This window comes from Mastigoproctus giganteus, chromosome 5 (genome assembly GCF_048544385.1).
Source record: "Mastigoproctus giganteus isolate SK-2022 chromosome 5, ASM4854438v1, whole genome shotgun sequence".
Classification (NCBI taxonomy): Eukaryota; Metazoa; Arthropoda; class Arachnida; order Uropygi; family Thelyphonidae; genus Mastigoproctus; species Mastigoproctus giganteus.
The window spans coordinates 121,824,302-122,083,497 of record NC_143579.1 but is presented as its reverse complement, the minus strand read 5'-3'; the positions used below and the strand labels follow the sequence as shown (position 1 = coordinate 122,083,497).

Below are 259,196 nucleotides of genomic sequence, written 5' to 3'. Positions count from 1 at the left end.
CCGTCACCACCAAATACGGAGAATGCGGAAAGGTCAGGGAATGACCACCGCATATCCCGGAGCAATATGGCCTTAGTTGCTAATGCTCCTAAAAAAAAAAAAAAAAAAAAAATCAAATAAATATCCTACCTTGGTTGGGCCAACAACTTGCTCTCCACAGACCTTAAACAAAATCACACATTAGAAAGTAAATTTCATATTAACTAAATAGTGTTATGTCCTGAGTATAGTGTAACAATATTGTATAAGTATATATATATTTTTTTGTATTAACACAAATTTTAGTATGGTTGCACTGAATGTTCTCTATGCAGGACAATTGAAGCACTGGTATACTGATAGGATTGTTCATTGTTGGTCAGGAAAAAATACTGGAACTTCTTCGCAAAGAATTCTTTGGTCACATTTCCCTTATATCACCATTAACTCAACACAATAGTATTACATGCAACAAAAAAATCAAAGAATCAGTATCTATTCTTTTTAACATAATTAGTATAATATGACACTAGATATACTATTCATTATGACAGTTAACAACTGAGACAACACAAATATTCAATACATATGACATCCTTTTATAATGAATATATTTAAAAATATATCAAGCAAACAGCAAAAAAATTTTATCTAACATGTGAACAGTTCTCACTTATTTATTTACTCTCTTTTTTTAAAAGAAAACATAGTAAGCATTAAACACTAAATTACTATATAATAATATAAATTCTCAAATATAATTGCAAATTCTATATACTATTTGCAAAAAGGACAAAATTTAAAGAATACATTGAATAAATACGGCTGCAAGTTCCAACTTATAACTTGCAAAATTATAAGACTACAAATTGGACTGTAAAAATTTAGATAGTTACATTAACTGACCAATTGTATAGTTTAACAGTTCAGCATCTTTTGATGGTGCAACCATCATCTGTGGGGAATATCTCACTAACTCTCCAGACAGAGAGAGTTCTTGGCTTCACAAATCCTTAAAGTTTAAGGCCACTGAGTACACTTAATGGCTGTGAAGGCCATGTATGAGCATGAGAAAGACTAAATGTTCACTACAGTTCTGAATGGGAGAACTTTTTGCGTTCAGAAGAAAGTCATCCATCGTGCACATAAAGAAAAACCTCATACATTCCGAAAAATCTCCTTGAAGCAACTGAGCAAGAAGAGGGTAAAATGTTAAGTGGATCTCATTTACTCTTTCTGTTCAATCCATTCCACTGATAGGTTCACAACCTTTATTCATCTTTTCTCATTTTGTTTTGACTTGTAGGAGAGGGGCTGAGGTGTCATGCCCTTTACCCTTCATCTATACACTTGCCACTCACTTTTCTTGTACTTGTTCACTTTCCAAAACTGTCACCTCCTTATTTCCTTTCATTTCTTTTCAAAAAAATGGATTTTTCTCTTTATTTTCAAAACAGAAACATACAAGTCACTCATGACAGATAACAAGATTCCCACAGAAAAAGAATTGGAAAGCAATATCTAAACTTGAAAATGAGCTCTTATCTTCTCAATCAGTGCACTATTTTCATTATCAGCTGTTTGGATTATCAAAGGCAAGAGCAGAGGATTGATACTTCAACAGTTTGATTTCTGTTTCTTTTTTTTTTTGAAGTTGATATTGTCTAAATATGCATACCCTCCAAACTCTCTTTACATTAATACAATATCATTAACCTTTCTAACGTCATATGTGATAAAACTGCAATTAGTGGATATACTTCTTTTCAAAAAAATAATTATTTATGAAACTACAACTCTGATTTATATTGTTTCAAAACTTTAACTCAGGAAGAGGCTGAGTATTTTTTCAAAATGGTACAAGGAAAGATCCTCTTATCTTCATCTAGAATTACGGGTGTTACTATATCTTTAACTCTACTCTTCTCTTAGGAGGAACGACAAAACAAGCAGTGACTGGGCGGAACCAGCCGTCCTCAGGTCACTTATTTCATCCGATCTTCAAAAGAAAAAGCCTAAATATATATATAGACATATTTATATTTTTCAGAATCTTTTCTCTTGTAGTGAAATTTCAGTCATGCAATGAGAGAGAGAGAAAACAAAAGGAAACCAGGGGGTGCACCCAAAAGGCCCTAGTATCCACTGTAACCTTCCTCTCTACATTGGCCTATGATTGCAACATGTTTTGTGGGAAGAGGGTGATAATATAGGTTCCATAAGACAATATTTTCCTCAATGGTCAAATTGAATAAGATTTCTAGTACTTATCTTCTTTTACTTTTTTTTATTATTTAAACAACTCCTGAAAATAACTCTTGTTTTTATTTGAACTCCAGATTCTCCTTCCATGTTCCCTACCTGTATCCTTTAATCCTCTGTGCTCACTGCATCATCCATAACAAAACTGCTGATAAACACAATGTTAGCGTTTGATGAAAACTAACCTTTCTTTTCCCTTTGCAAGTAAAATTTCATGGGTCTGATACTCTAATTAATCAGAAGCTTCATTTAATGTATCTCTTAGCTTATAATCAAATCATCTTCAGCCGAATGCCATATTTGCCACAGGACACAATGCATCAATTTAGCATTTCCTCATACTGTTTTCTCTTCCTCAAAATTCCAACTTTACCATTTTTTACTTTTAATCTCTCCACGCATCTCTGATAAGACCTGCCAAATCAAGGCCTTTGTCATTATTGGGTGTATTTAACCTCGCGGTAAGTGGACCTCCCAACATCCACTGAATAGTCCTATCTAATCCACTGGGTTGATCAGCTTGATCTGCACTTCCATGTTCTTCTGTATTTTGATCTGAAGGTTCGTCTCTCTGCATCTCTGTTTCATGAGAGGAGCTTCCATGTTCTGTTCCTACTCTACTGTCAGAAGCTGATTCAGGAATTCTCACTTCATTTTGTGACGGTGGATTAAGGGTTACCACATATGGTGTGTGAGTTACAGGACTACGACTGCGCAAATTATAGTCATGTGTCTGTGCTGGCCTATGGGTATATTCAACTGACTCTTCAGACTGTCTAATCACTGACGGCCTATTTTGGTTCTCATTTGAAGATGTCGTCAAAGGTTCTGGAATAGGTGCAGTTCTATTTGGCTGAAGTCTCACAGGTCTGGGGTTCGTTGGAGGGATTAAATCACATTCTTCTATTATGGGGTCATCAAAGATCCGTGTTTCTTTTGGCACTGTCTCTGTACCAGATTGATCTTGTAGTTCACCATCTTCTGATTCTTCTGACTCTTCTACTCTAAGTTCAGGAAACACTTTTCTACTTACTACCTTTGTCAATCTATCAACATGTACAATCTGCTTATCCTTAGGCTTATTTATATTCTGTATTTCATAGTTGACCAATGAAGGTTGACTGATTACCCTGTAAGGTCCTGTACTCAAGCGAGCCAGTTTCTTCGTGGTACCGACTTTCACCTTAGGAGTGAAAAGGTAAACAAGACTTCCTACTCGAATATTCTTATCCACAGCCACTGCTGCTGTACGTTGTTCTTGCTTCTGCACTGCTTCTTCCAAATGTTCAGAAACAATTTCCTAAGCTCTACGGAGTCGTGCACACATTTCTTCTGAACAGTTCTCTAAAGATGCGTAAGTTTGCAGTATTTTTGCATGCCATAAGTCTGAAGGTAACACTAAATCTCTGCCATAGATTAAAAAGTTGGGTGTTTCTTGAGTAGAACTGTGAGTTTTTTAGCATTAGCATTAGTAGAGGCATATGATGCAAGAAAGTGAGCTTATTCAGCATCAGCCAAAAAAAAAAACAACCACTACTCCCATTTCACCCCTCAATTCGTTCGAAATACCTGTCCAGCTGAGCCTTAAATTTGTTTAGGCTATCAACTTCAACAACAAGCGATGGGAGTCTATTCCACAAACCAACTGCCCGCTGGCTAAAGGCAAATTTCCGCACATCTATCCGACATCCGTCCTTCCTCAATTTGAATTTATGCCCTCTCAGGTGATTATTCTGAGCAAGAGGAAGAATCCCATCGGCATTGAGCATGCTCAAGCCATTCAAAACCTTATACACCTCTATCAGATCACCTCGCCGATGCCTAGTCTCCAGGCTCTGTAATTTGCAAAATTTAAGCCTTTCTTCGTAAGAGCAACTCTTTGTTCCATTCACTAATCTTGTTGCCCTTCTCTGTACTCGTTACAGCAGCTCTACATCCTTCTTGAAATGAGGCCTCCAGACCTGTATACAGTACTCAAGGTGTGGCCTGACCAATGCCTTATACAAGGGAATAATCACATCCCTGTCCCTGCTAGAAAAATTCCTGTATATCATTGACAAGACACCATGAGCTACTCTTGCAGCTCTGCACTGCTCAGAGAATTCCATATCTGCCTGCACAATTACCCCCAGGCCCTTTTCATTCTCTACCACTGTCAGCGTAGTACCACAGAGTTGATACGTTGATCTGCGGTTACTGTTTCCCATATGTAGTACTTTACATTTGTCAATGTTAAACTTCATTTGCCACCTCTCAGCCCATCTGCTCAACCTTTCCAGATCCCGTTGCAGCAGCATAGTATCAGTAGTGTCCTTAACAACCCTGCCAACCTTGGTATCATCTGCAAACTTGGACATTAAGACTGATACACCATCATCAATATCATTTATAAATACAGAAAACAACAATGGACCCAACACTGAACCCTGAGGAACTCCACTAATAACATTAGTCCACGTTGAGCAGTGTCCATTGATTACCACTCTCTGTCTTCTGCCACTCAACCATCCCTTTATCCATAGCAGCAATTTGCCTCCAATGCCACACTTCTCCAATTGCAGCATGATATACAGCCACAGCCAATGGAACCATCTGATCCCAATCTGACTGGGTCTGATTTACGACATGCGATAAAATGTTCGCTAAAGTGCGATTTAAACGTTCCACTTTTGCATTGCACTGGGGGTGATACTTAGATGTATGATGTTTATGAATGTTCAACTTCTCACACACTTGTCGCAACAATGAGGACATGAAATTTGTACCTTGATCAGTGAGAATGTATTTAGGTATTCCATGTCTCGCAATCACATTGTTTATAAATGCTGCGGCTACTTCATCTGCCTTCTGAGTTTGGAGTGGAATTGCTTCAACATAACTAGTGAAATTATCCATTACTAACAATAGATATTTGTGTCCTCTCAAGGACATAGGAAGAGGTCCTAGGATATCTAGTGACACTTGCACCCAAGGTGAATTTTCACTGGGAACTCTCATCAGAGCTGCTTTAGCTTTAGGATTGTACCCTTTACGTTCCATACACGATGGACATGACTCAATATAGTTCTTAATATCGCTGTAGATCCCAATCCAGAAAAAATTCTTTTTTACCTTCTCTAATGTCTTCTGTAGAGACCAATGGCCTCCACTCAGAGCGTTGTCATGGCACGCTTTCAATACCTCTGTCTTCAAGCCTACAGGGACTACTAATTGTTTTGTTGGCTCTTCTCTTGTCGCTCCAGGGTCAGATAAAGTTTAGTGATATAGTATTCCCTCTTTCGATAAAAAAAGGAATCTGAGATTTTTGCTGATGCCTGGGGTATTCCTTCCAACTGTTCAATTAACTTTTGTAAAATTGGATCTTCTCTTTGCAGGGTTTTAATTAAATTTCTGGTTTGTTGCTGAGGCATCACCAGTGACTCCATGGTTAAATCTGCTGATATGGGAGCAACTAACTCAGTTATTTTAGGCTTCCTTGGCCTTTTCTTCTTTTCATCCTCCTCTAACACTGGCCTTGAAAGAAAGTCTGCGTTTGAATGTACTTTACCAGGACGGTACTGAATTTGGAAGTCGTATTCTTGTAAAAGCATGCTCCATCTCACTAAGCGGGGGGGGGGGAAGGATTCTTCAAATTGAGCAAATAACTCAAGGGTTGGTGATCTGTTATCAGGGTGAAATGATTGGACACTAAAAAAGGACTGAACTTTGTTACTGCAAAAACAATAGCCAACGCTTCTTTCTCCGTCATACTATAATTCAATTCTGACTTCTTTAATAGCTTAGAAGCATAGGCAACTGGCTGTCTTGAATCTTCATCCATCTGAAGCTCGAGACAGGCCCCTACGCAGTACGCCGAGGAATCAGCTGATAACAGAAATGGTTTTGTGAAGTCAGGAAAAACCAACAGAGGTTCAGTTGTCAAGGCAGTTTTCAGTTGATCGAAAGCTTGCTGCGTGGAACAGTCCCAAACAAAAGGTGTTTCTTTTTTTGTTAGCAAAGTAAGGGGTCTTGCTATCTCAGCAAAATTTGGAATGAATTTTCAGTAGAAACCTGCCATTCCAAGAAATGATCGGACTTGTTTTACGTTCCGCGGGGGGTGAGCGTCTCGAACGGCGACTAAGTTTTCGGGATTTGGACGAATGCCTTCGCTGCTCACCAGGTGGCCAAGGTAACAAATTTGTTGTTTACCAAATTCACACTTTTTAGGCTTCAATTTTAGGTCATAGTCTCTCAGACGTTGGAAAACTATCTGCAACTTGGCAATCTGTGAATCCCAATTCAATGAAGCTATGATTACGTCATCGAGGTAAGCGAATATCGATTGATTTACCAGGCCAGAAAGCACTAATGACATAGTTCTCATGAACGATGCGACCCCATTTCGAAGACCGAAAGGCATTCGTAAAAATTCAAATAAAGATTCACCAGTGGTGAAACGGTTTTGTGATGATTGGTGGGGTGCACTTCAATTTGGAAACCACTCTGCAAATCAAGTGAAGTGAAATAGCGTGCTTTCCCTAAAAGTTGAAGAATTTCATTCAAATCCAGGACAGGATATGCATCTGAAACCATTTTCGCATTCAATCTCCGAAAATCAATACAAAGCCTATATGATTGGTCCTGTTTGCGAACCAAAACAATTGGCGCTGAATATGGGGAGTTGCTGGATTGAATGATGTTTGCCTCCAAAAGTTCATTCACCTGCCTCCGAACTTCATTTTTCAACAAGAAAGGAACTCTATAAGCTGACTGCTTCACCGGTATATTGTCCGTCAGTTTAATTCTATGTTTAAATACCTTTGAATTTCCTAGCTGAGCTGGACACTTGGCAAAAACATCTCTATATTCATACAACAAGTCTGATAGTTTACGTTTCTGATCACCAGTCAAATGATCAAGATTAAAATCTTTTAAAGTCACTGGAGATGTCTTATTTTCTTCTACTTCCTTACCTGCAAAAGTAACTGGATTATTTTCAACCCTTTCCAAACTAGCAATTCCCATCCCCTTTGGAAGATATAAAGGCTCAGTTGACAAATTTGCCACCAGGACTGATACTAATCCATCGGACTGTACTTTGTCCACTGAACAACGGACAGCTAAGTCCTCACGACCTAGGTTATAATTAGGCTCTGTTAACACAAGTTGTTCTGTGGAAACAGCAAGCTGGTTACAATATGCTGTCACAACCCTTTCGGACGAACCTGGTAGCAGATGTTTACATGTGAGTTTAGCTACCACAGGTTTAGAACTCATAATTCGTTCCCTAACACCTACTTCTCTTAAACAAATATTCAATGGGATTGAGCAAACCATTTTTTACCTAAGTCAATTATGAATGAAAAACGTCTCAAAACATTCAATCCTAATATAATGTCATACTGTCCTGTGAAATTTCCATTAGCTACCAAAACATTATCTTGAAAACTTGCACTATCCAGCTTAATGTTTACTGTAATTTCAGTATGGATGGGTACTACATATCCTGAAACACCCATTACAGTCAAGTTTGGAGCTCTTGGATTTAGAGATTTATCATTTTTAATTTTATTAAATAGGTCTGTACTTATTAATGTTACGCTAGCGCCTGAATCTACCAAAAATTTAGCCTCAACATTTTGAACTGATCCCATGATCAACGGTAATTGAGAATCGTTATCTAAAATATAAACTCCATGTTGTGCATTTTTGTGGTTGGCATACGATTTAGCTCCTCTATAATAATTTTGACCTGGTAAAACAGTTCTATGATGCGGATAGTCCCTTCTATTTCCTTCAGACATCCGTTTATGTCAGAAATACCTATCTCTAACTTGTCTGTAACTTACATTATCTACCTGGTTAATTTGCCTACCAAAAATCACTTTAGGATGAGTTTGTACCTGATTAAACTTATTTCTAGGTATTTCTTTTGTTGCCCCTGTGTAAGAGTTCATATCTATCCTATTTCGATTATTATAATGCATTTTGTTTGCATTTCTAACCCCATTTCCATTAAAATTACCACTTGGTCTGTTAACATAAGGCGTCCGATATTTTGGTAACACAGTGTATTCGCACGCTCCGCGACTCGTGCATGGATGGTTAGGATAATTTGGCATCGGTCAGGAGCTGCCGTAGCGACCGCCAGGCACATAGCATCTTTCTCCCTGCTCTGCCTGGTACATAGGATTACTGTATACATGCTTCCTAGCATAGCAGGGAGCAAAACCGCGTCGGGCGAGTTCATTGCTACTGACGCCTGAGGGCATAGCGTCCCTTCGTTCGTCAGACTGTGAATACATAAAACTGGGCGCTCTGTAACTGTGGGGGGGGAAAGATGGGATAGTTGCCGCATCATGTTTTGGACATTGTTCCATTTCGTTAACTGGCGTTTGTAAATTATTACAGGTCGCGTTACTTACAGCTAATGCTTTAAGTGATTGTTTTAAGTCCAGTATTTCATCTTGTAAAGGTTTAATAAATTTTTCGAAATAATTTTCCTGCTGGCTACCGACTTCTTCACTATTAGATTGACATTAATTGGTATATGGCATTAATTGGTCTGTGTTTTGTTTCTGTAAGAAGTTCATTTGTCTCCTCGCGTTTCGATATAATAATTGCTTGATGGAAAGTGAGGGGGTTTTGTGACAAGACTATTCTTTTAATTTTATTTGAAACACCCCTAAGGAATTGGGCTAACATTGCTGATCTGAAATCGAATTTGCTTCAGGGGTTTCATTCTGTATCTTAAACGCCTTTCTTCCCAAGTTTTGAATTCGGGCTCCAAAGCTCACCAAATTTTCTGTAGGTTTTTGTACAGTATTAGCGAATTCACTTAAACAAGTGACTATGGGTTCCGTTTTTTTCAAAGTGAGCTAAGAAAGCATTTTTGAACACATTATAATTTTCTTCCTTACCCAATTCAGTGGATTGTGCTAGGAATTCCGCTGCCAAAGAACGAAATTTTGATCTTGAAATGGCTATCATTTCAGAATTTTGCCAAGCCGCTAATTTCCCTACGCTTTCTAAAGTTTCAAAAAAATATTGGACAGATGGGCCTTCATCTGTATCAAAAAAGGTAGGCACCAAACTTAGGTAACCTGCGATATTAGCCACATGCGGCCTGCCTGATTCGGGAGGGGGTTGTGTTTGTTGCGTATCAAACAATGCAGCAGAAAGGTCGGTTGAAGTTTGTGGGATTTGTTCTTCCATGTTGGATTTATAAGTGTCTAAGTTAAATTAGATGACTCTAATAATATTTGAGTAAAATTTGGGGTGGAAAGGTCCCTCCAAAACAGTGTACTTACCTTTACGTAGCTGAAACAGAACTAAACTGTTAGTACTGAGCAATGCTAAAACAAAATGAGTTTCTGACATACAGCAACTAGAGTTTTTTTTTTTGTAATTTATTATTATTATTTGTTTTGACAAATCAATTAACTACTCCTAAATGCTTCTAGTTGCTAAGTGTTACTATTATGTATGTACTTGAGGATTGTGTTATTTGTATTGCTGGAAAAGAAAACTAAAATTAATTAAATTGCCTCTAACCATTCTGTGTATACACACAAAATCACTAATGTTGGACGTTTTCCCTTTTCTTTCTATTACAACATTAACCCCTTTATTTTTGTCTTTTATTCATTGGTTTCTCTTGTTGTGCTTTGGTCTTCAGTTTACAGTAATCCTCATAACTCACAAGCTTTCATATAAAAAAACAGGTTTTCATCCCGCAAAAGCACATTTCATCCTGGTCACGATTACCAACAGTGTTCACAGGCTTACCCGTTATAGTGTGTTCGCCGGAGAACCTTTATCACCTAGCGACTAAGACAATCAACTATTACAATTACTCAACATTCAAGTGTATAAAATGGTTTCCGGACAAGCTCATCACTAACATTAGCATTCCAGGAGGCCTGGGCTTCAATCTGATCGACAAGCGATTTAGTTAGGACAAACTCTCTTATCCTGAAGATCTGCCCCTAGGCATTAAGGGCAAACTCGCGATATAGAGAGGTGCTGTGTTCTCCACTCTTTTCCCCACTTTTCCAGTTGGCGGGGATCTTCTAGAGTGGCTGCTTAACAATGGTTCTTTTACCAGTTTGCATGTAATTAGAAAGAATGGTCATGACATAAATATTAACAAACAAATAAGGTTTATTTAACATATATGTATACAAATGAGTACAATATAAGTAACTGGATTATTTTCAACCCTTTCCAAACTAGCAATTCCCATCCCCTTTGGAAGATATAAAGGCTCAGTTGACAAATTTGCCACCAGGACTGATACTAATCCATCGGACTGTACAATTATATACCAATTAATCTAACATAAGTTAGATTAATTGGTATATAATTGTTAGATAAACTAACTGGATACAAGCAGTATCTTGCTTAAGCAATATTATAATTTTGTAATGTTCTTCATGTGGCTTTTACATTAATTCTCTAGCAAGTACAAAATAATTTGTGTTTGTCATAACCTAACCTTGTTCAAATACTAGAACAGGGAATTATATTAACTTAATAGTGTAAGTAATATTTGACGATTAAATTAATAAGTTGCATTATCGATTAAACTGAGTTCTAAGAAAATAATACAATTGTCGAGGTATATTTATATATATATATATATATGTGAGGAAAGATGTCTTATAAATGCATTAAAACGTATGCAGATGGTAAGTGCGGCTTTGAGTAATTTAATACAGTTTGTTATTAAACAATAAGGGTTGACTTCCCCGAAAATATTCTGCACCGCCTCAGTGGGGGGGGGGGGAATCTCTAACAGACATCAATATCGTTCTTTTCTCATCTTTTCCCTAGTAATTATTAATTTACCTCTTCTTCACACAATGACAAAAATCAGCCAAAACTCTCACTGCTCTTTTCTTCCTGTCATATCTCGCACAAAGTTAACTGTGTGTGTCTCCCCCTATTTTTTCCCTTCTCAAGTATATATATATATATATATATACCTCCGCATCCCCTCAACTGACATTTTTCCTGACCTTTTACTGATCTCACGCGTCAACAATGTGGGGAAAAGCACTACACTTGTGACTGCCAACTCGTGGGATTTAACACCTATAAATGATATGTTATATTAATGTGTTTATAAAGTTCTGATTACTCAAGACGTGCTGTATCTTGTTCTCTAATTTCTACTCATATAACAATCTACTCCGATCTTTGGATCTTACGTGATCGACGCTCTTGTCCGCTCACAGGAGAACGGGTGACGTCACTGTGGTGTCCTATTACGGCGACTGCACCCCTGGGGTGATTGAAAACGAAAGTAAAAGTTTGTAAGCTCTGTCGAAATGACGCTATTTCTTTGTTGTACAGACCATGAAAAAAAATGTCAGGCACTATTAGGCCCAAAATACTTCTTGAAAGCAAGTAAAAGGGCTAAAAAAATAAAAATATTTGCCTTTTTACAGGTGTTTAGGATGTTGTTAACCGATTCATTCCAATTTTTCGTCATGCTTCCTTGGGGCATCCTGGTAGAGGGTGTCACCTCATCTCTGGGCAGTTTGTTCATTGTGATTTTATAGACTGTGCCCTAGGGGTCTGAATTTCCCACCGTGGAGACCAGGTGCTCACAGGATAGCTTTTTCCGCTGCCTGATCATTGCAGTGTAGGCATTTCTGGTTTCCCGGTATTGTTGCCTGAGGGTCTCCACCTTCGTGGGGGCAGGAACGCCTGGCTCTTTGAAATGCTCGTCTCTTTTGGTTGAGTCCTCTGCACAGGGCATTCAGTTCCCTAGACCACAGGGAATGGCCCCTAGTCGTGGGGTTTCCTCTTGATTGCCTGGTTTGCTGCATCTACAATTGCATTGGTGACTGCACGCTGGTGGAAGGCAGGGGTTTGGGTCTGGTAGTGCTCAGTCGACAGTCTCTGTATGTTTGTAATGATTGCTTTCTCAAACACATTCCACTCTGCCTTTTCCACAGCATATATCTGAAACTCATAGCTGGTAATGGGCTCTTGGTGTTTTGTTCTGTGCATGTTGAAAGTGATGGCACGGTGGTCGGATATGGTCCAACCCACCTGGACCTTCCAGTCCGTCATATAGCGGGCGAGAGATCTTGTTGATATGGTAACACCCAGAGTTGCCTCCCAGAGCATAGAGGCAAAAGTTGGAAGGTTGTTTGGACAGATTAGTATGACAATGCCACTGTTTGCCAAGAATTCCTCCATTTTCTGCCCGTTCCTGGATCCTCTGTGCTCTGGGGTGGCACTGTGCCAGAGGGGGGAGCGACAGTTTACATCAGCAGAAATTAGAATTCTGGAGCCTGGGGGCTCTGCCAGAACTTGATTCAGGTACTGTGTTGCCGGGAGAATGTCCTTGCCTGGTCAACAGTAGAGAGATATGACATAGAAATCTCCAAGGGCAGAGATGATGTGCGAAGGAGGCCCACGCTGAGCATAACTGCGAGATCTTTGTGACCGTTAGCTTCGGGTTCTTAACCAGAATGGCTGTCCAGGGTGTTTCGCCGTCCACCTGGACAGTTTTATAGGATGCCAGGTCTCTCTTCACTTCATTAGCTACTGCATAGGGTTCATGTACGAGTATGATATCGCAGTTTTCTTCGTGTGTCTTTTTTCGTATCTGGCCTGCCACAGCTTTGGCCCGCTGCACATTGATCTGTATGAACCTGATGCACTTGTGGTTATATTGTTTAGGCAGGGTCCCCACTTTCAATGCTCTGCTGGTGAGAATTGAAAATGGGGACTCTTGGCTTTAAGGTATACTGGGCATTCACTGTCACAAACGGAATGGGTGTTTGGGAGTTTCAGGCTTTTGCAGTTTGCCCACGTTGGTTCTTGTTCCTTGTTGGGGCAGTTTGCAAAGTTGTCTCTTCTCTGCACAATGGGTGCATGTCAAGATTTGAGCACACGTGTGAGTTGTGTGTCCGAAGCGACAACAGCGGAAGTACTTGGGTACTGCTACATGCTCTCTGTACCGGTGCGATCCCCAGTTTATGAATATTCTTGCCTGTCGTGTGAGAATCTTCCATGCGTCTGGAGTAAGCTCTACAACCCAGTTTATGGAGTTGCCATACCTGCTTCTTGTCTGATATTTAGTGATAATAACACTCGCCGGGTCTTGGTTAGTTACTTCCTTTGCATCTTTATATTTTATGGCAGATTGTGGCTGGACTAAGGTCTCCATAGCCATCTACGTCATAGACGGCTATGGAGGGTTCTTTCTTCCTGGGCGGTTCTGCCATGAGGCCAAGTGTTGGGATCTTAGTATGACGCAGGATAAGGTTGGCATCATGGCTGGATTCAGTTTCAATAATCACCCCAGTGGTGCGAGTTTTCCGTACCGATTTTATTTTGGCTGTCCTAAAGTCCTCGGTCAGGGAGTCCATCACTGTCATTTTTACTTCCTCGCTAGTGTGTGTCCGTCCAGAGTAGTGGGTTTAAGAACCACTATGTGAGGTTTGGGAAGTAGTGTCTTTCTTGCCTCTGGCTTTGTATTGTTTGTGGGTTTGGCAGTGTTTGTCCTCAGTGCTTCAACAAAAGTGGGAGCGCGCTGTGGCATTTTGTTTAGCCCACTTTCCAGATAGGCATCGAGCCTGGCCATTATTTTTTTCATTTTCCAGGTGGGTTTGGTCCAAAATTGTTTCCAGTTTAGTCCACAGGGAAACTATTTCGGCTCTTAATCCTGTGGTAACTCTGCTACTCTGCTTCTTGAATAGGTTTTTTCAAAGGCGGTTTGCAGGATCAATTTTTGTTGAGGGACAGTGCCCTCAGGCAGAGTTGGGTCTAATGGTGTTATCTTCTTGTTTCTCCTCCGAAGAATCCCATTGCAATGCGTGGGTCTCTTGTAATTCTCTCATGTCGGTTTATGAGTGGGTTTCCCGCTCCAACTTGAGAATAGTGGGTTTATATTTTTTTCTTATTGCAGGGGAAGCTCCCACGCGACGGTCCGCCAACCCTTAGTGATGCTCTATGACTGTAATGTCATCCTTGCTAGTTTCCTGCATCGTGGTTTGAGCTTTGTCAGTTATCCCCTGCATGTTGGGATAATTTCAGATAATCGAGGTAAGTTCGAATTTCCGAGACTGTGGGATGTTGGTACGATAGGGCTTTGTTAATGGTGTTGAAAGACACCCACTACAAGTTCGTAGCCCAATTTGGTGAATTTCTGTGCACTAAAGAAGATTTAGGCTGTTCCCCACAGTCATGTGGGGAGTGGAACAGCTATTCACAAAAATACCCCTAGAGGGCTATTCCATTTTCCATTTTCCATTTATTTACACACACAATTTTATGGACATTCTCAAGATATAAACAATTTATTTACAAGATTATATACAGTTTTATAAACATTATCATACACACACACACACATATATATATATATATATATATATATATATATATATATATATATATATATATATATATATATATATATATATATATCCATTGTATATAATGGTAATAAAGGTACTGTGTGTGTGTTCTTATATCAGGGTGTCTCCTAGGCCTTAGCCATTCTCCACCTTTGTACTCTGTTATGGTACAGAAACTCTGCATAATGGGCCTGAAAAGTGTCAGTGTATGTGTGCAATATTAATGTGTTGTTTTGTTTTTCAGGCTATTATGCCACCAGAGTGCAGCCATATGGGCAGCTGCTGCCTGGTGCCCATCCCTAGCACCGGGCCTGGATCAACAGTCTTCCTGTACCGGTGTTATTACCACCGAAAATGTTGCACCCACCAGAGGTGAGAAAATAACATTCCATTCTATTTTTTTCCATTTATTTACACACACAATTTTATATACATTCTCATGATATAAACAATTTATATACAACATTATATATAGTTTTATAGACATTATCATACATATATCCAGTATATATATATATATCCATTCTATATAATGGTAATCAAGGTATTGTGTGTTTGTTCTTATATTGGGGTGTCTCCTAGGCCTTAGCCCATCTCCACCTTTGTACTGTTATGGTGCAGAAACTCTGCATAATGGGCCTGAAAAGTGTCAGTGTATGTGTGCAATATTAATGTGTTGTTTTCTTTGTGCCACCAGGGTGCAGCCAACGTATGGGCAGCTGCTGCCTGGTGCCCATCCCTATCACCGGGCCTGAGTCAACAGTCCTCCTGTACCTGTGTTATTACCACCGAAAATCTCTCACCTGGCAGAGGAAGTGCAATAGAGGACCTTAGAGGACCAAAAAAAAATCAAATTACTATATTAGGGTTACCCGTAAATGATTACATTAACCCGTATTCGTGTCTGTAAATTGGGTGTGTTCTCTGGTCGATTTGCCTGTTTTGCTGGACGAAAAAACCCCAGTTTCTGAGGTAAAAAACCTTGCTATCTACACCTGAGACCAACTAACTCAGCCACTAAAGTTCCTCACGTCATCGACGGGATTCGAACCCGGGCCTCTTCCACCCGGTGTGGGGAGGACGGTGACGATACCACTGTGTTACCCACACAGACACCCTAGAGGACCATAGTGTGCATAGTGTTGGGGGAAAGGCGCCTCTAGTGGTTTCCCACATCTGCGCCATATATACTCTGTGGAGACAAACAGTATCACTGTGAAACCCAGAAAAATTTTTTGTGTTGTAAATGAAGTATTATGCTGGGTTCTGTTGGGTGTCCTGGCTTTTGCCCGCAGGGCCCCCTGATGGGACCCCACGTTGTCTTCACACACCACTAGGAGGTAGCCAGGCTGCCCATAATTCTCTGGCTAGTCTCCTCCAGGTTACCTGAGCTTCCTGGAAAGAGACCAAGTAAAAAAATATATATATATATAAAATAATAGGGTTCAGGGAGTACAGGTTGTACTGGAGAGGGTAAAGGAAAGGAGGTATAGACAGAGCGATGGAGGATGTAAGGGAAGGCATCCTCCACAGGTTGGGTGGGAATTCTCTTACCTAAGCGGAAGTAGAAGAAGAGGCCCCTCGAGAGGGTGGGAAGACAATCACGTATCAAGAGAGACCCGGATGAAACAATTCAAGCGACCTGAGTGTCAAGTCCAGTAGCTAGAAGTGGTCACAATCTAGGTGAAGATGTTCAGTATATGAGAAAAGGGTGTTGATCAATGTGCATCAGTTCCAGGATGTTGTACCAGTGATCTTCTTCTGGTGAAGAGATCATGGGCGAAGGCAGAGAAACCGTGGTACTGGTCTTCCTCATTGATCAGAAAATGTTCATTTCCTCGAGGCAAGGCATGTATTTTTGATATGAGCAACGTTCGCAGGTCCTCGTAGAGCGGGCAAACATACAATAGGTGATCCCAGTCTTCGTTTTCACCACAAAGACAGCGAGGGCCATCCACGATGTTCATAGAGGCAAGTTTGTGATTTGTGGATCCATGGCCTGTAATCAGGAAAGTGGTATATAACCTGGGCTGTACAATGTTGGAGCTTTAGGGTAGATCTGGGCTATTTCAGGTAAGAATTTTTTAGTGATGGAACCTTTGGGGATGGTATTCCATCTGTTTTGCCAGGCGTTAAGAAGGTAGACTGCAAGGCACTTTTTTTCTTCTTTGATGGTGTTTGCTGGGTTTGTAGTGAAATAGAATGGTGATAGGGAGTCCCTTTGCGAGCCGATAGTGCACGCCTTTGCGAATTATCTGCAGATCTAGAGGGAGAACTCCTCCCAAGACTTGAAGCGCTGGGTTGCTTACTGTGCAGCAGGCACGGGTGATAGGGAGAAGGATATTACGCTGGATGGAGGTGAGCTTCCTTTGGTTACGAACAATGAGTGCACGATGATACCAGACACCTGCACAGTAGGTTATAGTGGGAATAAGTATAGCTTTGTATAGCATATGCAGTTAGCAGCGATTTAGGCCCCACTCAGACCTGCTGATCCTCACTACCATTGCCGTGTAGTTCCTGACTTTGGGATGAAGGTAGTCTATATGCGGGTAAAACGTGAGCTTGGGGTCGAGAATTACCCCAAGGTACTTCAACTCAGTTGTCAGTTTGATAGTTCTACCAGCAATTTTAATCTGCGGTGGCCTGCTTATTTGAAGGGTTCCTCTGAGTAGAATTGAAGTAGTTTTCTCAGGGGATATATGGAGTTTATGGAGGCTGGCCCATTCTTGTAGCTTTGTAAGGTCTCCGTTGGCTGTTGTTTCCAGGGAAGCTCTGGAGTTTCCAGTGACTGTCAGTATCAAGTCGTCTGCGAAGGCTTGGGTGGAAACATCCCCCAGGTCTAGGTTCAGGAACTCGTCCATAACCACATTCCATAGGAAAGGACCAAGGACAGAGCCCTGGGGGCATCCTCTGTAGACATTTCTGGAGACTTGTCGATAGGCATTTCTGACTGTAACACTTCTGTTGTGAAGATAGTCCTGTATGCAGCTGTAAAGATTTGCTGGAATGCTAGCTTCTCTGAGTCTTCGTAGTATACTTGGCCAGCACAGCAAGTCAAAGGTCCCGGCGAAATCCACTGATATTACTAGAAAGTATTTGGTGGCTGAATTTTTGACTGAATCTGTGAGCTGTCGAAGAGCATCTTCTGCTGAATGGCCTGCCCGAAAACCGAACTGGTTTGGGGACTGGAGATTTCCATTTTTATAGTGTTTTTCCAATCTGAATAAGAGAAGACGTTCAAATATTTTGCTTAAAACGGGAAGGAGTGCTATGGGTCTGTATGACCTTGGCTGATCTGGTGGTTTACTTGGATTCTTCAAAATGAGGCGTAGATTCTTCTTAATTACTTCTGCTTCAATGAAGTCTAACCCTGGGCTTTTTTTGTTTTTTGTTTTGCCAATGGAAAGTTTTAATTCATTTAAGTTGAAAGGCTGTTCTATAGAAGTGGTTCTGTAGGATGCGTTTTCAGTACAGATTTCTTGTTGCTGGATGGATTGAGGATCTGTGTTTAGCGGGAACAGGGTGTCCATGATGTTGTTTACTGACTCTTCCCATGTGAGGGTTGTGGTGCCCTGCGGGGTGACTGTAGAGGAGATGACCTCACCCCTGGGGAGCTTGTTCGTAACAATGCGATACACAACTCCCCAGGGGGTGTTGTTTCCAGTCGTGGAGACCAGGTGCTCCCAAGACTGTTTCTTCTTGGCTCTAATTAAACTAGTGTAATCATTTCTTAGCCTACGATAGTTATTGCGTAGGGCATCAACTTCATGAGGGGGCCATGTACGGCGAGCACGTTGAAATGATTTCCGTGCTGTATGAACCTGATGGCGGAGATGATCCAGTTGGTTGCACCTCCATGGGACAGCACTCGGGAAAGGGTGTTTCTTCTGGATTGTTTTGTCACAGACATTGGTTATGATTGATGTTATTTTCCTCTGATGCTGGTTGTGGTTGAGGTTGGTGAGATTGGTGTTTGTTTCCAGGAATTTGAAGGGAAGCTTGGACCGTTAAATTAAAGAGGTTCCAGTCGGCTTTGTTAATTGCATAACGGATGATATTGTTTCTAGGCAGAGGTGCTGATTCTATTGTGTGTTGAAGGGTAAAAGTAATCACCCTATGGTCGGAAGTTGTCCAAGCCTCGCGGACTTTCCAGTCAGTGATCTTAGTGGCAATGGATCTTGTGGCTGCTGAGATGTCTATTGTGGACTCCCATAGGGTATTACTGAAGGTAGGCATGTAGTTAGGCTTGTTAAGGATTACAAGAGAGGATGTAGCGAGAACGTTCTCGAGTTGCCGGCCATTGTGATTGCCCGGGCGATCTTCCGAGTTGATGTGCCACATTGCAGGATGGCAATTAACGTCGGCACAGAGAATAATCTTCCCATCTGAGAGGAGGGCTTGGACTGCTTGCAGATACCTGATGGCAGGGGCTATATCTTCGCCTGGACGACAATACAATGAGATGATGTGGAACGATCCCATAGGTCCTATAAGCTGGGTGCACACCGCCCATGGGGTACAGAGGGTGTGGATTTTGGTGGCAGTTATGTGCGGGTTCCTAACAAGAACAACCGCCCATGGAGTGTGTTCTTCTGATTGTATAATTTTGTACGTAAGCGGATATCCCCTGACTTTTCTTGCATTTGTATAGGGCTCTTGGATGAACAGGACGGCTGTATTGTCTTCTTCAGCCTTTATTCTTATTTGGTCCACGACAGCACGCGCTCACTGAGCATTTAGCTGCATAAATTTCATGATGTTACAGTTATATGTCTTGTATGGGGCCATAGTTGATTCTTTGTTGTTGTGTGCTTCTTGCTTTCAGATAAACCTAAAAAATTTCAGAACCCTAGAGGACCAGAGCAACTTTCTCCTGCGGGTTTTCAGGGGTAATGAGCACGATGGTGAGATTTGTTTTTCCGTGGGAGCAGTAATTGTGGAGATCGCCTTCCATCATAGCATGTTTATGGAAGGGGGGGCCAAGTCATGTTCTCTTCGTTGTATCCACACGGTCTTTGTGAATTGTTGGAGCAGTCTTTGCCCAAAATTACACTGTTATGGATCACCTCCCCAGTCAAGATCTGGATCCAAGCGTGGCAGCCAGAAATAATTGGACACACTCTCTATTTCCCTGTTGTCAGTGGCATGGTGACCAGTACCGTCTGGCAAACAAAGGAAAGAGATAAAAATGCTTGTATTCAACTAATAAGCCCAGACAAACAGAAAAGTTTCTCACCTGGAGAATCCACTGGAATTTAAAAATTAATTGATGTACTTTTCCTGAAAGGAAACACATAGTGACGTGACATAGTGTTTTTTTTGACAGGCAGCACCGGTGCTTTCGCACAACTCCACATTTGATCTCTTGTGAAGTAAGACAGTACTGTCAAGGCCAGATAGCATATGTTAGTGTATGTTCATGTTTGCTTAGTGCGGGTTATGTTGTTCATCTGGTCGCTTAGCCTAGGGTCTGTGGAACACAACAGACCGCTAGTTACCGTCACTGGCACTGGGAGCCGGACCAGGTAAGTGGGAAGAGAACTCTGGCTGGCCGACCCTGGGGTTAGCCTGAGCTTCCCAGGGAGAGCCAAAAAAAATAATAAATAAATAAAATAAAAAATAAAAAATAAATAAAAATTTTGAAATATAAATAAATAAATAAAATAAAAAATAAAAATAAAATAATAAATTTTTTTTTGAAATAGGAGAAGGGGTGAGAGATTGAGGAGAAGAAAGAAGGTAAGCAGAAGAAAGAGGGCGAGGTAGGGTGGGCTCCCCCAAAGGGTGGGGGATTCCACCCTACCTCAGGAAGAAGAGAAAAGATTGTGAGGTCAAGTGACCCACAAAGTCAGGTTGCCTAATAGCTTGACCCTGCATTTGATAAGTCAAATGCCAGTCCCACTCCCAGAGGAGTATTTATGTGAGTTCCTACACAAGTAGGATAATTAGTATTGTCCTAAACCTCGAAGAGACGAAGTGCCAGCAAGTGACTGGGTCCCATACTGGGCAAGAGCCCAGTGTCAGCAATTTAATCTTCTTCAGCCAAGGGTGACTTGTAGGCAATGAGCAGTGTCCCACACTGGGTAGAGGACTTGGACAATCTTCTCTTAGAGGATGAGGAGGCACACGGATTCATGAAGCTCAAGGATTGCTTGGAGTTCTTGTGTCTATTATAGAAAAGTCCTTTTTTGGGTTGGTGGGTTTGTCAGGTAGCTTCCTTTGTGAATGTCGAGAGATTCCTGTTAGGTCAGGATAAAGATCAATATCCTGTTGGTGTTTTCTTTGATTCCATTCAGGATATGTTCTGCGAATTGAGTTTTGGGTTCATTATAAGATGGGAGTGCGCTGAACAGTTTGCTGTAGGTGAATTTGGCGCATTTCAAATACAGTCTGGGCAAAAGAAGTGAAGGCTTTGTAGTTGGTTTCGTCAATTACGTAGAGATGTTCCTCCCCACTGGGTATATTTCCAGTTCTGGTAATTAGGAGACTTCTGGGTAAATCATAAAGAGGGCAATTATACATGAGGTGAATCCAGTTTTCATTGTCACCGCATGTGCAGAGAGGAGAATCAATGAGACCCAGGGCATGCAGCTTGGTCCGAAACGATCCATAACCAATGAGGAAGAACGAGACGTGAAGGCCTGGCGAGTACCACGGAGGAGGTTTTGGTGCAGTTATCATAACTTGTGGTTGTTTCACCTTTGGCTGTTTGCTCCCAAGATCTTTGCCAATGCTGGAAAAGCTTAGAGTAAATCTGTTTCGTTACGTTTTTTGGATCATTAGCTAGATCGAGTTTTATATCCAGAATGGTGGTGGAAATTCCTCTCTTTATGCGGTATGCAAGGCCGCGACGAATAACTTCCAGGTCCAGAGGAATAGTAACTGCTAAGACCTGCAGGGCAGGATTACTGACTGTGCGGCAAGCTCTAGTCACGGTGAGTAGGATATTGCGTTGAATTGAATGTAGCTTTGCTTTATTACGTGCAATGATGGCACGAGGGAACCATATGGCTGCACCATAGCAGACAGCTGGTAAGAAGATGGTTTTGTAAAGTAGCATGAGAGTCCTCCTCTTCAAACCCCAGTCTGCTTTGCTAATTCTTACGATCATGGCAGTATAACGACGTATTTTGTTGGAGAGGTAATTAAGATGAGGTACACACTTAATCCACATGTTATTAACTAAAATGACGGAGCGATGAACAACGTGTACGACGTGGTTGGCAGCCATATTGGCGTAAGCATGCGCTGCATACAATCACAACGCTAACATATATAGGAATTAAAGGCTCACATAAATTCATTAAATCCAAACAGAATTTTACATAAAGTCATCTGGTGATCCAGTATCTTTAGTTCTTCAGGTTCAAATCTTTGGCACGGTAAATCCATGATTAATCTGTACTATAATCACTTTTAATCAGAGCACATAGAAACGTGACCGCACGGTCGAGGCATCAATGTGCTTAGAGCTGGCATAAACCAGTTGGTCGCGAAAAAACGTTTATGATTCTTGGCATACTACTTAGGTGGCTTTGGGCTAAACATCGCTACCCGCGACAGAAACCTTTTGGCAACTAGAGAAATAGATATCTTGAAGGCAGTGATCTTCGATATGCTCAGAGCTAGCATTAACTAGCTCTGAGCACATCCAAGATCATTACATTACATTATATGCACTTTAGCCTTACTAATTGAAGCGCATGTAATGTAAATATTACAGTACCAGTCTGTATTACTGAAGCGGTTGTATATTTCCATCAAGAGGCGAATCATAAACGTTTTTCTGCAACCATCTGTGCCGGTCAAGAATATTTTATTCGGTTCGCGATTGGGAGATAACAGACTCCAAATTACATGTATGAGTAGAATCTTTTTCTTGTCATTGGCCATTCTCATTAAGTTGCAGAAGTCCTCGTTAGTCATCAAGTTTTCGCTTTGCTTTGCAATTGCGCTGAGACGGTTGAGCGTGGCGAGCTTTAGATCTTCAGTCATCTCGCTGTTTGGATGATTGTAAAAGTTTCTTCTTCTAGCAGTCGAGTTACAAGGCCATGCAAGTCATTTCCGCATGCTTCGTCAGGGTCAAGGTCGTCGTTGTCTTGACACATCATCTTACATATTTCAATCGTTTGCGAATGTCGAAGTCTGATTCATACAATTTACGATCTAGTATGAGCTCTTCACTGTCGTCGTAGATCTTCATATATTTCATCTCTGACAGTATATCTGTTTCCTCATCGCAAAATGGAATGTGCAGCGTTACCATCTCGCGCTTGTACTCGTTGAGTTCCTGAGCCAAATCATAGTTTCGTTAGCGTATTATGCATGGATAGTGTCGTTTCTTGCAGATCTCGTAGCGCTGCATGCAAAAAAAGCATGACAAAGTATCATGATCCAACATGATAGTATGTTAGTAACAATAAAATACTTGTATTGTTGCAATCGTACTGTTCAACAAATGGCTACAGTCAAATGGGTAATTAGGCTATTGGCCTAATTAGGTAGAGTAAGCAGCGGCGTAAGCAAAAATTACATCGTTCATGATTTCGATTCTAGCCGTTCGAAATTTAGTAGGTGTCGTCAAAGGTGTTTACACATAAAACGTCTTTCATGCAATTTTTTTTTCTCATTAAGTCTACTACAAATATTCTGTATTTCCTGTACTCAATTTCTGATTGTCCTGCCGAATTTTACATTGCTCAATGTTTTCTTAAGATTCATCATCATCTGGGAACAAATGTTGTACCATTCTCTTAACTGTTGAGAAACAATCATAAGTCTCTGATCTCCACACCTTCACAGTGGATAACAGAGAATTACGTTTCATCTTATTCATAACTAATTTATAAAAAAGCCCCCAGAGGTTTGTTTCCTGTTTCAGAAACTAAATTTTGCCATTATTTTAATTTTGTCTTCAAAATGTGGATGGATTACATTGCAAGGTTCTCGGACACTGCGGCCTCGACGTATCCAGGCAATTTACCCATCAATAACAATTACTGATACGGTCACCACCGTTCACATCTCTAGGAAGTAGCTTATAACTGCTATAAATGTATTGCCGCCCACCGCAACCGCAGGCCCCGACCTTCTCTTGCAATTCATGATCCTCTTCAATTCAATTCATATTTCAATATCTCAGCACGTTTATCATCTATTTTCTACTCTCAGTTTTTAACCGTTTCTTAACAAAGCACTAATTTCTCCCTCTCTGGAAGAGATATGATGTGAGGCTGCATCCTAAATGCCAATCTGCATCCCTTCATTAAACAGTTCAGGCCAATCTCTGTCTCTTCCAGCCTCTTGAAACTCACGGAGAAGATATTGCTTTTAACCATCACTAATAACATCATAGCTCATAAACCCCCACAAACAAATTCACTATGCCATTTCTGGAAAATCCACAGTAACCAATATAACATCCATAACCAGCACCATTCTCAGAGCACTAGAAGCTAAAGCAAAGTTTGCCATCATGTACATCTACCTGGAAGCTGTCTTCGACTCAATTAACATTCCCTCACTTGTTAACCTCCTAGAAAATTACTTCCACATAAAAGGTGACCTGTTGTGGTTTATTACAACCCTACTTTCTCACAGAATCTTTCTTCTTACAGCGGATCAAGATATAATCTCAAGAAAGATCACTGCGGTTGTTCTCCAAGGGTGGAGTCCTCTCTGGAGAATTATTTACTGAAGTCATTATTCCATTTGTGCTACAGAGAGAAGACATAATCTGTGATGCTGATGACATTAAGCTACATACCCAGATTAGCCCCGGCGAACGTATCATGAAAAGATCAATCGAAAGTTGCACGACTTAGGACCTTATCTCCATCAATTTGGATTACCGATTAACCCTGCAAAATCAGCCTAAATTTTGGGGTATCCATACGTGGGCATCGGTGGAGGGCCCAAAAAATTGGAAGTGGAAGTATGCCGTTTGAGGATACACAAGTGTGGCAGGAGAAATCATCATAGAAGCAATTAAACTTCTCACAACTAGGAGATACTGCTCATCGTTTAGATGTTAGATGAGCTAATGACAGACGAAATATGTATTTAATGATTAGAAATTATCAGCAGTTACAGAAAACAATAGAACGTAAAATTCGACTTCTGACAGTAAAAAAATGTTGGTGTTTAGGGAAAATTTATTTTAAAATCTCAACCTTATACCATTTGGTGAAAGTAGTACCGTGTAGAGCTTAACAATCAAGACTTTTGACTTTGAGGTGGGAAGCATACTTTATGACGTCTCTCAGTTTTGTGTTCCACAGGGCTTTCTGTTATTGTGTGCTTGCTGAAAATCATTCACATGGTGATTAAGGCAATGAACTCTTACTATTATTCAACATTCAATGTGTACAATAAGGTTTCCGGGCAAGTTCAATCACCAATATTGATGTTCCAGAAAACGACTGTGTTTTATATGATCGACTAGTGGTTTATATAGGACAACAATCTCGTGTTCTCAATATCTATTCTGAGAAGTGGAGAATAGAGTCGTAACAGCAAAATCGGCGTTGTGTTTATTCACTCTGTAATCCTCCCAGAAGTTAAACCTCAGAGTGCCGCAGAATTATGGCTCTTTTACTATAACTTGTGCTGTGGATAACGTGTGGTAAGAGAATGGCTGAGGCAAGGATGATTAAACAAAACATGATTTATTAATTGTAGCATACAAATAGATATAAAAATCAAGTTATGGGGTCTTTCGAACAGTTAAATAAGAACTCTTTATCTTTTATCAATGGATAAACAATAGATTAATATGATAATGATATATATATATATATATATATATATATATATATAAATTTGTCTGCGTTCTTCATGTAACTTTTAGTTGGCACTGCTGCTAGTACTCTCTGGAGCCAACAGTCATCTCGCTGTCTGAATATCTGGGTACAAGTGTAAGGATGCCATATAGGTTTGACAATCACAACTGATAGTATTACATTTATACAAGTGGATCTTGTTAGCCTTAAACTCTAAGTTCTAAGTGTGATAAAATAGATGCTACTATAGTGTATATCTAGGAGGAGGAATGTTTGTCAAAGACTCTAGTAAACAAGGGGTTAGGTCTTAATATTTGGCAATTTCATTCCGCTGGCTATTGTATCGCGAACATAGGGTGAAACTTACCAGAACACTCCTTGGTACGTTCCGGGGGTTGGTGGTTCAGAGCAGGAATCAGTAGCATACGACTCACGAGACGTCTCTCTTCGTCAGGTAACCTCGAAAAAAAAGCTTCCTTAGCGTTCGTCTCTCTCTCTCTCTAGATTTTTCTCCTAGTTTTTCTTCTGTCCGTCTGTGTTCTCTCTCTGTCCGCGCTCTTTTTTCTTCCCCCCCTCTTTGTCTCCATCTGCATATATGTATCCCTTTTTGAGTTTCCAATCCTTCTATTGGTCGAAGGGCTAGTTTCGTTGGGAAAAGAAAATGCCAGGTACTGTTATCCCCGAGACCTGACACAGTAAAAATGGAATTTATGAGGAGTAAGAGAAACTTCAGAATCTGCATGGGGTGGCATTTCGAGACTGTCCAGCAGTAGTTACTAGGTCTAAAGTCTGTCCATTCCTACACAAGGAATTTCCAGACAACAATCACCCCTTAGTTATCAGGTTCAGATTTCACCCAAAAGTATGTTCCTTAATTGACATTACTCAGTTCTTTCTGAAAAAAAGTCATATACTTTCTCACCGTTTTATAAACACTACCTTCACGATGTTCGTCCGATCCGATCGAGTAACGATCTCTCGCTGTGAATCAGCCGGACTCATAAAGATGGCATAGTGTTTCAACTGCTATTTTCCCTAGCGCAGCGTCAACGAGCGTACGCTAAAAAAAAAAAAAAAAAAAAAAAGGAAACAGCCTTCTACACGAAGTGAATATCACCCTACAAGTTCAGTAGTGGCAAAAGTATAGGGCTGACTTGGTGAGGTGACAGCTCTCAAAGGCGAATAAAAAGTAAAAATGAAGACATTTTTACATTTGTTCGCTTGTTTTGTTTTTTAAAACTGTAATTTCGAATATTGCACACACACACCAGAAAACGTATTGTTTTCCCAATATAATTCGATTTAATTCTAAATGCTGAAAATCCGTGAATAAACCGTGAATCCAAAAAAGGAACGTGAACACACAACTGTGTAGAAAGTGAGAAGAAAAACCAAGGCATATGGAAAAGAAGCTATTAAATATCGTTACTCGCGCAGTGATTCTAGACCGATCGTTACTTGGAAATTAGGCAGTCATTCCACTAGGACCGTTACTTGTGACTCGCCCCTTTTCGTACAATTCTCAATGTAATTATTCGTTTAGCATCTAACGACAACCTATACTGAAGTTAATTGTCGTGTTTTTTAATACGCTCTCTTTTACCCTTAGATGAATTAGTTTTTTTTTTTTGTTTTTTTTTTATTATCAAAATGAATCGATATTTTTCAGTGAGTCGCTACTCTATAGTGATTCCAGCCCGATCGTTACTTGGAATTTATGCTGTGATTCCAGTCGGACTGTTACAGAGATGTTAGCGCACCCCACCCCACTCTCCAATACTACACAGTCCAAAGTTCAATCGAGCAATGACTCCCTTCATTTTTCCCAAGAAAAATTTAACTGTGTTTGCCGTTCATCATTTAGGACAGCTATTGTTGATTTAAATTACTTTAATTAATTAAAATAACTTTAATTAGCTGTTGATAAAACAACTTAATTTTATCTGTTGACTTAAAACTTATTCACTTTAATTGTTTTTTGTGAAAATTCTAAGTTTAATGTGTACGAACACAAAGTCAGATTTTTTTTCCTGAGAAAGCATTCAATATGCACCAATATACAGCGCTATATGGTTGCCATTCGTTATTTCGGGATAACTGCTGTTGATAAAATAGCTTTTATTAGCTGTTGATATGACAGCTTAATTTTGAACCGTTGCCTTAAAACTTAAATATGTACTTACATCTGGCGAGTATGGGCTTGGCACTCCCAAGGTCCTGAGCTATATCATTATTCTTCTCTTTCTTGGTGATTCCCTTCTACTTTTGACTCTCTCTTTCAGCGTAACTCAGGGTTTTTTTTTTTTTTTTTGGCTGGTGGAGCATAAACTTCAGGCTTCCTTGCACCATGTAGCTAATAATAATAATAACAATAATAATAATAATGCCCAAGTCGTATTTTTTTAAGCTTTCACGCTGTAACGATAGATGGCGGTACATGGGAGGGAATTAAATATAAACTTGAAATCAGAAGATTAATTATTCTACGAAAATAATTCTAAGTTACACATTTAATGCTACAAACATTGACCTTTTCAGTTCTTGGCTGAAATGTTCCAAATACACGTGTTTCGATAAACTCGAGTGAAATCGTATCACTACCTTGATACGATTGTTGCTGAAACTCGCACGGTAAAACTAGTAGAGCTGTGGCTTTACATCAGTTGGTTCAAACCTTAAATCCACAAATTAAATTGAATTTATATTTCAAAACGCTCACTAAACACGATAAGATTAATTAAAAATAAATGCAAAATTTTCCCTATAGTGTTTTTCAATGGAAATATATCAATTATATTGAGAAAGGACTACGAAATTACTTATTGCTCTCTACAGTCAACGTCATGATTAATCAGAAATCGTAAAGAGATTTGGTGTGTGTGTGTGTGTGTGTAAACTCTGGAACTGTGACGTCAACCGAGGAACGCTAAATTGACGCTTTGGTGGACAGATAATTATCCCGTATGCTGTGCTGAGTTTAACAGTGACAGACGTGCCTATTCCTGTTTTTGTAAGGGAATAAAATGAGCACCGTTCCGGTTTTGTGATTTTATTCAAGTTTTAGTCTTCATTTGTGCGCCTACAATCCAAAAATATCTACTGAAAATTCTAACGTTGGTAAAAAGAATTTAGTGTAATATCAAAGATTGGGAAGGCAATCAACCTTTGGAATTACACATTACGGTTTCGATCCTGTAGTAGTCCTGGAGAATACGAACGCATTCATACATCTTTCAGTATATATATTCATACGTCTTTCAGTATATACGTACGTCTTTCTTAGATAGTCTCCAGCCACTGCAATATGCAGATCTTAAGCCTCTCTTACCAAGAGAGGCTTAAGTTCTGCAAATTGCAGTAGCTGGAGACTAGGCACCTGCGCGGTGATCTGATTGAGGTGCATAAGGCCTTGAATGGGTTGGGCACGCTGAATTCTGATGAGATTCTTCCACTTGTTCAGATTACGAACCTAAGGGGGCATATATTCAAATTAAGTAAAGACAGATGTAGAATGCATGTGCGTAAATTTGCCTTTAGCCAGCGGGTGGTTAATTACTGGAACAAACTTCCATCTGTCGTTGTGGAAGTTGATAGATTAAATAAATTTAAGGAGGAACTGGACAAACATTTAGAGGAAATGGTTGTGTGAATTTTTTTTTTTTTTTTTTTTTTGGCTGATGCTGCTTAAGGTCAATCACTTGCTTTCTTGCATCACATGCCACTACTACTACTACTTTCCAAAACCCAGTGGCGTGAATTAAAATACAAAACTGAATGAGGTTCGAATTCTACTTCGAACTCGTGTTGTGGACAGTCTACAACTCGCCGAAGGTTTAGACGTTGAACCCTTGAAGGTTTAGAAGATTTAGCCCTTGATACGGAAAATTCATTCGCAACTCTAGCCTGGAACCATGGACGTGATAAGCTTAAACATACACATTTCAGAATTGGAACTTTTAGAGCTGAAAATTCCGTTTATGGATGATTTCTTTCAAATTTTGGAATCCGAAAAGGCAATATTCCGCTTGATGCTTGAAAGTATCACATGGAAATAGGACGATAAGTTCTGAAAGAACCATTTTATTTTCGAAGCGTTGACTTCCGCTTTTTCAGGGTGTACGAACGTTACTCACGTATAGTTATTCCTTACAGCGTCGTGGCCAACTTTTTAAAAAAGTGTAAGACGAGATGTGAAAACTCAGTGTTTAACTTTTTTGGGATTTTCCAAGCCGTTATTGCGATGGTTCCGGAATTGGACACCGCATATAATCTCAAGCTCAATCCATTTCCTTTCAAATAAGCGTAAAAAAACGACAAAACGTGTTTCTACTAGAAATGTGAATAGCTCTTTGTGACAATATGAATTTGCATTCTGTCGCTTGAACTTGAAAAGAGTTTGTGCGATTGTTGCGCTGCATGTAATCTCAGGCTAAATGCACATCCCTTGAAATAAGTTTAAAAGGACGAAATGTGTTTCTGCTTACTATGTGAGTAACTCATTGCAGCAATATGAACTTTTATTCTCTCAGCTGATATTGTAAATAGTTTGTATGTTTGTTGTTCCGCATATAATTTCAAGCTCATTCCACATCCTTTCAAATAAGTGTACAAGGACAAAAAAGTGTTTTCTAATTAACTATGTGAGTAATTCTTTGTGTTAATATGAAATTGCATTTCTGCTGCTCCCATGTAACTAGTTTCTGTGTTTGTTGTTAACAATGAATTATGCTTTTCTAAATTTTTTACAGTGTCTATGGTTCCTTATTTTTAAGGATAAGTACTGTTGATAAACGTGAAATTAACTATAGATTAACTTAAAATTAAATTCGAAAAATTCTTGTTTTAGGTAGTTTCATGTTCGTGATTAATTATAAACTTTTATATTCTAGTGCTAATCACAAAAACAAACTTAAACGCCGAAATTGAAATCTTACACGTTAAATTGTAAAAAAAAAAAAAAAATTCTTAAAAATGTAAAGTATTAGTATTAGTATTAGTAATGGCCGCGTGGTGCAAAAAAGTTTATGGCTTATGCTGCACCAGCCAAAAAAAAAAAAAAAAAAAAAAGAAACCGAATTAAAAAAACCGATAAAAAACAAACAAACTAATAATTAATAAGAGAAAAGGAAATTAACCCTATCATCCTATGCGTTTCCCTCACACGAAGGTACTGTACAGATGACCTTTAAATTTCCCCAAACTATCACCCTCTACCACCGATGTAGGCAACTAATTCCAGTAATTTATAACTCGCTGGCTGAACTAAAACTTCCTGCAGTCCAATCTAAACATTCCCCCCCCCCCCGTAACAGGAATTTATGTCCTCTAGTTCTAGCATCATTTATAATCTTGAAAATTAATCTTGAAAATTTCGTCCTCATTCATTTTACTGATGCCTCTCAGAGCATTAAACACCTCAATCAAATCTTCTCTAAAGTGTCTAGTTTCCGAACTCTGCAACCCACATATTTGAAGTCTTTCTTCATAAGGCGCTCTTTTGCCGATCTCACCAGGCGAGTTACCCATCTTTGCCCCCTTTTAAGCAGCTCGATGTCTTTCTTTAGGTGCAGTCTCCATACTTGAACACAGTATTCCAAGAGTGGTCAAACAAAAGCCTTATATAATGGGATTATCACGTCCCTATCTCTACTTGCAAAAGTTCGATAGATCACCATGGGCCTTCCTTGCAACCTGTTTACAATACTCAGAGAATATCATGTCTGACCGTATTGTAACACCCAAGTCCCTTTCCTCCAGTACTGGGTTTAGTTGAACTCTACCAAGTGAATAAGTTATTTTGGGATTACTGTTTCCCATGTGTAATACCTTACACTTTGTTTGGTTAAAGCATAGCTGCCATTTTTCTGACCATTCCTGAAATCTATCTAGGTCTCGCTGAGTTAGATCATTAACTCTGCGAGATCTAGATAGATTTCATTAACAGTGATCATTAACTACTCTACCAATTTTAACATCATCTGCAAATTTAGACATCACGCCTTCTATCCCTTCATCAATTTCGTTTATGAAAATTAAAAACAACAGCGGTCCTAATACTGATCCTTGGGGAACCCCACATCTTACGTCAACCCAATCTGAGGAATAGCCATTTATCACAACCTTCTGCCTCCTGGCCTGAAGCCATCCTGTTATCCATCTATGGATTTTCCCAGTGATTCCAACCTGTTCCAGCTTATAAAGCAACCGCTCATGTGGGACTGAGACAAAAGCTTTGCTGAAATCTAAATAAACAATGTCGAAATTATTCCCTAAATCCAGCACATGAGTGACCCTTTCAAAATAGCGAACCAGATTTGTTAAACATGATTTTCCCTTTACGAAACCATTCTGAGTATCCTTGAGAATTTCAATTCTATCCAAATGATCCTGAATTCCACCCTTGATCATTGCCTCCATGATTTTCCCTACCACTGAAGTCAGACTGACAGGTCGATAATTTCCCAATTCACTCTTAGAGCCACTCTTATGTATGAGAGATACATTGGCACTTTTACAATCAAAGGGAATCTCCCCAGAGTCTAGTGATGCTCGCATAATTAGCCTCAATTGTTCAATGCACTCACTTGCCGCCTCCCTTAAGATTATAGGGTATATTTCCATCAACTCCAGGAGCCTTACTGGCCTGTAGGCTCGAAACTTTTTTCATTAAATAATCTTGCGAAATTTCAATATCATTAATTACATATTTTTCAACTTCGCTCCCACAATTTCCCATTGCCACAATAAGTTTTTCATTTGTAAATATCGATGCAAAATAACTGTTGAGTTCATCTGCAACGACAGCTGGTATATTTAACACTCTCCCCTTTCCCTTACGTAAAGGTCCGATCTGGTTTGTCCTGCTCTTTTTGGCATTTATATATGTGAAGAATTCCTTATCCCCCCTCTTTGCTCTGTTTGCTAGTGATTTCTTATAAACTGCCTTTGCCTGTCGAACCTTTTCTGTAGCTGTATTACAGATCATCTTGTAGCTGTTATAGGCTTCAGTACTTTTTATTGCTCTGTAACCTTTCCATGCCACCTTTTTCTGCTGAAGTAATGTGGCAACTTCACTATTCATCCAACTTGGAACCCTCCTCGTGAGTATTTTTTTTAATGGTAAATACGCATTCAAGGCATCTGTGATTAATGTTTTAAAAGCATACCACAGTTCAATTGTATTCATTCTCTGCGCGATATCTACCCAGTTAATAGAGGCCATGTAGTACCTTAAGGCATCATAATTTCCTTTTCTGAAATTATAACCCATTCCTTTGCCTTTTATTGCTGCTACCTCTCTCATCATCATCCACCGTAGAACTCCGTGATCACTTCCTGCTACTGGTTCCTCTACTGTCAGCCCTGTTATGTCATCTGATTCATGGGTGATGATGAGGTCTAGGATATTCTTTTCCCTAGTACTTTCCCTGACATGTTGATACAAATAACAGTCGTCTAATTGATTAGAGTAAATGGGAAGGAAACTCGACATGGGAAACAAAATTTAGAAATCTTTTTAAATCGTAAGCTTTTTCCAATGTAAAGTAAAAACTTTACATTGGAAAAAGCGTTTGATAACTCTATTGTCAGGGAGACGGGGAATACATTATGCAAAAAGGATAAGTGGAAAAAGAATACATATGCAAAAAGGATAAGTGGAAAAAGAATACATATGCAAAAAGGATAAGTGGAAAAAGAATACATATGCAAAAAGGATAAGTGGAAAAAGAATACATATGCAAAAAGGATAAGTGGAACAGGACCAGGGTATGTCTTGGAAAAAAAATTGATGTGTTGTAGGGCAGAATCTTTTAAGGGCACAAAAAAGTGATATTGTTGTATATGTCGGCACTAATGAAATTAAGAGTAAGCGATCTGCAGATTTACTTAACAAGAGCAGGTCAATGCCAAAAAAAAAAGTCGCGAGTTACAGTTAAATTTGAAAGTGAGTGCAACTCTGACGAGACACCAAAGGAGTGAGTATATGATGTGATCCTTGTAAATCAATTCGACACTGGAGAGATTGAGCAAGACTCACGGAGTAGAATTTTTTTTACCGTGGTCTGTACTTGCCAACAAGAGAGAGACTGCATCTACAGGTATGGAATACACTTAAATATAAAGAGTGCAAGAATATTTTCTGATGTTATCGAGGGAATGTTAGGTGGGTCGGAAAACTGCTAGCTTAGAAAGGATTCACAGAATAAAAATTAACAGTAATCGCAGGTAGAGGTAAAAGTGATTCTTGCACTACTTCTGTTGTAATGTGCAGCAGCCTAGAGTGTAAGTTGCTCGGTATTTCAAGAGATGCTGGGAGCCATCATGGAAAAAAGAAAATACATCGGCCATGTTAGGGTAAATAAGAGTAAGAACAGGTGCATGTATACCAATGCTAGAAGTATTGTAAATAAATTTGATGAATTTCAAGTGCTGATCAAGGCATCAGAGATATGGTGTCACACAGATATAAGCAGCGCAGAATTGGAATTTGGAGAGTTGACATGGTTGGACAGTGAAATGTTGAGTCTGTTTCGTGTGACATAAACAGTGGGAGAGGGAAATGAGTGTAGGAGTGTTTTATAGACCTAATGACTCTGATGAAAACAATGAACAATTTGGCAGAGAAATAGGGTGAGCCAGGAAATCAGAATGTCTTAGCATTAGCATTACCATTAGCATTAGTAGAGGCATTTGATGCAAGAAAGCAAGCTTATGCAGCATCAGGCAAAAAAAAAAAAAAAAAAAAACCCACCTCCACTTCACCCCTCTGTTCGTTCAAAATACCTGTCCAGCTGAGCCTTAAACTTATTTAGGCTATCAACCTCCACCACAAGGGATGGAAGTCTGTTCCAACAACCAACCACCCGCTGGCTAAAGGCAAATTTCCGCACGTCTATCCTACATCTATCTTTCCTCAATTTGAATTTATGCCCTCTCAGGTGATTATTCTGAGCTAGAGGAAGAATCCCATCAGCATTGAGCATGCTCAAACCAATCAAGGCTTTATACACCTCTATCAGATCACCTCGCTGGTGCCTAGTCTCCAGACACTGTAATTTGCAAAACTTAACCCTTTCTTCGTAAGAGCACCCCTTTGTTCCATTCACTAATCTTGTTGCCCTTCTCTGTACTCGTTCCAGCAGCTCTACATCCTTCTTGAAATGAGGCCTCCAGACCTGTATACAGTACTCTAGGTGTGGCCTGACCATTGCTTTATACAAGGGAATAATCACCTCCTTATCCCTGCTGGAACAATTCCTGTATATCACTGACAATACTCCATGAGCTACTCTTGTAGCCCGTCTGCACTGCCCAGAGAACTTCATATCTGCCTGCACAACCACCCCCAAGTCCTTTCATTCTCTACCACTGTCAGTGTAGTATCACAGAGTTGATACGTTGCTCTGGGGTTGCTGTTTCCCATGTGTAGTACTTTACATTTGTCAATGTTAAACTTCATTTGCCACCTCTCAGCCCATCTGCTCAACCATTCCAGATCCTGTTGCAGCAGCATAGTGTCAGTAGTGTCCTTGAAAACCCTGCCAACCTTTGTATCGTCTGCAAACTTGGACATTAAGCATGATATACCATCATCAATATCATTTATAAATACAGAAAACAATAATGGACCCAACACTGAGCCCTGAGGGACTCCACTAATAACATTAGTCCACGATGAGCAGTGTCCATTGATTACCACTAGCTGTCTTCTCCCCCTCAACCACCCCTTTATCCATAGCAGCAATTTGCCTCCAATGTCACACTGCTCCAATTTGTGTAGCAGTCTTCCATGTGCAACAGTATCAAAAGCCTTTCTAAGATCCAAGTATAATATCAAAGCAATTCCCTGCATCCAGTTCTTTTGTGACTGCATCATAGTATCCAATCAAATTGGTCAGGCAAGACTTCCCCTTAACAAAACCATGCTGTGTCCGAGCTATAACTGAAGTCTTGTCTAAATGATCCTGCAGTGCTTCTTTAACCAGTGCCTCCATTAATTTTCCTGGAACAGAAGTTAAGCTCACAGGTCTATAATTACTTGTGTCAGCCTTTGATCCTCCTTTGTGAATTGGGGTCACATTTGCACATTTCCAGCCTATAGGGTACCTCACCTCAGTCCAAGGAAGCTCTCATAATTATGGCTAAGGGTTTGCTTACTTCCTTTGCTGCCTCCTTTAATATAACTGGATAGAACCCATCCAACCCGGGTGCCTTTCTTGTGTTTATCTTGAACAATTTCTCCTCCACTTTACTCCCAGTTATTTCAAGATTCTGTAGCTTACTGCTAGAGTTGAATACACCTCTGGCATTCCCCTCGCTGAATAACTCCTCATGTGTGAATGTCGATGCAAAATATTCATTTAGTTTGTTAGCTACCTGAGCAGGATCATCAACAGTTGACCCATCAATATGAAGTGGACCAATCTGATTCATCCCCTTCCTTCTAGAGTTTACATAAGTAAAGAACTCTTTGCTGTTTTTCTTTGCATCCCTTGCCAAGGATTTCTCGTAATCTGCCTTCGCCTGCCTAACCTCCTTTGTAACTTGGTTGCATATCAACTTGTATCTATCATAGGCTTCTGTGTCATGTGTTAATTTGTAAGTATCCCATGCATTTTTCTTCTCTGCCATATGCCTCATTAGTTTATCTGACATCCATTTTGGCCTAAACCTTGAACAATATTTCTTAGTTGGTATGTAAAGCCTAGTAGCTTCCAAGATAAGTTCTTTGAATGCTTCCCATTTTGAATTTGCTGTTGGTAACATCATCAGTTGATCCCACTGTATAGAATTTAAATACTGTCTCAGTCCATCATAGTCGCCTTTACGGAAGCAATAACCCTTCCTTTTACCCCTATTGGTAGTTACCTCTTTGAGTAAATCCCACTTCAGTACACTGTGATCACTGCCACCTAGTGGTTCATTTATCTGCAGATTCTTAATGCATGAAGAATCACTGCTGATAATCAAATCAAGAGTATTACTCCCTCTATTTGTCTCCCGAACATGCTGATGTAGAAAACAATCATCCAATAAATCCACAAAAGCCTTGCTAGTGTGTGAGTGACCAGCCCCCAAATTCCAGTCAATATCTGGGAAATTAAAATCTCCCATTATAAGACTCTCTGATTTACTGGCCCACTCTATTTCCCTGTACAGTTTCTTATTATACTCATCAGAGTCATTAGGCCTGTAGCACACTCCTACTCTCAATTTTGATCTCCCAATGCTTATGTCACACCAAACTGACTCAACACTGCACTGTCCAGCGATGTGAACTGGCTTCACTTCCTTGTATTTTGTTTCTTAACTAATAGCATAACCCCTCCTCCCTTCCTATCCTGTCTATCTTTTCTGTAGACGTTGTACTCCCCAAATTCCAGTTCTGCATTACTTATATCTGTGTGACACCACGTCTCTGATATCCCAACAATATCTGCCTTTGATGTTTTGAGCAATACCTCAAATTCATCAAATTTATTTACTAAACTCCTAGCATTGGTGTACACGTAAGTATACCTGCACCTGTTTCTATTCTTAGCTACCCTAACACAACCCATGTGTTTACTTGTACCGCAATGGCTCTCAGCAGTCTCTGAAATATCATGCATCTTGTTTTTCAGGCTTCTGCTCATTCTAATAGAAGCAGTGCAAGAATCACTTTCACCTCTGCCAGTGGCTACTGTCAATCTATTGGTCTTTGTCTCCCCCCAAGCTAGCAGTTTTCCGACCCACCTAACACTGCCTTGATAGCATCAGCAAATATTCTTGCACCCTTTCTATTTAAGTGTATCCCATCCCTGTAGAAGCAATCTCTCCTGTTAACAAGTACAGTCCAGGCTGAAAAAAATTCTACCCCTTGAGCCTTGCACAATCTTTCCAGGGCCGAATTGATGGACAAGGCTCTCATCATATACTCCCTCCTATCGTGTCTGGGCAGAATTGCAGACACTTTCAAATTCAACCCTAATTCTCGGCTTTTCTTCAACAGTGACCTGTACTTGTTAAGTAATTCTGCCGGTCTCCTGCTCTTAATATCATTAGTGCCAACGTGTACAACTATATCACCTTTTGTGCCCTTAAAAGATGATATTCGCTCTACGACGTCATTAACCTTTGCCTCTGGCAGACATACCCTGGTCCTGTTCCACCTATCCTTTTTACAAAGCATGGTCCCCGTTTCCCTGACAATAGAGTCACCAACAACTACTAGTTCCTTTGGGACCAGCGCATTCTGCCTTGGGGGTTGCCGCTGTGTTGCGCGATGACCAAGTGCAAGCTCTGGCATTGGTGTGGGCAGCTGAGAGCTTGATGGGCCCCTCACTTGTAATCCTTCGAGGGCATCCACCCTGTCCTTCAAGCTCTCATATAGGCCCACAAAAACGCTGACTTGTTGCCTGATATCGATACACTCCTTGCATCGCGCACACGCAAAGACATCCTCCATGGCAGTATCATGTTCCGTACCCGATTGCTCTGCAAACATCAAAGAAACAGTGCATTTTATAAGGCTGTGAGTCAGAGGACAACTGCCCCCCCCTCAGTTCTGCTCTGAGCCACAGCACTTCCATTAGCTTGAGCTTTTTGCTTTGCTGCTCTATTCTGAGTCATGATTCTATTAATTTATTAATTAATTATAAGTACGGTCTAGTACGGTATATAACTATCGTATCACAAAGGCGGGAACTTACGAACTTTATATCTACGGACTCTTAAGTATTAATTAACTTTCAAATCTCGCTGTCTCAATTCAGAATAAACTAACGATCCTTACTAGGTCTATAAGCTACTTACAGAAATAATTCGATGTAAAAAATATTCAATCAAGGGGCTAAATATGGCTAAAGAACTTCTCGTCTTGTAATGGGGAATTTCAACTTTCAAGATATTTACTGAAACTTGTACAAATTTGTATATTGGTCATTCGCATACTAGCAAGACTTTTGTGGGTTTATTGGAGGATTGTTTTCTTTAACAACATGTTCCAGGATCAACCAGAGGTGGTAGTACTCTTGATCAGATTATCAGCAGTGATTATTCACGCATTAAGAACAGGCAGATAAAGGAACTACTAGGTGACAGTGATCACAGTGTACTGATGTTGGTTTACTTAAAGATGTAACTACTATCAAGGGTAAACGGAACGATTTTTGGTTTCGAAAAGATGATTACAGTGGTCTCAGACAGTTCTAAAATTCTATACAGTGGAATCAACTGATGATGTCACCAACAGTGAATTCTAAATGGGAAGCCTTCAGGGACTTAATAATGGCGGCTACTAGCCTTTTCATACCAAATAAGAAATGAAATACTGTTCAAGGTTCAAGACTAAATGGATGTCAGATGAATTAATGAGGCTCGTGGCAGAGAACAAAAATGCATGGGATCCATGTAAATTATCAGGCGACACAGAAACATAGGGCAGATATTAGCTAGTCTGTAATCAAGCCACAAAGGAGGGCAGGCAGGCAGGCAAAGGCAGATTTCGAAAAATGTTTGGCAAAGCATGCAAAGAAAAACAGCAAAAAGTTCTTTAATTAAGTAAACTCTAGAAGGAAGGGGATGAATCAGATTTGTCCAATTATCATAGATGGTTCGACTGTTATTGTTCCTTCTCATGTAGCTGTTAAACCGAGGAGCATTTTCCATCTGCATTCACACATGAGGAGTTATTCAAGGAGGGGAATGGCATAAGTTTACCAAACTTTAACAGAGAGCTAAATAGTTTTGTAATAACTCTGCAAAGTGGAGTAGAAATTGTTGAAGTTAAATAAAGAAAATTTTGTTTAATTTCAACCAAGAAAATTTTGTTAAACTTCAACAAAAATCTATCCAGTTATACTCAAGGAGGCAGCGAGGGAAGTACAAAACCCATGGCCACAATTATGAGAGCATCTTTAGATTCAGGGGATGTCCCCATGGACGGAAAATGTGCAAATATATTCCCAATTCACAAAGGGGGTTGAACGAGTGACACAAATAATCATAAACCTGTTAATTTAACATCTGTTTCGGGGAAAATAATGGAGTCACTGGTTGAAGAGGTGATACAAGATCACATAGACAGGACTGCAGTAATCGTTCAGACTCAGCATGAGTTTGTTAAGGGGAAGTGTTGTCTAATCAATTTGTACTACGAGTCGTCACAAAGGAACTGGACGCAAAAAATAATTTTGATATCATATACTTGGATTTCAGGAAAACCTTTGTTACTGTTGCACATGGAAGACTGCTGTACAAATTGGAGCGGTATGGCATTAAGTGCAAGTTGCCGCAGTGGATAAACAGGTGGTAGAGTGAGAGACGGCAGAGAGTGGTAATAAATGGACACTGCTTTACATGGACTCATGTTATTATTGGCGTCTCCCATGGTTCGGTGCTGGACCCATGGTTGTTTTGTGTATTTATCAATGATATCGATGAAGGTATAGCAGGATTAATGCCCAAGTTTGCAGATGATACAAAGGTTGGCATGGTTGTTAGTGACACTAAAGGCAGTATCCTACTGCAAAAGTATCTAGAAAAGTTGGGCAGAAGGGTGCTGAAGTGGCAACTGAATTTTAACATTGAGAAATGCAAATTACTGCATACTGGTAGCAGTAATCTAAGAGAAACATACCAACTGTATGGTACTACACTCAGGGAGGTGGAGAATGAAAAGACCTGGGGGTAATTGATCAGTCAGATATGTAGTTCAATGAGCAGAGCAGACGTTCTGCCAGAGCAAGTTATGGAGTTTTATTAATGATATTTAGGAATTTTAGCTACAGAGACAAGGAGGTGATTATCCCTTTGTATTAGGCTATGATCAAGCCACACCTTGAGTACTGTATACTCGTCTGGAGGCCACATTTTAAGAAGGATATAGAGCTGTTAGAACGAGTACAGAGAATGGCAATAAGAAGGGCCATTAAATCCTAAATTTAATGGCCACAAACACAAGTCAGGTGATTTCAGCCAACTGAGGAACACTTTAATCGTTTTTGTGAAAAGTTTAATGCCTACAAACAAGATGGTGGAAGAGGGATCCTGGACAGAGTCCCTATCCATTGTTTGCTTGGCAGATAGGCAGCAGTGGCGGATTTACAGCAACCAAATCAACTTTCAATAACAAATCCCACAATTCACAGGATGAACCTAATTAAACATGGTCATTTTGTTTTTGACATCACAACTGCTACATTCAAATGCCACCTCTAACCAGAAACTATAGTGGGACTCGTCAGCCGCGAGGTCGCCATTATTCATTATATTCGTTATATGTGTACTTGTCGATGGTAGCACCCAGACTAACGTCCATTTCCACCAGTATATTCTGTGTTCAAGTATTCTACTAATGGGCCTGTAGTGTAAAGTGTGTGTAATATGTTATAAGAAAAAAAAAAAAAAAAGACAGGGCTCTCTGCCACCAGGGAGCAAGCACCACCTAAGTATCTCTTACCTGGTGCCTATCCCTACGCACGGGAAGCCCGGTCAAGGGCACAGACAGCACAGACAGTGAGTGCCCAAACAAAAACCCTGACCCAACCTGTGCAAACTGCAAGACTTTAAAGTTAGATAGCGCACATTCAATCAGAGATGGTCAATGTCCTACATACTTCAAAGCAAAGAGTTTATTCCAATCAAGACTCAACTATGGGAACACATCCTAAAAAATATAACATCACAGAGGTTAAATTCATGCAGATAAATGCACATAGAGCCAAGGCGGTTGGCGACCAAATCCGCAAGAAGGCGGAAGAAGAAAACATTGATGTAGTAATATTACAAGAACCATATGTACATATGAAGGCTGTCAGGGGCTATCCCATAACATACAAAGTAGTCCAAACGGGGGGGATGACACTCCATGAGCAGCGATTTTGGTAAGAAACCCAGATATAACGGTGACCAAAATCACTCAGCTATGTACATCTTGGGCCGCATGTGCCCAACTCACCACGGCCTTGGGCGCGTTTTATGTCATAGCCCTTTACTGCCGTCCGGGTGAGGATATCGACTTCGCAGTAAGGTACCTAAGTCTGGCTAGTGATATGCTCCCAAATGCAAAAATCATCGTGGGAGCAGACGTTAACTGGCGGTCGCCAATGTGGCACAGCCATACCCCAGATAGACAGGGTCCCAGAAACGGGACCAAGTTGGAAGAGTTCCTGGCAACCTCAACATTAACTGTACTAAACTTACCCAACAATCTGCCTACATTCTGCAACACATTATGGGAGGCCACTATAGACGTTACCATGGCAACTAGGAATGCTGCCAACAACATTTCCGAATGGACCGTCCGTGAGGCCTGGACAACGTCTGATCATCGTGCCATTACGTTCAGTCTAAACAAATCACTGGCCACAGTACCTGTGAACAGACAAACTGCCTATATATATGCCATAGCAAAGGCAGACTGGGAACTCTTCCAGACCACACTATGGAATAGCATACAACAACGACAGAGAGAACTCCAACGTATCGAGGACCAAAGAATCCTCCAAATTAAAACGACTGAAATCATAAAACAAGCCAGCGACACAGCCATCAGGAAGAAAAATCCAACACCAGGGAAAGTGCCCTGGCGGAATCAAAACCTCCAGCGACTCAGGAAAGAGGCACAGGAAAGAAGAAAGGCCTTCCAGCGAGCCAGGCTCTCCTGGCCGATGGCGAAAATTGAAACCCTACGACAGAGCTACAAAGAGGCGAGAAACGCCTATACAGCACAAATTAGAGAAAGCAAAAACCAATCCTGGGAGCGCCTGGTCTCCACCACTGGAAACAAGGACCCTTGGGGACTTGTATACAAGATCGTCACCAACAAACTTCCCAGAGGGGAAGTAGTTGAAGCCACTAAAACAACTGAAAGAAACTTGACTATCACTTGGGAACACACCATCAACAATATCCTTGACGCTGCCTTTCATCCAGAGATACAAACAATGACAACAGAACAGAGCCGAGTTTGCCAGGCCAACGAGACTCATCAAATGGCAACAAAAAAGCACCCTTTCACCATGGAAGAGATCAGCAATGCAGCAGACCTAATAAAGGGAAATAGATGCCCTGGACCGGACCTTCTGGAACCCGAAATTATCAAAAAAAAAAAAAAAACGGTAGAGTACGCTCCGAACTTACTACTAAACCTATATAACCTCTGTCTCAGAGAAGGTATCTTCCCGAATTCCTGGAAGATGGCAAACGTTAAACTCATCCTAAAGAATCCAACAAAGCCACCACACCTTCCGGACTCCTATCGGCCCATTGCACTTTTGACAGTTATCAGTAAGCTATTTGAACGATTACTTTACACACGGATCCAACATTACTATGATGAGGCAGGCCTGGCCTCAGCAAACCAATTCGGCTTCAGACAGGGAACCTCCGCTGTGGATGCCTTAACTCACCTCCTGACCAAGGTAAACAGATGTAATACAAAGTACTTCCTAGTGATAGCTGTGGACTTCGCTGGGGCGTTCGAGCGTCCTGGCGAGGTTGCGCGAAGCCAACATGCCGGAAAACCTCTATAACACAATCAAAAGTTACCTAAGCAACAGAACCATCAAAGTCACCGCCCCCTATGGCACACTCTCCAGGCATGTCCATCGGGGCTGCCCTCAAGGTTCGGTCCTTGGCCCACTACTGTGGAATATTGTCTTGGACACCTTTCTTAACATCGATCTCAATGAAGTATAATCTCAGGCATTTGCGGACGACCTCATTCTGACGATACAGGCAAACTCAAGAGCTGCGTTAGAGGTCCTCGCAAATCGGGCCCTGACCACTCACCAAGAATGGGCAAACCGAAATGAACTCAAAATATCCTCCACAAAAACAAAGTCCATCCTACTAAAGGGACGCCTTGATCTTAGGCAGCCTCCGCAAATAAAAATTGGGCAGGAAAAAATCAAATTCTCCAACCAACTGAAATACCTAGGCGTGATATTGGACCAAAAACTGTCATTTCAGGACCATCCGTGCCTTTCCGTAAAAAAATAAGACGCTACGCAGCCATGGTTGCCAGGGTCACGCGTAAAGAATGGGGCTTAAAAAAGCGAGTCCTCAAACTGTTCTACAAAACTATCTTCACTCCGATCGTCACCTACGCATCCGGTGCATGGTTTCAAAAAACTACAACAGCAGCAACAGACGTATCACGGACCAAATTCACAGATCCATCCTCCTACCCATCACTCGCGCTTGCCACACGGTGAGCACCCACGCCCTGCAAGTGCTCGCAGGCACTCTCCAGCTGGACATAGAAATCATACAACGCGGCCTTCTATACTACCTAGACAAAGGCACCCCACAGACTTTTCTGGGGTTCACTATTGACCTAACCAGCAACAGAAATGTGGAAAAGAAGAGGGTACAAACTCACCTGCAGCAGGCATGGCAGGAAAGGTGGAGCAACTCTCAAAAGGGAGAGATCACAAAGAAATTTCTACCCAATATTGAACAAAACTACCCAACCTCACCCAACTGGTTCTCCCCAGGTCTACAAGCAACGTACCTCTTAACTGGACACGGAGCTATTAATGCCAAACTGTCTCTACTTGGGATTCAGGTTGATCCAACTTGCACTTGCAGGGGGCTGGAGAGCTGGCAGCACCTAATGTATGACTGCAGGCTCTATGAAGACCTACGTGGTGTTTTAGTCACCAGAATCCACTACTTACCACAGGGACAAGAACATCACTTCCTAGACGTGTATACTACACATGTCTAGGAAGACATACACATGTCAAATGTATGACTGCAGGCTCTATGAAGACCTACGTGGTGTTTTAGTCACCAGAATCCACTACTTACCACAGGGACAAGAACATCACTTCCTAGACACAAAGGAGGAGTATCAAGCCTTCTCGGATTATGCACAGGCACTGTTCACGAGGAGGAGGACGAGGAGAAACCAAATGGCCGCAGCCCACAACCCACTACCATTATAACCAAAGAACGTCTGTTCTTCAGCTGACCGGGCTCCCTTGCCTGGTGCCTTTCCACCCCCTCCCCTGCGCCGGTGGTGGGACAGTTCCCCCAGCGCACCCTACTTTCTCCTGGTGAGGCATGGGCATGCCTCACTGACTTCTGGGGTTGCCTACTCTATCATCCCCATATTTCTGCCTTAACCCCCCCCCAGCCTTCAGTCTCCCACCCACTCTATCTTTATGCTAGCGAATGTCCCACACATAAAAACTTAATTATGTCAAAATTCCCGTTCGCCCATTCTGTCGGTCTTTATTATGCAAGCATTATCCGCCTCACCTAACGATCATCAAACCGACGATGATGGATATATGTCTCTGTCTGTACGTACGTGCATATAAAAGAGGGCGCGCGTTTTTTTTTTTAGGTCCTAGCCTCTGAAATCTCAGGAAATTAGGTGGCAGGACCTGCCAGAGTGAAACTAAAACTACTGGGTTCCTGGTCTGCGGAGGCGAAGGTGGGGCAACGTTGGGCCTCAGCAGGGGTCCAGCGGCTAAACGACCAGATGAACAATGGTACACGACATCACACAGATACAAAGCCCACACACTTTTAAAACTCTGGCATTTCCCAGTGAACTGGTACAGCCACAATGAAAGCAACACGGAGATGGGGGAAACCCCTGGTGCCGTCTGACACTAAATACACCTTACACCTAAGCAAACATGAACATACACTAACATATGCTATCTGGCCTTGACAGTACTGTCTTACTTCACAAGAGATTCAAATGCGGAGTTGTGCGAAAGCACCGTGCCGCCTGTCAAAAAACACTATGTCAGTGCTGTTTGCTCTAACACTCCCGCACCCACCGGAGGTAGTACAATACCGGTGGGTGCCAACGATCCCATTACCAGGCTGCCCATACCTGGAAGCCCCCCCCAAAAAAAACACCCCAAACTCATAAGATAAGTCAGTCCCACATCAGTTTTCTTTCTGATGACTGCAAACAAAAAAAAAACCAACTCAAACGAGTTTTAAATTGGAGAAATACAGAAATAAATAAATTAATTAAAAATAATAAATAAATAAAGAAAAAAATAAATTAATAAATTTAAAAAAATAAAAACACAACCTGCAAGAGTTTAAATCCTGCATCAGTTTTCTTTCTGATGCCTGCAAAAGCAATTGAAGAGGGAAAAAAAAAAAATCCTCCAGCAAAGTTGCATAATAAAAAAAAAAAGTGTACAAGTTTACTGTGAGGTCGCCAGCAAGCAAGCATGCCACCGTGGGTCCTTGGTAAAAACAAAATTAAAAAATAAATTATGAAAAATACTGCTTGCGACATCTGGTGAGAAAATAAAAAAACAATAAAAATGGAAATAAAAACGTGAGGCGATCTAGAGAGCAAAATAAAAAGAAACAATAAAAAAATAAAACAACAGCACCACCACCAACAGGATATGTCGCCAGAAAGCAAGCATGCCAACCTTGGATGAGACCACCTGAGGTAAAGACAAAATTGAAAAAAATTGTGAAAAATACAATTAATGAAATGGAAATAAAACCATGCGGCGCCATCTAGCGAGCAAAATAAAAATAAACAAAAAATTAAACGGGCACCACTTGGTAACAGATAAAAAATTTTGCCTGCGTCCACCATTACACTAGTTTTAAAACCTATCCCAATACTGTTATTGTAAATAATGTCGAAAGTATAATATCCTTATGAATACACTGTGCTGCCACTTTATTAGGTATACCCCTGCTATGTATACAAATGGTTTGCCCCACAAGTTGCCTGTCAGATGACCACAGTTATGGATATAAATGCAGCAGAACAACCTTTATAGTATCAGTTAAGAGTACAAACCATAGCAAGAATGGGGAAAAGGAGTGATCTAACGGGCTTCGAACGTGGCATGGTAGTAGGTGTAAGACGTGCTGGACAAAGCATCTGTGAAACGGCAGTTCTCCTGAACTTTTCAGCAACCACAGTTTCAAGGGTGTATTCAGAATGGTGCAACGAACAGAAAACATCCTCTCAATGGCACTCCTCTGGAAGAAAATCACTTGTTGCGAGAGGTCAGAGGAGGATGGCTTGAAGTGTGCAAGCAAACAGACAGGCCACAATGTCGCACATCATGTCAGAATACAACATTGGTGGACAGAACAAAATATCGCAACGGACCATTAGTCACGAAGGGGGTACAACAGCCGACGTCCACATCGTGTATCTTTGTTATCAATGAAGAACAAGAGAGCACACCTCCTGTAGGCACAGCAACACCAGCACTGGAGTATCGAGGATTGGAAAACAGTTGCTTGGTCTGACGAGTTGAAGTTCTTGGTGCATCATGTTGATGGAAGGCTTAGAATTTGGCGAAAACAACATGAATTCATGGACCCGTCATGTCTGACGGGTATTGTGCAAGGTGGTGGGGGCAGTGTTATGGTGTGGAGAATGTTTTCTTGGCACACGTTGGGTCCATTGATACCCATAGATTCACGTCTGAATATCACATTGTACCTAAACATCGTTGCTGACAAAGTGCATCTGTTCATGTTGACAGTTTATCCTCAGTCAGATGGTTACTTCCAGCAGGATAATGCGCCAGTGCACAAAGCCCGAATCACTATGGAACAGTTTCAGGAATATGACAATGACTTTTCTTTGCTGCAGTTGCCCACTCAGTCTGCGGATCTCAATCCTATTGAACATCTTTGAGATGAGCTGGAAAGGGCTGTTCGCTGCAGGCCTACACCTCCGTCGAATCTCAAGGAACTGCGTGACACACTCATGTCTGCATGGTACTCCATTCCTGCACAAAGTTTTCAGCAAATTTATTCAATCCATGCCTAGTCGAATTCAGGCTGTTTTAAAGGCTAAAGAGGCTCAACATGCTACTAAATAGGTGTACCTAATAAATTTGCGGCACAGTGTATATTGTAAATAGTTTCTGAAACTTGTTCTGTTGTTGGCTCTGGGGGCTTAACCCAGATCTTGATGTAGGTATCATTCCCCAAGCCTTTTGTCTACTGGCATTGCTGCTGTGACAGCTACCTTGTATATACCTTTTGTATACAATGAAGATTATATATATAATTATTGTACAGTATAAATATATATACTGTGTCTGTAAATTGCTTATGTTCTCCGGTCGATTTGCTTTCTTTGCTGGACGAAAAACCTTTTTGTTTATGCCTGAGACTGACTAACTCAGCCATAGAATGAAAAAAAGCCCCTAAAAGTTCCTCGCGTTGTCGACAGGATTCCAACCAAAGCCTTTTCCACCCAGTGTGGAAAGGACAGTGACGAAATCACTGTGCTAACCATGCAGACATGCAATTTACACACAGTATACACGGAGAAATATGGCCTTAATTGCTGACGCTTCTAAAAGCCTCAGGTTGTGAAATAGTTAACTGATGTGTAAGTTAGCATAAGTGCATCATTTCTACACTCAGCCAGCTACTAAGTAATCAGGAATTGGCATCATTAAGTAACCTGAGGCTCATAGCCTTAAAGTGCTTTATGATATTAATTACTTAGACAGCAGTAGGCATCTCTCATATTGTGGAGTTATACTTCGCAACTGTGTTGTCATCATTGCATCACCAGGGTACCTGCCCACCCACCGACGAGTAGCCAACAAGCTCCGATTGGTGTCACCTGGGTGGTGGTATCCACCGAGAATAAGTAACAGTATTCTTTTTCATTGGTGAAGCGTTACTTATTCAAGGTAGTGAAATATCAATGTAACTCGCTGTGAAGGTATTCACAATATGAGATGTACTTAATGATGCCAATTCCTGGTTGCTTAGTGGCTGGCTTCATGTAGAAATAATGCACTTGCACTAACTTACACGTCAGTCAACTGTATAATATTTATTATTCTCGTCCAGTATACTTTCTTCTTTTTCTTTCTTTCTTTCTTTTTTTTTTTTTTTTTTTTTTTTGTGTGTGTGTGTTTCTTTTCCCTTTCTGTGTCTTTTCACAAGCGACACCACTTTTTTACGTAATGGTACACGCGAAGCGTGCATGGACTGTTAGAAGGTAAAACTGCATTTAACCTACAAAGTAGTAAGATATGTTACTATTCTGTGATTTCACCTATGTGTTTTTTATTTTATTTTATTATAAGGATAAAAGAAATCAATCTCCAGATTTCTGTTTGTCCGATGTTAGTGCAATCTGGAATGACTGAACAAATATTTTTACAAAGCCCAATTATATATAAAACCTCTGTAAAATCCGCCCACTTATTACATGGAGTCCAGGTAGTTACATGTGGCAGACAATCGGCGCATTATGAGTATAATGCAAATGCATAACCCACCTAAAATTAGTTTAGAAAACGTGAGAAATAAATTTTTATGACAGATAAATCTTTTTTTAAAATCCTTTTTACTCTGCATATTTCATTCATTCTTTGGAAAAACGACAGATAGACGACAAAATTTCGAACTCTTCCCCTACCCACACTGACACAGTAGTAGCATATCTGTGCTATGGTCTAAGTTAAACGGCGTGGTGATTTTTCGATTGCGTTATCGTCTGTGGTTGCTAAGTAGATCAAAAATTTTTTGTCATGTCGGTTTTGCAGATATATATTTTGCTACGTTTTCTTAACTGATTTTTTTTTTTTTTTTTCTTCTTTATGATGTCTGCTTCATTTTGCGTTAGTAGAAACAGGATGGAAGAAAACTTTCGTTGTAATGGGTTTATTAGTAGGAACGCGGAAATTTGTGTTTTGTAATTCTGCATCGCATCATACCATTTTGAGTTGACATTTAACTTTTGATAAATGTGAGTAGTGAACATGTGATAAATTTTTAAGTTTAACCACACTTAAATGTTAGGAATTATACTGATATTTATTTCGAACAGTAGGAATGTAAATTAATATCTGAGGATTTTATTTACTTAGGTATTGAAATCATGTCTGATCACTATGAAGAAAGTGATGTTTTACCGAACCAAGTTACAGTGAGAATTGAGGACAATTCAGATAAGTAAGTGCGAAAACAAGGTATTTTTTTTTGTTTTCTGATAGTGAAGTGTATGAATTCAGGCAAATAGCATTGCCTTGTTTTCAGCCGTGTATAATGTTTACAACGGGCGTGCAACCTTTACTTGGGGGGGGGGTCAAAACATAAAATACTGGATATTATGCATTTCTTTTCAAAATAGAATTTAATTTTTGTTGGCAAATGTTTATATTTTTAGTTTACTTTTCGTGCTTAATAATTGTGTACTAAGAATCAACATAATTATTATAAGACAATGATATTTTGATTAATTATATTGGAAGCAGAAAGAAATAGGGTAAGACAAGGTGACACTGAAAGTGTAGAGTTAGGAAGAGGTGTGAGAGGGGGGGGGGGTGTCTGACCCCAACTTTATTTAATACAGATGTAGAAGAGAAGTATTTGATGAAGGAATTATGGATGATAGAGAATTGTATGATGTGACAATGGAAAGGGGAAGATTATTGAGAGTATTAGATTTGCAGATGATATAGCAATGATGATAGATTTTGAGAAAAAAATTTCAAAAATTGGTTAATGGGTTAAAAGAGAGTTGTGATAGGTTTGCATTGAGAATAAATATTGATAAGACAGAGGTTATGATAGTGAGAAGAGGAAGGCATGAGTTAAATATTAAAATAGGAGCAGAGGGAATAGAACAGGTGAGCGAGTATGATGAGTATTTGGGATGCCTAATGGGCAAGAAATGAAGAAAAGCAGAGAAATAAGAACAAGAATAGCAATGGGCAAGATGGTTTTGAGAAGCAAGGAAGAATGTTATATGGGAGATTAGGAATTGGTTTAAGGAAAAGATTGGTATGATGTCTAATATGAATTGTAATACTTTATGGAGCAGAGGCATGGATGTTGAGAACGGAAGATAATAGAAGATTGGGAAGTTTTGAGATCAAGGTGGCTAACTGTCCCGATATGGCTGGGATTGTCCTGATTTAGAACTTCAAGTCCTGCTTCCCGGTAATACGAGAGGAAAAAACTGTTAATTTATTGATTTTGCGTATTTTTAATTAATTCTTATTGGAATATAACGAATGTGTTAAAAATTAATTCTAATAAGAGTAAAATGAAAATTGAGAAATATTTTTTCTCTGTTGTTTTAAATTACATGTATAACATATTAATTTATCTGTGCCGTACATTATTTTAGTAATAATTCTCAAATGAATTTTCCTTTTTTTTGAATTGTTAAAGTGAAGTAATTTTGCAAATTAAATAAAAAAACTGTAATAATCATTTAAGATATCATAAAGAACAGTGAATAACCTCCTCTGATTTTGTTAAGATATGATTATTTTTTATAAAATTTTATACCTTTTTTGGTTTATAATTTAAAGTAAGTACTTTTGATTTCACTTTTATAATTTTTAAAAACATTTCAAAGTTCTAGCAATTTAGTTTTTTCGGATTACTATTTACTATTTTCTTATTTTTAGACAATATTGAATTCATATTATCTTTAAATTAATATGAAGAAGCTCCAAAAAAGAAAACAAAAAGAATGGTGAAGTTAATCAAGAATGGACAAAAATATATAGCTGGTTACGTGAAGGACGAGGTGAATATTCGGCAAAGTGCACAATTTGTAATAATATGATTTTCATTATTAGTCATGGTGGAGAAAATGATATTAAACAACATGTGATGACATCGGCTCAATCTTGAAAAATATCCAACTTCTTTTTGGCACCAAATAGTAGCTGAAACGATATTTCGCTACCATTCCTGTTTACATTCACAAAGCTATTGTTCAACAGGATGTTCTGGAACTTTATATAATGGAATGTTCTGAAACTCCAAGATTGCTAATCAATATAGCTGTGGAAAAACAAAAAGCAATGCAGTAGTGACTAGTGTTTTAGGCCCATTCTCAAGAAAAATTATTTAAAACGATTGGAAGGTGAAAAACCATTTTCTATAATGACTGATGCTTCAAATAAAGGCAATATTAAAACTTTTCCATTGATAATTAGATATTTTGATAAATTGCAAGGAGTTCAAACTTCACTTCTCAGCTTCTATTCTCTTGAAAGTGAAACATCTAAAGAGATAGCTAATTTGTTGATAATTAAAATTGAAGCATCTGGACTTTCATTAAAAAATTTTACATCTTTTTTGTGCAGATAATGTACCAGTAAATTTTGGCAAAAATCAAAGTGTTTTCACAGAATTACAAAAATCTAATGCTGATATTATACCAATAGGATGTACAAAGGGTACTAGGAAAGTTTTGCAATATGACGCAACAATGAATCACAGGAAGCTGCTTGTTGCTGCATGTTGAGACATGTTCATACATGCATAGTAGCCGCCGTGCCAAGTCGATGGGCTCAGTTATTCATTAGTAGTGAGAGTGTAAAGTGCTTGCGATGGCATCGTGGTCACGAAATGAGATAAGGACAGTTTTGCGGTATAATTTCGTGCGTGGTTTAACCATAGACCAGTGCTTAGAAGAAATGACTCTTGCACTAGATGATGATTGTCCACATCGTACAACGATATTCAGGTGGTATAGAGAATTCCAAAGGGGAAATTTCACTCTGGAGGATTCTGAGAGGCCGGGAAGGCCACGAACGTCAGTTACGGAGGAAAACGTTACTGCTGTGAGGAAAATGCTTGGCGAAAACAGGCGAGTGACCTACCAACAGATAGAGGATACTTTGGGCCTAAATGCACCAGCAATTTGTTCGATTCTGCAAGATCATTTGCACGTGAAGAAACTTTGTTCTCTCTGGGTGCCGCATCAACTGACTGAAGAGCAGATGACACGACGTGTGACTTGGTGCCGGGAGATGTTAAAAAAGTTTGATAAGGGACAATCTCGGTATGTGAACAACATCGTGACAGGTGACGAGACTTTGCTGTACTATTACGATCTGCCGACCAAGGCTCAAAACAAAGTTTGGGTCTTTGATGATGACGACACACCCGTAATTGTCAGAAAATCCCGATCTGTAAAGAAGAAAATGATAGCTGTATTTTTCAAATCGAGTGGAATTGTGGAACGTGTCGTTTTAGACATGCAGAAGACAGTCACAGCTAAGTGGTATACTGAACAATGCCTGCCTAAAGTCATTGGATCTATGAAGAACCTGCAGCCAAAGTCAAGAATGGACACCTGGTACCTCCATGACGATAATGCTCCAGCTCACCGCGCCAAAGCCTGCACCGAATATTTGACAACGACAGGACTGAAACTTCTCGAGCACCCTCCCTACAGTCCAGACCTTGCTCCCTGCGACTTTGCACTGTTCCCGCATGTGAAAATGAAGCTAAAAGGGAGGCGGTTTTCCAGTGATGAGGACCTTCTACGGGCTTGGGACAACGAGTGTGCTTTACTCCCTAGTGAAACTTGGCAGAACTGGTTTAAAGATTGGTTTCGGAGGATGGAGAGGTGTATTGAATGTAGAGGAAATTACTTTGAAAAAATTAAATAAACAAAGCTGTATTGCAAAACTTTCCTAGTACCCTTTGTAATGCTCATATTTTACACAACATAAAAAAAAAAGAAGCTGCTACTACCTTGAAAATAGATATTGAAACAGTTGTTATTAAAATTTATAATGAGTTTTCATCTTCTACAAAAAGAACCGCAGAATTAAGATCGTTTTTTTTTTGAATAAACCGAAACAGAGTGGATGAAACTCAGGTCATATACCAATTCGATGGATGTCATTTTTACCATCAGTTGAGAGATTGATTTCAAATTTTCTACCAGTAAAGTCATTTTATGAGTTAAGACGACTGTTCGTTTATTACAAAATTTTTTTGAAGATGACTTGGCTCTTGCATATCTTGGATTTATTTCGAATGTTGGAGCCATTTTTTCAAAAGGCATTGTTGAAATTACAAAACAAAGATGCAATGATCGTTGATGTTTATGATATAATTGAAAATTTAAGAACATTCTTAAAGGCAAGACAAAATGAAGAGTTTTAATTGGTACATTAGTTGAAAATGAATTAAGAAAATGTGATAATGATCAAGAAATTAAGTGATTCAAATTAGATGTTTCAAATTTTCATTAAAAAGCTATTACATATCTAGAAAAGTGGTTTGATTTTAATGACAATAAATTGAAAAACTACAACCACCAACATGTAATGCAATTCAAGAATTATAGAAATATTCAACATCAAAAATGTTAACTTAGATTTGTCTTTTGAAGAAATATTAAGTCTAAAGGCATTTTGTTCGTCACTGAGTAATGAGGAAAAGAAAATGTGTGTTGATAAAAAATGGGTGATTTTTCTCAAAATTTCTGGAGGCAAATAATTTTTCTCAAATTGTAAGCTCCATATTAAGCATTCCACACTCAAATATTTCATCAGAAAGAGTTTTAAGCTTAATGAAAACTGCTTGGCAGAAAGAGAGAAATGGTTTTTTATTAGAAAATTTAGAAGCTGAACTTATGGTGAAAAAAGAATTTAAAAACTTTTTAAAATCTTCAGAAGGAGAAGAAATTGTAAAAGTAGTCTTCCTCCCTATTTTTAAAATAACTGTTATAAATAATATTATAGTTTATATAGGACAAATACATATTAATAACAATCATATAACAAATAAATGGTATGATTGATAAAAAAAATGTATTTTAATTGTAATGTTATATTTTTCTTTTACTTTTTGAAGGAAAAAATGGTATACTACACATTTCGTTTCAAGTTGTCCTGCTTACTAATTTTCAAAATATGGCCACCCTGTTTGAGATGTGGGTATGGAGAAGGATGGAAAAGATAAGATGGGTTTAAGAAGTGAGAAATGAGAAGGTTTTGAAAATGGTGAGTGAAAACAAATGTTGGCAGAAGAGAGATTGGATGTGTTGTGAGGTGAGTGATGATGAAGGATGTGTTGGAGGAAAAAGTGAAGGGAAGAGGGCCAGGGGAGATGGAGGAAAGCTGTGATAGATGAATTGAGAGGGATGGTGGATATGGGGAGAAAAAGAGGAGTACTGAGGATAAAGAGTAGGGAGAAGTAGTTGTTGAGTGTATGCATGGACCTTAGCAGAAAACTGATAATGAAAACAGATAAAAGAAATTGGATTTTATTTAGAACAGATATTTTCAAAAGTCAATATAATCATACCATATTGAGTAAAGACATGTTTTATTTATGTCATTTTGTTGTACCCTAGTTTTAGGCTTGTGGGAAAATAATACTTAGAGCTGCTTACACAAACTGATCATTATAAATAAATGCAACTTGTAGGTTAGATGTGATTTGTGAACTCCATAAAACTTCGCCTTTTGAAGAAAGTGAATAAGAATGAAATATTTTCTGCCCTTATGATTGCATTTCACATGCTAAACATATTACTCATCTGCAAGAACAGTGACAGAACTGAAAAATCATTATGTTAATGAATTGAAAGATACTACACTATTATATGATATGGTAGTTTAAATAATTTATTATTGAAATAATACAATTTAAATGATTGAACCACCACAATGCCGAACACTTAAACAGTTTATGGTTATATTTTGGGAATTCAGTCGTTCCTGTCTTCAGGCCTATGGCCTACATATATCAGAGTTCCCAAAACATAGTCATAAATTGTTTAAGTATTTGGCATTGAGGTGGTTCAATCATTAAATTGTATCATTTCAATATTAAATTACTTAATCTACCATGTGATATAATAGTGTAGTATCTATCAATATATAAATACAATAATGAATGATTGTGTAGACCCCTCTCTTTCAAGTAATGAAAATTTTTTAATAGCTGTGTCACTATTCTTATAGGCCACATTTGCAATGCACCAATCTATAACAATGTCATTTTGGGAAAAAAAAGATAACTTTTTTCCAAAATGACATTATTTATCTAATTTTTGTTTTTTATTATTACTATTAGTAAATGATCCAAGAAAGCAAGCTTTAAACAACTAAAAAAAAACCCTTCCCATTTCACCTATCCATCCCCTCCAATTGTTATAATAAAGATATTTTTGAATTATATTGCTGTTCTTTCGGAGAAGTGATATACATGCAGTTAAATATAGCACACTATTTAACCTTGCTGTTCTCCTTTGATTTGCTATACACTTGTACTCCTTTGGGTCTAGTAGCCTGCTATATATCTGTAGAGAAGTTGGAAAAATAAACAGAAACAAAAGTGTTATATCTGATATATATATATATATATATATATATATATATATATCAGAAATCACAAAATAAGGGTAAATGATGTGGCATTTACACATACACACTAAAAAATAATATCATAAATACATACTTTTCAAAAAGAAAATGTGAAATTTTTAGTATTAGTAATGGCAAATAATGCAAGAAAGCAAGTGTATACAGCAACAGCCAGAAAAAAAAAATTCCCATTTCACTTACCTATCACCCACAACAGTTTGTTTAGTTCTTTCTTGAATTAATTCAAGCTATTCACTTCCACAACGTCAGTTGAAGTTTGTTCCAGCAATCAACCTTCCGTTGGCTAAAGGCAAAATTCCGCACATCTGTTCTGCAACCATCCCTCCTCAATTTGAATTTTTTCCCAGGGTCAGACTGAAGTTAGAGCCACTGAGAAATTAGAACTTTGTGGCCCCATATATACTTAAAACCAGTATAAAGTAGGTTTATATAGTTAAACAAATTAAATAGAACAGTTACTTGTATTTCCTTTATTATAACTCAAATTAACAAATACAATTGGTATAAAAGCAATAAAAAACAAATTCTAAGTGTATAAAAAAAATATTTCTTTTTTTTTATTAAATAAATCAGGTACAAAAACAAAATATGTAAAAACTTCTCTGATTAAACAGAATTATGGCATCAATGATTTTTTATATTCTGCACTTTGAGTGTCACAATTTTATTAAGCTCTATTGAATGTAGTACAGCTTGCTCTATATTCGTTATTATTAGAGCCTATAAATTTCTTTCATGCGTATAATGAAAGGCGTATAAATGTGATTTTATTATTTTTAATATTGAAAATACAGGTTCGCATACTACTTGTGTAGATGATAGTGACAATATATAATTGTATGCCATATATAAATTAAGAGTATGTGCAAATATGCATATTGTATCATCTAATAACATTAAATATGCAATGGATGCAATCTTTGCATGAATTATCCATTGGTGTTAAGACACAATTCAGTTTTTTTTATTTATAAATTTTGATAATTTTCACTAAAGTGAATCAGTTCATTCTGTAGTTCTATTTGTAGAAAAATAAGAGAAATTTACCTCAATATGATATGTAGGACATTTCCATATGATACTCTCCAGAAATTAGAACAAGTATAAAATTAGCCTAAACTGATTACAGTGATAAAATCAATTAAAAACAATTAAAAAAATTAAATTTTTTTTGCGTTAATTTTATATTCGTTCTGATTTTTGGAGAATGTCATATGGAAGTATTCTACATATCATATTGAGGTAAATTTCTCTTATTCTTCTTCAAATATTGAAATACAATGTAGAACGTATTGAGCATTGCAGCTCTATTTAATACTAATCAAATTCCGTAATTCTACAGTCAACATTAATATTATACGATATAGAAATGAATGCCTCGTTATTATCAGTGTTATTAATTCATTTATACTATGTAGATTTCTTGGATCAGGAAATAAAAATCCTCATAACTTTTTTTTTTTTTTTTTTCAAATCTTAACTCAATGTTTTATAAATTTTATATTATACATTTTATACAAAATGTTATTAGTATAAAAGGATTCACACTGATCCTTCTCAAAGTAGGTTGGAAAGTGAGTTTGTGGCTATTTCAGCAAGGCACCTTCCATATTGTAACACCTTTAATCCAGATAAGATTATTTATTTATTTATTTTTTTAACATGATATTCAGTTGAATCCTATGCTTTTCCAAAAGCATAGGATTGGTTGGAGGTAGGGAAGCTGGAAGAAAATTACAGGCACAGAAACCAGATGAAAGCAACAGAAATGAAGATTATCACTGTGAAAGTTGTTAAAGCCATAAAAGCCAAAGCTGTTTTAGTGACGTGGACTAGTTGAGGGTTGTTAAGCTAGAAGAAACTCATTTGGACAGAAACCACAGGAAAGGAAAGTTAATCAAGGTAGGTTCCTTTTTCTTTTATGGAGAACTCCGAAGCCTGCTCTATCCTAGGAACATAGATTTGTGAGCGTTAGGAAGTTATAAGAAATTTGATTGATACAGAAAAAAAAAAAGAAAGAAAAAAAGACAGGTTATCAGGCAATTCCCTTTGTTTTTTATTTCTTGTTTTGGCTGTTGCCCAGAGGGAAAAAAAAAAGAACGTGCATTAAAAAACAAAGGTGTATAGTATTCCATGAAAAATATAAAATATCCAGAATGGTATTGTTATCATTAAACTCACCATTTACGTCATGTTAAAAGTTTGTATTTTCTGTTTTGCTTTGCCATACACTGAATTCTCCCAATGAATTCACCGAATCATTGTACTCACCAAATTTTTGTAGCCACTAATTGTCTTTTACCAAATTGTTGCATAACAGAAAAATGTAATTCACCAAATCGTCGCATAACAGAAAAGTCATTCACCAAATCATCGCATAACAGAAAAAAGTCATTCACCAAATCGTCGCATAACAGAAAAAAGTCATTCACCAAATCGTCGCATAACAGAAAAAAGTCATTCACTAAATCGTCGCATAACAGAAAAAAGTTATTCGCTAAATCGTCGCGTAACAGAAAAATGTCATTCACCAAATTGTTACATATGTCGAACTGCCACGTACCGAATTGTTACATACAGAGAATTTTCACACACCGAATAGTCATACAATTGTCTTACAACAAATTTACGTGATCCCGAAGCAAATGTTTGATTAATTATCAATCGGATACTGCACTGCAGGCCTTTTTTACTGCCTGTCTGCACTGCTTGGAGAACTGTATCATAACTTAAATCCATTCTTCTGTTTTTAAATCAATCTTATTAGTTGTATAAATTATTTTGAGGTTGATCTTCTGCAAGTCCTTGTGTTTTTCTGCACTAAAAACATTGCTGCCACTGTTCTGACTATCCCTGAAGTCTATCTCTGCTATCCTGAGGAAGCTCTGCTTGACATTGATCATTAACTTCTACCAGTCTTGACATCATACCAAATACAGTCAGTCCTCTTATAGCATGATAGTTGTGTTTTAGAAACCCTCATGCAATGCAAAATTGTGCAATATAAATAACAGGCCCTATGGGATAAATAGGGTTAGGTGCCGACCACCCAAGATTGAACACATTTGTAACCAAAACATTACCAAACACAGTAAATAATCGTAATAAAATATTGCTAATGCTTTTGCTTCTATCGTAAGCAAACTTGTTCTTTGTTTGATTTTTTTATCCAAACAGATGACAGCGATTCCATCTCTTCCAATTCTTTGTGTCTTAATCTAATGTATTTTATTACACTTTGAGTTGTTCCTGCTATGAAAGTTGTTTTTATTTTCTCTGCATTCTTTCTAATTCTCAGTTTAGGTTAAATCCTAAATCCCTCTCAGTTAAATCCTCATTTAGGCTTTTAGCACATGCAATATCACATGGTCTTTCATTTCACTCAAAGTGTTTCACAATTTCATATTTTTTCTCTATCGACAGAGGCGGACTGGCCATAAGCCTTACTGTGGAAACCTCGGTGGGCCGGAGGCCAGAAGACGATGGAGGCCAGTGTGATTTTGGCCATAAACACTAGTATAAGGCCGCTACAAATTTTCCCGGGTAAGAATTTTTGACCCAGTCTGCCTCTGTCTATCGATATTGCTTTTTTTTCTCTCTCTGAATCTGTAGTGTCTTCACCAGAACGCTTCCTTTTCACACCTTTTAAGAATTTTACTAATTTTTAGGAAATAAAGCATAATTACAAAATGAGGAGACACGCTTGATACACATAAACAAAGCTGCACAAGTGTAGCGGAAAGGTTAGGGAATGACCACCGCATATTCCCGGAGCAATATGGCCTTAGTTGCTAATGCTCCTAAAAACCAAACAACAAACAAACAAACAAACAAACAAACAAACAAGTGTAGCAACTGAATAAACAACACCATAAAGGCAGAGGCACACTATTAATACCTCACTAACTCACATTTTACTAAAGCACATTTCTGGGGGTTACTACCATAAAACAATAAAAACAATTTCCAGTTGCTTTCCTGCTAGTGGAATCTGTTATAAACTGTTAGTAAACTTGATCTAATTGCATTTGCGATAATACCGATAGCTGAAATTGTGTGGGGTTTTTACGTTATTATGGGTGAGGGCTGATGACCCTCCTATGTGCGAGTCTTGCGACACCATTTTATCAATAAAGCATATTTTAATAGATTGCGTTAATTTTACCGATATTCGCAATATATATTTTACCGCTTTTACTCATCCGACTGAGCCTTATACACTCAGTCAGATTTTATCAGACAACGACCACGTGTCAGCAGTTTTTAAGTTTTTACAAGCTATTAATATATACACACATATATAAATTGGATCATTTATTTTTAAACTTATACTGCTTTTACACATTGATATATATATACAAATAATTTGACGAGGTAACCTTTTTAAAGGTTACCAGAATTCATTTTTAGTGTTATTTTAATCGTTTCCTGGCGCAGTATAGCCTTAGTTGTTTTTGCGCCAATAAACACCAAATCAAATCAAAATCAAATTACGTTATTATGGTGAAATGTGTTTCCTCTTCGCTGATATAAAAAACAAATACATTTTCAGAATTTTCTCTTCAGTTGGGGTGATTCCGTGTTCGACTGCCATTTCTTGTAAACACAAAGGCGAATTGTGCATAAGCGAATTTGGTTCGTGTTATACACGATATCGTTCCCCTATTTATAAATCGTGTATGATCGAATTTGTGTAGTGTAAACACGTGTTTTATTCTTTTTTAATGTCATTTTTAAGAAAATCAGAAACATTGTGGCCCCAGTATTGGTCTTTGGAGAATCCCAATTCTTATACCTAACTTGAAGAGTAACATTAATTACTCTTCAAGGTTTGAAAATGGCAGAAGGTTATCAAATTGTAGCAGGATACTTAATGATTTTGTAATAACTGAGAGCAAAGTGGAGGAGAAATTATTGAAGTTAAACATAAGAAAGTCAGCTGGGGTGGATGGGATCTATCCAGTTATATTAAAGGAGACGGCAAAGCAACAAAACAAATCCTTAGCCATAATTATGAGAGCATCATTGGACTCAGGGGAGGTTCCCACGGACTGGAGATGTGCAAATGTATCTCCAATTCACAAAGGGGGATCGAAGGGTGACACGAGTAATTACAGACCAGTTAGTTTAACTTCTGTTCCGGGTAAAATAATGGAGTCACTGGTTAAAGATGCATTGCAGGATCATCTAGACAAGACTGCAGCAATAATTCAGACACAGCATGGGTTTGTTAAGGGAAAGTCTTGTCTGACAAATTTGATAGGATATTATGATGTGGTTACAAAGGAACTGGATGCAAAAAATAATTTTGATATCATATATTTGGATTTCAGGAAAGCTTTTGACACTGTTGCGCATGGAAGACTTGTACAAATTGGAGCAGAATGGTATTAAGGGTAAGTTGCTACAATGGATAAAAGGATGGTTAAGTGGGAGAAGACAGAGGGTGGTAATCAATGGGTGCTGCTCTTCGTGGACTAATGTTATTAGTGGAGTCCCACAGGGTTGGTGTTGGGTCCACTGTTGTTTTGTATATTTATCAATGATATTGATGAAGGTATATCAGGTTTAATGTCGAAGTTTGCAGATGATACAAAGGTTGGCAGGGTTGTTAATGACAGTAATGGCAGTGTGCTACTGCAACAGGATCTAGATAATTTGGGCAGATGGGCTAAGAAGTGGCAACTGAAGTTTAACCTTGACAAATGCAAAGTACTGCGTATGGGTAGAAGTAACCCCAGAGAAACGTACCAACTCTGTGGTACTACACTTAAGGTGGTAGCAAATGAGAAAGACCTGTTAGTAATTGTGCACTCAGATATGAAGTTTTCTAAGCAATGCAGACAGGCTGCCAGGGCAGGTCATGGGGTTTTGTCAATGATATATAGGAATTTTGCTAGCAGGAAAAAGTAGGTGATTGTCCCTCTGTATAAGGCAATGGTGAGGCCACGCCTTGAGTACTGCGTACAGGTCTGGAGGCCTCATTTTAGGAAGGATGTAGATTTACTTGAGCGTGTACAGAGAAGGGCAACAAGATTGGTGAGGGGAATGAAGGGATCCTCTTACCAAGAGAGGCTTAAGTTCTGCAAATTGCAGTGGCTGGAGACTAGGCACCTGCGCGGTGATCTGATTGAGGTGTATAATGCCTTGAATGGGTTGAGCACTCTGAATTCTGATGGGATCCTTCCACGTGTTCAGATTATGAGCCTAAGGGGGCATAAATTCAAATTAGGAAAGGACAGATGTAGAATAGATGTGCAGAAATTTGCCTTTAGCGAGCGGGTGGTTAATTGCTGGAACAAACTTCCATCTGTGGTTGTGGAAGTTGATAGGTTGAATAAATTTAAGGAGGAACTGGACAGGCATTTGGAGGGAATGGTGTGATTTTTTTTTTTTTTTTTTTTTTTTGGCTGATGCTGCATAAGCTCATACACTTGTTTTCTTGCATCACATGCCACTACTACTGGTACTATACAGTCTTCTGCCTCTTGCCCTGCAGCCATTCTCTGATCCATCTAAGGATTTTCCTTGTGATTCCAATATGTCCCTTATGCAGTAACCTCTCATGTAGGACTGAGTCAACTGCTTTGCTGAAATACAAGTAAACAATGTCAGATTTATTTACTATATCCTGCTCTCGAGTGACTCTGTCAAAATAGTTAGCCAGGTTAATTAAACATGATTTTCTCTTTACAAAACCATGCTCTGTTTTGTTTAAATTCCATTTCTATCTAAACAATCCTTATTGCACTTTTGATCATTGCTTCCATTTTTTTTCCCTTACCACTGAAGTCAGGTTGACCAGTTGGTAGTTATCTGCTTCATTCTTAGAACCACCTTTATATTTTGGTGATACATTGGCACTTCTCCAATCCAAGGAATTTCTCCGAGTCCAGTGCTGTGATTTCCATATAACTGCATTACTATGAAGATGATCCTGCAATGCTTCTTTAACCACCAACTCTATTATTTTAGCTTCTTCACTTTGTGAATATGAGAGACGTTTGCACATCTCCAATCTGTAAGCGACCTCACCTGAATCCAAGGATGCTGTCATAATTATGACTAAAGTTTGCTTACATCTTTTTGCCACTGCTTTTAATTGGATTAGCATTAGTAGAGGCATATGATGCAAGAAAGCAAGCTTTATGCAGCATCAGCCAAAAAAAAAAAAAAAAAACAAACAAAAAAAACCCTCCCATTTCACCCATCCATTCGTTCCAAATGCCTGTCCACCTCAGCCTTAAGTTTAGTTAGGCTATCAACTTCCACGACAAAAGATGCAAGTCTGTTCCACCAATCAACCACCTGCTAGCTAAAGGCAAATTTACGCACATCCATTTTACAACTGTCTTTCCTCAATTTGAATCTATGCCCCCCTCAGGTTCTTAATCTGAGCAAAAGGAAGAATTTATCAGCATTCAGCTTGCTCAACCCATTCAAGGTCTTATACACCTCAATCAGATCACCTCGCAAGTGCCTACTCACTCTCCAGGCAGCAAGAGCACCGCTTTGTTCCCCTTACCAATCTTGTTGCCCTTCTTTGTACTCGTTCTAGCAACTCTACATCCTTCCTAAAATGAGGCCTCCACACTTGTACGCAGTACTCTAGGTGTGGCCTGACCATTTCCTTCTACAACAGGATAAACACCTCCCTGTCCCTGCTAGCAAAATTCCTCTATATCATTGACAAGACTCCATGACCTGCCCTGGCAGCCCATCTGCACTGCTCAGCAAACTTCATATATGACTGCACAATTACCCCCAGGTCTTTTTCACTTTCCACTTCCCTGAGTGTAGTAATACCCAGTTGGTACTACACTCAGGGAAGTTTGTTTCTCTTGGGTTATTGCTACCCATATGCAGTACTTTGCATTTGTCAACGTATGTGAATGTAATTATTGCTACCCATATGCAGTACTTTGCATTTGTCAATGTATGTGAATGTAATTATTGCTACCCACATGCAGTACTTTGCATTTGTCAATGGGCTGAGAAGTGTCAACTTCAGTTGCCACTTCTCAGCCCATTTGCCCAACTTGTCTAGATCCAGTTGGAGTAGCATACTGTCTTTACTGTCGTTAACAACCCTGCCAACCTTTGTATCATCTGCAAACTGGACATTAATCTTGATATACCTTCATCAATATCATTTATGAATACAGAAAACAATGGGCCTAACACCAAACCTTGGTGAACTCCACTAATAACATTTGTCCATGAAGAGCAATGTCCATTGATTACCATTATCTGTCGTCTCCCAATCAACCATCCCTTTATCCATTGTAGCAACTCACGCTTAATGCCATCCCTTTATCCATTGTAGCAACTTACGCTTAATGCCATATCTCTCCAATTTGTACAGCAATCTTCCATGTGCAACAGTATCAAAAGCTTTCCTGAAATCCAAGTATATGATATCAAAATTATTTTTGACATTCAGTTCCTTCGTAACCACATCATAGTATCCAATCAAATTGGTGAGACAAGACCTCCTGTTAACAAGCCCATGTCTTAACTATTACTGCAGTCGTAACTAATTATTACTAGTAGTCTTAACTATTACTGCAGTCTTCTCTAGATGATCCTGCAGTGCTTCTTTAACCAGTGACTCCATTATTTTCCCCGGAACACAAGTTAAACTAATAGGTCTATAGTTACTTGTGTCACCTTTTGAACCCCATTTGTGAATTGGTGATACATTTGCACACTTCCAGTCCAAGGAAGCTCTCATAATTATGGCTAAGGGTTTGCTTACTTCCTTTGTTGCCTCCTTTAATATAACTGGATAGATCCGGTCCACACCAGGTGCCTTTCTTATGTTTAACTTCAACAATTTCTCCTCCACTTTGCTCTCAGTTATTACAAAATCACTTAGCTCTCTGTTAGAGTTTGATAAACTTCTGGCATTCCCCTCATTGGATAACTCCTCATGTGAATGTAGATGCAAAATACTTATTCAGTTTATTAGCTACCTGAGCATGATCATCAATAGTCAAACCATCTATATTAAGTGGTCCAATCTGATTCATCCCTTTCCTTTTAGAGTTTACATAAGTAAAGAACTCTTTGTTGCTGTTTTTCTTTGCATCCTTTGCCAGAGATTTCTCGTAATCTGCCTTCGCCTGACTAACCTCCTTTTTGACTTGATTACAGACAAGCTTATATCTGCCATAGGATTCTGTGTCACCTGATAATTTATGTGCATCCCATGCATTTTTCTTCTCTGCCAAAAGCCTCATTAATTCATCTGACATTCATTTAGGCCTGAACCTTGAACAGTATTTCTTAGTTGGAATGAAAAGCTTATTAGCCTCCAAGGTTTAGTCCCTGAATGATTACCATTTAGAATTCAATGTTGGTAACATCATCAATCGATCCCACTGTGCCGAATTTAAAAACTGTCTGAGACCCCTGTAGTCACCTAAGCAAAAGCCTTTCCCTTTAGCCTTGATGGTAGTTACATCTTTAAGTAATTCCCATATCAGTACATTGTGATCACTGTCACCCAGTGGTTCCTTTATCTGCAAATTCTTAATGCAAGAATTATCTTAATGGACAGATTCTATCTACCTTAGGTGCCTTATTTACTTTTAGTTTCAACAGTTTCTCTTCCACTTTTTTACTTATCACTAATATAACTTTTTGTACACTTTCAGTATTCCCATGCATGAAAACTTCTCTTGTGAATATATTTATTCAGTGTGTTTAGGAATCTGAATAGGATCATCAATAGTTCTGCCATTCCAGTGGACCAGTGTGGTTCATCCCTTTCCTTCTGGCATTAACATAAAAAAAAAAAATTTTTTTGTACTTTTCTTTATAGCCAAGGAGTCTCATAATTTCCCTTAGCTTGCCTAATCACCTCCACTTGTAACTTGATTGCAGGATAGTTTGTGCTTACTGTAAGTTTATAGTGGCCTTGATAATTTATAGTAGTACTAGTAGTAGTAGTGGCATGTGATGCGATAAAGCAAGCATCAGCCAAAAAAAATCACACCATTCCCTCCAAATGCCTGTCCAGTTCCTCCTTAAATTTATTTAACCTATCAATTTCCACAACGACAGATGAAGTTTGTTCCAGCAATTAACCACCCGCTGGCTAAAGGCAAATTTCCACACACATCTACATCTGTCTTTTTTTAATTTGAATTTATGCCTCCTTGGGTTTGTAATTTGAACAAGTGAAAGGATCCCATCAGAATTCAGCGTGCTCAACCCATTCAAGGCCTTATACACCTCAATCAGATCACAGTGCAGGTGCCTAGTCTCCAGCCACTGCAATTTGCAGAACTTAAGCCTCTCTTGGTAAGAGGATCCCTTCATTCCCCTCACCAATCTTGGTGCCCTTCTCACACGCTCAAGCAAATCTACATCCTTCCTAAAATGAGGCCTCCAGACCTGTACACAGTACTCAAGGCGTGGCCTGACCATTGCCTTATACAGAGGGACAATAACCTACTTTTTCCTGCTAGCAAAATTCCTATATATCATTGACAAAACCCCATGACCTGCCCTGGCAGCCTGTCTGCATTGCTCAGAAAACTTCATATCTGACTGTACAATTACTCCCAGTTTTTTTTTCATTTTCTACCACCTTAAGTGTAGTACCACACAGTTGGTACGTTTCTCTGGGATTACTTCTACCCATATGCAGTACTTTGTATTTGTCAAGGTTAAACTTCAGTTGCCACTTCTTAGCCTATCTGCCCAAATTTTCTAGATCCTGTTGCAGTAGCACACTGCCATTACTCTCATTTACAACCCTGCCAACCTTTGTATCATCTGCAAACTTCGACACTAAGCCTGATATACCTTCATCAATATCATTGATAAATATACAAAACAACAGTGGACCCAACACCAAACCCTGTGGGACTCCACTAATAACATTAGTCCATGAAGAGCAACACCCATTGATTACCACCCTCTGTCTTCTCCCACTCAACCATCCTTTTATCCATTGTAGCAACTTACCCTTAATACCATTCTGCTCCAATTTGTACAATAGTCTTCCATGCGCAACGGTGTCAAAAGCTTTCCTGAAATCCAAATATATGATATCAAAATTATTTTTTGCATCCAGTTCCTTTGTAACCACATCATAGTATCCTATCAAATTTGTCAGACAAGACTTTCCCTTAACAAACCCATGCTGTGTCTGAATTATTGCTGCAGTCTTGTCTAGATGATCCTGCAATGCATCTTTAACCAGTGACTCCATTATTGTAGTCACCCTTCGATCCCCCTTTGTGAATTGGGGATACATTTGCACATCTCCAGTCCGTGGGAACCTCTCCTGAGTCCAAGGATGCTCTCATAATTATGGCTAGGGGTTTGCTTAGTTGCTTTGCCGCCTCCTTTAATATAACTGGATAGATCCCATCCACCCCAGGTGCCTTTCTTATGTTTAACTTCAACAATTTCTCCTCCACTTTGCTCTCAGTTATTACAAAATCATTAAGCACCCTGCTACAATTTGATAAACTTCTGGCATTTTCCTTCCTTAATAACTCCTTATGCTGAATGTAGATGCAAAATACTCATTAGGTTTGTTTGCTATCTGAGCAGGATCATCAACAGTCGAACCATCGATGTCAAGTGGACCAATCTGATTCATCCCCTTCCTTTTAGAGTTTATATAAGTAAAGAAATCCTTGCTGTTTTTCTTAGCATCTTTTGCCAAGGATTTCTCATAATCTGCCTTCGCCTGCCTAACCTCCTTTGTGACCTGATTACAGACTAGCTTATATCTCCCGTAGGCTTCTGAGTTGCTTGATAATTTATATGCATCCCATGCATTTTTCTTCTCTGTTACGAGTCTCATTAGTTCATTAGATAACCATTTAGGCCTAAACCTTGAACAATATTTCTTAATAGGTATGAAACTTTTAGTAGCATCCACGATTAATTCCTTGAATGCTTCCCACTTAGAATTTACTGTTGGTAACATCGTCAGTTGATCCCACTGTACAGAATTTAAAAACTGTCGGAGACCACTGTACTCACCTTTACGGAAGCAAAAACCCTTTCCTTTACCCCTGATGGTAATTAAATCTTTAAGTAAATCCCACATCAGTACACTGTGATCACTGCCACCTAGTGGTTCCTTTATCTGCAAATTCTTAATACACGAATGATCACTGCTGATAACCAGATCAAGAGTATTACTTTCTCTGGTTGCCTCTCGAACATGCTGCTGCAGAAAACAATCATCCAATAAATCCCCAAAAGTCTGACTAGTGTGTGAGTGACCAACCCACGAGTTCCAGTCAATATCTGGGAAGTTAAAATTCCCCATTATAAGACATTCTGATTTACTAGCCCACTCTATTTCTCTGAACAATCGTTCATTGTACTCATTCGAGTCATTAAGCCTATAACACACTCCTCTTATTTTTGCTTTTGCAGTGCTTATGTCACACCAAACTGACTCAAAAGTGCACTGTTCATCTATATAAGCTGGATGCACTTCTTTTGATTTTATGTTTTTCTTAATCAACAGCATGACACCTCCTCCCTTCCTATCCTGTCTATCCTAGATGTCTATCTAGTCATCTCATGAATTTTTTTAGGTGCATTAGCATATATGCCCTATCGGTGGTTAAAGAAAAAATGCAGTACTATTCATACAGGAATCCATTTATACTGCAGTTGCAGAATGTATTTGTTAATCGGTGATCTTGTCTGAACAATCTGATTGAGTACTGTCATGCAATAAGAAAGAAACTAGAGTTTGGAAAATAATTTTGATTATATACTTAGATTTCTGAAAAGCTTTTGATGCTATTGCACATGAAAGGCTGTTATACAGATTGGAGCAATTGGCATTAGGAGCAAGTTACAGCTATGGCAGGATAGAAGTTATAAATTAGGTTATAAATCGGCAATGCTCTTCTTAGACTAATGTTATTACAGGAGTCTCTTAGGGTTTAGTTTTGGGTCCTTTACTGTTTACAGTATTTATTAACAATATTGATAAAATCGTATCAAACTTATCTAAATTTGCAGATAATACAAAAATTGGCAATGCTTAATGATAGGAATCAAGGTGTACTACCAGTATTAGGGGAAAATGATGTAAGCTAGCAAGTGCCTCTGTAGCCAAGTGGGCAGGAGCAGCAGTGCGTAGCACTCGCTTCTTGATTAGACTGGGGTTTGAGCCCGTGACCACCAAATACGGAGGATGTGGAAAGGTCAGGGAATGATCACCGCATATACCCCGAGCAATATGGCCTTAGTTGCTAATGCTCCTAAATACCAAATAACAAACAAACAAGCTAGCAAGCTTATACAGGGTGTTTCAGTTAAACGTTTCAGAACTTCTAAGAGGGGTAGGGTACATCCTGACAACTCGAAATCATATAGCAATGTGGGGTCGGAAATGCTTTCCTGAAGCGGTGTTGTACACAAAAGCACCATAAAAAGAAAAGAGACCGTAAGTGAGAAATCGTTTTAATAATACATGAAAAGAAGCAAAAGGTACATGGATTAAAGTAAGTGTTCGAAGTTTCTTCAACCTCGTATTGCTTTCGCACAGTGGTACCTTGGAAAATGTGCTACAAATCCCCTTTTTCCTGCTGAAGTGTTGTTTTCCGATGAGGCATCCTTCACAAGGGAAGGAATTTTCAACACGCATAACGACCATATCTGGGCGGTCGAGAACCCGCATGCAATACGACGTCGTGCAGCACAGATTCAATTTTCGGTCAATGTATGGGCCGGTATTATGGGAGATCACCTCATCGGACCTTACCTGTTACCATGTCGTCTAACCGGACCTATCTACTTGATCTTTCTGCAGCAAGTATTGCCACAACTTTTGAGAGATGAACAGATTTCTGCATCGACGCAACAGACAATGTGGTTCCAACACGATGGAGCCCCTGCCCATTATAGCGGAGATGTTCGTAACTACCTGGATGTCACATTTGGTCAACAGTGGATCGGACGTGGTGGTCCCGTGCGTTGGACTGCTCGGTCACCCGACCTATCATGTCTTGATTTTTATTTCTGGGGTCATATGAAATCGCTAGTTTATGACACCCCTGTTGACAATGCTGAGGAGCTGGTTGCAAGAATCGCAGTAGCTGCCGAAGAAATTCGCCTGGAGTATTCCAGAATGTTCGGATGTCCATGCGTCGGAGATGTGAGGCGTGCATTGTAGCCCGCGGAAGAAACTTCGAACACTTACTTTAATCCATGTACCTTTTGCTTCTTTTCATGTATTATTAAAACGATTTCTCACTTACGGTCTCTTTTCTTTTTATGGTGCTTCTGTGTACAACACCGCTTCAGGAAAGCATTTCCGACCCCACATTGCTATATGATTTCGAGTTGTCAGGATGTACCCTACCCCTCTTAGAAGTTCTGAAACGTTTAACTGAAACACCCTGTATATTAACAAATCAGCAAAAAAACAAAAAAAAAAAAAAAAAAAACAATATTTTGTATATCTCCTGTCTTTTCCTCCTCTAACAGTTTGTCTAGGTCTTCCTTGAATTTATTCAAACTGCCCACTTTCAGAAGTTAAAGAAAGATGAATTGTTCAGTTGCCATACAGTGCAAGGAAACAAAAAAAAAAAAAAACACACACACACAAAAAAACCCAAAAAACAAGTAGATAAGATAACATAAATTATATGCTACCCTCCTCACACAGGTAAGTATCCAGTTGACCTTTGAATTCATTCATACTGTCAGCCTCAACTACCTGTGAGGGCAGCTTGTTCCAGCAATCAAAACAGCTCTCTGGCTAAAAGAAAACTTCCTACCTTATCTAAACCTCAAGCCCTGAAATTTGAATTTAGCATTAGCTTTAGCATTAGTCCTCAACATTTTGGAATTCAAAAGTACATCACCAAGGGTGTCAAGACTAATACTCAAGATTTCTAAGAGGTACAAGCTAAAGATTATAATGATTTATGCACCAACATCGAGCCATGATGATGAAGAGGTTGAAGAAATGTACACCGAAATTGAGTCTTCTAGATGTGCAAAAAACCCACTACACTATTATTATGGGAGACTTCAATGCTAAGGTTGGAAAAAGGCAAAACAGCGCAGAAAGAGGAACTATAGGAAATTTTGGAATTGGTGAAAGAAATAAAAGAGGTGAAAGACTTGTGGAATTTGCAGAATCGCAAGGACTGTCAGTAATGAACACTTTTTTCAAGAAAAGGGTGAACAGAAAGTGGACATGGAAGAGTCCAAATGGATTAACTTGATATAGATGTAGGAAAAGAAAAAACAGACTCGAGTAAATAATACAAAGGTCTTTGAGATAAAAGAGGAGGAGAAAAAGCAGTATGTACTGGAACTTAAGAACAAGTTTGAGCTTCTGCTGACTGCTCAGGACCAAGATATCGACGAGGAATATTACAACTTTCTGAAAGTGATTAAGCCCAAGAAACCTATAGGGAAAAAGAAATCCAAAGAAGAAAAAATTATTCAAGAAACACTTGTCATGATGAACCGAAGACGACAAAAGAAGAGCAAGAAAAACACTGACAGGGAGAAAATTGAGTATACTGAGTTATGCAAAGCCATTAGAAAGAGATTCAGAGAGGACATAAGAAGATTTAACACGAGAAAAGTAGAACAAGCATTAAGGGAAAACAAAGGATTTAAATCAGCAGCCATGAGCAGTAATACAGAAAGACAAATGATACTGAAACTGAAGAATAGCGATGGTGTACTTATAAATAGCAGAGAAGGCATAATTCAAATAGCAGAAGACTGCTATAGCGAATTATACAAGGAGCGAGAGAATGATGCCAGAAGTGGGGAAGATGGATTGCAAAGTAGCAACACATACGACATACCCGATATTCTTCCTGATGAGGTAGAACATGCATTGAAGAAAATGAAGAATCAGAAAGCCCCGGGGGAAGATGAAGTTACTCTAGAGTTGTTAAAATTGGGAGGAAGAGAAATAACACAAAAACTGGCAAGGCTCTTCACAAAGTGCATTAGAAAAGGTGTGATGCCTAAGCAGTGGAATAATGCAATCATAGTTTTGCTGCATAAGAAAGGAGATAAATCAGAAATTGGAAATTATAGACCGATTAGCTTGTTATCCCATATCTACAAGTTGTTCACAAGGGTCATTACTAACAGATTAGAAAGAATACTTCATGAGAATCAACCGAAAGAGCAAGCTGGCTTTAGGACAGGATTCTCAACTATGGATCACCTTCACGTAATATCACAGCTAATGGAGAAAGCAAATGAATATAAAACACCATTATGCTTGGCATTTGGGATTATGAAAAGGCATTTGAATCCATACAGCATAAGGCAATGTTTCGGGCACTGGAAAGACAAGGCATAGATACCCCATATATTATGATTTTGAAGAAAATATATGAGAGTGCTACCTCCTTTATTAGACTAGACAAAGACAGTAGCAAATTTAAAATCGAGAAAGGAGTTCGACAAGGAGACACAATATCTCTGAAGCTGTTTACTGCTGCCCTTGAGGAAGTTTTCAGAAGATTAGACTGGTCGCAGAAAGGAGTCAATATGAACGGAGAGTACCTAAACCAGTTAAGATTTTCAGATAACATTGTGGTCATAAGCCACAATCCCAAAGAATTAGAGGAAAATCTTAATCAGTTATGCACAGTACCTAACAAAGGTCGCGGGTTCGATTCCCGCCTCGGGCTTGGATCAAAGTACTGCAAAAACCTTGGGAGGTGCAATATGGCCACAGAAGCCGATGCGCCAACAACTACCAAATCAAAAAAAAAAAAAAAAAAACAGTACCTAAACCATTTACGATTGTGGTCATAAGCCACAATCCCAAAGAATTAGAGGAAAATCTTAATCAGTTATGCACAGTTAGTAAGGATTTTGGACTAAAGATGAATATGGCTAAAACAAAAGTAATGATGAACAAGTATGCCACGGAAAGGGAAATAATGATTGAAGGAGCAGTAATTGAAAAGGTGGAGTCATATACTTATCTGGCACAAGTTATTAGCTGTAATAATGATAAATGGGAAGTCAAGAGAAGAATAAATTTTGGATGGATAGCATTCAGGAAATATAGTCACATACTGAAGAGCAATATCCCAGTTTGTCTGAAACGTAAAATAATGAATCAATGTATACTCCCCACCATGACTTATGGAAGTGAAACTTGGGCATTCACCAAAAGAATGGAAGAGAAGCTGAGAACTACACAGTGAAGAATGGAAGAGAAGCTGAGAACTACACAGTGAAGAATGGAACGAATTATATTGGGAATCAGACTGTTAGATAAGAAGAGAAACACATGGATTAGGCAGCAAACTCAAGTAAAGGACATTGTTAACAAAACTAAAGAACTAAAATGGTCTTGGGCAGGACACATAGCTCGAAGACATGATGATAGATGGACTAAGAAAATAACAGAATGGTACCCAAGAGGAGCTAGAAGAAAACCTGGAAGACAAAGGTGGAAATGGATAGATGAAATTCGTGAGTTTTTGGGTAGTAAATGGATGGCCAGTGCTCAAACAGAAGGAACTGGAAAGTTGCCGGAGAGGCCTTCATCCTGCAGTGGATTGAAAATGGCTGATGATTAGCATTAGTAGAGGCATACGATGCAAGAAAGCAAGCTTATGCAACATCAGCCAAAAAAACCTCCCATTTCACCCCTCCATTCGTTCCAAATACCTCATTTGAAACATTGCTACCCTCAGAACATCTTATCAACATCGGTTGTGTGGCAACAAACAACAATTCATGAGGTGAGTACTAGCTTTACTTTTATCCATATCATTAGATAAATGCAGATCTAAATTACCCTTCTCCCCTCTAACTAGCAGTTTCTGTGAACCCTCTGAGTATCCTCAAATGATACTGGTAAAAATCCTTGCATCAACTTTGTTCAAATGGATACCCCTTGAAGTTATTTAGGGGGATTGAATCTATCCAGTTGAATTGAATCTATTTCTACAAAATAGATCCCTTCTACCTACAAATGCAGGACACACTGATAAAAATATTCCCCTCCCAGAGCCTTGTAGATTCCCTCAAGTCTCGAGTTAATGTACAAGGCTTCCAGCATATAGTTCCTCCTATTGTGTCTGGGCAGAATTGCAGACACATGCGCATTTTGACTTAACTTGTGGCAATTTTTCAGCATAGTCCTATATTAATCCAGCAGGTGGTCAGGTCATGCATTTAATATCATTAGTTCCCACATGAATAATAATTCTCTCTTTACCTCCCTTAAAATGTGACAATCTTTTGGTAACATCATCAATTGTAGCTCCATGCAAACACACTCTGGTTTTGGACCACCTATCTTTATTACAAAAAAGCGTTACCCTTTTCTCTGACAATAGAGTCACCCAATAAAACTAGATCACTTTTGACCAGAGCAGTGTGCACTTGACTCTTTTCTGGGACCAAATCGGGGATGGGATGCATCACTTGGCAGGTAGGAGATACTTGAGTCGCTGACAAGCTCCCAGTTACATTTGTTTCTAGGGTAAGCACTTGTTTCTTCAATGACTCAAATTCTTCTCATAACCCGCCAAATTTGTAATTTAAGATCGATACACTCCTTACATCAGTTGCAAAGAAAAGAATTGCTAGATGAGCTAAGTCTGTCTACTAGACCAGCCTTAGAATACGTTCCACAGGCTATAAAAACGATGAAGTCGTGAATTCATACCAGAAATGCCCGCAGGTATTTCCGTTAGTCCCGATGACCCTGGACTTTGTATTGTAAGTGGATCTTGTATCAACCATAATTTAAGTGAAATTTGAACTTTACAAAGATTACGAAATTAAAATTTATAATATATCACAGAGTTTATATTAACAAAATATTGCAGAAATTAAACTGTTGACAAAAGTTAAATCACTAAAGAAGTTAAATTTAAGTTACTGAATGAAAGTTACAAAATATGGTTAACAAAGGCTATCTGAATATTAAACTAGCTTTCCAAATACTTTACAAATTTAAACTTACGCTGACAAAACACTAGAGAAATTAAATTTAAGCTACTCACCGAAAGTTATAAAGTTCCTGCGAAAATGTCAATAGCAAAGGCTATCTGAATATTAAGCTATAGCTTTACAAATACTTTTCTAAACACAAAAATAAACTAACCTATGTGACTATAGGAATTTAAACTATATATATATATATATTAACTACAGTTTAGTATATTAAGATAAAAAAAAAAAAACCTCAAGATTATTTCAAAAACTAACCTACAATTAAGAATTTCAAATACAGGCATACCTCGGTTAACGTTACCTCTGATAACGAAGCCTCGATATAACGAAGTCCGCAGTTTCAAGCCCCATTTAACATAAAAAAATATTCCAATTTAAGGCCAACGCCCGACAATCATCCGATTGGTGACTGACGGCGACTCGTTACGTATTCCCGAGTGCTCCCGAGCTGCGGGCATGTCTGTTATAACAGTTTTGCGTGTCAATCGCGTAATTTAGTTGTTGTTTACATGATTGACGTTGTTTCAGTGTGGCGCATTGCAATAATCGACGTAGGTTCTTTATAGCATTACATAACGTAAATTTTAATAGAAATATTTTTGTTTTAGTTAATTAAAATGTCAGAATCAAAGAAAAGCAATTTCTTTGGAAACTAAACTAAATATCGTACGACGTGTTAAAAGCGGCGAAAGAAAATCCGATGTGGCACATTCTTTAGGATTAGCGCAATCAACTTTAACAACCATACTAAGTCAATCAGAAAAAATAAAACAGTCTGCTCAGAATTGTACAGATGTTACAGCGGCAAAATTAACTCGCTTAAGGAATCCAATTTTAGAAAAAATGGAGAAAATGTTAAGTTTGTGGATAGATGATATGTCACAACGTCATATGCCTTTAAGTCAAATGGTGATTCAAGAAAAAGCATTATTTTTGTTTAATCACCTGAAATCTAAACAAACTGAAGAAATTACGGAAACCTTTGGGGCTTCTCGTGGTTGGTTCGAGAAATTTAAAAAACGGGCCAGGATTCATAGTGTAAAATTAACAGGAGAAGCTGCAAGTGCAGATGTTGAAGCTGCAAATAAGTTTCCAGAAAAACTAAAGGAAATAATTGAACGTGAAAATTTTCCACCAAATTTGGTGTTCAATGTTGACGAAAGCGGTTTGTTCTGGAAACGGCTACCAACAAAAAGCTTCATTTCTATTGAAGAAAACTCAGCTGCTGGATTTAAAGCAGCCAAAGACCGTTTAACGTTACTCTTTGGATCAAATGCCTCTGGTGATTATAAATTAAAATTGCTATTAGTTTACCATTCAGAAAATCCGAGGGCGTTAAAAGGTAACATAAAAATGAATTTATCTGTAATATGGAAAGCAAATAGAAAAGCGTGGGTTACCAAGGAGTTATTTACTGATTGGTTTGTTAACCACTTTTGTCCTGGAGTAAAACGGTATTGTCAAAAAAACAACTTTGAAGAAAAAGCTCTTTTGTTGTTAGACAATGCTCCGGGACATCCTACTGATCTTAACACGTTGGACACATGCATTCCTGTCAAAGTTGTGTTTCTTCCAGCAAACACAACTTCCCTGATTCAACCATTGGATCAGGGAGTAATAGCATCATTTAAAGCTTATTATCTGCGTCGAACTTTAAGCAATTTAACTGAACTAGAGGATAAAGTGGAAATGACAGTTAAAACTTTTTGGAAAAACTACACCATTAAAAACGCAATTGAAAACATTGATAGTTCTTGGAAAGAAGTCACTAAGAAATGCTTAAATGGAGTTTGGCGCAAAATATGGCCAGAAGTTGTACTAGAAGAAGAAAATAACATCCAAGAAATTAGAAATGAAGTTATCCAGATGGCTCAATCAATAGGTTTCGAAAATGTCGATGAAGAGGATGTTAGAAATTTATTGAATGCAGAAGATGATGGTTTTTCAGCGGAAGATTTAGAAAACCTTGTTAGCAACGAAGACAAAGATAATGAAGGCGACGTTAAAGAAGTTCCTGCCGAAAAAGTGTTAACAACCAAAGATTTAAAAAGGTGCTTAAATGACATTGAAAACGTTTTAAATTTTTTTAGTGAAAATGATCCAGATTTAGGAAGAAGTGTTATAGTTAAGCGATCAGTGTTAAATGCAATAACTCCGTATAGGCAATTGTTAAATGAAAGAGAAAAAAAGCATAAACAATCAACTTTAACCTCATATTTTAAAATGTGATTTCACTTTGTATGTAAGTTGACTGTTTATTTAATAAAACTTTTCTTTGTTCGAAAAAAAGCTTTTCATTTTCTTTACGTAGGAACGTATCCCTATTCTGGCCATAGTATTTTTACCTCTGAAAACGAAGTTTCGCTTAACGAAGTAATTTCGTGGAACGCATCCTATTCGTTAATCGAGGTATGCCTGTATATGCAGCCTCATGCTGTAGCATTGATCCCAGATCTCTAATCAGGGATCACTTCCACAACATGAAAAGGAAATTTGTTCCAACAATCAATTACTGGCTGATTGAAGGCAAATTTCCACACATCTATTCTGCAACTATTTAAAATTTATGCTCACTCCTATGTTGTCTAAACAAGAGGAAGGTGTCTTCAGCATTGCGCTTATGCAAGCCTTTCAAAACCTTAAATCCTTTAATCAGATCTCTTTGCAGGTAGCTAGTCTCCAGATGCTCCAGTTTGCAGAATGAAGCTCTCTCTTGGAAGGGGCATCTTTTTGTTCTCCAATTTTTTGTTACCCCCTCCCAGGACCTTTTTTTGTTCTCCACTATCCTCAGTGTGGTACCACACAATTTGTTATATTATTCTGGGATTGCTGCTACTTGTTATGCAGTACCTTGCATTTGTCAATGTTAACATGTTTGCTGCTTTTATGTACATATATTGTACTCTATTGAAAGGAAACTCCAACTATCAATAAATAAAATACAAACGTGGATGTCACAAAATGGTTACAGACTGTCACCAGAGAAAACTGTCGCTATACACTTCTGCAAGAAGTGAAAACTGCACCCTGATCCTGAATTGCACCTGGGAAATCATGCTATTCCAGTTAATGACAATATTAGATTCTTAGGTTTAATATTAGATAAGAAATTAAACTTCCTGAAACACATACAGCATGTACGAACTGTTTGTTTGAAGAAAATGAATATTCTTAGAGTGCTTTCTGCGATGTCATGGGGAGCTGATCGACTCTCCCTTCTTCACCTGTATAAAACTATAATCCAATCCAGACTAGACTATGGTGCACCCGTATATGACTCAGCTAGAAAATCAGCATTACAGTCCCTAAATACCATTCAACATAATGCACTTAGAACTCTAGGTGCCTTCCGAACGTCGCCAGTCCAGAGTCTATATTGATGCACATGATCCTCCATTATCGTTTCGGAGACAGATGCTGCTGCTTACGTATGCTGCCAAACTTCGGAGTATGCCTCACATCCCATCTGGCCTTACATGTTTACTCCGTCTTTCCAAAATTTATACAGAAATAAACCAAATGAAAATAAACCTGCTGCAATCAGATTGAAAGATGTTGTACAGAATTGGAGTGTCCCACTAGACAATATCCACCCAAACACTGGAGAAATTGAGCCTCCATGGTCCAATTTCACACCTTTAATCGATGAATACTTTCAAAAGTGGGGAAAACAGGCATTGGACAATCAAAATATACAGCAGCTACATTCAACTCATGCATCAGCAAACACTCACTGTCTTCAAATATATACTGATGGATCCAAATCTGATACAGATGTAGGTGCTGCAGTAGTTCTTCCAACTTGTGCAATCTCCAAAAAACTTTTCCCAAGTTGCAGTATTTACACCGCTGAACTCCATGGAATAAAAATGGCTATCAAACACGTCAACAACAGGTCTAATGAAGAAATTATAATCTATACCGATTCCTTGAGTGCAGTAACGTCTTTACAACATAAATGTCCGAACTCTCATCCTATTCTGAAAGAAATCAGAGCTCAGCTAATTAATCTCGCAAAATATAACACAGAGGTAAGGTTCTGCTGGATTTCTGGGCATCCTGGAATCCAGGGAAATGAGAAAGCAGATCAAGCAGCAAAAAATCCAGTCAACCCCGTATGTTCACTTGCCTCGATTCCTTATATGGATTGTAGACTTATCATAAAACAGTTATGTATTGACCAATGGACATCAGTATGGCAGCAACAGACCCACAATAAACTTTTCCAAATAAAGCAAAAGCCACAATTCTGAAAATCTAGTTCGCAATTAAACAGACGAGAAGAGGTTGTCCTTGCAAGGACATGCATTGGGCATACCTATCTCACCCACCTCCATTTGTTGACAGGGGATGAACCCTCTCACTTTCGCCATTGTTCCTCCCTACTTAGTGAAACACATTCTCCTCGAGTGTCCTTACAATCATGCTGCCCGATTAACAAATTTTAAATTGGTTTTAACCCAAAGCAATTCATTAGAGATGAACCATATTCTCAGTGATGACGCAAATCTATCTGATTTATTTAGTTTTTTAAAACAAATTCATTCATTTGAACTTATCTGACATATGACTGGAAAAAAAAAAAAAATCATTTGCACAATTACTGTGACAGGCACAATTTGGCCTTAGTTGCCCTTGTGCCAATAAACTTCCATTTAAACCAACCAACCTATGTACATATATAAGCTTCAAATGGTATTATGAGTGATGTGCTACAAAGCATACTGAGTTCAGAATGCACCAAGGCATTGTGACTTAATGCATACAAGTGTTATCTTTAAGCAGTCAACAAATGAGTGCCATAAACCTAAAGGGAGCACATGAAATTAACAACTATTTAGTATTGGCACACCGATGGAATGTTTTGCAGTAATTCCTGGCCTTTGTTGATAGACTTGGCATACAGTTTTATTTGATGTTAGCTTGTTGATGTTAGCTTATGTACACGAATCAACTTTTTATAAAATTTTCAGATTTGTTCTGATTTACAGCTTACCACAAAAGTATTCACTTATAGCAATAAAATTTAAATTTTCAACCATTATGTATGAATTTTCAGAATGCTGTAGATGTTGGAATGTTGATTTTTTTTCAACGTTCTAAAAATTACGGCACATTGAATGGGTTCTCTGACATTTAGGTGGCAGTGAACATGTTAAACTTCAGTTTCAGCTTCTCAGCCTATCAACCTAATTTTTCTAGTTCTTGTTAGCATTAGCATTAGCAGAGGCATTTGATGCAAGAAAGCAAGCTTATGCAGCATCAGCCAAAAAAAAAAAAAAAAAAACCACTTCCACTTCACCCCTCTGTTCGTTCAAAATACCTGTCCAGCTGAGCCTTAAACTTATTTAGACTATCAACCTCCACCACAAGGGATGGAAGTCTGTTCCACCAACCAACCACCCGCTGGCTAAAGACAAATTTCCGCACGTCTATCCTACATGTCTTTCCTCAATTTGAATTTATGCCCTCTCAGGTGATTATTCTGAGCTAGAGGAAGAATCCCATCAGCATTGAGCATGCTTAAACCATTCAAGGCTTTATACACCTCTATCAGATCACCTCGCTGGTGCCTAGTCTCCAGACACTGTAATTTGCAAAACTTAAGCCTTTCTTCGTAAGAGCACCCCTTTGTTCCATTCACTAATCTTGTTGCCCTTCTCTGTACTCGTTCCAGCAGCTCTACATCCTTCTTGAAATAAGGCCTCCAGACCTGTATACAGTACTCTAGGTGTGGCCTGACCATCGCCTTATACAATGGAATAATCACCTCCTTATCCCTGCTGGAAAAATTCCTGTATATCATTGACAATACTCCATGAGCTACTCTTGCAGCCCGTCTGCACTGCTCAGAGAACTTCATATCTGCCTGCACAACCACCCCCAAGTCCCTTTCATTCTCTACCACTGTCAGTGTTGTACCACAGAGTTGATACGTTGCTCTGGGGTTGCTGTTTCCCATGTGTAGTACTTTACATTTGTCAATGTTAAACTTCATTTGCCACCTCTCAGCCCATCTGCTCAACCTTTCTAGATCCTGTTGCAGCAGCATAGTGTCAGTAGTGTCCTTGACAACCCTGCCAACCTTTGTATCGTCTGCAAACTTGGACATTAATCCCGATATACCATCATCAATATCATTTATAAATACAGAAAACAATAATGGACCCAACACTGAGCCCTGAGGGACTCCACTAATAACATCAGTCCACGATGAGCAGTGTCCATTGATTACCACTCTCTGTCTTCTCCCCCTCAACCACCCCTTTATCCATAGCAGCAATTTGCCTCCAATGTCACACTGCTCCAATTTGTGTAGCAGTCTTCATGTGCAACAGTATCAAAAGCCTTTCTAAGATCCAAGTATATAATATCAAAGTTATTCCCTGCATCCAGTTCTTTTGTGACTGCATCATAGTATCCAATCAAGTTGGTCAGGCAAGACTTCCCCTTAACAAAACCATGCTGTGTCTGAGCTATAACTGAAGTCTTGTCTAAATGATCCTGCAGTGCTTCTTTAACCAGTGCCTCCATTAATTTTCCTGGAACAGAAGTTAAGCTCACAGGTCTATAATTACTTGTGTCAGCCTTTGATCCTCCTTTGTGAATTGGGGTCACATTTGCACATTTCCAGTCTATGGGTACCTCCCCTGAGTCCAAGGAAGCTCTCATAATTATGGCTAAGGGTTTGCTTACTTCCTTTGCTGCCTCCTTTAATATAACTGGATAGATCCCATCCACCCCGGGTGCCTTTCTTGTGTTTATCTTCAACAGTTTCTCCTCCACTTTACTCCCAGTTATTTCAAGATTCTGTAACTTACTGCTAGAGTTGAATACACCTCTGGCATTCCCCTCGCTGAATAACTCCTCATGTGTGAATGTCGATGCAAAATATTCATTTAGTTTGTTAGCCACCTGAGCAGGATCATCAACACTTGACCCATCAATATCAAGTGGACCAATCTGATTCATCCCGTTCCTTCTAGAGTTTACATAAGTAAAGAACTCTTTGCTGTTTTTCTTTGCATCCCTTGCCAAGGATTTCTCGTAATCTGCCTTCGCCTGCCTAACCTCCTTTGTAACTTGGTTGCATATCAACTTGTATCTATCATAGGCTTCTGTGTCATGTGTTAATTTGTAAGTATCCCATGCATTTTTCTTCTCTGCCATATGCCTCATTAGTTCATCTGACATCCATTTTGGCCTAAACCTTGAACAATATTTCTTAGTTGGTATGTAAAGCCTAGTAGCTTCCAAGATAAGTTCTTTGAATGCTTCCCATTTTGAATTTGCTGTTGGTAACATCATCAGTTGGTCCCACTGTATAGAATTTAAATACTGTCTCAGTCCATCGTAGTCGCCTTTACGGAAGCAATAACCCTTCCCTTTACCCCTAATGGTAGTTACCTCTTTGAGTAAATCCCACTTCAGCACACTGTGATCACTGCCACCTAGTGGTTCATTTATCTGCAGATTCTTAATGCATGAAGAATCACTGCTGATAATCAAATCAAGAGTATTACTCCCTCTAGTTGCCTCCCGAACATGCTGATGTAGAAAACAATCATCCAATAAATCCACAAAAGCCCTGCTAGTGTGTGAGTATCCAGCCCCCAAATTCCAGTCAATATCTGGGAAATTAAAATCTCCCATTATAAGACACTCTGATTTACTGGCCCACTCTATTTCCCTGTACAGTTCCTTATTATACTCATCAGAGTCATTAGGCCTATAGCACACTCCTACTCTCAATTTTGATCTCCCAATGTTTATGTCACACCAAACTGACTCCACACTGCACTGTCCAGCGATGTCGACTGGCTTCACTTCCTTGGTTTTTATGTGTTTCTTAACTAATAGCATAACACCTCCCCCCTTCCTATCCTGTCTATCCTTTCTGTAGACGTTGTACTCCCCAAATTGCAGTTCCGCATCCCTTATATCTGTGTGACACCACGTCTCTGATATCCCAACAATATCTGCCTTCGATGTTTTGAGCAATACCTCAAATTCATCAAATTTATTTACTAAACTCCTAGCATTGGTGTACACGCAAGTATACCTGCACCTGTTTCTATTCTTAGCTACCCTAACACAACCCATGTGTTTACTTGTACCACAATGGCTCCCAGCAGTCTCTGAAATACCATGCATCTTGTTTTTCAGGCTTCTGCTCATTCTAATAGAAGCAGTGCAAGAATCTCTTTCACCTCTGCCAGTGGCTACTGTCAATCTATTGGTCTTTGTCTCCCCCCAAGCTAGCAGTTTTCCGACCCACCTAACACTGCCTCGATAGCATCAGCAAATATTCTTGCACCCTTTCTATTTAAGTGTATCCCATCCCTGTAGAAGCAATCTCTCCTGTTAACAAGTACAGTCCAGGCTGAAAAAAATTCTACCCCTTGAGGCTTGCACAATCTTTCCAGGGCCGAATTGATCGACAAGGCTCTCATCATATACTCCCTCCTATTGTGTCTGGGCAGAATTGCAGACACTTTCAAATTCAACCCTAATTCTCGGCTTTTGTTCAACAGTGACCTGTACTTGTTAAGTAATTCTGCCGGTCTCCTACTCTTAATATTATTAGTGCCAACGTGTACAACTATATCACCTTTTGTGCCCTTAAAAGATGATATTCGCTCTACAACGTCATCAACCTTTGCCCCTGGCAGACATACCCTGGTCCTGTTCCACCTATCTTTTTTACAAAGCATGTTCCCCGTTTCCCTGACAATAGAGTCACCAACAACTACTAGTTCCTTCGGGACCAGCGCATTCTGCCTTGGGGGTTGTCTCTGTGTCACGCGATGCCCAAGTGCAAGCTCTGGCGTTGATATGGGCAGCTGAGAGCTTGATGGGCCCCTCAATTTAGTTTCTTCGAGGGCATCCACCCTGTCCTTCAAGCTCTCATATAGGCCCAAAAGAACGCCGAGTTGTTGCCTGATATCGATACACTCCTTGCATCGCGCACACACAAAGACATCCCCCTTGGCAGTATCATGTCCCGTACCCGATTGCTCTGCAAACATCAAGCAAACAGTGCATTTTATAAGGCTGTGAGTCAGAGGACAACTGCCCCCCTCAGTTCTGCTCTGAGCCACAGCATTTCCATTAGCTTGAGCCTTTTGCTTTGCTGCTCTGGTCTGAGTCATGATTCTATTAATTTATTAATTAATTATGTTATGTTATTAATTATATTACGTTTGTAATCTAAGTCGTTATATGTATTTATTTAAACGTACAATTTAACTGCTAACGAAGTTCAACTAACGCTATCTAGTACGGTATATAACCTACGGTATATCTAGTACGGTATCACAATGGCGGGAAAGTTAATAACGGTAGCGGTAGTTACGAACACGTGGAAACCCTTACCGATACTTTTACAAGGCCAAGTAAAGAATAAATACACCAAATTAATCAAAAAATCACAAAATAATGTTATACTACTAAATTTAAATCAAAAGTTTTAGAAAAACAATAATTTCAAATCAATAAATAAGAAAAATCCACTTAGCGGCTTGGAACACGACCGTCACTAGTAGCCTCGCCAGCAGACTTGTTGCAGTAGCATACTATGGTTATTGCAATTAACAGCTTGCGAACCTTAGTATCATCTGCAAACTTAGAAATCAAGCCTGATATGCTTTCATCAATATCTTTAATAAATATCGAAAACAACGGTGGTCCAGCGCTGAACCCTGAGGAACTCCACTGATAAATCAAGAAGAGCAGTGCCTATTGATAAACACTTCTCCCACTCAACCATCCCTTTATTCATTGCAGTAACTTGCACTAATGCCACACTGCTCCAATTTATATAGCAGTCTTTTATGTAGAAGTGTCAAAAGCTTTTCTGAAATGTCCAAATTAATTATTTTTTGCATTCACTTCCTTTTTTATTGCCTCACAGTATCCAATATGTTGGTCAGACAAGATTGCCTGTTAACAAATCCATGCTGGGATTGCAGTATGACTGCATTCATGTTTAGATGATTTATGTTCAGGCGCGTGGCCCCGAGTGCCAAGCGAGTGATCAAAGCAAATCTAAAAGCGAATTTCAAAGCGCCTTCTCTAGAGTTAATAGATTTCAGAGAAATTTCAAGTGTTCATTTGCTAAGTTATTTATTTTCAGCTCTTCTAAATAAAGAAGTAAGCTTTTCAAAAAGAAAGGAAAGGTACCTTTCTTCTTCTTGTATATAGAAATAACATATATAACACACTAACCACTAATCTCTAATCGCTTGGTCACTGGTGGCACCGCTCCTGCCTCCACGTGGCGGGGCCGGTAACGTGGAGGAAAAGTTATCCTCTGGGGCTAAAAGGAGCAACCATGGATTATGACAACTTTCCAGTACTTGAGCCTAGACGCTCATGTCATGACTTAAATGAACCCGAACGTGACGAATCACAATCTAAGAGACTACGCAAAAATGAGAATCAGCAGGAATATCCAGCATTCCTCATATTACATTCTCTTTCTGCCAAACCTGTGAGTTCACTTTCACCATTTCTAATCCAGAAATGTTTGGAAAGTGTGGCTGGTTCACCGAAAATGGTGAAAAGACTCCGATCTGGAGATCTTCTAGTCGAAACAACTAAGCACCAGCATTCTCACTCTCTAATGAAATTATCAACTTTCGGCGGAATACCAGTACAAGTCACCCCTCATGCCACTTTAAATAGTTCCAAAGGAGTAATAGCAGAGTGGGACCTGATGAATGTCACTGAAGATGAGATAGTGGAAGAACTAAAAGATCAAAAGGTAGTTCAAGCAAAGCGGATAATAATTAAAAAAGATGGTGAACTTGTTCCCACTAGGAATATTATCCTCACATTTAGTACACCAACCTTACCATCATGTGTCAAAGCCGGATACCTTAATTGCCGAATACGTCCCTACATTCCGAACCCAATCAGATGTTTCAAGTGTCAAAAATTTGGACACTCGCAAACAGTATGTCGAGGAGACGCCATCTGCCCAAACTGTGGTTCTAAAGCTCATGCACAAACGGACTGCAATGCAGAAACGCCACAATGCCCAAATTGTAAAGGCCAGCATCCAGCATACTCAAAATCATGTGAACTCTGGAGGGTAGGAAAAGAGATTCAGAAATACAAAGTTGAGCAAAAGGTCACCTACCAGGAAGCTAGGAAAAAAGTTATGCTCAGTATGCCAAAAATTACCTATGCTGCGGCAGCCAAAAAATACCAGTCAGCTGCAACACAAACGGCAGTCACAGTACCTCCATCCATCTCAATTGCTGATTGGGCCCGATCAGTGCTGTCGCTCCCACAGCAGCCACCTACAGAACAATGTAAAGTGACTTGTGCTAACAATACTCCGCTAACAGTCCCACCAACTGCAACTGATACTCTACCAGAAACTGTGAAATTGAAAGCATCATCCCCAAATATTGCACAAAACCCATGCTCAGGAAATATGGACATTGATGCTGGTACCCTGCATGATGAGACAATATTAGATTTACATGCAGAAGATGATATGGACATTGGGCGTCTTAACTTCCCAAAAAAAGAAAAGATGAAACCAGAACGACACAAGCAGGCTGGATATAAAAAACAGACAGAACCATACCCAATCCCAAAAACTAAATAATGCAGAATATTATACAGTGGAACTGTAGAGGTCTACGAAGCAATATATATGATATTTATGACCTAATCAAACAGCACAGTCCAATCAGCCTCTGCTTGCAAGAAACCAATCTAACCCCACAGGTGACTCCAGTGATTAAAAATTATAGTATCTATCAACAAGACAGAAGCAATACTAACTCAACCAGAGGAGGCGTAGCCATACTAGTTGACAACAAAGTTCCTACAAAACAGATCTCCCTGCAGACCACATTAGAAGCTGTAGCCGTACGTATCGTTTTAAATTTTACTTTAACCATTGTCTCTGTATACCTTTCCCCAAACAAAGAATTCAGTGCGAAAGAACTGGAGGACCTTATAAAGCAGCTTCCATCTCCTTTCATTCTACTAGGAGATTTCAATGGGCACCACACTATGTGGGGATCTCCCCAGATAGACAAACGAGGAAAACTTATTGAAACAGTTCTTGACAGCCAGAATCTCACATTATTAAACACTGGTGCTGACACTTATATTCATTTTCCCACCAGAGTATCTACTGCCATAGACTTAACAATATGTTCCCCAAAACTATTCCCAATCATTCAGTGGATAGTTTCAAGTAACCCACTAAACAGTGACCATTACCCAATTATTTGCAAATTGCAAACAAACAGAACCACACATATAGCCAGCCGCATAAAATGGAAATTTTCAAAAGCAGATTGGAACAAGTTCACAGATTCAATTTCCTTTGATAATGAAGTCATCAAAAGCCAGTCCATAGATAAAGTTACCGACCACATTACTGCACAGATAATAACAGCTGCAACCTGTGCTATACCAAAAACCACAGCCGGTCCTCGCAGACATGCCAGTATCTGGTGGAATGATGCATGCCGTGATGCTAAAAAAGAAAAGAATAAAGCATGGAATCGATTTCGCAAGTATCCAACAATTGAAAACCTGATTAATTTTAAGAAACTTAAAGCAAAGGCATGTTATGTGCAGAAAAAAGCAAAAAAAGACTCTTGGATCCGGTTCGCTTCCACTATTACTAAAAATACAGAGATTAGAAAAATCTGGAATAAAATCAAAAAGCTGAATGGTAAACTGTTCCCCGAATCAATGCCCATTATAAGCTGGAAAGGTAAAGACTTCTCCTCTCCAACAGAAATTGCAAATGGCAGATTTTCCAAATCTCTGCAGCATCAGCATATGAGTCTACTTTTAAACAGCTTTCAGGTTATGCTTTTCTGCTTTAGCTTTTAGCTTCAATACAAGGGCATCTCTTCCATATAATCGACGTTTTACACCATTTGAACTAGAGAGCTGTCTAAATAGGTCGGGTGATAGTGCACCAGGGCCTGATGGGATATACTATATAATGCTTAAACATTTAAACAAACAAGCTTTGAATTCATTACTAATATACTACAACCGGATATTCTCAGATGGCTACTTTCCTCTTTCTTGGTGTCACTCAATAGTTCTAGCCTTTGCTAAACCTGGAAAGGATCAATCAGATCCACGAAACTATCGGCCAATATCTCTCAGCAGTTGCCTTGGTAAGACACTAGAAAAAATGATCCACGCCCGTTTAGTATGGTATCTAGAATCTCATTCGGTGATGAATAAGAATCAGTACAGAATTCGGAAAAATCGGTCAACTCTAGACCTTATGGTCAAGGCAGAATCCAACATACGCAATGCTTTTATCCGTAAAGAACATCTAGTCATGATTTGCTTGGATATCGAAAAAGCCTATGATACCACCTGGCGGTACGGCATACTTCAAAATCTGTATGCCACAGGACTCCGGGGTCAGCTACCCCTTATCATACAGAGTTTTCTAGAAAACAGGACCTTTCAAGTGCGTTACTGCAATTCACTCTCCCGTACATTTGTCCAAGAAGAAGGGGTCCCACAAGGATCAGTTCTAAGTGCAACGCTCTTTGCAGTTAGGCTAAATAATGCAACAGAAAATATTCCGGCTAATGTTGACACCTATTTATATGCAGATGACCTTACTATATCCTACCATTCACAAAGCATGCACTCCATTGAGCGACAATTGCAGCTCTCGATAAACAAAATAGAGTCATGGGCATCCCGCAATGGCTATCGTCTCTCTGCAACAAAAACAACTGCTATCCATTTTTGCAAAAAACGTCAGCTCCATCCAGATCTGGAGCTAATATTAGGAACCCAAAAAATACCACTTAGCAAAAGTATCCGGTTCTTGGGCCTTATACTTGACACCAAACTTACCTTTCAGGCACATATAGGTGGAACAGGACCAGGGTATGTCTGCCAGGGGCAAGGGTTGATGACTTTGTAGAGCAGATATCATCTTTTAAGGGCACAAAAGGTGATATAGTTGTACACGTTGGCACTAATGACATTAAGAGTAGGAGACCAGCGGAATTACTTAACAAGTACAGGTCACTGTTGAAAAAAAGCCGTGAAGTTGGGTTAAATTTGAAAGTGTCTGCAATTCTGCCCAGACACGATAGGAGGGAGTATATGATGAGAGCCTTGTCGATCAATTCGGCCCTGGAAAGATTGTGCAAGGCTCAAGGGGTAGAATTTTTTTCAGCCTGGAATGTACTTGTTAACAGGAGAGATTGCTTCTACAGGGATGGGATACACTTAAATAGAAAGGGTGCAAGAATATTTGCTGATGCTATCGAGGCAGTGTTAGGTGGGTCGGAAAACTGCTAGCTTGGGGGGAGACAAAGACTAATGGATTAACAGTAGCCACTGGCAGAGGTGAAAGAGATTCTTGCACTGCTTCTATTGGAATGAGCAGAAGCCTGAAAAACAAGATGCAGGATATTTCAGAGACTGCTGGAAATCATTGTGATACAAATAAACACATGGGTTGTGTTAGGGTAGCTAAGAATAGAAACAAGTGCAGGTATACTTGCGTGTACACCAATGCTAGGAGTTTAGTAAATAAATTTGATGAATTTGAGGTATTGCTCAAAACATCAAAGGCAGATATTGTTGGGATATCAGAGACGTGGTGTCACACAGATATAAGGAATGCAGAACTGGAATTTGGGGAGTACAATGTGTATAGAAAGGATAGACAGGACAGGAGGGGAGGAGGGGTTATGCTATTAGTTAAAAAACACATAAAATCCAAGGAAGTGAAGCCAGTCGACATTGATGGACAGGGCAGTGTCGAGTCAGTTTGGTGTGACACAAGCATAGGTAAATCAAAATTGAGAGTAGGAGTGTGCTATAGGCCTAATGACTCTGATGAGTATAATAAGATACTGTACAGGGAAATAGAATGGGCCAGTAAATCAGAGAGTCTTATAATGGGGGATTTTAATTTCCCAGATATTGACTGGAATTTGTGGGTTGGTCACTCACACACTAGCAGGGCTTTTGTGGATTTATTGGATGATTGTTTTCTTCACCAGCATGTTCGGGAGGCAACTAGAGTGAGTAATACTCTTGATCTGATTATCAGTAGTGATTCTTCATGCATTAGGAATCTGCAGATAAAGGAACCACTGGGTGGCAGTGATCACAGTGTGCTGAAGTGGGATTTACTCAAGGAGGTAACTACCATCAGAGGCAAAGGGAAGGGTTTTTGCTTTCGTAAAGGCGACTATGATGGTCTGAGACAGTATTTAAATTCTATACAGTGGGACCAACTGATGATGTTACCAACAGCAAATTCAAAATGGGAAGCATTCAAGGAACTAATCTTGGAAGCTACCAGGCTTTACATACCAACCAAGAAATATTGTTCAAAGTTCAGGCCTAAATGGTTGTCAGATGAACTAATGAGACATATGGCAGAGAAGAAAAATGCATGGGATACATACAAATTAATGGGGGACATGGAAGCCTATGATAGATATAAGTTGGTCTGTAACCAAGTCACAAAGGAGATTAGGCAGGCAAAGGCAGATTATGAGAAATCCTTGGCAAAGGACGCAAAGAAAAACAGAAGAGTTCTTTACCTATTTAAACTCAAGAAGGAAAGGGATGAATCAGATTGGTCCACTGGATGTTGATGGTTCAACAGTTGAGGATCCTGCTCAGGTGGCTAACAATCTAAATGAGTATTTTGCATCTACATTCACACATGAGGAGTTATTCAGGAAGGGGAATGTCGTAGGTGAAGTAAACATTGGCAGTGAGCTAGATGATTTTCTAATAACTGAGAGGAAAGTGGAGGAGAAATTGTTGAGGATAAAGATAAAAAAGGCACCAGGGGTGGATGGGATATATCCAGTTATATTAAAGGAGGCAGCAAAGGAAGTAAGCAAACCCCTAGCCATAATTATGAGAGCTTCTTTGGACTCAGGGGAGGTACCCATGGACTGGAGATGTGCAAATGTAACCCCAATTCACAAAGGAGGATCAAAGGCTGACACAAGTAATTATAGACCTGTTAGTTTAACTTCAGTTCCAGGAAAATTAATGGAGGCACTGGTTATTCCTGCACGGAATAACTTTGATATTATATATTTGGATCTTAGAAAGGCTTTTGATACTGTTGCGCATGGAAGACTGCTGCACAAATTGGAGAAGTGTGGCATTGGAGGCAAATTGCTGCTATGGCTAAAGGGATGGTTGAGTGGCAGAAGACAGAGAGTGGTAATCAATGGACACTGCTCAACGTAGACTAATGTTATTAGTGGAGTTCCTGAGGGTTCAGTGTTGGGTCCATTGTTGTTTTCTGTATTTATAAATGATATTGATGATGGTGTATCAGGCTTAATGTCCAAGTTTGCAGACGATACCAAGGTTGGCAGGGTTGTTAAGGACACTACTGATAAGGTTGAGCAGATGGGCTGAGATGTGGCAAATGAAGTTTAACATTGACAAATGTAAAGTACTACATATGGGAAACAGTAACCCCAGATCAAAGTATCAATTCTGTGGTACTACGCTGACAGTGGTAGAGAATGAAAAGGGCCTGGGGGTAATTGTGCAGGCAGATATGAAATTCTCTGAGCAGTGCAGAGCTGCAAGAGTAGCTCATGGTGTCTTGTCAATGATATACAGGAATTTTTCTAGCAGGGACAGGGATGTGATTATTCCCTTGTATAAGGCATTGGTCAGGCCACACCTTGAGTACTGTATACAGGTCTGGAGGCCTCATTTCAAGAAGGATGTAGAGCTGCTCGAACGAGTACAGAGAAGGGCAACAAGATTAGTGAATGGAACAAAGGGTTGCTCTTACGAAGAAAGGCTTAAGTTTTCCAAATTACAGAGCCTGGAGACTAGGCATCGGCGAGGTGATCTGATAGAGGTGTATAAGGTTTTGAATGGCTTGAGCATGCTCAATGCCGATGGGATTCTTCCTCTTGCTCAGAATAATCACCTGAGAGGGCATAAATTCAAATTGAGGAAGGACGGATGTCGGATAGATGTGCGGAAATTTGCTTTTAGCCAGCGGGCAGTTGGTTTGTGGAATAGACTCCCATTGCTTGTTGTTGAAGTTGATAGCCTAAATAAATTTAAGGCTCAGCTGGACAGGTATTTTGAACGAACGGAGGGGTGAAATGGGAATAGTAGTTGTTTTTTTTTTTTTTTTTTTTTTTTGGCTGATGCTGAATAAGCTTGCTTTCTTGCATCATATGCCTCTACTAATGCTAATGCTAATATACGACAAATACGAACTCAGTGCATGAAAAAGATTAATATCCTCAAAGTTATCTCTTCCATGACATGGGGAGCCGATCGCTTCACTCTTCTACATCTATATCGAACCTTAATAAGATCTCGTCTAGATTATGGAGCCCCAGTTTATGATTCTGCACGAAAGACAGCATTGGCTTGGCTCAATCCGGTCAAGCATAGTGCTCTCAGGATTGCCTTAGGGGCCTTTAAGACATCCCCAGTGCAAAGTATGTATATAGATGCCAATGAACCTCCACTACATCTTAGGAGAAAAGTATTGCTTCTTAGTTATGCAGTCAAATTACGTAGTCACCCGTCTCATCCCATCTGGACATATCTTTTTGAACCGCAGTGGGAAAACTTATATAGAAATAAACCCAACGAAAACAAACCTGCTGGTATTCGGCTACAAGAGGTAACTCAGAATTGGAACATCTATCTTGGAAATATCTTTCAAGCTACGGACGCAGTACAAGCACCATGGGCAATGTATATACCTCATTGCGACGACTATTTTCTTCAGTGGGGAAAACACTCCTTATCGAACCACAATCTTAGACAGCTACATTTGAATCACGCATTGACCAATGCTCACAGTCTTCAGATATACACGGACGGCTCCAAAACTGATATATCTGTGGGAGCTGCAATAATGAGTCCTACATGCACTGTCTCTGTCCAATTACCACTTGAATGCAGTGTTTTTACGGCCGAACTATACGCAATCAAAATGGCTTTAAAACTCCTTAACGATGTTCCAAACACCCAAGTAATAATATATACAGACTCTTTAAGTGCGGTGAATGCCCTACAGAATAAATCACAACATTTGCATCCATTCCTCTCACAAATCAGATCACAGTTATGCCAACTCAACAAAAATAATCGGACTGTCACATTTTGCTGGATACCGAGCCACGTTGGAATTCCAGGAAATGAGCGTGCAGACGAAGCAGCAAAACACCCCACTTGCTTCGATTCCATCCCTGTTCCTTTCTCTGATTATAAACCAGTCATATGGCGGATATGTACTGAGATGTGGTCTGAAATGTGGCATAATCAAACAGGTAACAAACTTCTTGAAATAAAACACAATCCACAGCTGTGGAGATCCAGTTCCCGATCAAACAGGCAGGAAGAGGTCGTGCTGGCAAGAGCACGAATTGGCCATACACGTCTTACACACCTATTTCTACTGCTAGGAGAAGATCCTCCACTTTGCCCGCATTGTAGTTCCATACTTACTGTAAAACATATTATCATTGAGTGTACACATTATCATTCAGCTAGAATCGCATGTTTCAGATCTTTAATTAGCTCACAAAAACCTCTGCAACTAAGCCACATACTTGGAAATGATGCCACTTTATCAGAACTGTTCACTTTTCTAAAAATGATCAACGCATACAATCACTTCTAGAATAGTCTCCTTTCCTATATTGACAAACACTCCAAAGTAACAGGCGCAATATGGTCATAGCAGCCCTTGCGCCAATAAATCCCACTCCAACAACAACCCCAGGCGCCTTTTTTTGTTTAGCATTAACAGTTTCTCTTTCGCTTTCTTCTCGGTTATCATAAAATCATTACTTTTTAATCAGTGAGTCCATTATTTTCCCAGGAATGAAGTCAAGCTAATAGGTGTGTAATTACTTAGTAACCCTTTGATCCCCCACTTGTGATTTGGGGAAACATTCACAGATCTCCAGTCCATAAGGGACCATCCTTGAATCCAAGAATAATCTCATAATTAAGGTTAGAGGTACTCAGTTATCATAAAATCCCTGTTAGAGTTCAATACACTTTTGACATACCACCTCTAAGAAAATTCCTCGTGTGAGAATGTAGATACAGAATATCTGTTCTCTTTGTCAGCAGCCTGAGCAGGATAATCAAATGTTAAACCATTCATATAGAGCAGACCAATGTAATTTGTTCCCCTCATTCTGATGTTTGCATTAGTAAAGAAGTCTTTCTGCTTTTTTCCCTCCAGACTTCTAGTAATCTGTATTAGCTTGCTTACCCTTGTTTGTAACTGGATTCCAGATAAGTGTTTATCTGCTGTAGGCTTCTGTATCACCTGATAATTTATATGCATCCAATGTGTTTTTCTTTTCTGTCATGTGTTTCATCAGATTATATAACATCCATTTAGGTCTATGCCTTGAACAAGAGCTCTTATTAAAATTTGGCAAATGGGCTGATAAATGGCAGTTGAATTTAACATTGATAAATGTAAGGTTTTGCATATGAGCTGCAGTAATTCAGAAAAACATACCAATTAGCTGGTACTACATTCAAGTTGAGTAAACTTGAGAACTGTTAACACTGAAAACTGTTAGTGTTAATTGTACAGTTTGATATGAAGTTTTCTGGGCAGACAGGCTTCTAGACATGGAATTCTTGCAATAATATATAGGAACTTTGCCAGCAGGGATGAGGGCGATGAATATCCCATTGCATAAGGCAATATTTAGGACACATTTTGAGTACTGCATAAAGATGTGGAAGCAAGCTTCATTTTTAGAAAGATGTGAATCTGTGGGATTGGGTGCAGAGAAGAGTAACCAGGTTAGTCGAGAACACCAAGGGTACTCTTACCCCATAAAAAAACTTTGGTTCTGCAAATTACAGCACTTGAAAAGTAGGCACTTGAGAGGAGACCTTAATGATGATGGTATTCTAATTCTTTTTCTGACAACACACACACAAGGAGACATAAATTTAAATTGAAAAAAGATGGCTGTAGGATGCGCAAAATATGCTTTCAGCCAGAGAGTAATTGATTGATTGGCCGACCGGGCTAGCCGGGTGGGTAAAGTGCCTGCCTGGCAACCCAAAGGTCGCGGGTTTGATTCCCGCCTTGGGCTTGGATCAAAGTACTGCAAAAACCTTGGGAGGTGCATTATGGCCACAGAAGCCTATGCGCCAACAACTACCAAAAAAAAAAAAAAAAAAAGTAATTGATTGCTGGAACAGACTACCATGTGGTGTTCGTTACAGTGAAGAAGTGGGTAGTTTTAATATTTTTTTTTTTTTTTTTCTGACTGATGGTGTATCAGCTTGCTTCCTTGCATCATTTTACAGTACTATTGCTGCTGCTGCTGCTGCTGCTACTACTACTACTAATAATAATAATTCGGGATGAGTAATTTGAATATGCGGAGTACAACATGCAAAGAAAGGAGAGACAGGAAGGTGGGGGGGAAACATGTACTCTTAGTTAACACATTCGCTGCTGGAACATAGACGTGTCAAAACAAACTGCATTTTTTGTGCTATAACACACATATGTGTTCATTCAATTGTGGTCAATAAATAAGCACTGTAATTGGAAAGGCACTTGAAATGAACAACTGAGCAATATCAGCACTGATTGAACCATGGGCTATTGCAAGTTGGGATTTTACTTAGTGTCACTTGCACTGTCTAGAGAGCACTATAAAAGCTGTATACTTGGTTCAGTTTCATATGTTCTTTGCTTATGTTGGAGTTATTTTGTCTAGTTTCAGGAGTGGGCAGAGGGGGCATATGCCCCCTTACCAAAAATATGAAATTAAAGAAAAAGAATGCAGGAGGCATTATAATTAAGAATAAAATAATGAAAATTGACTGCATTGGTGTTTACATTTTTATTATTATTTTAAAATATTCCATCAAACCTCATGTGATGCATTTTCAGTTTCTTTTTCATCAGAGCAAACTCTTGATCTTGAGTCATTGGCCAAATGATGATTTATTGATCATAATTGAACATATTTTTTGGATTGAATTGTTCAATAGGCAGTCCCATTGGAATTGATAAACATGAGACTAGCCACATTTGAAATTAGCAGTGATGCCTTTAAATCTGTTATAATATTATTCATTAAACTATGGCCTCTGTCTCTCACACTCAGCTGTTGAGTAAGACAATGTTGAAATTGTTTCAAAAAAAGGTTTTTAATTTTCTGGCATAACTTGAATATTTTCAGTGTAGTCTCTTAGTCCTTGAATTTCCTATATTTTGTCTCGGTTAAAGCGACGACAGATACGTTTTATTTCTACATCTCCATAACATGTCTTCTGTTTTTACATTTATTGGATCTAGTACAGAAATATCTTTAAGAAGTTGTTCATTCTCACTGTTCGAACAGTCTTAATTTCATTCTATCAATCATATTTTGGATGAACTGTTTGTAATTAATTAATAGGTATGATTTTGTAATTATGAACTAAAGGTATACCTTTAAATAATAAATAATTTTCTTTTAATGTTAATTGAGTTTTTTCATCAGGATTATCTTTGAAACTTTCTTAAATCTGGATAGTTGTATTTATTAGATGTTCGGCTTTCAGTAGCGATGTTATTCGAGATTAAAGTTCTACCGATAAAATAGACAATTCTTGAAGAATATCATACATGAATCCTAATTCTAAAAAAATTCAGGACTTTCAAATCTTTTCAATAAGCCTCTGTAAGTAGATTTTAAATTTGGCAGACGACTTTTTAAAATGGAAATGCAAAGGTTCATATGATTCCTATACGGTTTTCACGGAAACTGCTCAAAATCCAGTGTACTCCAAGAATTTGTCAATTTTCTTAAATTTCGTTCCTAATTCAAGAGCCCAACAATTTTTAGGAGACTGGCTGTATAAAATGTTAAAGTTTGTCCAAAAATGTTTTAAAATGATTTATTTCATTTACATCTTTAATGACAAGTGACACACAATTCTAATCTATGATTAAGACAGTGCCAAGTGAAAATGTTTGGATATCTTTGTTGAAGCTGAGCTACTACACCAGAATGTATTCCTGTTATAACATTGGCTCCGTCAGTAGCAATTGCAATTAATTTTTTTTTAAATAGCCTTTGTCTAAATCATGGATTTTTAAAGTGTGCAAAAGTTTTTTGGAATCTTGCAATTCTAACTCATGTAAATCAAGAAACATATATTCTGGATTTTCTCCACCTATATATGCTTTCAGATAAATGATCAATTTGGATTTCTTGCTTAATCTCGTGGATTCATTGATGAGTATACTTAATTTTGAATTTAAGGAAACAATTTGGGAAATCATTTGTTCCCTCATTTCTTTTGCAATATGATTTATTACATTAATTGCAGAATACTGAGAGTGAAGAATAGAACCCAGATCTAGACCAGGGATCACCAATTAGTTTTCATCGTGGTCCGTATTAGAAAAAAATATCTTATTGCGTTGCGGTCCATATTACAAAAATATATCATATCTCAGTCCACATGCTTGAAATTAAAATAAAATTAATAAATCGTCCAATAAATATTAGGTGATATTTGTATTTATTTATGTAATTACTATAGATAAAATATTAAAATTTATGTAAATTTATTAATGAGAAAAATTACATTTTTTTCCTAAAACAATTTTTGTAAAATCTGGAACAAACTTTTGAAGCAAATTTCGCAGATGATCATTCGTTACCTGAGATTGAAACTTGTTTTTAATATGGTTCATTTTTGAAAACATTGATTCATATATATATATATATATATATATATATATATGTTGATCTGAACATTGTACATAATTGAGTACACAGTTTCCTTATTTCAGGATACTTTTCACGTTACACATATTTTCCCCAAAACTGTTGCAAATCACTCAATTCATTTATTTTATTTTTTCTTGAAAATCAGTCATTTCTAATTGCAGTGCAGCTTGATTACTTTTAAACCATTTTGCTGCCCCATTAGTCCAGTCCCCATTTGGTTGAGCAAAAATGGACATATAAGGAGTGAATAATTCTATTCAATTAAAAAATTTTGTAACAAAACAACTGTCATTTCGTTGCTGGCATGCCGCCACTGTTTTGTTTATGGGGAGGTTTATTGTAACTCATATAAAGTGCAAATACATAGAATAAATATTAAAACAAAAAAATATTTAAATGAACTTTAATAAGAGTTATGTATTCAAGTACTTATAAATTTTTGGCAAAGGTAAAGAAAGCCTGCATGAGAAGCATGCAAAAGTTCGATGAAATTTACCGGTAAAAGTACTTTGCTGGAACAACATTTGTATTGTTGCTCGCTCGGTAAATAGATGGTGGGTATTATTGGTCAGGAATAGAAATTGAATCCCATGGGAGATTGAAACCCTCCCAAAGTGGAGGGGGTAACCCGACCTTTTTTCTTTAGAATCACTGGTGGACTAGTGGATAAATTGTTTATTAAGAAAAAAAAAAGCCAAAGGAAGCCCACACGAGAAGCACGGCAAACTTCGCAAAAGTTTACCGGTGAAACTACAAACTACGTTACGAACATTTTTTACAATGCCAGAACTTTTAATATGACTCTGTTCGTGATTCAATTAGTTAATTCAATTAGTGATTCTAAAGAAAAAAGGTCAGGTTACCACCCACACACACTTCAGGAGGGTTTCAAGCTCCCGTGGGATTCAACTTCTACTCCAGTCCAATAACACCAACTGTCTGTTTACCGAGCGAGCAACAATACAAATGCCGTTACGACAAAGTACTTTTACCGGTAAATTTCATTGAACTTTTGTATGCTTCTCGTGCAGGCTTTCTTTACCTTAGCCAAATTTTTAATATATATAAATTATAACAATACGTAAAAATAGCAAAATTAATTACAAAAAATACAAGGTTTTAGTACTTAACTCACAATAAAACCTTATTCTTTTCATCTTATGAAACATGAGTTGAGGGAATCCTGTGATTACACTTACATTTCAATAGGTGGCAGTACTAACTGACTACAAAGCTAAAACAAATCTCCAGACGCAAAATTAAAGAATATTATTAGTTTGTGTATACACTTTAATAAAAGTGTTTAAAAATAATAAAATTATAAGTATTGCCTAATAATAAAATTCTAATAAATTTGTTTTCTAATTTTCATTAAATATTTTAATAATATTTGGTTTTTCAAGTCTTTTAAAAAGTAGAAGGTGGTATATATTATTCATCTAAAAAAGATCAAGACGGTATACAGTGTATGGGTTATACCCATACACTGTATACCCTCCACTACAGCCCTGTTTATCACGACTTCTGTGGATTTATTTGATAATTGTTTTCTGTGCCATCCTGTAGACAGACACTGAGAAAAAAGCAGTACTCTTGTTCTGATTAGTTAGTAGAGTCATATGATGCAAGAAAGCAAGCTCATATGTATCAGCCAAAAAACAAAACAACAAAAAAAAAACTCCTTCCCATTTCGCCCATCGATTTGATCCAAAAGTTTGCCAGTTCTTTGAATTTATTTAAACTGTCAACTTCCACAATGGCAGATGGAAGTTTGTTCCAACAATCAACCGCCTGCTGACTAAAGGCAAATTTCCACACAGCTATTCAGCTGTCTTTCTACACTTTGAATTTATGCCACCTCAAGTGCATAATTTGAGCAAGAGGAAGAATCCCATCAGCATTGAGCTTTCTCAAACCATTTAAGGCCTTATACACCTCAGTCAGATCACCTCGCAGGTGCCTAGTCTCCAGATGCTGAAATTTGTAGAACTTAAGCATTTTTTGGTAAGAGCAACCCTTTGTTCCCCTCACCAATCTTGTTGCCTTTCTCTTTACTCATTTCAGCAGCTCTACATCCTTCCTAACATGAAGCCTCCAGACCTGTATGCAGTACTCAAGGTGTGGCCTGACCATTGCGTTATACAAGAGTATAATCACCTTCTTATCCCTGTTAGAAAAATTCCTGTATATATTTGACAAGTCCCCATGAGTTGCTGTGGCTACCTGTCTGCACTGCTCAGAAAACCATATCTGACTGCATAATTATCCTCAGATCTTTTTAATTCTCCACTACCTTGAGTGTAGTACCGCACAGTTGGTACATTACTCTAGGGTTACTGCTACCCATGTGCAGTACTTCGCATTTTTCAATGTTAAAACTTCATTTGCCACTTCTCAGCCCATCTGCCCAACTATTCTAGATCCTGTTTCAGTAGTGGACCTTCATTACTGTCATTAACAATCCTGCCAACTTTCATATCGTCTGCAAACCTGGACTTTAAGCCTGATATACCTTCATCAATTTCATTGAAAAATACAGAAAACAACAATGGGCCCAACACCAAACTCTCGGGGACTCCACTAATTACATTAGTCCATGAAGAGCAGTGTCCATTGATTACCACTCTGTCTTCTCCCACTCCGCCATACCTTTATCCATAGCAGCAACTTGGCCTTAATGCCATACTCCTCCAATTTGTACAGCAGTCTTCCATGTTCAACAGTATCATAAGCTTTCCTGAAATCCAAGTACAGTGTATATGATATCAGAATTATTTTTTGCATCCAGTTCCTTTGTGATCCTATCAAATTGGTCAGACAAGACTTCCACTTAAGAAATCCATGCATGTCTGAACTATAACTGAAGTCTTGTCTAGATGATCCTGCAATGCTTCCTTAACCATTGATTCCATTATTTTCCCTTGGAACAGAAGTTAAACTAACAGGTCTGTAATTACTAGTATCACCCTTTGATCCCTTTGTGAATTGGGGATACATTTGCACATTTCCAGCCCTTGGGGACCTTCTCTTCAACCAAGGAAGGCCTCCTAATTATGGCTAAGGGTTTGCTTACTTCTTTTGCTTTCTCCTTTAAATAACTGGATAGAGCCCATCCATCCCAGTGCCTTTCTTATGGTTAACTTCAACAGTTTCTCCTCGACTTTGCTCTCAGTTATTACAAAATCATTTAGCTCCCTGTTAGAGTTTGATAAACTTCTGGCCTCCACTTCCCTACAGAATTACTCATGTGTCAATGTAGATGCAAAATACCTATTCAGTTTATCAGCTATCTGAGCAGAATCATCAATTGAACCATCGATATTAAGTGAACCAATCTGATTCATCCCCTTCCTTCTAGAGCGATGGTTTTCAAACGGGGTGCCATAACAACATTCCAGGGGTGCCACGTAATTTGGGTTTAAGTTACTTAAACTTATTATTTTTTAATTTATATATTTATTTCATTATAAAAAAGTGTACAGTATCTTTTTAATTTTGTGGTGATCTATGATTGATGTTTACTTAGTACCTCTATATAAAGAATAAAATTATATACTGTATATATATATATATATATATATATATATATATATATATATATATATAACTTGTATTATGAAATGTAATTTTTATAATTATATTATCGTAATAAATATCATATAACATATATTTTAATATTATCATCAATAGCATCAATGTTCTCAATATATATATTGAGAAAATTGAGTAGGGGTGCCGCAAAATAAAATAAATTACTTAGGAGTGCCGTTATTAAAAAAGGTTGAAAACCACTGTTCTAGAGTGTATATAAGTAAAGAAGGTCTTTGCTGTTTTTCTTTGAATCCTTTGCCAAATATTTCTCATAATCTGCTTTTGCTTGCCTAACTTTCTTTGTGACTTGATTACTGATTAGCTTATATCTACCATAGGCTTCTGTGTCGCTTGATAATTTATGTGTGTCCCATGCATTTTTCTTCTCTGCCACAAGTCTCATTAGTTCAGCTGACATCCATTTAGGCCTAAACCTTGAGCAGTATTTTTTAGTTTGGACAAAAAGCCTACTAGCTTCCAAGGTTAATTCCTTGAATGCTTCCCATTTAGAATTTGCTGTTGGTCCCACTGCACACAATTTAAAAACTGTCTGAGACCTCTGTAGTCACATTTACAAAAGCAAAAATCCCTTCCTTTTATCCCTGATGATAGTTACATCTTTAATTAAATCCCACGTCAGTACACTGTGATCACTGCCACCTAGTGGTTCTTTTATCTGCAAATTCTTAATACACGAATGATCACTGCTGATAACCAGATCAAGAGTATTACCCTCTCTGGTTGCCTCTCAAACATGCTGCTGCAGAAATCAATCATCCAGTAAATCCACAAAAGTCTTACTAGTGTGTGAGTGACCAAACCCACAAGTTCCAGTCAATATCTGGGAAGTTAAAATTCCCCATTATAAGACATTCTGATTTACTAGCCCACTCTATTTCTCTGTACAATTGTTCATTGTACTCATTCGAGTCATTAGGCTTATAACACACTCCTACTCTTATTTTTGCTTTCGCAGTGCTTATGTCACGCCAAACTGACTCAACAGTGCACTGTTCATCTATATCAACTGGATGCACTTCTTTTGATTTTGTTTTTCTTAATTAACAGCATTACCCTTCCTATCCTGTCTATCCTTTCTGTACACATTGTACTCCCCAAATTCCAATTCTGCATTCCTAATATCAGTGTGATACCACGTCTCTGATATCCCAACAATATTCACCTTTGATGTCTTCACCAACACTTCAAATTCATCAAATTTATTTACTATACTTCTAGCATTGGTATACATGCACCTATTCGTATTCACCCTGACACATCCCATGTACCCACCTGTTTCACGATGACTGCCATCAGTCCCTGAAACCCCCAGCACCCCTCGCTGCAGGTCGCTACTTATTTTAATAGAAGTTGTGCAAGAATCACCTTCACCTCTGCCCTGCTGCTACTTTTAACCTTTTAGTCTGTGAATCCCCCCAAGCTAGCAGTTTTCCGACCCACCTAACACTGCCTCGATAGCATCAGCAAATATTCTTGCACCCTTTCTATTTAAGTGTATCCCATCCCTGTAGAAGTAGTCTCTCCTGTTAACAAGCACAGAACACGCTGAAAACAATTCTACCCCTTGAGCCTTGCACATTCCCTCCAGGGCCGAATTGATTGACAAGACTCATCATGTAAATATTTATGATCCTGCTCATGTTGCAGACAGACTGAACAGATATTTTGTTTAGATTCACACATGAATTTTTTAGGGATGTGGAAGCCAAAAATGTATCAAATATAACAGGGTGCTAAATCATTTTGTGATAATTGAGAAAAAAGTAGAAGAGAAATTGTTCAGGCTAAACCATAAATAATGCATCCAACGTGTATTGGATCTATCCAATTATGTTAAGCAAAATAGCCAAAGAAGTAAGTGACCCTTTAGCCATAATTATGAGAGTATCCTTGCATTCAAATGAGGTTCCTTACAGATTGGACACGTGCAAATTCCTTTCATTTTCAGAAAGGTGGAATGAAGGGCAGAGTGAGTAATTACAGTCCTTTAATCCTGACTTCTGGAAAATAATGGAGTTGCTGATTATAGAAGTAATGCAGCTATCTAGACAGGAATGCAGTTAAACGGTAATCCCAGCATGAATTTGATAAGGCAGTCTTGTCTGACCAATCTGATAACATTCTATGATGCTTTAACAAAAGAACTGGATGCAAAGAAATAATTTTGATGTTTATACTTAGATTTCCGAAAAACTTTTGACACTGTTTCAAATAAAAAAGACTGCTGTATAAATTGGGGGCAATGTGGTATTAGGTGAAAATTACTGCCATGCATAACGGAATGTTTGTGTAGGAGAAACAGTAGTTATCAGTGGGCACTCCTTTTCGTGGACTACTGTTATTAGTGAAGTTCCTCAGGGTTCAGTGATGAACCCATTGTTTTCTGTTTATTAATGAAAGCATATCAGGCTTAATGTCTAACTTTGTAGTGCTATGAAGGTCAACAGGGTAGTTGATCGTAGTAATCAGGGTGTTCTGCTATAAAAAGATCTAGAAAAATTAAGCAAATGGCCTGAGAAGTGATAATTGAAATTTAAGATTGAAAAATGCAAGGTACCATTGGGAAGCAGCAATCCCAGAATAACATACGCGTGGTGTGGTATCACACTCAAGGTAGTGTAGAATGTAAAGGACTTGGGAATAATTGTGCAGTCAGATGTGAAATTCTCTGAGCAGTGCAGATGTGTTGCTAGGACAGCCCTTATGGTTTTGCCAATGATATACAGGAATTTTACCAGTAGGATTAAGGAGGTGATTATGTTATTGTGTAACACATTGTTTAGGCCACATCTTGAATACTCCATACAGGTGTGGATGCCTGACTTAGGAATGATACAGATGCAGAGAAAAGCAGCGATATTAGTGAGGGGAACAAAAGGGTGCTCTTACCAAGAAATGCCTCAGTTCTGTCAATTGTCTGGAGACTAGGAATGTGTGATATATTTGATTGAGGTGCCTAATGCTTTGGATGGATTGAGTAAGTTGAATGTTGATGGCATTGTTCCCCTCTTACTCATACAACACACATGAGAAGGCATAAATTTAAATTGATGAAGGTTGATTGCAGAATAGATGTGTGGAAATTTGCTTTTGGCCAGGGAATAGTTGATTGTTGGAACAAACTGCTCTCTAATGCTGTGGAATTGGATAGTTAGAAGAAATTTAAAGAGGACCTAGAGAAATTCTTAGATAAATTAGACAGGTGATATGGGGAGTGTTTTTTTTTGCTTTTTCTTTCTTTTGCCATGCTTTACTAACTTTTTCTTGCATAATTTGCCACTGTATTAGCAGTGGCAAATCCTAATGCATCTTTTAATATAAATTGGTAGTATGTGCTGCAATCTCTGTGTTTCCAACTATCAGTATACAGAGTTGTAATAAGTGGCAGCTTGAAAATAAACAGCTTTGAAAATTATAAATTATTGCACTTGTTAGCTGTTATTATCCAATTTTGGTTTAAAAAATAGGAAATTCTGTGTAATCTAATCCAGAAGTTGATGAAATTGAATTATATGATAAATAAATAAATAAAAAGCATATTACTCTGTTGAAAAATAATAATGACCACAAGTTTTTTTACAGATTTAAGAGTTTTATGGAAAATTTTTCCTTGTGTTTTTTAACAAATTAAAAGAAAAATTGTCATTTAGTTTATGAAAGTTTTCACTGTGCTGTTTTATGTTAAGTTAAAATAAGAACAAATTAATATTTAAAGGCATTTATGCATAAAGTGTTAATTTTTACAATTTTTAAAAAATCCCATTTTTCAGTTGAGACAGCTGGCCGATAGCAGAAATGAACTTGCATATTCAGCAGCCTTATTAATGCAGGTGTTAAGCGTTGTTTCCTTGTATCATTTTGCTAATTTTAATAATTTGCTATCAGGGACAAAAAACTGATTATACAATTGTATAAAGCAGTGGTCAGCCCTCATTTGGAATATTGTGTACACTGGTTTGGAAGCCTCATTTTAGAAAGGACTTAGATCTGCCAGGTGTGCTGAGAAGAATAATGCAATTATTCTTCTCAGCACACATTCAAGAAAGATTCTGTAAATTGTAGTGTCTGGAAATTAGGCATCTGTGTGGCGACCTAATTGATGTATGTATATATAAGACTTTAAGAGGTTTATGAAATATGCATCTTTACTCTTTCTGAGATCGTTCGCGCGCGCGCGCGCACACACACACACACACACACACACACACACACACACACACACACACACACACACACACACACACACACACACACACAAGGATTTAAATTGAAAAACGAGTATAAATATAAAGAGAATATAAATTTAAATTGAGAAAATATGTAATTAAATTTGCATTCATTCAGAGAGTAATTGATTTTTTGCATAAAGTTTCACCTAGTTCTGTGGAAGTGGGTAATTTGAATAGATTTAAAGAAAGATTGGGTAAAATATTTAGAAGTAATGAGCAATTGAAGTGGGTAAAAGTAATTTTTTTAATAAAATTTTATTTTAAAGACTTTCTTTCTTTTTTTTTTCTGTTGATGCGCTCTAAGCTTTGCTTTCTTGCATAATTTTGCTAATATGGATATGGATGTTATATTACGTGTATGGTTTTATTGTCATTATTTCTCTGAGTGGCTGCAAACTTCTTAGCACCTCCTCATAGTTACTCACTTGTTCTTTAATTTAATTTTTGTGAACTTGATTTAATTTTCAGATTTTATAATATGAGGTTTAAACAGTTATTCAGCATTAAACACATGCTCATGTTTTTAGAATGTATATTTAACCATAAATATGTAATTTGCTTTTTAGTATATTGTTAATCTGATATTAAAAATAGCGAGAGCATCTTTAATTAGACGAGTAAGGCACAATAACTAGAAGTCATTGGACTATAATTGAAATGAAATGAATAACAATCACATCAGTGTATTGGTATTCATTTAATCACAATAAATTTTTGAAATTGGGAATAGCATTTTGAATTACCTTCTGTGTTATTTATCTGAGAAATATTTGATTTGTTTCGCCGGCGCCTCCATAGCCAGGTGGAAAGAAGCAGCAGTGCGTAGCACATGCTTCTTGATTAGACCGGGGTTCGAGCCCGTCACCACCAAATATGGAGGATGCGGAAAGGTCAGGGAATGACCACTGCATATCCCGGAGCAATATGGCCTTAGTTGCTAATGCTCCTAAAATCCAAAAATAACAATAATAATTTGATTTGTTTTGTACATAATGATTTCATGCTGAATTTTACATTAATTTTGCATTAGTTTATATGTGAACAATTATTTAATGGTAACTTATTATTGTAACAGACGCTATTGTTGGGTATGTTTTGCATCAGAAGATGATGACTTAGGTGCCGAATGGGCACAACCATGTCGTTGTCGTGGTACAACCAAGTGGGTGCATCAGAGCTGTTTGCAACGATGGATTGATGAAAAACAACGAGGTAATAGCATGACAAAGGTGTTGTGCCCTCAGTGCGGTACTGAGTATTTGCTGGTATTTCCCCCTTTTGGTAAGTAACCTTATTAGGTAAATGTCTGCAAAATGTTATCAAAACGAATGAAATCACATCATTAAAAGTTATCTATTCATTTTTAATTAAGTTATTCTGCAAAGTTTGTCTTGATTCGAATTAACAGCTTTTGTGGTATATTTAGAATAATTGCGAGAAATTTTCACTACCTTAGAAAAGCTGCATTTGACAAGGTTAAAGTAGCTATATTTATAAAAAAAAATTTAAATATTTTTATAAAAATATGTATGCCATGCTAAATTACCAATATTTTAATTTTTTAAACATTAGTCTGGTAAGAATGTTAAAGGGAAGTTATGGTGCCTAATTGGATATAAATAGAGACAATTTAATGTGTAATTCATCAACCTGTATTTACTTATTTATTCAAAAGTACAGAATGTTTAGACTCTACAACAGCATTGTACAGTTGATTATTCACATTTGTAATGCCCTCCTTTGATATTTCCAGCCAGTTCTCATAACGCGGGTTATGCCATTGCTAGATATGTCTGTTTCATTACTTATGTAAAAAAAAATCACTACACACACACACACACACACACACACACACACACACACACACGCTTAATTAGGTTAATTTTAGATGACTAGCTTGTTAAAAATCCATCTGCGCAATTCACATGCCATGCTTAGGTCTCACACTCACTCACTCACTCTTCAAGCAAGCATCCACAAATAATGGTTATACTCATATAAGACATAAAAAAAGATTTTTCTCTTATACCACAATTCAAGAATGAATTGTAACAAAGTGCTGTATTAGAGATACTTATCCCAAGGGTTGACTTTGTGCTCTACTAGCTCACTTAAAATGTCTTGTAGACTTATTTAAGTGCTCCACAAGTCCATCCCGTCGTTCATTCATCTTTATTGATTTACTTATTATTATTTTTTTTTTTTTGTACAATAAGAAAAAGTGTGTTCACTATAACCAAGATATACAGTACAACACAAACAAAAATTGAGAGGGAGAGAGATTGGGGTGGCCTTAGACAGATTGCTGAGAAGGATTGTCATAGTCAGATTATGTTCTCTCGGATTTGGACAAGATAGGTGGGGTTGTTATGCTAACCCGGGAGGTGGAGGTTTTACTCGTCTGCTCTCTTGACCACTTGAAAAAGGAATCCAGAATTAGTTTCTTTGCATGTTGCCTCTTAGGCAACAACTCATAGTAGCAACCAAGTTTTAGCATACCTTTATGTTGCACTTTTGAGCTTCGTCCAAGATTAGGGTCTTCATCTAACAGATTTAGGCCTTCATCTATACCATTTAATGGCGCCTCTGTAGCCAGGTGGGCAGGAGCAGCAGTGCGTAGCACACGCTTCTTGATTAGACCGGGGTTCGAGCCCGTGACTACCAAATACGGAGAATGCGGAAGGGTCAGGGAATGACCACCGCATTATCCCCGGAGCAATATGGCCTTAGTTGCTAATGCTCCTAAAAACCAAATGACAAAACAAAATAACATTTAATGCTTTTGATATTTCTCTCACTGTCAGGCTCCGTTCTTCTTTAACCTGTTGACTTTCATTTGCTGCTGTCTCCTCGTCTTGAATGCGATGCTGCTCCAGTGCAGCATCGCATTTATTTGATAATTCTTGATGATGCAAATCATAAAATCATTGAGATGAGTTGCCTCCACTTCAGTGAACCCTATCTTTTTAGCGAGTTCCATGCATTTGTCTTCAGTTTGTGCATAATCTGCAATGGTATCAGAGCCTTTGAAGGATTTGCTAAGATCTGGATGTAACTTTTGCCACGAACTTTGAATACAGGCCACACCATACAGCATCAATGGATTTAAAGCATCTTTTATATCGAAGGCTTGCCAATATTGTTGCACACTCATTTCAACAGTTTCTTTTCACTTTCCTCTCAAATATTACAAAATGATTTGGCTCTTCGTTGGAGTTTGATAAAATTCTGGCATCCCTTACCCTGAAGAATTTCTCATGTGTGAATGGAGATGCAAAATACTCATTCAGTTAGTCAGCAGCCTGAGCAGGATCATCAACGGTCAAACCATCGATATTTAGTGGACCAATTTGATTCATTCCCTTTCTTTTAGAGTTTATAAGTAAAGAAGTCTTTGCTATGTTTCTTTGAAGCCATTGCCAAAGATTTCTTGCAATCTGCCTTTTGCGTGTCCACCTCTTTTGTGATTTGAATATAGACTAGTTTGTATATATCATATACTTCTGTTGCCTGATAACTTATATGCATCCCATATAGGCCTATATCTTGATGAGTATTTCTTAGTGGTATGTAAAGTCTAGTGGCTTCTATCATTAATTCCTTGAATGTTTCCCACTTAGAATTTTCTGATGGTAACTTTATCAGTTGGTCCCACTGTATATGCTTAAAAGACTAAAAACTGTCTGAGACCACCATAGTCACTTTTATGAAAGCAAAAACCCTTCCCTTTACCCTTGATGGTAGTTGCATCTTTAACTAAATCCCAAATCAATACACTGTGATCACTGCCACCTAGTGGTTATTTTATCTGCAGTTTCTTAATGCACGAATAATTTAATGTGCTGCTGTAGAAAACAGTCATCCAATAAATCCACAAAAGTCTTGCTAGTTTGTGACTGACCATCCTGCAAGTTCCAGTCAATATCTGGAAAGTTAAAAGTCCTCATTTTACATAAAAGTCTTGATTTACTGGCCCACTCTGTTTCTCTGTACAGTTGTTCGTCATACTCATCAGAATCATTAGGCCTGTAAACACACTTCTACTCTCATTTTTGCTTCCCCAGTACTTATGTCACACCAAATTGACTCAACATTGCACTGGCCACTGTTGTCAATTGGATGCCATGCTTTAGATTTTATGTACTTTTTAACTAAGTGCATAACCCCCCTCCCCTCCCCTCCTATCCTGTCTGTCCAAAACTCACATTATCTTTGGTGTTGTTTACAGAGTTTGCACTGCAACACAGAGTACAGAAATGTGGAGTTGGGGCTGGACCCTGGTGTTGTTTGGTAATGAACACTATACACTATGTCCTTTCTGTATACATTGTACTTCCCATATTCAAATTCTGCATCCCTTCTAATTAACCCTGGAAAGACACATCTTGGCCTTGATGCCTTTGTGTCTTAAAACCCTTAATCAACAACAACCCTTCTAATTGAGTGGCACCATCTCAGATATCCCAAAAATGCCAGCATTTGATGTTTTGATCAGCACTTCAAATTTATCAACTGTATTTACTATGCTCCCAGTATTGGTGTACATGCATTTGTTCTTACTCTTAGTTACCATAACACATCCTATGTATTTACTCGTTTCATGAGTACTCTCAGCAGTCCCTGAATTCCCAGCACTACGCTTTCAAGGCTGCTGCTTGTTCCAGTAGAAGCAGTGCAAGAATTACTTTCACATCTGCTTGTGGCTGTTGCTAATCTATTTGTCTGTGTACCCCCCCTTCCAAGCTAGTAGTTTTCTGATCCGGCCAATAATGCCTCGATAGCATTAGCAAATATTCTTGTACCTTTTCTATTTAAGTGTGTCCCATTCCTGTAGAAAGTCTTTCCTGCTAACAAGCACACTCTGAGAAAATTCTACCTCATGAGCTGTGCACAATCTCTCCACAGCCAAATTGATTGACAAGTCTCTCATCATATATTCCCTCCTATTATGTCAGGACAGAATTGCGATCACTTTCAAATTTAACCCTAGCTCACAATTTTTTTTCCAACATTGCTCTCTACTTGTTAAATAAGTCTGTAGATCTCCTACTCTTAATGTTATTAATGCCTCGTGTAAAACAATATCACCTTTTGTGCCCTTAAAATATATGCTGTACAATATCATCAACTTTTGTCCCTGGCGACTACTCTTGTCTTATTCCACCTATCTCTTTTGCACAGTATATTTCCTGTTTCTCTGATAATAGAGCCACTGACAACTAGCTCCTGTGAGACCAGGGCATTTTGCCTTGGGGGGGGGGGTTCCTGCTCTGTTGCCCGATGAACAAGTACAAGCTTTGGTGTTGATATGAGCAGCTGAGATCTTGATGGCTCACCCAATTTAATTCCTTCGAGGGCATCCACACTGTCCTTCAAGCCCTCACGAAAGCCCATAACAATCCTGAGTTGGTGCCTAATATCCTCACATCCCTTACATTGAGCGCGAATGCGCACACACACACACACACACACACACACACACACACACACACACACACACACACACACACACACACACACACAGAGACTTCCCCCTTGGCAATATCATTTCCCGTTTCTGATAGCTCTACAAACATCAGAGAAGCTGTAGTACATTTCATAAGGCTGTTATACGGAGGACAACTACCCACCTCAGTTCTTCCCAGAGCCATGGCATTCTCACTAGTTTGAGCCCTTTGCTTTTCTACTCTGGTCTCAGGCAAGATTTTTGTTCAAATTCAATATAAATAAAAATACTATTTTTATTTGTAAAACAAATATACTTAATACAGTAATAATACTATGCAAAAGTTATGCTATGAAGTTTGCATTATTAATTATATATAATTCAAATTTGAACATTCTTATTGATACAAAAAAAAGTGGCAGAAGTCGAATGTGGTTTCAGAAGAAATTATAAACGATTAGCAACAACAAATTCTACACATAATAAGAGAATCACAAATAATAAATACACTTCTAATTCTAAATGAAAAGTTACGTGCAATAACAGTCCTACTTGAATTCACCAGTTATGCAGCAGTAATACTACCAAGTCACCAAGTTTGCATTATATGTATTAGGCTATACTGTTACACTTGAAAATTATAAGTTAATATTAATACATAACAAAATTAATGACTAATGCCAATCTGAGTGATTCAGACTTTAGAGCTACCTATTTACCACAATTAAAATATTAGAATTCCTCTACCACTCACTCTATATTATACTATACTATACTCTATATATTAACAATGCTGGCAAGGTTCGAATGACACAAAGATTCTACATATATTAAGAATTCTACAAAATCTCTAGCTTAATTAAAAACTAAACTGAGTGTGACTAGGACTGTAAAGTTACTTGTAGAGTATGATCAGGAGTAATTTGTTATTTTTTATTAGATAACACAGTAATAACTCTGATCCCGATAGAATGATAGTTGCCAACATTAAGCCAAAATGTTAGCCCAATACCACTGGATTTGTCCAGAGGGTAATGTACTTGCCTAAGAAAAAAAAAAATAGGTTACAGGTTGGAACGTTGCCTGTAGAATGGATGTTACAATTGACTAATGGTGCCTCCGTAGCCAGGTGGGCAGGAGCGGCAGTGCATAGCACACGCTTCTTGATTAGACTGGGGTTCAAGCCTATGACCACCAAATATGGAGGATGTGGAAAGGTCAGGGAATGACCACCGCATATCCTCGGAGCAATATGGCCTTAGTTGCTAATGCTCCTAAAAACCAAATAATAACAACAACAATTGACTAATATTTTTTAATGTGAGATGTAAATAGTATAGTTTCAGCAGTCGAATTGCCTTCAAACTAAATACATACTACAGTAGACTTTCGAAATAACGGCACCTTTGGGAATTCAAGGTGCTGTTATTTTGATTTTTCCGTTATCTAGAAAGTTTTATTTTTAATGTATTTAATGCAGAAATAATGAGACCAGATAAGAAATAGAGAGATTAGGAATGCAATTTTATTAACTGCACATAAAAAACATAAACATGTAGACTATGCATTGTTATATTCTGCCATTAATACACTTCTGCTCATGCCCCGTTATATTTTATTTATTATTTCATGTTTAATCTGTGCAGGTAGCACAGTGGTATCGTCGCTGTCTTCTCCACACCCGGTGGTAAAGGCCTGGGTTCAAATCCTTGATTCCGTGAAGAACTTTTATAGGTTTTTTTTGCTTTAGTTACCTATACACAGCTCACATATTCGCTGATCTCATGATAATCCAGAGCAGGGTCTGAACTTCCTAACACTTTGCTCTCTAGAAAAAGTCTTGATTCTTGCACTGCTTCTATTGGAAAATGCAGCACACTCTTGTGTGCTGCATTTTCCAATAGAAGCAGTACAAGAATTGCTTACACCTCTGCGTGTGGCTCTAGTTAATCTTTAGTCTGTGTACTCCCAGGCTTGTTTTCTCAGTTTTCTGACGTACCTATCACTGCCTTGTTAGCATTAGCAAATATTCTTGACTCTTCTATTTAAGTGTATCCCATCCCTCTAAAAACAGGAGTTAACAGGAGTGAACAACACAGACACACACAATGCTGAGAAAAATTCTACCCTGTGAGTTTTGCCCATTGTCTCCAGGGCCGAATTGATTGACAAGGCCTTTAACATGTACTCCTTCCTATTGTGTCTGCTCAGAATTGCAGACACTTTCAAATTCAATCCTAACTCGTCACTTTTCCAATATTGCCGTGTACTTGTTAAGTAAACTCATCTCTCCTACTCTTAATATCATTAGTGCTAACATGTACAACAATATCACTTTTCGTACCCTTAAAAGATGATATCTACTTTTGCCCCTGGCTGACATATCTTGGTACTATTCCACCTATCCTTCTTGTATAACATATTTCCCATTTCCCTTTCAGTAGGGTCATTGACAATAATCACTTCCTTTGCAGCCAGTGCATTCTGCCTTGGAGATTGCTGCTCTGTTGCCTGATGCACAAGTGTGAGCTCTTGCATTGAGTTGGGCAGCTGAGAGCTTGATGGGTGCCTCCCATTTTAATTCCTTCTAGGGCATCTACCCTATCCTTAAAACTCTCATACCCATCAAAATGCTGAGCTGGCACCTAATTTCTTCACTCTCTCTGCACTAAACACACATAAAGACATCTTCCTTGGTTGTATCATGTCCTGTTCCAGAAAGATCGGCAAACATTGCACAAGTTGCACATTTTGTTAGGCTGTGATTATTTGGAGAATCATTGGTATATGTCTTCCCCAGACATATGTCACTCGAATTTGTAGGAGCAGCAAAGCAGCTGGCTATTTTGTGCCCGTTGCTTTGCTGCTCTAGTCTGGGACATGATTTCCATTTAAATACAATTTAATTGATCAACAATGAAAATTAATCAAATAATTGAGAATACTACACTAAGATAATATATTCCTAAATGCAGTGATATATATCATGCTATCAAGTTAGCATTAGTAGAGGCATTTGATGCAAGAAAGCAAGCTTATGCAGCATCAGCCAAAAAATAAAAAAATAATAAAAATAAATAAATAAATAAAAAATAACCACTTCCACTTCAACCCTCTGTTCGTTCCACATACCTGTCCAGCTGAGCCTTAAACTTATTTAGGCTATCAACTTCCACGATGAGGGATGGAAGTCTGTTCCACCAACCAACCACCCGCTGGCTAAAGGCAAATTTCCGCATGTCTATCCTATATCTGTCTTTCCTCAATTTGAATTTATGGCCTCTCAGGTGATTATTCTGAGCAAGAGAAAGAATCCCATCAGCATTGAGCATGCTCAACCCATTCAAGACTTTATACACCTCTATCAGATCACCTCGCTGGTGCCTAGTCTCCAGACACTAATTTGCAAAACTTAAGCCTTTCTTCGTAAGAGAACCCCTTTGTTCCATTCACTAATCTTGTTGCCCTTCTCTGTACTCGTTCCAGCAGCTCTACATCCTTCTTGAAATGAGGCCTCCAGGCCTGTATACAGTACTCTAGGTGTGGTCTGACATTGCCTTATACAAGGGAATAATCACCTCCTTATCCCTACTAGAAAAATTCCTATATATCATTGACAATATACCATGAGCTGCTCTTGCAGCCCGTCTGCACTGCTCAGAGCACTTCATATCTGCCTGCACAACCACCCCCAGGTCCCTTTCATTCTCTACCACTGTCAGTGTAGTACCACAGAGTTGATACGTTGCTCTGGGGTTGCTGTTTCCCATATGTAGTACTTTACATTTGTCAATGTTATACTTCATTTGCCACCTCTCAGCCCATCTGCTCAACCTTTCCAGATCCTTTTGCAGCAGCATAGTGTCAGTAGTGTCCTTGACAACCCTGCCAACCTTCTTATCGTCTGCAAACTTGGACATTAAGCTTGATATACCATCATCAATATCATTTATAAATACAGAAAACAATAATGGACCCAATACTGAACCCCGAGGGACTCCACTAATAACATTAGTCCACGATGAGCAGTGATTACCACTCTCTGTCTTCTCCCCCTCGACCACCCCTTTATCCATAGCAGCAATTTGCCTCCAATGCCACACTGCTCCAATTTGTGCAGCAGTATTCCATGTGCAACAGTATCAAAAGCCTTTCTAAGATCCAAGTATATAATATCAAAGTTGTTCTCTGCATCCAGTTCTTTTGTGACTGCATCATAGTATCCAATCAAATTGGGCAGGCAAGACTTCCCCTTAACAAAACCCTGCTGTGTCTGAGCTATAACTGAATTCTTGTCTAGATGATCCTGCAGTGCTTCTTTAACCAGTGCCTCCATTAATTTTCCGGGAACAGAAGTTAAACTCACAGGTCTATAATTATTTGTGTCAGCCTTTGATCCTCCTTTTTGAATTGGGGTCACATTTGCACATCTCCAGTCTATGGGTACCTCCCCTGAGTCCAAGGAAGCTCTCATAATTATGGCTAAGGATTTGCTTACTTCCTTTGCTGCCTCCTTTAATATAACTGGATAGATCCCATCCACCCCAGGTGCCTTTCTTGTGTTTATCTTCAACAATTTCTCCTCCACTTTACTCTCAGTTATTACAAGATTCTCTAGTTTACTGCCAAAGTTGAATACACCTCTGGCATTCCCCTCGCTGAATAACTCCTCATGTGTGAATGTTGATGCAAAATATTCATTTAGTTTGTTAGCTACCTGAGCAGGATCATCAACAGTTGACCCATCGATATCAAGTGGACCAATCTGATTCATCCCTTTCCTTCCAGAGTTTACATAAGTAAAGAACTATTTGCTGTTTTTCTTTGCATCCTTTGCCAAAGATATCTTGTAATCTGCCTTCGCCTGCCTAACCTCCTTTGTAACTTGGTTACAGATCAACTTGTATCTATCATAGCTTCTGTGTCATGTATTAATTTGTATGTATCCCATGCATTTTTCTTCTCTGACATATGTCTCATTAGTTCATCCGACATCCATTTAGGCCTAAACCTTGAACAATATTTCTTAGTTGGTATGTAAAGCCTAGTAACTTCCAAGATAAGTTCTTTGAATGCTTCCCATTTTGAATTTGCTGTTGGTAACATCATCAGTTGGTCCCACTGTATAGAATTTAAATACTGTCTCAGTCCATCGTAGTCGCCTTTACGAAAGCAATAACCCTTCCCTTTACCCCTAATTCTAGATGCCTCTTTGAATAAATCCCACTTCAGCACACTGTGATCACTGCCACCTAGTGGTTCATTTATTTTCAGATGCTTAATGCATGAAGAATCACTATTGATAATCAAATCAAGAGTATTACTTCCTCTAGTTGCCTCCCGAACATGCGGATGTAGCGGAAAACGAGTTCCCTATTTAAAAACAGTGGTAACGGATATTCTAACCAAAGATTATGCCGAGCCCTTGCTAGGCATAATTCCCCTCCTCACCGCTGTTTTTATAGCGAAAAAAAAAAGTTCTCTATTTAGAAAACAGCTGTAAAATTAGTTTTTTACGAAACTTCGGAAGATTTTTAAGAAAAAAACGTACTTATTTTTCAAAAATTGTAATTACTTTCGCTTATTTTAATAACGTATTGTACTTTCTCTTTATATTTATTTAGGCTTAGGTGTTACGGTATCACATCACTTCTGCGTGTTACATGTGGGCGGGGAAAGCAGTGAGAAGCAGCTGTCAATCACTGCATTGTTTCTGACCATTAGTCGCAGTAACGGATTAAGGTCAGTTTGGCCCTGGGCGCAGAAGAAAATATTGGGTCCCTTAAAAAAAAGAGAGAGAGAGAGAGACAGGGAAAATAAAAATACATGTTAACCATTTTTTTAAATAAATAAAAAATATTATGTACTATTAATGTTTTATTTCCAATAAAATTTGAATATAACCCGAGGGGCTCACATCTGGTGAGTGTGGGCTTGGCACACCCAGGGTCCAGAGCTGGATATCATCATTCTTCTCTTTCTTGGTAATTTCCTTCTACTTATGACTCTCTCTCTCTCTCTCTCTCTCTCTCTCTCTCTCTCTCTCTCTCTCTCTCTCTCTCTCTCTCAAGGTAATTCAAGAATTTTTTTTTTTTTTGCCTGGTGCAGCATAAACCACATGCTTCCTTGCACCATATAGCTAATAATAATAATAAATGTATAATATAATTAATAATAGCATAATAATAATCTCAAAGTTTTGAACTAATAGTTGAACACATGTAAAAGTATAATCATAATTAATGATAGTACAATATACGTATAATAGGAGTAACAATCAGAAATTTGAACAAAAATATCATAGAATTTTACTTGAAATTAAACAAATGTGAAAATATTTAAATAATTTCTTAATTTTATCTTAATATAATTTCAACAATATACAATATATGCGTATTTGCGTATATCGTAAGTCTGCACTGCAGGACAACCTTTGTAAGTACAAAATAGCAAATACGATTCTATTTCTCCGATGAGCGATAACGCAGCCGCGCGGAGCCCATGCAGCGTAGTATGTGTATAGTATGCAGCGTAGTAATGAAATAATGAAAATAAGCGAATATAAACATACTATCAGGTTTTACCGCCGATTGTAAACTTGTACGTAATTAAAATTGCACGTATGAAACCAAACTTGGTGTCATTAGAAAAAAGTGTAACGTTAGGGTTTTGCGGGGCCCAGGGCACACGCCCGGTGTGCCCGCCGTTAATTCCGCCTCTGGTTAGTCGAAATATGGACTTATACCCAAGATTTGGAGTATTACCTTAGTTTTAAATGTCCGCGTGCAAATCTAAATGGGGCGTTAAAAAGAGTAAATGAGTCTTTCTTCTAAGCATTTCCCATTCACACGTGGAGTCTGAGACATGTAAGGTATATTGATGTCTTGCGGCACCAGGGGTTTCCCCCCATCTCCGCATTGCTTTCATTGTGGGTGTACCAGTTTGCTTGGAATGCCAGAGGTTTAAAAGTGTGTGGGTATTATACATGTGTAATGTCGTGTATTCATTTAGCCGCTGGAGCCCAACGTTGCCCCACCTTTGCCCCGTGGAGGCAGACCAGGAACCCATAGACTTAGTTACTCTGGCAGATCCTGCCGCTTAGTTTCCTGAGATTTCGGCGGCTAGGACCTAAAAAAAAAAAAAAAAAAAAAAAAAATTCATAATATGTATGTGTATACACATGTATATACTCATTTCGCTTGTCCGCATACAACATATGTTGTATGCCCGTACACACTGCTGAGGGGTTTGATATTACATAGATGAATAGGCCGAGACTGGGTGAAGATTATTTTGAGTGTTGTTAAATTTAGTGTTTGGGACGTTTGCGTTGTATATAGATAGAGTAGGAGGGGAGACAGAAGACTGGTGGTAAAGATAGAAGTATGAGAGCGATAGAGGAGGTGGCCCTCAGTTGGTCAGTGAGGCATGGGCTTGCCTTACCAAAGATGAAAAGGGGGGGGGGGGGTTGGTGGGCAGGAGACAAGGTGTCTCCTCCCCGCTGTGGTAGGGTTGGAAAGGAATCGAGTCAGGTGCTCGATTCTGATCCCCAACGAGGCTTGATGGCAGCGAAGCTGTATGGTTCAGGTCCGTGTTGCCCTTTTGCAGATTCAGGGTTTAGTCAGTCACAGAGTTGTAGACCATGTCCTTTTATTCTCATTGGAGGTATGGAATTTGTTGTGGGAATAGTAGCTTGTCCCATTTTATATTGTTGTTAATGTTGCTTCAGCATATGACAGCACGAGAAAACAAATGGCCCTCAGTCTCCAGCAGCTTTCACTCTCCCTCTTACGGCAGCGCGAGGATCAGAGTGGAAGCAGAGGGTGCTAAGAATCTCTGGGTACGACCAGGCTGCCAGGCACGGAAACTGAACTTGGCCTATTATAACGTAAGATCACTCATCAGTGAAGACAGGATATTAGAGCTGGAAAAGGAATTAGAAAATGTGAATTGGAATATCATCGGTTTGGCTGAAACAAGAAGAAGAAATGAATCACTTATAAGTTTATCAAGTGGAAATCTGCTGTACACCAATGGAAACAGTGAAAGGAGTGAAGGTGGAGTTGGGTTTCTGGTCCATAAAGATTTTAAAAACAACATTTTGGAATTCAAAAGTACATCACCAAGGGTGTCAAGACTAATACACAAGATTTCTAAGAGGTACAAGCTAAAGATTATAATGATTTATGCACCAACATCGAGCCATGATGATGAAGAGGTTGAAGAAATGTACACCGAAATTGAGAGTCTTCTAGATGAGCAGAAAACTCACTACACTATTATTATGGGGGACTTCAATGCTAAGGTTGGAAAAAGACAAAACAGCACAGAAAGGGGAACTATAGGAAATTTTGGAATTGGTGAAAGAAATGAAAGAGGTGAAAGACTTGTGGAATTTGCAGAATCTCAAGGACTGTCAGTAATGAACACTTTTTTCAAGAAAAGGGTGAACAGAAAGTTGACATGGAAGAGTCCAAATGGATTAACAACTAATGAAATCGACTTCATCCTCACTAACAGAAGATATATTGTGAATGATATTACCATCCTGAATAAGGTAAATGTTGGAAGTGATCACAGAATGGTAAGATGTACACTTGATATAGATGTAGGAAAGGAAAGGAAAAAACTGACTCAAGTAAATAATACAAAGGTCTTTGAGATAACAGAAGAGGAGAAAAAGCAGTATGTACTGGAACTTAAGAACAAGTTTGAGCTTCTGCAGACTGCTCAGGACCAAGATATCAACAAGGAACATTACAACTTTCTGAAAGTGATAAAGCCCAAAAAACCTATAGGGATAAAGAAATCCAAAGAAGAAAAAATTAGTCAAGAAACACTTGTCATGATGAACCGAAGACGACAAATGAAGAGCAAGAATAACACTGACAGGGAGAAAATTAAGTATACTGAGTTATGCAAAACCACTAGAAAGAGACTAAGAGAGGACATAGAAGATTTAACACAAGAAAAGTAGAACAAGCATTAAGGGAAAACAAAGGATTTAAATCAGCAGCCATGAGCAGTAATACAGAAAGACAAATGATACTGAAACTGAAGAATAGCGATGGTGTACTTATAAACAGCAGAGAAGGCATAATTCAAATAGCCGAAGACTACTATAGAAAATTATACAAGGAGCAGGGAAATGATGCCAGCAGTGGAGAAGATGGATTGCAAAGTAGCAACACATACAACATACCCGATATTCTTCCTGATGAGGTAGAACATGCATTGAATAAAATGAAGAATCAGAAAGCCCCGGGGGAAGATGAAGTTACTCTAGAGTTGTTAAAATTGAGAGGAAGAGACATAACACAAAAACTGGCAAGGCTCTTCACAAAGTGCATTAGAAAAGGTGTGACACCTAAGCAGTGGAATAATGCAATGATAGTTTTGCTGCATAACAAAGGAGATAAATCAGAAATTGGAAATTATAGACCAATTAGCTTGTTATCCCACATCTACAAGTTGTTCACAAGGGTCAGTACTAACAGATTAGAAAGAATACTTGATGAGAATCAACCGAAAGAGCAAGCTGGCCTTAGGACAGGATTCTCAACTATGGATCACCTTCACGTAATATCACAGCTAATGGAGAAAGCAAATGAATATAAAACACCATTATGCCTGGCATTTGTGGATTATGAAAAGGCATTTGACTCCATACAGCTTAAGGCAATGTTTCGGGCACTGGAAAGACAAGGCATAGATACCCCATATATTATGATTTTGAGGAAAAAAATATGAGAGTGCTACCTCCTTTATTAGACTAGACCAGGGGTGGGCACGCATGAGGTCAATGAGCGCCGCATTCCGGTTTTTCATATATTATAAAGAGCCACACCATAGTTACATAGTATTAAATACACAAATTCAAATTTAATTTAATTTAATTAATATGATTACATATTCTACACATCTTAAGTGTATACATATATAAGAAAATATAATTAAGAGAAAGAAAATACAAAATAATTATTTCAAAATTTTAATAATAAAAATGCATTAATTAAAAGTATAACATTTAACGAAGACCTTTGGTCAAATTTTTGAAATTTGGCGTTGTTGTTATTATTTAGGAGCATTAGCAACTAAGGCCATATTGCTCCGGGGATAGGCGGTGGTTATTCCCTGACCTTTTCGCATCCTCAGTATTTGGTGGTGACAGGCTCGAACCCCGGTCTAATCAAGAAGCGTGTACTACGCACTGCTGCTCCTGCCCACCTGGCTACGGAGGCGCCGACATTTGGCGTAAAATTTGTTAAAGCTGTTCGTAACAATTCAGTGAGATGATGATTGGTCAACTGTGAACGATATTTCGACTTCACGAACTTCATTGTGGAATACAAAGATTCACAGCAATATGTTGTACCAAAAATTGAAATTAGACCGCTGCAGTTTTCTTTAAATGTGGATATTTTGATTCTGGCAAGAGTTTCCAAAATTCAATTATTGAAGTAGATTTGTGCTGCATTTGCAATGCCTGATCCTCTTTCATCTCTAATAACTCCAATTCCCCAGCCACTTTTTCAACAAGTATTATTTCAGAAATTGGAAATCCATCTTCAATAATATCACAAATAAATGGGTTCACAAAATATGCAAATGTGATTTCAAATCTTCAAACCTATGTTTGAAATCTGCTTGCAATTCTTCCAATTTTTCTTTGTATTCGTCTAACTTTTCTTCTTTGATATTAATTATATTTGCTTTTACTCGTGGAAAATGATTAAATATTTTGTTCTTAAGATCGTACACAAAAAGCCGAAGTTTAGCTTCAAAACTAAATACAGTTTGTGACAAATCAATAATAATTTTTTCCTTTCCTTGTAAAGCCAAATTAAGTGTTTGCAAATGTTCTATAATGTCTGTAAGGAACATTAAGTCAGAAAGCCAAGTTTCATTTTCTAATTCTGGGTATTTTTTTTTTTTTGTAAATGTTATGATGGGATTTAGGAGTTCCACAAAACGGCCCAAAACATTGTAAGTTGACAGCCATCTTACAACACACCATAGGGATAAATCATTGGGCAATTCATCTGTTTCTTCATTCACTCGCAACTCTTCTAAAAAGTTCTTAAATTGACAATGTGTTTTGGCATTTTTTCTAACTAAATTCACAATATGCAAAACAATGTTCCACACAATTCCGTATTTGAAGTACTTCGCTATGAGATGCTCGCAGTGAATTATGCAGTGAAGAGGTAAGAAACGTGGAATTTTAGGATCATTGTTTAAAAGACCAATGAGACCTTGGTTTTACCCTATCATTGCAGGCGCTCCGTCAGTCGCAACACTTACATGTTTATCACGAGGCAATTCAAACCTGTTCATCACTTCATCAAGCGCATTTCTAACATCTATACCACGAGTTGTTTCGATAAGAGCTACTAGGTCTAACATTTACGTCTGCAGATACATAGCGGACAAAATCGGCCAATTGTGGAACGTCCTGAATGTCTGTAGACTCGTTGAGAGCTAAACTAAATGCTGTACAATTTTTCAAATCACACATCAAACTATTTTCAACATTTTTACTAATTGCACCAATACAACGCTCAGTTGTACGGCGTGACATAGGAACCTGTGCGATCAATTTATGCAGTTTTGTATTATCTGGATCCAAAACTTTAACCACTTCTTCCAAGTTTCTTTCAATAAATTCTCCTCCATATGGATGTTTGGCACGAGCAATATTCCAAGCTATCAAAAAACTAGCTTCGTTTGCTCTGTCATCTTCGCAACTAAAAGAAGACAAGAGTCCTTGTTGCTTATGAAGACCAGATTGCAAGGACTTAAGTTTTTCTGTTCGCAATTTTGAATTGAGTGGATATTGAGTTGAAAAGTGGGGATGACTTCCTTCGTAATGTCGACGTAAATTGCTTACTTTGTAGTTTGCAATTGTAACTTTACAAATAAGACACAATGACTTTCCATTATTGTCAATAAAAGCAAAATTTTCTACCCATTCTTCTTGAAAGTTTCTATTTTCTTGTTCGTATTTTCGTTTTTTGATATTTTCTGAGGTCATGTTATCAAAAAATTGAAATAAATTTAATTCCAAAGTTTGAAATTGAAACTCTTATGGGAGGTTTGGTCACATTTTCTACCCACTCCCGGTGTAGTGTTGCACAAGTCCGCTGATGGTGCCAGCAGTGTAAATGAGCGCAGATTTATTTATAATCAAAATAAAAATAGCAAAATATCTAGACATAAAAAAAAATAAACATAACATAAAATCCGTATAACAAAATATTAGTTCTTAGTTAATTTAACAAGATTCATTGAAAAAAGTTCTGAAATAATAATAAAAAAAAAACGGATTTAAATTTTCAATGGGAGCCGCACTTAACTGAACGAAGAGCCGCATTTGCCCACCGTTGGACTAGACAAAGACAGTAGGAAATTTAAAATCGAGAAAGGAGTTCGACAAGGAGACACAATATCTCCGAAGCTGTTTACTGCTGCTCTTGAGGAAGCTTTCAGAAGATTAGACTGGCCGCAGAAAGGAGTCAATATGAAAGGAGAGTACCTAAACCATTTACGATTTGCAGATAACATTGTGGTCATAAGCCACGATCCCAAAGAATTAGAAGAAAATCTTAATCAGTTATGCACAGTTAGTAAGGATTTTGGACTAAAGATGAATATGACTAAAACAAAAGTAATGATGAACAAGTATGCCACAGAAAGGGAAATAATGATTGAAGGAGCAGTAATTGAAAAGGTGGTGTCATATACTTATCTGGGACAAGTTATTAGCTGTAATAATGATAAATGGCTGGAAGTCAAGAGAAGAATAAATTTTGGATGGATAGCATTCAGGAAATATAGTCACATACTGAAGAGCAATATCCCAATTTGTCTGAAACGTAAAATAATGAACCAATGTATACTCACCACCATGACTTTTGGAAGTGAAACTTGGGCACTCACCAAAAGAATGGAAGAGAAGCTGAGAACTACACAGCGAAGAATGGAACAAATTATATTGGGAATCAGACTGTTAGATAAGAAGAGAAACACATGGATTAGGCAGCAAACTCAAGTAAAGGACATTCTTATCAAAACTAAAGAACTAAAATGGTCTTGGGCAGGACACATAGCTCGAAGACATGATGACAGATGGACTAAGAAAATAACAGAATGGTACCCAAGAGGAGCTAGAAGAAAACCTGGAAGACAAAGGCAGAGATGGATAGATGAAATTCATGAGTTTGTGGGTAGTAAATGGATGGCCAGTGCTCAAAACAGAAGGAACTGGAAAGTTGCTGGAGAGGCCTTCATCCTGCAGTGGATCTGCGGGTCTTTCTGCATTTGTCACTCCATTTAGTTTCCAGTTGTTATTTGTTTGTTGGGCCAGTGTGGCTCGGCATCTGTTAAACAGTTTCTATGCAAATTCAGTGAATGCCATATATGTTTCTTTATCGTCCAGGATGAATTGCTCCTGGTCCTTGGGTGAATGTTGTAGTCTTGTCACCAGCTGGCAGTGGATGTCGTCGTATTGGTGTCAGTCAGACATTAGGTGCGGCCAAGTTTCTGGATCGTCACAAGTACAATTTGGATTTTCAATCATTCCCAGAGTTGTTAGTTTGGCATTTAAGGTACCATATCCTGTGAGTAGATATTTCACAAACAGATCAGGTGTGTACCATGTTGGTAATTTAGGTTGGAATCTATCTACATTTGGAAAGAATTTCTTTGTTATCCGACCTTTGATGGAGACATCCCATTGTGCCTGCCATGCCTGCAGCAAGTGGGTCTTGAGTCATCTTTTTTCCGCAATGCAGTTATTTCCTGGATCTCCATTAAAGTTAAGGTGTACAAGCGAGCTCGTGGAGGATGCCTCTCCTCACCACCTCTAGGTCTAAGGGAAGGGTTCCAGTGATGACTTGCAGAGCATGTGTGCTCACTGTGCTGCAGGTGCGAGTAGCAGTGAGTAGCATGATTCTATTTTCTGGTGTATGGAATCAAGTATTCTTAGGTTTGCAGCTGAACTGGCCTTTTTGTACCAGGCATCAGCTGCGTATGTCGCGATTGGTAAGAAGGCTGGTTTATAATAAAATGTCATTGTTCTCTGTTTCAATCCCCAGTCTCTTCAGGTAATTCTGTTTATTAAGGCAGTGCAGTTTCTTAATTTTCTTCTTACGTAGTTTAGGTGCGGTTTGAAGTATAAGCGGGTATCCAAGATGACGCCCAGGTATTTGAACTCTGTGCTGAGCCTTATTGTTCTAGTGCCAGTTTTAATTTGGGGTGGTCTGCAGATGTTCAGTGTTCCCTTTAAGAGTATGGAGTTGGTCTTTGTTGGTAGTAAATGGTGTGTAGCCCAGTCCTGGAGAATTTTCACAGCGTGGTTTGCCAGTATTTCCAGTTGTGCCCTGGAGTTAGCTTCTATTGTCAGGATGAGGTTGTCTGGAAGGCTTTTGAGCAGACCCCTTCCAAATCCTTGTTTAGAAACTGCTCCATCAGGAGGTTCCACATTGTTGGTCCAAGTATTGACCCCTGTGGGTAGGCATCTTCTGTATATTTTTCTTTCTAATTCTTTGTAGGGAGCTTTTATCTTGATTGCTCTGTTGGTGAGATAGCTTTTAAGCACATTGAAGAGGTTGCCAGGAACCCTTGCCTCCCGGAGCTGGCCCAGGATGCTCGGCCACCATAGGGTGTCGAACGCCCTGGCAAAATCAATTTAGACAGCTAGCACATATTTTTTCTCAGATTCTTGTGCTTGGGCAATTAGGCTTTGGAGTGCATCAACTGTGGATCGACCTGGTTTGAATCCGTACTGGTTTGGTTAGGGTAGATTTGCCTGTTGGTAGTGGTGATTTATTTTGGATAACAGTAGTCGTTCAAAAAGTTTACTTAGTACTGTGAGTAGTGTGATCGGTCTGTAGGAAGATGGCTCTTCTGGTGGTTTGTTTGGATTCTTAATTATTAGTTTAACGTTGGTCATTTTCCAATCTTGCGGGTATGCTCCCACTGTCAGGTATAGGTTAAAGAGTTGGAGCAAGAGTTCCGGTTCTATTTCTACGGCTTTTTTGATTATTTCTGGCTCCAAGAGGTCCCGACCTGTGCATTTTTTCGCTGCTATACGTGAAGCCACCAGGATGAGCTCATCTGTAGTGAATTGCAGCTCTGCATTATCTGTTTTGTACTTATCATTTTCCCTGCAGGTCTGGATCTGCTCCTCCGTATGTGAGTCTTTGTGGGGATGAAAGGGTGACATCTAATATATTGTTTATTGATGCCTCCCATGAGCAGGTTTCTTCTCCTTGGGGCGTGGCAGTGGTTGTAAGCACTTCACCTCTGGGGAGCTTTTTTGTGACAACCTTGTACACAACACCCCAGGGGTCAGTGTTCCCCGAGTTTGCTACTAGTCTCTCCCAGGTTTCCTTTTTATTTTTTCTTAAGAAGGCGGTATAAGCAATTCGCGCTTCTCTATACAGGTTTCTGAGTGCATACACCTCCTGCTCGGGCCATGTTCTTGCCTTTTGGTCTGGACGTCCTTGCAAAGCTGTTGAAGTTCTTGGTTCCACCAAGGTACAGCACCAGGTTTGGGCTGTCTCCGTTTGATTGAGGTGTTTGCAGCCACTTTTGTAATTTCGGTGATGGTCTTCTGAAGTTCGTCAGGGTTGCCAGCTGTTTTGATTTCTTGCATCTTTCTGTTTTTGTTGTCTGTGAGGGTTTTTCTGGAACAGGTCCCAGTTTGCAACGCATAGCGTTGGGGCATTCTTTCTGCTGGTGGTTGTTGATTTAGGTTCCTGTTGAGTTGGAATGTCAGGGCCCAATGGTCTGAAGTGGTCCAGGCATCCTGAACCATCCAGTCTGTGATGTTTCCTGCTATGTTTCGAGTGGCAAGAGAGACATCTATTGTAGCCTCCCAACGGAGGTTGCAAAAAGTTGGCAGCTGGTTTGGTTTATTGAGGACTACGATAGATGAGCTCGTAATAAATTCCTCCAGTCTCTGGCCATTCCTAATACCCTGCCTGTCGAGGGTATGGCTGTGCCAGGCTGGTGATCTACAATTTGCATCCATTCTGGTGATAATTCTTCCCCCTCTTAGTAAGTTGGTAGCATGTTGGAGGTATCTGGTGGCTGTGGTGATATCTTCACAGGTCTGCAATATAGCGAGATTATGTAGAGGGTACCTAGTGCAGTCATAATTTGAGCGCAGGCCGCCCAGTCCATACACAGGTGGGAGACTTTGGTTGCAGTGATGTCGGGATTTCTAATTAGGATTGCAGCCCACGGGGTAGTATCATCTGCTTGTATTAGTTTGTAGTTGAGGGGATACCCTCTGACTAGTTTGGATATACGGCTCTTGTAATATGATTACATCTGCATTAGTTTCATCAGCCTTGAGCCTGACTTGGTCGACTATGGCCCTTGCGACTATGGTGTTCAAAATTGATTCTTATAACAGAACATGATAACAATAAAAGTGTAGTACAATTTACATTATAAAAATGACCTTTTAGAGAGATAAGCAGCTTAGTTATATAGCGAAAATTTCAACTTCCAAGGTCTTGGAATGAATTACCAAAAAAAAAACAGTGTTATTGGGTTCCTTTACGATATTTTCACAATACAGTAATACCCTGACTTACGCGGTTCTTGTTTTTTTCGTTTGGCAACACTGCCGCCCACTATCTTCAAGGTCGTTTTTCATATGTTATCGATATACGGTGCGACGGCGGAGAGTGAGAGCGAAAGATGAACAAAATTCAACTTTACTGCGCATGAACTGCACACATATACAAGAATTTGTATTCCAACTGTCATATTTATATGTGCGCATTCGAATTCGTGCTCAACGTTTTTCGGAAATTACATCATTTTCACGAGAGAAATGGATCGCATTGATCGAGCCGCATACAGTCAGTCCTCGTATAACACGTGTTTACACTACACGAATTCGATCATACACTATTTATAAATACGGTAATGATATCTTATAATATAACACGAACCGAATTGGTTTATGCACGATTCACCTTTGTGTTTACAAGAAATGGTAGTGGAACGCAGAATCACCCCAACCGAACGCAACACGATAGGAATGAAGAGAAGATTCTGAAAATGTATTTGCTTTAGGGGAAACACATTTCACCATAATAACGTAAAAAACCAACACAATTCCAGCTATCGGTATGCAATTAGATCGAGTTTACTACCAGTTTATAACAGATTCCACTAGCAGAAATGCAACTGGATTTTTATTGTTTTATGGTAGTAACCCCCAGAAATGTGAGGTGTTAATAGTGTATCTCTGCCTTTATGGTGTTGTTTATTCAGTTGCTGCATGCGCGCAGCTTTGTTTATGTGTATCAAGCGTGCCTCCTCATTTTGTAATTGTGCTTTGTTCCCTAAAAATGAGTAAAATACTTAAAAGGTGTGAAAAGGAAGCGTACTGGTGAAGACACTGCAGATTCAGAGAGAAAAAGAAAAGCAATTATCGATAAACAGAGGCGGACTGGGTCAAAAATTTATAGTGGCCTCATACTATGGTTTATGGCCAAAATCACACAGGCCCACCGGGGTTTTCCCGGTAAGGCTTATGGCCAGTCGGCCTCTGTCGATAGAGAAAAAATATGAAATTGTGAAACGCTTTGAGCGAAATGAAAGACCATGTGATATTGCACGTGCTACAGGCCTAAATGAAGCAACGGCGAAAAGCACATGACAGTTGCAAACTTGCCAGGTCTCAGCTCAGTTGAAAAGGGCTTAAAAATTTTAGAAAACATAGACTACAACGAAGAACGCGTTATAGCTACAAAGCAAGGAATAAAAAAATTATTAGCTTGCTATGAAGAAATTCTGCATGAAAAAAAGAAGTCTCTGTGTCGTCAGACGTATTTGTTAGATTTTATGAAGCCATCGACATCGAAATAACTTTTTTACGTAAGTCATTTATTTTTTTAATACATATTTTGTATTAATATGTATAAAGAACTGCAATTTTATTAATATTTTTTCTTCTAAATTAGTGTTTTTGTTAGTCGTTGGTCCCAATTAAACAAAATTTATATGTATTTATATGCAAAGTTGTACCCCGACTTACGTGAATTCGACTTAAGCGATTTTCGTCGGACCCACCTATCGCGTAACTTCGGGGTATTACTGTACCTCCATTTATTCTTACGGATGCAAAATATGTTTCTATATTTTTTTTCAGTTCGCACCAGCAAGCAAATACTTACATAAAGTTGAATTTGCATAAGTCGAGTATTACGTAAGTCGGGGAGTTCCTGTGTTAAAATTTGTCGTGATCAACCGAAATGAAAGCTGCGATCAACTTGTTGGCCAGCCCTGCTTTATATGAATGATCTCTAGATGTACTTGTCTCTGACAAAGTTTGTGAATTGATCTGCATACCCTGGTTTTCCTATATGTGGAAATTTCAGTGCAGTGCAGCATACATAGAAATTTCAATGTGGAGGCCAATGTGCCTGATGAAAACATTTACCATAAAGTGAATGTTGGATTCAAGCCTACACAAAATCTCCTGCTTGAGCCTTGTTTCATTGTGCCTGGTCCCACAGCAGTACAACCACATCGAGACACAAAGAGATTGTTTGCATAAAGCATGATCTCTGTAAACATGCCACTCTGGCCTTATTGTGTTGTATCTAGTACCATTTTAACACAACCATATATAAACAACAAGAGATCATTTGCATAAGCAATTCTTTGTTTGCATAACTGTGTTGGTTATGCAAACAAAGAATGTGTATTCAAATATATATCAATCCCTTTCCTCTCCTCTGCTATGTATTCAAATAGATTTTGTGAATGGAGGGTGTCTGATATATCCAGTTTCTGGCGTGTAATATTTCACCAGTGGTCTCACAGGTAAAACTATCCTTGCCACTACTCATGCAGAGCAGGATAGTTTATCATATAGACTGCCCTTACTGAAACGTATTTTGAGTCCAAGAGTTTGAGCAAAGAATGCCTCTGTGAGATTACGTAGATAAGCGTTAAGTACTATTCTTGGTAGGAGGGTTTAGGATTTTTCTCTGGCTGGACATTTTTGCAGTATTGAGACATGTTGCAAAAATTTTCAACATGTTCCATACTGCAAAAATGTTGAGTAATATGGGACATGCATTTGATAATCAAATTTATCATCCTAATCAAATTTATGTGGTAGATCATGTCTGTTAATGTCATCACCACTGGCTGGAATCACTTTTACAGTATAGCCACCCCACTTGTTTTTACAATAACTTAGTCCTTCACATAAACCTTGTTTTGGAATAAGTCATAATCCAGAAGGATATATAGTGAATGCAAATGTATTTTATATAGTGAATGCAAAGTCAACTTTTTGTGGTGAGGTGAAGCAGTTGAATATTTCTTTGTGAGAAAGACTTATCCTCTAATCAAAACCAGCAGACCTTGATCAGCTTTAATGAAACACAGCTGTTTTATTGATATATGAACTAATGAACTGACATATCCTCCAAAATAGAGGTATTATATTGATACCATATTAACTGCTTCATTGAAATATGAACTAATGAACTGACATAACTTCCAAATCTGGGGTATTATATTGATGCTGTGTATTATGTTATCAGCATGCTGTTTTGATATTATCTGTATACTTGCGGGTGAATCCTGGTCATATCCATGTGCCAGGAATGATAATCATCTAGTGGTAGTATATGTTATGCTAGAAATTACCTGTACAGTATTGTGATAGATGGTGGCATTGCCAGGAAAGCTGGCTGGGACCATTTTCTTTAATAAATAAATAAAAATAAATCCAGAAGGATGGCATATGATGTTGGGAGAATTATTGCTGTCCACATGGTCCTTCTGCCCTGCTCCAGTACTATTTCATTCATCTATTTATTTATTGTAGCATTGCTCTAAAATTTTTATGATTGACAAAGACATCTTGGGTTGTTGAAAGCTACCATTTGTTTTGTTCCTGCTTTTACTTTATTTTTACTCAGGAGTTTTTATCAGTTTTCACGTGTAAATATACAGTTTATTATTTTACTAATGTATATTTTGCTTGTTGGAGGTAATAAAGAATATTTTGATGTCACTCATTCCCAACCTAGAACGTTTCATTCATTCTGTTGATTCCAGTTGTCTTTTAACACGTTGACTGCTACAGCTTATTTGGGTGAACGGGTCTCGACGCCAATCTGAGTCAGGTATGTTAAATTATTCAAAACGCAAATTATAATATATGTTCATCACCAAAACTCCTAATAAAAGCTTATTGTTGTAAAAAAAAGCTTAAATTATCTCGTAGATGGCATGTGTAATAGAAAATTCCTCGCGGCAGCCAACTACAAGTTAACTTGAGACGTATTGTTACCTTTAGAATTCGCCGTATATGAGTCAGCACTTTACGTAAATCCATAGTAGTGACATAGACTGTGCCATGTATGTACGTTGTATTTACTAATTTGTTTTGTGTTTCTAAAAAAAAAAACAGAAGAACCTAAAACATTTATAAGAAGAGACCACTGACCGAAGAAGAGCTTTAGCTGTATGCTAATATGAGTGACTCAGAATTTGAAGAAATTTTTGATGAGCCGTACGGTTCTGGTTCCGACTGTGAAAATTATGAACCTTCTAATGATTCAAGTGAGGATAGCGTGAAGGTGAATCCAGCTCCTAGCCTGAAGATAATCCTAATTCTTCTCAGGCAAATACATCAAATAATGATAATAATTTGTGGAATGAAATAGCACCAGATCCTCCACAGTTTATTTTTGAAGCGAACATTGGTTTGAAAATGGACACAACAGAACTTAGTGTACAAAAATTGGTAGAGCTATATTTTTTGGAAGAATTTCCAACATTATTAGTGGAACAAACTAATTTATACGCTAGGCAAGAAATTGAAAAATGTGGACAATCACAAAAATATGCCTGGCAACCCAAAGGTCACGGGTTAGAATCCCGCCTCGGGCTTGGATCAGAGTACTGCAAAATTCTTGGGAGGTGCATTATGGCCATAGAAGCTGATGCGCCAACAACTAACTAAAACAAAACAAAAAAAAAAAAAAAAAAGTAAAAATATGCTGGGTTGTCAAAATGGAAGGACACTGACATCTCAGAAATGAAAGTGTTTCTTGGACTTTTGCTACAAATGGTTCCTTGTTCTTTTCCTTCAATAGAGCATTACTGGAGTATAAGTGCATTCTATAATGTTATGTTTTGGCAGTCATTTATGAGTCGAAATAGATTCCAGTTGATATTACGATATTTTCACTTCACAGATAACTCATTACAATCTGATAACAAGCTATACAAGGTAAGACCAATTTTGAATCATTTCAATAATGTTATGCACAATAATTACGTACCGAATAAAAACATCTGTATTGACGAGTCTATGTGTTATGGTGTGGGAGACTGAATTTCCGCCAGTACATAAAAAATAAAAAGCACAAATACGGAATCAAACTTTATGACTGCGAGTCAAATGGCCTTGTTATGAAAATAAAAATTTACTCAGGTCAATCAGAAGAAACTGAACAAAACATAGGTCATACTGTTGAAGTTGTGCTATACTTGCTTGAGGACTACTCAGACAAGGGATATGTAGTGTATATGGACAATTTTTATAATTCTGTTGCTCTGACGAAATTGTTGTCTGCTCAAAAAACTTATGTATGTGGAACATTATGCACCAATAGAAAAGAAAATCCAAAAGATCTGGTGATGAGAAAATTGAAGAAAGGAGAAGTGGCAATGAAATGGCTCTGTTGTAATTTGTAAGTGGAGGGATAAAATAAAAGTTCTCACAATTTCTAACAAACACGTTGTTCAAATAGTCAAGGTACATAACCGGAATGGAAAAATTTCAATAAAACCCAACAATTCGAGATTACAATAGTGGAATGTCCGGCATAGATCGATCGGATCAAATGCTCTCGTATTATTCAATGCTAAGAAAAACCATCAGATGGCCAAAAAAAAATTGCATTACATATTTTAGAAATATACACTGGCGTTCAAAGAAAGTGCATCACTTCGGAATTTACGAGTTAAATTACAAGTTTATGCCAAATACAAGTTAACTCATATTTGGCAGTCAGTCAATGTGTTAATTATGGTGTCACAATTAAATCAGTTTTTTAAAATTTTCTTGAACAAATGATGTTCCTGTTAAGGATACACACAGTAAATAAAACAGAATTATCCAGACACTGTTATGGTAAACAGCATAATATTTGTCCACACAGCCGAACACTATTGCCAATGTGTTTGTATTAGTTGAAAAATGCTTATGTTAGCCGAATCATTGTATAAAAAGGAGAGCATGCCTTAGAAGGATATGGGTGCGTGCATGCATGCGCGCATGTAAAAAAATAATGAACAACAATTTTCAAACTGTAAGTAAGGTGACATTAAGTGAAGCTTCCTTGTATACAGGGTGTCTCAAAAATATTGGTACGAACATTTAGGGGAGGTAGGTAACATCTAAAGGAATGTGAATCGCATAGGAACCCATAACCGGAAAAGTCAGGGGAAAGTAGTAGCAGAGGCACAAGAAGCAGAAATGACAAAAGACAGTAATTAGTGGCAAACATTTATTTGACATAATAATTACAATAGAGTATGAGATGGATGCATTTCATGATGTTACAACAGATGCTCGACGGTTCCACCATGAGACACGATGCATGCGTGACACCGATGCAGCATGGATTGGCGGACACGGTCGAACACACGTGGAGTTTCTTTGACAGTAGCAGCAGCGCAGACGAGTCTCGCCCCAAGATCCATTTCTGTCTCCACAGGTGATTCATACACCATAGATTTGAGGGCCCCAACAGAAAGAAATCAAGGCTCGATAAATCAGGTGAGCATGGGGGCCAAGCAACGGGTCCACCACGGCCAATCTATCGACGCCCAAAACGCCTGTTCAAATGGTCACAAACACACGTTCCATAATAGGCAGGTGCTCCGTCATGTTGAAACCAAATGTTGTGTCTCACATTTGCTGGAACATCGTCAAGTAACCCTGGTAGAACTTTTTCAAGAAAGATCCGATATTTAGCAGAGTTCATGCGGGATGGTAACAGGTATGGGCCAACTAAGCAGTCACCGACCATACCTGCCCACACATTTGTTGCAAAGTGATGTTGTGCCGCATGGGGTCGCACGCTGTGTGGGTTGTCGTGAGCCCACACATGAGCATTGTGCTGATTGAATAAGCCTTCTCGAGTGAAATAAACCTCATCCGAGAACAAAGCAAAGCATTGAACACTTTCTTGGAGAAACAACTGCGCAAAAGCCACACATGCAGAATGATCTTGGGGGAGTAGTAACTGAACCCTTTGGAGATGAAAGGGGTGTAAAGAATCGTAGTGCCAAACACGCTGTACACCGCAACGAGACACTCCTAAGGCAGAGGCAACGGCACATGTGCTGATAGTAGGATTATTCTGGACAGCATTCAACACACTTTTTGCCATGGCGGGAGTTCGCGTCGGTGGTCTGCCCGCACTACTCCTGTTACCTCTAAATGACCCATAATCGCACAAATTTTGATGCACACGTGCAAACAAACGGTGGTCCAGTACATGTCTCTCTGGCAAGCGTTCTCCATAAATTCGTTTAGCGGCTCGTCCATTGCCCTCTGCTAATCCATACACTAGGTGCATGTCTGCCAGCTCGCAGTTGCGTGCTCTTCGTGCAGCGACTACTGCTTGAATGAGTAAACCAGAAATTTTCCCTCTCGCGAACTGATGAACAGCGCCGTGTACCGACTTAGGGTGACATTTCCGATTATGGGTTCCTATGCGATTCACATTCCTTTAGATATTACCTACCTTCCCTAAACGTTTGTACCAATATTTTTGACACACCCTATATAATGTGGCTCATTAATTAAGATGGATATTTTTTAATGTATGAAATGTTAATAATAAAATTGTCTTTTCAGGAACATTAGTTTATGTGTTAGATGCAGCGGATAGAGTGCTGTACCGCATATGCCCTCTTGCAGCAGCAGGTGTTGTTGTGGGCTCTGTGTATTGGACAGCAGTTACATATGGAGCAATTACTGTAATGCAGGTAAAACATTTTATCAGTTTATTTAAATATCACATATATAAATAATAAAATAACTTTTATATACACACATGAAGTCATCAGGTATTGTCAGTTCAGAGCAGAGCTGGTGTCACCAAACATATTGAATTTGAAAGAGGTATGATAATTGGATGCCATATCAGTCACTTGTTTGTGATTCATTGTGCAGCTGTTCTTTTAAATATTCCAAAGTCAGCCGTGAGTGTTGTAGTGAACTGGCAGAAGACTGATGGTGATACAGGTTTACCCACATTTGTTTATTATACAAATGATACAACATTGAGACATCTGCTTAAAATGTATTCAAAGCTAATTGATTCATTAAAAGAATAACCTTTATGTATTATGCAATTAAAATATAGCTAAGAATGAATGGTGAGCCAAGTACTTAATAGTACTAAATCCAAATGGACTCCAAAAAATATTACCAAATGAGCTAAATCTGATAGTGGGTAAACCCGCATCACCATCAGTCTTCTGCCAGTTCACTACAACACTCACGGATGACTTTGGAATATTTAAAAGAACAGCTGCACATTGAATCACAAACAAGTGACTGATATGGCATCCAATTATCATATGAAATTGCTATTTTCATAGCCCTTAAATTCTTGGGTCCTCAGCAGCCACTTAGTTCATTTATACTTAAATCTATACTGGGTATATGGAAGAATGGTAAATATTTTCACACTACTTAGAGAAGCACATGGTCTCTGTTTTCTTGATTGGGTTGCTGCACATTAACTGCACATCACGTCACACCACAGAATGCTAGTTGCTTTTCCTCATTATTCCATGGTTCTAGAATATTGGAAACATATTATATGGCATGATGAATTATATTATACAGTATTCTGACCTGATAGTAAGATATGGAGAATGCCATCTACCATCTTGCATTGTCCCAATGTACAGAGGTTTGAAAGTTATTTTATGCTAAGGATTGCTTTATCATGATTTTTGCTTGGTCCATTGGTCATTGTGCCTGGAACAGTCACTGCTATTGCCTATTTGAACATTATGGACAACTATACAATACCTACACAATGGTGGTATTACAGAAATGGTTCTTGTAATGTCCATCATGATAGTGATCTACATAACAAAGCATGGCTTGTATTCACATTGTTTGCAGAGAACATAATGCAAGTCGACCATTACTAATCAGGCCGCATTGGGACCTGTGGGGTGCTAGATTAGTGAGTTTGCCGGATCACCGGTGGTTATTTTAGCACATACAGTTTACCCAACAGCTAACCACCTCCTCCTACCTTTAACACGTTGACTGCCAAGCCAGTTTAAGAAAAAAATTCTCCAGGTACCAAAAAATATTTAGCAAATAATTTGATTAGTAATTCTAAAATAAATATTGTAATGTCAGTGTTGTCGTTTTTTTGCTTTAAATATTAAAAAACAAATAAAAAAAAAGACTTTTTTTTTTTTTTTTTTTTTTTTTTATGTCGCATATATGTGGCCGATGTGGCCCAGTAGGTTACTTTATTTCTTGAGAAGCTGTGTCGTGTTGGCCACATACGTATGACGCTATTACGGCATACATATGAAGATCGTTTGTGATTAGTTTATTGCACGTGCGGCGAGCGCTGCAATAAAACTAATTGTGATAAAATAAACTCAAATTTCACAATAAGTTGGTCAGTATTGTTAAAGATTTTGTGAAAACAAGTTCATTAGTTTGCTGTATTATCAGTCATATTGTGTTGTGTTTTTCCGCAAGTTTGTACAAGTGTGTTGTAAAAAAAAAAAAAAAAAAAATCTAAAAGGAATTACTTTTGGCTAAAATGGCTAAAAGAAAATTACTAAAATAAGAGGACCTGAGAGAAATTGCTGGAATTTACAATTAAGCAGAGCTAAACTTCTCACAGGACACACCGCTGTAGAGTTTTTTTCAGAAATTCAACTTTTATCTGTTATGGACAATGTGCAGTGTTTCCACTTTACACCACGAGAGGCACTTCCTTTATGCATTGGAACATTATGAAAAACATGGCTGGGGCTAAATATGAGCAGGTTATAATAATAATAAATGAAGAAAAACAAGTGGGAATGGCTTTCCAGTGTTTATGCGTTCGTGCCAACAGCTGATGCTGCAATCAATGCCACCAAAACAGTAGCAGCAGGTTCGTGCGCCAACCCAGGAAATTGGAAATTACGTTCGCGGAAATTATGTCCGAATTAGTGGTGGAACCGGATTAGTGATGGTCGACCTGTAGTTGAAATAGACAAGCCAACGTAGAATCCTGACCTAAATCCTATGAAATGTTTTTAGTTGAACTGTTGGATCAGAGTAAAACCACGTCTTCTCATAATACTGTGCCATTCCTATGCAGGAGGAGTGCACAGTATTACTGTTAAAATTATATATTTTTTAAAAAATGAGTAATTCACTGTTGAGAATATATTGTATGCATGTTTTGCACAGAAATTTTTAAGGGTTGTGTTATTCAAGGAATCAGTGTTCAAATGAATTCCTTGAATACATTATACTTGCTATAATTACATAAACTATAATTTCTATAAAGGTTAAATGAAAATTAACTTAAAATTTTTGTTTATTTTAAATTTTGAATTGTTGCAGTAGTTACAATCTATTTCATGGTTGATTAGCATTAGTAGAGGCATACGATGCAAGAAAGCAAGCTTATGCAGCATCAGCCAAAAAAAAAAAAAAAAAAAACCCTCCCATTTCACCCCTCCATTCGTTCCAAATGCCTGTCCAGTTCAGCCTTAAATTTATTTTGGCTGGCAACTTCCATAACAAACGATGGAAGCCTATGCCACCAATCAACTACCCGCTGGCTAAAGACAAATTTCCGCACATCTCTTCTACAACGTTCCTCAATTTGAAAATGTGCCTCCTCAGGTTCTTAGTCTAAGAAAGAGGAAGAATCCCATCAGCATTCAGCTTGCTCAACCCATTCAAGGCCTTATACATTTCAATCAGATCATCTTGCAGATGGGCGCCTCCATAACCAGGTGGGCAGGAGCAGCAGTGCGTAGCACACGCTTCTTGATTAGACCGGGGTTCGAGCCCATGACCACCAAATACGGAGGATGCCGAAAGGTCAAGGAATGACCACTGCATATCCCCGGAGCAAGATGGCCTTAGTTGCTAATGCTCCAACTAAAACCAAATAACAAACAAACAAACCTCGCAGATGCCTACTCTCCAGGCGCTGCAATTTGCAGAACTTAAGCCTTTCTTGGTAAGAGCACTCCTTTGTTCCCCTCACCAATCTTGTTGCCTTCCTTTGTACTCGTTCTAGCAACTCTACATCCTTCCTAAAATGAGGCCTCCAGACCTGTACACAGTACTCTAGGTGTGGCCTGACCATTGCCTTGTATAACGGGATAATCACCTCCCTGTCCCTGCTAGCAAAATTCCTACATATCATTGACAAGACTCCATGACCTGCCCTGGCAGCCCATCTACACTGCTCATGAAACTTCATATTTGACTGCACAATTACCCCCAGGTCTTTTTCACTTTCCACTTCCCTGAGTTTAGTACCACACAGATGGTACATTTCTCTTCGGTTATTTATACCCACATGCAGTACTTTGCATTTGTCAATGTTAAACTTCAGTTGCCATTTTTCAGCCAATTTTTCCAACTTATAAATAAATAAATAAATAAATTTTCTGTTTATACTCCGGCACAACAACCAAGTCAGTAGAGTTTACAATAAATCGTCAATACAAATATTTATCGTATTTAGTAGTCACGGGCTTGAACCATGGTCCACTCAAGGAACGCATGCTATGCACTCTTGCTCCTGACCACTGGGCTATGTCAGGCCTCATCTAGATCCAGTTGGAGTAGCATAGTGTTTACTGTCATTAACAACCCTGCCAACCTTTGTATCATCTGCAAACTCCGACCTACAACTGACGTTATAGCGTGGATATCATCTTTTAAGGGCACAAAAGATGATATAGTTGTACACGTTGGCACTAATGATATTAAGAGTAGGAGACCAGCGGAATTACTTAACAAGTACAGGTCACTGTTGAAAAAAAGCCGTGAAGTAGGGTTGAATTTGAAAGTGTCTACAATTCTGCCCAGACACGATAGGAGGGAGTATATGATGAGAGCCTTGTCGATCAATTTGGCCCTGGAAAGATTGTGCAAGGCTCAAGGGGTAGAATTTTTTTCAACCTGGACTGTACTTGTTAACAGGAGAGATTGCTTCTAAAGGGATGGGATACACTTAAATAGAAAGGGTGCAAGAATATTTGCTGATGCTATCGAGGCAGTGTTAGGTGGGTCGGAAAATTGCTAGCTTGGGGGGAGACAAAGACTAATGGATTAACAGTAGCCACTGGCAGAGGTGAAAGAGATTCTTGCACTGCTTCTATTAGAATGAGCAGAAGCCTGAAAAACAAGATGCAGGATATATCAGAGACTGCTGGAAGTCATTACGGTACAAGTAAACACATGGGTTGTGTTAGGGTAGCTAAGAATAGAAACAGGTGCATGTATACTTGCATGTACACCAATGCTAGGAGTTTAGTAAATAAATTTGATGAATTTGAGGTATTGCTCAAAACATCAAAGGCAGATATTGTTGGGATATCAGAGACATGGTGTCACACAGATATAAGGAATGCAGAACTGGAATTTGGGGAGTACAACGTCTACAGAAAGGATAGACAGGATAGGAAGGGAGGAGGGGTTATGCTATTAGTTAAAAAACACAAAGTCCAAGGAAGTGAAGCCAGTCGACATCGATGGACAGGGCAGTGTCGAGTCAGTTTGGTGTGACATAAGCATAGGGAAATCAAAATTGAGAGTAGGAGTGTGCTACAGGCTTAATGACTCTGATGAGTATAATAAGATACTGTACAGGGAAATAGAATGGGCCAGTAAATCAGAGAGTCTTATAATGGGGATTTTAATTTCCCAGATATTGACTGGAATTTGTGGGCTGGTCACTCACACACTAGCAAGGCTTTTGTGGATTTATTCGATGATTGTTTTCTACACCAGCATGTTCGGGAGGCAACTAGAGGGAGTAATACTCTTGATCTGATTATCAGTAGTGATTCTTCATGCATTAAGAATCTGCAGATAAAGGAACCACTAGGTGGCAGTGATCACAGTGTGCTGAAGTAGGATTTACTCAAGGAGGTAACTACCATCAGAGGTAAAGGGAAGGGTTTTTGCTTTCGTAAAGGCGACTATGATGGGCTGAGACAGTATTTAAATTCTATACAGTGGGACCAGCTGATGATGTTACCAACAGCAAATTCAAAATGGGAAGCATTCAAAGAACTAATCTTGGAAGCTACCAGGCTTTACATACCAACCAAGAAATATTGTTCAAGGTTCAGGCCTAAATGGTTGTCAGATGAACTAATGAGACATATGGCAGAGAAGAAAAATGCATGGAATACATACAAATTAATGGGTGACATGGAAGCCTATGATAGATATAAGTTGGTCTATAACCAAGTCACAAAGGAGATTAGGCAGGCAAAGGCAGATTATGAGAAATCCTTGGAAAAGGATGCAAAGAAAAACAGAAAAGAGTTCTTTACCTATTTAAACTCAAGAAGGAAAGGGATGAATCAGATTGGTCCACTGGATGTTGATGGTTCAACAGTTGAGGATCCTGCTCAGGTGGCTAACAATCTAAACGAGTATTTTGCATCAACATTCACACATGAGGAGTTATTCAGGAAGGGGAATGTCGTAGGTGAAGTAAACATTGGCAGTGAACTAGATGATTTTCTAATAACTGAGAGGAAAGTGGAGGAGAAATTGTTGAGGATAAACATAAAAAAGGCACCTGGGGTGGATGGAATCTATCCAGTTATATTAAAGGAGGCAGCAAAGGAAGTAAGCAAACCCCTAGCCATAATTATGAGAGCTTCTTTGGACTCAGGGGAGGTACCCATAGACTGGAGATGTGCAAATGTAACCCCAATTCACAAAAGGAGGATCAAAGGCTGACACAAGTAATTATAGACCTGTTAGTTTAACTTCGGTTCAGGAAAATTAATGGAGGCACTGGTTAAAGAAGCACTGCAGGATCATCTAGACAAGAATTCAGTTATAGCTCAGACACAGCAGGGTTTTGTTAAGGGCAGGTCTTGTCTGACCAATTTGATTGGTTACTATGATGTAGTCACAAAAGAACTGGATGCAGGGAATAACTCTGATATTATATATTTGGATCTTAGAAAGGCTTTTGATACTGTTGCGCATGGAAGACTGCTGCACAAATTGGAGCAGTGTGGCATTGGAGGCAAATTGCTGCTATGGATAAAGGGATGATTGAGTGGCAGAAGACAGAGAGTGGTAATCAATGGACACTGCTCAACGTGGACTAATGTTATTAGTGGAGTTCCTCAGGGTTCAGTGTTGGGTCCATTGTTGTTTTCTGTATTTATAAATGGATAGTATGAATCAGAGCTGTAATACTCAATATGTTCTACGTTGATAATAATATTAGTAAATTAATAAGAGGAGTTTACCTCAATATAGTACGTGGAACACTTCCGTATGATACCCTCCAGAAATTAAAACGGAAAAAACGAAAAAATCGACAACTTACCGGTCCATTAAAGTAAAATATAAATAATTAAATAATCAATTTAACACAATTCAAAATCAATTCAAAACAATTAAAATTCAAATTAACGCAATTAAAAGAATAACGAAAATATTCAAAACGATCTTCCTTCCTGAAGCTGACAATGCTTTTCGACCGACTGTCGTGATCACAGGAATGAAAATCCATTTTAATTTCTGGAGGGTATCATACGGAAGTGTTCCACGTACTATATTGAGGTAAACTCCTCTTATTAATTTACTAATAGTATTTATAAATGATATAGATGATGGTATATCAAGCTTAATGTCCAAGTTTGTAGACGATACAAAGGTTGGCAGGGTTGTTAAGGACACTACTGATGCTATGCTGCTGCAACAGGATCTGGAAAGGTTGAGCAGATGGGCTGAGAGGTGGCAAATGAAGTTTAACATTGACAAATGTAAAGTACTACATATGGGAAACAATAACCCCAGATCAACGTATCAACTCTGTGGTACTACGCTGACAGTGGTAGAGAATGAAAAGGACCTGGGGGTTATTGTGCAGGCAGATATGAAGTTCTCTGAGCAGTGCAGACGAGCTGCAAGAGTAGCTCATGGTGTCTTGTCAATGATATACAGGAATTTTTCTAGCAGGGATAGGGATGTGATTATTCCCTTGTATAAGGCATTGGTCAGGCCACACCTTGAGTACTGTATACAGGTCTGGAGGCCTTATTTCAAGAAGGATGTAGAGCTGCTGGAACGAGTACAGAGAAGGGCAGCAAGATTAGTGAATGGAACAAAGGGTTGCTCTTACGAAGAATGGCTTAAGTTTTGCAAATTACAGAGTCTGGAGACTAGGCATCGGCGAGGTGATCTGATAGAGGTGTATAAGGCTTTGAATGGCTTGAGCATGCTCAATGCCGATGGGATTCTTCCTCTTGCTCAGAATAATCACCTGAGAGGGCATAAATTCAAATTGAGGAAGGACGGATGTCGGATAGATGTGCGGAAATTTGCCTTTAGCCAGCGGGCAGTTGGTTTGTGGAATAGACTTCCATCACTTGTTGTTGAAGTTGATAGCCTAAATAAATTTAAGGCTCAGCTGGACAGGTATTTCGAACGAACGGAGGGGTGAAATGGGACTAGTGGTTGTGCTTTTTTTTTTTCTTTTTTTTTTTTTTTTTTTGGCTGATGCTGAATAAGCTTGCTTTCTTGCATCATATGCCTCTACTAATGCTAATATACCTTCATCAATATCATTTATAAATATACAAAACAACAATGCCCAACACCAAGCCCTGGGGAACTCCACTAATAACAGTTGTCCACGAAGAGCAGTGTCCACTGATTACCACTCTCTGTTGTCTCCCACTGAACCATCCCTTTATCCATTGTAGCAACTTACCCTTAATGTCATACCTCTCCGATTTGTACAGCAGTCTTTCATGTGCTTTCCTGAAATCCAAGTATATGATATCAAAATTATTTTTTGCATCCGGTTCCTTTGTAACCACATCATAGTATCCAATCAAATTTGTCAGACAAGACTTTCCCTTTAACAAACCCATGCTGTGTCTTAACTGTCACTGCAGTCTTGTCTAGATGATCCTGCAATTCTCCTTTAACCAGTGATTCCATTATTTTTCCTGGAACACAAGTTAAACTAACAGGTCTGTAATTACTTGTGTCACCTTTTGAACCCCCTTTGTGAATTGGTGATACATTTGCACACCTCCAGTCCATGGGGATCCCCCCCTCTGAGTCCAAGGAAGCTCTCATAATTATGGCTAAGGGTTTGCTTATTTTCTTTGCTGCCTCCTTTAATATAACTGGATAGATCCCATCCACCCCAGGTGCCTTCCTTATGTTTATTTAACTTCAACAATTTCTCCTCCACTTTGTTCTCAGTTACTACAAAATCACTTAGATCCTTGTTTGCATTTGATAAAGCTCTGGCACTCCCCTCATTGAATAATTCCTCATGTGTGAATGTAGATGCAAAATATTCATTCAGTTTATCAGCTACCTGAGCATGATCATCAATAGTCAATCCATCTATGTTAAGTGGTCCAATTTGATTCATCCCTTTCCTTCTAGAGTTTACATAACTAAACAACTCTTTGCTGTTTTTCTTTGCATCCTTTGCCAAAGATTTCTTATAATCTGCCTTTGAATGCCTAACCTCCTTTGTGACTTGATGACAGACTGGTTTATACCTGCCATAGGCTTCTGTGTCACCTGATACTTTATTTGCATCCCATACATTTTTCTTCTCTTCCACAAGACTCATTAATCCATCTGACCTCCATTTATGCCTAAACCTTGAACAGTATTTCTTAGGTCTTAAGTCCCTGAAGGCTTCCCATTCAGAATTCAACATTGGTAACATCATCAGTTGATCCCACTGTACAGAATTTAAAAACTGTCTGAGACCTCTGTAGTCACCTTTACGAAAGCAAAAGCCCTTCCCTTTAGCCTCAATGGTAGTTACATCTTTGTGTAATTACAACATCAGTACAGTCAGTCCTCGTATAGCCCGATAGTTGTGTTTCTAGAAATCCTCGTGCAATGCAAAATCATGCAATATAAACAACAGGCCCTATGGGAAAAATAGGGTTAGGTGCCAACCACCCAAGATTGAACACACATTTGTAACCAAAACATTACTAAACACAATAAATAATCGTAATAAAATATTGCTAATACTTTAGCTTCTATCGTAAGCAAACTTGTTTTTTGTTTGATTTTCTATTCAAACAGATGGCAGCCGTTCCATCTCTTCCAATTCTTTGTGTCTTAATCTAATGGATTTTAATTACACTTTGTGTTGTTCCTGCTATCAAAGTTGTTTTTATTTTCTCTGCATTCTTTCTAATTCTCGGCGTTGCCTCATTTCGGTCTGTAGCACATACAATATCACATGGTCTTTAATTTCGCTCAAAGCATTTCACAATTTTATATTTTTTCTCTATCGACAGAGGCGGACTGGCCATAAGCCTTACTGGGGAAACCCCGGTGGGCCGTAGGCCGTGATTTTGGCCATAAACCATAGTATGAGGCCACTATAAATTTTCCTGGGTAAGGATTTTTGACCCAGTCCGCCTCTGTTTATTGATATTGCTTTTCTTTTTCTCTCCGAATCTGTAGTGTCTTCACCAGGATGCTTCCTTTTTACATCTTTTAAATATTTTACTCATTTTTAGGGAATAAAGCACAATTACAAAACGAGGAGGCACGTTTGATACACATAAACAAAGCTGCGTGTAGCAACTGAATAAACAACACTGCAAAGGCAGAGATACACTATTAACACCTCACATTTTCCTTAAGGACATTTCTAGGGATTACTACCATAAAACAATGAAAACAATTTCCAGTTGGTTTTCTACTAGTGGAATCTGTTATAAACTGGTAGTAAACTCGATCTAATTGCATTTGCGATAATACCTATAGCTGGAATTGTGTGGGTTTTTACGTTATTATGGTGAAATGTGTTTCCCCTTCACTGATATAAAAAACATAAATACATTTGCAGAATCTTCTCTTCATTCCCATCGTGTTGCATTCGGTTGGGGGGGTGATTCTGCGTTCGACTGCCATTTCTTGTAAACACAAAGGCGAATCATGTATAAGCGAATTCGGTTCGTGTTATATAAGATATCGTTCCCCTATTTATAAATCGTGTATGATCGAATTCATGTAGTGTGAACACGTGTTATACGAGGACTGACTCTACATTGTGATCACTGTCACCCAGTGGTTCCTTTATCTGCAAATTCTTAATGCATGAATAATCCCTGCTGATAATTAGATCAAGGGTATTACTCCCTCTGGTTGCCTCTCGAACATGTTGCTGTAGAAAACAGTCATCCAATAAATCCACAAAAGTTTTGCTAGTGTGCGAGTAACCAACCACAAGTTCCAATCAATATCTGGAAAGTTAAAATCCCCCATTTATAAGACATTCTAATTTACTGGCCCACTCTATTTCTCTGCACAATTGCTCATTATACTCATCAGATTCATTAGGCCTATAACACACACCTACCTTCATTTTTCCTTTCCCAGTGCTTATTTCACACCAAACAGACTGAACACTGCATTGTCCACCAACATCAATTGGATTCACTTCCTTAGATTTTGTGTTTGTTAACTAACAGCATAACCCCCTCCTCCCTTCCCATCCTGTCTATCCCTCCTGTGCACATTGTAGTCCCCAAATTCCAATTCTGCACTGCTTATGTCTGTGTAACACCACGTCTCTGATATCCCAACAATATCTGCCTTTGATGTCTTGACTAGCACTTCAAGCTCATCAAATTTATTAATTATACTCCTAGCATTGGTGTAAGTGCAAGTGCACCTGTTCCTACTCTTGGTTACCCTAATACAGCCCATTTTCTTGTTCCACTACAACTACAAGGATCACTTTTGCCTGCCTGTGGCTACTGTGACTTTTTCACTTTCCACTTTCCTGAGTGTAGTACCACACAGTTGGTATCCCCCCCCCCAAGCTAGCAGTTTTCCGAACCAAAATGATTAGTTTCCACTGTTTACTCATCACAAGCTTCAAAATCTACAAACAAGTCCAACTTTATTTGGCAGGAATTTTATTCTACTGTGAGCAATTCGGTTATTGAAGAACTGGTACAAATACCATGAAACATCTGAGAATTAGCATAAGCATTAGTACAGGCATATGATGCAAGAAAGCAAGCTTATATACCATCAGCCAAAAAAAAAAAAAAATACTCACCTTCCCATTTCATATTTCACTCCAAATGCTTGTCTAGTTCTGCCTTGAACTTATTTAAGGTTTCAACCCCCACTAAGACATATGGAAGTTTGTTCTAACTATCAACCACCCGTTAGCTAAAGGAAATTTCCGCAAATCTATTCAACAATTGTCTTTATTCAGTTTGAATTTATGTTCCCTCAGGTGAGTAATCTGAGCAAGAGGAGGAATCCCATCAGCATTGAGCTTTCTCAAACCATTCAAGGCCTTGTACACTTCAATTAGATCACCTTGCAGGTACCTTGTCTCCAGATGCTGCAATTTGCAGAACTTAAGTCTTTCTTGGTAACAGCAACCCTTTGTTATACTCACCAACCTCGTAGCCCTTGTCTGTACTCATTCCAGCAGTTCTACATCCTTCTTAAATGAGGCCTCCAGACTTGTTTGCAGTACTCAATTTGTGGCCTTATACAAAGGGACAATCACCTCGTTATCCCTGCTAGCAAAATTTCTGTATAGCATTGACAAGACACAATGAGCTACTCTTGCAGCCTGTCTGCACTGCTCAAAAACTTCATATCTGACTGCACTATTACCCCCAGGTAATTGTGCAGTCTCTACTACTCTAAGTGTAATAACACATATTTGGTACTTTACTCTGGGGTTACTGCTACCGATATGTAGTACTTTACATTTGTCAATGTTAAACCAGTTGCCATCTTTCAGCCCATCTGCTCAACTTTTCTAGATCCAGTTGCAGTAATATACTATCATTACTGTCATTAACAATCCTCCAACCTTTGTGTCATCTGCAAACTTCTGTATTTATCAATATCATTGATAAATACAGAAAACAACACTAGGCCCAACACCGAACTCTGGGATACTCCACTAAAAACATTAGTCCATGATGAGCAGTATCCATTCATTACCACTCGCTGTCTTCTCCCACTCAGCCTTCCTTTTATCTATTGTAGCAACTTGTCCTTACTGCCATACTGCTACAATTTGTACAATAGTCTTCTGTGTGCAACAGTATCAAAAGCTTTCTTAAAATCTAAGTATATAATATCAAAATTATTTTTTGTATCCAGTTCCTTTGTGACCACATAATAGTATCCAATCAAATTTGTCAGAAAAAACTTTCCCCTTCACAAATCCATTCTGTGTCTGAACTAACAGCAGTCTTGTCTAGATAATCCTGCAGTGCTTCTTTAACCAGTGACTGCATTATTTTCCCTGGAACAGAAGTTAAACGAACAAGTCTGTAATTACTCCTGTCACCTTTTGCACATTTGCACATCTCCAGGCCATGGGGGATCTCCCCTGAGTCCAAGGAAGGTTTCATAATTATGGCTAAGGGTTTGCTTACTTCCTTTGCTGTTTCCTTTAATATAACTGGATAGATCCCATCCACAACAGGTGCCTTTTTATGTTCAATTTCAACAATTTCTCCTCCACTTTCCTCTTAGTTATTACAAAGTCATCTAGCTCCCTATTAGAGTTTGATAAGCTTTTGGCCTCCACTTTTCTGCAGACATTCCTCATGTGTGAATGTAGATGCAAAATAGTCATTCAGTTTGTCTGCTACCCCAGCAGGTTCATCAATAATTGAACCGTTGATATCGTGGACCAATCTGATTCATGTCCTTCCTTCTAGAGTTTACATAAGTAAAGAAGCCTTTGCTCTTTTTCTTTGCATGCTTTGCCAAAGATTTCACATAATTTGCCTTCGCTTACGTATTTCTGACTTAATTACAGACTAGCTTATATCTACCATAGTCTTCTGTGTCACCTGATAATTTATATGCATCCCATGCATTTTACTTCTCTGCGATGAGTATCTTTAGTTTTCTGCGATCCATTTAGGCAGTATTTCTTAGTTGAGCAGTATTTGAGCAGTATTTATACCTTGAGCAGTATTTCTTAGTTGGGACAAAAAGCCTAGTAGCTTCCAAGATTACTTCCTTGAACGCTTCCCATTTAGAATTTGCTCTTGGAACATCATCAGTTGATTCCATTGTACAGAATTTAAAAACTGTCTGAGACCACCGTTGTCACGTTTACGAAAGCAAAAACCCTTCCCTTTACCCCTGATGGTAGTTACATCTCCCACATCAGCACACTATGGTCACTACCACCTAGTGGTTCCTTTATCTGCAGATTCTTAATGCATGAAAAATCACTGCTGATAATCAGATCAAGAGTATTACTCCCTCCAATTGCCTCTCGAACATGCTGCCATAGAAATCAGTCATCCAATAAATCTACAGAAGCCTTGCTAGTGTGGGAGTGACCAAACCACAAATTCCAGTCAATATCTGGGAAGTTAAAATCCCCATTATAAGACAATCTGATTTACCGGCCCACTCTCTTTTTCTGTACAGTTGTTCATTGTACTAATCAGAGTCATTTTGCTTTCCCAGTGCTTGTCACACCAAACTAACTCAACATTGCACTGTCCACCCATGTTAGCTGGATGCTCTTACTTAGATTTTGTTTCTTAACTAACAGCATAACCCCTCGCCCCTTCCTATCCTGTCTATCCTTTCTGTACACATATTGTTCTCTCCAAATTCCAATTTGCATTCCTTCTGTTTGTGTGACACCATGTCTCTGATACCCCAAGAATATCTTGCTTTGATGTCTTGACCAGCACCTCAAATTCATCAATTTTATTTACTGAACTCCTAGCATTGGTGCACATGCAAGTATACATGCACCTGTTCTTACTCTTAGTTATCCTAACACAGCCCAGGTATTTACTTGTTCTATGATAACTTCCAGCAGTCCTGGAAATCCCCAGCACCTTTCTTTCCAGGCTGCTGCTTATTCCAATAGAAGCAATGCAAGAATAACTTTCAACTCTGCCTGTGGCTACTGTTAATCTAGATATTAGTCTGTGAAAGTGATTCTTGCACAGACCAGGATGAGAAAAATTGTACCCCATGAGTCTTGCACTATCTCTTCAGGGCTGAATTGATTGACAAGGCTCTCGTCACATACTCCCTCCTATCATGTCTGGACAGAGTTGCAGACACTTTCAAATTTAACTCGCAACTTTTTTTCAACATTGACCACTTTTACAATTTTTAGCATTAGCATTAGTAGAGGCATGTGATGCAAGAAAGCAAGCTTATACAGTATCAGCCAAAAAAAACCACTTCCGATTTCATCCGTTCATTCGCTCCAAAAGTTTGTCCACTTTTTCCTTGAATTTATTTAAGCTATCAACTTCCATAACGACAAATGGAAATTTGTTTCAGTAACCAACTACCCATTGGCTAAAGGCAAATTTTGCATATCTATTCAACGACTCTTTCCTCGATTTCAGTTTATGCCCCCTCGGGTTTTGTAATCTGAGCAAGAGGAAGAATCACATCCGCATTGAGCCTGGTCAATCCATTGAAGGCCTTATATACCTCAATCAGATCACCTCACAGGTGCCTAGTCTCCAGATGCCGCAATTTTCAGAACTTAAGTCTTTCTTGGTAACAGCAACCCTTTTTCCACTCACCAATCTTGTAGCTCTTCTCCGTCGTTCCAGCAACTCTACATCCTTCCTAAAATGAGGCTTCCAGACCCATACACAGTACTCAAGGTGTGGCCTGACCATTACCTTATGCAAGGGGTTAATCACCTCCTTATCCCTGCTAGCAAAATTCTTGTATATCATTGACAATCCCCCATGACCTTCTCTGGCCGCCTCTTTGCACTGCTCAGAAAACTTCATAGCTGACTGCACAGTTACCCCCAGGTCTCTACTTGCTAAGTAAGTCTACAGCTCTCCCACTCTTAATGTCATTAGTGCTAACATGTACAACAATATCACCCTTTGTGCCCTTAAAAGATGATATACGCTCTACAAGGTCATCTACTTTTGCCCTTGGCAGACCTACCCTGGTCCTGTTCCACCTATCTTTTTTGCACAATATATTTCCCATGTCCCTGACAATAGAGTCACCAACAATAACTAGCTCCTGTGGGACCAGCGCATTCTGCCCTGAAGATTGCTACTGTGTTACCTGATGCACAAGAGTGAACTCTGGTGTTGAGTTGAGCAGCTGAGAGCTTAATGGGGTACTCCATTTTAATTCCTTCGAGGATATCTTCCCTGCTGTTCAAACTCTCATAGATGCCTATCAGAATGCTAACTTGGCACCTAATTTCTTGACACTCTGCACCTAGCACACACAAAGATGCCCTCCTTGGCTAGATCATGTCCTGTTGTGTGAAAGATCCACAAACATTTCATGAGTTGTACATTTTTTAGGCTGTGATGCATTGTTGAATTGTCCCCTTTGGTTTTCCCCTGAGCCACAGCACTCCCGCTACTTTGTGCACGTTGCTTTGCTGCTCCAGTCTGGGTCACGATTTCCACTTAAATACGATTAACAATGAAAATTAATAAGGTTAATAAATTATCTGTATTCTTTCTAATAATTAAAAACAGATTTCACTTTATGTAGGTTGAGGTGTTTAGATTTACACTGTTCTCCAAAATAATAACTGTAACTTTTATTACACTAAAAATACAGATACAATGTTTTAAATCAAACAAGAAACTTAGGTAGACGCTGATTTCTGTTCAAGTGGTACATTATGATAGACTATGATCAGGACAGTAAAGAGTTACAAAAAATATAATCACTGAAAAATATATACAGGTTATTTCAATTGAGTTTTATTCACTAGTGACGATATAATGATTTTGATTCAGTTGTGGTTGTTTAAACAGTTGACATATGCATCATTAATATGATTCTAGAAAATTCACAATTAAACATTTTATAGTGTTGCCTGGTTATGGCAGAATCATGGTTACTACATACTATATTATCTGCTTCAATGTTGATATCTTCATCAGAATCATTTATTTCCAGGAGTGTCAAAACACTGCATGGGCCCTAAGACAAATAGCCTTACTGAGTCTGTCTTTCCTGTCCACTTTTTTTTTTTCTGTAACTCATGACAGTAGTCTGGACCCAGGGTAGTTGAATCTTCTCCATTCCCCCAATTTTTCCAGTGTCCATATTTGGTTTGTAATCTGTACATTCAGTAATCTATCCTAACAGTTGTTTTACAACCAGAACTAAAAATCGTCTACACTAATTATTTTACAATACAACATCATAATATCTATTTACATACAAATAAAATAGCTGCATGATTATATGCAGCAGCATTTCCCAAACTTTTTTAGTCGTGGAACACTTTCATCTCACAATATATTTATGGAACACAAGTTTAGTGGGAGCCAAAGAACTGTTTGCTAATATTTTATTACATACAACATCAGGAGCTTCTTTATTTTCAATGCATGTAAAGCCGAAAGTCAAATAACTGTCATCATACTTTAGTCTTTTATTAGTTGGTTCCTGTTTTTTCACTTCGGATTTTTGGGGAACAAAAGGCTGCGATTGTTCATCCTCACTTTGAAGTGTGACAGTATTGCGTTTGTTTTCATCAACCACAGTTGTAATACTAGAAGTACTTGCTTCTCATTTTTCGGCACCTCCGTAGCCAGGTGGGAAGGAGCAGCAGTGCGTAGCACACGCTTCTTGATTAGACCGGGGTCAAGGAATGACCACCGCATATCCCGGAGCAATATGGCCTTAGTTGCTAATGCTCCTAAAAAAAAAAAAAACAAATAACAAATAACCAAATAACTTCTCTATGGAAATGCCCGCCAAAACAAAGTGTTCCACGGTCTATTTGATTATTAGTGTATGCAAAATATTAATAACCGGAAAAAAATAATGTTAAAAATTATAATGATACAAAAGTGGTGTATGCTACGAATATGCAAAATTTATTTATTTTATTTTTTGAATTGTTAATTATGATTTTTCATGGAACACAGTTTGGGAAATGCTGATATACAGCAAACAGGAACATTGGACTGTAGAATTGAAAGTGATACCAAAATGATAATGAGATCGGAATAAAATAACCGCACGCTTATATAGTGAACAAGAATGCTGTACTTTGAAATTAAAACTGGAATCGTAACGACAGTTGTTTTATAGATGATTCAATTCAGTTTGTAAAAGAGGGTAGTTTCAATTCGTCATAATCAGAGTGTTTTCATGGACAGTTCCATTTGTGCCCAAATGACTTAGACTTCTGACTCACAGCTGATCTCAAATCACACAGAAACTTTGAATTCAGAAAAGATAGGGAGGTACTGAAAAGATATGATGGATGACAATTGTTGTCCTTGCAGCAACTGAAGGGCTAAACATTTTTCTGGTTTTTTGTTTCTTTTTCCCTTTGTACACATATGTATGGATATATTGGATATGACATCACAGATATTGTCACTTGTTTTTCTCCACAATGTAGTTCACAGAGTAGTGCTGTATATTTTATCTGTAAGTCTTCTGCCAGGCATCGTTCTGTTGTGCTCGATTGCACGATATTCCTGATATCCGTATATAGCTGGACAGACAACTTGAGTAGTCGAGACCTGCTAATTGGACAGACAGTTGTCTCTCCAACTGTCTAATAAAGTTTCAAGACTTTAGGACCTCCAGATATTTTTTTACTCTATGTCAGATATCCCCATATAGTGATTATTATGTGGAATGTACGCTTCACTAGTTGTACATTAACTAAGCATTAGATGTACTGCACTTAAAGAAAATTATTGTTACCCTTTTAATAATATTTAATTTTTTTTAAATCTAGGTTTTAGGATATAAAGAAGGTCTAAATGCAATGGAGCAGGTCGATCCACTTTTCCTCTTAGTTGGTCTTCCTACTATTCCAATAATGCTTATATTAGGAAAGATGATTAGGTGGGAAGACTGTATTCTTAAATTTTGGCGCAAACATTGTGGCCGTATTCCTGGACTTAAATACTTGCTAAATGGTGTATCAAATGTTTCTGGAAATAGAAGTTACCAAGATCATCCTGTTGTGGAGCAACCAGTATTTGCCGATCCTGTCTCAGCTACAAGAGTATTGTGTGGTGCTCTTTTGCTTCCTACAATGGCTACACTGTTTGGAAGAGTTTTCTTTAATCACATAACTTCAAATCCACATAGGATATTTGTGGTAAGCTTATAAATAATGAGAGCTTGTTATTCAATGTATACTACTAAACCAAAAGTATTTGGACACCCTATCCCAATGTATTGAACTATGTGATTGAGATGTATACAATGTAGGAATAGGCTTAAGTTAAAGTGCCTGCCTGGCAACCCAAAGGTCGCGGGTTCGAATCCCACCTCGGGCTTGGATCAAAGTACTGCAAAAAACCTTGGGAGGTGCACTATGGCCACAGAAGCCGATGCGCCAACAACTACAAAAAAAAAAAAATAGGCTTAAATGTGGGAAATAGTAGAGATATCACAGTCAAGAAGAACAAGCAGAATGAGTCGTGGAAAGGTCCTTATGGAGTTTCTGAGAGGCTTAATCATTAGATGCCATAGTAATAACTTGTCACTATGTGCAATAAGTGTCCATTTAAATCTAACAGAGTCAAAACTATAGCCAGTATAGTGGAAAGATGGATATATGAGAGCAACACGTTATTTTTAAATGGTCACGTAGGTCAAAAGAATTGACAGATAGTAATCACCAATCTTGTTGGTCAAGCGAATCAAATGACATCTTCGGAATATTTTATGCTGGAGCTCTAGATGTGCACAGGAAGACATGGGAAAACCCATGCTGTGTAGAGAGCTACATAATGTGTTTTCTTAGTGGAGCTGTGCTGCTCATAAGACCCAAATAACACCAATGAATTTGTGATGTCGTTTGCACTTGTTCTTAGCGTATCTTTCATTGACCATGAAACAATTGAAATGGGTTATGTGGAGTGAAAATTATGTTATAGTCTTCAGATTAGATGATTTGAGTGTGGATATGGAGAAAACCCATGGAACATCATCTGTCGAAGTGTATTTTACCCACAATGAATATTGGCAGGGGTAGGGTCATGATGTGAGACTGATTCTTGTGGTTTGAACTTTTTGTTTTCATGCCAAAAATTATGAATGCCAAGTTATACACTAACATCTGGAACAGTTCTGTGGTTCTCTCACTCTGGAATTGTGTCCTTCATGTTCCATAACAGTAATGTTCCATCCAATATAGTGAACAGTGTAAAATGCTGGTTTGAGCAAAATGAGGTCCAACAGCTCACCTGCCTGGCATTGAGTTCAGATCTGAATCTGGTTGTAACACTTTTGAGATGAGCTGGAATTGGAATGCCAGGTCACAGCATGATAAATACTACTCCACTTCTACAGCCAAACTGGTGACTGCACCAAAGAAAAGTGGATAGAAATTCTTGCTGCCTGCTACAAAGAACTATATGAAAGTGTTCCATCATGGATTGATGATTCATTGGGATCAGTGTGAGCCCATTCCACATTAATTTATTTGTTAAAACTTGCTTTTCCAAACATGGTATCCAAATTCTTTTGGTAGTAGTATATTGGTATACAATATGCATAAGAATCTATACATTTTATAATACAGTACAGTGTCCAAAAACTAGGCATTAAGATTTGATTTGGTTTTTTAAAATTTTTTTTTTTTTTTGTGCCAAACTTATTCTCTGAGTCGTGCTATTGGATGATCAAATTGTTCTTAGAGTACAATTCTATTTGTGTGAAGTTACATAATATCTAACTGAATATTTATGGAAACTCATTTGACAAGTTTGCTTCTCTACTATGCATTTTGCTGTCAGCAGAATTTTGACTGCCATAATAATTGGATTCTGTATGTTATAATTTTAGGAATTTGCAACAGAAAGTCTTCTTGCCATCAAATTAAGTGTACAATTTGCTAAATTTATTTCTAAAGCCATACAGCTTCTGCTATGATTATATTAAACAGCTGTACAGTAAGTAATTTAAAAGTTAAAAGTAATGAATACAGTTATAGAAACACTTGAGAAAAGTGTGCTGTAATTGTTCAATTAGCCGTCAAGCAAATTTTTATCTGGTGTTTTCCATTTCCAATGTAATGCAATTAGTCATTATTGCTGTTTTGCCAAGTCTATGCATACTTTTTCATATCTACCTACTTCTTCATATCTCCTTATTCTCAGCTGTCCTCTTTATTATCCCTGTCCACCAGCTGTTCTCAATTCATCTACAGTGGCGGGCAAAAAAACTGCATCACCTTAAAGAAGTAATATTTGCAGTGAAATGTAGTAGTAGTGGTGGCATGTGATGCAAGAAAGCAAGTGTATGAGCTTATACAGCATCAGCCAAAAAAAAAAAAATCCACATCATTCCCTCCAAATGTCTGTCCAGTTCCTCCTTAAATTTATTTAACCTATCAACTTCCACAATGACAGATGGAAGTTTGTTCCAGCAATTAACCACCTGCTGGCTAAAGGCAAATTTCTGCGCATCTATTCTATATCTGTCTTTTCTTAATTTGAATTTATGCCCCCTTAGGTTCGTAATCTGAACAAGTGGAAGGATCCCATCAGAATTCAGCTTGCTCAATCCATTTAAGGCCTTATACACCTCAATAAGATCACCGCACAGGTGCCTAGCTTCAGCCACTGCAATTTGCAGAACTTAAGCCTCTCTCTTGGTAAGAGGAACCCTTCATTCCCCCACCTATCTTGTTGCCCTTCTCTGTACATGCTGAAGCAAATCTACATCCTTCCTAAAATGAGGCCTCCAGACCTGTACGCAGTACTCAAGGCGTGGCCTGACCATTGCCTTATACAGAGGGACAATCACCTCCTTTTCTCTGCTAGCAAAATTCCTATATATCATTGACAAAACCCCATGACTTGCCCTGGCAGCCTGTCTTGTTTGTCGCAAAGCAAAGGTATTGCATCATACAGTAATTGCAAGGTATTGCATCAGCCATTTCTATAAATACGGCATTGGAAGGGTGTATACACTCATTAGTATCCTGTTTTGTGGAGGTGTAAGCATGGCTCCATGTGTTCAGTTGACACCAAGAAAAAAAGTGTAGATGTTGCACTGTCCCAGAAAGGACTTTCTATGTGTGCTATCGCTGATAAAATAGACTGCAACCAGTCAACAGTATCCCAGGTGCTGAAATTAAAGCGTGAAACCAGTGATGTGAAGAGAAGACCTGGATCAGGCCGTAAGAGCGTGACTACGCCTTCCCAAGATCAATATTTGAAATGGCTTGTAATCATCATGCTAGTGCTCCTGATCTAAAACTGGACTTTGAGATGACCTCTGGTATTGAAACAAGTGCACGGACTATCCAAAGATGGCTTTCGGAACATGATCTTCATGCCTATGGCCCAAGAAGAAGAAGCCTTTGTTGACCCAACAAATGAGGAAGAAGTGACTTACTTGGGCTAAAATGCATATTTTTTGGTCAAAAAAGCAGCCGTCATCTTTTCTGACGAATCGAAATTCAACCTGCTTGGCTCGGATGGGAAGCGATATGTCAGGACAAAAATCGGAAGCATACTGTCCTGATTGCATAACACCAACTGTAAAGTTCCCCGCTGGTCAGATGGTCTGGGGATTCATAATAAGCAAAGGGGTGAGGCAAATTAAGTTTATTAATGGCACGGTGAATGCAGAAACCTACACTGCTATCTTGGAGGAGTGCCCGAAACCCATTATTAGGGATCACCACACAGATGTCCAAAACTGCATTTTTCAGCAGGACTCAGCATGTTGCCACACAGCAAAATTGGTAAGTTTTATAATATTTAGATTTAATGATGAGTTTGTCTTCTTGTCTCATAATGCTTAAAACATACACCAATGTTTTCCCTCATTTTTCTCCCTTAAGGGGTAGTCATACCTCAGAAATGCTGGCATTACAGTGTTGGACTGGCCTGGCAATAGTCCACATTTGAACCCTATTGAAAATTGATGGTACATAATGTTGTCTAAAAATGCTCAGAAGAAGCCAACAAGTAAGATTCAGTTGTAGGAGAGCATTGTAAGGTTGTGGTACCACAAAATTGGGCAAATATATATCCAGAAGTTGATTAACTCTATGCCAGATCATTGTAAGGCTGTAATTGCAGCTCTAGGAAGAACAACAAAATATTGAGGACTTATTTTGCTGATTTACAGTACATAATACTATTATGTAAGTTTGTATACTTAAATGCAATAAAATGTATGTTTGGTTGTCATGATTGCCATTTGCATGATTTCTCATATTTCCATTAATTACCCTTTTGCCCATTTTACCCTTTTGGAAGATATTTATGGCAATTAGGTATATCAGGTGGAGTCTTTTGATTGGATTTAATTCACAGAGATATACAGGGTGTCTCAAAAATATTGGTACAAACGTTTAGGTGAGGTAGATAACATCTAAAGGAATGTGAATCGCATAGGAACCCATAACCGGAAACATCACCCTAAGTCGGTACACGGCGCTGTTCATCAGTTTACAAGAGGGAAAATTTCTGGTTTACTCATTCAAGCAGTAGTCGCCGCACGAAGAGCATGCATCGATATATGAACTGTGAGCTGGCAGACATGCACCTAGTGTATGGATTAGCAGAGGGCAATGGACGAGCCTGGCGCCTCCGTAGCCAGGTGGGAAGGAGCAGCAGTGCGTAGCACACGCTTCTTGATTAGACCGGGGTTCGAGCCCGTCACCACCAAATACGGAGGATGCGGAAAGGTCATTCAGGGAATGACCACCGCATATCCCGGAGCAATATGGCCTTAGTTGCTAATGCTCCTAAAAACCAAATAACAACAACAACAACAATGGACGAGCCACTCAGTAAATTACAGAGGGTAGGGGACGAGCCGCTCCCCTACCCTCTGTAATGTAAAATTAAGAAAATTGATAGATTTGGTTTCTTCTTTCTCGATTTCTGATGTGAATTTTAATCTAATATGAATGTTATTAAGGATTTGTAAAACGGAATTTATGGTAGTATGATTAGTTATGATGAGAATGTCATCTAAATATCTGCCGTAATATGAGATTTTTGGTGTAAATGGATTTAAATATATATTCTCTGTTTTATCTAGATATAATTCTGCGATGAGTCCACTAATGGTGAGGCTCATTGGTAAGCCGAAAATCTGTCTATATTTTATTTTGGAATAAAATATAATTGGCAGTAACTAATAACTTTGTAAGTTCGAAAGTCTTATCATTGGGGAGCCTGGTTTTATTAATATTAATGTTGCTGTCATTAAGTAGGTCCAAATAATATCTAGTACGTATGGAACGTTTACATTAGTGTATAAAGATGTTACATCTAGAGAGCATAATTTAGTGTCTTTCTTAATTTTATGGTCCTTTAATCTCATAAAAAGCGAGTCATAATTTTTTATATTGTATTTTAAAATATCTCTAAATGGTTTTATAATAGAATAAACGAACGTAGCTAAAGATGCAAAGGCTGAATTTTTGTAAGAAACAATTGGGCGGATCGGATTATCGGTTTATGTAACTTTACTTGGCCAAAAAGGGTGGGAACATTGTAAATACGGGCTTTAATCTGCTTGAGCTGTGACATTGTAATATGATCATCCTTCTTATGTAGGTTTTATTATATTTATTTACTAAATTATAAAAAAAAACAGCAGAATCAACCTCTTGGTATGTTGTTGTGTCCGTACCATCATATCGGATGGTACCGTCATATCAATGCAATACATTATTATTAATTATTGGTTTCTCTCATTTTGTTAGTGAGTTTAGCAAATCATAATTAATAAGGACCATTTTCAATTCAGTAAAAAAAGCTAATTAAAATAAAACAAATTTTTTGTAATTAAAATAAAAATCAGTGTATCATAGCTGTTGTGTGAACATATTGTTCCATTTAGGGCACAAGTAATGGAGGGCTAAATAAAAGAAACTCTCAGCTTTTGAAGGCAATGGAAGGTGTATATTGGAAGCTGCTATTACAGTTGAGTGTACTTGAATCTTGAAATGTTGGTTCAACATTTATTTCAATTATATATATATATATATATATATATATATATATAACATTTGTTTGCAGTTGCTCATGCATAAACCAGTGTAGCATTGACTGAGCATCTTACTTGATAAAGTAGTACTTAGCAATGTCCCTATCCTAATATCTATCTGTGCATCAACTATGACATTTTATTTTCTCTTTTTTTAGGGAGGCATGACATTCATAGCAATCAAAGGAGTGTTTAAAATTTATTTAAGACAACAACAGTATGTTCGACAGTGTCAAAGAAGAATTTTGAACTATGATGAGCATCCCTCTCCTCTTTCAGTTACCAATTCTCAAAGTGATGTATCTGGAAACAGTAGTGAAGGAAGATAAGGAAAAGGACTGTTTAGAATGCATACATGTGGTACTTAAAAGGATCTATTAAAATTGGTAATTGAACTATATTTTGTTGAAATGGAAAAAAGCAATTGACAACAGAGTTGCTATGTTGAGGAAGGTAACATCTGATAACAGACGAAAAGGCTTAGTTTTCATATCTGTTTCTTTGGTCTTCCAAATAAAATTTCTTTTGTATTTTAGTGTTTAATTGTTATATTTTAATTTTGATTCTACTGTTAGTAAACTGTACTCTGCATCAATTAGTATTGTAAAATGCAGTGATTTAACCATGTTAAATCACTTAGCCCATTTTAACCCATTTCGTGGGGTTAAAATTTTATGCACCCTAATTCCTATTATCCCCCCCCCCCCGTAATGCTTTCCATACATATCTGCATTTATGCAGATAGGTATGGGTGTAATCATTGTAAATAACTGCTATAACTGTACATTGCTTTGATCCCTGCAATTGTCTGGGAGCATGAACAGAAAATTTATTTATTTATTCCTGAGAATGGAAGCCAATGTGCCTTATAAATTTGAATATGAAACCAGTTTTGCTTTCACTTTCGACAGTCACAAGCACATTGCTGTTGTGGTTAAGTGTTCCCAGTTTTTATAGTTTTAGTGGAATAGTAACTTGTAGAAGTATTTTATGCTGTGTGGTTCAGATGAGTAGTAGTAGTGGCATATGATGCAAGAAAGCAAGTGTATAAGCTTATGCAGCATCAGCCAAAAAAAAAAAAAAAAAAAAATCACACCATTCCCTCCAAATGCCTGTCCAGTTCCTCCTTAAATTTATTTAACCTGTCAACTTCCACAACAACAGATGGAAGTTTGTTCCAGCAATTAACCACCCGCTGGCTAAAGGCAAATTTCCGCACATCTATTCTACATCTGTCTTTTCTTAATTTGAATTTATGCCCCCTTAGGTTCGTAATCTGAACAAGTGGAAGGATCCCATCAGAATTCAGCGTGCTCAACCCATTCAAGGCCTTATATACCTCAATCAGATCACCATGCAGGTGCCTAGTCTCCAGCCACTGCAATTTGCAGAACTTACGCCTCTCTTGGTAAGAGGATCCCTTCATTCCCCTCACCAATCTTGTTGCCCTTCTCTGTACACGCTCAAGTAAATCTACATCCTTCCTAAAATGAGGCCTCCAGACCTGTACGCAGTACTCAAGGCGTGGCCTGACCATTGCCTTATACAGAGGGACAATCACCTCCTTCTCCCTGCTAGCAAAATTCCTATATATCATTGACAAAACCCATGACCTGCCCTGCCAGCTTGTCTGCATTACTCAGAAAACTTCATATCTGACTGCACAATTACTCCCAAGTCTTTTTCATTTTCTACCACCTTAAGTGTAGTACCACACAGTTGGTACGTTTCTCTGGGGTTACTTCTAACCATATGCAGTACTTTGCATTTGTCAAGGTTAAACTTCAATTGCCACTTCTCAGCCCATCTGCCCAAATTATCTATATCCTGTTGCAGTAGCACACTGCCATTACTGTCATTAACAACCCTGCCAACCTTTGTATCATCTGCAAACTTCGACATTAAGCCTGATATACCTTCATCAATATCATTGATAAATATACAAAGCAACAGTGGACCTAACACTGAACCCTGTGGGACTCCACTAATAACATTAGTCCACAAAGAGCAGCACCCATTGATTACCACCCTCTGTCTTCTCCCACTTAACCATCCTTTTATTCATTGTAGCAACTTATCCTTAATACCATTCTGCTCCAATTTGTACAATAGTCTTCCATGCTCAACAGTGTCAAAAGCTTTTCTGAAACGAAATATATGATATCAAAATTATTTTTTGCATCCAGTTCCTTTGTAACCACATCATAATATCCTATCAAATTTGTCAGACAAGGCTTTCCCTTAACAAACCCATGCTGTGTCTGAATTATTGCTGCAGTCTTGTCTAGATGATCCTGCAATGCATCTTTAACAAATGACCCCATTATTTTACCCGGAACAGAAGTTAAACTAACTGGTCTGTAATTACTTGTGTCACCCTTCGATCCCCTTTGTGAATTGGGGATATATTTGCACATCTCCAGTCCGTGGGAACCTCTCCTGAGTCCAAGGATGCTCTCATAATTATGGCTAAGGGTTTGCTTAGTTGCGTTGCCACCTCCTTTAATATAACTGGATAGATCCCATCCACCCCAGGTGCTTTTCGTATGTTTAACTTCAACAATTTCTCCTCCACTTTGCTTTCAGTTATTACAAAATCATTAAGTACCCTGCTACAATTTGATAACCTTCTGCCATTTTCAAACCATAATAATTCCTCGTGTGAATGTAGATGCAAAATACTCATTCAGTTTGTTTGCTATCTTAGCAGGATCATCAACAGTCGAACCATCGATGTCAAGTGGACCAATCTGATTCATCCCCTTCCTTTTAGAGTTTATATAAGTAAAGAAATCCTTGCTGTTTTGCTTAGCATCTTTTGCCAAGGATTTCTCGTAATCTGCCTTCGCCTGCCTAACCTCCTTTGTGACCTGATTACAGACTAGCTTATATCTCCCGTAGGCTTCTGAGTTGCTTGATAATTTATATGCATCCCATGCATTTTTCTTCTCTGTTACGAGTCTCATTAGTTCATTAGATAACCATTTAGGCCTAAACCTTGAACAATATTTCTTAATAGGTATGAAACTTTTAGTAGCATCCACGATTAATTCCTTGAATGCTTCCCACTTAGAATTTACTGTTGGTAACATCGTCAGTTGATCCCACTGTACAGAATTTAAAAACTGTCGGAGACCACTGTACTCACCTTTACGGAAGCAAAAACCCTTTCCTTTACCCCTGATGGTAATTAAATCTTTAAGTAAATCCCACATCAGTACACTGTGATCACTGCCACCTAGTGGTTCCTTTATCTGCAAATTCTTAATACACGAATGATCACTGCTGATAACCAGATCAAGAGTATTACTTTCTCTGGTTGCCTCTCGAACATGCTGCTGCAGAAAACAATCATCCAATAAATCCCCAAAAGTCTGACTAGTGTGTGAGTGACCAACCCACGAGTTCCAGTCAATATCTGGGAAGTTAAAATCACCCATTATAAGACATTCCGATTTACTAGCCCACTCTATTTCTCTGTACAATTGTTCATTGTACTCATTTGAGTCATTAGGCCTATAACACACTCCTCTTATTTTTGCTTTTGCAGTGCTTATGTCACACCAAACTGACTCAACAGTGCACTGTTCATCTATATCAACGGGATGCACTTTTTTTGATTTTATGTTTCTTAATTAACAGCATAGGTGGTAGATGACTTTCATCAACCGGTGAAATGCCACCACTTTGCTTATTGGAGGCTTGAAGTGGTGAAACCCATGTTTAGTCTCTAGAGCAAAGTTTCCGGTATCCCCCCCCCATACTTCTCCAACCCATGCACGGTACTAAGTACTATAGGTTTTGATACCTTTCGTGTTTGGGGTTTTCATAAAAAAATAACACCTCCTCCCTTTCTATCCTGTCTATTCTTTCTGTACACATTGTACTCCCCAAATTCCAGTTCAGCATTCCTTATATCTGTGTGACACCACGTCTCTGCTATCCCAACAATATCCGCCTTTGATGTCTTGACCAACACTTTAAATTCATCAAATTTATTTACTATACTTCTAGCATTGGTATACATGCAAGCATACATGCTCCTATTCCTAGTTACCCTAACACATCCCATATACCCACCTTTTTCAGGATGACTGCCATCCGTCCCTGAAATCCCACGCTCCAGGTCGCTACTTATTCTAATAGAAGTTGTGCAAGAATCACCTTCACCTCTGCCTACGGCTACTGTTAAACTATTAGTCCTTGTGGATACAAGGACTAATAGTTTAACAGTATTCCCCCAAGCTATCAGTTTTCCGACCCACCTAACACTGCCTCGATAGCATCAGCAAATATTCTTGCACCCTTTCTAATTAAGTGTATCCCATCCCTATAGAAGCAGTCTCTACTGTTAACAAGTACAGTCCAGGCTGAAAAAAATTCTACCCCTTGAGCCTTGCACATTCTTTCCAGGGCCGAATTGATCGACAAGGCTCTCATCATATACTCCCTTCTATTGTGTCTGGGCAGAATTGCAGACACTTTCAAATTCAACCCTAATTCTCGGCTTTTGTTCAACAGTGACCTGTACTTGTTAAGTAATTCTGCCGGTCTCCTACTCCTAATATCATTAGTGCCAACGTGTACAACTATATCACCTTTTGTGCCCTTAAAAGATGATATTCGCTCTACAATGTCATCAACCTTTGCCCCAGGTAGACATACCCCGGTCCTGTTCCACCTATCCTTTTTACAAAGCATGTTTCCCATTTCCCTGACAATAGTCACCAACAACTACTAGTTCCTGTGGGACCAGCACATTCTGCTTTGTGGGTTGCCGCTGTGTTGCGTGATGACCAAGTGCAAGCTCTGTCGTTGATGTGGGCAGTTGAGAGCCTGATGGGCCCCTCAATTTAGATCTTTCGAGGGCATCCACCCTGTCCTTCAAACTCTCATATAGGCCCATAACAACGCTGAGTTGTTGCCTTAGTTCCTTACACTCCTTACATCGCGCACACACAAAGACATCCCCCATGGCAATATGATGTTCCGTTCCAGAGAGTTTGGCAAACATTTTTCAAGTCGCACATTTTTTTAGGTTCTGATGCATTGGAGAATCGCCCCCCTCAGTTTTCCCCCGAGCCACAGCATTCCTGCCAAAAGAGTCAAAAGAGAAAACAAATGAGGATGTCTCTGTAGCTAATGTGGTGAAAAAAAGAAAGAAGACAATTCATTTTGAAGTGAATGTGGAGCTGAAAGTTGTTGAAGGCATGATGCTGGCCATGAGTTAGAGTGAGCATGCTTAACAGTGCAGGATAAAGAGTTCCCCCAAATAACACTTCCCTACTTCAGCCTCTGGATCAAGGATTTAATTTCACTTTTAAGCAGTGTTATTTGAATCGAACCAGGTTTTGGCTACTGGTACTGCTGGCAGGAAGGAGGCAACGAAACTTGTGCTATTTTGGAAGGGCTGTAACATCCTTGCTGCAAAAAAACATTGCTGCAAGGTGGAAATATATTAAGCAAACCACTATGATGGGTTGCTGAAGAAAACTCTGGCTGTAGTTTGTCCATGACCGAAGATTTCTAAGGAACAAAACAAAATTGTCAGAGGAAATATTAGTCATAGTGAATACATTAACACTGAGGTGGGTGCTGAAGATGTGAATGAATTGCAGTCTTATAGAGAAGACCATATGACATGATTTGATTGGTTGCAGGCACAAATTGAAACTGAAGGTGTGTGTGTGTGTGTGTGTGTGTGTGTGTGTGTGTGTGTGTGTGTGTGTGTGTGTGTGTGTGTGTGTGTGTGTGTGTGTGTGTGTGTGTGAGTGAGTGAGTGAGTGAGTGAAAATTAATACATGGTTATATATGGTTTTCCAAGAACACATTGCATATCTTAACTGAGTGTTCAGCATGTTTGTATATTAGTATGAGCAGGGTAAAGATGCAAGAAAGCAAGCTTCTGTGGCATCAGCAAAAAAAAGAGGGGAAAAAACCTATAATGTTCATATGATTTGTCCGTTCCCACTAATAGTTTTTTTTAAATTTATTCAAACTACCCACTTCAACAACATCAGGTGGAAGTTTATTCCCACAATCATCTACCAGCAAGCTGAAAACAAATTTCTGCACATTTGAATTTATTCCCGTCATGTTGTCTGAGCAAGAGGAAGGGTTCCATTAATGTTCAGTTTATGCAATCCATTTAAGCCTTAAACTCCTCACAGGTGCAATCTTCAGGCACTGCAGTTTTCAAAACTGAAGCCTTTACTGGTAAGAACACCCTTTTGTTCTCCCCCCCCCATTAATGTTGCTCTTCTCTGCATTAAGAGATCCTTCCCAAAATGAGGGACTTCCAGACCTCTATGCAGTACTCAATATTTGGACTAACTGTTGCTTTATACAATGGTATAATTACCTCCTTATCCCTGCTGGCAAATTCCTGTATATCATTGACACGCTATCATTGGCACTCTGTCTGCCCTACTCTGAAAACTTCATAATTGACCACACAGTTATCTTCAGCTTTTTTCATTCTTCACTCAACTGAGTGATAGCACACAGTTGGTACGTTATTTTGGGATTACTGGTGTCCATATGAAATTGAAGTACCTTACATTTGTCAATGTTAAACTTCAATTGCCACTTCTCTCTCAGTCATAAGTTAATAATGGAAAAGCACAGTATGGCCCAGGAGGCCCTTTTGCCAAAAAACCCACAACAACAACAGCCACTTCTCAACCCATCTGCCTAATTTGTCTAGATCTGGTTGCAGTAGTATACGTGATTATTGTTGTCAACCACCCTGCTAACCTTTGTAATGTTTTTTTTTTTTTTTATGAAAACCGCAAACACGAAAGGTATCAAAACCTATAGTACTTAGTACCATGCATGGGTTGAAGGAGAAGTATGGGGGGGGGGATACCGGAAACTTTGCTCTAGAGACTAAACATGGGTTTCACCACTTCAAGCCTCCAATAAGCAAAGTGGTGGTATTTCACCGGTTGATGAAAGTCATCTACCACCTATATACCTGAGACTTGATATGCTTCATCAATAACATTAATAAATACAGAAAAGAACATGGACCCAGCACAACCATATTTAACTCCACCAGCAACATTAACCCACGTAGAGCAGCACCTATTGATAACAAGTCTTTATCTTCTCCCACCAACCATCCTTTTATTATTAGCAGTAACTTGCCCTTAATTCTATACCACTCTGGTTTGTAGAGCAGTCTTTTATGTGCAATAGGATTAAAAGCCTTAATGAACTCTAAGTATACAATGTCAGAATTATTTCTTGTATCCTGTTCCTTTTTTACTGCATCACAGTACCCAATTAGATTCGTCAGAACAAATCCATTCTATGATTGCAGTTTAACTGTATTCCTGTCTAGATGATCCTGCATTACTACTTTAAACAGCAACTCCATTATTTTCCTTGGAACAGAAGTCAAGCTAACAAGTCTGTAATTACTTATGAGACTCTTGGATCTCCCTTTTTTGGAGAGACATTCACACATCTCTAGTCCACAGAGGCCTTCCCCAGATGGTCATAATTATAGATTTCAATGAATTTTTTTTTTTTTTTTTTGGATCATTTTTTAAAAATTTGTCAAGCTATTCCAAATTTCATTAGACAAGTAGAAATCCAGCAATTATTTCTTTATTCCATAGAAATTGTGTGTGTGTGTGTGTGTGTGTGTAAAATTACTGATTAAAAATTCATTGATTTTTTATATAAATCAATTATATTAATTTATTGATAAAATTCATCAACTTTAATTAATACAATTGAATTGCTGAAAAAAATCCATTGATTCTTTGATTAATTCATCATTTTAATACAGTATTGTTAGCTTTAGACAGTCTGTGTGTACACTTCGTGGTATTGTTGTAAAACTCGTGAATGTGCTGTAACCTGTGAAGATATATATATAGTATATATAAAGGGAGATATTTTAAAAGTAAAAAGGTAATATGGAAATTGTACCATATTACAATTATATATAAATTATAAATACGGGGTGTTCAGAAAGTCACTGTGCACTTTTCTAATCATATTTTGTTTATATTTCAGATTTTGATCCCAATATGGTTTTAACAACTGAAGAACGTGTATGACTTGTCGAACATGTATTCCGAGAAGGTGGTAGATACACAGATGTGGTGCGACAGCGATTTGCTGACAAATTCCCAGATACACCCGTTCCACATCGCAATACCTTGTCGATAAGTTTCGGGAAACAGGAGCGGTGGATGATGTCAAACGCTGTGGAAGGCCAGAAAAGCTATCAGAGGAGAAACTTGGATGTTTTTGACAGTATGCTGCAGATTACATCAAAATCGTTACGAAAGTTAGCTCAGCAGCATGATATTGGCCTTGGAACTGCTCATAAAGCCGTCAGAAAGAAATTAAAGCTCTTCCCATACAAAATAATGGTGGTACATGAACTGAAAGAAACTGATTGTGAAAAACGAATACGCTATTGCAGATGGTTTAACCGATTTATCGAAGAGAATACAGCTAATGTGTTGGATGTGACCTTTTTCACTGACAAAGCATGGTTCCATTTCTCGGGTTATGTTAATTGGCAAAATTCAAGATTGTGGTCATCTGATAATCCTCACACTTTGCACGAAACACCCCTACATGATTTCAAGGTTGGTGTGTGGGTTGCGATTTCCAGACATTGAATTGTTGGCTCTATTTTCTTTATGAACACAATAAACAGCAAGCGCTATTGTTTGGAGATTCTTCACACCTTCATCAGTCAGATGACAAGTGATGAAATCAATTACTCATGATTTCAACAGGATGGTGCTACTGCCCACACATCTCACAGATCTATGCAGTTATTAAAGGAATGTTTTGGAGACCGCATTATTTCGACAGACATGTGGCCCTCACGCTCACCAGATCTAAATCCACCAGACTTTTATCTATGGGGAGCAGCAAAATCTGCAGTGTATCGAGCTTGTCCGCGCACGCTGGATGACTTGAAAGCAGCGATAACGGCATTCATTCAGTCTATTTCAAGCGAGCAACTGATAGCGGTGTTTAGAAACAAAATAAGAAGGATCCAAGCCTGTATTGATGATAAGGGGGGTCACTTTCAACATTATTTATAACTGTCATTCATATTTACCTCCTGTATTCTATATTGAAACACGTCTGTTAATAAATAAGTGCACGGTGACTTTCTGAACACCCTGTGTATATATAATTACCTTGATTTAGATATAGATCTTAATAAACCTCATACCACAGTCAACATATACAATAAATGGGAAGACTTCAACGTCTTTAACTTCACACATTGGCATTCTAATACTTATCTCCAAAACGATACATGCTAATACATTCTGTCTCAATGTATCAGAATAGCCACTATATGCAATAGCAAAAAATTGATAGTTAACAATATCAGAAACCTCTACAATAAGCTTCTATACAACCAGTTTCCTACAGCCTACCTGTATTACCATATTAAAAAAGCACTCATTATTATCGAATATAAAAAGTTGATTAACTACACCATTGATATCAATGATATCATGGCTTACTGATATTGCATAGCTGCTAGGCATGTACATAATATATAGTCTATACTCCTAGCCTCTTTGGTGTCTTACAAACGCAAAAAACTTGTATCCACCAATTGGCTAACCAAGGAGTATATTATTATTTTATTTTTATTATTTTTTAGCTTTTTTATCTTTTTATTATTTTATATACCACACAACTGGCTTAAACACTGGAGTATGCTCATAGAACTATGTTCAGGGTCCTACTATAGGAACGGGAATAGCAACCCTGAACTGCCCGAGCAAGATTTATTTGTGTCTTCTCCCGTATTCTTTATGCTTTCCTACCTTTCTATATATTTTTATTTCTCATGAGCCATTAGTTTATTGAACACTACTGTGTTCAATAAACTAATGGCTCATGAGATGCTCCTTTTCTGCTATAAACACTGTTCTCTCCTAAACAAAGTTTAGCGACTGTTTAACGCTACTTTGCAAGCTTTTTACTCCTTTCTATCCTGGGATGCATTACTTCACGTGTTTAATACCCCATTATACATTAGAAATTTAATTTAATTTAATCTAATCTAACTTAGTTTCAAACTGATGACACGCAGGGTAGCCAGCGTAATTTATTTTATTTTAATTTTGATTATTTCTTTAACTTTCCGATTTCTTACACACGGGGTCGCTATCTTATACCATAAATACTTCAGAGCAGATTTACGCTTTACTTTTTATCACCCTCTTCTGGAGTACAGACCTTCTCTACGATTATATACCTACTCAACCTCAGTAAGTATCCTACTTCTTAATCTTTGCATACTGCCTCTGTCGGGTCTGCCATGAAATATACGTATGCCATATGATTTAAATTTTAACCCTGATCTTTAATACTGAACCCCCACGTGCTGCATATATTTCATGTTAGAAACAGAGGCTGTACCACTTGCCGTTTTTTCCTTTGATTTTGGCATCTGGCTCTGGATGAAGGTGCTGAAATCATAGGACATGTGGCATTAAGTATTTCTAATTACTTATTATTATCTTTCTCTTCTTTCTTCGTAATTACAATTTCAGTTATGTCACTCTGACGCTAACACCTACCTTTATACTCTTCGCCTATATATATATGGGAGAAGAGTAATAAATATTACACACTTGTAATTAAAATTAATGGCTAAGTTTAGAGGATGCAAACTATAGGGTTTTATTAAGAGTTCTAAAGTTATATCTTAGTAATTATTTCATAAGGAGATAATTATATTTACTTTTAACTTCTATTAATTGCAGAAAAAAATAAAAACAATTTGAATAATTTCTGGCATTTGAAGGAAATGCCAGATTTTTAACAATTTCTGACATTTCCATCCTTCAAAACTGGCTCCTGCGTGGATGTAGATGAAAAGTAGCTGTTCAGTCTGTCAGTAACCTGAGCAGGGTCATCAACAGTTAAACAATTCACATCAAATGGACCAATGTGACTCACTCATTCCTTCTAGCTTCTTCTAGCGCTTTTTTTTTTTTTTTTTTTAGGAGCATTAGCAACTAAGGCCATATTGCTCCGGTGCGGTGGTCATTCCCTGACCTCTCCGCATGCTCCATATTTGGTGGTGACGGGCTCGAACCCCGGTCTAATCAAGAAGCTTGTGCTACGCACTGCTGATCCTTCCCACCTGGCTACGGAGGCGCTCTTCTAGCGCTTGCTGCTTTTCTTTGCATTCTTTTCCTGGGATGACTTTTGTTATCTGGCTTACTTGCCTGATCCCCCAATCCTTCCCTTCATGACTTGATTGCAGACTAGTTTATACTTATGTATCAACTGATAACACTAGCCAACATAATTTTTACCTCCAAGAACTTAAATGCCGTTTTTCACTAATTTTTATGTGTAGATTTCAAAAATCACTATGATAGTTTCACATCACATTACAGTTATTAAATATAGAGGGAGTTATGTTTTACCAAAATATGCCAATTTTGCATAATCCAGCCAGTAATGTACGACATACTGGTTTCTTTTAACAGATATAAGCCAATTCTCTTAATTTAGCAATCGATTCTGGCCTCAGTTTTCTTGTGATAAACATAATCAGAGAGCAATCTAGAGAGCACAATTAGAGTTTTTGGTGAAGATTTTTGTAGGCTGTGACATGTTCTCAGGGTTGTAAATCTATCCTCCAAACATAAACAGCCCCTCAAGAGTAGGGAGGGTGTGGCCTGCAACCCTGAGGACCAGTAAAATAATTTCCGACTCTACCTGCCAATTCGCAAATATTTTTCCTTTCAGTGTTTTCACATGAGTAGAACTAGTAAGTTGCCACATCTGTGTAGTGATAAAAATTGAATTTTTGTTGTTTTTATATTGTAGTGTTCAAAACTGAATTTATGTTTGTAGAAATTCATTTAGTGCTACAATGAATAAGCAGACATTGGAAGTGTATCAATCATCCAGACAATTTTTGTTATGTTTGTGGATGGTTTACTCCAAAGACTCAAAGGAAAAATATCTATGACATTACAAAACTTTCTTATTCTTTTTATTTCGGATGTAAAATTGGTGATCAAGACAAACCGTGGGTGCCTCAGAAGTGTTGTATTACCTGTACAACAAATAGAATGAGCCAGTAAACTGGCTTTCTAATAATGGGGTATATTAACTTTCTGAGATATTCACTGGAAAGTTGTAGGCTGGTCATTAACCACTAGGTGGCAAATGATCATAATATGTTGATGTGGGGATCACTTCAGATACTACTTGTCAAGTGTAATGCAATTAGTGTTCTTAGACAGCTTGTAAATTCCTTTTTTCAGGAACAACTGATGCTGTTACCAGCCGAAAATTCTATAGGGAAGCATCTAGGGAATTTAATCACAGAAGCAGCTAATCTTTTTATATCAATGTGAGAGAGAGAGAGAGAGAGTGTTCAAGGTTTAGACTCTGTTGGATGCCATATGAAATGATGAGACTAGTGGCAGGCAAGAAAAATACATGGGATGATTATAAATTATAAGGGACATTGAAGACAGAAACCATTGTAAGTACAAAGTGGTCTGTAAGCTAAGGCAGATTATGAGAAGTCTTTGGCTAAGAATGCAAAATAAAATTGGAAATTCTTTGCTTATGTTAAAAATGGAAGTAAAGGGATGAACTACATTGGCCCACTGTATATGAATGGAGCCATTCATATTCAGTGGGCCAGTGTGGTTCCTTCAACCATTTGATAATCCTGTTCTAGTTAATGAATAGTTTGCATCTACATTCATACGAGAAGTATACAAAGTTTTAAGTGGGAGCTAAATGATGTTTTGATAAACCAAGCAAGAAGAAATATTAAACTTTGTAACAATGTTTCTTCTCATTTATCAGAACATTTAAGCTCCCAGTTATAACTTGAAAAAGTGATTTTCTGAATTATAACTGAAAAGTTTTTGAAAAAGAGAAGAAATGTTCACTTTTGGCTTCAACAATATCATTTTCATAGAGTGGAACAGATATTGTTGAAACTAAAAGTAAATAAAGCACCTAGGACTGATGGAATCTATCCAATTATATTAAAAGGAGCAATAAAAGAGGTAATCAAACCTTTGGCCTTAATTATGTGGGCGTCATTGGATTCTGGGTGGGGCTTATGGATTGGTGATATGCAAATGTCTCTCCAATTTAAAATGAGAATCAATGGGCAAAGTGAGTAATTACACATCTGCCACCTTGCCTTCTGCTTCAGGGAAAATAATGGAATCAGTAGTTAAAGTTTTGCTGCTCATTGTGACAGGAATGCAGTTAGCATTAGCATTAGTAGAGGCATATGATGCAAGAAAGCAAGCCTATGCAGCATCAGCCATAAAAAAACAAAAAAAAAACGTTCACTTCACCCCTCCGTTCGTTCGAAATACCTGTCCAGCTGAGCCTTAAATTTATTTAGGCTATCAACTTCCACAACAAGGGATGGAAGTCTGTTCCGCCAATCAACTACTAGCTGGCTAAAGGCAAATTTCCGCACATCTATCCTACATCTGTCTTTCCTCAATTTGAATTTATGCCCTCTCAGGTGATTATTCTGAGCAAGAGGAAGAATCCCATTAGCATTGAGCATGCTCAAACCATTCAAGGGTTTATACACCTCTATCAGATAACCTTGCCGGTGCCTAGTCTCCAGACACTGTAATTTGCAAAACTTAAGCCTTTCTTCGTAAGAGCAACCCTTTGTTCCATTCACTAATCTTGCCCTCCTCTGTACTCGTTCCAGCAGCTCTACATCCTTCTTGAAATGAGGCCTCCAGACCTGTATACCGTACTCAAGGTGTGGCCTGACCAATGCCTTATACAAGGGAATAATCACATCCTTATCCCTGCTAGAAAAATTCCTGTATATCATTAACAAGACACCATGACCTACTCTTGGAGTCCATCTGCACTGCTCAGAGAATTTCATATCTGCCTGCACAATTACCCCCAGGTCCTTTTCATTCTCTACCACTGTCAGTGTAGTACCACAGAGTTGATACGTTGCTTGGAGGTTGCTGTTTCCCATATGCAGTACTTTACATTTGTCAATGTTAAGCTTCATTTGCCACCTCTCAGCCCATCTGCTCAACCTTTCCAGATCCTGTTGCAGCAGCATAGCATCAGTAGTGTCCTTAACAACCCTGCCAACCTTTGTATCGTCTGCAAACTTGGACATTATAAGCTTGATATACCATCATCAATATTATTTATAAATACAGAAAACAGTAATGGACTGAACAATGAACCCTGAGGGACTCCACTAATAATATTAGTCCACGATGAGCAGCGTCCATTAAATACCACTCTCTATCTTCTCCCCCTCAACCACCCCTTTATCCATAGCAGCAATTTGCCTCCAATGCCACACTACTCCAATTTTGTGCAGCAGTATTCCATGTGCAACAGTATCAAAAGCCTTTCTAAGATCCAAGTATATAATATCAAAGTTATTTCCTGCATCCAGTTCTTTTGTGACTGCATCATAGTATCCAATCGAATTGGTCAGGCAAGTCTTCCCCTTAACAAAACCATGCTGTGTCCAAGCTATAACTGAAGTCTTGTCTAGATGATAATGCATTGTGCTTCTTTAACCAGTGCCTCCATTAATTTTCCTGGAACAGAAGTTAAACTCACAGGTCTATAATTACTTGTGTCAGCCTTTGATCCTCCTCCTTTGTGAATTGTGGTCACATTTGCACATCTCCAGTCTATGGGTACCTCCCCTGAGTCCAAGAAAGCTCTCATAATTATGGCTAAGGGTTTGCTTATTTCCTTTGCTGCCTCCTTTAATATAACTGGATAGATCCCATCCACACAATTTTAACAATTTCTCCTCCACTTTCCTCTTAGTTATTACAAAGTCATCTAGCTCCCCATCAGAGTTTGATAAGATTCTGGCCTCCACTTTCCTGCAGACATTCCTCATGTGCGAATGTAGATGCAAAATAGTCATACAGTTTGTCTGCTACCTCAGCAGGTTCATCAACAATCGAACCATTGATATCGTGGATAAATCTGATTCATCCCCTTCCTTCTAGAGTTTACATAAGTAAAGAACTCTTTGCTGTTTTTCTTTGCATCCTTTGCCAAAGATTTCTCATAATCTGCCTTTGCCTGCCTAACCTCCTTTGTGACTTGCTTACAGACCAGCTTATATCTATCATAGGCTTCTGTGTCATGTATTAATTTATATGTACAGTCTGTCCTCGTATAGCACGATAGTTGTGTTCCTAGAAACCCTCGTGCAATGCAAAATCGTGCAATATAAACAACAGGCCCTATGGGAAAAGTGGGGTTAGGTGCCAACCACCCAAGATTGAACACACATTTGGAACCAAAACATTACCAAACACAATAAATAATCGGGTAATTTTAATCGTTATAAAATACTTACGTATTTTATAACGATTAAAATACGTAATAAAAAATTTATTATATTAAATAAAATAGTCGTAATAAAATACTTACATATTTTATAATACGTAAGTATAAATTATAATACGTAAGTCGTAATAAAATGCTTACGTATTTTATTACGACTATTACGTAATAAAATATTGTTAATGCTTTTGCTTCTATCGTAAGCAAACTTGTTTTTTGTTTGATTTTCTATCCAAACAGATGACAGCCATTCCATCTCTTCCAATTCTTTGTGTCTTTATCTAATGGATTTTAATTACACTTTGTGTTGTTCCTGCTATGAAAGTTGTTTTTATTTTCTCTGCATTCTTTCTAATTCTCGGCGTTGCCTCATTTCGGTCTGTAGCACGTGCAATATCACATGGTCTTTCATTTTGCTCAAAGCGTTTCACAATTTCATATTTTTTCTCTATCGACAGAGGCGGACTGGCCTCTGTTGATAGAGAAGCCTTACCCGGGAAACCCCGGTGGGCCGGAGGCCGGTGTGATTTTGGCCATAAACCGTAGTATGAGGCCACTATAAATTTTCCCGGGTAAGAATTTTTGACCCAGTCCGCCTCTGTTTATCGATATTGCTTTTTTTTTTTTTTTTTTCTCTCTGAATCTGCAGTGTCTTCGCCAGGACGCTTCCTTTTCACACCTTTTAAGTATTTTACTAATTTTAGGGAATAAAGCACAATTACAAAACGAGGAGGCATGCTTGATACACGTAAACAAAGCTGCGCCAGTGTAGCAACTGAATAAACAACACCGTAAAGGCCGAGATACACTATTAACACCTCACATTTTACTAAAGCGCATTTCTAGGGGTTACTACCATAAAACAATTTCCAGTTGCGTTTCTGCTAGTGGAATCTGTTATAAACTGGTAGTAAACTCCATCTAATTGCATTTGTGATTATATCGATAGCTGGAATTGTGTTGGTTTTTACATTATTATGGTGAAATGTGTTTCCCTGATATAAAAAACATAAATACATTTTCAGAATCTTCTCTTCATTCCTATCATGTTGCGTTCGGTTGGGGTGATTCTGCGTTCGACTGCCATTTCTTGTAAACACAAAGGCGAATCGTGCATAAGCGAATTCGGTTCGTGTTATATAAGATATCGTTTCCCTATTTATAAATCGCGTATGATCGAATTCGTGTAATGTAAACACGTGTTATACGAGGACCGTCTGTATCCCATGCATTTTTCTTCTCTGCCATATGTGTCATTAGTTCATCTGACATCCATTTAGGCCTAAACCTTGAACAATATTTCTTAGTTGGTATGTAAAGCCTAGTAGCTTCCAAGATAAGTTCTTTGAATGCTTCCCATTTTGAATTTGCTGTTGGTAACATCATCAGTTGGTCCCACTGTATAGAATTTAAATACAGACTGGCCTCGTATAACGCAAGTTCGATTAACGCGTGTTTCAGTTACCGCTATTTGAAAAAAATTATACCGCTTTTCACTTTACACAATGCAAATTTCCAGTTAACGCAATCTTTTTTTTTTTTTTTTTATGTAGTAGTTGAAAAAGATTTGAATTGCGCATTAAGTTTACCGCGTGTCAGATGGGCAATAAACAAACTTTTGCATGCTGCCCGCCTTGGCGTGTTCCATCAACCATCAGAAGAAGACATGTTACTTGTTTGTCTCCCACTAATAAAGTCAATGCAGACTTCATTTAAAAATTAAAATTTTTAAATGAGCCAGATGAAAATGTTACCGCGAAGGAGATAACAGTAAAAGAAATAGATGAAATCTTTCGTATTGCAGAGAACCTCAAACAAAAGGTTTGAGGTTCTCTGTGATATTTATTTCGCCAGGGCCCAGGGAAGATTGTTGTCGGCTATCGGAAATTGATTGATGAAAAGAGAAAGTCAACACTGTTCAAATACTTCCTCAACAGTCATTTCTTCATTGTGTATTTTATGTCAGAGGTTCCCAAACTTTCTCGGTTCACGGCGCTCTTAGTGTCACAGTAATATTTTAACCGCACACGTAGACCAAAAGAAATTCCTAACAGTTCTGTTTAGGTCCAAACAACTTAATAAGAAATGTTGAAACTGTGAACTACCTCGAGCTAATAGTTCGCACGGTGTCTGACAGCTGTCGAGTATTGCTGTGTTTCTCTCGAAAATTTAAAATATTCCGCGGCGCAGTTTGGGAACCGCTATTTTATGCAATAAACATTTAATTCCCTGATTAGTTTCATTATATTTTACATTGTATACAGTTAAAAAGTTATTTAAAAGGTATTTTTAAAATTCCTTTAGACATTCCAGAAGGTCAAGGACCAATTATAATTTTTCCTATTGATTATTATATTCCGTTTGCGCAATGCACTCGCGGGACGAATTAATCTCGTTAATCGAGGCCAGCCTGTACTGTCTCAGACCATCGTAGTTGCCTTTACGAAAGCAATAACCCTTCCCTTTACCCCTGATGGTAGTTACCTCTTTGAGTAAATCCCACTTCAGCACACTGTGATCACTGCCACCTAGTGGTTCCTTTATCTGCAGATTCTTAATGCATGATGAAGAATCACTACTGATAATCAATTCAAGAGTATTACTCCCTCTGATTGCCTCCTGAACATGCTGATGTAGAAAACAATCATCCAATAAATCCACAAAAGCCTTGCTAGTGTGGGAAATTAAATCTGGGAAATTAAAATCCCCCATTATAAGACTCTGATTTACTGGCCCACTCTATTTCCCTGTACAGTTTCTTATTATACTCATCAGAGTCATTAGGCCTATAGCACACTCCTACTCTCAATTTTGATCTCCCAATGCTTATGTCAAACCAAACTGACTCGACACTGCACTGTCCTGCGATGTTGACTGGCTTCACTTCCTTGGATTTTATGTGTTTCTTAACTAATAGCATAACCCCTCCCCCCTTCCTATCCTTTCTGTAGACGTTGTAAGCCCCAAATTCCAGTTCTACATTGCTTATATCTGTGTGACACCACATTTCTGAAATCCCAACAATATCCGCCTTTGATGCTTTGAGCAGTACCTCAAATTCATCAAATTTATTTACCAAACTCCTAGCATTGGTGTACACGCAAGTATACATGCACCTGTTCCTATTCTTAGCTACCCTAACACAACCCATGTGTTTACTTGTACCGCAATGACTCCCAGCAGTTTCTGAAATATCCTGCATCTTGTTTTCCAGGCTTCTGCTCATTCCAATAGAAGCAGTGCAAGAATCACTTTCACCTCTGCCAGTGGCTACTGTTAATCTATTAGTCCTTGTATCCCCCCCCATGCTAGCAGTTTTTCGACTCGCCTAACACTGCCTCGATAGCATCAGCAAATATTCTTGCACCCTTTCTATTTAAGTGTATCCCATCCCTGTTATATGGAAATTACAGCATAGATTTCTTTAGGATAGAGATATTGTCTGACCAATCTCTGGTTAGCTACACGATAGTAACAAAGGGAACTGGATCCAAAAAATAATTTTGACTTAATATACTTAGATTGCAGCAAAGCTATTGGCGTTGTTCCACATGAAAGACTGCTGTTAAAATGAAGCAGTGTGTCATTAGGGGCAGGTTACAGCTATTGATAAAGGAATGATTGATTGGTAGTGGATAGAGGGTAATTACTAATGGACACTGATCTTCTTGGACTAATGTTATTAGTGGAGTCCTTCAGAGCTTCAGTTAGGCTTCTTATTGTTTTTGATATTTGTTAATGTTATTAATGCAGACATATCAATGTTGTTTTTATCTGCATAAAAACAACATTGTTATGAAAAATAACTTGACAAAGGCAATATGTTAAGACAGGTTATTTTCTAAGTATGCAGAGAGAAGAATGCAAAGGTTGTTAGAGTGGTTAATAACAAGAATCAAGGTTTACTATTCAACAAGGCTTTAAAAAATTATTTATTAATATTAAAATATATATATTTCATGTGCAAAAGTTGTACATGTACTCTATACACCAATTAAAGCTATATGCTTTAGTTTAAATGGAATTCTGTTGTTTAAACACACTTTAGTTTAAATGGAATTCCAGAATTTTATGTGTAGAAAGTTATTCTCTTGAAAAGATATATTTATCATAAAATTGTTTCCAGTACCAACTACCTCAATTTACAGGTAAGTGAATTTCATTATTTTTTATAAATGCATGCATATATACATTTTTCTACTTTGTTTTCATAGAGCATGGCCATTTACACTTCAAGGGTACAGCTCTAAAACAGTGTTTGCAGGTCGGCCACTAGTTAGTACACCAGAACGAACCTATTGGTAACTCTCTAGGAGGCTTCCAGATCATCTAGTGCAGTGTTTCTCAATCTTTTTACTCTCGTGGCACATTTTCCAAAGAAGAAAAATTTCGCGGCACACCTACGTAGTCATAGAAGAAGAAATTTCTAAATTTCGTGGCACACTTGGAAAATTTTGCGGCACACCCTTTGAGAAACACTGAGCTAGTGTATGATCTTGCTACCTCTACTCTGCCAGATAGTGACTGGAGGGAGTCCGAATAGTGTGTATGCTGGGGGCATTGTTGAGGCCACGTTATGTCAAGGATCTGGGTATATTGTTATTTGGTTTTTGGAGAATTAGCAACTAAGGCCATATTGCTCTGGGGATGTGCGGTGGTCATTCCCTGACCTTTTTGCATCCTCTGTATTTGGTGGTCATGGGCTCGAACCACTGTCTAATCAAGAAGCGTGTGCTATGCACTACTGCTCCTGTCCACCTGGCTACAGAGGTGCCTCTGGGTATATTCTTACCATGTGTAAGCCATATCCAAAAATTTCATTGCTTCATACAGCATTCCCCCCCCCCCCACACACACTTTTTCTTACCTACTGAATACACCATGAATAGTAAAACTTAATAGAGCAAGCATTTCTGTGAAAAGATCTAAAACCTCAAAAACACTTCCTAGTACATTTCACAAATATACGTGGTCTCAATTCTAATCTCAAAGATGTCCATTTCCACTTGCAGTCTGCCAAACCCCATGTACTTTTTCTGACAGAATCTCAGTTATCAGTTGATTCAACTACTACTCATCTCAGTTGCCCAAATTATTCGCTGTATAATTCCTTTCGCCTTTGAGGTGAAAGGAATCATACTTGTGCATATGTCCGTTCCGATATTTCCTGTCAGAGACTTGGTAATTTGGAATCTCCTATTTTCGAACTCCTCTGGCTTAAAATCTCTCTACCTCATTGTGTCAAATTCATCTGTTGTCTCTACTGTTCTCCCAACTCCACTAATCACTTGGAGCTCTTTGACTTCCTCTCTTTGCAACTTGACTTTCTCCAGTCCAACTTTCCTAACAGCGAGGTAATTTTCCTTGGTGATTTTAATGTTCACAACTCCAGCTGTCTTCCGTTTTCTAGTCACACCGACCCAGCTGGTCGAGATGAATTCCATCAACATTGAGGTTGTTCAAGCCATTCAAAGCCTTAAATACCTCAATCAGATCACCTCACAGGTGCCTAGTCTCCACATTTTTCAATTTGCAGAACTGAAGCATTTCTTGGTAAGAGTACCCTTTGTTTCTCTCACCAATCTTGTTGCCCTTCTCTGTACCCATTCCAGCAGCTCAACATCCTTCCTAAAACGAGGCCTAAAGATCTGTATGCAGTACTCAAGATGTGGCCTAACCATTGCCTTATACAAAAGGATAAACACCTCTTTATCCATGCTAGCAGAATTCCTGTATATCATTGACGAAATCCCCATGAATTTTTTTTTTTTTTTTTATGAAAACTCCAAACACGAAAGGTATCAAAACCTATAGTACTTAGTACCGTGCATGGGTTGAAGGAGAAGTATGGGGGGGGGATGCCGGAAACTTTGCTCTAGAGACTAAACATGGGTTTCACCACTTCAAGCCTCCAATAAGCAAAGTGGTGGTATTTCACCGATTGATGAAAGTCATTGCTCTGGCAGCTTGTCTGCACTGCTCAGAGAATTTCATATCTGACTGCAGAATTATCCCCCGGGTGCTTTTCATTTTCCACTACCTTGAGTTAGTTTCATTCCACCCTGTGAACATGACACTTGTTGAAAGGTTTTGGTCTGCTTAAGGGGGAAAATTTTAGTGGATTTTAAATTCATTGTTTTACTGTACTTTTATCTCATTTTAATAGTATTTCATTCGTATTTCAAATTTGCATTTATGACAAAATGTCTTCCTTCACTAAAGGTTGCATGGAGGTTTTGATTTTTCTGGGGTCGGGTTGAGGTTCACCCCTGTGATCCTGGGGTGTTGGACTGCCCGTGTGTCAGTAGTGAGGAACACATTATGAGTTTTAAATTATGTAGTATTGCTTTAACATATCGTTTCATAATTTATTCACATAAGGAGAATTGGTAAAGAAGAAATCCTACTAACTGAATAATTGGTAACTCCATGTTTATTTCTATAATAAAACTACCTTGAGTTTAGTACCACACATTTGGTACATTATTCTGATATTACTCCTGTCCATGTGCAGTAACTTGCATTTGTCAATATTAAACTTCAATTGTAATTTCTCAGCCTGTCTGCCTAATTTTTCTTGATCTTGTAGCAGTATACCATCATTACTTTCAATAATTCAATAAAGGCAGATATTGTTGGGATATCGGAGATATAAGAATGCAGAATTGGAATTTTGGGAGTACAATGTGTACAGAAAGGATATACAGGATAGGAAGGCAAGAGGGATTATACTATTAGGAAACACATAAAATCTAAGGCAACGCAAACAATTGGCATTGGTGGCTAGTAAAACGTTGAGTCAGTTTGGTGTGACATGAGCAATGGTAAAGAAAAATGAAAGTCAGAGAGTGTTATAGGCCTAATGACTGATGAGTACACCAAACAACTGTACAGAGAAATAGATTGGGACAGTAAATCAAAATGTCTTATAATGGGGGATTTTAACTTTCCAGATATTGACTGGAACTTGTGGGTTGGTCACTCGCACACTAGCAAGACAAGACGTTTGTGGATTTATTGGATGACTGTTTTCTACAGCAGCATGTTCGAGGGACAACCAGAGGGAGTATTACTCTTGATCTGATTATCAGTAGTGATTATTCATACATTACGAATCTGCAGATAAAGGAACCACTAGCTGGCAGTGATCATGGTATACTGATGTAGGATTTACTTAAAGATGTAACTGCCAAGAGGAAAGGGTTTTTTCTTTCTTAAAGGTGGCTATGGTGGTCTCAGACAGTTTTTAAATTCTATACAGTGGGACCAACTGATGATGTTACCAACAGCAAATTCTAAATTGGAAGCATTCAAGAAATTAATTTTGGAAGCTACTAGGTTTTTCATGCCAGCTAAGAAATGCTGGTTTAATAAACCAAGGTATAGGCCTATAAACCAAGGTAATCAAGGTAAAGGCCTAAACGGAGATGTGAGATGAACTAATGAGACTAGTGGCAGAGAAGAAAAAGGCACGGAATGCATATAAATTATCAGGCAACAGAAACCTGTGGTAGATATAAACTAGTCTGTAATCAAGTCACATAGGAGCTTAGTCAGCAAAGACAGATTACAAGAAATCTTTGGCAAAGGATGCAAAGAAAAACAGCAAAGACTTCTTTACTTATGTAAACTCTAGAAGGATGAATCACATTGGTCCACTTATGTTAATGGTTCAAGTGTTGATGATCCTGCTCATGTAGATGACAAACTAAATGACTATTTTGCATCTACACTCACACATGAGGGATTCTGTGGGGAAGTGGAGGCCAGAAGTTGATCAAACTCTAACAGGGAGTTAAATGATTTTGTCATAAGTGAAAGCAAAGTGAAGGAGAAATTGTTGAAGGTAAAGATAAGAGGGGTGGATGGGATCTATCGAGTTATATTAAGGTTGGCAACAAAGGAAGTAAGCAAACCTTTAGCCATAATTATGAAAGCATCCTTGGATTCAGAGGAAGTCTCCATGGACTGGAAATGTGCAAATGTATCCCCCTTCACAAAAGGGGAGGATTAAAGGGTGACAGGAGTAATTGCAGACCTGGTAGTTTAACTTCTGTTCCAGGGAAAATAATGGCGTCACCGGTAAAAGAAGCAATGCAGAATCATCTATACAAGGCTGCAGTTATTGTTCATATACAACATGGGTTTGTTAAAGAAGTGATGCAGGACCATTTAGACAAGGCAGCAATTATACTTCAGGCACAGCATGGGTTTTTTAAACAGTGACTCCATTATGTTCCCTGGAACAAAAGTGAATCTAACATCTATAATTTCTCGTGTCACTCTTTGTCCCCTTTGGTGAATCAGGGATACATTCCCACATCTCCAGTCCACAGGGATCTTCTCTGAATCCAAAGATGCTCTCATAATTATGACTAAGGGTTTGCTTACTTCCTTTGCTGCCTCCCTTAATATAACTGTATCGATACTATCTGCCTGAGGTGCCTTTTTTTAATGTTTAACTTTGATAATATATCTCTCAGTTATGACAATCATTTAGCTCCCTGTTAGAGTTTGATAAATTTCTGGCATCCACTTCCCTAATGAATTCCTCATGTAAATACAAAATACATATTCCGTTTATCAGCAACCTGAGCAGGATCATCACAGATAACTATTGATATTATCTAAATTTCAGATTTCTCCATTTTTGACTTGTTAGCTCACATCATCCCGGTCTACATGAGTAAAATGAGGCAATGAACATAACTAAGTATGCTTGATTCAAGTTCATGATGTCAAAGCAATTAAGGAATGACTACAAAATTAATCTACCATATCAATATCCACTGTAGCCACAATGAAAGTATCTGCTAAGTGAGATAAGCAGATGAAAATTGCCAAGTTCGTCAACAAATATAGAACAAGAAGATTCAAATTAAGGTGTGACTGTTTCAATAAATACCTGACATCTCAGACACAACTCATTTGTAAAATATAGACAACATACACGTGTCAACTATTATAGTGAAGTATCTGAAAAGTCAACTCATGTAGGTTTGCCTAAGTCTACAAATTGAAAAAGTCATTGGGAGACTGAAGGTGGGACAGTTGCAGTGTGGTTTAGTGTGGCAAAAAGTGGCATTTGTAGGTTGTGCAAGTCATTTCAAGAAATTTACACTATTTTTAAATGTTCAGGTCGGGTCATAGACTGTCAATAGGTTAAAGGCAAGATTTCTCTCTCTCTCTCTCTGTGTGTGTGTGTGCCTGTGAATGCTATCCAGCCACCTAGATGTTTTGCAGCAGCAACTGGGATTTGATTGTCAACCCAAACCATCCAAAATTGTCTTCTCAGATATGGACTTTATGCAAGAAAATTTATGGTATGTTCCTTTGATTCAGTACCTGACATAGGGCCAAAAGAATGGAGGCATTAAAACATCTTGATTCGCTTAATGAGGAATTGTGTCATGTGTTCTTCACAGATGAATCCAGGTGCAGCCAGCATTTAGATTATCACTGGTTTCTAGTGTGGTATTGAAAGAGGAACATTGAATCCCGCCTTGGGCTTGGATCAGAGTAAATGCAAAAACTTTGGGAGGTGCATTATGGCCACAGAAGCCGATGCACTAACAACTAACAAAAAAAGAAAAGAAAAGAAAGAGGAACCCTAAACAGTTGTGTGCTTATTAAACACAGACAGTTCGATGGATGAAGGTGGGTTGCTGGTATGAAATGGCATTAATCTCTGAGATCACACAACACCTTCATGTCATTAGGAGCAGAAATCTTACTGCACACAGGTATAGAGATGAGATCCTGGGGCTCATGGTCATTCACTATGCTGAAGCAATATGCATAGTTTATTGTGATGGATGACTGTACTCAATCCCATTAGGCACATCTGGTCATCAGTTTGTTGGAGATGATATCTGTTGGACTGGCTTGTTTCTATCCCAGCCTGAAACCTTTGAGCATGTTAGAAGATATGTTTCAGCTCCTCTGGACTGTCCAGTGACATTTAAATTGCCTGGAAACAGCATTACACAAGAGTGGCAACTGATTTCACAACACCTCATCCATACCTTGATTTTATCAATGCATCCAAATTATGAAACATGTCCAGTGGTTGCAGAGACCATACTGAAGTTCTCTGTACATATGCTGCCCACAACGAACTGTTCCTAGAAGCTCACTAAACTTTACTTCTGATATGTTATGTTCCAAGAATGGCACATTAGAACTGCTTTGAAATTTTGACATAGACTGATCAGAACTTATCTTGAAGTAAAAGTAGCTGCCAACTTTTGATTTTGCAACAGCTGGAGATCAGGTAAAGGCAATGTTTTTGGACCAAAACAGACAAAAAAAAAAAAAAAAAAACAAGAATTTTTGCATAAAAAGTAAAGTGTAGCCATTATCAACCCACTGCAGGATGGAAGCCTCAACAATTCATGCTGAGGGAAATGGACCATAATCTGCCACGCTGGTCCAGTGCGGGTTGGCAGATCGACCGTATTCAGCAGTCAGGGGCTTGAACCCTGATCTACTCAAACAGCGTGTGCTACTGCACTCCCGCTCCTGACCACTCGGCTACGGAGGCCTTTTTTTTGCATAAAGTAGGAGTTCGTTCCAAGAAATCATGATGAAAATGATTTGCAGGAAAAAGTACGGCTTTTTAAAGAGTATACTACACTATAAATTAATTTCACTGACAACATAACCATTTTATATTAAAATACAGCCATAGGATGGTTTACCAGTACATTATGCTTTCAAACATTAGCTTACCTAGGATATTTGTTTGTAGATCTCAGTTCAGATTCTCTGTTAAACATCAACTAATTATGATTGCTTCAAGAAAGATATTGTTGTAGGCTTTACCCTTTTCAGAAATGTTGAATCGAAGTTTTGTTTATAACAGTGGCAAGAAGACCTTTATTCAGTTTTTTTTTTTTCATTTAGTTAAATGAAAAAAAAAACTCTCACACTCAGCATTGTTGTGAGGAATTATTAACTTGGGTTAATTTGTTATATTTCATGCTTTCTTGTGCACATGTTATTTCTCTGACCAAGGAACACTGTAAATCAGTTCCTTTTTCTTTCATAGTAATGTCTAACATAACTGATATGAGGAGCGGTACAAAAGTAATGCCTGTTTTTTTCCTCAGAAAATTTAATTCCTACAACTATGCCTTTTTATATCAATTAATCCTCAATCATTAATAAACACCGTTTTTTTTTCCCACAAAATCACCATTTTCTATGCACTTCTGCCATCTCTGAGTCAGACACTATTCCAATCATGCGAAAGTCCTTACCCTTGCTCTGGAGGGCTTCGCGAACACTGCTTGAGCTGGTCATCGTCTGCAAAATTGGTTTCACCGAGTGAACTGATCTCTGGTCGAACTCTACAGATGCAGGCTTTCACCTTTTTTCAACATTTCAATCCGAGTTGATTGTGGTGCCATGCTCAATGAAGCTCACAAGAAAGACCCCATCTTTCTCCAAAAACACTGTTGCCATGACTTTACCGACAGAAGGCTGTCTTTTGAACTTCTTGCACAGTGAATTTTAATAGTGCCACTCCATCAATTGTCTCTTCATTTCATGGTCATAAGTAGACCCGGGTTTCGTCACCTGTGACTATGCGTGAAAGAAAAACCTTTCCTTCATTCTCGTAGCGCTGGAGAAGTTCCGTACAGATGACTTTCTGGGCTTCTTTGTGCTCATGTATCAACGTTTTCGGGACCCACCAGGTGCAAGCTTTGTTGCAGCCTAGTTCCTTTATGATAGTTATCACAGCAGGTTTCTCTACCTACTGCATTGCACAATTCGCATATTGCGATGTGGTGGTCCTCTTTGATCAGTGCATAGATCCGGCTCTTGTCACCGACATTACTGGCCTGCTACTTTGGGGTTTGTCAACAGTGTCACTTTCCCTACTCTTAAAGTGTCTTACCCAACATCTAACTGTACTCACATCTACAGCCTTGCCACCATAAACAATTTTGAGACAGGTATGGATTTCAAAAGGCATCACTTCTTCCCTGGTAAGAAATTCAATCACCACTCTTTGCTTGATAACTATATCTGTAACACCCACCATTTTGAACTATTCATGTACTACACTCACAAGACTGATCACAGCGCCAGTCAGTATGGTGAAACTAGAGACCTCTATTGACCACTCAGTGCCAAACGAAATTATCTACAGTGCCAAATTAGGAGGCATTACTCTCGTACCGGCTCTCTCACTATAAAATATCTGCTTCTTTACCTTCACTGATATTGAGAATTACTGTATATAGGGTTATTCAAAATGAAGTCTGGGGTTTCAAACAATTATTGTACTGAAACCCCAGACTTCATTTTGAATAACCCTGTATATACAGTAAACCCCCGCTATTCGCAGGGGTTACGTTCCTTAGAAATGTCGCGAATACAGTACTGAGTTATGGCTCCCATAGTAATAAAGGGGTTCCGTTCCAAAGTATGAAATATATAAGAAAAACTAGTCTAAAATTGTGTCTATGTATGTATTATAGGTACCTTCATAATATGATTGTACATAGACAGTACATAGTGAAATGCAAGCATATGGCATCGAAATGAAAATAAGAAACAATTTAATGTTAAATGTAATATTTATTAGAAATTTCAAACCAGCGTCTTTGCTAGCTAAAAAAACTTATCCCGCCAGTGCTATCACCAGTTTCGCTAAAGTGTTGATAAAGGAGTTTTGCCCTTTCACGAATGATGAGTGAACTTAACGGAATTTTATTTTGAGTTCGGTCTTCTATCCGCAGATTTAAAGCCTTTTCCAATTTTTCTAATTTAACATCACGAGTTACAGAGCAAATTTTTGAAGCAATTAGCGCGTTTTCACAGACACTACGGCGGATTTTTTCTTCCGATTTTTTGGTTGATGGTACCGTTGACTCATTGATTTTATAACGTTTTGCCACTGAGGAGACCCTTTCACCATTAGAAATTTTATCTAATAACTCAATTTTATTCGCTAATCACCTTTGATATTTTCACATTTCTCTTGTTATTCGTAGCCATATTTTTGTAGGGGTTAGAAAGAACCCCTACAAAAATATGGCCTAAAAAAACATCTTGTCCACAATAAAGTCACTTTGTTCCGTTAACACACTCGAAAAAGTCTGTTTTACACTGCATTTTAATTTATATTCTTAAAAAATGATAAATCTACAAAAATGTAGATTTATCATTTTTTAAGCATATAAATTAAAAGCAAACGACGAAACCTTCCATGACAAGCGCATAACACATACTGAACAAGGATTAGCGAGAAACATCCACGCTCGTAATTTTGTCACCCCTCTCCCCCCACCCACAGAGCTGTTTTGACCGGGAAAGATAATTTTAGCCACGCCCATGTTTTTTTATGGCGGAAAATATTCGCGGCGCTTTAAAATTCACATATTTTTAGGTTTCATTTTATATTAAATCGGCGATCGCGAAACCGCGAATAGCGGGGGGTTACTGTGTATATATATATATATTTATTATTTTTTTTTATGTGAAACATCCTTGGGGGCACCTACAAAAATTTCAACAAATTGATTGGTCATGAAAAATGCATAACAGAAGTGATTACGTCATCCGCCACTTTTGTTTTCCACACTCCCACCACTATGCTGATCACTAACTAGTAGTGTGATTAGAGCCCATGACATTTTTTGTGACTGGTACAATATCTCAAGTTATAGTGAACCAATTTACAAAATTCAAACGCCATTCATTTTAATATCGCTGAACTGCATTAGAAAAACTAAAACAAACAAAAAAAATTCATATGTATTCACGAAAGATGTTCTATTTTATGTAAAAACATCTTGGCTTGGAAGTGGTTAGCGAAATTCAAGCCAACAGTCCAATTGATTGTAGATAGTATGATGTCACAATCATACTGCCTGCAGTAACTGCAGAAAGTATGGTTGTAACAATACAAATATTTGTCATATGACTGCAACAATATGAATATTTGTCAAAAATTTCTTTTTTCGTCTTGCATTTTTGTTAGATTCCATTGTTAAGTTCTGCTATAGATGTTTTCACATCAACAATTTCCGAAAATAAAACTTGAGGATGCTGAGGTAAAGTTCAGAGTGATCCCAAGAATTAAACTGACAAAACCTAAGAAAATAAAGAAAAATGTCGCAAGTATTGGTACCTCAATAAACACTGTTTTCCAGAGACATTTAGATATGTTACAATCACAAGTATATGTCTCTTACCTTAGTTATCATAAATCCATTGTAGAAGGATATTTCGCATAAAAAACCTACTGCACGTGCTAGGCACATGACTTTTTTTTTTTTTTTGTTTCCAAACCTTTTTGTTTCAATTTAGTTCCAAAAACTTATTCTCTTAATAGCACTGTTTTAGGCCAAATTGGTTCTTCAAATGCAATTAGCATTAGTAGGGCATATGCAAAAAAGCAAGCTTATGTAGCATCAGCCAAAAAAACACTTCCCATTTCACTCATCCATTTACTCCAAATGTTTGTCTAGTTTTGCCTTGAACTTATTTAAGTTGCTGACCTCCACTACAACAGACGGAAGTTTGTTCCAATTATAAACTGCCTGCTGGCTAAAGGCGAATTTCCGCACATCTATTCTACAATTGTCTTTCCTCAATTTGAATATATGCCCCTTCAGGTTCTTAATCTGAGCAAGAGGAAGAATCCCATCAGCATTCGGCTTGCTCAACCCATTCAAGGCCTTATACATCTCAATCAGATCACCTTATGTTTATCTTCAACGATATCTCTATTTTGCTGAGTTATTAGAAAATCATTTAGCTTACTGCTAGAGTTTAGTACACCTCTGGCATTCCCTCCCCCCCCCCCGAATAACTCGTGTAAATGTAGATGCAAAATACTCATTCAGTTTGTTAGCTACCTGAGCATATCATCAACAGTTGAACCATCGATATCAAGTGGACCAATCTGATTCATCTCTTTCCTTCTAGAGTTTACATACGCGAAGAGTGAGGCGCCTCCGTAGCCAGGTGGGAAGGAGCAGTAGTGCGTAGCACACGCTTCTTGATTAGACCGGGGTTCGAGCCCGTCACCACCAAATAGGGAGGATGCGGAAAGGTCAGGGAATGACCACCGCATATCCCGGAGCAATATGGCCTTAGTTGCTAATACTCCTAAAAAAAAAACCAAATAACAAGTGAAGAGCTCTTTGCATCTTTTGCCAAAGATTTCTCGTAATCTGCCTTCACCTTCCTAACCTCCTTTGTTACTTGATTACAGACTAGCTCAGTGTTTCTCAACCTGTGTGCCGCGAGTATGCTTCAGTTGTGCCACGGAAAATGCAAATTAAAAAAAATAATAATAAATATTAATTCAAATAAAAAAAATCGTTTATTTACGCTGCACCGATCCAGCAGTCAACATGACGTCACGTTTTGCTTCCTAGTACTGTACTATAAAATGTTCACATTTTGATTCCTAGTAGTAGTAGATCCTATCTGCTGATAGGATCTACTACTATGAATACACGTGAGCTTACAGAAGCTCATCTGTAAGAAGCATCTTCTTACAGGTAAGCTCACCTGTATTCAGCCATTCTTATCATTTGAGAGACTCTCTCCCAGGCACCCTGCAGTTGTATAAATGCAGGGTGCCTGGGAGAGTACTTGTAAGGTACTTGTAAGCAGTATAGTAAGAAATTTCCTTTGTATTTTTAAAGTATTTTTGTGTTTTTATATCTCTAAAACGTCATATTCAATTAATCGATATAGAACAGGTATTTTCAATTGTATTAGTACATTCTAGAAGTAGCTTTATTTTTTTTTTCCGAAATTATTAGTGATGGATAAATTTTTAGTGAAAGGAAATCAGAAGAGGCAAATTGATAACGAGCTTGGAGAAAATTACAAAAACGAGCAAACATCAAAAAAGAAGGAAACATATTGCCGTAAATATGATGATTATTTAGGGTTGGGATTTTCATATACCCAAGATTGTTCTCAGCCTTTATGTCTGGTATGTGGTTTAAAATTGTCGAATGAATCGATGGTGCCGAGTAAATTGCAGTATCGTTTTTTACGAAACACGAGAATTTATCGTCCAAAACTATGGAATATTTTAAGACTGCAGGCCTCTACTAGAAAATGAGGTATAGAATTTTATAGTATGGCTAAAATATCTGATAAAGCGCAAGAAGCCGGCTGTTTAGTAGCTGAACTGGTGGAAAAGAAAAAGAAATCTCACCTGATTGCAGAAAGTCTGATTTTACCAGCATGTTGGATAATCGCGAAAAGTATTTTGGGAGAGGAAGCTGAAAAAAAAAATAAATAAAATGACAGTAGCACTTTCGACAGGCACAATTAGCAGGCGTATAAAAGAAATGCCCGATGATACTAAAGAACAAGTTCAACCTATTAATAATTTTGGGCGACTGCATTGCAAGTAGATAATTCTACAGATATTAGGTGGAGAGCCCAATTAATAACATTTGTAAGGTTTATCGAAAATGACACAATTATATTTTTTGTTGTTGTAATGAACTTACTGAAAGAACAACCGGCCAAGCTGTTTTCTAAGTAATGAATAATTATTTACAAAAGTGTGGTAATTTATCTAAGTCGTGTGTTGGCATTTGTACCGACGGTGCTTCTGGGATGACAGGAACACTAAAAGGATTTGTGAACTTAGTCAAACGCCACAATTCAAATATTATTACAACACACTGCTTTAGACACAGAGAAGTTCTAATAGCGAAGAGAGTTATACCCGATTTAAAACTTGTACTTGATTAAGTGGTTAAAACGGTCAATTATATCAAAACTAGACCACAAAAAATACGTATTTTTGGGAAATTATGCAAGGAACTGGAGTCTGATCATTTCTCTTTAACAATGCATACTGAGGTTTGGTGGCTATCAAAAGGAAATGTACTTATGTGTATGGACGAGTTGCGTGAGGAAATGCTCATATTTTTTTCACTGGAGAAATCAAAATTTTGTGATTATTTAAGTGATGAAATTTGGTGCTGTAAATTAGCTTTTCTAGCAGATTTATTTGAGCACCTTAATAAATTAAATATCAGTATGCAAGGACCAGAGTAAAATTTACTCACTTCTACTGACAATTTGCTCACCTTTAAAGAAAAGTTGAGTATATGGAAAAAAGTTTAGAAATGTTTTCCTTAACTGCCAAAACGAATTGTACTAAAATAATTAATGTAATAAGTGAAACAGAGCTGTTAAAGAAGAAAAAAAATGTCCATTACTTTCCGTCCCTTAATACCAAAAAATATTTGTGGGGAAGAAACCCAATTCCAACAAGAAACCTTCCGATGTTAGAACTTAATTTGCAAGATGAATAAAAATTAGCTGAGATCTTTAGTGACCAGTCGCTGGAAATGCACTTTAATAATGCTAATATTAGCAAATTTTGAATATTAGCAAAATTGAAAATGAATATCCAAGAATTTCGGAAAAGGAAATTAGAATTTTATTGCCATTTTCCACTTCCTACTTGTGCGAAACAGGGTTTTCCGCTTTAAACGAGATTAAATAAAAAAAGAGCAAGACTAAAGGCGGTAGAAGAGAGGAGCTGAGAGTAAGCCTATCCTACAACAAATCCTCGTGTGCACCCCCCATCAAACCCAACCGTCTCACTCATTAAATGTTATAATTGTATATTTGTTGGTTTTTTTTTGTTTTTATATTTAAATATGTTAATTTTTTACATATTTTCTTTTAAATTTCATGTATGTTCTTTTAAATAATTTATTTTCTTTTAAATTTCCTGCAATTCATGTATGTTCAAAAAAGAACATTAAAAGCATTTAAAACAAATAAAAAGTGTATTATTAAGTATACCAAACAGAAATAACTTCCAATTTGGGAATATACGTATATATATATTATAATATATACAGACAGTTCTCGCTTTACGGGCTGGTCTTGGCGCATTATAGCCTTAGTAGCTGATGCGCCAATAAAACCAAAAAAAACGAAACCAAACCATCTCGCTTTACGGGCTTTCGCATTACGAGTTCCCGGGTTTACGAGTTTTTTTTTTTTTTTTTCTTCCAAAGTATCAACAAAATCGAAAATATGAACATTAATTGCAAAAATAAATACAGTACCGCATTTCAAACCACATATTGTAAAGCTACGCACGTGCTAGCTATACAATACAGTGTACCCAGCTTTACGATATTAATCCATTCCAGAGACACCATTGTACCGTGATAATATCGTAATGTGAACCCAGTAACACATCTTTTTTTGGTAATTCGTTTTACTACCTCGGAAGTTGAAATTTTCGCTATATAACTATAAAAAGGTCGTTTTTATAGTGCAAATTGTATTAATTACCAATTCAAATCACTAAAATGCACTACACTTTCATCGTTATCATATGTTCTGTTATAAGAACCAATTTTGAACGCCTTTGTGACATTTTTCTGAAAGTCACGACCATAAAACAATTGGCACTTTCCGGTTTATTGGGCTTTTCTGTTACTGCCAGCAATATAAACGGGTAGTAAACTCGATGTTATTACATTTGCGAAAATACCGATAGCCGGAATTGTGTGGTTTTTTTACGTTATTATGGTGAAATGTGTTTCCCCTTTACTGAAATCTTCAATCGTCCAAAAAACATAAATAATTTTTCAGAATCTTCTCTTCATTCCTTTTTTTTTTTTTTTAAGCTTCGTAAACTTTTTACTCCACGCAAATCCTGTTAGTTTCCATTTGTGCGTTCCGTTAAAAAATGCTTATGCATCTATTGAAATATATAAAGAAAGAAGATTATCTTGGAAACAAACGCCTCTTGAAGGCGCCACTTCTGAAGAAGATAACGCCTTGTGCAACAAACCAACGAGTGCCGAGCCATTAATAAGTGATCAATGAGTGTGCATTTAGTCGGTGATGAAGAATAACCATTCTTTAAAATTTGTAAATAATTTCTTTATTATTATAATTTGCTTGATTTTACAGGCTACGTTTTAATTTCTTTGGATAATTCAATCATTGTTTAAACATAAACTAATCAGCTAACAAATTTAATTTGTTGAGAACGTAACCCCTGTTTTAACATTGTCTATGGTTTTTAATTCCCGTTTTACGAGTGCGCGCTAGGAACGAATTAGCTCGTAAAGTCTAGAACTATCTGTACACTGGTGTTCAAAGAAAGTGCATCACTCCTTAAAATTGTAAATGTCGTCTGAATAATGTTAAGTACAGCAGACTCTCGATTAACCGGGACACTTCAAGCCTCCAAATTAAAAAAAAAAAAAAAAAATCAACCAGAAATAAAAAAAATTCAAGTAATAACTAAAATAGGTATAAACAGATATTTTGCAAGTCGTAAATAAGTGACAAGCGGCGTTATAAGTCATCATTGGAAGATCAGTGTGCCTATTACTTGCAATCCCCGCTGTCTTCACATCCGCCGCTCGAAAAAAGAAAGGAAAAAAAAAAAAAAAAAGAGACCAAATGTTTAGTTTGTTTTAGTGCGTCGCGTCGATTGTTGTGTTCCGTTGCAGCGCAAAAGGGCAAATTTTTTGTTTCGTTATTTATGTCAGGGATATCGGAATTTTTTAATAGCAATTTTTTTTTTTTTTTTGTTTAGAAATCCAGAAAATGATGGGTAAACGCAAGAGAGTTGCTTTTTCAGTTAAACAAAAACTTGAAATTATTCAAAAGTCTGAAAACGGTGCATCTTTTAAATCTCTAAGGAATCATTATAAATAAGGATGTATCAAAATGGCCAAACATTAACAAACATCGCGCGGAATTCAGATTGTCAATAGTAATATAATAGCAGTATGCCCGAGTTACGAACTCAACGAAGTAAGAAGTCGTGGAACGTATCTCTTACGTATGTCGTTGACTTTTGTATTTTTGGATTAACCGGGAAATCGATTATCCGTGATTTGTTTTTTTACCATCTATCCTAGAAAATCGAGAGTCTACTGTATATGGCAATATTTCTTACAGATTGCATAAGTGATGGTGTAATATTGCATCAGCTGTTACTTTCAGCAATAGAAGAGTTGCAGTGAGGCCACAAAGAAAGACTGCTACTCTTGATTTACGTGAGGAATGATGTTCTTCCTGTTATATTGCTTATAGAGTGTCTTGTAATCAGTCGACAGTGAGTAGATTTCTTTCCAAACTCAAGAATACTGGTTCTGATAGGAAAAAAGGAACCGGACGCAAACGAATCTTTTCACCAAAACAGGACCACGTTTTGAAGCGCTTATGCCGTTAAAACTGCAAAGCTTCTTAGTCTGAGCTGAAAAGAGAATGGGAAGAACATAGAGGAGTGGTAGCAAGTGCAGTAGATGCTATCTTCAAAAATGGACTTGTAGTCCATCGTCTTAAGAAGAAGCCCCTCCTCACGCAAAAAATGAAAAAGGCCCAATTATTTGGTGTTTGGAACCATGTCAAATGGGCCCCCGAGCAGCAGAAGTCAGTTATTTCCTTGGATGAAAAGAAATCCAACTTGCATGGCTCTGATGGGAGACAAACGATTCACCATAGATGTGGGGAAGAATATCATCCAGACTGTATGGTGTCTACAGTGAAATTCCCTACCAGCCAAATGATATGGGGGTGCCTTTTGTAATGTGGAGTAGGTCACCTGCAGTTTATAAGAGGTTCCATAAATGGCAATGGATACCTGGCTATATTGGAAGGCAAATTGCTGCCCAGAGACCATTTCAACCTGCCAAGTAACTGCATCTTTCAGGACGACTCTGCTCTTTGTCATCGGGCAAAAAGTGTAAGTAGCCACTTCTGTAGTTACTTTAGCTTCATTTCTGCATTAGAAGTTCGACAGTAATGTGTCTACATTTGTTACAGGTGAAAAACATGGTTGGAAGAGTGGTCCATTGCAACTCTTCTCTGGCCAGGAAACAGCCTGGACCTGAATCCTATAGAGAACTGTTGGCATCGTGTGGAATCTGCAGTTGCCAGAAAGAAACCAGAAACCCTTCGTGAACTTCAGGAAGCCATAATTGGTGTTTGGAACCACGAACTATCAGTTGATTATCTTCAGAAATTGATCTTTTCAATGCCTGGACAGTGTGTTGCTGTCATCAGGGCCATGTTAGTTTGCACCTGGTGAATGTTTCATTTTGTTTTCCATTTAAAATGATAAACCGAAGCAAATTGAGTGCTTCTGATAACATTTCAGCCATAATTGTCATGTTTACAAAACTGTTGTATAAAGGTTGCAAATTTCATTTTTGAATATTTTGATAGCACCTGTCAAATATTACTTATCTTTGCTTTAACTATTAATCTTTTGTTTATATTTCTGTTTGTGATGCTAGTCATTAATGTAACATACCATCGCAAAAAAGGATTAGAAATGTATAATTCCTAGGTATACATAGGTGTGAAATTCCGATGAGCCAAAACATTATGACCAGCGAGTTGATATGCAAATCAAAGCAACTACAGTGGATGTGTGGATCGGGACATGGTATAAAAAACACTTGATACTGAGCTCCGTTAATCAGTTACTCTTGTTCTTCAGATGGGAAAGGCAGTGGACTTAAGCCGAGTTTGACAAAGGCCAAATTGTAATGGTCAGATGACTGGGTGAGAGCATATCCGAAATGGCACGGCTGGTGGTACTAGCTGGTGGAGTACTCACGGTCATCCGTGGTTAGTACCTACTGAAAGTTGTCCGAGGAGGGGAAACCCACGAACCGCCGGTGAGGTGTTGGATGAACCATGGCTCATCGATGCTCAAGGTGAGCCTTCAGTACGTGGCAACAGAGGGGTGACTGTGGTGCAATTTGAAGGTAATTGGAATGCTGGTGACAGGAGTAATGTGTCACAACACACAGTACATCGAACTCTGCTGAAAGTGGGGCTGCGTAGCAGGCGTGGTTAGCATGGGCACTCGGAGCAGGCTGCTCCGAGTGCCCATGCTAACCACGGTTCGCCGGCGGCAGCACCTACAATGGGCATGTGAGCATCGAAACTGGACCTTGAGTGATTGGAAGAAGGTTGTCTGGTCCGATGAATCACATTTCCTGTTGCACCATGTGGACGGCCGGATACGTGTGCGTCATTTACCTGAGGAAGTGATAGCGCGTGGATGCACTGTGGGACGAAAACAAGCAGGTGGCAGCGGTATCATGCTTTGAGCAATGTTCTGCTGGGATACCCTGGGTCCAGTCATCCATGTGCCGGGCACTCTGATATCTACTACCTACCTAAACATCATTGCTTCATGGCAACGGTCTTCCCCTCTGCTGGTGCCGTCTTTCAGCAGGATAATGCGCCATGCCACACCTCCCGGATTGTTCGAGACTGGTTCGCGGAACATGAGGAAGACTTCCAGGAATTCCCCTGACATCAGTCCCATCGAGCATCTGTGGTTTGTGTTGGAACAGCAACTCCAATCTTCGGCATCTCAACCACGGATCTTACAGGAGTTAAAAGTTCTGCTGGTTACCTGTTGAAACCAGATACCACAAGACATTTAGAAATCTTGCAGTGTCCATGTCTTGCTGGGTACGAGCTGTTTTGGCTGCACGTTGGGTGGTCATAATGTTTTGGCTCATTGGTACAGACCAATATATATATATATATGAGTATAATAGTGATTGTAGGGTGCTGAAAAATTTTAGTGCTTTTAAAAGTATGCTACAAAAAGGTTGAGAAACACTGACTAGCTTATATCTGCCACAGGCTTGTATGGCCTGATAATTTATATGCATCCCATGCATTTTTCTTTTCTGCCATAAGCCGCTTTAATTCATCTGATATCCATTTAGGTCTAAAACTTGAACATTATTTCTTAGTTGGTATGAAAAACCTAGTACAATCCAAGATTAATTCCCTGAAGGCTTCTCATTTGGAATTCACCGTTGGTAATGTCATAAGTTGATCCCACTGTATAGAATTTAAAAACTGTCCGAGACCACTGTAGTCACCTTTACAAAACCAAAAACCCTTCCCCTGATGGTAGTTACATCTTTAAGTAAATCTCACATCAGTACATTGTGATCACTCCCACCTAGTGGTTCCTTTATCTGCAGATTCTTAATGCATGAAGAATCGCCACTGATAATCAGATAAAGAGTATTATTCTCTCTGATTGCCTCTTGACCATGATGGTGTAGAAAACAATCATCCAATAAATCCACAAAACGCTTGCTAGTGTGTGTGTGTGTGTGTGTGTGACCAACCCACAAGTTCCAATCAATATCTTGAAAGTTAAAATCCTTATCATAAGACATTCTGATTTACTGGCCCACTCTGTTTCTCTGAACAACTGCTCATTAATTCATCAGATTGATTACACCTATAACATTGCTATGATGGATTAAAGGATAGTTGAGTGGGAGAAGACAGAGTGGTGATCAATGGGTATGTGGACTAATGTTATTAGTGGTGTCCCTCAGGGTTTGGTGTTGGGCCCATTGTTGTTTTGTATATTTATCAGTGATATTGATGAAGGTATATCAAGCTTAATGTCAAAGTTTGCAGATGATACAAAGGTTGGCAGGGTTGTTAATAACAGCAATGACAGTATGTTGCTGAAACAGGATCTGGAAAACTTGGGTAGATGGGCTGAGAAGTGGGAACTGAAGTTTAGTTTAACATTGATAAATGCAAAGTACTGTATATGGGTAGCAGTAACCCCAGAGAAATGTAGCAACTATGTGGTGTTACACTCTTGGTAATGGAGAATGAAAGAGACCTGGAGGTAATTGTGCAATCCGGTATGAAGTTTTCTGAGCAGTGCAGTGCTGCCAGATTATGTCATGGGGTCTTGTCAATGATATACAGGAATTTTGTAAGCAGGGATAAGGAGGTGATTATCCCCTTGTATAAGGCAATGGTCAGGCCACACCTTGAGTACTGCATACAGGTCTGGAAACCTCATTTTAGGAAGGATGTAGAGTTGCTAGAATGAGTACAGAGAAGGGCAACAAGACTGGTGAAGGGAACAAAGCGGTGGTCTTATGAAGAAAGGCTTAAGTGCTACAAATTGCAGCTTTTGGAGTGCACCTTCGAAGCAATCTGATTGAGGTGTATAAGGCCTTGAATGGATTGAGCAGGCTCAATGTTGATGGGATTCTTCCTCTTGTTCAGATTACAAACCTGAGGGGGCATAGATTCAAACTGAGGAAAGACAGTTGTAGAATAGATGTGCGGAAGTTTGCCTTTAGCCAGCAGGTAGTTGATTGCTGGAACAAACTTCCATCTGTTGTTGTGGAAGTTGATAGCTTAAATAAATTCAAGGCAGAACTAGACAAAGATTTGGAATGAATGAATCAGTGAAATTGGAAGTGTTTTTTTTTTCTTTGGCTGATGCTGTATAAGCTTGCCTTCTTGCATCATGTGCCTCTACTAATGCTAATACACACCTACTTTCATTTTCCATTTCCCAGTGCTTATGTCATATGACACTGACTCAACACTGCATTGTCCACCATTGTGAATTGGATGCACTTTTGATTTTTTTGTTTCTTAACTAATAGCATAACTCCTCCTCCCTTCCTGTCCTGTCTATCCGTTCTGTACATATTGTACTCCCCAAATTCCAATCTGCACTGCTTATATCCGTGTGGTTTTATGTTTCTGATATCCGTACAGTATCTGCTTTTGATGTCTTGACCAGCACTTCAAATCCATCAAATTTATTTACTATACTCCTAGCATTGGTGTACATGGAAGTATACATACACCTATTCTTACTCTTAGTTACCCTAACACAACCCATGTATTTACTTGTTCCATGATGACTCCCAGCAGCCCTTGAAATCCCCAGTACCTCACCTTGCAGGCTGCTGCTCATTCCAAGTAGAAGCAGTGCAAGAAGCAGTTTCACCTCTGCTTGTGGCTATTGTTAAATTATTATTCTGTGAATTCCTCCAAGCTAGCAGTTTTCTGACCCAACCAACACTGCCTCAATAGCATCAGCAAATATTCTTGCACCCTTTCTGTTCAAGTGTATCCCATCCCAAAGTGTATCCCATCCCTGTAGAAACAATCTCTCCTGTTAACAAACATAGACATGCTGAGAAAAATTCTACCCCATGAGCCTTGTACAATCTCTCCAGGGACGAATTGATTGACAAGGTTTTCATCATATACTCCTTTCTATATTATCTGGGCAGAATTGCAGACACTTTCAAATTTAACCCTAACTTGCGACTTTTTTTCAATATTGACCTGTACTTTTTTAGTAAGTCCGTAGATCTCCTACTCTTAATGTCATTAGTGCCAACTTGTATTTAAAAGATGATATCTGCTCTACAACAACATCAACTTTTGCCCCTGGTCCTAATCTACCAATTCTTTTTGCACAATATATTTCCCGTCTCTCTGACAATAACTAGCTCCTGTGGAACAAGTGCATTCTGCCCTGAAGGTTGCCGCCTTGTTGTCTGAAGATCAAGCACAAGCTCTGGCATTGATGTGGGCAGCTGAGAGCTTGATGGGTCCCCCAATCCAAGTCCTTCGAGGTCATTTACCTTGTCATTCAATCTCTCATAAAGGCCCATAACAATGCTGAGTTGGTGCCTAACTTCTTGACAATGCTTACATTGAGCATAGACAAAGACATTCCCCTTGGCAACATCATGTTTTGTCCCAGAAAGGTCTGCAAACATTCCACGTTGCGCATTTCTTTAGGCTGTGATGCGTTGGAGAATCACCCCCTTCGGTTCTCCCCTGAGCCACAGCACTCCCATACTTTATGCACGTTGCTTTGCTGCTCCAGTCTGGGGCATGATTTCCGTTTAAATATGATTTAATTAACAATAAAAATTAATAAGGTTAATAAATTTAATTGATAAATTTACAATACTATACAATAGTATACTAAGCTAATGCAGTAATACGTATTCCGCTAGATAGTTTTACATTTTACCTTAGCTATCAAATTTGAGATTTACATTTTCAATTATCAACTTTTACATTATCAATTATATTTAAATTAAATAATGTCAAGTAATGTAATGCACCCAAAAATTCAATTGGGTAGCTTGCTGTGAATTCTGTTTGGGTTCAGCAGATTTTTAACTGCTGTGAAGAAACATGCTTTGATCTTAGAAATTCATTCAGCTTATAACCGTACTAAGTTCACAACTGACCATAATTATTCAATCACACAGCTTCAGCTATGAGTGTATTAAACAATTGTAGTTTTAACTCATAATTGGTTCTATTAACATAGGATCACCTTGATGGCACCACTTTGGTAGAAGTGGACTAACACTCCTTTTTAAACTGTTTGTATAAAACAGCATGCTGCTGATAACTTTGCCCCATCAACTTATTTTGACATTCATCATATATTGTTTTTGCCACTTGTTTCTTGTTGGTCTTTTGTAATTGTGATTGACAAGGAAAGTGCCCTTTGGTAACTTTCGTATTAAAAGGATAGGATGAGTTTTAGCTCATATTTCTCACTTTGTTGGTAGTGCAAGTTAGAGGAGCTTAAAACCTGTAATCTATCTTCATTGAAAATAAGTCTTTAATGATATTAGTTTTTAATAAACTTTTTTTTTTTATTAATCTTCATTGCTTTCTAAACCTGGGAGAGGTGTATCATATGCATTGCATTAAAAATGAGAAACTAGCAGAATAAAATGTGCTTTTCTATGGCTAATTGAACAATTAGCCATAAAAGAAAAGCAAATTACAGCAAGTTATTCTCATAATGTTTATTATAATTGTATTCATTAACAAAAATGAGAAAGTTGCAGAATTTTTAAAAGTTCTGATTTTACCCCAGTCAGGCATGTGCGTATCCCAATATCAGCAATTTTATGCTTTTTGCCTACTTAGTCCACACTGCTACAATTCCTAGCCTGGTGTAGTGAAAGTGTTTTTTTTTTTTTTTTTTTTAGATTACTCCATTTAAAATCCAGAGATTTCTGTTAGTAATCGTGCAAAAGAAAAAAAAAAAAAAAATTGCAGAATAAAATATAAAATACTACTAAGCCTTTTTTGTTTATTACTGGGAGTTGCCTTGCTTAGGCTCACTTGGGAAAGGAACTACCCTGTTTGTTGAATTTTATAGTATGTAAGGTAGGGTATGTGCAAGTTCATTTTGACCTTCAATCAGTATGATTCATTAATTGTTTTGTTTATAGAAGTTTGACCATAAAAAAAAAGTGTTTTTTGTCTTTGTGAAGACTTTTCTTGCATATAATTATCGATCATTCTAAAACAAGAATTTAAAAGTAGCAGCATTGCTAGCATCCAATAATTTATTTTCAATCTCATAAAAGATTGAAAATAAATACGGTATCAAAAAATGAACAATTTCGAATTATTTCTTGACATTTTTTTACCCTCACACAAGTGGCATATGAATGGTAACTGTTGACAACTAATTTTTTTTTGAATTTTGTACACCTGAAATTTGAACTGTTATGCCCATAAAACAAAAGTGAGCATCTGGTTTAACAAACAATTTTTTATTTATAAAAATTTTATTTGTAGCTGTTTTTGTTGAATTATAAACGTCATTTTATTAATTAGGATTTACATAATTTTTATCACTTTTTGTCATTTGGAATTTCTTGAAGCTTATTTGTGTTTTTGACTCTTCTTATAATCATACCCTCCTTCACTCAATTTTAGGCTTTTTATCAGAAAAACACCCCTTGGAAAAAAAGGTAATTTTTAGAAGAATGTACACAGTGTGAAAAAGAGCCAAATTATAATATGCCATTGATGCAGTTATATTATCTGTAATTTATACACCACTTACCACAGGGTGAGGGGTGCCTCCGTAGCCAGGTGGGAAGGAGCAACAGTGCGTAGCACACGCTTCTTGATTAGATCGGGGTTCGAGCCCGTCACCACCAGATACGGAGGATGCGGAAAGGTCAGGGAATGACCACCGCATATTCCCGGAGCAATATGGCCTTAGTTGCTAATGCTCCTAAAAACCAAACAACAACAACCACAAGGTGGAACTAATTACAGTAGATGGATGAGTGGTTTTGTACACTCCTGATAATTGTGTAAAATACTGCTGTAATCATTTAGAGAATATTGATGGGAAAAGATACATAGGAGGGATTTAATTTTATTCCAAAAACTGAAAAAAAAAAAAAAAATAATAATAATAATAAAAAAATACACACACACACACACACACACACACACACACACACACACACACACACACACACACACACATAAAATAGCCTGTAAGAAACCTCACAAAGGAGGGTAAAATTCTGATATTCATTTTGGTAGCAATACAATATTGCCTGCTGTAACAATGGAAAAAAACATCATCAAAAGTCATAATGGTACTGGTCCAAACAGTTTTTAAGTGAAACTTTATTTCAATATTGTATCACTAAAAACCACTGTTCGCCACATTGTTAAGTAGCCAGAAACTCAGAAATCATGCAAAAAAGGAGTAAAATAATTTGTTTGTGCCAAGTGATTGGAAGCATGCCATTTCCTGCTGTATTTATATCTTTACCTTGCATGTCTTTGTTATAAAAACTTTACTTTTGTAGTTCCACTCAGAGAAAGTGTGTGTTAGTTTGTCCATTTATACTAATCATTATGGAAGGTATTTGTTGAGAGCCTAACAGGTGATCTGAATGATGTGTAAGGATTCATTGTCGTTAGTTTTTTTCCCCCCTAACAGTAGGTGTGTGCACCTGAACGACAACACTTTGTGGCAGGTGATAAGAACATTGCTCTAAGTTCATGACAACAGCCTTTCCCTCCACCTTGGAAGCATGGCTATGTATCTAAGAATGTATCTTAGAATCATGTATCAAGGATGCCATCCTGTATTACTTCTAATGTGCATGCATTAACTGGAGAGAGAGAGCCTTGCCTTCCAGCAGCACATGTACATTAGACACAGTACAGACTATATAACTCTGAGTGAAGAACAGCACTGTATCATTAAATGTCTTTTAAAAGGGAAAGCAAAACTAGCCAAAATCCTCTGCAGGTTAAGTATACAATATGGGGAAGACTTTTACCACATGCACATGTGTGTGATCATTGCATAAGAAGTTTTACAAAGTCCACAAAGAAGTTGCTAACCTACCACACTCTCATGTACAGCCAACAGGTGCCGCAGCTTTCAACATTCATTGCACCAAGGAGACAGATTGTGGAAAACAGACACATTATAGTGCATAATTATTCATGGCTACATTGTTCGAGAGAGTGTATCACAGTGGTCCCTGAATATGCTGATATGTGACCAAAAAAAAGCACAACTTCTGGTAAAGTGTCATTTGCTGTTGTTTCTGCCAACATCCGATCTCATTGAACTGAAGAGAAATACATTTTTTCAGCTTATAGTTAAGAGACACAAATACAGTACTTAAACCCCAGAATCAAAGAGGTCTGGTACAGAATGGTGTTGCAAAGAATTCTCACCACCCAAACAATCCGAGACTTAGTAATCAGCTGGTAGAGAGCCTTGTAGAGAGTAGGATTCAAAAGGATTGATTCTTGTTGATTTTTTGCCATTGTGCAACAATTAATGTTTGATATTACAGAAACCTGCTTCTGAAATATGCATACATCAGTTTCTATGAAAAGGTCTGGGCAACTGTAAAAGGGAGACATTTTGCTGTGCAAAAACACACACACACATTTATATATAACACATTTGCCAACCATGGGGTGTCAAAAAAAATATGAACTACCTTCTTTAGCTTGAATTTAGTCACCCAGTGATTATCATGTATCTGGGCAAATGAAGGAGCACCTGGGAGGACAATAGTTCAAGAAAGACAAACTTCGACACATTGTCCTGAAGTAGCTACACAGCCATCCTGCATCTTTCTATGCTCCTAGCATTAGTGCCTTGGCATAGCAATGGCAAAAATGTAAGGGAGGATCTGTACAAGGGGAGGGATTCAAAAAAGATTTGTATTCACCCAGAAGTAGTTGTGATAGAAGGTTAAAACAAATACCATGCATTACACTTTTTTTTAGCATAGTCAGAAAATGACATTTCTGCCACTTCTCAATACGCTTCCATAGGCCAGCTTTGTAGTATTAGTATAAGCCAGTGGTCTCAAACTGAAATTGCATGCAGGCCGAATGCACGATCTGAAAGCAGCTGACGGGCCGGAATTTTTTTTTAACAAAATGAGAGTGAATATAAGCACCGTATTTACAACAAATACATAATTGAAATGTATTCGCGGGCCGTGCAAAATTGCTTTGGGGGTCGGATGCGGCCCGCAGGCCACCAGTTTGAGGCCACTGGTATAAGCAATTGCCACATGGTGCAAGGAAGCCTATGGCTTATGCTGCACCAGCCAAAAAAAAAAAAAAAAAAGAATAAAATAAGAACAAAATTTTTAAAAATAAAAATTCCTCCTGTAGATAACTATCCTCCTGACCTTTGAATTCAGTCTGAACATCCCCCCCTCTGTAATTCGAATTTACGGCCCAGAATCATTTATAACCGTGAAAATTTCGTACTCATTCATTTTACTTATGCCTCTCAGAGCCTTAAATACCTCAATCAAGTCTCCTCTAAGGTGCTTATTTTCCAAGCTCTGCAACCCACATATTCAAAGTCTTTCCTCATATGGATGCCCTTTTGTTGCCAATCTCACCAGGCGAGTTACTCATCTTTGGACTCTTTCAAGAAGCTCCATGTCTTTCTTTAGGTGCGGTCTCCACTGACTGTCCTTCAAACCACAACTTGGTAGCAGAAATGGCCTCATCATCAACAGAAAAGTGTTTTCCATAAAGAAAAGACTTCAGGGAAGGAAGAAATCCAAGGCTGCAAGTTTGGGGGGAATAAGGAAGATGCAGCAATATTTCAAACCAACATTCATGGGCACACCTTTTGACAGCTTTTCCAATCTTTTTTCTTTTATAGCAGCACTTAGCTTTATGAGGAGGTTGGAATAATACTTATTCCATCACAGTACAACCCTTTAAGGTAGTATTTTGTAAGTGTTACACCATGCTGATAAAAAAAAAAAGCTCTGTGTATTCCGTATTTGCTATTTTCACATAAAATACCAAAAGGTATAAGGCCGCCTCCGTAGCCAGGTGGGAAGGAGCAGCAGTGCGTACACACACACACACACAAAGACAAGAAGCCTCTGCTACGCAGCAGTGCGTAGCAGAGGCTTCTTGATTAGACCGGGGTTCGAGCCCGTCACCACCAAATACGGAGGATGCGAAAAGGTCAGGGAATGACCACCGCACATCCCCGGAGCAATATGGCCTTAGTTACTAATGGTCCTAAAAACCAAAATAAAACAAACCAAAATGTATTTTATGTGAAAACATCTTTGATGAAAACGTGAAACAGAAATGATGAAAATGCAAATTACGTCACATCCTAAATGATATCACTGCTGTCACTAACATTGATTCAATAGAGAGAGATGGTCGTGTTCAAAGCCGCTAAGTGGATTTTTCTTATTTATTGATTTGAAATTATTGTTTTTCTAAAACTTTTGATTTAAATTTAGTAGTATAACATTATTTTGTGATTTTCTGATTAATTTGGTGTATTTATTCTTTACTCGGCCTTGTAATTGCATAAAAGTATCGGTAAGTTTTCCACGTGTTTCAACTCCGCTACCGTTCGTAATTTTCCCGCCTTTGTGATACGATAGTTATATACCGTACTAGATAGCGTTAGTTGAACTTCGTTAGCAGTTAAATTGTACGTTTAAATAAATACATATAACGACTTAGATTACAAACGTAATATAATTAATTATATTTAACATAATTAATACCATAACATAATTAATTATAATTAATAAATTAATAGAATCATGACTCAGACCAGAGCAGCAAAGCAAAAGGCTCAAGCTAATGAAAGTGCTGTGGCTCAGAGCAGAACTGAGGGGGGCAGTTGTCCTCTGACTCACAGCCTTACAAAATGCACTGTTTGCTTGATGTTTGCAGAGCAATCGGGTACGGGACATGATACTGCCAAGGGGGATGTCTTTGTGTGTGCGCGATGCAAGGAGTGTATCGATATCAGGCAACAACTTGACTTTCTTGTGGGCCTATATGAGAGCTTGAAGGACAGGGTGGATGCCCTTGAAGAAACTAAATTGAGGGGCCCATCAAGCTCTCAGCTGCCCACATCAACGCCAGAGCTTGCACTTGGGCATTGTGTGACACAGAGACAACCCCCAAGGCAGAATGCGCTGGTCCCGAAGGAACTAGTAGTTGTTGGTGACTCTATTTTCAGGGAAACGGGGAACATGCTTTGTAAAAAAGATAGGTGGAACAGGACCAGGGTATGTCTGCCAGGGGCAAAGGTTGATGACGTTGTAGAGCGAATATCATCTTTTAAGGGCACAAAAGGTGATATAGTTGTACATGTTGGCACTAATAATATTAAGAGTAGGAGACCGGCAGAATTACTTAACAAGTACAGGTCACTGTTGAACAAAAGCCGAGAATTAGGGTTGAATTTGAAAGTGTCTGCAATTCTGCCCAGACACGATAGGAGGGAGTATATGATGAGAGCCTTGTCGATCAATTCGGCCCTGGAAAGACTGTGCAAGGCTCAAGGGGTAGAATTTTTTTCAGCCTGGACTGTACTTGTTAACAGTAGAGACTGCTTCTATAGGGATGGGATACACTTAATTAGAAAGGGTGCAAGAATATTTGCTGATGCTATCGAGGCAGTGTTAGGTGGGTTGGAAAACTGCTAGCTTGGGGGGAGACAAAGACCAATAGATTGACAGTAGCCACTGGCAGAGGTGAAAGAGATTCTTGCACTGCTTCTATTAGAATGAGCAGAAGCCTGAAAAACAAGATGCATGGTATTTCAGAGACTGCTGGGAGCCATTGCGATACAAGTAAACACATGGGTTGTGTTAGGGTAGCTAAGAATAGAAACAGGTGCAGGTATACTTGCGTGTACACCAATGCTAGGAGTTTAGTAAATAAATTTGATGAATTTGAGGTATTGTTCAAAACATCAAAGGCAGATATTGTTGGGATATCAGAGACGTGGTGTCACACAGATATAAGGGATGCAGAACTGCAATTTGGGGAGTACAACGTCTACAGAAAGGATAGACAGGATAGGAAGGGGGGAGGGGTTATGCTATTAGTTAAGAAACACATAAAAACCAAGGAAGTGAAGCCAGTCGACATCGCCGGACAGTGCAGTGTTGAGTCAGTTTGGTGTGACATAAGCATTGGGAGATCAAAATTGAGAGTAGGAGTGTGCTATAGGCCTAATGACTCTGATGAGTATAATAAGGAACTGTACAGGGAAATAGAGTGGGCCAGTAAATCAGAGAGTCTTATAATGGGAGATTTTAATTTCCCAGATATTGACTGGAATTTGGGGGCTGGTTACTCACACACTAGCAGGGCTTTTGTGGATTTATTGGATGATTGTTTTCTACATCAGCATGTTCGGGAGGCAACTAGAGGGAGTAATACTCTTGATTTGATTATCAGCAGTGATTCTTCCTGCATTAAGAATCTGCAGATAAATGAACCACTAGGTGGCAGTGATCACAGTGTGCTGAAGTGGGATTTACTCAAAGAGGTAACTACCATTAGGGGTAAAGGGAAGGGTTATTGCTTCCGTAAAGGCTACTACGATGGACTGAGACAGTATTTAAATTCTATACAGTGGGACCAACTGATGATGTTACCACAGCAAATTCAAAATGGGAAGCATTCAAAGAACTTATCTTGGAAGCTACTAGGCTTTACATACCAACTAAGAAATATTGTTCAAGGTTTAGGCCAAAATGGATGTCAGATGAACTAATGAGGCATATGGCAGAGAAGAAAAATGCATGGGATACTTACAAATTAACACATGACACAGAAGCCTATGATAGATACAAGTTGATATGCAACCAAGTTACAAAGGAGGTTAGGCAGGCGAAGGCAGATTACGAGAAATCCTTGGCAAGGGATGCAAAGAAAAACAGCAAAGAGTTCTTTACTTATGTAAACTCTAGAAGGAAGGGGATGAATCAGATTGGTCCACTTGATATTGATGGGTCAACTGTTGATGATCCTGCTCAGGTAGCTAACAAACTAAATGAATATTTTGCATCGACATTCACACATGAGGAGTTATTCAGCAAGGGGAATGCCAGAGGTGTATTCAACTCTAGCAGTAAGCTACAGAATCTTGAAATAACTGGGAGTAAAGTGGAGGAGAAACTGTTGAAGATAAACACAAGGAAGGCACCCGGGGTGGATGGGATCTATCCAGTTATATTAAAGGAGGCAGCAAAGGAAGTAAGCAAACCCTTAGCCATAATTATGAGAGCTTCCTTGGACTCAGGGGAGGTACCCATAGACTGGAAATGTGCAAATGTGACCCCAATTCACAAAGGAGGATCAAAGGCTGACACAAGTAATTATAGACCTGTGAGCTTAACTTCTGTTCCAGGAAAATTAATGGAGGCACTGGTTAAAGAAGCACTGCAGGATCATTTAGACAAGACTTCAGTTATAGCTCAGACACAGCATGGTTTTGTTAAGGGGAAGTCTTGCCTGACCAACTTGATTGGATACTATGATGCAGTCACAAAAGAACTGGATGCAGGGAATAACTTTGATATTATATACTTGGATCTTAGAAAGGCTTTTGATACTGTTGCACATGGAAGACTGCTACACAAATTGGAGCAGTGTGACATTGGAGGCAAATTGCTGCTATGGATAAAGGGGTGGTTGAGGGGGAGAAGACAGAGAGTGGTAATCAATGGACACTGCTCATCGTGGACTAACGTTATTAGTGGAGTCCCTCAGGGCTCAGTGTTGGGTCCATTATTGTTTTCTGTATTTATAAATGATATTGATGATGGTATATCAAGCTTAATTTCCAAGTTTGCAGATGATACAAAGGTTGGCAGGGTTGTCAAGGACACTACTGACACTATGCTGCTGCAACAGGATCTGGAAAGGTTGAGCAGATGGGCTGAGAGGTGGCAAATGAAGTTTAACATTGACAAATATAAAGTACTACACATGGGAAACAGCAACCCCAGAGCAACGTATCAACTCTGTGGTATTACACTGACAGTGGTAGAGAATGAAAGGGACCTGGGGGTGGTTGTGCAGGCAGATATGAAGTTCTCTGAGCAGTGCAGACGGGCTGCAAGAGTAGCTCACGGTGTATTGTCAATGATATATAGGAATTTTTCTAGCAGGGATAAGGAGGTGATTATTCCCTTGTATAAGGCAATGGTCAGGCCACACCTAGAGTACTGTATACAGGTCTGGAGGCCTCATTTCAAGAAGGATGTAGAGCTGCTGGAACGAGTACAGAGAAGGGCAACAAGATTAGTGAATGGAACAAAGGGGTGCTCTTACGAAGAAAGGCTTAAGTTTTGCAAATTACAGTGTTTGGAGACTAGGCACCAGCGAGGTGATCTGATAGAGGTGTATAAAGCCTTGAATGGTTTAAGCATGCTCAATGCTGATGGGATTCTTCCTCTAGCTCAGAAAAATCGCCTGAGAGGCTATAAATTCAAATTGAGGAAAGACAGATGTAGGATAGATGTGCGGAAATTTGCCTTTAGCCAGCGGGTGGTTGGTTGGTGGAACAGACTTTCTTGTGGTGGAGGTTGATAGCCTAAATAAGTTTAAGGCTCAGCTGGACAGGTATTTTGAACGAACAGAGGGGTGAAGTGGAAGTGGGTTTTTTTTTGGCTGATGCTGCATAAGCTTGCTTTCTTGCATCAAATGCCTCTACTAATGCTAATGCTAAGTAGATGGCGTGAGCTGGCTATTTACTGGTGGAAGGTCAAAGATGTCGTTACCAATTCCAGCCCATTTGAACTTCTTCCTTATCATCCTATTGTCGTACTTATCAAACCAGTTCTATTTCCAAATGTCGGTAGAATTGTCACCCATGTTTTCTCATTCCAGTTCTTTCAATTTTCTATTATATTGTTGCTCGATAGGTTACACATTAGGTATATAAGTTACAACAACCACTGAACTCTTGGACATTGGTTGATGAAGCAAAATACAAGCAGCCGCTTGACTAGTAATTTTGACAGAGCTGAGCATGTCAATGCTTAATTTTCTTGTAATTTCAATGATGCCAAACTCAGAATACTTGTTCATAATTTCAATAATTTTATGTTGTAAATTGCTAATCCCGTGATTGGTCTTATTCAACTATATAAGCAGCACAAAAATATTCTTTCGTGATTAATTGAATGTCCATTTTCGATTTAAAATGCTAAACACAAAAGGATTGAAGAGGTTATGCCATTTTTGATTAGGTTCTTGTTTCAGAAAGACCTTTGACCGAGTAATACTAGCTCGAAGTAAATCGATATAATATGATTCCAAATTAATGCAATTTTCTTTAAAGAAGTGATCAATGCTAGTATATTCGTTATCCTTTAGATTCTTCTGCGATTTCTTGTATTCAGCATTATATTTGACTCATCAAGTGTCTGCTTTTGGTATTGGAATTAAAATCATTGTAGATCTTGATGGCATAAATGGAGCTTCCAAACTCATAAACAAGTAAAAGTATGTTTGAGTTTGATCAACATTGATGATCATGCTCAGGTAGCTTATAAACTGAATGAGTATTTTGCATCTACATTCACACGAGGTTATTCAAGGAGGGGAATGCCAGAAGTTTATCAAACTCTTAACAGGGAGCTAAGTGATTTTTGTAATAACTGAAAGCAAAGTGGAGGAGAAATTGTTGAAGTTAAATATAAGGAAAGCCCCTGGGGTGGATGGGATCTATCCTGTTATATTAAAGGAAGTAAGCAAACCCTTAGCCATAATTATAAAAGCCTCTTTTCAAGGGAGGTCCTCATGAACTGGACATGTGCCCCTAATTGTGACACAGGTAATTACAGACCTGTTAGTCTAACTTCTATTCCAGGGAAAATAATGAAGTCACTGGTTAAGGAAGCAATGCAGGATCATCTACACAAGACTGAAGTTATAGTTCAGACACAGCATGGGTTTGTTAAGAGGGAAGTCTTGTGTGACAAATTTGATTGGATACTATGATATAAAGAATAATTTTGATATCATATACTTGGATTTTAGGAAAGCTTTTGATACTGTGGCACATGGAAGACTACTGTACAAATTTGAGCAGTATGGCATTAAGGGCGAAGTTGCTACAATGGATAAAAGGATTGGTTGAGTGGAAGAAGACGGAGTGGTTATCAATGGACACTGCTCTTCATGGAATAATGTTATTAGTGAAGTCCCCCGGGTTCGGTTTTGGGACCATTGTTGTTTTCAGTATTTATCAAATCAATGATATTGATGAAGGTGTATCAGGGTTAATGTTTAAGTTTGCAGACAATATGATGGGTTGCAGGGTTGTTAATGACAGTAATGACAGTACGTTACTGAAACAGGATCTGGAAAGTTGAGTAGATGGGCTGAGAGGTGGCAACTGAAGTTTAACATTGACAAAAAATAAAGTACTGCATATGGGTAGCAGTAACCCCAGAATAATATATCAACTGGGTGGTACTACACTCAGGATAGTGGAGAATGAAAAGGATCTGGGAATAATTGTTCATTCAAATATAAAGTTTTCTGAGCAGTGCAAAAAGGCTGCAAGAGTAGCTCATGGTGTCTTGTCAGTGATATACAGAAATTTTGCTAGCAGGGATAAGATGATTGTCCTCTTGTATAAGGCAACTTGTATAAGAGCTGTTGGAACGAGTACAGGGAAGGGCAACGAGATTTGTGGGTGGGGGGGGGCTACAAAGGGTTGATGTTTCCAAGAAAGGCTTAAGTTCTTCAAATAGCAGCTTCTGGAGACTAGGCACCTGCGAGGTGATTTAACTGAGGTGTATATGGCCTTGACTGGATTGCGCAAGCTCAATGCTAATGAGATTCTTGCTCAGATTACTCCCTGAGGGAGGGCATAAAATACAATTGTAGAATAGATGTGCGGAAATTTGCCTTTAGCCAGCAGGTGGTCGATAGTTGGAACAAACTTCCATCTGTTGTAATTGGAGGTCAGCAACTTAAATAAGTTCAAAGCAGAACTAATCAAACATTTGGAGTGATGGATGGGTGTAATGGGAAGATTTTTTTTTTTTTTGGCTAATGCTTAACCTTGCTATAACCTTGCATCATATGCCCTACTAATGCTAACATCAACCTTCTAAGTAGCATAAGTAAGTTTCAATTAAACTGTTTAAATTTTTAAACAGTTTAATCGAAACTTACTTACGCTACTTAGAAGGTTGATGTTGATCAAAATCTCGAGGAGCAGAGCAGATTTTATTAAAATCTGCATCTTTTTTTTGTTCCCTATGTTTTTGAACTCATTACTTTTTGACACAAGAGTCTTCTCTGATGATGGCTTCAAAGCTTTCTTTTATTCTTGCATGTTACTACCCCGTGCTTACTCTATCGAATTGTTAGTGACTGAGTTAGTGTCATTTAGGAAGTGATGTCATTTCCATCTCTTAGTATGAACGATGCAACTTTTTATTCTCAACCTGCTACTTACTCTTCCGAATCAACATTAGTGATTAAGTTAGCATTGTTAGTGCCATTAAGGAAGTGACATCATTTGCGTAATTTAAAATCTAACAGCCACCTAATAGAAGTGTTGTCGTTTCCGTAAGATTTCATTACAAATCAGTTTTACTCCAGTGCTGCCATAGATGTTTTCACTTCAAAAACTGAGTGTCACCTTAACAGCACTTGGTTGCCCTTTTGGGGGGAAGGGACTAATTCTGCATGTTTCTATTGTTTTGATATTTAAAATAGTTTGGATCACAGTGATGGTTCCAAGTTGCATCCATGCCGTGAAAAGAACTCCTCTTACCTAGTCAATGAAAAGAACTCCTCTCGCTTTTCCTTGCACATCGACAACATTTCATGTGCACATTGTACCCTTTCCTTCTTCTGGTAGGGATCAGAAGTCTAGGAACCCATCTAGCAGTTTTGGAGTTTTTTCTCATGGAGTTTTTTCAATGATGTACAGGAATTTTGCTAGCAGGGATAAGGTCTGGAGCCTCATTTTAGGAAAGATGTAGAGCCACTAGAATGAGTACAGAGAAGGGCAATGAGATTGGTGAGGGGAACAAATGGGTGCCCCTCACCAAGAAAAGCTTTAGTTCTGCAATTTGTAGTGTTTGAAGACTAGGCACCTGCAAGGTGATCTGATTGACGTGTTTAAAGCTTTGAATGGATTGAGCAAGCTCAATGCAGATGGGATTCTTCCCTTGCTCAGACTACACAAGGGGGCACAAATTCAAATTGAGGAAATATGGTTGCAGAATATATGTGCAAAAATTTGCCTTTAGCCAGTGGGTGGTTGATTGGGGAACAAACTTCTATTTGTTGTCGTTGAAGTTGACAGCTTAAATAAATTCAAGGAAGAACTAGATAAACTACTGAAGGGAATAAATAGGTGAAATGGGAGTCTTTTTTTTTTTTTTTTGTCTGATGCTGTATAAGCTTGTTTTCTTGTATCATTTGCCACTACTAATGGTAATGCTAATTTGGAGCTTTGTAGCTAGTTCTTTGATACTAATACAGTGATCTTCTTTGATATTAATACAGTGATCTTCCAGGATTAATGCTCTATTGTTGCAGTACTTTTTCCTAGAGCAGTTGCTGGTCTTTCTTCATCATGCACTGCGTGTCTTCCTCAGTGCATGATGGGCACATTTGAATTATTTATACCAGTGTGCAACAAACTTTCATCTGTTGTCGTGGAAGTTGACTGCTTAAATAAATTCAAGGAAGAACTAGATAAACTACTGGACGAAATGAATAGGTGAAATGGGAGGCATCTTTTTTTTCTTTTTTTTTTTTTTTTGTCTCATGCCGTATAAGCTTGCTTTCTTGTATTATTTGCCATTACTAATGGTAATGTTAATTTGGAGCTTTTTAGCTAGTTTTTTGATACTAAGACAGGATTAATGTTCAATTTTTGCAATATTTTTTCCTAGAGCAGACAATAACTCGGGCCAGTCTTCTCCATAAACAGCAACCATTTCTGTGTGGATTGTTTTTGGTGTTGTCCCTTGCAGAAAGAGGAACCAAATCACTAATCTGTATTCCACTTTATCCATTGTGACATTTCACTTCATTCAGTGCTGCAAAGAAAAAAAAATGAACTGTCAGATCGAGACCAAAATTTGTGTGGTTGTTATAGAAACTTCAAGGTATCGAAGAAAAAAGAAATCATATTTCTCTCAACTACTTCTGGGTGAATACAAATCTGCTTTTGAACCTCCCTAGTATCTTGAAAAAAAAAAAACAAACAAAGAGGAATAGTGGTTCTCGCATGTATGTATATTTTGTAAAAAAATAAAAGTCCAGATTAACCTTAAACTACCCTTATAAATGGAACAAAAACATGACTCTCCATTAAAAGCCACCAACTGGTTTTATTAATTTAGGTTTATATATACAACCTTAGGTTTCAGGGTTTCCTCTTGCTCAGATTACACTGGTCAACTTGTAAAATGTTCTGAAAACGAAAATACCCAATCTTGACTAATTTCATGCTGCTCAACGTGAAAATTACATTAAAATTTGTTGATTGGCTCTTGTTTTCAAATTTCAGTTGGGGTCTCATATTAACCAGATACTCTACATTATCAACCATGGCTCTTGGTAAAATGCATGGCAACACCGCAGTTTCAGTATCACCACGCTCTTATCATGTGATCAGAAACTGTTGACTCACTTCGCATCACGTGATAAGTTTCTGTCGCCTCAAATGTGTTTTCAACTCTGTTGCAGTAATCCTGGAACATGGCTAGGTACTGGGTGATGGGGATTCTCTATGAGATTCCCATTTTTTTTTGCAGTATTTGTGTTATGTAAGATTAATATGTCCAGTAATTGTGTGAATAGTCTGGATGACTTCTGTTACCTATGTTGAGAAGTCACATTAGCTTAAAGAACACGTCCCTTAACTCAAGGGATGCTTTCTTGACTTGAGTGTAAAGTAGGCGACCAGGACAAGAACTGGGCTCCACACATATGCTGCACTACCTGTTCATCAAAACTCAACATGTGGGTGAATTGAAAGGGACATTTTATGCCTTTTGCAGTGCCCATGACATAGAGGGCCAACAAATCACGTCACAGACTGTTACTTCTGTATGGTGCCTCCTATTAGAAAAGGGATGACAATGAAGAAAAAGTGGACAGCGACATACTCAAATATACCATCTGAAATTCATCCTGTGCATCATGGGTGAAGTACTACCTATTCCTGAACCACCCAACTGTTTTTCTGTACGCTCTGATGAACATCATCTTGATATACACAAAGAAGTACAGCAGTCATCTATGTCAAGGGATCCACCATTTTGTCCAAACCTTTATCCTTCCGATCCACATAAGATCACAGAAAGTGAGCTTAATGATCTCATCAGGGATCTCGAACTGCCAAAGAATAAGGCAGAGCTTTTGGCCTCGAGGCTAAAACAGTGGAATCTTCTAGATCATTCTGTGAAAGTAACAACATTTTGTACTCGAAATAAAGACTATGATTAATTCTCTCAAACAGAAGGTGAAGTCACTGTTTGTAAGCATGCTGATGTTCTAATGGCAGTAATGAACATGAAGCACATTCCCGAAGAATGGCAACTATTCATAGATGCTTCTAAGGTTAGCCTTAAGGCTGTTTATTATACAATAGAAATATGCTGCCTTCAATACCTCTTGCATTTTCCATCGACAAAAAAGAAAGATACACAAATATGGAGAACATCCTGTTAGGTGTATACTATCAGAAGTATGAGTTGCAGATATGTAGTGATTTAACGATAATTGACATTTTATTAGGACTACAAAAGGGTTACACTAAGTATTGCTTTCTCTGTGAGTGGGATAGTCGTGCCAAGGATATGTACTACAAGAAGAGGAAAATCGTTGTAACACCTAGAATGAAGAACATTTGAACCTCTGGTAGATCCAAATAAAGTTTTGCTTTCACCACTCCACATCAAACTGGGGCTCATGAAAAATTTCGTGAAGGCTTTGGAAGTGAATGGTCCTGCATTCACATACTTGCAAGAGAAATTCCCAAGACTTGGTACAGAGAAGATTAAGGCAAGTGTTTTCATTGGTCCACAAATAAAGCAACTTTTCAAAGATGAACAATTCAAATGTGTCCTTAGTGATAGTATAAAGCCTTTCGAAATGTTTCAACTGGTTTTCTAGGAAATGTTAAAGCCAGCAACTACAGGCAGTTTGTGGAAGATCTCATTACTCCTTACAAAAAACTGGGGTGGAATATATAAGGGCTTGAATGGTTTGAGCAAACTTAATGCTGATGGGATTCTTCCTCAGATTATGCACTTAAGGGGGCAAACTGAGGGAAGACAGGTTTAGAACAAATGTGTGGAAATTTGATTTTAGCCAGCGAGTGGTTGATTGCTGGAAAACTTCTCTCTGGAATTTTAGTAGTTGATTGCTTAAATGAATTGAAGAACTGGACAAACTTTTGGAGTGAATGGGTGGGTGAAATGGGAAGTGTGTGTGTTTTTTTTTTTTTTTTTTTTGGCTGATGCTGTCTAAGCTTGATTTTTTGCATGCCTCCACTAATGCTAACTATCCCTTGCTATCTTTCTGATGCGAAACATCCTTGGGGACACCTACAACCAAGTAAATATGATCAGTCAAAAAAAAAAGGCATTACAGAAGTGACATCACAAAAAAATCATTGAATATCTCAATCAACTCTGTTTTCCATTTACGTTTAGATATGTCACATTCACAAGTATATGTAGTAGTAATAGTGGCATGTGATGCAAGAAAGCAAGTATGAGCTTATGCAGCATCAGGCAAAAAAAAAAAAAAAATCACACCATTCCCTCCAAATGCCTGTCCAGTTCCTCCTTAAATTTATTTAACCTATCAACTTCCACAATGACAGATGGAAGTTTGTTCCAGCAATTAACCACCCACTGGCTAAAGGCAAATTTCTGCACATCTATTCTACATCCGTCTTTTCTTAATTTGAATTTATGTCCCCTTAGGTTCGTAATCTGAACAAGTGGAAGGATCCCATTAGAATTCAGCGTGCTCAACCCATTCAAGGCCTTATAACCTCAATCAGATCACCGTGCAGGCGCATAGTCTCCAGCCACTGCAATTTGCAGAACTTAAGCCTCTCTTGGTAAGAGGATCCCTTCATTCCCCTTACCAATGTTGCCCTTCTCTGTACATGCTCAAGCAAATCTACACCCTTCCTAAAATAAGACCTCCAGACCTGTACGCAGTACTCAAGGCATGGCCTGACCACTGCCTTATACAGAGGGACAATCACCTCCTTTTCCCTACTAGCAAAATTCCTATATATCATTGACAAAACCCCTGCCCTGGCAGTCTGTCTGCATTGCTCAGAAAACTTTATATTTGACTGCACAATTACTCCCTGGTCTTTTTCATTTTCTACTACCTTAAGTGTAGTACCACACAGTTGGTACATTTCTCTGGGGTTACTTCTACCCATATGCAGTACTTTGCATTTGTCAAGGTTAAACTTCAGTTGTCACTTCTTAGCCCATCTGCCCAAATTATCTAGATCCTGTTGCAGAAGCACATTGCCATTACTGTCATTAACAACCCCTGCCAACCTTAGTATCATCTGCAAATTTCGACACTAAGCCTGATATACCTTCGTCAATATCATTGATAAATATACAAAATAACAGTGGACCCAACACTGAACCCTGTGGGACTCCACGAAGAGCAGCACCCATTGATTACCACCCTCTGTCTTCTCCCACTCAACCATCCTTTTATCCATTGTAGCAATTTACCCTTAATACCATTCTGCTCCAATTTGTACAATAATCTTCCATGTGCAACAGTGTCAAAAGCTTTCCTGAAATCCAAATATATGATATCAAAATTATTTGGATAATTTCATATCCAAATAATTTTGGATATGAAATTATCATATTTTAGTCTCTTACTTTAGTTGTCACAAATCCATTGTAGGTGTCCCCAAGGATGTTTCACATAAAACCATCTACCGTGTGTGCTCAGCACATGTGTCAATTTTTTTTATTCAGCTTTATTTGACTGGCCCGCTTTGCATTCATCCATTTCAACATCTTCCTTCTTCAATATTTTCTTGATGGTATATATGCGTTCCTGGCTTCTGTGATTTTTGCTCTAAAGGTATGCTATAATTCAAGTGTATATGCTAAATTAATAGATGCCATATAGTGCCTTATACTGTCAATGTCCTCTCTTCTGAAATTAAAACTCTTGCCTTTACCTTTAACTACTGCAACTTCTTTCTTCATCATCCAACTGATGATTGCTGTACTTTAAGCTCTGTGATCTGATTTGTTAATAATGACGAGGCCAAGAATATTCTCATTGCTACTATTTTTTTCTGACATGGTGGTACAAATAATAATCATCTAATTTATTTAGAAAAAGTTTTACCCAAGCTGAGTTCTCTCTCACTTATTCTAATCAATCTGGGCAGATTGAAGTCATCCATAATAAGATATTCACACTTGTTTGCCATTCCATCTGCATGTAAAGATTCATCATACTCTTCACAATCTCCCAGTCTGTAAATTACTCTTACTATCATTATACCTTTGATTCTAACTCACACCACACAGATTCTTTGCTCACAGACAACTTCAGACCCAGCAAGAGTTCTTTTTGCACTCAGGCTGCTTTTGATAAGAAGCATGACACCACCCCCTTCTATCTTTCCTAAATACATTTTACATACTATAGTGGAACTCATTATCCCCAATTTCTGGGCACCATGTTTAGCCCAATTATATCAGCATTATTTGTCCAAACCAAGAGTTCAAATTCAGCCATTTTATTGACAACACTCCTGACACAATTAGACTAAGTATTCTTCTATAGTTTAGTACCCTGACAACCCTTGAATTTATTTAGGCTTGTGTCCCTGTATTTCTCATCTTGCTCATTTGAAACATTGCTATAATCAGAATATCTTGCTAATATTGGCTGCTGTGGCAATAAACAAGAATTCTTGAGGTTTGTTTGAGTGTGGGCTTTATGGTGCAAGAGCAACATGGCCATAATGTGCCTAACTTTGGTAAAGTTTAGTGCTTGTTTTTTTTTTTTTTTTTAATTTGAATTGCAGTTAAAGTTTACAGTGTGTTATACAGTTTTATCTCTTTAAGAAAAGTGAAGATTTTGTCTACATGTGGCGTATCTGCTAAAAGATGGGTGATACTCAGAGTATTCGTTGCTGAAAAAGAGGCAAATAGTTTGATGCTCACTGTTGTAAATCGGGCAGTCAATGAGTATATGCTGGACTGTAAGTTGGGTGTTGCACTGGTGGATCAGCAGCTGCAAGTAGATAGAGATGTGTCAAGTGTCTGTGACCTATCCGTAATCGGGCTAATACAACTTCTTCATGTTGATTCTCACGAATACTAGACTTCCACGGTTTGAGATCTTTTTAATGCCGAGTAATTTGTTATTGGCCTGACTCTGCCAGATGTGTTGCCATTGTTCAATACATTGTTTCTTTATAATGTACTTGTAGTCAGATGCAGGTGTAGTAAAGGCTTGGGCTATAGGATCGGTAGCAGTTTTGGCAGCTAGGTCGGCCTGTTCATTTCCAGAAATTCCAGCATGACCAGGGATCCAACATAACAGAACTTGTTGCTTCTGGTTTAACTTAGAGTATTCCAGATCTGTCTAAGTAGGGAGTTATCATTCTTTGGGTTTTTTTGTATAGTTTGGATAGCACTAATGGAGTCTGTATATATAACACTGTGCAATATGGTTTTTGAGAGTGCATGGTTTAAGGCTATGTGGATAGCACAAATTTCTGCAGTACAGCTGCTACATTCCATAGGGAGTTTCTTGGATATAGTTGTGTTGGGAAATACTGCTGCTGCACCAACATGATTGTCAGTTTTAGACCCGTCTGTGTAAATTGTTGTGTACTGGCAGTGCTGGGTTCTCAGTGCGGCGTACATTTGCAGTATGTTCTGTTGGGATAAGGTGTGTTTTCCCCAGGCTGTCAATAAAAAGTCGCACGGTGGTATATAGTGTGTCCAAGGTGGGACTGTATGAGAGGCAGTGGGCTGTATCTTACTAAGGTCAATTTACCAATCAGCCAGCAATGAGCAAAGACGTATCCCGGTTGGTGGATTTATTGATGAATAGGCTCGGTATAGGTTTTCCCATTTAGGAAAGAAAAGTCTGTTAATTCTTGAGGTGAGTGCAAGATTCATATCATCAGATAAATGTGGATCTGTATTATCCTTCTCCCCTCTAAGTAGCAGTTTCCCTGAACCCTTAAGGTATCCTCAATGATACTGGCAAAAATCCATGCAACACCTTTGTTAAAATGAATACCATCTCTACAAAATAGATTCCTTCTACCTATTAGTGCAGGCTTATGGTAAATAAATATTCACCACACCACCCAATTGCTTAAATCAGTAAATAATGCTGTCTCTGGAGGATTATTTGCCTTCGCCATGGCTGCACTGCTTATTCCTTGGGAGAGTAGTTCTTTTCAGGTTGTCACCTCAATTTATTAAGAACGAACATGCTTTTAACATTGAAATTTTGTACATCTTTCATACACATGTATTTGTTAGTGGTTTTAATATTTTAATTAAAAATTTTTACTCCAGTTTTGTATATGATAAGTTTAAATGTTTTTGCTGACTACTGTCATGCAAAATAGTGTTAGTAACTCATATTTCATATATAAAATATTTTTTAACAACTTGTTTCCTAAAATCAAATGGAAATGGTCTGGTGACAGCAGTGGTACTTTTCATAATCACTTTGGATGGTGTAAAGAACTACTGGCTTGAAAATGTAAGGATCCAAAAAAAACAAAACAAAAGTGTGTGTGTGTGGGGGGGGGGTAGATATTACTGGCTTATGCCATTTAACTGTGTTAAAATTTATATGAATTATAAATATTACCCAAATGTAGGCAGGCATTTTTTCATGCATGCATGAAAAATAAGAACTTATCAGTAAGTACACAACCATTTAAAAACTTGAAAATATTATTTTATGAAGTATGTAAGTAATATGTACACTGTAACAAAATGAAGTAATTCATCTAATTCTCTGCTGATATAAGAATAAATAAATTTACAAAAAAAAAAAAAATTAAATAAAAGATACACATATGTGTTCAGTGACAGTAAAAATGTGAATTTATAAAGATTGAATCACTGTATCTGATAAACATAATTTCTAATGCATAAAAACTAATACACTTCACCACCAATTGAATTTCAAAAAAAAAAAAAGTATTTACATTTATGGTGCTTGTTACAAACAAAAATATGGACATCCCAAGAACTTCCTCTCATGTATAAAATAAATAGATTACATTCAGGTGAAATGAGACTTTAGTTATATTTCCTAACTAAACCCTGCATCACCCCCAAACATTTTGTGCATTCTCTTATCTTTTCTATACTAACAATATTAAAGCAAATGAGAGAATACATAAAAAAACAATTTGAATTTGAGACTTTCAATTCACTACAACTTCTGAATTATCCTTGTAGCACTTTCATCATAAAAAAACTTACTATTTACATTAAAAAAATTAACTTTTCATGAATGGTTTTTTAAACCCACTGACATTTTTCAGATTGCCTTAACTTGTACCAGGCATGGAGTCTAAGACACATCAAGGTTTTTTTTTTTTTTTTCAGGAGGAAAACATTATTAGAAGGAATATTCAAAACAGTGGGTAAAATTTCCTTACCTTAAATTTTATTTTACCAGTTATTTGAAGGAATAGTCAAAAAGAACTTTCTTTTTGCCCATTATATCAAATAATTGGTCCACTTCTTGTCATATTGGTTTATTAGAAATTCTTGCTGCCTAGTTAGGAGTTAATTTAGTTGAGTAATCAATTATCACTAAACAGTGTCTCTGAAAAATTAGGGCACTGCACTTTCATCTCAAATTAAACAGCAAAACTGACTCTGATGTTTCTTTTTTTCTATTCCATATTTTGCTGTTCCCTTTGAGAAACTGATGGATTTCAGATGATTTCTCTTATTCTGTTTATCAACAACAATGAGAGTTTCTTTGCACATTATCTGAAAAAAAAAAAGCAAAATTATTATTGAATAAAGCAGTTAACAACATTTCTTTATTTTCTTTGTGTATATTTCTATGCTAAAAATAGGTAACACATCTTTAAAAACAAATGATAGTTGAGACCATATATATCTACTTAATATAATAAGATCCCACTGTAATGAATACACCTTTTTAATGAAAATTTCACTACAGGGAAAATATTTCCAGTTTCTGACTGAATTCCCTTATTATTAGCATTATGTAAGACAACAAAATACTTTTGACAAAAACTTTAGAACAACACTTTTTTTTTCGAAGTCCACCGAATGCATAAAATGTATTGGCTTGTGACGATTAAAAAGAAGATATCTACGAAAATTATGAATGGTTATTGCAGGAATGGAAAAATACTGCTGGGAAGTTTTTTTTTTTTGTTGTTGATGCTGTATAACTTTGCTTTCTTCCATCATTTGCCAGTACTACTACTAATAATAATAATAACAACTAGTTTGGTTTCATCAGTCATGTCTAAAGTTCATTCTCTGGAAGAGAATGTTGAGTACGCTCCAATGACTCCATTACAGTAAATGGTGAGCTAATGAAATAATAAAAACACAAAAGCATTCACTTGAAGAAAAAAAAAGTTAAGTTTCAATTCAGATCTGGAAAGCTTATGGGGTAGAATTTTTCACAGCATGGTCTGTACTTGTTAACAGGAAAGACTTTTTTTTTTTAACAGGAATAGGATACACTTAACAGAAATGGTGCAAATTTTTGCTGATGCTAGGTGGGTCAGAAAACTGCAAATTGGTGTGGGTATACAGACTAATAGTTTGATAGCAGCCACAAGGTGAAAATAGGGTGCCTCCCTAGCCAGGTGGGAAGGAGCAGCAGTGCGTAGCACACGCTTCTTGATTAGACCGGGGTTTGAGCCCGTCACCACCAAATACGGAGGATGCGGAAAGTTCAAGGGAATGACCACCGCATATTCCCGGAGCAATATGGCCTTAGTTGCTAATGCTCCTAAAAACCAAACGACAAACAAACAAACAAGGTGAAATTGATTCTTGCATTTTTCTGTTGGGATAAGCAGCATCCTAGAAAACAAGATATGAAGGATTGTAGGGCCTTATGGAGGTCCTCATGGGGCAAGAAAATATATGGGATGTGTTTAGGGTTACTAAAGCAAAAACAGGTGCAAATATACATGCCTGCACACTAATGATAGGATTATATGAAGGCTGTTAAATAAAGATTCATAATTTTTCATGAACAACTATACACTACTTGCTATTTCTGAGCTATGGAATTTAAGAGCACACTAAGCTGTAGGTGAAACTGAACAGGCATAAACTTGACTAACTGCCAAAGTCATACATAGCCACTGCGCAGTTGACTCGTGTGCACAGTATGATCTTGGCAGTTAGTCAAGTTTATGCCTGTTCAGTTTCACCTACATAACAATGAAAGTGACATGCAAAGAACAGTATGCTGCTCTCAGATTTCGTTTCTGTCTCAAGAAAAAATCAGTTGAAGCATATGAAATGTTAAAAGAGGCTTATGGTGAATCTAAACAGTTCCATACAATACAGTTCACAGATGACTTAGAATGTTTAAAGGAAGAGGGATGTGATTCAATCAAAAATCAGCGGTCCTGGAGCTCCAACCACTGCTATCACAACAGAAAACATAATGTTCTTCTGTAAATGTGAGAGAAGATAATCATATAACAGTAAGACAACAGGCAAAGATGTTTAGAATATCAGTAGGAAGCACACATGGTATTCTTTGTGATCATTTACATATGACACATGTTTGTGCACACTGGGTTCCAAGACTACTCACACCTGAGCAACAGCAAGTTCGCATGATGGTTTGTCAGGAGCTGAAACAGATGGTTACTGAAAATGGCAAGGTTCTGCACAAGGTGATAACAGCAGATGAGGCATGGTTTCATCAGTTCAACCCAAAGAATGAGCAACAAAGCTCTGTTGGGAAGTCTACATAATTGCCAACTGAAAAAAGCAAAAGTTGTGGCTTCTGCAGCAAGGGTTATGGTCATCTCATTTTTGATATTCCAGGAATGGTTTACCAGCATGTTGTGCCACATCATACAGCTGTTACGGTACCTTACTACAGCACTGTACTGCACACTTTGCAGATCACATCCATTGCAAACAACTACAACTGCATGTAGGTGGGTGGATGCTGCATCACAATAATGCGACACTTCATCTTGCTCATACTGTTATCGAATACTTAGCCAGCATTAATGTCAAATGTGTTTCTCATTTGCCTTATAGCCCTGACCTTGCAATTTTTTTATCCCAAGTGATGAAAAAGTGAGGAGCTGTGAGGAAAAAGTTTCTAGTCATCAGAAGTTGTAAAGACATCAGAGGTGATTCTCAAATGCATGTCAAAAAAATAGCTTCCACCATGTTTTTGGAGAATGGCAGAAATGGAGTAAGTGCATTTCATCAAATGAGAAATACTTTGACAAGGACCATCAAAATATGGATGATTAAAAAAAGGTATGTTGTGAAAAAAAATTTTATGATTTTTTTTTTTATTGAAAATGTGTTTTATGAATAATGTTTTATAGTAAATATGTTTTATGAATTTGAAGTATGGTTAAGTCATATAATGTGGACATGTAGGGATATCCAAAACATGGTGCCATTTAGACATAGGGGAAGCTGAATTTGAATATGGTAAATACAATATGTACATATGACATAGTTTTACAGATCATGTAGTGTTGAGTTACCCCTCAACTCTGTGTTATGATTTTGTAATGTAATTCAAACTCTGTAAAGGCTAGATAGTGTAATGTTGGATCACATTGTTCATCTGGCCAATTAGCTTGGACTGCCCATAGAAAACCATCCTTACCAGGGAGGAACCCCCCCCCCCCAATTTTTTTATTGGAAAGAAGTGTGGGGGGGCAACAGATCAGGTTTGGAGAATAGGCAAAGAGTAAGAGGATGGAAGACATTATTATTATTAGCCTTAAGGTGCAAGGAAGCCTGAGGCTTATGCAACACCAGCAAAAAAAAAAAAAAAAAAAAAAATCCTGTGTTACCCTGAGAGAGAGAGAGAGAGAGACAGAAGTAGAAGGGAATCACCAAGAAAGCAAGAAAGATGATAGCCAGCTCAGGACCCTCCGGCAGCAATTTCAAGGATGGGGAATAGAGGGGGCAACCCACCCTCCACAGGAGGAAACTGTTAAGAGTAGTAGAAAGTATTTAGGGTGACAGAGCCCACCATGCAAAGGTTTGGGTAAGGAGAGAGAGATGTGAAATGCCCTAGGATTGAAAAAGGGGGGGGGGGATTAAAGTCATAGGGCTAAAGTGTTCTTGTGGGTATTCAGTAGTATAGTACCATATGTACAATAAGGACATGTCATGGGTCTAATGTAGTTGTGGTTGGTTGTTTGTAGGCTTTATGGTGCAATGGCAGCAAGGCCATAATGCACCTAACTATCTATGGTGATGTTAAATACATAGTTATATCTGTATAGGTGTTATTCAAGTTTACACTACATTATACAGTTTTATCTGTTTGAGGAAACTAAAAATTTTGGTCACATGTGGCGTGTCTGCTGGGAGATCAGAAATGCTGAAAGAGGTGTTCGTCATGAAACATGAGGTAAACATAGCTAGTTCAGTATTGTATTTGGGGCAATCAATAAGTACATGTTGAACAGTGAGCTGAGTGTTACACTTTGTGAACTGTGGATCAGTGCCTGCAAGAAGATAAAGATGTGTTAGGTTTGTATGGCCTATTTGTATTATTATTATTATTAGCAAGTATTATTAACGCGACCATGAAGGTATTCGTAGTCGAGCTAATAATACTTCTTCATGTCTGTTCTCACGTATACTCAACTTCCAGGGTTTGAGATCTTTCTTTATACAGAGTAGTTTGTTACCAACTTGATTTTGCCAGATGTATTGCCATTGCTCAAGAAATCAGTTCTTTATAATTAACTTGAAATCAGAGAGTGGTGTGCTGAAGGGTTGAGCTACAGGATCTGTAGCAGTTTTGGCAGCTAGGTCAGCATGTTCATTTCCAGCAATTCCAATGTGACTAGGGATCCAAAAGAGACTTGTTTTTTCTTATTTAACTTGGTCATGGTATTTCAAATGTGTACGAGTAAGGGGTTATGATGATTTTTATTCTACTGTGTAGCTTGGATAGCACTAACTGAGTATCTGTGCAAAATATTTGTTGAGAAGGTGAAATTTAATGCTATGTAAATAGCATAGAGTTCTGCAGTGTAGCTACTGCATTCAATGGGGAGTTTCTTGGCTATGGTAAGGTTGAGAAAAACTGCTACTGCACCAACATGGGCAAGCATATCCCTGTTGATGGGTTGGCTGTGTAAAGATTCTCCCATTTGGGTGAGAAAAGTCCAGTTGCCCTTTGAGTTTTGCTGCATAGTTTAACAGAAGCATTTGTCTGCGTAGATGTAAAGATGTTTCAGTTGCTTCAGCATATAAGCTCTTGACTGGCAATGTACGGAATGTCCCTAGTGCAAGACAAAGAGAACTGTGGTGTACAGTATCAAGCCAACGTAAGGCACTTGGTCTAGCCAAGCTGTAGTCTAGACATGACCGTATTAATGCATGATACAAGTGCAGTAGGGTGTAATGGTCAGCTCCCCATGTTGTGCCAGATAGTACTCTTAAGATGTTTAGCTTCTTAAGGCAAGTAATCCAGAAGTCTTTTATATGTTTGAGGAACATAAGTTTTTGGTCAAGAACCACACCAAGAAAGCAGATACTACAAACCACTGGGATGATTTGATTTTCTAGGTGAAGTTCTGGGTCTGGATGTAGGTTACACTTCCTACAGAAGTGTATCCCGACAGTATTTTGTGGCAAGAGGCAAAACCCATTGTTTCGTGACTATTTAAAAACTTTGTTGATGGCACCTTGCAACTCTTTCTACCATTCGCATATTAGGCGAATGGCAGGAGATACTGAAGTCATCGGCATACAGAGTAGTGGACACTGTTTGTGGTAGATCCTGTGTTACAGATCCTATTTAACATTATTATGTTAAATAGGGTGGCACTTAGTACTGAACCTTGTGGGACCCTTTCTTCCTGGATAAAATAGAACGATAACTGGTTGTTGACTCTAACCCAAAATGAGCGATGATGGAGGAAGTTTCTGATAAACTCTGGCAGGGGTCCTCCTAGTCCTAGATCGTAAACGCTTTTTCTATGTTAAAGAGAACCATCACATGGTGTTCCTTTCGTACAAAAGCATCACGGATGTTTATTTCTGCCCTGATCAGTAAGTGAAGAGTGGATCTGCCTTTACAGAAACTGCATTGTACTGGGTTAAGAAGGTTGTTTTGTACTAGAAACCGGGTTAGGTGGGCATTGATTATTTTTTCCAGGACCTTGCTCATACAGCTGGTGAGTGCAATAGGCCAGTAATGTCATGGATTTGTAGGATCTTTTCCTGGTTTTGGAAATGCCAAAACATAAGCGTTAATTGCATTTATCCAGGAAGGTATTCTCTTTGAAAATTCTGTTATAAAAAAAGTAACAATGTTTTAAGGGCTGTTTCCTTGTAAGTTGTGCTATCATGATGTAGTGTATTCCATCTAGTCCTGCTGCACTCAGTTTGGTGTGGCTAAAGCACGATGCAGCACTAGATGCCGATTCGAAGTTGATGAAATGTTTCTTGCTGTCAGCTTTGCAGAAATTTATAAAACTGATACAGACAATGATGGGATGGAAGATAACGAAATTTTTCCTCTCGACCATATTGATACACTTAGTATTTGAAATCAACCAAGTAGAATTGTTGAGCACAATCCACAATATGGAAAAGGACCTTATAAGAGGTCCGGATGGTATCCCTACTGTTTTATGGAAAAAATGTGGAACCACACTGGTAAAGCTATTACTTCACTTAATAAAATTGTTCTTCAAGAGTGGAATCTATCCAGTTCAACTAAAAAAGGCTTTTGTTACCCCTATTTATAAAAAAGGAGACCCATCCTCACCCAACAACTAAAACCAGTTTGTCAATTAAATACACTCTTAAAGATAATTGAATCTATTGTAATGAAGCAGCTATTCAAATTTAAGAAATTTAATCTGTTGGACTATTCTCACAGATTTATCAAGGGTTGTTCCACCTGCACAGATATTATTTCGTTTGTCTTGAATATATCCCAGGCTCTTGACGAAGGAGAAAAAGTCGACTTCCTTGACTTAAGCAAAGCCTTCGACAAGGTAATTCATCAGAGACTAATTAATAAACTGGATCATTATGGTCTTAGAGGACAGGCACTAAACTGGATTGTAAACTACTTGGAAGGTAGAGAAATGTCAGTGACATTTAAAGGTAAAAAATCTCATATCCTTTTAAACCTGACGTTGGTGTCCCACAGGGCTCATCCTTAGGCCCCCACTGTTATTTCTTATCTAGATCAGCGACCTGCCCAAGTACCTTTGGAAACTACCAAATCAAAATTAACATATTTGCAGACAACATAAAAATTTATAAAGCAATTCGCAATACTAGTGACTGCATCATCCTAAACGAAGCTCTTCAACGAGTTATTCAGTGGCTGAAGGAGAACAAAATGGTAGTAAATGAAAATAAGTGCGAGCTGATGGGTTTTGCCAATGCACACACAAAAAAAACAAACTTCATTTTTCTTATAGTATCAACAACAAGGCAATCAAAGCTAGTATAACCAAAAATTTAGGTATCTATTTTAAAGAATCATTTTCTTTTGATGTTCATGTCTCAAATATTGTGAAGGCAGCTAGCAAAAAACTAGGCTTTCTTAAAAGGATTAACCGAGACTTTAATCAATTGGCACTTTTCATCTTTCTCTACAAAATTTATGTTAGGCCAGCCCTAGAATTTGCCTCACAGGTCTGGTCCTCACATGCAGCTTACCAAAAATTAGAAATTTAAAATATTCAAGAAAGAGCAATACAGTATGTTTGCTTTAAAAGTGCCCTTGAATACAATGAGAAATCTTACCAAGAGTGGTGTGTATTCTTTGGACTTGAAATGCTAGAAGAAAGAAGAGATAAAGCCAACTTACTCCTTTTTAACCAGCTGTTAAATGGTACCCTGAATTGCACTGACAAGAGCTTTAAGAAACCATCCATTGCTAAAACCATCCTATGCAAAAACTAATTATGGATACTACAGCTATTATGGATACTACGACTGCAAAGTCAATCAACAAATCAAATCTGAAGATATTCGATACCACTGGACACTTCAAGAAACAACTGAAACTACTAACCACATCCATTACCTGAACCTTAAAATTGACTCTTCTTACTAGTTCTAAGACTGGTTCTATAATGTATGTGTGAAGAAATACCAGTGTTCAACCTTTCTCCTTCCTGTTCATTTGTCTGACTGATCCATCCTCTTTTATTTATTTAGTTTTATCTGTAGATTTCAATTTACTATTTTTTTTATGTACATTTACTTTTCTCTTTACATTGGAAATTTATACTCCAAGCTTCTCCTTTGGAGCTGTATAATGATTCTCTGTAGCTGCACCCTCGGGCATGTTTGATTGCTGTTTTGTAGCTGTTAATCTGTGTGCCTTGTGTACTGAAAAGGAGGTGTGTAAGATGTCATGGCTGAGATTTTCATGAACGATTTGCTCAATGTATTTGCAAATGCCACTGGTGTTGTAATATTACAACTGTTTACAGTGAGTATGGGCAGGTTGATGTGCAGATGTTTTGAGCACATCCATCGTATTTTGGCCCATATTGTTTACGTTTTTGTAGTTCTTGTAATTGTGGAAGCGAAACGTCTCCACGCTTCCCATTTGCTAGTCTGCCTAATATGTTTTGCTTTTGCCTGAGCCTGTTTGAAGCAGATGAGATGTGCAATTGTTGGAAACTTCCTGAAGATGTTCCATGTTCATTTCTTTTTTAGTCATGCTGCATTCATTATTCCACCACAATTTTGAGTGTGCTGTGATATTTTGTTGGATTGCTTTGGATCCGCTTGGTCCGCTGCCTGTAGTATTTGGTTAAATATATATTCTATGGCGAAGTTTATGGATGTTTGCTGGACCTGCTTTTCTTATAGTATTGCTAACTGTTTGTATACATCCCAGTTTGCTTTGAAAAAGTTCCATTTGGCAGTTTGGTTGGGAATGCTTGTATCAGTCTGGCATATGACTGGGTAATGGTCAGCAGATTGCTATGAATAGTCCATCCAAATTGAGGGTATATGGCTGCCGAGCATAGAGAGACATCAATAACTGAAGTAGATCCTGTAGGTAAGTGCACCATTATTAAGAGTAATGAAATTGTACTGGTCAAGTAATTTTTCTATAATTAGTCCAGTTTGTCCATGTTTTGATTTCCCCATAAGGGATAGTGACTATTCAGGTCCCCTAGGATGAAGTAGGGTTGGGAAGTTGTACCACTAATTCTTTTAGATAGGCGTAGCTTATATTTTGATTAGGGGAGAAGTATAGCGAGACGATATTCAAGTCAAAGTTGACATTGACTCATACTGCAACTGCCTCAAGATTTGTTTTTAATGGAAGTGGTTTGGAGGGTATCTGAGTGTTGATTATCAACGCTACACCTCCAAGTGCCAGATCGTTGGAGTTGTGAACAACATGATCTTGCCAATGAATTATATAGTTCCGGAGAGTAACAGTTATATGTGGGGTTAGATTGGATTCCTGTAGGCAGACAGCAATAGGATCTTATTGTGTGAGGAGATGTTGGATGTCATTTAAATTACTGCGATATCTTCTACAGTTCCACTGTAGAAATGTAAGCATTATTTGGGTTTAATAGAACCCTCGATTTGTTTTCGAGGGGTTGAAGGTTTGTTTTGCTCAAGTTTCCCTTTCCCCTTTTTAGGAAAGTATGGTTTGCCCATGTCCATATCCTCAACAGTGAATAGTTCTAGTACATGCTCATCTTGTGGTGAGCTATCTTCTAAGTCCATGCAATCTGTTTGGTTTGCATCAGGAGTAGTTATTTTAGTATTTTGCTGTGGGGAGACATCTGATTGTACAGTAATTGGAGTATTTATGGCTTTACTTTGTTTGCTAGTCATCTGGTTTACTGGTAAGGTGGCCAATACTGACCTTGTCCACTCAGCGATTTGCTTGGTGATATTGTTACCACCATTTGGGTTGCAATTGATATGTCTTTTGGTCTTGAGGATAGGTTGGTTTATTAGTATTCAGGGCCGGTAAAGATTTTTTGATAGGTAACATTGTGTTCAGTTTTGTATCGCTGTATGTGTTTTTCATGTTTCCAAAGGGGACACTCCTTAGAAAACACCAGATGTGGTTCTCTGCATTTTTGGACAACTAGGTGTTGTAGCTGTGCATTTAGTGTTCGTGTGCTTAGTGGATCCACATGCAGCACAGGCAGCCGCTCCTCTGCAGATTATCTGTGAGTGTCCAAACTTCTGGCACTTGTAGCAGCATAAGGGGTTTGGAATATATGCTTTAACACGACAATTAAGATAACCTGCTTTGATCGCTGTTGGTGGTTAAGGGTTATCGAAAGTGAGTATTATGTTTTGAGTAAGAACTAGTATGCTGTCTTTCTTTGTCATTATTCTTTTTACATTGATTACTCCTTGATCTTGTAGCTCCTGTTTTAACTCTTCATCTAACATGTTCACGAGGTCCCATTCGGTGATGACACCTCTTGACATGTTCAGGAAAACGTGGTGAAACGGTAACGACCAAAAGTTTTTAGTTTTAGTAGTTGCTAAGATTGTCGAGCAGTGGCAACTTCAACCAGTAAGTCTCCAGATCTTAAGCGAAGAACTGTCTTTGGGTACCTATTATGCTTTCTAGGTATTTTTGCACTAGAAATGGCAAGGGTTTGCCAATAGGTGAGTGATAATGATAAGGAAAGTTGGAGTTGTGAATCTGGCTACATCAGTCTTTTGACATTTAGCTGCAACAAAATCAGGCTCCGACTGTTTTCGCCCTGTAGCGGTCTCATCTATCCACCCAGTGGCTTTCTGGGTCTTAGGAACTGTTCGCTCCATTTTGCCCTGGAAGGGAGAGCTTTTCCCCTCCAGGTTACCAGCCCCGCTACATGGAGGCAGGAGCAGTGCCACCTTTGTGATCAAGCAGTAGTGGGTTAGTAGTAAAACAAAAAAGTAAGAGAAGAAAGAATGCTTCTCTTATTGAATGAATTGAGTGTTAATGTAACACTGAAAATAAGAAAATGACTTTATTTCACCAAGAAAGAGCACTAATTTACTGGCAAAGACACTTGATCACAAAATTGCTTGGCACCTGGGGCCGTAGTTATGGTGCACACAGTTTCTCCCATTGCCACTGTAGCATCTGTGATGCAGCTGAAGGCCAAGTCACTCATTTGTGTGGTGTAGTTTGTATGTCAGTTGTGTTGGGTGCTGTTGGATTGTTATTTGCTATCGGGAATAGCAAGTACCTGGAAGGCTTCTCCCTGGTACTGGTCTTGCTGCAAGGAGGGAGGCTGGTCATGTACTAGTGTTCTTGGTTTAGAAGTACCCAGAATATGGGGTTGACATGTGGGCAGTCAGTGGGAGGTCAAGGATGAGAGGGATACTCTGCTACTGACCAAATATTTGTGATGAATTTAATGAACAACTACACAGACAAACAGACTGAGCCAAGTAAAGCAGAATCTTTTATAATGGAGACTATTATTTTTCAAATATTAATTGTAACTTCATGTGTTACTCAGAAGTTGAACTTTTCTGGATTTATTGCACATGACTGGTTTCTATAACAGCATGCTAGAAAAACAATACTCTTGATCTGATTATATTTATTAGCAGTGATTCATGCATTACGAGTTTACAGATGGCAGTAGGTGGCAGCAATCATACTATATTCATCTGTGATAGAAGGATAACACTACCTTGATATCCTTAAGTAAAGGATGGGAGTATGCAATTTTGCTTTTGTAAAAGTGATAACGATAGTCTTAGTTTTTAAATTCGCTTTAGCGAGACCAACCAATGATGTTGCAAATTGCAATTTCTGTATGAAAACCATAAAAAAAAATCACTTCAGATTTTTAATCATTGCTTAATGGTGAACACCAGCTGTAGACGTATTCAACAGTATTACACCTAATGAGCAAAATGCACATGCATCTGCCTTAGCATTAGTCAGTGGCGCTCCTAGGGTATGTGGTGCCTGGGTGCCAATTGAAATCTGGCACCCCCTTTAAAATTTTCTTCATATATATATATAAGTTTCAGGCATCCCTTGAATGTTGGCACCTGGGTGCAGTGCACCCCTTGTTGCACCCTTGGGACAGCCCACCCCTGGCATTAGTACAGGCATATGATGCAAGAAAGCAAGCTTATACAGCATCAGCAAAAAAGAGAGAAAAAAAAAAAAACCTTTCCCATATCACCCATCCATTCACTCCAAATGTTTGTCCTTAAATTTATTTAAGCTGTCAACTTCTACAACAACAGATGGAAGTTTGTTCCAGCAATCAACCACCCACTGGCTAAAGGCAAAGTTCCGGACATCTATTCTACAACTATCTTTCATCAATTTGAATTTATGTTCCCTCAGGTGATTAATCTGGGCAAGAGGAAGAATCTCATCAGTACTGAGCATGCTCAAACCATTCAAGATCTTATACACTTCAATCAGATCACCTCGTAGGTGCCTAGTCTCCAGACTGTAATTTGCAAAACTTAAGCCTTTCTTCGTAAGAGCAACACTTTGTTCCATTCACTAATCTTGTTGCCCTTCTCTGTACTCATTCCAGCAGCTAAACATCCTTCCTAAAATGTGGCCTCCAGACCTTTATACAGTACTCAAGGTGTGGCCTGACCATTGCCTTATACATGGGGATAATCACCACCTTATCCATGCTAGAAAAATTCCTGTACATCATTGACAAGACACCATGAGCTACTCTTGCAGACTGTCTGCACGGTCAGAAAACTTATATGTGACTGCACAATTACCCCCAGGTCCTTTTCATTCTCTACCACCCTCAGTGTAGTACCACACAGTACCTACCCCAACACAGCCTGTGTATTTCCTTGTTCTGCGATGACTTCATCCTGCTGCTCATTCTAATAGACGCAGTGCAAGAATCACTTTCACCTCTGTCAGTGGCTTCTGTTAGTCCGTGTATCCCCTCCCCCCAAGCAACCAATTTTCCAACCCACTTAACACTGCCTTAATAGCATTAGCAAATATTCTTGCACCCTTTCTATTTAAGTGTATCTCATCCATGTAGTGGACATAGAGGACCACCATAATCAGATATTTCATCAATTATTCACACACAAATTACAATGTAACAGATTACTAATTATACTGTAGCTGGAATCCTAAATGTTTTGTTCTGCAGTGGTACTGGGGGGATCTATCTATAGTATATACTATTAAAATTTACTATTTGATCACTTTGATAATTTATATTAGTAAAGATTCATATGGTGCATAAATGAACACCTTTCTCTGGAGAGAAAGGTTCAGCAAATCTTTTGATTTGGAGTTCTATTACCTTTAGACAAACATCTGCATAAAATTCATTTTAATGAGAATCTGTAGTCAGTTTGATATTAATACAAATGATAATGTATGACAATGTATTTGAGTTTTGTGACTGTTCAATTCAAATTCTTTCATAACATCAGTGTAGCAATTGCAAATAAAGTCATCATCTTTCATAGTTTGCTTTTCAAAGATACAATGAAAATCAGAAAGGCAATACCGCACTCATGAGGCGCCTCCGTAGCCAGGTGGGAAGGAGCAGCAGTGCGTAGCACACACTTCTTGATTAGACCGGGGTTCGAACCCACCACCACCAAATACGGAGGATGCGGAAAGGTCACCGCATATCCCGGAGCAATATGGCCCTGATTGCCAATGCTCCTAAAAACCAAATAACTAACTGACTGCACTCATGGGCATTCCCTAAAAGAACTCTGATAGCATATAACATTTACACTAACGGGAAATAACATTCATGAAGCCTTTGCATAATATGCACAGTATGCACTAAGGTTATTGTCAAAATCTGCTAAGCTACTATGCAGAAAATTGTATCACAACTGTTACTTCCTGATACAGGTACCACAATAGGGTCCTCTATGACAATATAGCAGTTTTGCCACTCGTCACTCATTTGGAAAGGTCCAAGTTTGATTCCTGTTTGACTGGAGGAATTTATAAAGTTCTCTTCAATTGAGGCTACAGCTAGCCAATTTAAGTGGAAGGTGTAGTTATTCTGAAAAACTCAGAATAACTCCCCCATGAGTTATTCTGGGTTTTTCGGCTGAGACAACATGCAAATCAGCAAGTGAACAGACCTGTACAATGGGTTTGAATTACTGTTGTGTCTGAAACTCTATAACTGCAAACACAATAAGGTAACATTTATAATATAACAATTGTAACTTATGAAATGGTTAATATCAGTATTTTAATGTTCATTCTTATTTATATATGTTTATACCTATTAGTTATGTTTTGTTACTGCCATACTCTGCATCCTGTCATCCCTCCTAGCCAACATAAAGCCATATTGGCAATTTGTATTCAATCAGGGCCTGGAATGCACTGTGGCATACCAGAATGCTCTTTTGGTTCATAACACACTTGATTATTAAAAATAAGATATTTTATTAACAAGCATTCCATTTGGACCCCTGGCTTCAATATATGCTTTTATTCAAAATAATAAGAGGAGTTGACACCGAAGTAGCTGACTCCTCTTATTATTTTACAAATATTAATATCAATGTAGAACGTATTGAGTATTACAGCTTTGATTCATGCTATCTAATGCTTTTATTCAATACAATGATTATTATTAGTTAACAAATAAAATTAAGATACATTAAGAATTATATTTATATATCATATATATAAAAAAAGAAGTTAACTGTCATTAAATCCGATTTCTGTTGGAATGATAAGGCATCTCTATATCACTGGTATTCAGTATTAGTAATATTAGAAGAAGAACATTATTATAAAGAATACTGTATTAATCTATCATAATCTAAAAATATGTTAAATTTGAAGGAATTTATATTGTCTGATATTAATAGGATGAATAATCACTAAGAAACATATCTTAGTAATTTACATGAAAGTTATAGAAAACATGCACTTAATGAATATCATGGTTACAGGTTTTGATCAGTGATGGAATTATTCTGTTCATAGTTTCAGGTATATATTATGTGGTATGATGCAATCACATTATTAAATGTGGGTCCACATTTAATTTTCATCCAAAATGTATGTAATATATTCTGGATGCAAGTTGTGTTCTTTAAATTCTAGGATAGCATCAAGATAGCTGTAGTGCATTTATGTTTCTATATAGCCTTAATGACAAAAATCCACTGGTGAGAGGTCAGACAATCTTAGGACTATTTCACTGAAAGTTCTGAGAGATTCTGTTTCTCGCAGGGACTTTTCAACCTGCAGCATCAGATTGCTGCATGCCATCTTGCATGAAGACTTTTAAAATTTACACTTATATTAATACTACTACTTAGTAAAAGTGAATGGGCCTACATTTATGCAGGAATACTGCTAGCCCTACCTCCAGTCAAAGCATGAATTGTAGGGCAAAGGAGACATCATGCCAGATCTCCAAGCTTGATGGACTAGACCAGAAATGGCAAACGTTTTCTGACTTGCATGTGCAAAAAAAGCTGAAGAAAAAAAAAAAAATAATAATTTCTGCATGCCACAGGGGGGAAAAAACAGAAAACTAACTAAAATTAAGAAATAGCCTTTATTACAAAAAGATAACAATTCTTGAAAGTTTCTAACACTAACACTGCTGTTGCTGTATAATTCTCACAATCACAATTAATTTTCACTGCCAGATGTTGGTTGAGGGACCATGAAACAGATTTGTCTTCAAATAAAAAATACTTTTGATATAATATAAACTATTTATTGGTGGCCACATGCCCATATATTTTCCTATGTGTGCCATGGCATTAAGTGGCAGATATAGAAAAAATATATCATACGTTCCATTGGCTAACCATTCCTGGCCTAGATATACAAGAACCAATAAGAGAACTGTATGTAGGGAACTGTATGGACATCGCAACTGAAAAACTGACCACAACTGAAATAAGCAGGTTATCATCTGAGGTTATTAATCACCTCTGTGTTGGCTTCTTTGAGCATAGCAGGGAAGATCTCAGTATTTTTAGATCTCAGTGAATATGTATGTTTCCTGTCTGTCTTTCAATTTATCCCTATTTCCATATACCTCCTTATTAAATCTCAAAAAACTTAGCTTCACAACAATACATAACAAATCTCTTGTAGGGTGCATATTATCTAAAGGCTGCTTCAGTGTTGCTTTTCTGAATCCAGCAGGTTTATAACCTCAGCTCTTTACTCTCCTGTTAGCATTGTGATTCCATCGTGCAATAAAAAATCTGTTTCACTTCGGAGTGGCCATGCTAAGCATAGTGAGAGAAAGTGGGTTTCTAGTGTTTTTAGTGGTAAAACCCTTGACCTTGATCAAATGTATGTTTCCTGTAACCTCCTGGTAACATTCAGGATTCATTGAGTAAATTATTTCTGAGATACTGAACTGCATAGCATTACTATACACAGATTTTAAAAAAATGCTAAAAAGAGGGGCTAAATTAATAACCACAACCTACTCATGATGCTTGTACCTGAGGCAGTTGTTCCATTTCTACAGCACGGCTATGATGACAGCTTTCTGCTAATTTGAAAGTACCTGAATATATCCATAAATAAATATAAGAACATGTAATCATTTTGTTTTAATTATAAAAAAAATTAATGTTATGCTTCATATGCTCTTAATATCATATTATGAATTTTTTAAGTAATTATCAATGGTAATCATAACAATTTAGGAATATCTAGTGAGCAAAAGTTTTTTTTTTTTTTTTGATCACTGAATATTCCTAATGACATTTCCTCATTTCTTAATAAAACTTGAGTTCCCATGTTACCTCCTATTTTATGTCACTATTTATATCATCAGTTTTATATTCCACTAGCATTTATTGTTACACATGGAAATTTTCTTACATAAAGACAATTCCTAGAAAGGTTAACAAATCCCAATTATAATAAAAACACTGGCCAACAATTTTTTTTATTTTTTTATTTCTAGCAAAAGTTACAGATTCTAAAAAGAATTGATCTGCTCATTTCAAAAATGCCAGAATTATGTCTCTATCATATCTCTGTTGAAAGATATAGTGAAATTTGTTTACTTAATGAACGACCAGATTCATATATCCATAATACATATGCTATCTTAAAAATTAGTCTTATTCATTCTAAAATACTTTAATTAAGAAAAAACATTGAGGGCAAAAACTTCATTCCCATCTCGGTATTTTAAGGAAAAAAGAGAGATGAGAATAAAGAAAATGAATTTTCAAAGACGTCTAGCAGCCAATATCATTATGAATACAGGAATGCATACTATGCATTCCTGATCTGATTTTATTTATCGTATGATGTGATCAATACATGAAGGAACCAGTTTTTTCTTGCTTCCTTCATGTATTGTGGCCGGGATATCCAACCAACCGGTTTGTTTGGCACCATTGTGATATCCAGCCCAAGGCGGGAATCGAACCCGCGACCTTTGGGTTGCCAGGCAGGCACTTTACCTACCCGGCTAGCCCAGTCGGCTCCTGATCTGATTATTGGCAGTGATTCTTAATGCATTGAGGTCTTCTGTAGCTGCTGCAAGTCTAAGTTTTCATTGAAATTTTATCATATTTTTGATTAATTAGCATATTAATTTGTTTTACAAATAGATTAAATAGGCTTAGTAGCATTTGTTAGCTTATTTTTTTAAATTTAGCTAGTGATTTTGTAAGTTACAACTCGCTACTCCTACCACTATCATATTGGTGTTTTGGCTGGAATATCGTAGCGTAGAAGAATAGTAGGGTTTTAATTATAATAAATAAATATTTTTAAGGTTTCAATCACTTTTTGGGCATATATCTTTTGTATTTAGCTAAGGATATAACTAATTTAGCACTGTGATTATTAGGTTATATCGTCTGGCCACTGTACAGAATTTTGTATATCATCACAGAGAACCATGCTGAGATGAACTAATGTTTAGGGGCTGCCTTACATAAGACACAACACATGTCCACATATCCTTATTGACCTGGCCAACCCTGGACTAACACTAACAGAAGTACTGTGGGACCAGGTGCAGAAACTTAAAAACTTTCTTTACCAACCACATACTACTACTACTACAAAGAAAATTCAAGGTGAAGACTTGTCGCCTGGTCAGTTCCTAAATGAATGGAAGCCTCTTATCTACTGCCTCTCCAATATATATGGTTCCATAGCTGAAGGTATCATGACCTCCATGGAAGTTAAGGAAAAATCTTTATTGGGAAATGATGTAATATTAGCTAGCGTTTATGTTGATCTCAAGTACAGATGTTTATTAACAGATGTACAACAAAGCAAAGGAAGCAGGCACCTCCGTAGCCAGTTGGGAAGGAGAAGCAGTGCGTAGCACAAGCTTCTTGATTAGACCGGGGTTCGAGCCCGTCACCACCAAATACGGAGGATGCAGAAAGGTCAGGGAATGACCACCGCATATCCTGGAGCAATATGGCCTTAGTTGCTAATGCTCCTAAAAACCAAACAACAGCAAAGGAAGCTTTATGTAATATAGCACTCAGAATAAGAAACCCTCAAGAATGCCCAGTCACAGGAGATAAAATATAAAGCAATCCACCATCACCAAATACTAATTCTGAAGATGAGTTTGACTTTGAAAAGATTACTGACAAACAGCATAGCTCGAAAGGCTGTCGACTGGAATTAGAAAAAGGCATACCACATGTTACTCCTATTAGTACATTGACTAAATTCAAGTTAGAAGTATGTGTCCCTTGCTGAAGTTGAAAAAAATTGATCGTCAATCAAAGATGTCAGTAAAAGATGCAATATTAAGGTACCCTAAAATTATACGAGATGTTGCACAACTGGTGTTTGCATTGCATCCTACTCAAGCCAGTGTAGAGAATTTATTTTCATCTCTAAAAATCATTAAATCAGATTTGAAAGCATCAATGAAAGAGGACCTGCTTGAGGCAATCTTGTTCTTAAGAACAAACTGCTATACATAATTAAAAATTTGAATTCAGTTTTTAAGGGAATTAAAGTTAATTTGCATATTTTTATATGACAAATATAAGTCAATGTTTTTTCCTATAATGCAAATATATCTTATTTTCAATTCATAATTCATTCATTTTTGTTCATTAAATTAAAGGTCAAATTAACTGTGTATTTTTAGCCTATAATGTAAAGATCATTCCAACAGTGTTTTCATTTGTCAGTTGGGCATGACCATTGCTCACATCAATGGTTCAAAACTTGAATTTTTAATTGTTTTCAATCGATTTTTTGCTGTAATCATTTTGTGTTTATTGTTTATTCGTTTTAATTTATGGAGAGTATCATACGGAAGTTATTGAGATAAATTTCTCTTATTCTTCCACCAACTCTTCTAAAATGAAATTTTTAAGCAAGACAATTGACTCAGTCAGTTTCCAGAAATTTGATAATTCCATTCCAGTAATATTTTTTACACATTTGGTATTTTAGAAAACTCCAAAATGGTGTAAAAGCATCCAATTTACTCCAAAAATGGTGTAAAAGCATCCATTCCATAAATTTGAATTTACTGAAAGTTCAGCCCATTTTTTTTAGATATTCACACATTATTTTATACATATCAAATATTTTATCTTAATAGGATATTATTTTTTCACTTTGAATTTGTGAAAATTTTTCAAGCTTTTAAGGGAACAAATTTTTCTTTAATGTGCAATTTAAGCATTTTCAGTTGTCTAATTCAAAAAAGAAGTCATGTTAATAGTGATTGTCTGACCAATGACTTCTATTATATAATTTTTAGATTGTTGTATATGCCAAGCACACTGCACATGTAAGTGCACTTCATTAAATGGAAATTCAAAATATTTTACAATAAATTCTGGCTGCTTTTATTCCAAAAAAAAAAAAAGTCTTCAATATTTCAAAAATTTTGAATACCCAAGCAAATTGCTTGATATAAATTATCTAATGAGTTTTTGAATATGTCAATAACTAGTCATATGTTATATCTTCTAAAGGAACTATATTCTCAAAAGAACTAGTAATGAAAATAACATCACATCCTCAAATAAGATCAATGGACATTGCAAGGGCAGAATTTGGAATTTCCATTTGGACATTGCATGTCCAAATGGAAATTCCAAATTCTGCCTTTTAGCCCATAGGAGGGCACAGTGGGTGCACTCAATCTGCACCACTAAGGTCATTTATAGATAGAGAAGAAGGAAGAGATATGTGCCTCACTGTTATCCATATTTTCTTATAATCCACCCTTGGGGAACTTACAAGTGTGGTTTTACCAGCACTAGAAATGCGAAAGCCTTTTACAAAGTCATATTTGGTAAATTTAGTTTGAGATTGAAAATAACTTCCAGCAAAAGAGATGATAAAACCTGCTTTAAACATTATCATATTTAAAGAAAAATTGGGACATTTACATCCTAAAAAGATACTTCTGGTATACTGGAACGGAGGGCGAGAGTTTCCTGTACGGACGTGCCTTTCTGCCGCTACTGGAACAGAGAAGTTTTTTCTGATTTATTTTCTGCTTTATTAGTTTAAATTGACATATTAACTTATTTCTAGGGTAGCTTTATATTCCTATTTACGGTACTTAAAGTTAAAGTAACTTAGATAGAGATTTGTAGGTATTACTTAGTATCGGAAAGGGTATCAAATACACGTGTTTACCGTTCATAGACAGCCGCCATTGTTACGTGAACATTAATCAGTAAATCTATTAATCTTGTCGAACTTCATTGGCAATTAAATTGTACTTTTAACTATACATATAACCACATAGGTTACGGAACATAAATAATTAGTAAAAATAAATAATTAATACATAACTTGATACGGAAGTTATATAAAGGGACTTCGTAGATAACACTCGTTACTGAAACGCGACACAGCATATCCGGAATTCGATAGCATTAGCTTTGTATAGTATAGTGCATAATATAATATTGTCAATTATTCAGTAAATCTATTAATCTTGATAAACTTCATTGTCAATTAAATTGTATTTTTAACTCTATAAATATATATAACGACTTAATCGTAACAAATAATTAATACATAACTAGAGTGCTACACGTGATACGGAAGTTGTATAAAGGGAACACTAGATACCGAAAAAAAAAAAAAAAAAAAACAATATATATATATATATAATATAACTTAAGGATTTAATTTTTGTTTTAATTTTATTGAATTAAATTGGAATCATGACTCTAACCAGAGCAGCAAAGCAAAAGGCTCAAGCTAATGGGAGTGCTGTGGTTCAGGGGAGAACTGAGGGGGCCAGTTGCCCTCTGAATCACAGTCTATTAAAATGCACTGTTTGCTTGATGTTTGCGGAGCAGTTGGGTACGGGACATGATACTGCCAAGGGGGATGTCTTTGTGTGTGCACGATGTAAGGAGTGCAAGGAAATCAGGCGACAACTCAGCGTTGTTATGGGCCTTTATGAGAGCTTGAAGGACAGGGTGGATGCCCTCGAAGGAAATAAATTGAGGGGCCCATCAAGCTCTCAGCTGCCCACATCAACGCCAGAGCTTGCACTTGGTCATCAGGCAACACAGAAGCAGCCCCCTAGGCAGAATGCGCTGGTCCCACAGGAACTAGTAGTTGTTGGTGACTCTATTGTCAGGGAAACGGGGAACATGCTTTGTAAAAAGGATAGGTGGAATAGGACCAGGGTATGTCTGCCAGGGGCAAAGGTTGATGACGTTGTAGAGCGGATATCATCTTTTAAGGGCACAAAAGGTGATATAGTTGTACACGTTGGCACGAATGATATTCAGAGTAGGAGACCGGCGGAATTACTTAGCAAGTACAGGTCACTGCTGAAAAAAAGCCGTGAATTAGGGTTGAACTTGAAAGTGTCTGCAATTCTGCCCAGACACGATAGGAGGGAGTATATGATGAGAGCCTTGTCGATCAATTCGGCCCTGGAGGGATTGTGCAAGGCTCAAGGGGTAGAATTTTTTTCAGCCTGGACTGTACTTGTTAACAGGAGAGATTGCTTCTACAGGGATGGGATACACTTAAATAGAAAGGGTGCAAGAATTTTTGCTGATGCTGTCGAGGCAGTGTTAGGTGGGTCGGAAAACTGCTAGTTGGGGGGGATACAAGGACTAATAGATTAACAGTAGCCACTGGCAGAGGTGGAAGTGATTCTTGCACTGCTTCTATTGATATGAGCAGAAGTCTGAAAAACAAGATGCAGGATATTTCAGAGACTGCTGGTAGTCATTGCGGTACAAGTAAACACATGGGTTGCGTTAGGGTAGCAAAGAATAGAAACAGGTGCATGTATACCTGCGTGTACACCAATGCTAGGAGTTTGGTAAATAAATTTGATGAATTTGAGGTATTGCTCAAAACATCAAAGGCAGATATTGTTGGGATATCAGAGACGTGGTGTCACACAGATATAAGTAATGCGGAACTGGAATTTGGGGAATACAATGTGTATAGAAAGGATAGACAGGACAGGAGGGGAGGAGGGGTTATGCTATTAATTAAGAAACACATAAAGTCCAAGGAAGTGAAGCCAGTTGACATCGATGGACAGGGCAGTGCCGAATCAGTTTGGTGTGACATAAGCATAGGGAAATCAAAATTGAGAGTAGGAGTGTGCTATAGGCCTAATGACTCTGATGAGTATAATAAGATATTGTACAGGGAAATAGAGTGGGCCAGTAAATCAGAGAGTCTTATAATGGGGGATTTTAATTTCCCAGATATTGACTGGAATTTGTGGGTTGGTCACTCGCACACTAGCAAGGCTTTTGTGGATTTATTGGATGATTGTTTTCTACATCAGCATGTTCGTGAGGCAACAAGAGGGAGCAATACTCTTGATCTGATTATCAGTAGTGACTCTTCGTGCATTAAGAACCTGCAGATAAATGAACCACTAGGTGGCAGTGATCACAGTGTGTTGAAGTGGGATTTACTCAAGGAGGTAACTACCATCAGAGGTAAAGGGAAGGGTTTTTGTTTTCGTAAAGGCGACTATGATGGTCTGAGACAGTATTTAAATTCTGTACAGTGGGACCAACTGATGATGTTACCAACAGCAAACTCTAAATGGGAAGCATTCAAGGAACTAATCTTGGAGGCTACCAGGCTTTACATACCAACTAAGAAATATTGTTCAAGGTTTAGGCCTAAATGGTTGTCAGATGAACTAATGAGACATGTGGCAGAGAAGAAAAATGCATGGGATACATATAAATTAATGGGTGACATGGAAGCCTATGATAGATATAAGTTGGTCTGTAACCAAGTCACAAAGGAGATTAGGCAGGCAAAGGCAGACTACGAAAAATCCTTGGCAAAGGATGCAAAGAAAAACAGAAAAGAGTTCTTTACATACTTGAACTCGAGAAGGAAAGGGATGAATCAGATTGGTCCACTGGATATTGATGGTTCAACAGTTGAGGATCCTGCTCAGGTGGCTAACAATCTAAACGAGTATTTTGCATCTACATTCACGCATGAGGAGTTATTCAGGAAGGAGAATGATGTAGGTAAAGTAAACATTGGCAGTGAGCTGGATGATTTTGTAATAACTGAGAGGAAAGTGGAGGAGAGATTGTTGAGGATAAACATAAAAAAGGCACCTGGGGTGGATGGGATCTATCCAGTTATATTAAAGGAGGCAGCAAAGGAAGTATGCAAACCCCTAGCCATAATTATGAGAGCTTCTTTGGACTCAGGGGAGGTACCCATAGACTGGAGATGTGCAAATGTAACCCCAATTCACAAAGGAGGATCAAAGGCTGACACAAGTAATTATAGACCTGTTAGTTTAACTTCTGTTCCAGGTAAATTAATGGAGGCACTGGTTAAAGAAGCACTGCAGGATCATCTAGACAAGAATTCAGTTATAGCTCAGACGCAGCATGGTTTTGTTAAGGGCAGGTCTTGCCTGACCAATTTGATTGGATACTATGATGTAGTCACAAAAGAACTGGATGCAGGGAATAACTTTGATATTATATATTTGGATCTTAGAAAGGCTTTTGATACTGTTGCACATGGAAGACTGCTGCACAAATTGGAGCAGTGTGGCATTGGAGGCAAATTGCTACTATGGATAAGGGGATGGTTGAGTGGCAGAAGACAGAGAGTGGTAATCAATGGACACTGCTCAACGTGGACTAATGTTATTAGTGGAGTTCCTCAAGGTTCAGTGTTGGGTCCGTTGTTGTTTTCGGTGTTTATGAATGATATTGATGATGGGATATCAAGTTTAATGTCCAAGTTTGCAGATGATACAAAGGTTGGCAGGGTCGTTAAGGACACTACTGACGCTATGCTGCTGCAACAGGATCTGGAAAGGTTGAACAGATGGGCTGAGAGGTGGCAAATGAAGTTTAACATTGACAAATGTAAAGTACTACATATGGGAAACAGTAACCCCAGAGCAACGTATCAACTCTGCGGTACTGCACTGACAGTGGTGGAGAATGAAAAGGACCTGGGGGTAATTGTGCAGGGAGATATGAAGTTCTCTGAGCAGTGCAGACGAGCTGCAAGAGTAGCTCATGGTGTCTTGTCAATGATATACAGGAATTTTTCTAGCAGGGATAAGGAGGTGATTATTCCCTTGTATAAGGCAATGGTTAGGCCACATCTTGAGTACTGTATACAGGTCTGGAGGCCTCATTTCAAGAAGGATGTAGAGCTGCTGGAACGGGTACAGAGAAGGGCAACAAGATTAGTAAATGGAACAAAGGGTTGCTCTTACGAAGAAAGGCTTAAGTTTTGCAAATTACAGAGTCTGGAGACTAGGCACCGGCGAGGTGATCTGATAGAGGTGTATAAGGCCTTGAATGGTTTGAGCATGCTCAATGCCAATGGGATTCTTCATCTTTCTCAGAATAATCACCTCAGAGGGCATAAATTCAAATTGAGGAAGGACGGATGTCGGATAGATGTGCGGAAATTTGCCTTTGGCCAGCGGGTGGTTGGTTGGTGGAACCGACTTCCATCACTTGTTGTTGAAGTTGATAGCCTAAACAAATTTAAAGCTCAACTGGACAGGTATTTCGAACGAACGGAGGGGTGAAATGGGAGTGGGTTTTTTTTTTTTGGCTGATGCTGAATAAGCTTGCTTTCTTGCATCGTATGCCTCTACTAATGCTAATGCTAATGCTAATGCTAAAATAGTGAAAACTGGAATGTCTACATTAGGAAAAATGTAGATCAGTATTAGCAGGGTGGGCCGTTCTGCACCCAGGCCCAAAAGTTCAAGGGGCACCTGAAAACCTGAAACTTACACACATATGAAGAAAATTTTAAAGGGGGGGGGGAATTAGGATTCAGGGTGCATATATCTTTTGCTATGTGTTTAACTGGAAGTTTTTCCTTGCAAAGACTATTTGTTCAATAAACTCAATACATTTTTCACCACTGGGCATAAGTTTGCTAATAGAGGCCACATGCTGTCTGCCGAGAAACCAGTAAGCTTTGATTGTCATGATGGCACTTGCACTTTAAATAAATAGCAGATTCACTTATTAGGTGATGTTACTTACTTACATCAAAATGATATTAGCATTTTGTTTAACTCGTGGATAAAGCTGTTGTTTGTGTTTATACTCTTAAACCCAAAACTTGAGGGCCAAAAGTTACCTTGTTGTTGGTGGCTGAATTATCAGGGAAACTGGAAATATGCTTTGTAAAAAGAATTGGTGGAATATAGGACCAGAAAATGTCTGCCTGGGGCAAAAGCTGATGCTGTTGTAGAGTAGCAATCATCTTTTAAGGATCTTCTACTCTTAATATTATTATCATCAACGTATAGAACAATATCACAAAGGTGATATTATTGTATATGTTGATAATAATAATATAAAGAGTAGAAGAACTGAGGATTTACTTAACAAGTACAGAACACTTCAGGAAAAAAAAAAAAAGTCTTTAGTTAGTATTCAAATTGAAAGTATCTACAATTCTGCACAGACAAGATAAGAGAGAGTACATGATGAGGGCCTTGTCAATCAATTTGACCCTAGAGAAACAGTGCAAGTACAGATAGAATATTTCTCATTGTGGTGTATGCTTATTAATGGGAGAGCCTGTTTTAACAGGGATAAGATACACTTAAATAGAAGGGGTGCAAGAATATTTGTCCATGCTATTGAGGCAGTGTTAGGTGGGTCAGAAAACTGCTAGCTGGGGGACAGACAAGCATAGTTTAATAGTAACTGCAAGCAGAGGTATAAGTTACCTTGCACTGCTTCTATTGGAACATATAGCAGCCTGGAAAGCAAGATGTCATGGATTTCACGGCCTACTAGGCTCTTTATGGAACAGGCAACTACATGGACTGGGTTACGGTAACTAAGAGTTAAAAACTGTTGCAGATATACTTGTGTGTACACCAATGCTAGGAGCATAGTTAATGAATTTGATGGATCTGAAGTACTGGTTAAGTTATCAAATATGGATATTGCAGAGATAAAAGAAACATGGTATGACTAAGATATAAGGGTTATAGAATTTGAATATGATGACTGCAATGTGTATAGAAAGGATAGTAGGGGGTACAAGAAGAGTAGGGGGAAGTTATGCTCTTAGTTAAGGAGCACATAAAATCTAAGGTAGGATGTTCAGTTGACATTGGTGGTCAGTGCAATGTTGAACCAATTTTGTTTCAATTGTGATTCAACATTCAGTAATTCAATTTTGTGATTCAACATTCAGTAATTCAATTTTGTGATTCAACATTCAATTCATTTAGAAGAGCACTAATATCTTTACAAAAGCATATGCTGTCTTCCATAATGAAATATTTTGAAAACACTCTGTGATGTTTTCAATATACTGTAATTTTAGTTCCTATATCAAGTAACTTTCTGTATTAATGCAGAACCAAAGAGTTCTCGTTGCTCTTTTAATAAGATTAAATTACAAACTAAATCACTCAGCTTTTCTTGATTAATGAAGAATAGTGCATTTTAATTTTCTAGTTGGTGGTCTCAATCTGTTGAAGTGGATAGTCCAACAAAGCCTACTACACAGGAATCCTCACTATATTCATCACTGCTTCCTTTATCCCATGATCTTGGGGGATTTGTGTGGGCAGGTCTTTGTTATGTGGAACAGGCCTTATTATAGATGATGTGTTAAGATATTGAGTGGATACAGATTCAAAGAGAACCTAGGCAATGAGGTGAAAATTTCATATTTTATTGAATGACATTGAGTGCCCAATGGAAAGTTGATCTTTTTCTGGAAAGAATAAAATATGGAGACTCCTCAGGTAATCATAGAATTCAGTATAATATCAGTTTTTAATTATATTTAGTTGGTTTACTGACTTAATTCTTAGATTAAATTATTTTCTATAAGGAGCTTATAGACCTAGTCAAGCTCTGTGGTTTATTTTGAATTCAGATAGCGCGATTTTGAAAGTAATTAATATCTCGTGTCTGTAGATTTACCGTTTGTAACTTGCCGCCATTGTTATACGATACAACATGTACCCCGAACTAGATAATGGAAAACTAGATAGCGAGTATAGTAGTATCAATTAATCAGTAAAATTTACTAATCTTATTAAATTTCTTTTTTAGCTAAATACATATAACAACCTAGTTTTTACAAAAACTAACATTATAAATTAATACATATAACTTGACAGGAGATAAGAAAGTCATATAACGTAACTCGGAGATAATATTCGATACTGATATACATATATATATATAGTGTTATAACTGCATTGGGATATAAGTTTAGGGTTATATTTTGTATTGGAATTTCAAATAATATTGAACAGAAATCATGACTCAGACCAGAGCAGCAAAGCAAAAAAGGCTCAAATTAATGGGAGCGCTGTGGCTCAGGGGAGAATTGAGGGGGGGGTGCGGTTGTCCTCTGAATTAGTCTTTTGAATGCGCTGCTTGTGTGATGTTTCTGTAGCAATCAGGAACAGGACATAATATTGCCAAGGGGAATGTCTTTGTGTGTGTGTGTGCGATGTACGGAGTGTGAGGAAATAAGGCACCATCTCAGTGTTGTTATGGGCCTATATGAGAATTTAAAGGATAGGGAGGATGCCCTCGAAGGATTTAAATTGAGGGGGGCCCATCAAGCTCTCAGCTGCGCACATCAATGCCAGAGCTTGCACTTGAACATCACACAACACAGCGGCAACCCCCAAGGCAGAATGCACTGGTCCCAAAGGAATTAACTAGTTGTTGTCGGTGGCACTATTGTCAGGGAAACGGAGAACAAATTGTGCAAAAAGGATAGGTGGAACAGGACCAGGGGCAAAGGTTGATGACATAGAGCAGATATCAACTTTTTAGGGCACATAGGGTGATATTGTTGAACACGTTGGCACTAATGATATTAAGAGTAGGAGACCGGCAGAATTACTTAACAAGTACAGTTCAATGTTGAAAAAAAGCCGTGAGTTAGGGTTGAATTTAAAAGTGTCTGCAATTCTGCCCAGACACAATAGGAAGGAGTATATGATGAGAGCCTTGTCAATCAATTTGGCCCTGTAGAGATTGTGCAAGGGGTAGAATTTTTCTCAGCCTGGTCTGTGCTTGCTAACAGGAGAGAGAGACTGCTTCTACAGGGATGGGATACACTTAAATAGAAAGGGTGTAAGAACATTTGCTGATGCTATCGTGGCAGTGTTAGTTGGGTCGAAAAATGCTAGCTAGGGAGCGGGATACACAGACTAATAGATTAACAGAAGCCACTGCCAGAGGTGAAAGTGATTTTTGCACTGCTTCTATTCAAATTCAATTGAGCAGCAGCCTAAAAAGCAAGGCAATGGGGATTTCCAGGACTGCTGGGAGTCATAGTGGAACAAGTAAATACATGGGCTGTGTTATGGTAACTAAGAGTAGAAACAGGTGCATGTATACTTGCATTTACACCATTGCAAGGAGTACAGTTAATAAATTTTATGAGCTTGAAGTGCTAGTCAAGACATCAAAGGTATATATTGTTGGGATATCAGAGACATGGTGTCACACAGACATAAGCAGTGCAGAATTGGAATTTAGGGAGTACAATGTGTACAGAAAGGATAGACAGGACAGGAAGGAGGAGGGGTTATGCTGTTAGTTAAGAAACACAAAAAATCTAAGGAAGTGCATCCAATTGATGTTGGTGCACAATGAAATGTTGAGTCTGTTTGGTGTGACATAAGCACTGGGAAAGGAAAAATGAGAGTAGGTGTGTGTTATAGGCCTAATGAATCGGATGAGTATAATAAACAACTGTACAGAGAAATATAGTGGGCCAGTAAATCAGAGTGTCTTATAATGGGGATTTTAATTTCCCTGAGATTGACTGGAATTTGTGGGTTGGTCACTCACACATTAGCAAGGCTTTTGTGGATTTATTGGATGATTGTTTTCTAAATCAGCATGTTCGGGAGGCAACTAGAGGGAGTCATACTCTTGATTTGATTATCAGTAGTGATTCTTCATGCATTAAGAATCTGCAGGTAAATGAACCACTAGGTGGCAGTGATCACAGTGTGCTGAAGTGGGATTTACTCAAAGAGGTAACTACCATTAGGGGTAAAGGGAACTGTTTTTGCTTTCGTAAAGGTGACTACGGTGGTCTGAGACAGTATTTAAATTCTATACGGTGGGACCAACTGACGACGTTACCAACAGCAAATTCAAAATAGGAAGCATTCAAAGAAATAATCTTTGAAGCTCCTAGGCTTTTCTTACCAACTAAGAAATATTGTTCAAGATTTAGACCTAAATGGATGACACGTGACCTAATTAGACATGTGGCAGAGAAGAAAAATGCATGGGATACATATAAATTAACAGGTGACACAGAAGCCTATGATAGATATAAGCTTTTCTGTAACCAAGTCACAAAGGATGTTAGGCAGGCAAAGGCAGATTACGAGAAATCTTTGGCAAAGGATGCAAAGAAAAGCAGCAAAGAGTTCTTTACCAATGTAAACTCTAGAAGGAAGGGAATGAATCAGATTGGTCCACTTGATATCAGTGTTTCAACTGTTGATGATCCTGCTCGGGTAGCTAACAAACTAAATGAATACTTTGCATCTACATTCACACGAGGAGTTATTCAGGGAGGGGAATGCCAGAGGTCGATTAGACTCTGGCAGTAAGATAATCTTGTAATAACTGAGAGTAAAGTGGAGGAGAAATTGTTGAAGATAAACATAAGAAAGGCACCTGGGGTGGATGGAATCTATCCAGTGATATTAGAGGCATCAAAGGAAGTAAGCAAACCCTTAGCCATAATTATGAGAGCTTCCTTGGACTCAGGGGAGGTACCCATGGACTGGAAATGTGCAAATGTGACCCCAATCCACAAATGAGGATCAAAGGGAGACAGGTAATTACAGACCTGTTAGTTTAACTTCTGTTCCAGGAAAATTAATGGAGGCACTGGCTAAAGAAGCACTGCAGGATCATCTAGACAAGACTTCAGTTATAGCTCAGACACAACATGGGCTTGTTAAGGGAAGTCTTGTCTGACCAATTTGATTGGATACTATGATGTAGTCACAAAGGAGCTGGATGCCAAGAATAATTTTGATATCATATACAGGTAGTTCTCGACTTTACGATTTAATTCATTCCTAGTGCGCGCTTGTAAAGTAGAAATTTATTTCCCATAGACACAAGGTTAAAAATAGGGGTTACGTTATCAACAATGAAATTAGTTAGCTAATTAGTTTATATGTAAACAATAATTGATTTATCCAAAGAAATGAAAACGTAGACTGTAAAATCAAGCAAATTATAATAATAGAGAAATTATTTATGACTGACAAATGTTAAAGAATGTTTATTCTTCTTCATCATCATCATCGACTAAATGCACACTCGTTGATCACTCATTATTGGCTCAGCACTCGTTGATTTGTTGCACAAGGAGTCGTCTTCTTCAGAAATGCTTCAATAGGCATTTATTTCCAAGGTAATCTTCTCTTTTCTTTATAAATTTCAATAGCATGTATAAGCATTTTTTAACGAAATACAGAAATTGCAACTAACATGATTTGCGCTGAGTAACAAGTTTACGAAGCTTAAAAAAAAAGGAATGAAGAGAAGATTCTGAAAATTTATTTATTTTTTATATGATTGAAGATTTCAGTAAAGGGCAAAGACATTTCACCATAATAACATAAAAACATACACAATTCCAGTTATCGGTATTTTCACAAATGCAATAATATCGAGTTTACTACCCATTTATAACTGCTTGCAGTAACTGAAAATCTCAATAAACCAGAAAGTGAAAATTGTGTTTATTGTTCTGGTCATGACTCCCAGAAATGTGCTTTTGAAAAATATCACAAAGACGTTCAAATTGGTTCTGATAACATATGAAAACGATGAAAATGTAGTACGTTTAATGATTTGAATTAGTAACTAATACAATTTAAAGTATAAAAACACCTTTTAGGGAGTTATATAGCAAAAATTTGAACTTCCGAGGTTGTGCAATGAATTACCAAAAAACAATGTGTTATTGGGTTCACATTACGATATTTTCGCAATACGATGGTAATGGATTAATATCATAAAGTGAGGTACACTGTATTGTATAGCTATGCGCATGGTTTGAAATGTGGTATTTATGAATCTTTAATATTCATTTTTTGCAATTAATGTTCATATTTTCGATTTGTTGATACTGAAAAAAAAAAAAAAAAAACTCGTAAAGTGAAAACTCTAAAGTGAGAACTGCTTGTATTTGGATCTTAGAAAGGCTTTTGATACTGTTGCACATGGAAGACTGCTGCACAAATTGGATTGGAGCAGTGTGGCATTGGAAGCAAATTGCTGCTATGGATAAAGGGATGGTTGAGTGGGAGAAGACAGAGAGTGGTGTGGTAATCAATGGACACTGCTCTTCATGAACTAATGTTTCAGTGTTGGGTCCATTGTTGTTTTCTGTATTCATTAATGAAATTGATGATGGTATATCAGGCTTAATGTCCAAATTTGCAGCTGATACAGGGGTCGGCAGGGTTGTTAATGACACTAATGACAGTATGATGCTGCAGCAGGATCTAGAAAACTTGAGCAGATGGGCTGAAAGGTAGCAACTGTAGTGTAACATTGACAAATGTAAAGTACTGCATATGGGAAGCAGTAACCCCAGAGCAACATATCAACTGTGTGGTACTACACTGACAGTGGTAGAGAATGAAAAGGACCTGGGGGTAATTGTGGAGGCAGATATGAAGTTCTCTGAGCAGTGCAAATGGGCTGCAAGAGTAGCTCATGGTGTCTTGTCAATGATAAACAGGAATTTCTCTAGCAAGGATAAGGAGGAGATTATCCCCTTGTATAAGGCAGTGGTCAGGCCACACCTTGAGTACTGTATACAGGTCTGGAGGCCTCATTTTAAGAAGGATGTAGAGCTGTTGGAATGAGTACAGAGAAGGGCAACAAGATGCATTATAAGAGCAAAGGGTTGCTCTTATAAAGGTTGGTTGGTTTTGGTTTGGTTTTTTTTTTTTTTTAGGAGCATTAGCAACTAAGACCATATTGCTCCGGGGATATGCAGTGGTCATTTCATGACCTTTCCGCATCCTCCGTATTTGGTGGTCACAGGCTCGAACCCTGGTCTGATCAAGAAGCGTGTGCTACGCACTGCTCCTCCTGCCCACCTGGCTACAGAGGCGCCCTCTTATAAAGAAAGGCTTAAGTTTTGCAAATTACAGTGTCTGGAGACTAGGCACCTGTGGGGGTGATCTGATTGGTTTATAAAGCTTTGAATGGTTTGAGATGCTCAATGCTTATAGGATTCTTCCTCTTGCTCAGAATAATCGCCTGAGAGGGCGTGAATGACAATTAAAGGATAGATGTGCGGAAGTTTGCCTTTAGCCAGTGGTTGATTCCTGAAACAAACTTCCACCTGTCGTTGTAGAAGTTGATAGCTTAAACAGATTCAAGACAGAACTGGACAAACATTTGGAGCGAGTGAATGAGTGAAATGAGAAGGGGGTGTGTTTTTTATTATTATTTTTTTGGCTGATGCTATATGAGCTTGCTTTCTTGCATCATGTGCCCATGCTAATGCTAATCTGAGTAAGCTGATGAATCCCATCAGAATTCAGTGTGCTCAACCCATTCAAGGCCTTATACACCTCAATCAGATCACCTCGTAGGTGCCCAGTCTGCAGCCGCTGCAATTTACAGAACTTAAGCCTTTCTTGGTAATAGGACTCGGCCCCTTCATTCTCCTTACCAATCTTGTTGCCCTTCTCTGTACACGCTCAAGAAACTCTACATCCTTTCTAAAATGAAGCCTCCAGACCTGTATGCAGTACTCAAGGCATGGCCTGACCATTGCCTTATACAAAGGGATAATCATCTCCTTTTCCATACTAGCAAAATTCCTGTAAATTTCTCTGGGATTATTTCTACCCACATGCAGTGCTTTGTATCTGTCAATGTTAAATGTCACTTGCCACTTCTCAGCCCATCTGCCCAAATTTTCTAGATCCTGTTGCAGTAGCACACTGCCATTACAGTCATTAACAAATCTGCCAACCTTTGTATCATTTACAAACTTCGACATTAAGCCTGATATATATTCATTGATAAATATACAAAACAACAGTGGGCCCAACACTGAGCCCTGGGGGACTCCACTAATTACATTAGTCCACGAAGAGCAGAATACCATTGATTACCACTCTCTGTCTTCTCCCACTCAACCACCCTTAATACTATACTGCTCCAATTTGTACAGTAGTCTTCCATGCACAACAGTGTCAAAATCTATCCTGAAATCCAAGTATATGATATAAAAATTATTTTTTGCATCCAGTTCCTTTGTAACCACATCAAAATTGTCAGAAAAGACTTTCCCTGAAAAAAACTCATGCTGTGTCTGATTTATTGCTGCAGTCTTGTCTAGATGATCCTGCAATGCATCTTTAACTAGTGACTCCATTATTTTCCCCGGAACAGAAGTTAAACTAACTGGTAATTACTCGTGTCACCCTTAGATCCCCTTTGTGAATTGGGAATACATTTACACATCTCCAGTCTGTGAGGACTTCCCCTGAGTCCAAGGATGCTCTCATAATTATGGCTAAGGGTTTGCTTACTTCCTTTGCTGCCTCCTTTAATATAACTGGATTGATCCTATCCACCCCAGGTGCCTTTCTTATGTTTAACTTCAATAATTTCTCCTCCATTTTGCTCTCAGTTATTACAAAATCATTAAGCACCCTCTTAGTTTGATAAACTTCTGGCATTTTCCTCCCTTAACTCCTCGTGTGTGAATGTAGATGCAAAATACTCATTCAGCTATCTGAGAAGGATCATCAACAGTTGAACCATTGATATCAAGCGGACCAATCTGATTCAACTCCTTTCTTCTAGAGTTTATATAAGTAAAGATGTTCTTGCTGTTTTTCTGAGCATCCTTTGTCAAAGATTTCTCGCACTCTGCCTAACCTCCTTTGTGACTTTATTACAGACTAGCTTATATCCGCCATAGGCTTCTGTGTCACCTGATAACTTATATGTATCCCATGCATTTTTCTTCTGTGCCATGAGTCTCATTAGTTCATCTAACATCCATTTAGGCCTAAACTTTGAACAATATTTCTTAATCAGTATGAAAAGCCTAGTAGCTTCCACGATTAGTTCCTCATCAGTTGGTCCCACTGTACAGAATTTAAAAACTTTCTGAGACCACTGTAGTCACCTTTACGGAAGCAAAAACCCTTCCCTTTACCTCTGATGGTAATTATATCTTTAAGTAAATCCCACATCAGTACACTGTGATCACTGCCACCTAGTGGTTCCTTTATCTGCAAATTCTTTTTAGACGACTAATCACTGCTGATAACCAGATCAAGAGTATTACCCTCTCTGGTTGCCTCTTGAACGTGCTGCTGCAGGAAACAATTATCCAAGTAATGTTGGGAAATTCTGAAAGTTATGGTTCAACGTGCAAGCGTCTGGAATATTATCCTGGCATGGTAATGTGTGTGTATTTGAGGGTTATTCAAAATGAAGTCCGGGGTTTCAAATAATTCGTGTACTGAAACCCCGGACTTCATTTTGAATAACCCTGCGCACACACACACACACACACACATGGTATTTCAAAAATGCATAGCATAACTTCAGGAATGAGTTCCTCGTATATAGACAAAAATATTTTATATCAACATAGTTCCGGAAATGCTTGGTTCCCGAGTTATTAACCGGAATATCTTATCTCCCGCAGGTGATTTCCTTCATCACAAGATACGACAGAATCTGGTGGTTTTCCATTCCGACCATGTATTCAAATCAAGAGCAAGTGGATATGCACTTTATGTACGGTTTGGCAGACAGCAATGCTCTGGAGGCTCGTCATTTGTATTACGAAAGGTTCCCAGAACGAAGATGTCCAGACAGGAAAACATTTGAAGGTATTCATCGTCGCCTTTGTGAACATGGGACCTTTACACCTCGTCCTGCTGACAGAAGACGACCAAGATCTATGACTCCTGAAGTAGAGGGGTGGACCAACTCCCTGGACTTCACACTCATCTGATTTAAACCCACTAGATTTCTTCTTGTGGGGCCATTTAAAGTCATTGGTGTATTCGACTCTGGTAGCTGATGTGGAAACTCTCTGCAATCGAATTGTGGCAGGTTGTGAGATAACACAAAACATGCCAGGAATTTGGCATCGTCTTCGTGAGTCCACGAGACGTCGAAGTGGGGCCTGTATTCAGGTGGACATTTTGAACAATTACTATAAGGTGATGTGAACAGTTAAGTGTCATAGACAAACCAAGTATTTCCGGAACTATTTTGATGTAAAATATTTTTATTCTCTACATATGAGGAACTCATTCCTGAAGTTATGCCTTGTATTTTTGAGACACCCTGTATATATGCCACAAATCTTGTAAATAAACTATAGGCAGGAAAGATTTCACAAGACGTGATATATAATTTTTCTTAACATAGCCTCTACCACCTGTTGAGAGAAGGGATTACTTGTGTAGAGATGGGATACACTTGATTAGAAGAGGTGCAAGAATTTCTGTTAATTCACAGTTACCAACGTTTAATTTTTTGAAAACAGAAGATTTCAAAATTTTTAGTAGGGAAAAAGCAGGAGAAAGCGATTTTTTTAAAATTCAAACTGTGACCTTAAAATTAAAATTCACTGACAACATACACATTTTATATTAAAATATAGCCATATAATTTTTACCAGTGCAGTATGCTTACCAAAAATTAGAGCACCCTGGAGTTTTGTGTCTGTGTATTTCTCAGTCTTGGATTGTCTGTTAAAAAAACACCAAATGATTAACATTGTTTCAATGACATTATTTGCAAACTTTGCAGTCTTTAGAAATTTTGTGTCAAAGTTTTGTTTATAGCAATAGCCCAGCTGTCTGCATTTGGTTACCAACAGTATTTACAAAGTTTCAACAGAAAGTGATTTTAATTAATTTTTTTTTAACCTGCCTGAATCCTTTCATGACATGAAGAATTTGTTAAAATGCCAGCATGACTAAGATAACTTATGATATTTCAAGTTTCCTTCTGCACTTGTCATTTTCCAACCCTAAGACCTTTATACATCAATTGTTTCTTCTGTCATTATATTTATTGTAGGATCACACACTGAAATGGACAGAAACGATACTTAAGAAGTACTTGAAACATTCATAAAATTTTTGCTAAGTGGTATATGACTTCATCTCATCACTTAGTGCAATACTACCATTTTGCTTACTCTAGGCTTGAAGTTGTGAAAACCATGTTTGGTCTCTAAAGTAAAGTTTCAGCATCACCCCATACCATCTATCATGCAGTATAGGGGCATGTATTTTGAGGTTATGACAGATAATCATGGCACAATACAATATTCCTTGCATATTAAATACAGTTGAAAATAGTTTTTGCAAGATGGCAACTAGATAATGTACCACATTGAACCTACTGCTAATGCTCTAGGAGGAATTCAGATCAGCTTGTATATAATCTCATTTGCTGTTGTTTGTTTGTTTCGGGATTTATTAGGCGCATCGGCAACTATGGCCATAGTGGGCCATCTCATTTGCCTTAATTATGACAGATGTGAAGGATGGAGTCTGAGTAGTATATTTTGGTGCACTATCAAGGTCATGTGGTGCACACAGAAGGAACTGGGTATATTCTTCTATGTAATTTTATTTTATCAATTTAAAAATTTTATCAGTTCATAAAATATACCTCCCCAACCCAGACTTTTATCTTATCTACATCAGTGAATTATGAAGAGTGAAACCAATGGAATAAATTTGTCTGTGAAAAGATCTAAACCTCCCAAAAACTTCCTAATTAATTTCACAAATATACATAGTTTCATTTCATCCATTTCACAAACATATAAATCTTGAACCTTCCATTTACTCTCAGTTTTAATCACAATGATAAGCATTTCCACCTACAATCTAACAAGCCGCACTTAACTTTTTCTGACAGAATCTCAACTATCTGTTGCCTAAGCCATCATTCATATCATTTGTCCTAATAATTCACTCTATGACTCTTTTTACTTTAACAAAGATACTTAAGCATATCATTATGATGTTTGTTTGTTATTTGGTTTTTTCATTGGTTGGACTATTGTTTTAAATTGTCCAATTCTAATACATCCCTAGATCGTGTCACTGATATTATTTTTGTAGCAATGAAATCTTTTATTCCCTATTCATACTAAACTATCCCTTATCTAAACATTGGTTTTGCAATAAATATCTAAGGCTGTTCAAGATAAGCATGGAATATCACAATTGGCTTGTATCAAAATCTCCAGCTTCATTTACTGTATACATCAAATTTTAGAACAGCAATAAAAAAAAGTTACTAATCAATCCAAATTTGACTTTGTACAGG

The 259,196-nt window shown here is 38.2% G+C and overlaps 2 protein-coding genes across 5 annotated transcripts in view; one reads left to right on the top strand and one right to left on the bottom strand.

Annotated features, from left to right (window-relative positions):
* The first annotated feature begins 48,291 nt into the window (after nt 1-48,291).
* Nucleotides 48,292-159,352, top strand: LOC150085671 (E3 ubiquitin-protein ligase MARCHF5-like). 2 transcript variants are annotated; one of them, XM_090373440.1, is made up of 6 exons: nt 48,292-48,353; nt 49,228-49,312; nt 106,152-106,357; nt 134,446-134,576; nt 152,582-152,950; nt 158,976-159,352. In XM_090373440.1, the coding sequence occupies exons 2-6, from the start codon at nt 49,239-49,241 to the stop codon at nt 159,144-159,146; spliced, it is 951 nt and encodes a 316-aa protein (XP_090229566.1). In that variant the 5' UTR covers nt 48,292-48,353; nt 49,228-49,238; the 3' UTR covers nt 159,147-159,352. The 2 variants fall into 2 exon arrangements, with proteins under 2 accessions (XP_090229566.1, XP_090229564.1); XM_090373438.1 differs by lacking the exon at nt 48,292-48,353 and adding an exon at nt 48,951-49,106.
* A 62,552-nt stretch (nt 159,353-221,904) lies between these two features.
* Nucleotides 221,905-259,196, bottom strand: part of LOC150085670 (cGMP-specific 3',5'-cyclic phosphodiesterase-like) — a 575,777-nt gene continuing 538,485 nt past the window's right edge. The window contains exons 21-22 of one of the 3 annotated variants that reach the window (XM_090374174.1): nt 237,831-237,895; nt 221,905-222,161 (exon numbers count right to left, since the gene is read on the bottom strand). In XM_090374174.1, the coding sequence (XP_090230300.1) occupies nt 222,021-222,161; nt 237,831-237,895 (206 nt within the window). In that variant the 3' untranslated portion in view covers nt 221,905-222,020. Of the gene's footprint in view, nt 222,162-237,815; nt 237,896-257,540; nt 257,597-259,196 lie in introns of those variants that run through there. The other 2 variants (XM_090374175.1, XM_090374176.1) reach the window with 2 other exon arrangements.

What these genes read in the sequence shown, in the direction of transcription:
- LOC150085671 (XM_090373440.1), top strand. Translation starts at nt 49,239, where the DNA reads ATGTCTGATCACTATGAAGAAAGTGATGTTTTACCGAACCAAGTTACA. An exon ending in ATTGAGGACAATTCAGATAA is followed by an intron (nt 49,313 to 106,151) that starts GTAAGTGCGAAA and finishes TTATTGTAACAG; the next exon opens with ACGCTATTGTTGGGTATGTT. An exon ending in GAGCAATTACTGTAATGCAG is followed by an intron (nt 134,577 to 152,581) that starts GTAAAACATTTT and finishes TTTTAAATCTAG; the next exon opens with GTTTTAGGATATAAAGAAGG.